Source organism: Amblyomma maculatum, chromosome 6 (assembly GCF_055883805.1).
Source record: "Amblyomma maculatum isolate TAMU_Amacu chromosome 6, ASM5588380v1, whole genome shotgun sequence".
In the NCBI taxonomy this organism is placed as follows: domain Eukaryota; kingdom Metazoa; phylum Arthropoda; class Arachnida; order Ixodida; family Ixodidae; genus Amblyomma; species Amblyomma maculatum.
In genome coordinates, this window is record NC_139349.1 from 52,945,462 (window position 1) to 53,233,819 (window position 288,358).

Below are 288,358 nucleotides of genomic sequence, written 5' to 3' on the forward strand. Positions count from 1 at the left end.
TTTTTTCCAAATTCTAGTTAAACATCCATCTGAATGCTCCAGTCCTTGAACATATATTTTTACAATCTACAATGCACCCTGGCCAATCCCCAGCCGTGGGTATGTGTCATTTTGTCTGAGGTCATCATAATCATCATCATCGCTCCCCGTCTTATTCCGCATGTAGAAGTGCTGAATCCCACTGTAACTAGAAACCTTCGCTCTTTCCACCCACGGTACTCTACTGGCGCTGCGATCACTGCAGATAGCAGTGCACTACTTCGTGGTCACTGCCGTACGTTGTACCTTTGCTACAGATTACTTTTAGAGACACTATAGCAAGCATCTGATGGTAATAACCCTTGTCCGAAATTAGAGTCGACTCGTTAGAGTGAACTGAAAGCCCAAACTTTAAGGTAGCGGTTACAATTTCGACTTAATCTCCTCTCCGAACAAATGAAGAAATATGGAGAGAGCCACGAATAACGGTTCTCTTTCTAAACTAAGAAGAGCATTACACGCGAAGCACTTATCCCGAGCCCAGTCATGCAAGTCTGTTACAATAAGGCAGAGAGAAGTTTTGTTATATTTGCCTTAACTGCTCACAGACTTCAGTGCGCCTTGACTATGCAGTATTCGCTGCATCAAACACATTTGCACACCAAATGCATCCCTAGAACAATCTCACTAACTCCCCACCGACAAACCAAAGAAAACATCGGGCTTAGTGCGTGTTCCTTGGGTACACTGTCCTGCATTTGGTCCAATGGCTGCAACATTCGCGCCAGGCAATAAAGGCGCTAGGCTTGCGTTATCTGACGCAGCCAATGGTAGGAATATCCGGAACAACACCTGAGGTGCGTGTACGACCAAGTCACAAACGGGACCAGGTGTACGGGTTCTCGCGCTCTCTGTATGCATCGTCGTGTATACATGCGCCATCCGCAGTCGTACTGCGTAAACAAGAACCCTAATAGCAAGAGAATGTGGCTTGGAAGCATAGGTACACACCACCGGAGCGTACCAGAACAGCCGTGAGGTCGGGACAGGGGAAAGATAACTCTGCCGCGAAAGATGCGAGAGAGGAAGACCACAGGATTGCGGCCAGTGCATACGGCAATTGCCGCGGAGCAAATGACGTTCTCCCCGGCATATCTCCGCCACGATTTGAGCGCGAAAAGAAAAAACAATACTATGAGTGGGCAGGCCACAGGAGGACAAATAATGTAGTTACACCGGTGAACATAGAGAAATAAAATGCGCATAATAATAATAAGGTTATGAGCAATACCGAAAGGAAAGAACGAGAGTTTCTTTTTTTTTTTTCTTTTCTGGGGAAAGGAAGAGAAGAGGGAGAAGCGCCGCTATAAAGCGAAAGAAATAAAAAAAAAAAGGCAGGCAGTCTCGCGTTTCCGCGCCCGGCAGGACCTTGTCTGCGCGTGCTTATCTCTTCCCGAAGCCCGCGGCGTCTGAATTGCATTTGACCAGAGGATGGCTCATTTCCTCTTGATTACTTCTCCCGTGGCAGCCCCAAGAAATGGGACACGGGGAAGGACTCCTCGCGTCTCCCTATATCGCTTCCATTTTTTCTCTCTCTCTCTCTTTGCATCATCTGATGCTTCACCAGACTCATTGCTTTCTTTTTATTATTATTAATTTCTTGTTACGCTTCGCAGAGAAGGGATCGCAATGAACGTGGCGTGTGAACGCGTTCCTGCGACCCTCCGCAATGGGAGCAGTTCTACAGCAGCAGCAGCAGTCATCATTACTGTAGCTCGGGGAGAAAGATAAAGTGGACTGCCATTCCGAGCAATTGATAATTTTGGTTGCCTCCCTGTCTCCCCCTTTTTCTCCCTGTCTGCGTGCCCGTTCGCCAACCTGTACAAACTCCATCGACCCGGCAGCGGCTATACGGTCAAAGTGGTGCACGACGCGTGACATGAGAGAGAGAGAGAGAGAGAGAGAGAGAGAGGGGGGGGGGGGATTAGGGAGATGGTTCTTTAAAAAAGAAAACGAAAGGAAAGAAGAGAAGAAAATACATAGAAAAGAGCGGCGTAATGAACTGCTAGATGTGGATAGGCCTTGGAGAAGGTGGTGGTGCGCTGGTGTTTGTCGCCGTAAATGATATACACGCGTGTGTACACGCACCCATACAGCACGTAGAGTCGAAGACGTGAGCACTCGCGAAGTCATATAAAAACTGGTTACCTTTCATTCTCTGTCAAATCTACCGTCTCAGAGACAGTAGCGACGGTGTATTGCTCATTAATTGTCTTTGCACCGCAGCTAGAGTAGAAGCTATTGTGAGCGTAAAAGCTTTCTGTTTCTACGTCGAGGTTATGCATACTGAACATGCAAAGAGTGGAGAGGGTGGACGCCGGGAAAATTACTGTTCTGAGGACTCCATGGAAGCTAAACGAAAGCCTTTTGACACGGCACACTACAAGAAGGAAAATGACAAAAAAAAAGAAACAGACAGATTCTGACAAGGACAAAGCTGCTTAGGCTGCATGGTAGCACCGTCAGTTTCCGACATGAGGCTAGGCTGAGCGATAATATAATGCCTGGGCTTGCCGTCACGTCCTTAAAGAGAAAGCGAAAATGGATGCGAGCATTAGGACTAAATATTGGCCTGTCTTCTGGCTGGAACAGTTACTTCTATTTCCCATAAGAGTATCGCCAAAACAGCTCCAAAGCAGAGCTCTGAGAGATATATGGCTCACACTGAAATGAGCGGCAGCTAAGTGGCGTTGTCTACGAAAGCAGTTGGCATCGTTTAGAGGCGAAAAACAACGACAAACGCAGGTGGGGCCACTCAAATGTATGCATGGCTGCGAAGGAGAATAAGGTCGACAATACGAGTGTTGAGGCCTCGAACGTTCAGGTCGCTTTTTAAGTTTTGACACAGCTATAAGTTGTACCGAAGGCATAAAGCCGTAGTCTGTCCTTCCGCATTTCACTGGTATGTCATTACGCCAAAAGACAAATACGCATGGTGGATTGCTGCAGGAAGAGGTAACGTACCATAATTTTTGGACTCCAATCCGTTAAGGCTTCCTAATTATTAAATGTGGCGTGGGCGACTCAGTTCTCACTACGCGAGTTTTACGTTTTTATCACGCGAAGCATATTACTAGAGCTAAGCCTCAGCTCCTCGAGCGCGGCTGTGTCGCCACCATTGACCTTTCATGACCTACCACGTGATGCGTGACGTCACGACAGAGGAGAGACCGGGCTGCATCTCGCGCCGTCGAGCGCGGCGTCGCCACCAAGGAGAACCACGTGATACGTGACGTCAGAGCAGAGGAGAGATGGGCCGCCGGTCCGCGCGGTCGAGCGCGGCGTCGTTACCAAGGGGTACCACGTGATGCGTGACGTCACATCAGAGCAGAGGAGAGATGGGCAGCCGCCTCGCGCGGTCGAGCGCGGCGTCGCTACCAATGCGCTTCCCACTTCTACCGTTAGGTGCGCAGTAGTGAACACGTGATGCCGGAGCGGCGATATATAAGGGGGTGCGTCTGCTTCTGCTAGGCAGGAAGGGTGGCAGTTCCTAGCCCTACGGGGCTGGGACGGTAGGTCAACGCCGCTTGCGGCGGGGGCCAGCCAGCCACTGATTTTTATCTGTTGTAGGTCGTCATTGCACCTGCCACTGCTTCGGCGGTGGTGGACGACGACTGTTGTTGCGGCGCGCGTCTTTCTCTCCCTCTTCTTTTTCTTTCGTGTCTATTTTTCTCTTCTGTCCGCACGAGGCAGCGGGGGTGGCTCAGCTACAGAGCCAGTAGCAGGCCCGTGCATTTTCTTTTCTTTCTTCCTACAGCCACAACAAATAACAAACAAATTCTGCTAGGCAGGAGAAGGGTGGCAGTTCCTGGCCCTACGGGGCTGGGACGGTAGGTCAACGCCGGTTGCGGCGGGGGCTAGCCAGCCACCGATTTTTATCTGTTATAGGCCGTCATTGCACCCGCCACCGCTTCGGTGGTGGTGGACGACGGCTGTTGTTGCGGCGCGCGTCTTTCGCTCCCTCTTCTTTTCTTTCTTGCTTTTCTTGCCTATTTTCTCTTCTGTCCACCTCGTCGGGGTGGTGCAGTGGTAAGACGCCCGACTACTGTGCCGGAGTACCCGGGTTCGAACCCGACCTCTGCGGCTGCGTTTCGATGGAGGCGAAACGAAGAGGCGTTGTGTGCTGTGCGATGTCAGCGCATGTTAAAGATCCCCAGGTGGTCGAAATTCCTCCGTAGCCCTCCACTACGGCTCCTCTTTCTCTCTTTCCACTTTCACTCCCATCTTCCTCCCTTCCTTTACGGCGCGGTTGCGGTGTCCACAGAAATCAAGTGAGACAGTTACCGCGCCTTTCCTTTCCTATAAATAAATCAATCAAATCTCTTCTGTCCGCACGAAACAGCGGAGGTGGCTCAGCTACAGAGCCAGTAGCAGGGCCGTGCCTTTTCTTTTCTTTCTTCCTACAGCCACAACAACAACAACTTCTGCTAGGCAGTAAAACTCTCTTCCCTGATGGAGCTGGTACAGGTAGGTCACCGCCGCTTGCGGCGGGGGCTATAGCCTGGCACCGAATTTTTATCTGTTGTAGGCCGTCATTGCACACGCCACCGCTGGTGGTGGACGACGGCTGTTGTTGCGGCGCGCGTCTCTTTCCCTTTTCCTCTTCTTTCTTCTCTATATTCTCTTCTATCTGCACGAGGCAGCGGAGGTGGCTCAGCTACAGAGCCAGTAGCAGGCCCGTGCATTTTCTTTTCGTTCTTCCTACAGCCACAACCACCCCCCCTCCTACTAGGCACACACACGGGGTTGAGATGCCTCCTGAAGACAGGGCTGCCCGTTGGAATGGGAAGCGAAAGCTGCGGCGTGCTACAGAGACCGATGAAGAGCATGAAGAGCGTCTAGCCAAGTCTAGCCGTTGCTGCATGTCAAGCCAGCTGGACATGGGTAGTTTACTGGGAGGCTTTCCCATATGACCGTGTTGTTGCCGAAAAATTCATAATCGTCGATCCCTTCAGCACGTCGATGTTCTAAGAGCTTTTGGTACGCGTACATATTCGCGTAGTGGTAATCGATCAACGTTGGCCCGGGGTTCGTCATGTTCGCTGTGTGTCGGTAACACAGTTATACTACCGTATTTTCGAGATGAGTCATGCTATTGCCGAGTTTAACCAAGGAAAACCGTGTATTTCCGAGTTTAACCAAGGAAAAACCGTGCATTTCCAAGCCTAGCCACCAATATGCTTCGCATCTGACTAGGCTTAACCTTAGCTAAGCCTCAGCATTTTTATTGTAGTGCATAACGCAAGATAAAAGCCTGCCTAATATATTGCCGAAGGTTGTGAAAGGTGTACTGGACAAATCATACGACTAAAAGGTCGCATTCGTTGCTTTTTCAAAGTGATTCCGGCGGGCGTTAGGCAGGGGGAGCTTGCTTCCATGAGGGCAACTCAGCTAAACAACGTAATCTAACTAATGCAACGCAATCGCCAGAAGTCTGCCGTACAGAACATGTATCATTAGCACGTCAAATTTAAAAGGAACGTCAAGAGCTACTGCACGTATATATATATATATATATATATATATATATATATATATATATATATATATATATATATATATATATATATATATATATATATATATATATATATATATATATATATATATATATATATATATATATTAATGTAATCCCCACCCTCGCCTTGGAGTATCGACACAATCTGTAAGCCGGGGCCATCGACCGAGAGCCCTGGGACATCGCCGAGCAGCTTCGCCCCAGCCCTTCCTGCCCCGGCCCGACCAACTATCCGCCGCCCAGCCCCCAGCCCGGATCTGAAAACAAGGAGAACAAACAGACCAACCAGAACCGAAACGAAGGACCCGAACGACCCGAAGGACCCAAAGGAACCGGACATGTACACGCAACCCCCGCCCAGCTGCCCGACGCGACCTCGAGCCATCGGTTTTATGGACTCTGGTGACGGATGGTTGAACAGCTCCATGGGAGGTGGATCACCCAAGCATAATATCGTGTTCATCGTCATCGTGGTGGCAAGCGCATCATACTCTTCTATCTTTTCTTAAACGTCTACACCATCACGTCATCATCGACTTAAACGAACTGATCTAGACGATCGCTCGGTGGCCCCGGGAAGTGTTGCGAAGAAGAAGATCGACAGTAGCGCGAGAGGAATCCTGTCGCCATGTTGTGCCGTCTTCTTTGCTTGTCACCACGTAACTATATACATACCGAAAAGTTGCGGCAGGTCATACATATATATATATATATATATATATATATAAATTTGCGGCAAGTCGGTGAACCAAGACAATCAAGCAGATAGCTAATACACGTACAACAAAATAGAGTCGAAGGAGAAAAACTCAATTATAATCTGAAAAATAACATCGAGCCAGGACCGAACTACATATACATCTAATTAACATATTTCCAACGCAGATAACCAGATAATAGTGGGAAATTAAGACAACCAAGCAAGTGTTTGTAAATGCAATAAATGGGATTGAAAATATAAAATGCTTCTCATTCCCATTCTTCACGTTTCTTCCCATTCTTAGGAATAGGCAAGAAGGAAAAATAAAGTGACGTTTAAGCTTCGCTCAAGAATAGCGCGTTTAACACCACCTTCTTGCGAGAGTTGGACTGTGAAAAAAGCTGACCGCCGAAGAATTGACGCATTTGAATTGTGGTGCTGGAGAAGACTCGAGAGTTCCTTGGACTGCCAGAAGATCAAATCAGTCGATATTGTCGACCATAAACCCTGACTGCTCATTGGAGGGTCAAATTCTAAAGTTAAAGCTCAGCTACTTTGGTCATCTGATGAGAAGAGAGGAGTCGCTGGAGAAAGATTTGATGTTGGGAAAGGTTGAGGATCGCCGGAGAAGGGGTAGGCAGCGAACACGATGGTTAGATGGCATCCTCGAGGCGCTGCAGATGAAGTTATGTGATGTTAGGAAGATAGTGAGAGACCGGAAAGCGTGGCGTGACATGGTCCATAGGGTCACGAAGAGTCGGACACGACTGAACTGAACTGAACTGAACACTTATTTATTTATTTATTTATTTATTTATTTATTTATTTGTTTATTTGTTTACTTACTGTTTCCCTAATTAGCTCCATGCTCATGGTCTTTGGAATTCCGTGTATGACTACCTTGCCCGCGCCATCCGGCATCGGAGCATGGTAGTCCACTTCCAGTCTTCCCTCTGATTGTCAGTTTCTTGGCGTCTTGGTACTGACAGCCCTGTCCTCGCTCGCTGATGCAACGAAGATGGTTTGTTGCGTCATGTTTATCGAGACGATGCCTTCCTTCATGAGCACCTTCGGATCCACCCCTGCTTCTTGCGCTGGTGCGTCTGCAACTTCCGCTTCTTCCACGTTCCTCCACCTCGCCGTTATGGTTATGCCGCCTCTCGGTCTGAGAAGCAGCCTTATAGCGCCTTTCGGTAGGTCGATCATTTTCTTTTCCACCGCTTTCTCCGCTAACTTCTTCCCTAGTTTGGGTCTGAATTTCATTAGGCTGGGGGGTTGCTGCTGCGCACTTCCATCGCCGCCATCTTGTTCCGGCACGTACCTTCTTCCTCCTCGTCTATACCAACCGGTTTGAAAACCCGACTTTTCTGCTTCAGCTTCTGATGCCGTCATATCGACGCAATTCTGCTCTCGTCCCTTGTCGTCAATAGTCATCTCGGCCAGTTCCGGCGTCTTGCGTGCGTCGGGGAGTCCCCGACCACGCTGCAATGTAATGCCTAACGTTAGGCAGAACGCTCGGCTCCCACGAGGCGGCGATAAAAACCAGAAAATTGGCCTGCTGTCAAAAAACCGGTATCCCTCCGAAGCTCCGTTGCTCTGGCGATCGTCTCTTGAAATCTGAGAGTCGTCCGCCTTCAATATATTCCGTCGTTGATCAAGTTCGCAGGAGCCCATGCGGAGCACGTCCGCAGCGCAGATGGCCTTGGCTGTGACGTCACTCGATCGTGGCATACGGCATACGCGAAGCTCGGCTCTGACCCCCCAAGGACAGATCCTGGCCGTGATGGAGCTGGGCCAGGTATATAGGTCCCCGCCGCTTGCGGCGAGGGCTAGCCTGCCAATTTTTTTTCTGTTGTAGGTCGTCATTGCACCCGCCACCGCTTTGGTGGTGGACGACGGTTGTTGGCACGCGCTTTCTCTCCCTCTTCTTTCTCTTTCTTCTCCAATTTCTCTTCGGGCTCGAACCCGGGTCCTCCACAGAAAACAAGTGAGACAGTTACCCGCCTTTCCCTTCCTATAAATCAATCAATCTCTTCTGTCCGAAGGACCCGGGTTCGAGCCCGACCTAGGCGGCTGCGTTTCGATGGAGGCGAAACGAAGAGGCGTCCGTGTGCTGTGCGATGTCAGCGCATGTTAAAGATCCCCAGGTGGTCGAAATTACTCCGTAGCCCTCCACTACGGCTCCTCTGTCTCTTTTTCCAATTTCACTCCCACCTTCCTCCCGTCCCTTACGGCCAGATTGAGGCGTCCACAGAAAACAAGTGAGACAGTTACCGCGCCTTTCCCTTCCTATAAATCAATCATAGAAACGAAGGCCCCGCAGGGGTGGTGCAGTGGTAAGATGCCCGTGGTGGTGGTAAAAATATTTTAATGAAAATGATTAGGAGGTTGTAGCGGCGGTTGGAGTCCTCAGTCCGGAACCCCATTGGCGTAGGCTGCTGTCCGCGCTCTTCCGATGAGTTCTTTTTGAACCATTGCGTCCGAGCTGGTCAGAGCTGCCTCCCACCCCTCCTGCGTTGGCTGGTTATTAATAGTGACAGTCTGATTTCGCTGGCATGCCCACACCATATGGTATAGGTCCGCCTTCTCCCCGCAGAATTTGCATTGTGAGTCAAATGACTCTGGATCTATTGCGTGTAGTCTGCGTGGATTGTTAAAAGTGTTGGTCTGTAGCTTGCGGAGGTGTATCTCCTCCCCTTTGTCTAGTGTCTTTGCCGGTGGAGGGTAGACCCGGCGAGATAATCTTAAGTGCTGAAGTATTTCGGTGTAAGTTAGCAATGGGATAGGAGGTTCCACGAGATCCGTATTGGGTGCCCGGGGGAGAAATGCTCGGGCTGAGGCGTGTGCGCTCTCGTTCCCTGGGATGCCCTGGTGACCTGGTACCCATACTAAGTGTTTATCCATGGGTTGGTAGCCACGGGTGTAACTATCTTGCAGGATTTTAGCTGCTAGCGGTGCAATCCTGCCCCTGAGGTAATTGCGATATGCTGTCTGTGAATCTGTAAGAATGTATTCTGAGGTAGTGTGTGTCGCAGCTAGGGCAATTGCCACTTCCTCCGCAGCCAGTGTGTCATGGCTGTGTAATATTAGTCCATCCACTGTTTTATCTTGGTGTACTACCGCAACGGCCGCCATTCCCTGTTCAGGACCCGCAGCATCGACATAGAACACGCCCTCGCGCCCGCCGTAGTGCCTTTTTATAGCTTCCGCTCGTGCTTGTCTTCTTGGCTGGTGAAAGTCGGGGTGCATATTCCTCGGTAATGGAGTTCCCTTGAATTGTCCTCTCCATGAGGCTGGGATGTCGCTTTTAGGGTCTAGCTGTTCGGGGCAATTGATGTTCAAATCGTTCAAGACTTGTCGGCCAGTCAGAGTCGTGGAGAGTCGTACCACCTGCGCCGTGAGGTGTGCCTCAATCAGCTCGTCTACCGTGTTGTGGACGCCCAGTCGTAAAAGCCGGTCCGTCGATGTCGTAAGAGGGAGGCCCAGGGCCTTCTTGTAGGCTGTTCTGATTATGACGTCGAGGTTCTTGATGTCAAACTTCTTGAGACGAAGGTAGGGTGCCGCATAGACGATGCGGCTCACGACGAAGGCCTGCACCAGTCGGAGAGTATCTTCTTCGCGCATCCCTGATTTCCGCGTCGTTATTCTGGCGATCATCCTGCCGACTTGCTCGCTCACGAGGCGGAGTTTCTGGATGGCGAGGTGGTTGTTGCCCTTGTTATTGATGCATAGACCCAGTATCTTAACGGTCTGAACTTCCTTTATGGGTGAGTTGTCAACGTGGATGTCGATCGTGGCCTGACTACTGTGCCGGAGTACCCGGGTTCGAAGCCGACCTCGGCGGCTGCGTTTCGATGGAGGCGAAACGAAGAGGCGTCCGTGTGCTGTGCGATGTCAGCGCACGTTAAAGATCCCCAGGTGGTCGAAATTACTCCGTAGCCCTCCACTACGGCTCCTCTTTCTCCCTTTCCACCCTCACTCCCACCTTCCTCCCTTCCCTTACGGCGTGGTTGAGGTGTCCACAGAGAACAAGCGAGACAGTTACCGCGCCTTTCCCTTCCTATAAATCAATCCGGCGAAACGAAGAGGCGTGTGCTGTGCGATGTCAGCGCACGTTAAAGATCCCCAGGTGGTCGAAATTACTCCGCGGCCCTCCACTACGGCTTCTATTTCCACTTTCACTCCTACCTTCCTCCCACTGTGCGGTTGAGGTGTCCACAGGAAACAAGTGAGACAGTTACCATGCCTTTCCCTTCCTATAAATCAATCAATCTCTCCTGTCCGCGCGAGGCAGCGGAGGTGGCTCAGCTACAGAGCCAGTAGCAGGCCCGTGCATTTTCTTTTCCTTCTTGCCAAGTACGGCTCCCTTCGAGGCCTGGTCAGAGCAATATGATTTTAGCGACGACCTGCACAAACTACGAAAATTCTGTCTACTCCCTTTTACCCCCATTCATGGCCATGAGCCTTCCCATTCAATAAAAGAAACTCAATCAATCCTACAGACAGAACAGCTCCGACCCTCGTAGTGAAGCTTTTCGCTTCAAAAAAAAAACTTGGAGGACGCTTAAGCTTCGCCTTCAAGAGTGGAACGCGATAGCGTTATTACATCGCAGGGGAAGCTTTCCCAGCAGAAGCGCTACGGCGCAGCGATCACGTCAGAGGCGTCCGGCATCAGACGCTGCACCTAGCAATCGCGCTGTGAGCGGAAAGAGGAGCCGCGTCGCCTAAACACCACTGGTCGAGTGACGCACGCTGGATGTTGGAAGGGGAGAGAGCGAGAAAACTTATTAAACGCAAGGGTATTGGGGCATCCTCGCACCGGTACCCGCGCGGCCCGAAGGGGAGAAACGGGTGAGCGAAGATAGTGATCTAAAGAAAAGAAAGACGCTTGATTTTACAACCCGTGAGGGTGCACGGCGAAATGTCAGGGGCGAGTGGCGCGCCACGTGTCGGGGCAGCGCCGCACATGGAAGTTGCTTTTTATTTATGAAGTGCATGCCGGGATTTATCGCTCACTGCCAACGACGCCGACGACACCGGCTTTTCTGCGACACGAGCTCCTTAACGCTACCGCGTTAAAACGCAACTAAGACGGGCACTGGACAGACAGCGCAGTACCGGGGAGATGAGCACTCTGTGCAGATCGGCGCCTCCTTCATGCTGGCACCCACCCCAAAGGCCGGCACTGGGTGCACGATATCACGGGCCAAGCAAACTCGCCCCACTCCCGAACTCGCACGTTCACACGAGCGATGGAGGGCCGCCGAGAGCGACGTACGGGTCTCTGACTGCATTGCCGGGTTCCCACGGGCTTTGTATGTAGTCGGCCTTCCCCAAGCTTTCGCTTTTATCGCCAGAAACGCCAGCAAGCGATCTAGCTCCAGTTCAGTCGCTGCGGTATCGTGGACCTCAGCTGCCGCACCAGTTGCTAGTGGACGGTGGTACTGGATGACGGGAGCACGCAGGAGTGTTCTTAGGAGGATATCGCAAAGCATTGCAGAAAATGTCCTATCCTGCTCACGCCCAAGAAATCAAGGGGGGGGGGGGGGGGGTTGAAGGTGGCTATTTCTGGTCCTACGGGGCTGGGACTGGTAGGTCAACGCTACTTGCGGCGGGTGCTAGCCTGCCGCCGAATAGGTCGTCATTGCACCCGCCACCGCTTAGGTGGTGGACAACGGCTGTTGCGGCGCGCGTCTTTCTCTCCCTTTTCTTTTAGAGCGCAGCTCTTTGGCGCCCGTTCCTGGAACGGTTTCGCGACGTCGGCGTTGTCCCTCGTAACCAGCTACACTTTCAATCCCTCCTTCCTTCCCTTACGGCGCGATTCAGGTGTCCACAAAAGCAAGCGTGACGGATACTGCGCCTTTCAATTGTAACCAGCTCCACTTTCACTCCCACCTTCCTTCCCTTACTGTATGATTCAGGTGTCCACACAAGCAAGTGGGACAGATACAGCGCCTTTCCATTCCTGTGAACCAGTTTTGAAAGGCACGCTTCAGAGCTCAAGTGGAAGACGTGACCACCCATGGTACACACTGCTAAGATAATAATTCATGAATAATGCCAGCTTCCACACGGAACTGCAGATGTGCAGTAAGAGAATTCACTCACTCAGAGAAAAGCATCATATTTTGATGTAGTTTGCATATACGCAGCTAGTTTGATAGTCCGGATATCTAGCCGATCGTCCCTTGGCTTTCGAGGCCCGCCTTCCTTTTAACATATATTGCTAGAAATTCGATGAGACGCTAACTTTGGCTACAGCGTTCTCAAGTCAGTTATTTGCGAAGGTTCTTTCTTCTCGTCTGCAGCTTGTGGCATTAGTCTCTTCTCCGCGCAGCGTTTCTATATAGGCCCACGCGCTGCCTCCCGCAACCTCCCGATAATTGCTCTCTTCATTTCTCCGACTACAAAGCTTCATGACAGTCAAGAACTGTTAGTAGTGTGTTTCTTGAAGGAATATGTGTGAAAAATAAAATAGTTGTCTTTAATAGTACATACATATCTTCCTCGAAATCTTTGCCTCAATCTATCGAAAAGGGTGAAACAGCTGACGAGCTGCGCTCAAATTTCGCATTAGAAAGTAACGTAATCGTCGCAAATTTTTTTCCTCTACTTTCTTCTGTCCGCAAGAGGCAGCGGAGATGGCTAAGCTACAGAGCCAGTAGCAGGCCCGTGCATTTTCTTTTCCTTCTTCCTACAGCCACAACAACGCCCAAGAACTCCAACCCTCTGATGTAAGTACTTGCTGTGATTTCTAAGAACCGTTGTGTCGCTTGGCGAAAGTATGGGTGGAAAAGTCCAGTCTGGAGAAGTACTCTTGCTCCAAGCGTACTTTAATATTAATAATAATCGGTTCTGATTCCGGTTCCGCCTTGCGTGGAGTGCGGACGCGCTTCACGTCGGCTCCGTGCGAAGACGGCGAAATTCGCCAGTAGCCCGAACCAGTGGCCTATTTTTCACCAACAAGAGCCCTGTGAAGGTGAGCGCCACGCCCATACCAATTTTCGGCCCGATCTGGCCAGTTTTCGGGCCCCCACGGCCCATTTCGCCTTGAGCCACCGCGTCGCCCGAGCTAGGCCTCGCTCCGCTGGGAGCTAGGCCTACTCCGAACGCGACCTCCAAGTACAACGCCATCATGAAGGTGCAAGTGCCAGGCGAAGCTATTGACCCTCGGGACTTCAATCCGCGGGACTGGACTCACATCCTCAGCGTTCCCGCCCGCACCCAGGAGCAACAGCAGATTCACCAGATCTCCGCTATGCAGACCGATCAGGCAGACAAGCCTACCACAGACGCTAGAGCGGCATCATCTTCCACCCCAAATACTAACAAGGCCCAGGCATCCGAGCAGCTGCGCGCCGCCCGCGCTGCCGCACAAAGGTCACGACAGCAGCCGCCACTACCGATTGAAGATTACAAGGTGATTTTCCGATCCCGTGGAGGGCTTCACCTCACCTCAGTACCGCCACGACAGCTGCGCGTCTCAATCTTGAACGCCACCGCTTCACTCGAGGAGCCCACCCGCACCCAGCTGCGTGTTCATCCCACCAATAACACGTGTACAATGAGCACGCCACACCAGAACGACGCACTTATGCTGGTACAAATCACCAAAATTAATTACCAAGACACCGAATACGCCGTAGCAGCCTACATCGCTCCCCCGGACGGCGCGGTGAGAGGAGTAATCTCGAACGCTTACTGGAATGAAACCCCCAGGGAGCTACTGGAGGATCTCGTGAACAGCAATCCCCGTGCCCCAATAGTGGACGCTCGACGCATGGGTGCCACTCGATCAATATTAATTACTTTTAGAGAAGGACCGGTTCCTCGCACAGTTCTTTACGGCGGGGGACTCCACAGGTGCACCCCTTACAGAGGCCACATGGACGCTTGTATCAACTGCAGACAGCCAGGCCACAGGACAGATGTGTGCACGCTGCCACGTACGAATAACTGCCCGAGGTGTGGGAAACCACATCCCAAGGAGACTATCCCTTCCTGCACTCCGGAATGTATTTTATGCGGAGAAGCGCACATGACGGGTACGGGGAGATGCAGGGCTAAAGGGCGAAGACCTGCAACCAACCCTGCAGCTCAACACCTCTCTCGTAAGGACAAGCCGCCCGGAGACGCTACTCGAAGATAGCACTCAACGCCACTCGATCCACGTCGCTTCGCAAAGGAGAACGCGCAAAGGACCCACAAAAGATGTCATGGGCCGACCGAGCAGCTGAAGGCATCTCTAAACAAACCCCGCCAACCCAGCCACATCAGGAAGAATCACGCGACAAGGAGCTCAGGGCCCTGCGGGAAGAGGTAAGCCGCCTTTCCTCCCTTATACAGACCCCACACCAACCCTCCTCATCCACCCTCCCTTCCCAAGCTGTACCTCCCGCCTTTTCTCCAACATCCCCAGCCACGCAACCACCGCCCAAAAAGAAACGTACGTCAGAACCCCCACCTGTCACACATGATGCTCTTGAGCAAGTTGAGGCAAAATTTGAATCAAAGCTAAAGGCTTTAGAAGCCCGGATAGATTCCAAAATCGACTCCCTCTTCACCCAACTCGAGAACAAAATTGACTCGATGTTCTCACGCTTGGTTCATACACTCGACATGAGAATGACCAGCATAGACACCCGAATTCAAACCTTAGAGCACACACAAACCGTTATCCTGAAGCACATCAATCTCCAACTACCTCCTCTTCATCCCTCGCAACCACCACCCTCTTCAACGCCTAGTGCACTTGGCTCCCAATCTCTCCACTATGGCGGGGCAGCAACTTAATTTACCCATTCTCCAGTGGAATTGCCGCGGCTTCCGGGGCAAGCGTGCGCCTTTCCAATTACTCATTCCCATCCTCACCCCGCCGCCCCAAATCATTCTTCTCCAGGATACGGCCACTAGAGCATCACTGTCTAGTTTTATGCCCCACCACTCAGATACCACGGACAAACCCAGGGTGTCCACTCTTATTCACCGTTCAATCACCCACCAAACACACACTATTACGTCAGAGACACCCTGCGTTATCACGGAAATAATGCATCACCCACACACAGTGCCCTCCATCTTCATTGCCAATATATACCACCCCCCATCTCATCCAATGTCTTCCCTGGTGACGCTCTTGCGGGACCTCCACCGACTCGCTGGCAAGCACCCTCTCCTCATCGGAGGGGACTTCAACTGCCAACACACCGACTGGGGGTACAGTTACACTACGGGCCGTGGTCGATGTCTCTGGTCCTTAGTCCAGGAGCTGCGCCTAACTACACACAACAATTTCCACACACCCACGCGGATCGGCACCAGCGTCAGCATGGACACCAGTCCGGACCTGACGCTAAGTCGCTTCCTCGGTGGCGTCACCTGGGCAAGAACACAACACACACTGGGAAGCGATCACTACATCATTAACATCTCGCTCCCCTTTAAACAATCCCGCCACACACATATCACCCACAAACTGGTGAACTGGGACGCCATCCGCGCATTGCGGAAGGACGACACAAACACAACTATCACGGACATCGACGAGTGGGTAGAATCACTTATGACCGATGTCCAACTCAATACCCGGCTAATTACAACCACACAAGACACCCCCACTCTAGATTCCCGCCTCGCCCACCTCTGGGAGGCGTACCACAGCTTACTCGAGCGTTGGAAACGCAACAAGTTAAATAGAACGCTTAAAAAGCGACTGGCCGGACTGCAGACGCAGATACAACAACACGCAGAGGAGGTCTGCCGGTGTAATTGGAGGCAAGTTTGCGACGGACTCGCCGGAAAACTGTCCACCAAGCGAGCTTGGCAACTTCTGAGACATCTCATAGATCCAACACAGTCCAAATCCGCTACACAACACCATGTTACACGCCTCTTACACACACACAATAGCGACCCAGACGCTCTCATTGACACACTTCAGCGAACATACACCTCACCCGGCACATCCGACTCCATTCCCCCCTACTCAGGAAAACCTAACCCGGAATTAGACGCTGATATTTCGGAAACGGAGGTAAGAGCGGCCCTTCTGACGCTCCGCACAAATTCAGCATCGGGACTGGACAAAATCTCCAATTCTATACTCCGCAATCTTGATGACAAATCAATCACACAGATTACAGATTACTTCAACAAATGCTGGTCGGAGGGCACCCTCCCCCAGTCCTGGCGACACGCCAAGGTAATATTTATACCAAAACCGAACAAGCCTCTTAAACTAGAAAACCTGCGACCAATCTCGCTCACCTCGTGTCTCGGGAAACTTTTCGAGCACGTGGCACTTGCGAGATTGACACTTCACATGGCGGACAACGACCTTTACCCACACAGCATGGTGGGATTCCGCCCCCATCTCTCCGCTCAGGACGCCATGCTGCAGCTCACCCACGACATCTTCGACCCGGCTGTCCCGGGCCACACAAAGGCAGTCCTGGCTTTGGATCTGTCCAAAGCTTTTGATCGCGTCGAACATCAGGCGATCATGACTGCTCTTTCTCCTCTGAACATAGGTGTACGGATGTACACTTATGTCCGGGCTTTTTTAACGGACCGCATGGCTGAGGTTCATTTCGGCCCCCTTACCTCCCAACCCTACACCCTCAGGAGCGTCGGTACTCCACAGGGATCTGTCCTCTCTCCTTTCCTATTCAACGCCACGCTCATTCCACTCGCCCGGAAACTGTCCACGATACCTCATCTTAGACATACCCTTTATGCGGACGACATCACACTGTGGACCACACACGGTAGTGATGGCGACATAGAGGGTACCTTGCAAAGCGCCGCATCCCTCACACAAGAACACGCCCAGAGCATCGGACTCTCATGCTCCCCAGAGAAGTCTGAGCTACTTATACTTCGACCCACGACCCGCGGATGCCCCACCACACCGATTGTTATCGAAGTCGATGGCCGTCCCGTCCCAGAGGTGAATACGCTCCGGGTTCTGGGACTTCACATCCAGAACAACGGCAAAAACACATTAACTCTCAAGAAACTAAAGCGGGTGACAGGCGCGATATCGCACCTCATCCGACGAGTTTCGGGCCATCACAGAGGCATGAAGGAGAACGACCTATGTCGTCTAATTCACGCCTTCGTCCTCAGCCGTTTTTTATACACAGTCCCCTATCTCCGACTCAACAGGCAGGAAACGGACGCCTTGGACGTCATGTTGCGCACGGCGTTCAAGACGGCCCTGCATCTCCCAATTAATACTTCCACAGAACGCCTTCTACAGCTTGGCCTCCACAACACAGTTGGGGAGCTTGTGGAGGCCCATCGCCAAGCCCAATACTTGCGTCTCACCAAGACCTCCACCGGTCGCCATATCCTGGAGACTTTAGACATTCGTGTCCCAGCGAATGACCCTACCCTCCTTCCCATACCTCGCCCCCTCCACCAAGACCTTCTCATCAAGCCTCTCCCTCGCAACATGCACCCCCAGTATAACGAGCAACGCCGCCGAGCCCGAGCAGCGGCGCTCCACAAATACTACGGCTCCGAAACGGACGCCGTATGGGTGGACGCCGCATGCACGAATGAGGGAGCGGTATTGGCCGTCACAAATTCCTCCCTGCAGCCTGTTGCTACTGTCCCCCTCCCCTCGGTCACCTCCTCGGAGGCAGCCGAGGAAGCAGCCATCGCCTACGCGCTTGCACACACGGAAGCACGCTACATAATTTCCGACTCGAAAACTGCTCTACTAAATTTTGCGCGTGGTAGAGTTCACATTTCTGCATTCAGCATACTGAACTCGCCCGCCACTAACCCACCCCGCTATGTGGAGCTGATATGGGTGCCTGCGCACTCCGGGAATCCCGGTAACGAGGCCGCCAATGCGTTAGCCCGAGGTTATTTAAACCGGGCGCCGGCGGCCTCCGATCCGGGATTCACGCGTGATCGCATGCACTCCTTCAGTGAGCTAACGCAGGCCTATCGGGCCGAGCGACTACTCTATCCCCCACCTCACCCATCTTTAGACAACTACCACCAGACGCTCTGGCGACGACTACAAACGCGCACCCTCCCGTCTCCTTATAGTGCGTCTCGCCACCACCACACCCTCACCAATCCCTCCTGTACCCTTTGTAATAACCCCAACGCCACCCTCGCCCACATCCTGTTCCAATGCCCGGCGGATCCTCCCCCGCGGGGTCTAGAGCACCTTACCACCTGGGAGGACTGGGAGACCCTGCTGCACTCTGAGGACCCGGTTCGGCAGAAGATCGCCACAGACTGGGCTGCCGACGTCATGGACCATAGAAACATGAACGTTTGAGTGTAGTGGGGCCGTGCGGGGGCCCAGGGGCATGCATGCCCCAAACTCCTCTGTTTTAATAAAGTTATTACCACCACCTAATCGGTTCACAAGAAGGGAAAGGCGCAGTATCTGTCACACTTGCTCTGTGAACACCTGAACCGCGCCGTAAGAGAAGGGAGGAAGGTGGGAGTGAAAAAAGAGAGAAAGGGGAGCCATAGTGGAGGGCTACAGAGTAACTTCGACCACCTGGGGATCTTTAACGTGTGCTGACATCGCACAGCACACAGACGCCACTTCGTTTCGCCTCCATCGAAACGCAGCCGCCATGGGGATCGAACCCGGGAACCCCTGCTTTATCGCCGAACCGTTTCTTCAGCATAGAAATGGCGTCCTGCGTCAAGGAAAGTCGCAAATAGTGAAAATTTTCTGTCGCAGGCACCGCATTTGGTCAAACTGCTCCCAAAACTCAGTCGAGCGGCTCAGCGGCTCAAGTCCCCAGAGAAAGGTACATGTTATGGTGAGCTTCGGCAACGATTGGCTCCGGGATTTCGAGAGGTAGCTATGGCACGATCAGCAGTGTCGGAAGTCGAGGTTACCATGGGCGTCAAAATACCACGACTTAGAAGGTCGGTCAGCGTGTGCGTCGCGTTCTCTTCCCATGATGACCATCGCGTATTCGCAGTAAAAAAATTGGCTGCGGTTTGACTAATGGCCATCCCGAGTAGAATTGCAGAAGCAATATCTAAGGCGAACGCGGCAGCTCCGAGTCACCGCGCCGCGGAGGACTCGGCGGTGGCCCCTGCGCGCCAGCTGTGCAGCGTGTGACGTCATTCTCTCCTGCTGCATGAGTAGCTGGCGCGGCGGCACCTCTGAGTCACCAGCGCCGCGGAGGAGTCGGCGGCGGCTCTCCAGCTGTGCTCCGTGTGACGCAACTCGCTCCTCGCGCAGCTTGGCTCATCAGGGGCTCCAAAAAATGGCTCAGCGACTAGCGTAGTTGCTTTCGCAACAAAATAAATGGATCCAATTGGAAATTTTTTATTTGAAATGAACTGGTCAATCGTTTTCACCACCCATTGGGCCCGATCCTTTGATATCAATTGGTGCTCCCAGTTGGAAATAATTGGTCACCCGTCAAGATAAAATGGTTCACCAATTGAACTCAAATAGTATTCTAATTATGCCCAAATGGTTTGAACTCAGATTAAAAAAGAACGGAAATTTAATTTCAACCTTTTTGGAATTGTTTTTGAGGAGATGCAGGAGTGCTAGCTTTTATAAAAGTTTTTACAGAAATCATGAGACATGCATGCACCATAGTCCAATGTATACCCACAGGATACTTTGCACATATATACTCCATTCATTAGACAGTCTTGCTAGGACCAGTGGCATTTCTTAATTCAGCCAAGTTATGCCCGAAGTGGCGGTGGGCACGATGTCAATTAGGAATTTAACTGACATATATTTATTATAAGAATTTGAAAATTTTCAGTTATCTTTTTATAGATATGTTAATATATGTGCATAGCTCAGTCAAGGGTATCATGCTTGACCTTTCCCAATTGGATGTTCCCTTTGGACCAATTAGTACCAATGGGAAGTAGTTTGAAGCCCAATTGGTTTAGAGACTTCCAGTTGAAAATGAAGAAACTGGGTGTCAAAATTAGGAGTGAAGAAACCAGTTGGGGTTGGACAGGGCCCACTGGACTATTTGGGATTGGCAGAACCAATTAAATCTGGCTGGTCATCCCAATTGGACCCATTATATTTTTTGACTGGGCAGACATGCAGAGAGAGCAGCTTTTGGCACTAATGAAGCCAGCTGTCATCTCCATACAAGCGGCTCACATGAAACGTCTACCAAACTAGATCCTGCTACTAGGCCATGCATCTGCACCTCTAGTCGCTTTGCAGAGAGAACACTAATACCGCGGGTCAAGTGCGTAAAAGTATGTAGATAGATATGCAGCTACATTGCAGCCACATGTAAGCAGTCGCAAGTGCCTCCAGTGAATTTTTGGGGCACTTTTGTTGTTGTGTGCAGTTACAGACAAAATGGTGCATCGTCCCTCGAGTTATATTCATATGCGCTTTTGATAAACGCACCTTTGTATAACACTCGCGAGCTCTTCTGTTTCGTCACCTAAAAGCCGATTCTTCTTTTACAATCAGATAAATGCAATACTTCTTTTTTGGTCCAACTAAGCCATAGATGAATGATTTGTTTGAATTCCAGAGAACATAGATTTTTAAAAGCCTCCACCTCAGTTCAGTGTGAATGATGCTTCACTCCAAAGTAAACTATCTTCCAGTCCCGTAAGCAGTGGAAATAAATAACAGGAAGCAGCAAGCACTAAAAACAACAAAAAAGGCACAGGTAATGGTACACAATTTCTGAAAAAAATTCCCCGTTTCCATCTGTACACTCATTTACATGAGCTTTGGCTAGATGCCAATCGGCAAATAGTCTACAAATTGGCAGAGTACACTTACCACATCCAAAATGTGTTCAACACGGAAACAAGTGCTATACTGCTTGGCGACAGGATCAACATGGGGAGCACGCAGACGCTTTTCTCAAAGCACACACTGTAGTCCACCATATTTTATTTATTGAAATTCATTTTCTGAAAACAAACATGTTGCACTGGCACGGGAATAAACAAAACAAGGCTCAGATGCATTACTGCTACAACGCAGAGTGAACATAGCACAAAAACCTCAGACCTGCAGATGCCAGGAAAAAAAAAGTGAACAATGGAACAGTCACGACCAAGCTGACATCAGGTGAGGTTTCTTTTAATGCACAGGTAAACCTGTGAAACAGACAACAAAAAGGAAAGGAACTGATGAAGGACCGCAAGGTACACTCAGGCATGTAAGAAAGCAATCCTCATCCTTCCCATTCCTTCATAGCTTCAACATACAAAAAGCAAGTGCTTCCTAAACGATTCACTGTGCTGCTAAAGAATCCTGAATGCCGAAACCCTCGAAAGAAAAAAAGCTAGAGGCATGCCTGTCAAATGCTGAGACAGACTAAGAGAACCGCTCTGACCACTTGGCAGCATGACGAGTGCTACAGCCTTTGACACACATACTAAGCTTGCATTCGCCTCTACACATGCCGCAAAAACACTATAAAAATGCACTCCTGCCATGGGCCACCACAAAAGTATGAAAACCACAAACCACCCAACTGTATTCAGACCACTTATTCACAAAACACTGTCACATCATAAGCCTCGCATGGAAAATGGTGCCACACCACAATTTCGCCCCCAAAATGTCCGCTTAGGCAAGCAATGCTCGACAGAACCGAACTCGAAGCATGATGTATCAGCATCAATCACCATATACAGTTTATTTAGCTCCCACCTATTTTATTTGGACAGCCAGCTAGTATGAACATACTTTGAATATGCTACCCAGGCACAAGCCATCCATTTATTAAAAACAAACAGGAGTGAAGAGTATAGAAATGTAGAGAGAGACAACATTAAACAGGCCACTACAGCATCTTCACAGTCTACATCGTTAGCCGCCACCTCTCTATTATCAATGAAACAAACTCATGCCAGCACAAATTGGAGCAATGACTAGATGCCAGCCCTCCTTTTGAAGGAAATACAAAAGGCACCCCCGATACAAATGAAAATTGTAAAATATGATGCAACGGGCGGGAACTTAGATGCAATGTGCAACAGCACTAAGCAGGTACTATGCCTTTTCCTCTGTAGCTGTGTTACATGTCCAAGAAAGGTTAATGAAGCCACAGCCCTCTACATAAACGTGATTCTCAGTGTCACAGCAAGAGCTCATAATAACTCGCAAGTGCTTAGGCCTCCAGAACAATAATGCACTTGAGACATCATTTATTGGCACAAGAAAAAAAAAAAAAAATCACAAGACGGTCATGTACTGTGCTCTTCAATGAAGTGGAAACTTGCCCAGCACAAATATGAGCCAAAAAAAAAAAAAAAACAATTATGCCCTCTGTGTGCAGGGCCAACAAGCAGTGGGGGGTTCTCAATCAGCAGAACTTGATTTACGTCTCCTTCAATCCAAACAAGGTGCCTTGACACGCAGAAAAAAATGTGCCTGCAGCACATCAAACACACACACACACACACACACAAAAAACTGACACGCATACTAGAGCTTCTTTTTTGACGAGCGTTGAGAGGGTGGTATGCATGTCAGGAGGCACGTAAAACCAGCAGAAGCCACGTTCGTACACTTCCTTCTTTACATCCTGATCAGTCTGTGCATGCGCAGAGAAGAAAACCAACCCTTGTTGCCACTTACAGCAGCGAAAAGGTACCAAGTCACATGTGACTCAAAGCACTTTGTCCATGTCCCACGGTCTTGTTAAGCCTATCTGTCGCATATATCCGGCTGGTTCCTACTACGACGGTGTAACATGAATCACTTGGTGCCTCACTTTTTCTTCACAGAAAGGCTGAAAAAAAATAAAAAGAGCATGTTTAATATGCAAGAATACAAATGGCACTAGAAAGCATGGAAAAAAAGTCAAATTTTAATCTTTACAGTAGCAAGCACTCAACAGATTGTTAGATATTAAGGATGCAAAATGATAACTGCACAAAATGTTTGACAGAAAAGGAATGAAGGTAGCACTATGACGTTCTGCTCCGAGCAGTGCATATCCCAGTGTTGCATATGCGACTTGACACGCAAAACTAGATAAACCAACAAATCCTCTTTAAGCATTTTATTAACCCTTTACAGTCTCTTGTCGGACTTCTCCTAACAACGCAACATAGCCATTCATTCAGTTCGCTGTTGGGCACTGCCCGGCGAGATTTTCTGTGATTGAATTCCAAAACTTTTTTTTTTTAACTATGAAGAACCACAGTCTCTTAAAGGGACACTGAAGCGGGTTGGAAATGTGCCAGTACTATAGATTTTTGAAGTAGAATATTTGTTGATCATGCCCGTGAAGTTATTTTTTCATTTGTGCATAAAGCACCTGCGCAATCGCAGACTTAAAGCATGCAATTCAAATATCCTGAGCCCCGCGCGACTGCTACAGAGAAGGAAAACAGAGAGAGAAACCTCTCTTCTCCGTCCATCATGACGTCACTTTGAGGAGGCGGCCGCATTCAGAGCCAACAGAGGGAGCTTTCAGTGTGAGCTGTTCGTCTTGCATGCGCTGCGGGCGTACAAAACACGTCAACTTAGTGTTGCGCACCTGATACAACACAGTCCTGCATGTGATAGGATGCACGAACAACTGTCGACGCGACGACCGTCTTCCATCCTGCCGAAAGCTCGCGATTTAATGCGGACCTGCTGAGACGAGAAATAAAATCAAGCTAACCAAAGGAAACATTCTACTCGAAGCATTTTCGTGACTATGACTACATTCTGTTTGTTCCTAATGCGATTTCTATAGGAATTTGTCTAAAAGGCATGGCTGAACCATGACGCGGTTTCTTCTCGCAAAAGAGTTGTGCCAGTCATCATTTCCTAGAACGACATTTATAGGTGGATTGCAGAAACCTACAAGTCAGCTTCTCTGCAGAGCAAAAACCCCTTCCCCATGGCGGCCAAACCTGTTTTGGGGGCAGAAATTGTGTGCAGTGCAGGAAACCTCTATTGTGACAATAATGGCCACGTCAATTTCCTGCACCCCTCTGCTTGCTGCCACAATTAAGGGATTATAAGAACCCCTGGTGCTCCTGAGTACCATTCATAGCGCCCCTACCTCCTCCAGGCTTTCAATAGCGAAAAAATTATGCGAAGGAATTATGCTCCCCAGTTTTGTGCATGACATCAGGCTGGACATAGAAGTATTCTGCGCTGCAACCAACTTCTGCCCCCAAAACAAGCTTGGCCGCCATGGTGAAGGGGTTTTCGCTCTGCAGAGAAGCTGACTTCTAGGTTTCTTCAACCCATCTATTAAAGGAAGAAAAGGGAGGCAAGGCTTATACTTCGTAGTTCGATTACTTTCTGACTATTCAGGTCTCATTTGTATGCCAACCGTTGCGTTCAGCATTGATTTCGATCTGTTCACGGAGAGGAATCTCGCGATGGGACGGGCAGAAAGCATCGACGCATGGTTGCATTCACGTGTTGTTGTTTTTTTTCTGCAGAGCTCCATCCAACTGTTTCTATGCTAAACATCGGACAACTCATCAGAAGCATGCGCAGATGATCTTGAAATCCTTTTCAGCATGGCACGTGCCTGATATGTTCGTGGAAGCCCTGCGGGAGCGTTTTTAGAAGATAATGCATGCACCGCTCAGCTGAGTATGGGCGCATTCAAGTATGGAGCGCACAGAGCGAGGTTTCCTTCGATGCGTCCAAGCAATCAATCATCAAAGTTGCTCATATATGGCCTTGTGATTTTGCACCCGCTGCTGCCTCGTCATTTTACATAGTCCTGTCTTGTTTGGGGATGCAAATTAAGCTAGAAATTAAAATGACGAGGGCTCTTTTAAGAAAGCACATTGCAGAACATGGTTTGCTCACGAAGGTATGGGTGCGGCGGAGCTGCAGCTTGGCTTTCAACATGTCAGCCACCAATTCACTAAACTTCTTTATGAGCATACGATAAAAAGAAAAGGTCCTCTATGTCTGCTAAATGTCCTATGACTCAAGCAGCACTCTGTGCGTTTGACTTGGTCTCCAGCACAATGGCTCTGTCAATGCCTCGAATGCATCACAGAGCTTGGCAATAAGCGAAGAGCGCTTCGCTTATTGTTCATTTGTCTGGTGGCAGCTGTATACTGTTTCACCCTTTTTATGAAATTCTTCGTTTTCCCAAGGTATGATGCCTGGCACTCAAAGCGGGATTTGGTACACCACGCCATGGGCCCTTTTTTCAGAACTGTGTCTTTCGAAGGAGGTTGGGGGCTGAGAAAGAGGTAGTCGGACAGTGCTTTGTTCACGCCAAGGTTTCACTGAGGGCCATGTAGTTACTGCTAATAATGACACACACTACTTTTCAAAATGCCTTACTCTAGCCAAAGCAAGTTTTCATGCACAACCTACCCTCCCCACAAAGGAATTGCCGCATCGTTTGTGGGCGCATCTGGTATGGATACATGCGATGAAAATCCCGATGGTCATTCAAGTGGAAATGGCGTGCCATAATGACACTCACAAAAGCGCAGAGAGCTGTAATCAGCACATAGCACAGCGAAGGAGCCGCATCGGCAGCTTCCCCAGTCCTCAAAAATGTCGTCACGCGGTGTTTTGGCCAATCACAGGCGGTGACGCGACCCGCAGCGAGCCCCATTGCGCGGGCTGCGCATTTCTACTGAAAAAAGGCTATTGCTGCTTTTTTCTGCCTGATTTCAATCTGATATTTGAGTTTGCAGCATGAAAAACAGTAGGTTTCTGCTGAAAGCCCGATTTTTGCAAAAAGTGCTGCAGTGTCCCGTTAAGGATTAAATAAATTATGTTTTTACTCGTGCTTAGTGAGCATCCCTGTTAATTGAAAAGAGCTTTCTGAACATACAGTTCAAGAGCTTTGGGAGGAAACCTCGAAATCCAACGTTTGCCCCCCGCAACAATTATGAATGAAGCGATCGGAGTAGGAGAAAGTCGCTGTGAGAGCAGCTACTAGGTCATGTAATTTGGCAGAATTAATTGACACAATCACTACTTGTTGGTTAGGTGATTTTGAGTTGAAATGAGCATGCATATTTTATAACATGTGGGCAGTTTTTATTTGCATACCCAAGTTCGTAAATAAGTAATAGAGATGCACCCCGCTGTGGTGGTGCAGTGGTTAAGATGCCTGACTACTGCGCCAGAGTACTCGAATTTGATACCGACCACCGGTGGCTGTGCTCCGATGCGGGCCAAAGGAAGAGGCGTCCGTGATCGTTACAGATCCTTAGGTGGTCGAATTACTCCGGAGCCCTCCACTATGGCACCCCTTTCTCTCTTCCCAATTTCACTCCCGCCTTCCTCCCTGCCCTTAGCCTCGCTGGTGTGGTGCAGTGGTAAGACGCCCGACTATTGTGCCGGAGTACTCAGGTTCGAACCAGACCTCTGCGGCTGCGTTTCGATGGAGGCGAAACGAAGAGGCATCCCTGTGCTGTGCGATGTCAGCGCAGGTTAAAGATCCCCGGGTGGTCGAAATTACTCCGTAGCCCTCCACTAGGGCTCCTCTTTCCACTTTCACTCCCACCTTCCTCCCTTCCCTTATGGTGCGGCTGAGGTGTCCACAGAAAACAAGTGAGACAGTTGCCGTGCCTTTCCCTTCCTATAAATCAATCTAAAAATCAATCTCCCTGCCCTTATGGTGCAGTTCAGGTGTCCACAGAAAAAGTGTGACAGATACTGTGCCTTTCCTTTCCAGTGAACTAATTATTCAATAGAGATGCTTCAATATATCAACATCTTGAAGAATATATATGAAGCAGGACTCGGTGATAACACAAATGGCAGCGCAATTACACCATGATATACAGCTTGATACAAGCACATGCATGAACACAAGCTGGCAGGACTGCTGCTCTTGGCTCTCCACACAACAGCAGCAGCGCAGACGACTTGATGCTTGGACAGTCTACGCACTCTGCTGCATGACTTGATGTGACACTGGCACCTCATGCGCATATCAAGACTTCAGCCCTTTCTGCGCAACCGGCCCCCGCTTAAACAGACGTGCCCGATCATCATCAGCAACATTTCAGAACAATCACGGCAGCTACAAGCAACGACTGTGAGCTAAACCTTTGCTTTCTGCCGGTACGTTATGTGGTCGCCTTCATTACTTTATATTCCTCTTAGGCTCCTGGATTGCTCTGCTTGTGTTTTTGTTGTTTAAAATGAGTGAAAATCCTTTAAAAAGCCTTGGCCAGGCGCTAGTAGACAAACCACCGACTACCTTAAAAGAACTGACTAAGGCTCTGGTCGATGTTACTTTGAGCCTCGGAGAGATCATTACGATCATCAGAGCATCAAAGGTACAGATGATGAAAACAAGAAGTTTTCCACCAATATGGAAGAGATTAGAGAATCTCTGACGCATATGAACACCATATTTGAGCAACTTAGGACTGACGTGCAAGGCCTGCACAGCAAACTGAGGTAAACGAGCAATAGACCGACAACAGTCGAGATATAAAGGAGTTAGAAGGTCAAGTAAAAAACAGAGGTCGGACATGATACAGCTAAGGCAGTACAGCCGTCAGAATAACTTGGAAATCAAGTTGCGTCCTTGCGTCTTCAGAAGAATCTTTACCCGATATGATGCTGAAAATAGCTATAGGCGATGCGCAAAACGCCGACAACGCTGCCTGTCGCCAAAGCCGCAAAGCGTAGGCGGGCTCGGTCGGGCGCTGTTCATGTCAGCCTCTATGTGCGCGCGTCGCGTTTTCGTCTTTGGTCGTGGTTTAACTGATATAACGCCGCTGTCAATCTTTAGTAATGTCCGGGAAGAATTGCTGCGTAGTTGATTTTTCAAACAGACATAAAACCTTGCCAGGAACACGTTTGTATACGTTTCCAGTGATGCTTCACGAAAACGACGGCGGCCTTGAATCGTGGTTTTTCGACGCAGAAAGCAAGCAATCGCACCGAATGACATTTGTTTAAGTTAATGCCATTTTTTTTTTCGACGCGCTGCTACACGACCAAAGCTAATGCCATTTCCAAAGTATGGTAACTGCGATTGACATGCAAATGTTGGTGCGCCTTCAATATGTTGCGAATATCACTGCGCTGTAAACGAAAGCAGCCTTTAAATTAGCATTCCTGTCTTGCATGCCTTGTAATCAACCTGTTGATTAGGACTATCAATTACGAAGTCAGCGGCAATGTCGGCGGCGTTTGTTTACGAAAGGGCACGGAAGGTGCGTACGTCTGCGCTCGACTGCGAAACGCGTACGAGTTTCAACAACGCATACACTTTGCGCACTAAAGCAAGTGCCAAGATCAACACGTAAAATAGGCAGTATCTAGTGTACTCTCCGAAGGCGTTTTTATAGAACCTTCGAGTATCGCCCTATGGCGCAGCATACTACAGCCCCGTTGACTCCCGTACGTTTTCGCCAGATCGTTCGCTCGGCGTATTAAGGCCCGTCGAAAAATGCCCTAGCTTGGCCTCATCAAGAAAGCATATGGTAAATTCGTAACGCTTGCCACATCGGATACTGCGAGCTTACCGCAACGACGCTTCCCGCGAAAGCAGCCGACGACGGCGCTCTGGCCGCGTGCTAGGCCCTAGTCGTCGCTATGCCTAAACGCCTAAACGGTTTCACATCAAAGCCGTAGCTGGAAGCGCTTTGGAAATAGTAATTTTTTTTATTCCTTCATCAAATTAGGCGCTTGTTATCCATAATCAACAGAGCATGCGTTTCTGAAGGTGGCGAAAGAAATTCGCCGTGTCGGCAACTCGGCGCCGACAGACCGCGGCAGCAGGAGCGACCTGTTCCGCCCACGCTGGGTGCGGTGGCTACGGATTGGCTGGCAGCAATGGGTGTCAGTTTTTTCTTTTTTTTTTTTACGATGGCATTTGGCATATTTCACAAACATGACAAGCTGCACAATTATAGGAGCACAGTAGAATTTATTGCAGGTGGCATGTTTGTAGTTTATTTTGGGTGTATCTTCTCATCGAGTCTCTGGCGTCGAGAAAACACATTTCCTCGTTGATCGCATTCGGATGAGTACCTCAAACTCATTCGATACCTAAGGTTGTTTTCATCGAATATCACTATATTTTCTCGAGTAGCAGCAAACAAATATCATTTTGAATGAACGTCATTCGATGGAAAAGGTATAAATTTACCGTGTGGCAGGGCTGAGTGATAACTATTGATAACTATGTTTTTAGTGTTTTCTGCTTGTCATTGCACCTTCCATGAACACTTCTTGTTTAAATTTGGTTGACTCCGCTACCGCGAATATACAATACGCATTAGATTTGTTAAATGCTTAGCCAGACCATCTTTAGCGTGCATTGACATCTCACAGCACATGGTTGCATATTGCGTTTCGCCTCCACTTAAACGCGGGCGGCGATGGTCAACTTCGGTCCAGATAACTCGACCTTCCTCAGTAGCCTGACCCGCTGCGGCAGGTTATTGAACAGACAATTTCCAATATGCGTTTTGAAACTTGCCATGCAATTACTTTGAAGACCAGAGCCAGTGTTCTTGTTGGCTGGCAAGATTACGAAAACATAACATGTCGCTGTACTTGATATTCAATCTAAATGTTCTAGAGCTTGTAATAAAGCGCGCTGTAATTCTGCAGTTGGGCGCGAGGGTGATACAAATGAAATGAACATGATATTACAATAATAAAATAGGATATAAAGTTTAAATCTAATATGCTCTTGGCTAACCTGTGATGCAGCTTTTCAGATATGCTGATGTCTCATTCCCCCATGAAATTATCTACCCGATCTGCCTTTTTGACGACGGAATACGTGAAATCCATGCCGTACAGACAGTGGTAAAGCGCAAGCATGAAAAATCTGAACTCTTGCTACAGGAGCCCAATATGCGCTATTTATCTGATGCTCAGAATTTGCAAGCGGTCGCACCGCTACGAAACCGCTCGCAGTTTCGAAGACGCTACCTAGTTTTCTGTAGCAATTTATTGCATGTAAACGAAGCAAGCGTGTACCATGAAGCAAAGAAAGAGCATTGGTTCATAGGTCAAGGAATGAACGAATTAGGGTGGCGTTGTAATGAAAGCGGGGCACCCAAAATGAGCTGCACTTCGTATATATACACAACCTTGTTTACGCCAGTCTGCAGGAGACACTTGATGCATATGGAGGCGATGCAGTTTCAGATGGCCGTGATATCAAACACATGTCCGCTATTATAAAGGACGATCCCCTTGCGCACACTGTCACCGCGGAAGTGCCCGCGAGACGCGCACAAACGGCAGATCGCACGCGCGCACCACGGCCAGGCTTGCCGCATCAGGCCCGCCTCGGGTTCCGACGGCCGCCGCTAGGCGGCTTTCAGTGGCGCCCCTATAGGCGCTGCTGCGCATGGCGTATATGCCTGAAAGAAGAGTTTCGTCTGGAAGACATTGATGTGGTCCATCGAGTGCAGACAAAAGACTGCCAAACATTGTCGTTAAGTTTGTTCCCAGAACTGTTTGTGACCGTCTACTGCAGAGTGCTGAACAAAACAGGCTGACTACATCAACACTTGACTTTGAAAAGAATGTCCCTGTTTACATCAATGAGCATCTCTGTCCAGAGTACAATATCTTACTAGGCAAAGCAATCCAAACGAAGCGGAATCAAAGTGGAAGTTCGCCTGGTTTTCACAGTCTAAGATTCTGGTGAGAAGGTTGAAAATCCGACAGTTCTGCACACCAGAACTGAAGAAGACCTAGCCAATGTCGTCTAGTTATGCTAGCTTTAACTTTGCTACTGCTGTTTCACCTCTACGGCATACTCTGTTATGGAAGTTACCATATTTACTCGAATGTAACGCAAATTTTTTTTCAGATTTTTGGCTCTCAATGTCTACCCTCGCGTATAATCGAATACTGCGGTTCGGTTGGCCTAAATCCATGTCATGTCATTAGTGTTGTTCAACCCGATTTAGTCATCGCTGGTAATTAGGCAAGCTTACTCGCACGGAAAAATATGTGGATGTGTGCTTTTTTTCGTTTTTCCTTTTTCTTTTCGCCGGTCCAGATATAGCGATAATCGGACACTCTCGTCGAGCGCTGGTAGCAGCAGGCCTCCTGTCCACCTTAGCCCTAATGTCGGCCTTATTTTTTAGTATCGTACTCAGCGTGCTTCTAGGGATGCTGTACGCTGCGGCAACATCCCACTTCTTTTCTCAGAGTTTAACTCTTCTGATAATCTCTACCTTTGAGGATATCCATTTCTGATGGGGTGGATGAGCACTGCGTTTCCACAACGAAATAAAGCGCACAATCTTCAAAGTGAAGCAGTTGGTGAGGCGATCGCACGCAGGTGCACATGGCTGTGAGTGAACATGAGAAAGAGAGGTCGAACGACTTTTGCTAGGGGATGGCCGTGCGGCCGTCTATGGGAGCAAGAGCAGCGCCATACGAGTGCAGTTGGACTAAACCACTTTGTGTGTGTGGCTTTCCCGCCCCAGGAGTTGGCGCGAGAAAGCCAACTTCTGCGGCAGTTTTGCATTGTTTGAAGTTTGATATACCGCGTGCGCTGCTCTTAGTTTTGTTCGATTTATCTGCACTTTTTGCTATATATTGTCATTGTAACATTACGGTGTTAATAAATTGTTTGATATAAGGGGTAATTCGATGTGAACGAGTTTGATATAGTCGGGTGTGACTGTACAGAACTATATCGCGTTTTCTCTTGGTTTGAAGCAAATAAGCTTACACTAAACAAGGCAAAACCTTAATACAGTAGACTCGCGATAATTCACACCCTGATAAATTATACTTTTGTTTAATTCAAACAAAATTCAAATTTTTGGTCGGCCCGCTAATCTTGTATTCAGAAGCCGCTTAATTCAAACTTTGCCATTCATTTAATTCGTACTTTTTGCATGTCCATACCGGAAAATATGAGCTCCTTTACCGCCACTAGCTGAAAATTTGCGTTCTTATATCTCGATAATAGTGAAAAATTTAAAATAAGCGCATTAGTGGCTCAAGAAAAAATATGCTTTGTTTACAGTAAAGAAACATTCGAAATGATGCAAAAGCTTACCACAGATTGTTGTTAGCCTTACTTACCGCTTCAACAAAGCGAATTAGAAACCAAAATAGCCCTCAAAATTTGTCTAAACCTGACTGCCTGCTTGCACCTGTAAAAGCGGTCACAACCATAAGGGCCACTGCTGCAAAACAATGCATACCACACCGAATGATTGTGTGTCGACCGTTGCCATGCCGCGCCGCAGGAAAAATAAAAATGAAGAAAAACAAGCAGGCCAGCTCCGAAGCACGTGGCCTGTCGTCTCTCGTGCCTGCTACTAGTGCTGCTACTACTAGGTGGATTTCACACTTTAAAGATAGACGCGGCCTCGCTTCAAAACAGTAAATGGGAAAGCGGCAGTGGTCGATGAAGATGTTTCTACAGACTGGCAGCAGACACAGCTTAACCCTTTCACTGTCGGCCGTTTCTGACCGGGATGCACCCCCAGTGTCGGCTTGGTTTCAGAGAACGAGCATATCAGTGGCCAGCACAAGGGAGAGAAACGGCACGTAGTGAAGTCGAAAGAGAAAAAGATGGAAAGAGGCTAAAACACTCATGTGCTGCTGCTGCTAACGGCAAGCTGTCCTCAAGCGAGGGCGCGTGGAGAGATCGAATGCAGCAATCGAGTCATATGTCAGTCGGAGAGAGGCAACCGCGTGCGGCCCTGAACTTGCCACGCCGTAGCGGAAGCGCAACAAAGAATAAAAATAAAAACCTCCAAACCTTCCGCAGATGGCAGAACAAACTTTGAACCCATAACCGCACGCGCGCGCCAAAGGATCGCTCGCTCCAGAGAGTAGTGTCACGAAGCGACCATGCCCCCTCCCATGAGCAAAGAACGGGCGGGCGCGGTCGCACCATACTCTTCCATATATGTGTCATATCGGCGCGGAGCGAGCATATCAGCTTGTAGAAAGATTCAACAGATGGCGGAGCAAGTCCAAGCGCGGTAGCTTTACGGTGAGGCGCGAAGATTTGAACGCAAGATAGAATACGTACGGGTACGTTAATGACAATGCGGGGAGGAAACGCGAATATGTACCGGTACGTTCCTGACAGTGAAAGGGTTAAAGGGATACTGTCCAGGGAAGGCCCTTTTAAGCAAAGGAGCCCAGTGTTTCGATCAGGTACCGGAGATAGTCTGTGCAAAATGCTACAGTGACACGCGCGCCGCAAAGCATCGAAAATACAATTCAAAGCTCTCTCATGCTCTCCTTTGGGAAGTCAGCTTCCCCGTTTCCTGCACTGGCCCGACGGGTCACAGTAATGAAGTACGTACCGCGAACGACGTCCATTGGTCCGTCTCGCTGACTGACGGGAGAAGGATGGGTGTCTACCGCTCGCTGCGCACTTTTCCCTCGCCACGGCCAGACTGAATCCAGCGGCGCGCGCTCCCTCGGCCGTTGTTTTTTTTTTTCTTTTGCGCTCGCGGAGTGCCACGCCCCACTTCCCGTCAAACGTGGAGGAGGAAGGGGAATTTGTCTTGCGGAGGCTAGACGACCTCGGGCAGGAGAGTGAAGAACCTTTACGAGGGAACGGAAGGAGAGAAGCATGACAGAATCGGGTGATTGCGGTGGCTGTAACTGCGTTATTACAGTTGAATCCCGCTATAACGAAATTCACGGTGCACGAAAAAAAATTCGTTCTCGCGGAACTTCGTTATCGCAAAAATTTGACGTGAAACGCAGAAAGAATTGCCCAAGCAGCAGCAAAGGCGTTTAATGCCAAAAATCTGTAAGCTTGGTTTGCTTACGCTTCACGGCGAGCAACGCCGTCACGCGATTTTCGCACTCGGTCAGCAAACCCATTGCAACATCGTCGTCTCGGACAGCAACGAAATTCCTGATGACATCAAAAGCGTCCATCACCTGTACGGCGGTTGCCGCAGCCGGCGCTTCCTGTACGTCGTCGTCTTCTTCATCGGAAGAGTCCTTATCATTCCGGGCAGCTTTTATGATCTGCTCATCACTCACATCTTCGTGAACAACAACACAAGCGTCAGCGCCGATGTATTCGTCGAGCTCGAGATTAGGCGGCACGGTTCCTATTTCTCCCAGCGTTTTCCAGGCGGCCGCGATCCCCGGAGCCGGTGACGCCTCTTCGTCGTCGTCTGTAACGCCTGGTGTTAGGCCAGCAGAGTGTACGGGTCGACCTTCGGCAAATCCGGCGTGCCTGAAACAGTTCACAATTACTGAGCGCCCCAGTGTGCTCCAGGCAGCAGACATAATCTGCAGTGCCACGTACAAGTCCACCTTCGTGTCTCGGCCGGTTTCAGTGTTAAAAAGCAGCCGCTGAATTAACCTCCCGCGGTAAGCGCGCTTCAGGCTAAGAATCACGCCCTGATCGAGAGGCTGTAAGACAGACGTGCAATTGGGAGGGAAAAACCTCAGCTCCGTGTTAGTGAGCTTGACTTCGTCGGAGTGATGCGCTGAACAATTGTCCAAAAGCAAGCAAACTTTACGGCCCTGCCGCTTCATGTCGCGGTCGAATGCCATCATCCACTCGGTGAAAATAGCGCGGGTCATCCATGACTTGTTGTTCGCCTTGTACTGCACAGGTAGGCTACGAGTTCCCTTAAAACAGCGCGGCTTGGCACTTTTGCCTATGACTAACGGCGGACGCTTGTCCGAGCCATCCATGTTTGTGCAAAGCAGCACTGTGATGCGTTTTTTGCTGTGTTTGCCGCCGTGACAGCGCTGCCCCTTGAAGTCGAGCGTCCTAGCCAGCAACATCTCGTAGAATAGCCCGGTCTCGTCGGCGTTGTAAATGTCTGCAGGCGCGAAGTTGCTTAAAATTCCGGCCATGTTACTCGCCTTCCAAGCAGCTGCTCCGTCCACGTCTGCTGACATTGACTCGCCGCACAACACTTTTCCAACGATGTTATGGCGGGCCTTGAAACGGTTTAGCCAGCCAATGCTGGCTTTAAAATCATCAATGCCAAGTAGGCATGCATAGTTCAAGGCTTTCTGCTGGACGATGCTTCCGGACAGGGGGACGTTGCTGGCTCGTGCTTCCACAAACCACGCATGCACTGCTTTGTCCAACTCTTCATGGAGGGGCCGCGTCACCTTTTTGTGCTTCGAGGATGTGCCTGAAGCAAGTGCCATTCTCACGCTGTCCTTATTGCCTAGAATCGTTGACAGCAAACTTGCAGGAATTCCGAAGTCTTCAGCAATTGCCGCTTTCTTCCTTCCGCTTTCTGCTTGGGCGATTATTTGAGCTTTTTGCTCAAGGGAAAGAGTTTTGCGTTTTTTCACTTGCGTTGCCATCGTGTCCTGCGGATGAAAACTCGTCGTTGTCGAAGAGAAAGGCAGCGAGTGAACAACGCGACCACGACACAAAGCCAAAATGGCGGAACTGCAATCACGTGATTTCATGCTTAATGTGGCTTTGGATTTGACTTGGACTTCTCGCCAATAAAACTAGTTTCGGTTTCGATTTTGAACGCGAAAATTTCGTTGAAGCGGAAATGCTCTGCAAAAATGGTTCGTTGTGCAGAGAAATTTAGGCCATTAATTCTTATAGGATACTCGCGGGGAATAAAAAATTATTCGTTGTCGCGGAAATTTCGTTGTGGCGGTATTCGTTGTGGCGGGATTCAACTGTAGTTACTCTTTTCAAAACCATTTGCGGCCTTGAGTTCTAGGGGCGAAGTCTCACTGTCACTGGGGAAGAAAATATTTTCGACCGGAGGGTGGACAGTGGACCTTTAAGAACCTGTTGCATGAATATGGTCCGGCTGACATTTACAATGCGGACAAAATTGGGGCTGTTTTTCAAGTGCGTGCTGATTAAACCTTGTGTCACAAGAAGGACCGTTATGTTGGCGGAAAGCTAAGCAAAGCAAGACTAACAGTCACGGTGTGCGCGCCAACATGGATAGAAGCCAAAAGCCTCAAATTCTTGCCTCCCAACACAACAGCTGTCCTTTAGCCCCTGGACCAAGGGACAATGAAGTGCCTCAAGTATAGGAGGTTACAGCTCCATGCCACGCAGTGTAACACTTCTGTCATCATTGGGAATGCTCACCGATGTTTGGAATGCTCCGACCCCAAAAACAATCGGGAATTGTTTCCAGCATGCTTTCCGCATCCCTGGCTGCAGCATTGGCACCTCGCCCAACTCTCAGCAATGTGAAGATGAAGATGCAAGCAAGAATGACGACGCGAGCCCAGTGCTTTCTGCTCTGCAAGCGCACAACGTAGCTGCAGACCTCAGCGATTATGCAGCTACCACATTGCAACAGCTCAAGTGAAGAGGAAGAGATACAAGAGCAATCGACTGTGACAACTACTAAGGCCTGCCTGCCACTACATTGCCCAGGTCTGCAAATTTCTGACAACAGAAAACTTGCAGAATGAACTGGCTGCACTTGCTGGCACAGAAAACTGTTGAAAGCACACGTGGCCAAAAAGCAACCAACCACTTATGATTTCTTTAAAGGGTAAGGAAACCAAATTTTTGTGCTGTACTTCTGCGTTGCAAATAGTGCGTAGCGATTCTGTAAGCATAGAGCACAGTGTTAGAAGCCCAAAATCGCATTGAAAAATTTATTATCGTATTATTAGTATGCAGCAGTTTCGGTTCGTAATTGCCAGACGTCAAGAAACACTAGACATAACATTGAAATGCCATGTGGGCCAAAAACTCGCGACGTCAAGGAGCAGGCGCGTCGTCTGCTTGTTTGCAGTGTGACTTTGCCATATGCTCTCGTGGCGCAGTCACACTGCAGACAGAGTTGGTCAACTGTATCTAGTTCACTATAGTCAATCAACAGCATCCGTAAACATGTTTGCTTTATTCTGGTGATCCTTTCACGCCACACCAACACGAAATATCTGGAAACATGCCGTTGTCACCTGCAAACAACTGTCACCAACTCGCTCTCCAATAACTTGTTGCTCGTAGCAGTGCCAATGTCGGCCACTCGCTTCGCTACAACATTGCCCAAATTCCTATACTATGCAAGTGGCTGGGAAAAATTAAAAAGCGGGAGAGGTAAATGCTCGCAAGTATTTAGTTTGAATCGTGCTGATCGAGGCACCGCTTTCGTGCGCCATTTTGAGCGCCATTTCATCTGGTGATCGTTTAGAGAAAATTCACAAATTGTAGCGACAAAAACGATCGTCGAGTATAGTTTTGGCAACAGTGAACAGAAATCAACAATTGCTTACGTCGCAGGACGCGCATACAATCACCACGAAGCGCTGCCCGGTGGGCCGTGCAATGCTGCAAGCAGCCCGGAACAGTCATCGGCGCTCCTTGTGGAGAGAAAATTAGGCCGATTGAGGATTGCTGCCATACACACGTTTTATCGAGCTTATTTTATTACGATATAGGCTTCCTATAGTAAAGTGGTGACGGAAGACGAACCTTTATTACAGCTTTGAGTCGCTGACCCGTTCGGAGTGGCATCCGGTGAAACCGACTAGGCCTAGCGACGAGTAGGGCAGGTAGAGAGCAGCACAGTTCATCGCTCGGCACGCCCGCGGGAGGCGCTGTAGCCGAAGGCTCTGCACTTATGCAGGCATGCTACTGTTGCACGAGTATAGCAGGCAGTCCTGGTAACATTTGTCTTTTCTCGTACAAAGCCAAGAAGTGCTACACTGCCTCACTACTGCGCCGCCAGCCACCCCGGTCTCGGCTACGGCAGCTGACAACAATGCCTTCCGCCGACTATTGCGCACCGTTGACTGTAGCCTTCGAAAATTTTACTGAATGAATATTGTCATTAAGCATAATTTGGCTACAGTGAGCTGTCGTGCTGTCCGTGCGTTAGAACTGTTAGAACGTTACGGGTGCAAAAGAACAGCCGAAACGAGCTGACCAGCAGCATCGTCTCTCACGTCAAAAAACTATGCAATGACGCCACAAATACTTGATTATGGTTTTTCAGTGAACCTACGTCACAGTCAATGCGCTAGCCATAGGCCCGGAATGTAAGAGCGAGCGTTTCCACAAGCTTTAAAAAGGAATTAAAATATTTTCTACACTTCCCTTGAGTCTAACACTTGACTGTGATGGTCTTCAAACACAAAGGAAGCACGTGACAAGCGTTGCAGAACCTTGTACTAATATGTTGTCTCTACCCTTTTAAGAGGACCGGTCAGCCATAAATGGCAGTGCATTTGTCATGGACCTTCTTTGATCTGCACTCAGTTTAGTGATTTTTGAAAGTCATTTTTGGCATGTTCCGATTGATTGAAAGTGACTGAACTCTCAATACTGACACAGCTTTCTGTTTTTCAAGGGTCTTGTCAGCAGCTAGTGTTAAATAAATTTGTTGTGGACCTTTCATCTTCTCGCTCTGTTTATTTTGTGTAGTTAAGGTACAGATATGATTTAAAATGAAATTCAAATGGATGCCTAATCGCAATGTGTGCTGTTATCTTGCTTAAATTTATATATATGAGCTTGTTATATATATGAGAGCTTCTGATAATTCAAACAAAATCCTGGGGTCCCTTTGAGTTTGGATTAATGAGTCTACTGTATACTGGGAGACCGTATCGACAACCAAAATATGCTGCCTAGATGGACAGCTCGACCCCTTGCCAACTGCACAATTTGTTTCTCCGGCCTAAATGATGGCCGCCATCTTGAATGGTGAAGAGGATGAGCGCCAAATGCTTTTTGGATGTGGAGAGCTCGTGACAAACCATGTGGCTGGCCGTCAAGTCAAACGCATTAACTACAGGCAGTACTAAAGAATGAAACCTAAAAACGAATGATCAGTGTCGTCTCTTCCATCAACCATCAACACTCCTCAGAAGTGCAGCCGTGTCACGTGACCCGACGCATCCGCCGTGCCAAAGGCGAGTGTATCCACGATCTAGTGGCAGTTCCGTCGACTGTCAACCCCTCCATAGATGCGGTGTGTGCAGTAAAAGTAAGAAATTAAAAATATTTCCAGAGAGGCACTCGCAATAACCGAATTCTGCTTAGGAATGTAGAGCAAACAAGTTTGCTGTAGCACCCCTGATACTTTGTTTTTCTTGCTTTTTTTATTGGCAATGCCATGCTTCGGTTTCGACTGTAAGTCGACAGATTTTCAAATCAAAAAGAAAAAAAAAAAGAAAGGCCTGCTTACAATTGTGTAAATTATTTCTAGAGTTGGTAGCTTGTACGGCAAGTCAGCGCTTCAACTAGCTTCAAATCTCGCGCACGCGCTGCCGAAACACCTGCAGGCACCTGTATACTGCCTGCAATGCACTGCACTCTTAATCTGGTTTCACATACGTTTTGGTTATAAGTGGAACTTTAAAAAAAGTTCCACTTACAACTGGAACCTACCGTATTTACTCGAATCTAACGCGCACCTTTCTTCCGATATATCGTGTCCAAAAATTGGGTGCGCGTTAGAATCGAGTACGACCCTAAATCTCCGACATCATATCGCCATCGGCATTTCAAAATGGCCGCCTGGTATGCACTTCGAGCCTACTAGCTGGTCTAGCTGTATGTTGTATTGCTGTATGAAAGCGTTAGGTGCGCGGTACTCTTTTTCGCGGAGAACGGGTGCGCGTTACAATCGGAGCTTTTTTTTTTTTCGGGGGTGGGGGTCACGAAAAACGGGTGCAGCGTTACAATCGAGGGCGCGTTAGATTCGAGTAAATACGGTATGTGGAACTAGATTAAGAGTGTAAAATGCTGATGCCTGGTAAAGACTGCAATGCCACTTGCTGCCAAGGCAGTGGCGACACAATGCAGCACTCTTGAGTCAGCAAACTGAAACAGATTCCAGTAACTTGTATATTACAAGCCCGGCCCACCAAACCTATTCCCTTTTTATGATGCACCCCTAGTCCAAAGAGTGAGGAGAGCGCACCTTCACTGAAGCAGTGGGCGTTTCCTGTTAGGAGGCCTCCGTGACCTCGGTGACAGTGATGCCGTTCTGCTGCAAGTGTGCCTTGAGCAGCTGGTTGGTGGCCCTCAGCTGGTCGCACTGTTGCCTCAGCAGCTCAAGGTCCAGTGCCAGCCGCTCGTTCTCCTTGAGCAGCTCGGGGAGACGCGCACTGCTCGCCCGAAGCTCCTGGATGTAGTCACATGCCTTGGCCAGGATGCCCCCCTTGCTGTGCAGGTGTACCGACTGCAGCAAACAAAAGGGCGGTCTCCACATCGGTTCAGAGAATGCCGCAATCACGGGAAGGTGGCGAGGCGCTCGACAAACACAATCAAGAGAAAATGGGGGGAGGGGGGGAAATACAAGCTGGCATTCAATAATGCTGCGGCTTAGGCTAGTTCGCTGGTCATTCCAAGAGCTCTACATAATGGGAACAGAGGGACATGGAGGACAGGTAGACGAAGGCACTATCTGGTTCCCGTTTACTACTTGCCTTTCACGCCTTAAAGGTGTGCTGTGCTCTTTGCTAACAGAACCAAAGGTCGAAAGAGAGTTTGTGAGCACAGGACATCCACCAAACGTCGGCACGAAAAAAGGAGCGCAACGCAAGCATTGCTGCGGTCTTGTGTGCCTTTCGAGCTGACATTTCAAGTGGCATAAAGACAACACTGACAGTCATTTTCACTCTGGACAGATTCTAGAGACAAATTCTATGCAAGCGTTCTTCAATCTTTTTTTTTTTTTTGCGAGATTGGGGGGAGGGGGGAGTAAAGATTCATGAAAATATGGCATATACAAAGAGCCAAAAGAAATTAGTTCAGTGGGTGCAATGTTGCTTGAAAATATGGCATATACAAAGAGCCAAAAGAAATTAGTTCAGTGGGTGCAATGTTGGTGACCTCACAGTGAATGTACCAAAACCATGCTTCACCAAAGCTTACCACAGGTCACCAATGAGTGGATAAAAACCACCACCAAAACCTGCAGTGTGCCATTTAGAAGAGCTTACTAGATGCACAAAAGTCAAGACTGATACCTAGTGGCATGTTCCCATACAGTAAAGCCTCGCTGGTTTGGTAAATATTGGAATTATTGGAGCAAAGAAAAAAAAAAAGGGGGTGGGGCAGGCAAGTTTTGTTGTGGCACCATGCTTCCTTTATCGGACGAATTTGGTGATCAGTGCATGCCGCCGTAAAACCTTGTTGACGCGCTTCTAAAACTGTGGAGAATGAACGCCTCACCCAGCAAAATGACCTATCTAAACTGCCCAATTTCAAGGAATACCACCGCTCAATGAGGTCGAAAACATTAACACTCTCACGTCAAATATTTTCATTATCAATCCTCCTTTTACAGCATTCAGAAAATTCGGTGTGTATTTGCACTGCAACACGTGGAGCAGAAAGTTCACAACTATTCCTATCTGTCGATGGCAATGGGGAAATTAGCAGGGTTTCATCCTTGTTCGAGGATGCTTAGAAACACTGGGAGAAACCGTTGCGACGGCTGACTGTTCCAGCCTTCTTGTTGAGCAATCACCAGGCAAAAGCCATTCAAATTCCGGGGGCGCATCGTTGGACGCTTCACACCTAGGTTCCCCCTAGAAAGGCCTGTGACGGATGGTTGCTAAGCATATAATAGGACCAGGATTTGTCAAAAATTTGAGTGGAACAGGTTGGAAAGTGCCGTCCACAAGTGTATTGGAAAAAAAGAAGAAAGAAAGATTAGGCTGTATGGGAAATATACTGTCCGGGATGTTGAGCGCATGAGCTGGGAGCACCTGGACTGTCGCATAAAAGTGCACAACTCAACTAGTACCCCTCGCTAGCCAAAACAAAAAATATGACTGAAATGTACGTCAGCTCGCACTGTTGTCTTACCTCCTGCGGGATAGTTTGGTCCTGTTCCAGGTGCAGCACATTCTGTACGGGAGTGCGCACATGCGGATAAGTACATAAACGTCCTCTATACGCAATGGCCTCTGCTGTGGCTACAAAAATGCTCACATTCTTTTAATTTTGCCCAAAAATCGCACTGTGCGATGACATGACCCTTAACAAACTCAGTTCATGCAGCTTACAATGCATAACAAATTCACTGCACTCATGATAGCTTACACTCTTGATTAATTGAAACTACTAAAATTTCAGAATTCTGCTCAGTTCATTACGCAGTCAATGCATTTTAAAGCTGTCAAATTCCCCCAGTGGTTCCAGTTAATTCAAGCTTTCCGTCTCATTCTTACACCCTTGGCTCACAAAGGAGTTGCGGCTAATGTCAGATACATCAGAATAAAGCTGTGAACTCTGGCATGGCAAGTGACTGTTCCAACGTCCCCTCCTCACTACTGAATTGTCTAGTTTGGTTCATGGGGTTTAACGTCCCAAAGCGACTCAGGCTAAGATGCCGTAGTGGAGGGTTCTGGAAATTTCGACCACTTGGTGTTCTTTAACGTGCACAACACTGCACAGCACACGGGCGCCTTGCTTTCTGCCTCACTCGAAAAGCAGCCGCTACGGCTGGAATTCGATACCGCATCCTTGGGCACAGAGGTCGAGTGCTTTGACCACTGCACCACCACGACGGGGCTCAAGGTTGAATAGTGTGACACACTGCTGCTTGCTTAAGTTTGCCTGTGCATGCAAAGGCGAGTGCCACGATGATCGTAGGAATCCCTATCCCAGCACAGTTTCCTTTTCAGGGCACTTTGTTACAAGCTGCAGCAGCGGCTATCAGCTGCATAATTAGCCAAGTCCTACTGTGCATCATTACAGACATGGAATGCTACTTGAATAGCTTTTTCAGTTTTCAATTCTTTAAGGGCATCCTCCCCATTCCGTCGCCAACATACCTTCAGGTAATTTCAGCCTGCATGATTTTTCCCAAGCACCGAAACTGAATGCTCTTCACGAGCTGTTTGTGAGATGAAGCCTGCTTAAATGCAAGCTCCAAGCTCCATTGTAAAAGACCCTGCAGAAGACCTTATGATTTTGGAGCAGTTATGCATCGACAATACCAACATGCGCATGCAATGAAGCAATGATGAAACAGTGAAAACGTGTAGTAGCCGTATAGGGTAGTTCTCCCTTGGAAGCAGATGACCACTGCATATCTTTTACCAAGTAAGTTTCTTATCATAAGAGACAATATTTGGCAGCTGCGTTTAGGAGCCAGTTGGTGATCTGAATAATTAGGACGATGTTCTAGATTGACTTAACTTTACTCCATTCTGAAAAATGTGCATTGTTGACTACCTTTTTTCCCCACATAGTCAGTCAAAGCCAAAAAATGCGCTGAGGAAAAGCCAGCTTTTGAGTAGCCCGGTGTTGCCTGAAGCTCAATCTGTTGGATCATGGCGACAAATCTTTGTTTGACGCAGTCGCGCATCTTCCTACACAATCGTGTATTTCAATGCAACAAAGTTCGATACAATCGGGTTCAGCCGTATTTTTGGTCAGTCTCCGCTCATTGCAAATAACAAAAACATAGTGCTGCGATGTAGTTTAGCCCAAATGACCTGCGCCCCTTTGCACATGCGCTTATACAGACCTCCCACACATGCTGTTCCGAAAGGCTCCCCCCAAGATAAAGAAAAGGACCACATTCTTAACTTACGAGAGTAACAGAGGAAGGTACTCTACCTGTCCAGATTTGTTCAGGTCACTTGAGCAGTCAGGAATGATTTTAGAAAGCTTCACTATCCAGTTATTGATCTTGTCTCTCCTCCTCCTCTCCACTGCAATGAACAACATGAAAGCAGAAACACCATTAGGAGAACACGAGATGCATTTAAAAGCCGGTTTGTTCTCAATGAATTGGCCCAACAAAAACAGCTGGAGGAGCTAGAGGAAACTTCCCAGCAAATCATGTGCACGTGAGGCAGACATCACAGCAGCCCTATTAGACTCTGCACCCAACACTGCCCCACAGTTTTGCGACACGGTTGGGTCAAACTGTGGCCAAGTGTACAAGCGGGCGGGGTACAGAGAGAAAAGAAGAAAATAGAAGGGGATGTCTGGAAAACAGAAATTAAGATAAGAAAAAGAAAAAAAAAGGCATCTTTAGTTCCAAAATTTCATGATGACCCTGAGTCAGACTGTTGACAACACATACAATGTGCGCTGCTAGTTGTTAGTCAGTGTACATGACGAGCACATCAGCCAATCGGCTGCAGTGCTTCCCGTTAGCTGCTAATTACAGTATTGCACAGTTGAGGTCAGGCTGCATGTGGGAGCTGTTTCACCAGCTCATCGTACAGTGATACCGACATAGAAGTTGCTTACCACATAGAAGATTCATGACGATAAAAAACAAAATAATTCATTAACGATGTGAACGGTGGCGTAGAAACTTCAGACAGTGGTTGCCATGGCACCCCGCAATTGAAATATTAGGAAGGGAAAAGCAAAACAAGTTTAACAAATGGCATCAACTGCAGCAACGGAGCACAAGGCAATATTTTTGGTTGAAACGAAAATACCGCAGCCAAGACACTTAATGACGTGACGAACGTAAGCTTTACTGTTCACAATAAGTTTGGTTTATGAGGTTTAGCATCCCAAAGTGACTTGGGCTTCGAGAGATGTCATATTGGAGGGCTCTGGAAATTTCAACCACCTAGGGTTCTTCACATGCACTGCACAGCAGATGGGTGCCTCACATTTCACCTCCATCGAAAAGTGGCTGCCGCAGCTGGGATCCGATCCCACGTCTTTGGGTTCAGCAGTCGTCCGCCCTAACCACTGTGCCACCGCGGTAGGGCTTGTTTGCAATCGGTGAACGCATTGCTAGTTAGGTGTACAGCAGCAATATGAGCTTTTCTATGCAGGTAGTGAGTACGGCACTGCAGTAAAAGTAACGCTACCGTGCACGATGTGGCAACATTTCTTTCTGCCGAGTGTGGCCGGTGAAAGAAAAAAGGCCACCGGCCCCTCATCCCTGTCGGCATGGGTAAAAAAAAAATATCCCAATTAGTATGCATTATGAAACAATTATCCCATGTTACCCTAGGCAGAAGTGCGTGGCACTTTGGACCATTAAAGCGCGATGAGGCAACAGCTTTTGTTCAAAACGTTGTTGATTCCAACTTTGCTGCGTCTGCTTCTGCATGCTGTGTAGTGCAGCGTTCGAGGAAGCACCGAATGAAAGGCAAAACACGGGCGCCTTGATTGGACGCCCGGCAGAGTCAGCTTTTTTTATGCGCGAATCACCTGGATGTGACATCATGACGTCACGTCAAGTCATGGCCGATGGCATCACCAGGTGACGACGTCACAATCTCACGGTATCCCTCGAAATCTTGCGAAGATGTGTGACACTTCTCACGGATGGACACTCGTGTGCCTATAAAGGCTTTCTTTCGCCTTAAAATGTCCCCACAGTTCATGCATAGCAGCGTCATTTTGACCGCAGGGATGTACTCACTGCCGCATTAGAGGAAGTTCATATTGCTGTTGCACACTTAGCTAGCAATGCATACCGTGATGCAAGCAGTTTGTCAGTTTTTTCAGGGCCATCCAATATCTCAAAATTAGGATAATTAGAATATAACTTTTTTTAATCCTTTAGAGTCCAAATTAGCAAGCTTTTATTGTAGATAAAACGCATTGTAGACGTAGCCTGGAACAGGGCGCTGAACGCGGGAACCATGGGTCTGCAGGAAGAGTGTAAAAAGTTGACACTAACCTTCGTTGTGCGTGGCCCTCCTCCTCTCGTCCCTGGCAGTCCTGTTTCCCTCGGACTTAGTACTGAAAGCGTGTGCACGAGGTGCCAATGTCCTCGGTGCTGTTTGAAGAACGTCTTGAGGTGTCATCATCACATAGAACTGGCCTGTAGAAAAACAAGGCAAATGAAGAACCAGCGAAGCACAGAGTGAAGTATCTGCAGATCAACAAATTGCCATTCAATAAGGATACCAAATGTGCAGATCTCAGGGAAGAAAAAAAAAAAGACAAGAAGAAAACTAACTGGAATAGCGAAAGTCAAATATGCGTGGATACTTGCCAAACATTTTCCTGTGCTGTAAGTCATGAAAGGTTCATTAGGATTAGCTTCACTGGCCATGCATCAAAGACAGCTTTAATGAGATTGCAATTGGAGCATGACAAAATAAGATACTTTTTGTGTGTGTATGCGTGCGTGACCTGGAGTAAGAATAAATTATGGGTGAAACACAAGGCTCACAAAGGTGAAAAAAAAAAGAAAATGGCTGCTATGCAACTGTCATATGCAGAAACCCCCAATTAAGGCACAGTTTTTGTGATGGTGCTATTCGCACTACCAATTTGATTAACCAAACATTACATATATGAATTTTTTTGCAGCATAAGCTTCATCTCCTAAGACTTAGAGAGGTATTTTGGGGGGTTATGGCGCCTTGAAAACACTCAGAGCGAGAGTGAGAGCGTGCCAGCAGTCAAGATACATGCAGATGCATCTCTTTCCAACACTTGGTATGGAAGAACACAAACCACTAGCTCACCAAAACAGCAGTGCAGATGGCCAGTTAATTTATCCCAGTCTGGCAGTAACAGGTCCCCTAGGGCATTCACCCTGCCACGCGTTTCCCACCTGACAACTTGATGACCACACGACTGCTGTCACTCTACACTTAAGGCGAAAGCCTTTCTTGGCTAATGATGACAATCTCGCGTACGCAAGATCTGTCCACGAGATGTGTTCTCCTTGTCTAGCGTTCCTGCTGTCTCCATAGCAACGTAGGGGGCACGACAACGAGTAGCGCCATACCGCCAATCCCACACTTGCAGAAGCACTGAAACGAACGCCTGCCAAGGAAAGGGCATTTCCACTGTGCGGTACGAGCCCTGGACTTGCTAGCAAAAGCTATGCACGGGGCGCGCAACCTACCATGTGCAGCAGTAACGCTCGCTCCACGGAGTTCTTTACATTGTGGCTAGCATTCGAATGGAGTGGTGGGAGGCCCCCATTACAATTGGCCCTCTTCCTTTGAAAGCCAAGAACACTTCCCGAAGCTGGTACACTGTCCTGTGGCCGCAGAGTCGCAGTCCCCCCCCCCCCCCCCCCCCCCCCCCCCCCAGCAGGGCCTGTACTATCAGGCACAGAGCCGTGGCTCTATATTTTCAAGGCTGCAGTTTCTTGGAAAGTTGGAAATAAAAAGGGAGTTCTTTCTAAACGGCTACCCAAATGCATGGCTTCATCAAAGCTATGTCCACTGCTCATTTATGACATCACTCAAGAGATTTGCCGTGTGGTACATGAAGAGAAGATGAGTTGCATTTACAGCGCTGCCGCGATGGGAAAAAGAAAACGCTCCAGACCATTCAGTGGGAAATGCCATGAGCTATAAGCCACAAAACGTAGCTCCACCAATTTTTGTGGGCCTTAACAGCACAAACAAAAAATGGTGTTCCATATCAAACAAATCAAGAAATAACTATGAGATTCATAAGACTGTTCCCTTAAAGGAGCACAGACATAATTTTTGGTTGCATGTTTTCTTTTTTGTAATGTCTAACACATTACAATATGTGGATCGCCATGTGGCATTCGCTAATATTTGCAAAATAATTTATAATCAAATTAATTCTTACACCTATGTTGGTTTTAACAGCCGAGCGATGGCTATGCTGCCAAAATTCCATATAGGTCACGTGACGGATGAAAAAATAACTGTGATACATAATAGCTGTTTCTTCATTCACTGTGATTTCAGCCTTGAGGTAGGCCTGAGGTAGTGTTGAAGTAAATCAAAACAACGAACAAACGATCACACTGCAGTTTTCTCGTCCCTCATGAGACCTATATACGGCCATAAACTCTCATGTCACAACCTTCACTGGGCTGCTGAAACTGAAACATATGAGAGAGAAGAAAAACAACAACCTCAATTAACTCCATGTGGTGATCCATATACAGTAAAAGTCTCACAGATCATACAATGAATAAAACATGCAACCAAAATTTTGGGCCCATACTCCTTTATTGTGAACACGAAACAAAATTATTACATAAGCTGAAAGTTGTAAGTTACAGCGTAATTAACTGCACAGCATGTTCCAGACCTTTTTATTTGTTCACAGAGTGCAGAAATTATGAGAATTCTGATGCCACCCCCAGCTCTCATACAATACAATATAAGTTACAAGTTCAGTCAGTTAACGTTGATAAAGGAAGCATTACATGCAGCAAATGTGCGCCAACAAGTATCTTTGAATATATACTTATCCGTTATGGTTAACAGAGGCACAGAGAGCACAAAACACAAACGCCCATACAGAAGTTGCATTTCTTTCAATAAATTTTATCCACAAAAGCAGTAAGAGCCAAGAATGTGGTAATAAATTATGTGGAATCTGTTTAAATCCTGGCAGCCTCCTAGTATGAGATATTGTCAAACTTCAAACTGAGTTTTCAAAATGGCAGTGCGAACTGCAAACAACTAGTGAGTCAATGTGGCAGACGATGTATTACCAGTCACGTTCTCCCCGAATGGAGCAGACCGTGCGAGCAGGTGGTGTGATCCAGTCTGTCACACACCATGTGACATGACATACATATCAACACTCCTCTGCCTCGGTCCAATCGAACAACCACAGTGTGACATGACTTATTCCTTGCCCCCTACCAACTGAGGCTTCAGACAGACGGACAGAAAGACTTTTCCAAGGGGAAGTTCTAATGCTAGCACCTCAATAAATAAATCTGACCGTCTGCTCACTCATGCCAACAGAGCTTCTGCTGTGGCGCCCTCATGCAGCACACTCTTTCCAAAGTGGGACACTGACCTCCCTCTGCAGTGGGGCTGGACCCGCCGTTGGCTGTGGTGGCAGCGAAGGGACTCGAGATGATGGCCTGGGCCACCTGCTGGCCGACCAGTGCTGCGGTGGTGACCACCTGTCCGCCAGCCGCCTCAGCTGCCTCCGACGGTGCTGCCGCCACCTGGACCACTCGGTATGTGACACCACCCTGGCCATTCTCGGTCCGAAACTGGTACTGGATGCCAGGGTCCAGGAGGGCCTGGGGCGCCACGCTGGCTATGGCAGCGGCGGCGGCCTGGCTGTCCACTTCCACGTCTTCTGTCACCGCAGACACAACTACAGAGTGCGCAAGTGGTGCATGGGCATCGATCCATACTTTGAACATATTAGTGCCCCAAAGTCCAACACACTGATCTTCCATACAGCTGATAATGATGATGATGAGATCATGGTGACGATATGATAGTGATCACATTTCCTGTGTCATGGTGCACTGCTTTTCTCTTTTTCAGATGCAGACCAAAGTTTTGTCATGATAGTGCCAGCATGATAGTGATAGTGATACACGCCAGCAAAGCACCCCTTAAAAAAAAAAAAAAAAGCCCCATAAGGTCAGTGCTTGGTGGTCGGCATACCAATTGGATCCCTGATGTGTTCGTCTTGTTTGGTTTGGTCTGTAGGGTTTAACGTCTCAAAGAAACTCAGGCTAGGAGAGATTCCGTAGTGGAGGATTCCAGAAATTTTGACTTGCTGCTGTTCTTTAACATGTGCTGACATTGCGATGTACACTGGCCCTTGCTTCTGGCCTCCATCGAAACGTGGCCATCACGGATGGGATTCGATCCTGTGTCCGTGCGTTCAGTAGTCGAGCGCTCTAACCACTGAGCCACCAAGGCAGAGTTGATATGTTCGTGATGAGTTATGTACATGACTTTACTATCCTTGCTGAAGCTGCACAGGCTACTTACTACATGGGCCACCTGAATGGCTATGCCGTTTTGTTATGCTGCGCTGCCATTTTTTTTCCCCCTGAAGTCTCAGTCAGCACGGATGCAGCAGGAGTACAGACCCAGTAGCCTTCATACACTTTAAGAAGACTGCAAAAGCCATAATCTAGTTTGAACAATATGCTCAACACAAAGTGTGGAACCTTTTATCTTCTCTATAAATTTTTAAACTCCACATCACCATTGTATGAATTGCACACTGAAAACTATCGATTCAAGCTCTCAAATCATCCTAGATTTTAAAATTATGGCTTGGTTAAAACACAAATGATTGTATTGTAATGAAAAACCTTTATTTTATATATGTTATGTTCCCAACAACATATTATGGATCACTTGTTCTGAATTAAAGGAACCTTATCTTTCCCACTCATCTTTCCAACTTCAAGTATGGTCGGTCTAGACGTAATTTTAGTGGCAATACATTGATCACGATAACAAGCCAGCAACTTTGAGGAAAATATCTTTAAAATGATTGCTTTGTACACTCATCGGCGATCTCCGGCAAGAGGTCTGCATTCCCACTATGATGCGGTGCCTACTTTCATTTACTGAAAAGTGAAGTGTAATGTCCTTCACATTCGTTAGTTATGTCATAAAATATTATCGTCAGTAATGAGCGTGCTGCATAGCAAACAAAATGTGAGGTAAACAAAAGATGGCACTGAATAATAGTGTAAATGCAGATCTCTTCACAGAGATAACCCATAAATGCACAAAGCAACGACAAATAAGGATTTCTAGCTTATGCAAAAGTCTGCTTCATTTATGTGCTAAACAGAAACAGAAAGCCAGTAACTATGTCATCTGTCTACACGCAATGCATTTGTGGTGTCGTTGCAAATCAGAGTTGCTCACACTGTTAACTAGAGGGAAAGCTGAGGGCGCTGCACTTCAGCCACCATGGGCGCGCTAAGAATCATGGGCCGTTGTCCTACTTGGTGTGGGGCAGGTGGTTTTCCTCGGGTGTACGGAGTGGCGTTACTGTGATGTCTCTCTTTCATTATCATCATCATCTCTAGGTGAGTACATAGACTGCAAAAGCAATAGTAGCGAAGGCGCAAAAGCAGACGTCGCCAATAAAAGGTTTCTGTTTCCCAAAATGCCACTAAAACTTTGTTAATAATTGCGCAACATAAATATTTTCAAAACGTTCTTTCTCTTTCAAAGTGTGCCTATTAAGAGCAAAATATTGGTATCTGTGCTGCTGAAAGCTAACCCAATAGGAGAAAGAGCCATTGCTTATATTGGATAAATTTCGCACTGACAAGCTGTTTCTCTCTCTTATTGAAAGTTATTCACAAAAGTCAATGTTAGGACATTGTTTACGGTAGAACAATGTTTATCGTTGCATTAGTTTTGGCCAAAAGTTGTAGTTCTGCATTCGGTAAGTATCCGGCCCATGATGCTTTGGGCGCCCATGCAGGCTGCACTGGTCATCAGGAAACTCCATGTAAACTCCCATAGATAGCGACACAGCTTTCCCTCAAGGTAAGATTAAGAAACTCTATGTTGCAAATAGACATCTGCTGCTACCCTAGCGAAAAAGTCCTAATTCAAGGCTTTTTTTTTTTGTGGTCGCCAGCAAACGAGTTGAGCCAATTAGATTACAGAGCTATGAATGCACAAGTGAAAGTAGCCGGTTGCTGCATCAAACATAGTAAAACAAGGTTCTTGTGCCACCAGTGTCTTCTTCGCACTCACTGCATACACACCATGGCGGGCTGCATGCACCCAAAGTAATTTTTATGCCAATATAGCTCAACACGAACATACCTGTGAACTATACCTAAAATCACAAGCATTCCGTTAAAAAAAATAATAATAATAATGATAATATAATGAAAGGTGCATTTCTTCAACCAGTAATTAGGCAGCATTTGCCGCTATGCAAACAAAGCAAGACCTGCAAGTAGAGTATATCAAAGTACACAATGTAAAATTATACAGTATTTTACAATGTACAATTACAGTGTACACTGGGTAAAATTAACAAAAAAGAGAGAGAGAGAACATTGTACAGCAGCAGCAACTTAAGGACTACTCCTTAAGGTGACCACACTTGAGTACTTGAAAATTTAGCAGGCATTATTTGTCTTGCTTCGCACAAAACTAACAAAGCATGAAATTTTCATCAAGTGCATGGCTGACAATACTGGTGCATCCACAGTTTGAATGTGACAAGTTATTAGAAATAAGGGGGCAAGAAAGAAATAACATGCTGATATGCACAGCAGCATTTATATATATATATATATATATATATATATATATATATATATATATATATATATATATATACACACACTTAGCTTAAAAAATACTAATGGGATTAAAGACAGCGGGCAGCTTACCATCAGAAGGTATTTGTGATGCATCGTCTGATGCCGAATCATTATTCTTGTCTTGGGAACTACAAGAAACAAAACAAATTGACATAAAAATAGTTGCGCTGGTGCAAAAAACAACGAGGTTTACATGTTCCCGTAAACTTTAACCAGTTAGACATCAGTGCGGTCAAAAAGGTACCTGCAGGACATGACCTTTCGACCGACCGACTAAAAAAAAAAAAAAACTGTGCTTGCAAAACTGTCAAAGCATGCACACACAAATGCATGCGCAGCCAGTAACACAACCTAAACTGGCTATAAGGCGACAAGTTTCGCCTGTTCCTTTTCGATCGCGCGATTCTGTGCTGCTGATCAGTCGCACAAAGGAAAGCACGGCTCTTCACAGAAGCGCTTTCCTGAAACTACTCACCTCCCCATCACTGAGCAGTGGCCAGGCGTAGGTAGCCTACACCCACTTTCATCAAAGGACACTTCGATCTCACACAAAATAAATAAAGTGCGAGAAACTCCGAAATTTCTAGCTCAGGGCATTCGCCCCGGTTGATTGCAGTCGGCCTGTCTGCCTTGAAAGGACATCGATGGCCAAGATACGCCGGCGACATTCCATGCTGATATCAGATGGCGTAAGCACTACACGCGTACGAGGTCTTCGCATCACCGCAATTGTAAATCATACATCAGAAGGCAATTCAATGCGTCTGCAGCACGGAGATCGTAATGGTTTCCTTGATAGTGGTGGAGTATGCTTTCAGTCAGTGGCACTGCACCGCTGCCTCAAATGAAACATCGAGGGCGTTGCGTAAGAGCACAAGCGTTTGAAACAGGCCATCCAACCGTCAGGTTGTGTACATCTCATAACGACAGCCGGTTCACAACTGAATTTTTCCCATGAAGTATCGGTCATGTGCAGATTAATAGTACAAGGATCACAACAGACGCGCCGCAAGTAGAAAGTATCGCCGTTGCTTCTCAAGCCTCAGTGCATCTCAATTTTTTCGCTACATAATTTCCACGCCATTTACTGCGCGCGGCAATTAAGATCGACACATTATATTTGCAGCACTGTTCTCCCTGCGAAAGCAACAGACGAAGTATTCACTCATTCCACAACCAGGCGGCCTTCCGCTATCATGGGGCACTTCCCAGATTGCTACTGCGCTGTTGTCGCCGAAGACGGGCTGCCCTATCCGTCCTATAAGAGCGCTTTGATCAATAAAATTCCGCTTACTTGCTGTCCAGTGCTTGATCCAGCATATCCATGTGGTTAGGAATGAATGTTTTGAATTTGCCAGGAAGCGAGTGATCACGGGGCCAAACAACAGGTCATGTGAGCCCAAAACCTAGACATGTGACAATATGGCGACCTTTCGGCGTCTTCCTCGCAAATTGAGAAACTAGTGTTCCTCCGCGTTAGTTTTCTTAGCTTTAAAAGGTTATTGCCCTAATTTTTCTAGATTTAACTTAGCTTCTTCACTTTCCGCTAAGGTATAATAAGCAACAAACACTTTTTTATTCCGAATAAACCACGTCTCGCTAAGAACTACATTTTGTTGCACTCAAGTTACTCAACGCTAATTCGCAAAGTAAAAATAGAAAAACTACACTTTCGCATGGTTCCTCTTACTGGTTCAAAAATGTTTCAGGAATTATAAAAATTTATATACTTACATGCAATAAGTATACATTTTATTTTCAATATGTTTTCACCTTTAACTCTTAAGGTTTAATTTTTTTTTTTATTGGAGGTGGGGCGGTACCCGTGGCATGGCACGTTGGTCGCGCTGGCGAGCGCCAAGTTTGTCTTGCTAGTCTTGCGCCGCGTCTTGGTCTGACAAAGACTACAATATTTTGTAGTTCACTGTAGCTGCATATTACAGCCAAGCGCTTCCAATCAGCGCGGAATACAGAGCTGCACCATTCAGGCACCAGATGTGTCCCACGGCATAGCTTCCTCTTTGCACAGGGCCAGCAGGTTGCAGATCATAAAGGTTTTGGACGCGTTTGGCTGCACCCAGTACAAAAAAAAAAAAAAAAAAAAAAAAAAAAAAAAATCAATGGGTCCAATTGGGAAAACCAGTCAGATTGAATTGGTTCTGGCAATCCCAAATGGTTTGTCCAATGGGTACTGTCCAATTCAACTGGTTTCTTCAGTCCCAATTGGGACGCCCAATTGGGACGCCCAGTTAGTTTCGGGACTCCCAATTAGGAATGAAGAAACCAATTGAGCGTCCCGATTGGGACTGAAGAAACCAATGGGGCATCCCAATTTGGATTGAATAAATCCATTGGACTAATGGGAAGCCCAATTGATTACTCGCTACATATGTAGGGAACCACCTCAAAAATGGTGTATATTCACGGACTCAAAAACTGCATTACAAATTTTGGAAAACTTTTTACGCCCCACTGCCTATCAGTCCCTGGTAAACATTATGGAGCTCCTCACATCTGCCCAGCTGCAAGGCCACAGGATAATGTTTCAATGGATCCCTGCCCACTGCGGGCTCCATGGGAATGAACAGGCCGATGTTGAAGCGAAAAGCGCACTCATCAATGGCCTCCAAACAGCTGTGCCTTTTTCAAGAGGTGACACGACGTGCCTTCTTACGAGTTGTATGAATAATGCTACAGTAGCATGGGCCCAGCCAGACGCCCGACACATTCGAAGGCTCGATCAAACATTAAAGTTTTATGTTCCGCGTGATATTCCGCGTCATCAGGCATGCTTACTACATAGACTTCGTTTAAACGTGGCTTTCACGCACAAGTACTTACATTTAATTGGACAGATGGACTCGCCGGAATGTTCAACTTGTGGCATCCCAGAGGCTGTGGACCATATATTATTGGTGTGCCCAGCGTATGCGCGCGAAAGAAGTGTGCTAGCGGCTTCCTTGAAGCGTTTAGACAAGAGGCCTCTGTCGGAGGAACTGCTGCTGGGCGCTTGGCAGGACAAGGGGAAGGGTGTCCAGGCAGTGCGCGTGCTCTTTGCCGTTTTTTGTGCGCCAGCGGACTTGATTCGCGCTTGTAAAACAAGCTACTGTGTCTGTATATGTATTTCATATGCCTTCTCCCACATCGTCACCCATCATGACCTTCTTTCTTCTCTCCTTCCCCTTCCCCAGTGGAGAGTAGCAGGCCAGATTTGAATTATTCCGGCCAACCTCTCTGCCTTTTCCTTTCAATAAAATACACCTCGGCCAATGGATTACTTCAATCCCAATAGGGATTCCTTCGCTCCTAATTGGGACGCCCATTTGAAACAAATTGGGCTTCCAACTGGGCTTTCCATTGGTTCTAATGGGTCCTAAGCAAACATTCCCAATTGGGAAAGTCAATTCAGTGACATCCTTGACAGAGATGTGGATCAGATATGCATACCTCTATAAAGACACAACAGTGAAAAATTTAAGTTCTTATAAAAAGTATATGCCGCTTAATCTTATTAATTGATTATATCGTGTTCACTGTAAGTGCAGGCATAACTAAATAAGTTAACTCTGAATAAGAAAGATGTGTCACTGGTCCCAGCAGCACTGTTCAAAGAAGAGTATATAAGTTTGCAACCTGTTGCTATATACATTGAATCTGTGTTAGCTCCGTGTGTGTAATGCTTGCTTGTCTCTCATATATGATTTCTGTAAAAAAAAATTGTAATTTCATTCCACTCGTATAAAAGTCGGCGCCCCTATAACTCCTGGACATGAAACACTGAAATTGCATCCCTATTTTTTTTTTTTTTTTTCAGCTATGTGAGTTCAAACCATGTGGTCTTCATGGGTGACCAATTATTTCCAATTGGGAGCACCAATTCATACCAATGGTCAGGCCTAATGGGTGGCGAAAACACAATTGGTTTTTGACCAATTCATTCCAATTGGAAATTGGACCCATTGGATTTTTTTAACTGGGCAACGTACAGCTATGAAACGCTGCAGTTATATGCTACGGGCAAAATGCAATTTTTGGATAACTAAGTTTTCCGAATTGGAGCAGAGGAAGGCCAATTTAGGAGCAGTCTGGAGTACTTAAATTTCCCATCCGGACCCCTTTGTGAACTAGAAAATATTCGAGTTTGCTGTAGTACAGAGCTGCAAAGGAAGTTTTCTCGTGTAGTGCGATTTCTAGCTTTGCACTCCCCGTGAGCTGCTTATATGGCTATTTTTACGGCAGGTACTGCGCCCTCAAATACGAAAGACCTGAAGCGTTCTGTTCCACACCTCTATGTCTTCATACCAGAAGACACACTGCTGGCTACACCTCTATGTCTTCATACCAGAAGACACACTGCTGGCTAGGCGGCGTTAAGGCAAGCGGCTCAGCTCACCGCTATAGTTACAGATCTTGTCAAGGGAACTACATTTACGGGGATCCTTACTCTAGTGCGATAATTGCTGCAAAGCGGAAAGTGATTCGGCCGCATAGGCGAGCATTCACTCAACAGGTTTCGTAACGCGCATGTTTTTAGCGTATGTATATATATATATATATATATATATATATATATATATATATATATATATATATATATATATATATATATATACACACACACACACACACACACACACACACACACACACACACACACACACACACACACACACACACACACACACACACACACACACACACACACACACACACACACACACACACACACAACTCCGTAGCCGTGAGAGCTTGATATTCTAGTTCATAGCGTACTATAAAGGCTATAGAACGAAGTAAGTTTGTGAAACTATGTGCCATTGTGCAGCACATAGACAAGCATTGTGGGACACTGCAGAACTGTTTTTCCCGTTCGTTTTTTTTTTCTTTTTCTTTTTTCTTTTTTAATGGTGCCAAGGTCGTTGCGCAAGCGGGATTGCACAGCGCTAGCGAGGGGCGTCTGCTACATTTGAACATGTTTAGCTACGTTTTTTGTTTTCGCCGCCAGGTGTCACATGAATTGCAAGAAATTCTATAATAATAGAAATCAAACTTTATTAATCGAAATAATCAAAACAATTTTCGTAAAAGAATAGTAACATTCAAGATATAAGAAAAAGATGCCGAGTACGGCAGAAACTGTCACCGCTGCCACCGCCCTGTTTCAAAGAGGACAAATCCATTCATTCATACAGATAATAGAAGGCGAGCCAAATCCAGTCGAAGTCTTGCGGGGCATTTCGAAAAGCGGGTCTCATTTGAATAGTGTCCTTTCTGCGGACTGCAGAGGTAATGTTTTCCTGCGAGATGTTGAACTTTGTTCGGACGCTTGCAGCTTGCTTGCCAATAGCCTAGAGTAAAAAGTTTCATTTTGCTTTAGGTAAATGTGTAATGTTTGTAGCGAAGAAAAGACAATGTGTGAGCGCATGAGCGCTACACCATCGTAATGACTGAAAATTTGCGGCTATCTTTTTTTTTTTTTTGCTTTGTAATTTACTTTAATGCATATTTTTGCTGGCTTGTGATACGAGGGTCGTTATTGGCTGTGTATCGTGAACTTGCTCCATGCACTGTTGGCAGGGGCAGATGTTATGACTAAAGCCCGCCAATATGCTTCTAGGCCATTCTGGGATGCCGGAGACCTCCATCCATTACTCCGACAAATACTACGATGACAAGTACGAGTACAGGTGAGGTGCTGTCGTGTACTAACGCTCTCAAGAATGCCACGTTGACAAAATGCGAACGGGAAGGCTCATGGCCATGGATGGGGGTAAAGGGGGAGTAGACAGAATCTTCATTGTTTAGGTCGTCACTCAAATCATATTGCTCTAACCAGGCCACTAAGCAAGCGTACTTGGCAAATATCTCTGTGTTAGCATCAGTTTCTAGAAGGGAACGATAGTTCAGGCGGTAGGGTTTGATCTCGGAACGTCCAGTAGAAAAAGCAGGACAATCCCAGATTAGATGAGATATGCCGCCGCGCGTTAGAGTGGCATAAGCGAACAACTTGCAGCCCTTCGTTTATAGTTTCGATGGTGTGTCCCTCGTATTCTCCTGTTTGCACTTCTTTCCATATGTTTCTCTTGCGCCATTTTCCGTCATGGAGTAGACCCGCGAAAATGTTACCATTCGAGTTTCCCAATAGCTTTCACTAGGAATTTAAAGTAGGAGCTCGCATTAACGTCATACGCAAATAAAATACTTTTCAAGCGATTTCACATTTTCCACCAGTTCAAATTTACCTTAATTAGAAATAAATGGGCCATTCGGGTAACATTTTCAACGTGGCTCTTTCATCCGACATCAGTGAAAGGTCAGATCCTGTAATGCCTTAATGGTGTAATGGTGTAATGGTGTACAGTTCTTTACATCAGGAAAGCAGTGGCGACAGCCATGCTTTAGTATGCAGGTTGCTGCACGGAAGTTGTAAAGGATTATGACTGGATTCAGGAGCACCCATATATCGCCACAAGAAGTTCAAAGTATTGGCCAAGGATGCTGAGGTGAAAGGGAAATCCCAGCCTGCATTGTTTGATCTGTCATGCTGACAGCATGAAAAAGAAATGCAAGTGTAAGATGTTCTTAATGACTTTGCTCGTGCTTTGCTGCATAGCAGAATCTGCGTGAAGCAAGTAAAAAGTCCTCTTAGTAACTTTTGGCAGTACTGCAATGCGTATATGCCAGTGCTGGCAAGTCAGATTTTTAGATGAAGTACTTGAAAGAAGCATATGAGAAGTAAATTTATGGTGAAGATGTGAAAGTGAACACCATCATTGACGAGCGTGAACAATGAACGTATTCTGATACTATTTCAGTAAAAGAAAAAAGCAGGTCTGTTAAGCGGCCATAAGCAGACTGAATGCATCATGCTGTCATTCCAGTAAAAGAAAAAAGCAGGTCTGTTAAGCGGACATAGGCAGACTTAATGCATCATGCTGTTCCAGTAAAAGAAAAAAAGCAGGTCTGTTAATCAGACATGGGCAAACTGAATGTATCATGCTGTTGCACATTGGCTACTGCTGTCAGCAGCACTCTTGTGTTCATGGGCCAGACATGGAAATATATAGTGATGTTATCACTGCGGAGACAGGCTCTGCAGGATATGTGCAAAAAATTAAGTGTGTCTAGCTGAGCCTTTTGAGGAATTGCAAGTGAAAGATTTGGCCTATTTGGTGCACATTAATATTAAACATGCTCCAATGTTTAGTCAGCAGCTCAGGTATGTAAATAAGTTGCATCAGGAAGAGTTCATATTTGTGCATCTAACAGCATGTCTGAGTGATGTAGAGAAGCCTCCTCCTGTTGTAGCAAACTGTTGATGGAGTGTGCGCAAAAATCTTTTTGTAGTCGTGGTAATTTGCAGCTTACTCACAGAGCTTGTTGACAGTGCTGATGAAGGCTGCAAAACGCAAGTTCTTAGAGTGCTGCATCATAAAAGACTCAAAATGCCAACTGAGCCACGTCACTGGGGACTAAAATCATGTTTTAACTCTGGTTAAACCCATGGCGGAGCAATAGCTGTATGGTAATATATATTTTCAGATTTTACTTGTCAATGTTTTAAAATATACGACTTGACAGTTCAAATTTTAATCACAGTTAAGTAGTTAATGGCAATTAATTCATACCTGCAATTAGAGCAGTGCCATTATATTCTACATATACCATAGTTCAATTGTTATTCATAATGAACTGTCTGTAATTACAACACACAATTGGAAAAGCAGGCAGTTATGTGATCATGCACCAGTTCACCATAGTAAAACCTTGTTGATATGGGTTTTAAACGAATGTGAGAAAAAACATATCTGGGAAAACATATAATCCGAACTGCCAGATTTTGAATAAATTAACTCTTGAATGAGGTACAGAAACATTTCAAGTTGCAACTTTTGCTGCATAAAAGTGTAAATTAGCATTTATAGACATCAAGTATGAACAATGCTTCTTTTAGCTCTCACAGAATTCAGTCTGTATTTGCATTGTCCTAAGCATGGGAGAGATTTAATAAATTCGTTTCATAGAAGGCAATAACGAGCGAGAATCGCTTCTTTGGTTGCTTCCGGATGCTTCTCCCACTTACACCAATGGGACGAGGACAAGCCAACACATTAGCTTACAGTCGCCGTTTTTTTGCTCATGCTGCATCCACCAGACCTGGGCCACCGCTCATATGCAAGCGAATGGCTGTTGTTCTCAAATGGTTCACCTCTATGCCCCCAAGGCACTGCAAGGAAGCATCATGTTTCTCCTCATGAAGTCATGTTTTCGTGGGAACGGGCGCCTCGTATGTTGACTCATTGGCTTTCTTTGATGCTTCACCCTTTGCACTTAAGCACTGCAGGAAAGCAACCGTGGCGAGTGTTAGCAAATGTCCGATTGATCGCAAAACATATTATATGACCACAGTTTGTCGAAATTTTGGTAAAGCAACAGGAAAATCGTGCTATTCAGGAATGTATTGAGCGGGAGAAAAATAGTGTAACTCTATGGGAGGCCTTTTCCTACCCGCGATTTTGAGCATATGAAACGGGAAATTCAGCGAGGTTCTACTGTACTGTAGACGGACTAAGTCCCAGTTTGACATTGCCTGAGCTTGAAGCTCATTCTGAGATACAGAAGTGGTCCCCAGGTTTGTACCTGTTGCTCTGAAAAGCTCTCTTAAGCATTGTTCAAAAAGACATGAAGAAAAGCCCTTCATGACACCATCATTGACATTATATCATGCCAGCATGGTTATACCACGTGCTATTCCTTGCTGGCAAGTGCTGCATTGACAGTTTTAAGTTTGCTGTAAGCTAGCTTCAGACATCATTTCTATAAAATGGCTTCTACCACAAAGTCAGTGTAGGCAATTTTGTTTCACACCGAAAAACCACAAAACGAGGCAAGGATTAGAGGTGCTTGGCACCATTTTAGTTTTGATAGAACAGCAATATCAACAATAGAAACAGGCTGGCGTAGGTGCCACGCTGAGCGTAACTTGCTCTGTGGTATCATTCTGTGCAGAAATGCAAGAATGGATAGACTGAGTGCTTTTCAAGTACACAGGCAATGAATAAAAACAAAAAGAAAAGAAAGTTTTGTCCAGCCCTCCACTGATAATATACTTCCGGCGTTGCTGGAAATGCGAACAATTTTAAGGACGCAGCTGTTTCTATGCCCGCAAGTGGTAGGAGCCAAGTTTTGATGCAACAGAGAATGCCTGATCATACATTGAGCCGATGTGTAACTGCTGCCTTCCAGACCCAAGAAAAGCTGCACTAAGGTTTGATAATTTAAATGCAGTCGCATGTTTCTGAGAAAAATCATTGTTAAGAACATTATGGAATGCTTCTTATTTCCAGTGGCACCTTGTTGTTAATATTGTGCCTCCATTACTAAACTGTTTAGTGCTGCTGCACACTGAGCCAAACTTTAAGAAATGGGGCAGGGATTTCATTGCAACATAGATAAATGAAATATCTGCCTGGTGGTGCAGCGGTTACGCCGCTCGGCGGCTGTGCCCGAAGATGCGGGATCGAATCCTAGCTACGGCGGCCGCTTTTCGATGGAGGCGAAAAGCAAGGCGCCTGTGTGCTGTGCGATGTCAGTGCTCAATAAAGAACCCCAGGTGGGCCCTTTACTATGGCGTCTCTCATAGCCTGAGTTGCATTGGGACATTAAACCGCATATAAACCAAACCAATCCAGATAAATATTTTTATTGTGAAACAGCCAAAGCGAGACATCGGGTGGCCGCGGCTATGCCATGGAGAGGCGTAGCTACGGTCTCCTCATAAAAAAATCAGCCTGCCATGACATTTGAATTCACGTTGCCCCTATGCTATGGGCAGGAGCTGCCTGTAGCATACCGTTTGCATTCTCGTTACTTCTACGACACGCAGGCATGTCCATACGGCTTTGTTGAAGCGTGACTTTATGTGTAGGCTGGGCTGGTAGCTTATGCTCTCGCATCATACCCTTAAAGGATGAGCTTAAGAGTCCCCAATAATGTAGCACATTACATTGATACGGCGTAAAAGGGGAATAATGTAGCAGGCAAAAGAAGCTTCTACCGTTGCTTTCGCAATTCAACTAGAGTTAACCAGAGCTTAAACCACAACTAATTTTTTATGAAATAGTCATTTGTTTCATCCACCTCTATGGTGAACCAGGCACGTGATCCTGCCGCCCGAGATGGCCCAGTCAGTGCCCAAGACTCATCTGATGACTGAAACTGAGTGGCGCAACTTAGGGGTTCAGCAGTCTCTTGGCTGGGAGCACTACATGGTTCACTCGCCCGGTAAGGAGTTCTTACTAGCTGCTTCCAGCTGAAGTAGGCAGACCGGAAGCATGTTCATATTTCTGAATTGCTGCTTGTGCAGTGTGGGAAATAGATTGCTGTACGCAATCATGGATAAGAAGGAATACTGTTTTAACTGCATTTCATTTGAAAGAAACTGTGTACCATATTTACTCTCATATGATTGCAATTTTTATCCCATAAAAAATTATTTATGACATTTGGGTGGTGCACATGTAGTGCTAGGTGTATGTTCAGGTATAGTTTACACTTCGATAAAATAAATGTTTTCCATATTTGAGCGACGAATTTTGGGTACCATTCTGTAGGTGAATATGTTATTTAAGAAATGCAGTGCGCCTTCTCTGGATGTGTTATTACATTTCAGCTAGGAAATGAGCACATGTACTGTCCTCTCGTGAAAAAGACAAAACTGTCTGACACAGCAGAAGTTTATTGTTTCTATGGATATTGCATGATCGGTTAGAGGAAAAGTAAAGTAAACATTCTTTGGAAGCGATTCATCTTGCTTCATGGAGCTTAGTCCTCGATTTGCACTGTTTACAAATGCGGTTCACCTCTTTTGTTTTTCTCATGTTGTGATATAGTTCTTTATTTAAATTTTAGAAGCAAAAATTAGTATGCACATTGACCATTCTAACATTGCTTGTGAAGGGTAAAAAGTCCTGGTGGCAGCTTGTGAGAACTTGGTTTCATATGTGTGTAATCGTGCTGTAGACAATTTCAATTGGCCTTCAGTGAATCAGCACACTCGTTAGGACACATTGCAGTGCTAGCAACTGCATACTGTGCTCTTCGGTACTATTATACTGCGTGAATTGGAGGACATCCGCAGATATGTCTCTTTACTAAACATGGCATAGAGGAATGCGTCAATGCCTTGTAATTCTGACCAGTAAAAGAATAATTTTGCATGCATGTCAATAGAACTTAAGTAGGGGCCCTCTAGTTGAAACCAATGCCAGCAACAAAACTTCACAAGGTTGCCGGTTGCCCGCAAATCAAACCAGCCATTTCATCACTTGCAGCAACAGAACGACAATGCGCATTTGTAAATCTGCTGCGCAACTCTAGCCTTCAGTGGTGAATGAAGAAAGGATTCTTAGAGCTAACATAGTGCTAGGAACCCTGATATAGCAATGAACAGAGGCGGGCAACTTCATGAGATTTTCCACCTCTGCTCTTGAGGCCTGACCTTGCAGTCAATGAAACTGGAAGACATAAGCGTGGCTTGAGTTCATACTCACCTGCCTTGTCTCCAAAAACTGGCAGCTACCACGCCGCTGAGGTTTATTCTTTGTTCTGGTGAATGTTCATTTCTCTGGTTATACAGTTGCATGGAAGAGGTGTGGTTAAAGACTTTGAGGTGCATTCATTGTTCAATTTAAAGCCAACATCCATAGGGCATGTGGGCGTAGGGCACCTCATTTATTGTGATATTGCAAAAGCACCCTGTACCCCATACGAATTTAATATATTTGTACATATTCTTTAAAAATAGCTTGATTGCTTGCATTGTTGTCTTCAGCGTAGAGATATTTTTTTCTTTTTAAAAGCAGCAGCCTGGTCTTCCTTTCACAGATGAACATGTGTACAACAGCAGTTTGATTATTTCTAGGCCATAAAATATAATAAGATGATGTGCTACCTGGCATGAAAAATATTTATTAGAGATGCTCTCTATGGTTCTAACATCTGCCAAAAGTGCTGAGAATTACTAATGCCATGATGCAGTTAAAAAATTTGTCATAACAACTCGCTCATTTTCTTACATGTCCTACATGTTTATCAACTCTTTGAAGGTTGAACTTTTCGGATCAAATTATTTTATTACGGAGTCGGAAAACATATCAGTGAAATTGGGGAACAGCCGAGGGGGGGGAGCTGATTTATGATTTTGGACAGCAGTGTTACGTTGATAGCGTTGTTGAAATGCAGAACTCTGTAAACCAGGTGAACGATCATATCCCTGAGTGGCAATAATAAACAAAAAAAATTGCGGGGACACTCCTCCTTTAAGGTGGCGACACAGCAGTGGTAATGGCTCCTATTTGCCGGCTCCCCATACAGATCCTACTTTGCTGCTCTTTTGATTACTTTTAATTTGCGCCTCTATCAACCTAAACACACTCATTAACATACAGTCGTAAGATGCCCGATTATATGAAAGACTATCAACATAGATGTAAATCCTTGTTTTAGCCAAACTGTACGAATTTACCTGCCTGGCCAAGAAGCTGTGTGTCTAACTCAGTATTGAAGGGTATTGGAAAGCTGGATTCCAATCTCACCATCCTACCTTAAAGGCAATGCCTCAGTTGGCAGTGCCCTGCCAAATCAGTCGTGTCATGTTGTCTCGTGATGTCACACAGTGTGACGACTAGTCACCGGCCAACTACCACCTGTCAGGAACCCCCCCGGGAATTTTCACTCACTGCGCCAATGTTGGATTTTCTGGAGAATGGGGCCTTCAGTGTTAATTGCCTTAGAATAAGTGCAGTCTCAATAAAGACAAAAATCACTCCTTAGGTCGCTGCTTTTATGGGTGTCTGCATGGGAGTTACAATAAAGAAGAAAAAAAAATCAATTTTAGCATGCTTCTATTGTTATCTTGCAGCGAAACCAAAAGCATGAAAGTATGTCACTGTAAACCATTCTAAATGCTGACTGAAATTTTCCTTTCTAGAGCAGTAGCTCTACTCAGTACAAAAATTGCTCACCAGGATGTGTCTGGCATGCATCATGGTAATGTCACGGGCAGGTGGTAGTTGGCAGGTGACATGACTGAGCATCCATTTGTTGAAGGGCTGCGTGATGTAATGGCACTGCGTGCTGTCACAAAGTTGGGAGGAGCTGCCAACTCAGGTTGCTGGTTTGGGGTAAGGGAATGGGATGGGTATTAACCTTCCAGGCCTCTTGGATGCCAAATAAGGCACACTGTTCCTAGACCTAAATCTTATGGCTTGGTTAAAGCGGGGCTTTATATTTGTTGATAGATCAGTTACGACTTGCATCTTAATAGTGCGGTAGCTTAGGACTGCATGCTAATATGAATGCCTGGGGTATTGAAGGCAGAAAGGGACCGATAACCAAAACGAACTGAAACGTGTAGACGAACAAGGAACAGCAAGGGGAAGTGCAGACATGAGTCAATAGCACTAATTTCATCATACCCTTGAAGGCAGAGCTTAAGTGGCCCTCATAGTTGTAGAGCGGTAGTATCGCCAAAGCCACTGTGAGGCTACTGCACTGCATCACAGATAAAATGCACCATAAAGTCACTCTAGCAGTCAACAAAAGCGCTTTTCATGCCAGTGCAAAGGGTGGAAGGAGTTTTTCCAGCTCTCACGATCCCTCCCTGCTAAAAATAACTTAGTAACAGGAAAACAATAGAAAGCCGCAATAAATCTGCAGCTATCCGTTGGACAAGCTGGCATGAAGAGGAGATTTAGAGTGGAATGAGAAGCATGGTGAGCAAAAGACAGGGGTGGCATTGAAAACGGAATTACTGCACACTGGGATATAAACGAGTAATAGCATTCCGAGGTCTGAATACTAGTCGTGAAGCATGGCTTACCTGTCTAATAGATCACGTTGACTGTATCGCCTGCCAAATTGGATCTCTGCCTGCTGCACTGCTGTCATGCGCAGGAATATCTTCAATATCAAATATCTTTGTGGCGCTGCATATTAGGAAAACTGGATGGAGATTTTAACTCTGTGATAGGTCCCACTCGTGTAGCTGTCTCCTGAATATGCTTGGGAATACTGTCTGACAAATATAGATAGAAATGGACTGCAGTGCATCAGGAAATGAAGCGATATTTTTACAATGGAACATTGCTAGTCATCTTCTTGGTTCTTGGGACAAATGTCTTCGCTGACATCAGGCAATGAATGGACAATAATGTGGAGTAGTTGTCCCTGAACTTTTTACGAGTGGCCAGTGTAATGCCGAACATATGTATGGTGTCTCAAAAATTATATGCCTAAGTGAAAGATGAAAAGCCATGCTTTTCTAGCCACAGGCTGAACATTTTATTAACCTCTTCATTCTGGCACTTACTTACACAGCACTGACTTCGCCGTGAGCCCGTCGTTGTAAGCGCAGCTAATGTTTCCGACAGAGTATGCAGTGCATGCAAAAGAGAGTATACATGACATTCTCCTCTTTCCTTTCTTTTTACTTTTCTCACAGTGACACAAAAGCAGTTTTTCACCTGTTGCTGACTTGCATGCTGCTAAATGTGGCCACACTTTCCTTTCCTTCTGCCAGCGCAGTGGTGCAGCATGCTTTGAGGTTTGAGTCATACAATGTCATAGCTACGCTCCTGCCTCTGCTGAATAGTCTATGTAGAAAGCTCACTACACACGTGCTCCTATACGTTTAGCTTCTTAAATCGGAGGCACTGCGGCTAATAGTTCCTACTAGGCTGCTAGCAAGGCATGACATGTTAGCATAGCTTATCTGCTATGCATCACTAGCGTGCGAAAAATTTATTTGGGGGAGGAGGCAGTAAGTGTAACCAAAAAATGCCCTTCCCACAGTGCCTGTACGGCCAGACACAGTAATAGCTGGCAGGAGGCACTGCAGCCAAAGGAGTAAAGTTTACTATTAAAGTTCAGATTATTTAATTGTGAAACTGGAAAGAGTTGGACGTGAAGTATTTGATGTGCCTGGAGGGTTATTTTAACAAGGTGTTTACACAATCCCAAATGCAGAATAGCACCCATTTTTGGTGGCCTTGGACAGTGTTATTGCTAAATGTTGGGGTAAATGTAACAATCTTCCTAAACAGATCAACTTTCAGAGTTTTGCATTGCAGGCTGTACAGCCAGTAATTTACTTATTTATGAAAAGTCCTTACAATGGGCACTAGCAGGAGGGAAAGAATACAAAATGGCACTACAATCGTGCCTCATCAATATGGACATTTTGGTTCTTGAGCAGAACTGTCAATAAAGTGAGAATAACGAATCACAAGCAAAAATGTTGTTACAGTGAATGTCTTCGCGAAAAACGGGATGTCAGAGGCATCATGTCAGCAGTCAGTGTTGCCTTCAGAGTATAAACCATCCGTAAAAGTGAAGTAGCATAAGACAGTCTCAGCCGGTTCTTTCTGAAGAATGAGTGACGCAACCGGTGAAAATGCTTCGTTTTCTGCTGCTGCAGCTGCTAAACAAGCTGTATGAGCAGCAGCTATGCAGAGTCTCCGAGAGGGCCTGCTGTTTGCACCCACGAGAAGGCTTTGCCGTTTGCGACGTCAAAGCTAAAGAGTTGTATTCAAACTTTGCATGGGTAATATCGTAGGCGTCCTCAGAATGTCTTTAGTCCGGTGGAGAACCACTGTCCTCTTCCATGCAAGATGCTCTTCCTCTATGCCACCCTGCACTGAACAATGCACCTAATTATATCATGTGTGGAATAGGTTTTTTTACATGTGGATAAGTAGGCATACAGACAAGAGGAAATTCCTGGTTTGTGCACGCCAGATGCCTTTGTAAGCCGACTAACTGAGCAATGGGAATGGTGACTGCTGAAATGCCACTATGCTACTCTGTAGAGAACTCGTGATGAGCTATGTAGCAACGTCCTTCAAATGCAGATGAGTTTCATGAAAAGTTATCGTAGCAAGCTTTCAAAGATTGTTCTAGCCTCCAGTGACATGTTCTCTATGGAAGTAAAAAGATTCTTGCCTGGAAGCTGAACTGTTGGCTGCGTGTCTTGTATAAAAAAACAAACCACCTCTCTTCCTCACTCTCAGCCTTATATAAGGGTTATCACAAGAACTATCTTCATGCCGTGATAAAGGAACTGAATTATTCTCGCTGAAATTATGTTCACTATCGCTATCGTTCCTTTCATAGAATAAAATTACGTTAATAGCATCATCCTGACTGCTCATGGCGCTTTTTCTTGGGCTGGTAGGGAACGAACCTAATATTTCTGTGTTGAGGGAGCTCTAAAGTTGTGGCACTGCATAAACGAGGAAAAGCCAGGAATCTTGAGCTAAAAAAAAATACACTATGTTGTGCTCATTAACTGGTAAAAGATAAGCTGTGCTGGTAAATAACTGGCGAGAACTGTTTTAGTACTGCAAATGGCACTGTGCTGATTTAAGTGCTCATATCACACCGGTGCTCAGTTTGTTCAGACTCTGATAAGCCGTTTGCTCGACGGCACACCTGGCAAGTTGTTCAATGCTGCGACAATTACTTTCACGTAGTTGAGCACGTTGGTGGGTTTGGAATTCTTTATAGCATGGCTGGGGTGTCATGCTGTGCTGGGCACAACCACCTGCTACTTTTAGCTCAAACTTGGACCACACAATGGCTCTAGCATCACGACAACTCTGGCTCTCATCTCATTCTACTTCGTGTCAGTTGGGCTGTCATCCTACATTAAAGCTTGGCTCAAGAGCGTCTCCATAAGTAAGGCACTACTGTTGTAATACAAAAGATATCAGTGGACAACAGTTTTTTGGTTGTAGAGCAAGAGAACATGTACTTTTGTTGTACACATTTGAACATGGTCACCAATTCAAGTTAGTTCACTCTTAAAACACAGAATACTGGTACTTGTGGCCATATTTCAGAAATATACTGGTAGAACAGCACTGGTAGGCATATTTAAGAAAAAAATGAGCTCTATTTTCAAGATTAGGGAGATATGGCATAGATTTTAAGGCAACAAATTTTTCCGAGGACTCCAGAGTTGATTTACATGAATCTCCCATAGATGGCACCAGCATCCATTGATAAGGTGAAGCAGCCACATGATCGTTATGCAGGCAACCATCTTTTGGTGGAAATCTTGGCAGAGCGACAGTTGCAGGTGCTTTATCCCTGCACTTTTCTCCTCATAGCCAAAAAGTGCCATCTACTTACATGCTATTGTTATATCAATGAGAGGCCTGTCATGTTGCGACTGGGGCAAAGTGATGCGATATACAAGACCGCTGTGAAGAGTTGAAGGCTGGCAACGAAACTGCTGATGAATGTTCATTAGCAATGGCATTTATATGACGGACATAACTGAGCTGCAGTGTGGACTCTCGTGAACCTGTCCTGAAACTAAGGCCCACTGCCATCTTGGAAACGTTGCAAAAGCTTTCGCATTTGTGTGATGAAACATCCACTTGGGTGCCTTTTTGCAGCGAAAGGTATATTTGCCGGCACCGGTACTTTGATGATGATGCATTCCATTGTGCTTAATGTGTCAGATAAATGTGTCAAATGTCCTTCAATGATCAGTTTCAAATCTAAGTCATAACAGGGTCACATGGCTGTTTTGAAAACAACCGAAAGGAAGCTGATTCTTCAAACCCTCCTGGCACATGTGACCGCCTGTTGTAAAATCGGCGCGAAGCAAGTTCGTGTGAATTTTTTTATTTTTTTTTTTCGTTGCTAAAGCAACACTACGCCAGCCAGCTCGGAGCGTGTACTCGGATGCCGTAGGCGCAAATGGCAGGAGCTGCCAACTTGGGTCTCTCGTTTCACATGGGACGGTTATGTTAGAATCAACCTGCCAGGACCCTGGTATTCGCGTTACTCTTATAGGCCACTAAGGCACATTCATACGGCTTGGTTAAAGTGGGGCTTTATATATGGGCTGGTGGCCTACGCTATCACGTCATACCTTTAAAGGTGGAGCTTAAATGTTCCCCATATTTAGATGCAATAAACACCTTTACCACCACCACCTAAAACGGTGGTGAAATTTGATGCGTTCAATGGAACGCTGGTTATGTTCGATGCAACGCTCGATCGCCCGCAGCCAAAGCTTTCGCTCCACACTCGGTTCAGCAGCGTTGAACCCGTGTAACTTATTTTGCTGCGGCCCGTCTGCTTGAGCCAATAATTGGCAGTTATCACAGTAGCTCCTTACTCCACCCTGGGAGACATTTGTTATTTCTGGCAAAGATACTTTTGAAAAACAAACAAACTTTAGATATTTGAATTAGACAAGTTTCTTGAAATTCTGCTTACTTAAATTAATGCTGTCCTATATATGTGAAGCGTTGTTTTTTGTAAAACTCTAGTTTTTCTGATGCATTGCTCGCACATGAAGGCCTTTGGCCTTTGAAAAGACTGCCACAGTGGTAGAGGGTTATGATGCTTTATTTGGAGACAAGGTTTTAGTTAATGAATGCTGCTTAGCACATTTGGATGCCATGAAATGTGTCCCAGCAGTTTTTTTTTTTTCATCACTGGTGTGTTGCAGTCTTTCATGGGGGTGATCATAACAGATGGTCAGCATGTTTTTACTGCACATTTGCTAACAACCTCACTGTTAAGTAGTGTATGGCATCTGTCCACTGTTAGCATTTCTTGGCATGAATTTCCTGTGGTATGGTACTGAATACTAAAAGAAATTTGTTTTTCTTTCAGAGCCCCATGTGCTTCTATTCAGGAGGCCCACCAAGGCGATCTAATATGCCACTACTACAATGCCACTGCAAGGAGTACCAGGCAGCTGATTCAATGTCCATAAATATGCCACAAGTTTGTTATTAGTGTCCATGTTCTTTCTTTATACATCAGGATGTACAGCAAGTTCTCTTCTGTCAGAGCTGCACAGAAGACACAGTCCTGTGATATAACTATATTGGCAATTTGCTAGGAAATTTATCATTTATTTGCACATCGATGCAGTTAGAACAACAACAGTGTACCCGCTACTTCTGTACATGCATAGATAGTAAGGTTAACTAATAATCTGAATGAGGAGGAAATTGACTAATGTGTGTGTAAATATTTCTACTTGGCTATGTTGATTGTACTATGCTTACCTCATCTGCACTCAAGTTTTCTTTTGGCTGCAAAAGTTTTTGCTTGTGCCATTTAGTCTTCATGAAGGATACCACTGCAAAGAAAGCGTTGGTGTGTTCCAAGAATTTTTCATCGCTCTGTAGTTTGATTACCTAGGTAGGGCTATGCCAGGCTTTAGCGCTCTAGGTACCACTCCATGTTTGCTTGCCACTATGCATTGACCAGAAAACAAGGATATGAGGAAAAGGACTTTAAATGTCAGTAGAGTAATGACAGTTTAGTCATAGTTGAAAGTAGACTATACACAGGAATGTGAAATCTGCTGTAGAGCACAGTAATTTTGTGCTGGTTTGTTCCCTTTCCTCACTGGACCTCACACCTCTCCAAATGTGGCGATTTGGCAATAATGAAACAATTTACAGAAACATACGACAAACTAAGATGAAGCCTTGGAGCAAACTTGGAGCAACTGGAGTAACTTGGAGCAAAAGTATCTCGTATATAGGAACAGCTTTGAAGACCTTACTTATTCAACCGAAGGCTTTGGTTAAATAGAACTCCTAGAATTTTGTGCCAAGCATAGAGCCTCCACCTACGCTGAAGTCTTATGCTTTTATGTTTATAAATCTCCAAAATAAAGACATTGGGTGATCATCCTTTGTTAAGTGCCCCAGGCTTCAATAAAGCAATAAAATAAAAAAAAATTAGCTGTGGTTTAGCTTGTGGTTAAACCTGGTTACGTGAAAGCAATCTGCATGGCTACGCTTAGGTTCGGCTTCAAAGTAAAGACGTGGCTTTCGCGCATAGTAGTTTACACTATGCTTTCAGCTTTACTTATGCCATAGGGAAATCACTTCACATATGAGCACCCCTTGTTGCTCGTCGTTGACCATTCTCATTCAGGTGTAGAAGACTTCTAGTGGTATGACATTGTCTCTACGTCGAACTCCAGGGCACACCGCCATCGCAACATTCGAACGAACCTTCTGTCCTAGCAACTCACTGTTGTCATTCGCCACTACCAACTACCGAGTTATCTGTCTTCTTCTTTTACTTCTTCGTCGTTTCCTTTTTTGTTCTTTTCCTTAATTTTTTTCTTCTTCGTCTTCCACGGCGCCATGCCGACAGCTTGAAAACTTACCGCAATGTAGCTTTCGCTACAAAGTAAACCAATTATATCAAATGACAGACGGCCCAACATGTGGGAGTTCAATGCAACCTTGAACCCATGGCACTGCTTACAAAGGAAACGAATTAAGAAAACATTCAGCTCAATCTCTCCACACGATGGCCTCTCCCTTACCACACTCATGAATGTGTCTTGCACTTGATCTACCAATGGGTTGCTTTAGACAGATACCTCATTTTCCCTAATTGCTGTCATTTGATAGAGATTGCAGTCAATTGCCATGTTCGTGGTAGCTGGGCACTAGGGTTACTTAGTGTTGGCATTGAAAAATGGAACCAACCTGCATATCGGTCCATGCTGCACCAAATATATGACCTCCTTTTGTAGGCCTCGTGCACATTTCAGGCGTCTGAAAGTTGCCATTTAAGTGTGATCGTCTGACGGCTTACGCGGGCAGGGAGATCACTTCGTGGAATTTCCTCAGTGTTCAGAATGGGTACAGTGGCCCAAAGCCAATGTAACTAAAATGACAGCTAAGTGGGGAGCGCGTGGCCTAACAGGACTGCATCTGTCGACGGCACCATCTGTTATGCATCATATGCATTTCATTCTTGATCTAGGAAGACTAATAGTCTTAGTACTGCTCATAACCAATATGCATCGCTCTTTTGTGTAGACTGTTTGCGGGCAGGGAGTATGCTTCGTGGAATACTAAGGAAATCGAAGGGTCAGCGGCCTCAAGTAAATACAATTACAAAGCTAACGAGGCTGTAAAACGGCTACGGCCTTACAAGCAACAGGCCTTTGAATTTCTACTGGTGGTGAGGAAGAACATCTCACCTACTATGGCCTAGTTCAGTTCAGTTCAGTTGTGTCAGACTCTTCGTGACCCTGTGGACCATATCACGCCATGCTTTCCGGTCTCTCACTATCTTCCTAACATCACATAACTTCGTCTGCAGCGCCTCGAGGATGCCATCCAACCATCGCATTCGCCTTCTCCTGTGACCCTCAACCTTTCCCAACATCAAATCTTTCTCCAGCGACTTTCTCTTCTCATCAGATGACCAAAGTAGCTGAGCTTTAATTTTAGAATTTGACCCTCCAATGAGCAGTCAGGGTTTATGGTTGACAATATCGACCGATTTGATCTTCTGGCAGTCCAAGGAATCAAGAGTCTGTGGTCTAGTTCAAGGGTTTGCAAACTAGGTTCTGCTGGATGCCCTTGGATTCTGCGAGCTCCCACTAGACTTTGCCCCCCCCTCCCTCCCTCTTATCTTTTGTGTATGCACCTTCACTGTTCAGAAACCTTTGAGCTCAACATGTTTGCATAGTGATCATCTCTGAGCTACATAGCAGGAAAACCTTTCGCAAGCTGGTGGTGATGTGTAAGGTTTAGTTGATGCGTGTTCAAGCAGTAACTTTTTGCACCATCATTTGACATTTTGCTGCCTAGATTTAAGTACCTCTCACTTATTGTGTTTGTAGCTGGACAAGGACAAAGCACGAAGGAGCAAGTAGGACATACAGGCGCTGAACTGCAACTTTTTTTTGTTCCCCTCATAGGCGTTTCTTCCGTGGTATACATGATGTGGTTGGCGGATTACCAAAATAATGTTGCAGTTCAGTGCCTGTGCGTCCTACTTAATCCTCCGTGCTTTGTCTTCGCCCGGCTATGCGCTGCAAAAACGATGAAAAACCAACTAGCCCGACAGCTTGTCCTCTCATTTATGTTCTGAAATGTGAGCAAAACAGTTCTTCTTGCGCAGATTTTGAGCTTAAGGAATGTCAAGTGGTCCTCCATATGACTGCGAAGCAAATTGTGCTGCCTAGTTAGTTTTGGGAAACAGTCTATGGCTATGCCAACATTTTGCATTTTCAGAAACATATGCAAGTGTATGCTGGTAAAGACTTCTAAGCTGCGATGTCACTGACATCTGCACTGCATTTTGCATGTTTTATATATGTTCAATTTTTACCTGTATGTCTCTGCAGTTCATTACCCAGAAAGCCATCTTTTTTTTTTTAACATAGCCGGGAGGTCCTGAAAGCCTGTGGACAACAGTCCAAGAACATCTGGTTTTGCAGTGGTAGCAAACACCTTCAGCGTGTATGTAGTGTTACATGCATTTATGAAGCTGGTTGACAGTGCATACCAGGAGCTGCCGGTAGCGATTACAAGATGAGGGAACTCAAGTGGAGAAAAGTATTATTGTTGCGAATACCTAAACTAATGCCAATGCCCAGAAACACTGCCGAAGCCACTTGCAGCTGTATGGGCACATCTTCTGTACTCCCAAGTCTGCTTATAAACACAAGAAGGCATGTGGCCCTGCTCTTCACAAGTAACTATCTCCAAGCTGAAGTGAAGGGGGAAAAAACGCTATAGTGCACACCAAAAGAGCAGTGCTTTGCTGCATAAGCTAATATTTTAAAATGCTTGCGTTCAGCCAATGGCTATGGGCAGCCATTAATGCTGCCAAAAATTATTTTGAAAAGAAATGTGGCCACGTGATCTGTGTAACTGGCTTCCTGGCTATATGTGGACTGTGGAGTGGGCTAAAAGGTTGAAGGCACTTTGAAAAATGTGACATGTGGTAATGTGATTGTAATACCTATCGGAGTAGGTGTTCTTGTCGAAGATGTGCATTCAGCGCAGCTGTTGTCATTTTTCCCAGTGGGGGTATTGGAAGTTAAGGGGAGATTTGTCAGCTGACTGTTTGTGTGCACCTGTCTTGTAAATGCAATTTAAGATGCGTACCTACGTAATTTATGGCCATATATGTTTGGGCTAGCTGTAGAACTTTTTTTCTGCTTAAGCTTTAATTCAGTCAAACATCTACCTCCACCTGTTCAAAAACTGATTAAATGGCCATTAATAAAGGTCTAGCAGCACTAGCATGCTTTTTTTTCAGCATTTCCAATCTTTTTTTGCCAGCATTAGTTACGCTATTTCGGACTGCCTTTCATCAAAGAATAGAAGCATTTTTTTTTTTTTAATTTGGGCTGCTTTCGCTGAAAGAAAATATTTGTGTGCTGTTAACATTGTGTTGAAGCCAGTGATAGTGTCGCGTGCTGTAATCCCAGCATACTGCTGCAGGAAGTACCTTGTTTATAGCCGAACTTTACCCTGCACATTTTTTTTTTTTGTAGCCTATGTGAGCCAAAGAAAGCTGATTACTTGGTTTTCAGATGTGAAACACATAATGAAAGGTGGAAGCCTTTTATGTCCAATTAGCACAAAAGCTGGCATTATCTACTAGTGATGATCCACGGCATGAAACTTGAAGACTGATAAGGGAGGACTGTGACATCACCGTCTAGGCCAATCAGCAACTGGCGCTAAGTTCAAAGGGGTCTTTTCGCCCAAACGATGTTGCAGGTGAAAAATATTCGGATTAATGTCAGATTTCTCGGGAACTTTCGTGCGACCAAAAGAAAGCAATTGAGCTGCAAAGATCTGGTAAATTTGGATAGGATGGAAACTGAAACTGGGCCTTGAAATTGTGAGATGGGCACGTTTCCCTGCCCTGCCACACTGGCGCACTGGTTAAGATGCCGGCTACTCTGCCGGAGTGCCTGGGTTCGATCCCGACCGCCGCCAACTGCGTTTCGATAGAGGCGAAATGAAGAGGCGTCCGTGTATTGTGCTATGTCACTGCATGTTAGGCACCCAGGTGGTAAAAATTGCTCCATAGCTCTTCACTGCGACTCCTCCTTCCACTTTCACTCCCAAATTCATGATTCAGGTGTCCACAGACCAAGTGTGACAGATACTGTGCTTTTCCTTTCCTGCGAACCAATTATTATTATTGTGCTGCCCTCAGGTCATGAAGGCTCGGTGCAAGTGACAGGAAAAATGGGCCTCGTGAATCTGTGATGCAGTCAATAGAAAGTACTTGCAGTCGGCCAAGCTCCAACATTAGCAGGTAGCATTGGCTACGACACCGGTGTATCAAGGGCTACGGGGCAACAAGAACGCACATAGTCTGGCCCTAGATCTTACTTTCTGGGATCCCAGTGGCGTCTTGTGCAATGAACTCCTGCAGTTCGGTGAGGAGCTTAACACATATCAAGAGATCTTAATCATTATGGGTTGGAACATCAGTTGTACCCAAGTGCACACAAAAAGCTCTCAAAGAGAGAAGAGGTAGTGTGTTGAAGACTGCAAACAAGAGTCTTTCCACATCCGCATCTTTTAAGCAAATGGCACCCCAAGAAGTTTAGCCCTCGGTGCAAAAAAATGCAATGGAATCACGGACTTGGTCCACATGGTGTGGACTTGCCCTAGCTTTGAAAGCCGAAAAGAAGCAGAGATTTCTGAGAGACACCGCTGCCCAACCGGAAAGGACAAGTCCAGCATAAAGTCATCGGTCTGGCCATGATTGCAGCCATGATCCCGGCTGACAGCTAGGGGGGGAATGATCGGGAGTTCGCCTTACGTGACTCCTCGTCGAATTCTCTGCCTGGTGCTAATAGTTATTTCACTCTCTGCGATAGTCAGCAATGAAAAAAAAAAAATTGCAATGATACATTCATGCTTTTGCCTTCACATCACGTTTTTCCTTATAAAGCACGAGAGAAGTGAACAGGAGTTGAAGGGGAGCCTCAATTTGCAAACGGAGCCAATGTTTCAACAAGGAGACTTGTCTTCATCCTTATAGGCATGTTTACAGCCTTGTACAAAGCATTACAGTAATTATTTTCGTAATGCATTCCTAGGATAAAAGCATATGAAGTACCCTGTGTATCACCTATTCTGGTAGATGATGCACAAAACTAGAATAAAATATAGTAAAATTTGTGTGATTATGTGAAAGCATGCACTGCCAAGCTGACTGTTAAGAGATGCTATCTATTGCTTTGATAAGATTTGGTAAATTCATCTGAAACAAAAATCAGATAGGTATAATACGAGCTCTTTAAAAAAAAAAGCAGTGCTCACTATATACACAACTGTGTACTAGCAAAAGCTGATTGGATTGTTTGCTACCCGAAATCATTATCATCCATTGTACTCCCACTTTTTGTAGACTGTGATGTCAGTCCAGTAATCTACTTTTGCTTTCTTGCATGGTTTTAGCTAATCTGGATTTCGTGTACACAACTGTGCACGTAACACCCCACAAATACCATAATGTCTGCCTACATGAAAGTACACATTGCCTCCTTGCTCATCATTGCACACCTTTGAACAGACATGTAATTCATATGTGCTAAACGAGAATTGCTCTATTTCCACTTCGTATACAAAAGACTTCAGCTTGGTAATGTCAACGTGCAGAGAGCACTTCTTACGAAAACCTGAAAATAAATTTCGATCGTTCAAAATAGATTATACCTATCCAACACTCTTAATTCTTTCTAATCACTAAACAGTACATGCATGTTTGCTGGAGAAAGGAGTCTCCCATATCCCTCTAACTGTGCTCTGTGCCACCAGTGATTGCTTTCTAATCTCACTAAACCATGCGACTGAGGCAACCCCTGCTACACTTGCCTTTTCTTGGATTCTACTATAGTGTACTAGAATATAATTCTACTCTCTTACTCTAAGGGGTCACATGCTAACCACCCTCCACATTACACACGAAGACCATGTGCATTTCAACTTGCTCTGAACAAAGAATGGACATTCATGAGCTTATTAGCAACTTGAGCATATGTAAGCTTTATAAGGCTTTACTTAGCCTGCTACTTGCTTTGAAGGCACTCAAAGTGCTTGTGCATCAGACTGAGAGTGCAAAAGTGTAGAGATTTCTTGCTATGCCGTAAAAGCTGTTTGTCTGCCATGTGAAATCATTATGAAGATCATTCGTAGTACTCTGGCTATTTGCATAACAAAATGCCAGTGCAGTCTTTTCCTTTTTTATTACAATAAAACCAGTGTTGTGCCATAATGACTTACCAGAAGGGAACAATTGTATAAACAAGGGGGTCAACTACATGACTGAATAAACTGTGATGATGTAAGTGAACAGGTATACATACAAGATAACCCTATATAGACAGGCACATACTTGTAAGTGATAAGCTAAATAAGTTAACAATTATACTAGTAATTTTCTTTCTTCCAAATTACTTGCATTCTCATGTTGCACTTTTATGTTACAAAGTGTTGGTTGAGAAACGTAAAAACTGTTGGCAAACAACTGTACAGGCTGGAGAAACAGCCTTTTTTTCACCATTCTCAAAGGAAATTCGGTCCAAGCAACTGGTAGCGAAGTAATTTCTTGTGTACTGCTATCCTAAATTTCGTTCATGTGCGAATCACCACCGGACTGACAAAGCGCGCTGCTGCACGGGAGTGCATGTATTCCAATCTGTTTGGAGTTAAGGCAATCTTCACGCAGATTGTCGACTTGCCATTCACATTGTACGAGTTTGGTGCGACCTGTACTCATTATTGCAATCTCTGCCCTCCAGGTGGTTCACATACTTGAAATTGCGCGCGGAAAGCTTGAGCGAAAAATTAATTGGCACTGGGAAAGATGTACAGTACGCTGAACGAGAAGCCGTCAAAAATTGATTTCGAAGGGAAGTCAACTTCTCGGCACCGGGAACACAGTTTGGAGCAGATGCCTCTAGTTCGAGGTAGCAATCGCAGACGCTGCATCTTGACTCTGAAAAAGAAAAGAAAAAGAAAGGTAGAGCTGAAAATACAAACTTGGACTACGCCTGCATTCCCTTCGCGAGGGAATTTCATCCGTCGTGGCTCGCTCTGCAAGCGCGCACCGATCCTGTTCCGGTACATTTCTCCTCGAGTTTCCGCCACTTCTCAAGAAACAGACTCAGGCGAAATGAAATCCTATGCTCGAGTGAAACAATGCCCTACTGAAGCGATCGTCTTCTTCGGCCGGTGTGTTTCGCTGCCAAACAACCTAACAACATACACCTACCCAGATTGCTGCTGTGCGAGCAGCGAAGTTTAAATTTAGCCTTCGCATATGGACGCACGGACACATCGCTGGCTGCCGGCGTCTGCAACGCACGGATCCATGCGTGCAGAGAGCGTCGCCTACGTCACCACGATCGTAGCGTCGTAGTAAACGAAACACCAAAGAGAAAAGGGCAATTGCTTTTACCCTTGGAAGGAAGTTCATGATATCATCAACGCAGACCACTCCGCAGCCAAATATCGCCCATATGGCATTGCTCTTCGCTCATTGGCCGTAGTATATGACGTCAGTGTTTCCTGTGTGCACTTGCTGTAAACGCACAGGCCCTGGGCTAGAGAGGTCTGCGAGCAGCCAAGGTGAGTCCAATGCATGCGTTATTCGCTTGCCCGTGAGTCCAATGCACTTGCAACACAATATGAGTTGCGGCCACAATTTGTTGCACTCCTGTAAACGTTCATAGCATTCGCGAGCACTGCACCTATTAAGGTTATTTCTCGGCCTCCGAGAATAAACAATGTGAAAGACCCGTGGGTGCACAGCTCACCAATCGGATGACAGAAATTCTTTCTATGGGTGCCACGTGACCCTAATGGACCAATGGCGAGTCAGCACAGTACTAGGTAACTACTCATTCACCATTTTTACAGGGCTTGGTTATGTTGGGCACAATCGAAGAAATTTTGTTCTTCCTTGTTTAACATGCACTCCGTGCCCTTGCATTCTAGCCTTTAGTAGTGTTCACGAAGGTAAGCCCCAGCAAGTTTTGCAAGCGCGAGGGATTGTCATCCGGTGGCGGCCTGTGTGTCATTGTGCGTGGTTGCTGCTCGTGATGACATTTGTGCCGTGTTTACGGTATTATATCTTTTGCGTTTTGCACTCGAAATGATCGTGTTACTGCACGTGAAACGATCACTGATCAAGTCATCTTTATTTTGCATTGGCAACATTTGCAGCTGCATTGCGGAAAGCGTGCAATTACGGCTTGTTCGAGCGTGCCCCCCCCCCCCCCCGTCAGCCTCTGAAGTGTAGCTCGGGAGAAACCCATATCGTATCGCGACAAGTTTTGTGGCGCTGTAGCCGTTTCCCCCGCTTGCATTCGAATGACATCACCTTACGGTGTACTAAGTGCGCATTTACAATCTTCAAATGTCATAGTACGACACGCAAGGCTGTTTTGTCAGCTCAGCTGGCAGTTCCTATCGCTGCTGGAGACCCTTGTTTTATTTGTTTGTTGCCTGCGTGCGGATATGGGCCCGTTGTATAACACCTTGTAGCGTAGACACAATGCCGCTTCTAGGAATGTCGCATCTGCCCCTTTTTTTTTTCTTTCTGTTTTTTTGTTTTAAAGTGAAACTGCAGTCGATGGTCGGGGCGGCGATTTTAGCGCCCTTATGCACGCGCAACGCGGCAGCCGCGGTAAAAAAAGTGCAGAAATAGTTTTTGAATAACTCGCGCACGCGCAGCGATATCGTAACCTGTAGAGCTGGTTCTCCGCTGCATGAAACTGGGCTGAACATTTTGCACGATAAATATTTGCCCGAGAAAGAAGGTTATTACTGCACTAATTAGCTTGCAGAAGCACATAAGCTCAGTGCAATGCCTCGAATCGTACGTCGAGCGTTGGCCTTCTGCAGTTGCAAGCGCTGTACTAGCTGTACACTTTCTTGTATTCTGGTTTTGTGATGTGCGTGTTTGGGGGACAGCAGTCGCAATTGTTCTGCTTCTGTATGGTTAGTGTTCATTGCATTTGTCTGCTAATCTTGTACGCGGACTGTCGACAAAGCTTGATTGCTCGCCGTAGTGAAACGTGTTGCAGTTCATGCAAATTGTTGATGCGGCGTACACTGCGCTCTTGGCGTAGTACGCACACACTTTAGTGTTCTAATTGCTGTACGTGCTGAAGTACAGATGGCTGGTGCGTGCCTGCATTGATTGTGCAGACGTTGATAATGATTTATGCCGTCGTGCAAAGCTTTCATTTTCAGCAGGCTGCAGGTTGCAAAACTCCTGTCGTGCAGTTGTTAAACAGCAGCATTTTGAGGTCTTGCACATATGGGCTTGTGCTTGTTAACTTGGAAACATGGCTTTTTAGAAGCCTTATTTGTTGATATGAAAGGCTCAGGTGGTTTTTGCAGCCATGCCATGATTAATGTGCTAAGTAATAACTTCTGTGCAGCATGTGTGCAAATGTTGATGCTTCGGTTTCTTGCTGAAATCTTATGTTGGTAGAAGCCATGCATAGAAACGTGTTCAGCTCTAAGCACGTGTAAAGATTGCCCATCTGAAGCATATCTCTGCGCATTTACTTAATATATACAACTTCTGCGTGTGTGCACGCGTGGCATTTATTAGCAGTAGCATTGCTGTAGATTTCTTCTTTGTCCTGGTTTATAATTCCCACAATGCCGAGATTTCAGACATTCCTTAGAATCCTTCGAAACCATAGTACTGGTCCTCTCTGTGGTGTGTCACATAGTGGGATATACCGCAAATATTACTGACGTTTAAATATTGTGTGCCACTTTTTTTTTTTCCCTGATAATTTAATGCTGCACTCATCACTGCCGCTGCTTTTACAAGCAGTTGTGGCATTCCTATTAGGAAATTTAATTTGACTTTGCATAGCTTTAAGATTAATTGCATCCCTTTGTCACAAAAAAGTTCCTTTAGCCATCTTTATGTTGTGCAGTGTGCTTCTTTTCATACAGTACAAAGTACAGCTAAAATTATCGTCCCATGTATTTTCATTTTTTTTTTTGCATTTAATACAAACATGTGATGTCTTTAGCTTGAAAAACACAGTGGTGCAGTTAGTTCATTAAAGATGTGAGTGCCTGCTGTACCTTTGTGCAGGTGAAAGCTGCTATGCCTCTAGCACTTCATGGCAGCATCAGGAACTGAACATCCACCATGAAGGGCCACCAGTTTGAGTGCAAGGTTTGCAGTCCAAAGTCCCTAAAGGCTACTCAACTGTGTTCCTTCAAATCTTTCAGAAGAAAGGTCATACCACATGCAGGGAAGCTTCAGGAGATAAGCAGCTGTAGCACTAGCCTGTAACACAACCGCTGAAGTGTTTAGGCATGGAGAGAGAACTGAGCACGTACCAGGGCTCCCTCGACCTTAAGCGAAAGGCTGAAGAGAAGTTGCTTTTAGAGGGGCCCACAGTGGTACAAAATATTGACCCTTCATACTATCGTAAAAAGTCAGCTGAGTCTGGCTTTGATGAGGAAGAGTCAAGACTAGATGATGAGCTCAAAAAGGCAGCCAGCAAATTGCCCAAGAAAAGAAAGTTTGACTTTGACTTCAGCGAAGTGGATCCTTCCTTCAGCAGTAGAAACAGCAGCACAACAGCCGAGCCTGTGCCTGGTGTGGATCTGCGCGACTGGAAAAGCCACCGGGTTCTTGTGCGGCTCAGTGATTTGTACGTGCCAGCTGTGATAAAGGACGTCGCTAGTGATCGCGATGTGATTGTCCAGCTAGACAGCAGTCAGCACCAACTGTTTCGTGTTCGGGATGTGTTTGACGCGGCACGCCTTGATGTGATTGGTGACCATAGCCCTTCTCCGGGTCAGGTGACAAAGGGGATGCAGTTGTGTGTGCGTGTGGAGGACAATGTATATGCTGAAGGAATCGTTGCCGAGATCCGGTCGCGTCCACCTATTCAGTACTATGTGCGTTTCTTGAAGAGGCCCAACAGTGTCTCATGTGATGGCATGTGGGTGACCCGTGCGGGCTTGAGACTTAGGCAGCCTCCCTGGTGGGAGGACATGGAATTCGCTTCTTCTGTATCATCGTCCCCCATGTTTCAGCGGGAACCGGTGCCCCTCCTCACACCACATCTTGTTGAGCCCAACCTTCCATCTCTTCCACCACAGCAGTCTGTAATGCAGCCACATAGTGTATCTGTAATTACAGATGGCATGCACAGGGTTATGCCGGTGAATTTAGTGGGAAACATTGAAGTTGACCGAGCAGCAGTTGATGCAGTGGGCACACCGAGGGCTCGAAAGCTCACGGTGGGAAGCTCTCCCACTGCAGGTGGTGATGAGGACTCCTCAGATGACGACCTCAAAACGGGCCGCATTGAGTTTGACCCCAACCCAAGCCCATCGAGTCTTACATTTTGTCGTGACAACCTTACGCCACGATCACGTTTGGCCACTTCGTCCTCTGCTGAGATGCGGGTGGTGACGCCACGCTCACCCGCTGCTCAGCAGAAGTACAAGAAGGGTGACATTGTGTCCACTCCCAATGGCATAAGAAAAAAATTTAATGGCAAGCAGTGGCGGCGCCTGTGCTCCAAGGAAGGATGCACCAAGGAGTCGCAGCGTCGTGGCTACTGCTCCCGCCACCTGTCCCTCAAAGGCAAGTCGGGCACAGCCATGCGTAAGGGCAGCGCACCAGCGGCAACAACGTCCACAACGCAGCAACCACCGTTTCCTGCTGGTGCCATGCGCACAGGTACCGGCCGGGAATGGGAAGAGTCATCACGTGAAAGCATAAGTGGTAGTCCTGGGGACAGGGCGAGCAGAGTGCAGGGCCGTTTTGACTTGGACGAGACCGAGGCTGCCAACATGCTGGTTTCGCTCGGCAATTCGAGGTCAGCCACACCATCCTCCGCGAGCCCACCAGGCCGTCCCGAGCTTTTTGCACCCATTCGGCATGCCCCATGGGCCCCAGATGCACACTCTCCCGAAGGCCCCTTTCGACCAACCACAGTGGTCGTGCACAGGCCCAGGGTGGTAAAGACCTCGGAGCCAGTCTCTGTGATCCAGCATTCACTGCCTCCGGACAAGCTCATCGCTGGAGAGCAACAGACGACTGCGGCCCAGATGGTATTGCTTCAACAGGCACTGCAGCAGGGTCGGAGCTCCCTCAGTGAGGGAATGTCCACGTACAGTGCGATTCAAGTGGCACCACCTAAGGACATTCATGCTGGCCTCAATGGGCAGGTGGCTGTCGTCTTGCAGACCCCGCAGCAACAGCAGCATCCCAGCCCAGCCCACCTTCTGCCCGTCATGCCGGTGGTGACCTCCAACGGGGAAACACAAAAGGATGAGCCTGCTTTGGATGCGCCAGAAAGTGGTGAGTTGTCCTCCTCCTGGTTCTTCCTTATTGTTTTCAATGATGGAAGAAAAGCTCTTGTACTGAGATTTGGAGTGCACATTGAAGAACTCAATTGTTAGGAATTGATCCAGTGACCCGTTGCTGCATGCCTGGTCTTTTAATGCCATACAAGCACATGAGTCACCTGCACGCTTGCTTTATGCTTAAACCCAAGAAGTCTTGGTGTTCTGTTTGTGGCACATTTTTATTGGTTGGGGGCGAGCAGAAGATTCTGTATGTTGTGTCTTGGCACGGGCAGAGGCAAAATATTTTTTTTTTTTTGGGAAGCCTCACCATATTATATGTATGTTGTGTCTGCAGTCTGTCCTTTTCTGTGCTATGGTTGCATGTGATGTGAACTGCTGCAGCTGCATGCTCAAGCTGGTATGCTGTGCTAGGACTTAGTGGCAGAGGCCTCTGTGTCTTGCCTATACAACCGACCAATTGAAATTTCATGTTTCTTCAAGGTCTCCATGACTGTGCATTAATGTAGGGCACGACGTAGCAGCTCTAGAATAATGCTATAGCAAGAATGCTCCCAATAAAGGGAACATGGCCCTCTTAATATAAGAGGTGATATCAGGAAGTTTTCAAAAACATGCCAGCCAAGGGCATCATAGCGCTACACATACAGTCACAGGAAGCTCCGCCCTTCATAAGTCATTGTATCCAAAGACTTCGTCCCGTGTACATCAAGAGCTATGATTTTTTTTTTTTTTTTCTTTATCACCACATGCTCTACCATGTCTGCAATTTTGTCTAAGAGCGAAATACTCGCACTTGGACTCTTTGCTCGTAACATCTCACTTTACCCACCCTACTCACCAGACTTAGCTGCAGCAAACCTCTCTCTCTTTCCAGCGATGAAGATAGTGCGTAACATTTAGCGCTGCATAAAAGAATGAAGCTGCTTAAAAGAGCGCTTTAGTACACAATCTTTGACAGGACCGCTGGGAGTGCTGTATTTATTGCTGTGCAAGGGAATAGCTGTACAAGGTACCATATTTTCTAGTGTATGAGACTCTGTTTTTTGACAAAATTTTCGGTACTGTATCCTATACAACAGTGTCTTATGTGCATATTTTATTTTTTCGTTTTGCACAATGTTCTTAGCCGAACTTTATCATGAAACAGCTACAGAAGCAATGCCTGCGATTACAATATTTAAAGTCGCTATAGTGTTCTAGAATTGTACAGTCACCTCATTGGCGGAATGCCAAAAGGTGGTGGTGGCCATGCTCCTCGCTCTTTCTATGCTGCCAAAACAAGCCAGATCGAGCCGACTCTCTTTTCCAGTTACGATTTACAACATTGCCTGGTATTGCATGTGCTTTGCCATGTGCGTCAGAACGCCCGCGCGCAGCGACGATCAGCACTGTGATTATGAGTGCAAAAAGGATGCCTGAGCGCTGTTGCTAGAAATCGGCGACCGCATACCAAGATGAAGACTTTCAAGGCTTTCAGTTGTAATGAAGTGTTTCTGCTCTCATTGAGTGAGAGTTTTTTTCGCACATAAGCGTTGCATCTTTTTTTTCTATCATTCGCACATGCATGTAACAAATTTTCTTTCAGGCACATAGCACGCGATGTTTGAGTAAGCATGTATAGTAGAGTCCTATTGCCCTAACCTGAATAAATTAGGGTGTGTCTTAGGGTGCGTCTTATATGGCATTTTATTTTTTTGAAAGCCTCTAAATATGAGGGGTGCGTCTTATAAACTGGAAGATACGGTGAATAAAGTGCTTCGTTGTAAACAGAGGTAGTCTCAAAGCATTTTACTACCACCCCATATTGCTGAAAGGCAATGCTTATTGTGGCAAACAATAACTGGTAATAGATCTGTGTTGAAATAAGGTGCCTATGCTCGGCAGGCTTTCTTACATTGACAGACACTTATATTCTGGAAGTGTGTCATGTCTACTTGGGTCAATACTGATTTGTTTGTTGGGAGCTTTGGATCCAAATGCGGAGGTGACGCCTGCACGACAACAGCTGATCTGCCTTTGCACCATGTCGGATGAAAATGCGCTTATTGCATCAGTATTTGTAGTGCAAAAGTGAATGTTACAAAACTTGTTTTATGAATGTGTATGATTTGTGCTAAAGTATGCAAAAGTAGAAATGGTCAAGGGGCTATGATTTAAAAGCTTTGGGTGTGTTTCCACAACTGACATGGTGTAAAGTGACAGTTGCAGCAGCCTTTTCCATTTTTAGAGCAAGGGAGTATGCTTGCTTTAGGCGCATCTGTGGAATAGAGGCATCTGGAGTACAGGCACAGGCTTATGATAAACCAGACTGCTCAGAAAAGCACTATAGACCTTAGGCAAAATCGGGCGCCCCTTTGCGCTAACTGCGTGTTTCCGCCATGTTGGGAGATTCTGTATACCGCAGCAGTATATGGCAGTTCAGAATTAGCGATGTGCGAGTTAACATTTATCGTCTAAGATAACCAAATATTGCTGTGCAGCTTGGTGTACACAAAAAGGGGCTAAGTGCAACCAGGGAAATGAAGTCTAGCTTCATAATTTTTCAGTAACACTCAGCATTACATGGTTCATCTGTGCCATGCACAGAATGTGTGTACAGATTGTGTATACAGTGTCTGTGTAGCTTATGTTGAGCACAGTAGTCACACGTGTTATATCGTTGCATAACTTATGTTGTGTATAATTACCTCTGACTAATTGTGGCCCTAATTAAACACTGTTATTTAGTTATTTGGAATTAAGTTGAACTTTATGCTAAATCATTGAGTCATATACAGTTGGATAGCTCATATCGAGTACAATTTTATTGAACTAATTGTACATCTTACTTACCATTAATTAGTAAATTATATTAGATTGAACTTTACGCTACATCAGGTCATATATCGCTGGATAGGTTACATCAAATATGACTTTACTACAATATTTGTAGTTCCTAGTTAATAACTAACTGTTAATTGACTAAATGAGAATAACAATGTTTGTGATTAGGCTACATCATGGAGTTAACATAGTTGAAAAGGCCTCGACGAGTAGAACCCAAAATCGAACGGTACATCACGCAGAAACCACGTCACACTGATAAAACTACTCGTTAACCAAGCTGACATCTATCTAACTCGGTTAAAAAAAACATGGATCGGAAGTGAAACCGTAGAATTTAATGATATGCATTAGCAGCATGTAAGAAGACAAGGGCCCTGGTAATTTCTGCTGGGATCACGACACGAGGTCAGCGTGCAGCTGCTACCGGACGAGTTCTTCTTGAAAGGAACTAAATCGCAAAGTTAGATCGTAGAAAAAGGCCCAAAAAATCTTGCAATTTGTCGAGGAGTGCTTTGGGGTTTGCTAGCAGTTATAGTGCACTGCGTCAGTCACCTAGTAGTTTCTCACGCAAGTCTGATTTTGTACCTGGGACTTCCGCTTTGTGCTCGTTTTTTTATCCTTATCGCTCAGTTTCTTTTTACACAAGTCTTACACATATTTCTGTTTGCGAAGTGTCACAGGCGAACGAATCCGGAGATCTTTAGCTAGTCCAGACTAAGCAGAGGCCGCATAAATCCGTCGTTCACCGCTCATAGTCGACTGTATGGTCTTCACTCTCAGTGATGGTTTGCGCCCTCAGAGCAGCATTGACAGTTAGGGTTAGGCCACCATTCTGGCGAGCACCTGCTATCGTGGCACCAAAATCTGAGCAGGAGGGCAAACTATCAGGCCATTTCTTTTAATGTGTTCGAGCAACACCAGGGCTGTGAAGCTGCAGTAGTAGAGGGCTCCTGATTAATTTTGAGCACTTGGTGATGTTTAACGTGCACCGAAATCTCGACACATTGGCATCTTAGTTTTGGCATCTTAGTTTTTCATAAGAGGATCACCAAACCGAGAAAGTCGCTCAGACGTTCCGCGCCAAGCAGTCCCGCGACTGCTATCCCCCAACGTGGCGCTGCTTACTCATTTTTTGGTTTTCCCTGGTAGATAGCAGCACTTTTGCATAAGGTCTATTGCAAGCCTCGTTTTCTTCATACTTTCCTAATAAACAAAGTTTTTTCTTATTTCTGCCCAATGATTTGCAACTGTTATATATTTGGGCTCTTTATAGTCTTTGTTAGTGCTCGCCTTCTTTCTTTTTTTTTTCTCTGGCCTTTTCTGCAGCCATGAATAATTGAGTATTGTATTACAAATCTATGTGTACATATTGCAATAATGCAATTCTTTTGTAGGGTCATTTGAGGCGCTATGAAATTTTTTTCTTGTAGTCCTTTAGTATCACTGATCTTTTTAGCGGCCTTTGTCAGTGTATTGTTAATGGACCTGAAAAGTTATGGTGACAGTTTTAGCAAATTTGGTCGTATAGTTTCAGGGATTTATGCAAAATTCCTGCCTAATGGCACTTTTTGATGTATTTCGTGGTCCATATGCTTTAAAGATGTTCTCCAAACTGCTGCAACTTCGTATGGCCAAAGGTCAGGTTGTCATGAATGTTATCTTGATGGCTTGTGCTTAATCGACGCAATGGACACCTGACACCTGACAATGGGTAATGTTCAGTTAGGTTTTACATGCAAAAAATAAAGTTGCTAAGTCTGGACTAATCTCACCCTCCTGCTATTCTTGCTGAACATGCACTGGAGTTGTGGTAAACAGCTGTTTGCAGTCTTACCATTACTGAGTTATTACTGCTCTAGCACAGTAAATATTGAGACCAACCAACTTATGTATAAGGTACCACCATTTAAGCTGGGAGTATATTGATTGCTAATCACCTCAGTACATCTGGAGGTCATTAAGGCTTAACAAGGTAGGCCATTTTCTTTGGACACTTATCTTTTGAGAAGATCACAGGTGGCGGTAACAGCCTTACTTGAGGATGAAATAAATGATGTTTTTGCACTTGTCTCACCACATTTAGTGTCGTCTCTCGAATAAGTTGCAGTTGAGGCAGTAATGTTTCATATATTTTTTTCTTCACTTTGAACTTTGTGTAGTACAAAAGAAAGAACATATTTGCAACAGCTTTTGCAACACTTGCTTAGTTTGAAAGCTTACATTTTGTGCTACACAAGAGTAGGTTTTTGTTTTTCCCTTCTTTGAGGCAAGATTTTGAGCTCTGCCTTTGAGTTGGCACTTTTAGCCATTCTTGCTGCTGCTGCAGGGCTACATAATGACCCTTTGTCACCTTGCCTTCAAAGAAAGAGAGGCTTGTGACGCATGGAAGCTTCTGGGGCAATTCATTAAGTATAATTCAAACAAACAATGAAAGCTCTATATTTTCTGCTGCTACTTGTTGTTAGAACACATAATCACATTTCTGACTAAATGACTGCTGCCTCCTTTTTCTTGATTTTATTTGAGTTTAGTCAAAAAATTTTTCGGCATATTTTGCTTGCCTGCCATGTGCCTGCTCCGGTTGAGATTTGCAGTTGTAAGTTGGCGAAGTAGGACTGCTGTGTCCATGTATGTCATGCTGACACAATTTTATCTTTGTTATTTTTACGTCCTTTCTTCTGCCTTTTTTTTTTTTCCCCGGTCTGCCAGGAATAGAGCACAGATTGACAGCTTGAGTAGCTGGTATAAGGCATAGAAGGCATTTCTTTCATATTGCATTTTAGTTTGGGGAGTTACAACCATCCATAATTATAATAAACTCGAGCGGCTACAAAAAAAGGTGCTACGAATTCTTGAAAACTTTTATGGAAACCCTAGCCAGCTGTCTACTGATCACTTGTTTACTAAACATAGTATACTTAAAGCAACTAAATTATATGATTACAAACTGTCTCTCTATATGCATAAACGTAACCTTCCCAATGATACGCACCGTCCCTTGCATGCTTACAGCTTACGCAGGGAACTAACGCCAGTGCCACATACACGAACAAATTATGGCCGGGCCACCCTTGACTACCGCATACCATCACTTTATAATAAACTTAAAGACCACATTGACTTTACTGCCCCGCTTAACACATTTAGACACGAATTAACAAATTTTATGATGAGGCAATGAATAAATACTGCGATGTTCATATTCATTTCTGATATCTGATGTGTGTATAATTCTTTTGATTTTGATCTCATGTACATATCCATTTTTGACTGTGTTGTGAAATCCTCTGCGAGATGCTGCCTGTAGGCCCCCAGGGCCCAGTCAAGCTGTCTGTGACAGCTTTTTCCCTGGGGGCCCCCAACTTGTAGGTTGGAAATAAAGTGGATTTGGATTTGGATTTGGATTAAATTAATCTCTTGTTCCAATTCCATGCTTTCATGCAGTTGTAGGTGTTGCAGCATAATCTTGAGGGGGTTCGAAGTAGCTTGCCTTTCTCGAGCAGCACTGTGCACTTGATCCTGTGATGGCCAGATTTTGTGGTAGAATAATAAAAATTCATTTCTGAAATATTCATCACAGAACACCAGGGTATTGAAGGTAGTTCAATCCGCTGTGTCGCTAGACAGATGGAAAATCCATTAACCCAATCAGCCTTCTTCCGGGTATTTCTCTCTGAATTCTTATATACTTACTAGTGTTTCGTTGTGTCTGAAGCCTATTTGTATTGTTGTTAGGAGGCATTTTTATTATCCATATCTGAAGAAGTCAGTAACATGAAATTTAATTTTGGGTTCTTGTGTATTGGCATGCGCTATAAATAGGATTCTTAACTCGTTACCTTGCACCAACCAAAAACACATGGTTTCTGCCGCTGTGGCACAGTGTTTACGGTGCTCGACTGCTGTACCCAAGGATGCGGGATCGAATCTCTGCCGCGGCGGCTGCTTTTCGATGGAGACAAAAAGCAAGGCGTCCGGGTGCTGTGCGATGTCAGTGTAGTGGTCGGAATTTCCGAAGCCTTCCACTAAGGCATCTCTCATAGCCTGAGTCACTTTGGGACATTAAACCCCATAAACCAAATTGCTCAGATAGGGACAGTAATCTAGGTCCCATGAACATTTTTTTCTCTTTTGTTTATATATTTGATAAGCAAGTGTATTGTAACAAGGCAGTAAGCCTTAGTTTTGCGATAGGCTGTAATTTTCCCAGAAAGAAAAAAATTATGTATCACAAAAGGTGAAAAACAGTTTTTTCTGTTTTATAATGCTGCAGGTTTGGAGTCGTGCTGCATGTGCACTAAAACTCTGTCGCACGTCACAGTTTACTCATTAAATCTAGGCTATGCGTACATTTTTCAATGCTAAAAAAAAAAAAAAAAGTTTTTATTTCTGCACCTTTTAGGGGAGACATTGTAAACTTTGCTCAAGCTTTGGACGTACACTACGATAAAGTCAATTTTTCAGCTCTGCCATCTGGCAATATGCATCAAGGTTTTGCCACTTAATCTTTTTTCCCAGTATTTTGCAGTATATTTTCTTATTTCAGGAAACTGGAATAAGCAGGAATATAACGAACCTTTTCATGACACAGGCTGCATGCTGTTGAGATTGTGGTTGTTTTGGCCACATGTCAAATGTAAGGTCGCTAAACAATACCTTGAAAAATTAAGGGTAAATTTTTTTTTTTTTTTACTTTTGTCCTTAATAAAGGGAAAAAACACAATTTTTCTAACGCAGCTTATTATTTATATTTTTCAGCACAGTGGCATCTGACTGTGCACCGTAATATTTGGGGTAAATTTTCTGTATCAGAGCCTGGTTAATACCTGGAGCTGTCTACGCGTGGTGGCAGACCTTTGTAGCAATGATCCACCGACATCAGTCGCAAATTGGTTACTCCAAATTTCTGCATCGTCGTCATGTGAAATGAGCTCGTTGCAATTCGGTAATGTGCATACAAAACTATCTAATCAGTCTGCGGGAACTGATTAGATAGATCAGAACGCAGCACTGTCGAGTTAGAACTATGCAACGCATTGCTCCAGCTGTACTACATACGCAGCGCATCACCATCTTTTCCTGGAAAGTCTTTGCAACATCTTAGGTCTGGTGCAATAATATAATTCTCTACTTGGTCTCAGAGGCACGAAGTAAATGTTCTGATTGAAATTGCGCATCATCATTATGGTAAAAATTTTATCTCTTAATAGAACTTCATAAAAGACATTTTCTTGCTGGAGGTTTTGCAATTTCTTCAAATTTTACATCTCTACGCCGGTGGCACACATGAGTGGAGATGCTAAATAGTCCTGTCGAGAGGTCATAAGCGCAGAAATGATGCTAGGCGATAAAGTGAACCTGCGCCTACCAGAATTCACTTGTGAAATGTAAGATCTGACACATGGTCGCTACATATGGGCTGACTGGATCAAAGGTCAGACAACTTCCAGGCATCCAGAAAAAAAGTATCTTGCTTTGGGAAGGACGTGGACATGGGGAGTAAAGTCTCTGTATGTCAGCAGCACATGCAATGCTGCTAAATTCTGGATCACACAAGGTCCACAAGGTTCGTGCAGATCGAGGAGCCTAATTCCTAGTGTACTAATGGGGCAGCCTCAAAAGAACGCTTTCACCTACTAAATACTATTTTCTTTGCATAAAAGTGCTTACGTTTTGGAGAATTTTACTAATAAATTTAAAATGGCGCACTAAATTTTCCTCGGACTCTATCTAACACTAATCATTTGAACACTGGAAGCGAATGCACGTCTCTAAATACGTTTTCACGGCGGCATTGATGTAGCCAGTGATTCTGCGGCAGTTTCTGAGGCAGTTCAGAAAGCAAACTTTTAGTAAACATTTCAATGGATGCGTATATTTTTTTCATTGTTGCACTACAATGTGCAACAATGGTGCTATTCTGGGAGTGACAACACATCACCCTTGCAGTTCCAATGAAATGGGACTCTGCTCTGTGAACAGTAAAGTTCTAAATTTTAGTAAATTGTGAAGTTCAACATCCTAAGGCAATACATATTCTATGCCACACATTCCGTAGTTGCAGGCTTCAGATTAGTTTTGGTCACCTGGGTATCTTTAATGTGCACCGACATTGGAATAGCACAGGGTTCTTTTTTTTTTTGTATTTTGTTATGGGGGGGGGGGATAAAATACAGCTCAAAAGCCAGAACCACTGAACCACCACGGCGGTTACCTTTATAAATTTCCAAATGTAAGTGCAACATTCGGGCACTTTTCATGCATTCTTTTAATGAAATATGACATATTGTTTATAAAAGGCTGTCATTTAGTCATTGAGAAGACGTGGCTGCATACTGCAGGTTGTGATGAAATGCAGGTGCCATGTTTGCGGCACGCTGGGTGTGTTTACGGATGCACTTCACTATATGCTCTGGCACATGACAAGTTGATTGTATGAAGAGTTAATATAGTAACTGTAGTTTGTTTGCCTACTGGCACAGAAGCATGCAGTAGTGAAGAAACTGCAGCTTGAGGAGACAAAAAAAAAAAAAAAAATTGGAGCAGCTTTTCTCGAGTGTATCTCATCAAGGCTTCTATGTTGAAAAAAGCAGAAGCTACTATAATCATCTCCGGGCGCGAGGCGTACATCTAAGGAAAAACAGAAAACATTGTCAGCATTGTGTTGAGCCTGAAAGAAATGAAGCTGAGCTTTTGTGAATGCTCAGACTGAAAATATATTTAGAATAATATTACATTTAGCAACATTATTTAGCACTTAGGGTGGCAAGTCCAAGCATACTCATAATGCATTTTACTCATTCCTTACAACTATGGACTGTAGTTGTGTTCTGAAAAGTAATCTGGTCATGTCATCTATTGAGCATTTGTTAAAATATTGATTGTTTTGTACTTTTATAAATGAACGGAGGGTGTCATGGGTTTGTTTGCTGTGGTGGTTACTGGCAGTCAATTTTTGAAAACTTGGCATGCGTGAGAAAGGTGTGAGAAGGAGTGCTAGGAATGGGACATACGAAAGAAAGCACGTCATATCCAGCAGACATTCATCTTTGTGTTGCTGCTTTTGTTGGTTTTTCACAACTTGGCTAAACACTATGAAAATAAATTGATTGTTTGTTGCGATAGCTCATGATTTTCCAATAATTCTTCAGTTGTGCAGTTCTGCTGGATGTTATTTCCATGCCATACACATAACGGATGTGACTGGTTTTTAAACAGCCCAGGAATCAGACCATGTTGCATGCATTGCACTCTGGAACCATGGTTAGCACAGAGCCAGGCAGGGGCAGGCCAAGTTCAGTTGGTTCTTTGCGGTGGCACTTCACAGCGGCCATAGGCTGCATATCGCCCATGGCAGCATGATGCACTGAGAAATATGTGAGGCGATTCAGTTTACAGAGACAGGGTAAAGAGATGACACATCACCAACGAAGCCCTGCTTAAAGGCCTCTTCATCAGCTGATAGTTTTTTTTTTTTTTTTGTTCTCCTTTTACATAGAGGAGGCATTTAATGGGGGTCTTTGCATAATGCAACATTTGCTTACAATAGTTGTCTCATCGCATGCTCTGAATAAATAAAAAGACATTGCCATGAATGGAGCACAGAAGGTCACAGGCCTTTATGTAGTGTGCTATCTTGCTAAGATAATAAGTGTCTCACTTTTTGTTCTTTTGTTGAGCATTTTACTTTCTTGATCATGGATAGCACCAGGTTTCCTTCTTGTATGAACTCATTCTTAGGTGTCGAACCCTCCATGTGCAGTTTGAATTTTATTGCAGATTTGTTTGCCCTGAAACTTATTCATACAAGTTTCAGGGTGAACAGATATGTGCAGTTTTGGCGAGGAGAAGCAGTCTTGTCTGTAGTTCATGGTTGTGTGAAACTTAACTGATTGTTTCGCTTAATCTTGCCCAGCTGAAATTCCACACGCACAAAAAAAAAATCAATAAATAGAAGCACTGCGCAAGGAGATGCAAGTTGAACACACCATCAAGCTTTTTTAAGTTTGGTTTTGCGACAGAGACAGTGGCTGATCTTTTCTCGGTAACAAATCCGCCTTTTAATGCAAGCAGCACTTGCGTACTTGAGGAGAGTCTCATCTCACAGGTGACATTTCTGGCACCCAATGTGTCAGCTGCCAAGACAAAGATGCAGCTGCGACTTTTTCTAATGCCAAAGGTGCAAGGAGGCAGCGCCTGTTTTGCCACATGCTGCCAAGGCTGGATTGGAGTGGAGCTGGGTCAGACAGTGCGCAATGCTTTGCATTTTTCCTTTCACCCCACTTTCTGAAGTGATGGCACCTGCGTACCTTGATCATGGTCAGTACGGGTCACACCTGTGCAATTATTTGTTTTAAGACTGTGAACCTAAGATTGACAGTCATGCAGTCTAGCAAAGTCTATGTTATTGAATTGTAGTAGAAATTGCCAGCCTTCGTTCTTTCGCCCTTCTAGTTGTGAAATCTATTTATTGCTTGGCCTCCAGGGCTGCGGGTTGTATTCTAGCATAGGCGCTCTGTATCTAGTAGTGGGCACATTTGTCATGCTGTGCTAGACAAGTAGAATTAGGGAAAAGCCGCATTTGCAAATATGTCTAGTCAGCTATTGAAAGTGGTACTGATCTGTGACTCCTTCATTTGGAAGTTTCAGTTTGCTTTGCCAGCCTTGGTGGACCAGCAGTGGCAGTTATTGTTGGTGCTTAATTGTCAGATTTTTTTTTTTTCTCATGCCCAGACTGCTCTTTGTGGGAATGCTTTAGATTACTTTTCTGTTACCTATGTGTCAAAATCTTGCCTTTTTTTTTTTATTTTACCTTCATCGAGATGCAGCTGAGATTGAGCTTGCTAACTTGTAAAGCCACATGATATAGCTATCAAACCAACACAGCAAGTACTATATTGTGCATAGTTAAAGGGGAAGGGAGGGGTCAGATGTCGTATAACTGCAATCACTCCAGGCAAAATGAATAAGTTACTGATGCCATGAGTATGCCTGCTGTGACATTTTTCAGCATATTACTAGTCCTTTTGATTTAGCGTTCCATTCTTCTTTCAATCCATTGTTCTTCTTTTTCTTCTTCACAGTATTGCAGTTGTGATAAGGTTAAAAGATGTTGAATCAATGGAGGGGAAAATTTTTTCTTTGGTTTTCTCCTTTCATACAGTTTGTGATGCACGCTGTATTGCATTGCAGATAGATCAAAGAGGTGTGCAATTGATGAAGGAAATTTGTTTTCCGGTTTTGTTCTAATTGTCTCAGAATATGTGATGCACCTGATTTACGCGCACATGCCAGGTCATTATAAATGAGCTGTGTGTCTGATTGTTGACGGCACCTATGCAGGAGTCACCATCTCATATTATAGGAATATCACGGGCGAAAGGCTTTTTTTTTTTTTTTCTAAGGACTTATTGCAATGCTTATGAACACTTCAAGGTATACCTAAGAAACCAACCTATTCAGTTGGCATTATTCTTCCCCATTCCTGCTCTGTTCTAGTAATGTAAAAATGTCTTTGGCTTTGTCTGCCTTCCTGTTCTACAGCAAAGAGATGTTAGCACTTTTTTAAAAAGGTTTTATTCACGTGATGGCAAGGAAGAGTGCAATTTCTTAGAAGTCCGACTTCATCATACTGCTAAATATTTAACAAAATGGAGAAACTCGAGCTTGCGCACAGCAGAGGACCTATTCGACTGAATTCGTTTCTCTCTGAAAAACAAAAACAAAATGACATTTGGCTTTTTCTCTTCTCTCATTGCTTAATAAAACAGTGGGTTTTATTCACATTTTGTGTACTATCTGCTGCATACTGGAGTAGTGAAGATAGTGTTCTTTTCTTGTAGCAGTTTAAGTTCTTGTAGAGTGTGCCTAGCAGAGAGTACATCTAGCAAGCATCTATAGCTGGGTTATGAAATAAAGTTTAGGGTAAATGTACAAACTCAAACTAAGCCGTAAGCATCATACAAATTTTAACATCCTCTGATGCAGTGTAATAGGGTTGCACACAACTTGACTCGCAGGTTGGTGTCATCACATGGCCACAAACTGTTGTCTCTTTTTGTGAAACTTTTTGCTGCATTGCATTTAGGCAACATTGCTATGCGGTACAAGGTCTGCGTGCATACTGCAGGATGCCAGTCTAGGTTGCTAACTGTGCTGTGATTTTACCTGCGTGCATTTTGAGCACTGTAGTGCAGAGTTTAGCATGAATGCCTAGAGCACGATGGAGCTCGCCAATATCCTGTTTCCGTCCGCTTTACCGAATGCTGCTATGGCAACAACCAAGCCTTGCTTTGCTATTCAAGGTTATATCATGACTTGCTATGATTGACCATGGCTGTTATGACCAAGATCAAGGACAAAGCTTAGCAGAGCTAATTAACTTAGGCCTATCCTAGCAAAACGTGGAAAAGCAAGCCTGAATGTGTCTGAACACACATTGGCAATAATTACACCTTCTTAAGGTAGGTCACCACCTTTGAAAAGGCATTTTTTTGTAAAAATTACATTTTTTCTTTTTTAGATTTAGAGAGTCCCCAAACGTTCAAGAAGGTTTTGCAGCAAGGATCATGTTCGTATCTTATTTAGTTCAAAAGTTATAGCTAACTTTCCAACAGATGATGAACATTTCCAAAACCGAAACTGATGTGGTTTGGTAACAGAAACTGGTAACTCAACGATAATATACGGCACATATTGAAACTTTTCTGTTATGTTTTAGTCTCATATGTAAAAGATTTTTAAAGTCAATTTGTAAGGCTTTGTATTTTTTTTAATATTTCTTTAAATTTTCGCAAGGGGGGTACTAACGTCTCTGTTTTTAATCGTGTCTTTCACAAAACTTGATTTCTTGCACTTTCTTGTTGTGCAAACAGTTGTAACTTTGAACTGAATGAACATTTTTCAATGAAACTTTGCACGCTCGTTTCTCTATTACTAACCTGTGCAATGAACTAGGATGAATGACATCGAATGGTAAGTTTTGATGTAATCATGTTTTATGCCAAGGAATGCAAACAAAAATGATGCATTTGTTTGTTTTCTTTGGCATTTTTTGTATAACATGATTCCCAATTATCGGATGGCAAAGATCCTAGTTAGTTGCACAGCCTGGTTATTTGGCTAACTCTGTGCCAAAAAGTTTAGAATTTCTGCACTCCATTGGCTAGTTATGAATGTTTGCGTAACAGCCATGTTTGGACCATTTTTTGTCAATAACAAATTCTAGCATCATTTTTTAAACTCTTTTTTCCTTTTGAATATCATATAAAACGATGCTTTATAAGGTTAGTATGAAATGAAAATTTAAAGGTCAAAATTTAAAAAAAATTTCAAAAAGGTGGTGACATACCTTAAGCCTAATTGAGCATAGTGGGCTTAGGTTAGCCTTTAGTATTGTTTCATTCTTAATAATTTCACTTTGGCCGAGCTAAACCTTCCTTCCTTTTTTTTTTTGCAGTTTCTGTATTCTCTTGCAAAATATAGTTATACCCACAACATTATAGAGCACGCCCTGCTGATCAAATTCCTCTCAAGTCATACCTAGCAAAAATTGGGAGGCACTTTATGCATGTACTGGTAGTTGCGACTTGTGTGCTCACTTATAGCTCATTCAGGCTCATTATGGTCGGCTGTCGAGATAAAATTAGTTTGTTTTTATTCAGGGCTTCTTATTTCACAACCGAACGACATGAATCACTGGAAAGCATTAAGGGGGAATTGATGTGTGCTACACTTTTCCATGCTCTCATATATTTGAAGCCTCAGTCTTCTCTCAAGCATATTTGTGCCTAAATAATCATTTTCCATATCATCAGAAGGTGTCGTTGCAGTGGAACTCTGGTACAGTTTCGTTTATAAAAACATATTTTACCGCATCAGAGCAAAATAAAGTAACAGCACCAAACAACAATGCCAAGACATGCCAGGGAATTTCACATACCTCTATTCACTGGTTTAGAACTGTGATATATATACATATATATATACATATATTGTTTTTTTTTTCTTTTTGCCTTAAAATGGCCCTACCATCCTGTGCAGCGGAAATCTTAAATGTAGTCAGCATAACTGACTTCATGAAAACAATGCTAGACACTTCGAGATAATATTTGACAAGTTGCCTGTACGAACGTTGGTGCTATGCCGGAAAGGGACAATCCCAAGAAATCATCTTCACTATAGTCTGCGGGAGAACAGTTTGAATGCCGAAACAGGCTTTGTAGTAGTTTGGTAGCAGCACCTCATGGGAATGCCACAGTGTAGGGACAGAATGAGATCAATTTTCGAATTGGATACATCTTGTGCAGTGCGATGGATTGGGACAGGCAAGGCGGGAATGAAGCACAGTCGGTTAGGCAGTGTGAATGTTGCGGTCTGGGGTGGTGAGGCAGTTACAATGAAAGGAAAGGCACATTGTCTCGCCCAAGGAGGTTATAATAGGACTACAGTTAGCACCACTTAAGTTGAGAGAAGAGGGGAAGGAGGAGGAGGAGAGGGTAACTTCTTGTATTTCAAAGCTCAATATTTCAACAGGATTCTTTAATTTGGACTAACAGAGCAGAACAGCATATAGGCATTTCAGCATTGCGTCATATTCAGTCCACGACTTCAGCTTGGTTTTCACTTGGTGTCATGCATGCAACAAAGAAAAATATTTTGGTTTATTGGCAATGCTGTTTCTTTTTCTTTTTTCACATTTAGTCCCCAACCTGTGGCGTTAAGGCTATTTTTTAAATGTCAATATTGGTTCACATTGCACTTCTTTATATATATATTATGTGAATCTAGATAGCACTACTTGCTTTTGGCAGTATAGCCATGCTTTAGCAGAAGTCACAAATTAATTTTTGCAGTGCTGTTCTGTTTAGCAATCAAGGTAGATGAAAAACTATCCATAACTATGGGCTGTGTCTCGGGGTGTCCAGTAGGAAAAAGTCTGTGCTCACTCAGCAGAAACTAGCATGTGAGCCTCGTGAGCTTACATTTGCCGCAGCAATCGGCTATTTTCGTTTTGCAGGTTTAACATGTTATATGTGCATTATGTTTTGTCCTGGCTCGTAGACATCAATACTTCTCTACATTTGTTCTCCATCAAGTATAATGCTTATGCAGTTAAGCCTGATTTCTATATTAACACTAACATATCTTCTTTGCACGTTAGAATTTCTTAAAGGTATACAGTTAAAGGATCACGGTAGGCCAGCTCTACCAAAGCGTACACACACATATATATATATATTTTTTTTTCCTGCCCACATTGCTCCTGCAGTGCTGGCTTACACTGGATTGGAACGCCTACAAAGAAGCAGCTGTTTTACCGAGGAAGAAAGGAGATCAACAGGCTGTTATTTGGCTCTGACAACAAGTTAGTGTTTTACCTCACAAGCTACTGCAGTATTTATTTTTTGTCCTGTTGGGGCACCTTGCTAACATAGCTTGTATGATGTGTTTCACATAGGTGTATCTAAATCTTGCAGTAAAAGGGAGCAATGTCAAAACGGGATGTTCGAATTGGGATAAGTCCACAAAACTACTGGATGCAAAACGAAAATAGAATTGGTGCAAAATATAGGTAATGAGTCAATTGAATAAAAAAATAAAACTGAGAGATTCAAATGTCTTTGTTAACTCTAGAACGGGTTTTTGTTTTTTTACTTGCTTTTGATACCCTGTTGGTATTAAAAACATCTTTCACACTCTTGTACTATCCCATGCTTATTGTGTGTTTTCATTTGCTTTTTAATTTGAAATGGTCCAATCTCTAGACTGGTCAGTAAAACCAATTTTACCCGTATTCCGATTTCACCTCTGCACTCATCCTGAAGAGTTGAACTGCAAATAGATAACAGTATGCACATACAGGCATTAACTCTTCCCCTACAGTGGGGAAAATGACTTTTATTTTTTTTTTAGGCTCTGGTAGACTTTCTTTTTTCTTTTGTACGAAAGCTTTCAATTTTGATATTTTATATAACACATGAAATGGAAGCTATATAAATGCGCTTTTTAGGTGTATGCGTTTGATGATCAAAATTTGCATAGTTACACAAAGTTTAATTAGACAAGAACAAGAGGGTAAAAAAAAGATAGAACAAAGCCTGCAAAAATACTCTTGTATATGATAAGAAAGAATGTGTAAAACTTTTTCTGGAGTGAACAAAATGTTTGCCTCTTATAGCTACTACCTGTGGAAAAAAAAAAAAATGTTCCATGTTGAACAGTTTTCTTGGTGTAAAATAAAGGCTGGACGCACAAATATGAGGCGGACAACTAAACCAAAACTAACAGGAGCGCTAATATCAATGCCCCACCCTGGTTTCTGTTGTTATAGCTGTGATAACTAAATTCTAATGGTAAAGGCAGCCTGTTCAGACTCACTGCTGCTCAGGGTTTCAATAAAGTAAACCGCAGACTAGGCGAAAAGATTGAGATTAGCAACCTTTTCAAGCTGGCCATTCTTGTTTTCAACTTCCTATCTTCGGAATGCGTGAAAAAGATGACGCCTTAAGTGAAATGAGAAAACAAACCTGTAAAACAAAACTTCAGTCATCTGATTACATGCGAGATAGCACAGCGTGTCCATGAGCAATGTGGAAGGCCCCAAAATTGTCGAGGAAATCACTGTTAGTGGACTAATAGATGTGCCACGAGAGAAAAGAAGACTACATAAAAAGCTTAACTTAAGTTGCCTGATGACATGCCAGGTAGCACAGCATGTCCGTAAGCAACAAGGTGGCTCCGGAATCGCTGCACGTAGCTATAGTTAGCAGGCTAACGATGCTCAAATGAGCGCAGTAGGGAAAGAGTTCGAGTGAAGTCTAATTTAATCTACACATGTAAGTTGTCATGCGGAGAAAGAAAGGAGTACAACAAGGCACAAAGACACAAACCCTGTGTTATATCTCATCTCACTTGTGCATTTTCCTTCTGGCACAATTATGACCTAGCCTGTGAAAGGACCTTGCTGCAACACTTGTAGTTGCTACCTGTTGTACCATTAAGCACAGAAAACAATTCACCCCCCCCCCCCCCCCCCCGCCCTCCCCCCTTTACCTTTCTTTATTTAAATTTAATGCACTTAGTAAAAGTACACCTAAGACAATCCTGTGATACACTTTTAAAGGTCATGTGTTGGCCTTCTATCTATTGTCTCATGCATTTGCTACTGCAGCTACCCACATTTTTTTATAGTATCATTTCGGTCTATAGATGGTTCTTGCACAATTTTTGATTTTGTTATAGCCTCGCACATGTCCACTTTTTACATGTTGTGTTCCTAGGCAAGTGTCTTATCGTTCCTTTGGAAGGTCGCATGGTGATCTCATAGTTCTTGCTACACTTCGAGGGAAAAAAAAAAATTCAAATTTAATGTTTTCATTGTAGGCCTCTGCATTTGGGCATTCAGTTTAGGACTATGAATCTTAGTGGTTCATTAAACCAGTTATTGTGCATTGTGAGTTCCAAGGGAAGCTCTTTTTGCAGAAAAATGATGGTATCGGTATGACATGTCTTGGGAATTGTGTTTTTACCTCTCAGCAGAGCTTCAGAGTTGCATATTTCTCATCTCTATTTCATATTGCTTTTAATGCTTTGCTTTTTCACATATAGCGAGCAGAGCTTATTTGTTCTGGAAGTCTTATCGTACCCTGCACATTTAATGCTTGTGGGAATTAAGGGGTAACTTTAATCTAACTTATGCTATTTTCTAAGACTGGAAGTTGTCATTGCTGTGCTTTTCGCATCTTTTTTATGGCTTAATAAAAATGTGCATGAAAGGTGGCTGTTACTGCTTGCAGGCTTTCACTCTGACGGGAGGAAATTATTTTGGGGCACCACAGGCCGAAGAGTTGAATGCACAAAACATTTTTTATCGTTTTCCATATGATTCAGTCCTGTAATTGAATGTATCAAGGCTGGTTTAGAAGAATAATTTAGCTCTGATTTCATTCTAGTTTGTTTTTTCTGCTTTCTGTCATTGGTTGAAGCAACACCATGCTTCTGCTTTTGCTGGTTTTGAGCCAGTTACAGAGAATGAATGCTGGCCATGGCATTGGTGGAACCAGTGACAAATAAGGGGGAAAAAAACAAACAAACAGGTTTATTGATTCATTAAGTTCATTTATGTGTCCCTCAAATACCCAGGGGTATTATGCAATGGAAAGCAAAGGAAAAAAACAGAAAAAATAATAAACGGCTAGTGTGTCCAATATAAGAGCAAAACTGAAGAACGGTGTGACAAGCTGGCTTTCGTACAATTGATACTTCATCATCCCGTTATAGTTATGGGCTTGAGGTGTAAACTTTGCGTCGGACAAAAGGAGAGGCTGAAGCACCTCTCTTGACTGGAGCATACCAGTCCTACATACACTTCGATTGTGCTTAGTTCAGTGAGGATTATGGCAGCGTCCAGGGGGTCTTTTTTTTTAAGGGTCTGCAGAGTAATGTGTGGGGATGAACAATAAGTTGCCAGGGTTACTATTGACTAACCAGATTCCCGTGTAATATCTGACATAGAATGTATTAAATATTTGTATTATACTAACAACCAAAGTAGGCAAGAGCACTTAATTTGGATTATTTTTATTTCTATTGTTTTAAATTGCATTTGAGGAAATATGGTTAGAATTTGATTAACGAGCTTCACTTATTGCGATTTATTTGGCACTGTATATATCCATACCATCAATCAGGTGATAGAAAAATGCTCGGAATATAACTAGCCCTTATACATAGCATTCATTGATTACGAAAAAGCATTTGACTCAGTTGAAACCTCGGTGGTGATGCAGGCATTGCGAAATCGGGGTAGACGAGCCGTACGTGAAAGGGCTGGAAGATATATATAGTGGCTGCACAGCAACCATAGTTCTGCATAAAAAAAAGTAACAAAATTCCCATAAAGAAAGGTGTTAGGCAAGGAGACACAATCTCCCCAGTACTATTCACAGCTTGCTTAGGGGAAGTATTCAGAGACTTGGAATGGGAGCAGTTAGGGATAAGGGTAGATGGAGAATACCTCGGTAATCTGCGATTTGCTGATGACATTGCCTTGCTAAGCAACTCGGGGGATTAACTGCAAATAATGATTGATGACCTAGACAGGAAAAGTAGAAAGGTAGGCTTGAAAATCAATATGCAGAAGACTAAGGTAATGTTCAACAGCCTCGGGAAGGAACAGCAGTTTACATTAGGTAGCGAAGTACTGGAAGTAGTAGGCGAATATGTCTACTTAGGACAGGTAGTAACCGCAGATCCGGACCATGAAAAGGAAATAACAAGAAGAATAAGATTGGGATGGAGCGCATTTGTCAAGCACTCGCAGATTATGACTAGCAGTTTACCGGCATCGCTCAAGAGGAAAGTATACAACAGTTGCATCTTGCCTGTACTCACCTATGGGGCTGAAACGTGGAGGCTAACCAAGAGAGTTCTACTTAAGTTGAGGACAACTCAGAGGGCTACGGAACGAAAAATGGTAGGGGTACCATTAAGAGATAGGAAGCATGCACAGTGGGTCAGAGAAATAACTCAAGTTATTGACATTCTAGTGGAAATTAAGAAGAAGAAATGGACATGGGCAGGACATGTAGTGTGAAGAGAAGATAACCGATGGTCGCTTAGGGTAACAAACTGGATTCCAAGGGAAGGAAAGCGTAGCAGGGGGCGGCAGAAAGTTAGGTGGGCGGATGAGATAAAGAAGTTCGCAGGGGTCAAGTGGATGCAACTAGCACAAAACCGGGTTAAGTGGAGAAATATGGGAGAGGCCTTCGCCTTGCAGTGGGTATAGTCAGGCTGATGATGATGATGATGATGTATTTATGTTTACTAAAAATTTACTGCGCAAATAAGACAACCACAGGGAGAAGGCACTCATACGCACGCGCTATTTATGTCTCTTACGAAATTTATATCGTATAAACAGCGTATGTTCCCATTTAGCAAATGGTTTCATTTCTGCATTGGGTGCATGGCCTGATGGCTTGAAGTCAGGGTGTCGAGACTCACCATTTTTTATGGAAGTCCTTGCCTCACTTCTACAGGCGACCAGCAAATGCGTGGTATGAGAGGGGCAGAATATTCTTTAAATACAACAAAAAGATTTTCACAATTGTTGGGTTTCTCACCATTGCACTTTGCTCAAATAATTACACCTTTCGCTAGAAGTCACACTTAGATAAAAGGCTGATTATGCATGTTTTAGTGCCTCGGTGACCCCACTTTACATATGTTACTTGGGAGGAAGCAGACTACACTCACACTTGCTGCTTGGAAATCGGCTTAAGGATTAGGGAAATCTCAGATGTAGTGGAATATTGATGGCATAAATCTCCCAGTGTCTCCAAAAATATTTGTTCTAAAAGCAACAAATTCGCTTCCGTAAACATGGGAAATGCATTAATGTAGACCTTATTATGGTTGATAGAGTATGGTTTTGCACCATTGCTCACTGCTTGTGGTGTGTACTGCTTGACTCTCGATAACAGCATCGGCAGTGTGCAGAATGCGTGCCGCCCATTAGTGCTCTTGGCGTTCACTGCGTGACTGGTGACCACAGCGTCAGCGAAAGTATGCGCCACGCTCCACCAGTCGCTGCTCACGGTGCATGCCGTGCTCCTGACAGTCATGTCATTAGTGGTGGGAGGGCGGCAGCGGCACCCACGGGTGCACTCACGGCACTTCATTTGTGGCGTGTAAGGGCACGGGGGTGCGTACCGAAATTTTGGCCTGTTGCACACAGTGCACTTTGGCACGGGGAATTTTGCCAGTTTGTACCAGGCGTGCTCATAATCATCAAGATTTTGCTCGATAAGCATTAAATAAGCAAAAGGGACTGACTGGAAGCTGAGTGCATGCATGCGGATGGCATCCTGCTTGCAGCAGGCTTGTATCACTTGAGAGGTATAGTATATATTTAGGCTTTTCATTATAAAACAGTTAGTGCAAACGTTTAGGACTGCAAAGAAACAAAGGAAAAGGAAGCATGCATAGTGCTGCGTACTATTATTTATTTATTTATTTTTTGCTCGCCGTTCTTTGTGCGAAGGAGTCCTAAGTTTGGTTTTTCTAGCGTCAAATGAAACACACACTACAAGGTAGCTAAAATGTGACCTAGACGAGGAGGGCGTACTTAAGGGAAATATTAGGACGCACTTCATTTGTTGCTAATAATACATCTAGGGTGTTTCAACTAACCTAAGCTAAGCTCTGAAAAATGGAGAGCTCTGCAAAGATTTCACTATTGCTGAATTATAGGCAGACATCTTGACTAAGTTAGCTTATATTTTAAATGTTGTGGATATGCAAATTGTTCAAGATAAATTTGCTAGCTTTTCTATTGTTACTTTTTACACAAAATTTTCAGTGCGGAGTTATAGAGTAAATTGAGAAAAGGCTATTTGAGCTGTTCCCTTCAGAGTGATATTAGCATGGTTTCTTTTCTTTTTTTAGCTTTATATAGAGCCTATGATATTTAAATATTGTCGTGTGATTGTGCTATCTTACATTGTGATGTTCGCACCCTCAAACAAGCCTGGCTTGAAAAAAATACTGCTACTTGCGGAAACTTAAGCCAGAGTAATAGTATTAGGTTGTCTAAGATGACTTGTGAACTGCACGTTTTTGCTTTTCTGCTGCTGTGTACAGCATTATGGTAAAAAAAGTGTGGCCTATAACTTTCATGTTTCTGCTGCTTGAAACAAAAAAACTTAGCTTTTTATAACAACTATATATTTTTAAAGTAAAAATGGTTACTGTATCGTACACAATCAGTTTTGCACATTACTTCTCAGCTCTTCCATTGTAGTGTTCAATTGTTTCTTTACCTTTTGTGGCTGCATAAGTATTACGCTACGTGGCATTTTATAGTGGATTGTACTTTGCTGAGAAGGTTTTTATTTTTACTTTTTTGGCTCTAAATTTATCGATTTGGCACGTTTAGATGGGCCTCACAGACAAAAAGCTCATTCGCTTTCCTCAGCGTACAAGTTATTTTAGGGTGAGTGAACAGCAGTTAGTTTGATGTGCAATATAGGTTCTGAGGCCTTGTCAGGCATTTGTTTACGCCTTTTGCCTTGGCTGTCTGCACAGGACAAAAAAGTTTAATGTATACATGCACATTCTCTGTGCCTGTTTCTGTTTAAAATGAATGAATGAGCGGCAGAGGCTGGAAGATGGCGCTTGTTGCAACAGTCAGTAAAAGAAAAAAGCCATGGCTCACATTGAAATGCCTCTCGGGATCCCATTTGATTTCTGATGTGATGTGCCATCGTACCTTTCAGGCTGGAGCGATGGCAAGCAGATTCCTGTCTTTCCATGGCACTCGCTGGTCCCTTTTCTGGGCACCCACCCGTCGCCACCCAGCAGTGCGCCGCCCACCGTGACCACAGCCCCTGTACCTCCAGATGGCAACGCTCAACAGTCCACCAGTGGTGAGGAAACACATGCTGGCAATTTCAATTTTTCAAATCCCTGTCGCATAGGGAAATTTAGGGACACCTTTAGTGAATGGCGCATTAGCCTCTGTCTGGACCTACCGCGGTGGCACAGCGGTTAGGGCGCTCAACTTTGTGCCTAAGGATGCGGGATCAAATCCTGACTGCGGCAGCCACTTTTCGATGGAGACGAAAAGCAAGGAGACCATGTGCTGTGCAATGTCAGTGCGCATTAAAGAACCCCAGGTGGTCGAACTTTTCGGAGCTCTTCCACTGCAGCATCCCTCGTAGCCTGAGTCGCTTTGGGTTACACCCCATAAACTGAACCAAACCAAATTTTTGTCTGGCTAAAGCATGCCTCTCATTGTTCACAGGTTTGAACTGAATAGTACCTGCAGACGAATAAGCATATATATGCTTTAAAACATCATATTTTGCTGCTAAAAGCTGTTTCTAGGCTTATAGTAAGCATGTTAAATGCAAATAACACATGATAGGTTTGTGTGGTTGATGTACTTTGTGCCTGCGTCGACTTGTTAGATTTTGTTTCCATGCATTAACCAAATTTATTTGATATCAGCCTCGGGTGACTGTCTCCTTCTCCATGTAGCAAGCACATCACCACCAGAGAGACACATAATGAAATGAAGTCCACTGTCTGAAACTGACACTAAGTTTACCTGTCTGATGGCTGGATTGGTATACTTTTCACTGAGGGTCAATTGAAGAGTCCAGGTTTTTCGCTGAGAGTAAAGCAAAGTTTATTATTGACAATGGAAGCTCATAGAGCATTGTGAGCTACCCACTTACTAGGCTAACTAGGTTTGTTCAACACCTTTTTGCTAGTTAAAGAGCTTTGAGATTGGAAAAAGGAAAAGGTACGTACCTTGAGTGCGGGCTCTCGAGAGTAGGGGTCAGATAAAAAGTTGTTTTGCTGTTGCAGCCAGTAATAACTGCTATTGTTTTCTTCAAAAGGTAATTTAAAGGGGGTTTTCACTCAGAAAGGCACAATTTTTAATTGGAGTAAAGCATGAGCTAGGTAAAAGACCAGAACTAAAAATTGAGTCATTACCTCGTGAATTTATGTGCAGATGTGGGACCTAGTGACCCTCACGTAACATTACTATCCATATTCAACTGAAACATGAAACCTTTAAAAGAAGAGGCCTGCTTTATTGTTTCTTGGACGTTTTCACACGCCTGATTGTGGCTCTGAAAAATCGTTTTGGTGGTCATGAAATTCGTTTGAGACGTTTGGCACCTTGCTAGCAAAAATGTGCCGGAATAAATTTTTGTAAATGCATTACAAACTTTTAAACATGTTATGGCCAGCTTTGCAATATTTCTCAATTTCAGTTGCCTTCTCAGGTGCATGCAAGAAACATTCACGTGTGTAGGAGAGTGGTGTGCATAGTCGTGCCTCGTTAACATGACTCTTGTTACGGACGACTGACTTTATGGGCAGTATGCTTGGGAACCAAAGTGTCCATATTAACGAGACATTGCTGTATTTTGAGGATTACTGAACTCTACATCTGAACAATCACTGTCTGGCTGACATCTCAGTTTTGTAGTATTGTGCACCTAATATTCAAAGAACTCACCGTATTGGCTGAGTAAGCTTGGTTAGTGAGCCGGAGTACCTGGTTTCGAACTTGGCCCTGGCGGCTACTTTCTGATGGATGTGAAATTCAAAAGGTGCCCGTGTGCTCTGGGATGTCAATGAATAGAGGTTAAATATCCCCAGGTGGTTGAAATTAATGCAGAGTCCTACACTTCAGTATTTCTCATAGGCTGAGTCAGTTGGTAATGTTAAACCTTACATATCATCTAATGTTTAAATATAGATTTTTTTCTTTTTTTTTTTTCAAAGCTGTAGAACGTGGTCAGTGTTAGAACTGGTGTCTTTTATTGAATAGAAAGATGAAAAGCACTGAGTGAGTGCTTTTTCCTTCTCCCTCTAGTTAGTTTTTTATGTGAAAGTACTACGAATGCAATTATGGCAGAAACTATTTGGCATCTCCGGTGTCGGCATCTGCGTGGAGAAGCCTCCACGTTCCAATTTAACAAGTGCTGCTCAAGGGGGTTTTCATATTGCCACTTAATGCTCCACTTGGAGCAGAGGGAAAGGCCAGCCTAAGAATGACTCAGAAAAATTTACGGAGAAATTACAAATAGAAATGGAATAACACTATCACTAGAATTAGTATTAGTTTGACGAGTGCAAGAAAAAAAATTACTTGGCATCAGTCCATTTGATTGCCCTGAAATAGTTGAAAGGGAGAGCATGGTGAATGGTTTGTGGCCATGTGCTTAGCACAGGGAAAGGCTCCACTGGTGCGGGTTTGAATAAGAACTTCGGCACTTTAATTATTTGCCAGTGCTAGGGCTGTTTTATAAACTAATACCTGTCGTCTGGCTAAATTGTGTCGCAGGGAACGATCAGGAAGAAGGGGACGACGATGTGTTCGACACCACTGATTCACCCACGGCCATCGTTGTCCCTTCAGCGAAACGGAGAACACAGTCGCTTGGCGCACTTCCAAAGGAGGACCCAAAGAGTCCCCGCAAGGTGCACCATTTCTGTGTGAATTGCCTGCAGGGGGGGTAATGTGCATGCATGTACTTGTGGCGCCATCTGCCAGCACTTGTGCTTTTCATGCTGAACACTATGCAGTGCCAAATCTGCTCGACCGCACCTTTCCGTCATGGTCTAGTAGAATGTGAGAATTAGCCTGGTTTTGTTGCAGCTCATCATTACGAGCAGTCTTGAAGCATGGTTACTTCTAGCACAGCCAAACAGTCATCATTTTGCATGACTCACTTTCAGTAGCCTCAGAATTTTAAAGGTTGACTTAAAGGCTTACTGAGCAGGGCCTGGAAATTTTAAATAAAAAAACAAGCCTAATGTTTTTATTGGGTATTGCAGATAGTCTCGACGAAATACCAGTGATGTGCACGCGGGAAAGTAGGAAATGGAAATCAGTTTTCTGCTTTTGCTTTCGGAAAGCCAACCTCCCCATTCTCTACTCTGCCCCGTCGGACCGTGGATATGACGTGCCAACTGAGACGGCATCCATTGACCCATCTGGGTGAAGCACATTGCGGGCTCATGCAATGCTTCCACCAAAATAGGAGGAGGAAGGGAATTTCGCTTGCGGAGGCTAGTCGACCAGGCAGGAAAGGGAACCTTTTCAGAGACGGAAGGGAAAAAGAAGAGCATGGTACTGCAGATCGATTTTGAGGACTCTGACTCCGCTATTTATGAGCCGCTGAAAAAAATCTTTGCGTTCGCTCGTGTAGAAGGTGACACCTCTCAACAACCAGGTTAGAACGCATATTCGACCAGAGGGTGGTCGGGGCCCTTCCAGTTTGGAGCTATATTGTGTGAAGCAGTTGTCTTGCATGTCAAGGGTATCATCGACCACATGCCGCTGCAAAGGAGACAGCAACCCACACTATTACAAGCGTGTGAAATAAACAGAATTTAGCCTAATATTTTCAAATTTTTCTATATCTTGGTGCCGTGTAAACCTTGTGTAGGTTGAGTGAAAATATAGGTTGACCCCCTCTTACCTTGAAATGAGAAATAGAAAAATGAAAACCATCATAAATTTCTAAAACGCATTATATACAATATCAACGTCATCCCCCAATCACCGGAACTGCGATCCAGTTCCAAACTTTCAGCAGCGTCGTCTGTGTTGCTAGCCACCACTCACGGTGTGTCTTCTCTGTCATATACCGTATTTACTCGCATAATGATCGCACTCGCGTAATGATCGCACCCCTGATTTTATAGGTCAAAATTCCATTTTTTAAATTCCCCGCTTAATCATCGCACCCCGAACATGGAGCCGCCTGGTGGTTGATCTGCAGTCATCCTGCAGCGAATGCATTTCGACGAGTTCCCAACCTAGTCTAGTAACGTTGGAGTTCCCATGATTCCATGCTTTGCGGCGTTCGCCATTTTGCAATTCGGCAGCGTCGTAGCGTGCTTTGTGTTTTTGTGCGAGTTTACGCCATTTCACCATGGGGCGGTATGCCAGTTACACCGCCGCGTTCAAGCTCAAGGCTGTCGACTATGCACTGGAGCATGGCAACCGCGCTGCTGGTAGGCATTTCGGCGTGGACGAAATGAGGATACGCTATTGGAAGAAGCAGCGCGAGAAGCTGATGGCTACGAACAAGACACGGCGGGCTTTCCGTGGACCCAAAACGGTCAAGTTCCCTCGTGTTGAGGAGGCGGTCCTAGAATACGTGAGGGACCTGCTCAAGGATGGTTGTGCAGTGTCATTAGAAATGATACAGGCGCAGGTGCGCACAACTGCCAGGAAGCTGGGAATCGCCGCAAAGGATTTCCGCGCTAGCTCCGGTTGGACGACTCGCTTTATGCGACGGAATGGACTTTCCCTGAGGTGGCGGACGTCGTTGTGCCAGCGGCTCCCAGCCGCGTATGAAAGCAAAGTGATAGACTTCCATCACTTCGTCACTAGGCTTCGCGAAAAATGCAGTTACCTCATGTCGCAAATTGGAAACGCCGATCAAACTCCACTGACGTTCGACATGCCCCGGAATACAACTGTGAACGAGAAGGGTGCTCGGAGTGTCCTCGTGAAGACGTCTGGCGCAGAAAAACAGCGATGCACAGTCATGCTTGCTGTGACGGCCGACGGGCGGAAGCTGCCACCATACGTGATCTTCAAATGAAAGACTATTCCGAAGGGAAACTTTCCCCGTGGCATCCATATACGTGCACAGATGAAAGGGTGGATGACTGCAGACCTGATGGTCTACTGGATCAAGACTGTTTAGGGAAGAAGACCAGGAGCATTTCTGCTTTCCTCGCTTCTGGTTTTGGACAGTTTTAGGGGTCACCTTGTGGACAGCGTGCGTGCCAAGCTGAAAGAGCTGCGCACGGACATTGCAGTCATTCCTGGCGGCCTGACTTCGCTGCTGCAGCCTCTCGACGTGTCTTTGAACAAACCGTTCAAGGACAACGTTCGACGACTTTATGCTGAGTGGATGGCGATGGGCCAGCATGATTTGACACCGAGCGGAAAGATTAGAAGGCCATCCGTGGAGATGCTGTGCTCGTGGATCACAGAAGCGTGGAGCAGTATCCCCGACGAGGTAGTGGCTAAGAGTTTTAAGAAGACAGGCATATCTAACGCTTTGGATGGAACGGAAGATGACTTCCTGTGGGATTGTGAAGATGCTCCCAGCGACGACACAGCCGTTTCCGATGAGTCGTGCAGCAGTGAAAGCGAGGATGGCGAGGATTCAGACTTTGATTAGAGTACTGACGAAAAAAAATAAATGGGCATTGTGCACTCCATGTGATGCTTAATGTGTGTGTTTATTGCGAAGGTAAGCCTTACTCAGCTTTTATTTTTGGTTGTAATCCAGATATATGTTCTAAGACGTCTGACCTGCAACTTGTTTGCATTTTCGGTGCTCAAAAATTTTTTGTAGAAAATTTACCCCGCGTAATGATCGCACCCCGAAATTTGCGTCAGTATTTAAAAAAAAAAAAGTGCGATCATTATGCGAGTAAATACGGTACTGCAGGCCTGCAGCAGCACTGACGCAGCTGAGCACACCGAGTACAGTCGAGTCCACTTATATCACTAAGTGCCACGAAAATTCTATTGTTATAACCGATAACTGTTATACAGTCGAGCCCGCTTATAACGAACCTGAGCGTCACGCGGCGTCCGTTCGTTATATCCCGAAGTTCGTAGTAACTGGACCACAAACTAAAAAAGAGAAGAAAAAAAAAGTTGGCGGTCAAAATACGAATTTTATTTCTTAGCAAAAAAGTCTGTGATACTCGTCTGTTTCTGCAGTGCAGATGCGATGAGCGCGGTCTCCAGTTTATTTAAAGCACTAGCGTGCTCTTCGCCGAGTCCCTTGGCATAGACAAGTTGTCTGAGGCCCTCTATATAGCCCATTGCTACAGATGTGCTTACGGGTGCTGGCTCAGACGTTTCATCTTCATCTGATTCTTCCGCGTCGCTCTCGGCCCGCACTTCAGAAACGATGCCTTCGTCCGTGCACGGTTCCGCAATATCCGCGTCTTCATCCACAGAAATAAAATCCTGCCAACCAATGCCAGGGCCTCCCATGTCGGAGTCGACGACGCGCTGCCACAAATCGCCGCCGGAATCATCATCGGAGGCATCAGGCCCGACGTCCGGTACTGCGTCGATGAAGCCGGCCTTGCGGAAACAGTTTCGCACGCAAGCGGTCGTCACCTCCGCCCAGGCCGCCTTCACCATCTCAAGGGCTGAATACAATGAAACTCGGAGCGGCAAGTTAGCGGCCGGACGGTCAACGGCGATAAGCAAGCGCTGCACAATGCGGCGCCTATACTATGCCTTAAAGGAGCGTATTATGCCCAAATCAAGAGGCTGCACTTTAGAAGTGGTATTGGGCGGCAGGAAAAGTACAGTCACTGCCGTCAGAGACGTTTGCACGTGGTGCGCTGAGCAATTGTCGAGCAACAGTAGCACGCGCCTGCTTTGCCTCTGCATGTCGCGGTCAAACTCACCCAGCCACTCTGCGAATAAATCCCTTGTCATCCAGGACTTAGTATTGTGCCTGTAGCGCACGGGTACATGGTTCCGAAAGCAACGTGGCTTCTTGGATTTTCCAATTACAAACGGCATGCGCCGGTCGCTGCCATTCATATTAGTGCACAGAAGAACTGTAACGCGCACTTTACTGCGATGTAGTGACGCATACCCTCGGTCCTTACATAGATCCTCCTCCTACAGCGACTCTCGAGACCCTACCAATAGTTACCAGCATTCAAGACCTCGCACAAGCACCCCCTAACCCTTCAGGATATACCATATACACTGATTCAATACAAGCTATACGCGCCATTCACACGGGTCACATTCCTGAAGAACTACACGGTGATCTACACAGAGCTCTTACCAAACTACGTCCTCACACTGTAACACTGAGGTGGATTCCTGGTCACGCTGGAATCCCAGGCAATGAGGTAGTGCATCGCCTCGCCCGCGAACTTCAACACCGGGCGCCTGGGATTCCCTGGCCTTATCCACCAACGTGGGACGCTACTCTTCACTACAAAAAAGAAATCAACGTTCACTACGACAACATTAGAGAAACTCTCCGTACACTTCCTCTTCCTGATAAATCTCTCACTACCACGCAAATCCGCATTCTTAGACGCATACAACTAAATACACTGCTTACTCCTGCCCGATCTTTTCTATACAGAATCATACATTCCCCTGCATGCCCAAATTGCCCAGAACACTATGCAAACTTGGAGCATTGCATCTTTTCATGCCCTGTCGTCCTCCAATCTCCTCACTTTCCACACCCTCCTCCCCCAACGTGGCGGGCTTGGTTAGCCTCTGACCTGCTGCAAGATCAGTTGGCCTTGGTGACCCTGGCCCAGGACATTCTTAACGCTTAGTGTAATGCGTTAAATAAAGTTGCTTACTCCTCCTCCTTACTGTGTTTACCGCCAGCGCATGACTCCTCTTTCATGGAGTGCGTCTTGTCTGGAAGCATCTGATAAAATAATGCAGTTTCATCTGCGTTATACACATCCTGCTCCGCGTAGCTTGCAATAATGGCTTGGTTTGTCACCGACAATCGATTTAAAAACAATCCCATGCCGCACTTTGAACCGATGTAGCCAGCCATTGCCTGGGCAGAAGTCGGGAAAATCTAGTAGGAATGCGAAGTCTTTGGCTTTGCCCAGCATCATTGGTCCACTTATCGGAATGTTGCGAGCCCGTGCGTCGACGAACCACTTCAGCAGCGCATCCTCTACGTCCGCATAGGTGGCCTTCCGCAGGTGCTTTCTCTCCGCTGTGTTGGCGTCGGAGCTGGCGATCTTTTCCTTATTCTTCAGAATTGTCGAGATGGTTGATTTCGACACGTACTTCTTCACCAGCTCGCAATTTTTAGCACCTTGAGACAGTTCTGTCACAATTGCTCGCTTCGTTGCCATGTCCAGCGCTTTTCGTTTTGTGACTGCTGGAGGCAGGCAATTCCCGTCCGCCATCCCGAATTATACGACTCAGGTCCGACAGACGAAGCGCTCACACCACACACACGAAAATGACAACAAAGCACCGCAACTGACGGAGCACGTGCGCACGTGCGACAATCACGCGAGGCAAGCGAGGAAGTGCCTAAGGAATGGAACGGAACGGAACGGACACATAGCGGGGCATGATATGCAGCGGGGAGAGCAATGAGAGGCATCCCTGAGCGTCAGTGCTGCCACCTGTTGGCTCCTACCGTAGTTGCTTTCAACCGCCCATGGCCTCCGAGATTACCTCCGCAAATCTCGGAGGCCACGAACCGTCACCGCCATACTGAATGCAGCGGCGCGCGCCGCTGCGCATTCAGTCCGCCCGTGCAAACAGTACAACCGCTAGCGTATGGAGAGGCCTGCCTCCTGGCGCCCCGCGCCCCTGGCACGGCCGCTCAATGGAACAGCCAGGAAACGAAACGACGAAACTTCGAAGACTATGCCGGCGGCCGGCGCCGTGGAGACAGGCAAAGACGAGGAGCACTGTAACGAGTGAATGGCGAGAGGAGAGGGGAGCGGAGTTGCGAGGAGGGGCGGCAGCGTGGCAGCGCGCGTCGGCGAGCAAAGGGCAGCTCGCTTGCGAGGAGGATTGCGAAAACAGACCAAAAGGGATGGGAGCCATCGTTATCTCGTATCGGGGCGCAGGGTTTACGCCGTCCGTTCGCTGTAACCGATCGGCAGCGCTCGTGGACGTTCGTTATACGTGCGATCTTGTGCCATTGAAGTAATGTATATTTTGGCGGTTGCTCCGGTCTCGTTCCTTATAAGCGAAAGTTCGTCTTAAGTGGGGCCGTTATAAGTGGGCTCGACTGTAAATGGTTTGCATGAAAAAAACATCACGGACGGCAAGTGACATGCGAGATCCGTCGATTCATTGTTTTGGTGGCCCCGAAAGGGGCTTTGTAAAAAATACGAAAAGGTTGCAGTGGCCGCCTCTCACCTTGAGAAATCCCGAAGTAACGCTGGGGTGAAGAGAGAGAGAGGCAAAACTTTTATTTAAAAGCAGAGGAGGTTGGGGCACGCAGGCCCCTGGGGTGAAATCACCACAAGCATCTCGCCACGTACAGTACATCTCACTGGCTTGCACGAGAAAACCCCATGTTCGTTAGCCTTGCTTGCCTCACGTGAAGCTTGCCGACATCCTTACTCCATGGCATCCAAGTACCCCACGTAGTGCAGCGGGAGGTCCCTCTCGAAAAGGAAACCCCGGAGGGACTGAATCAACTGCAGGGCAGCCTGCCCTACCGCATCATCGCTGCCGTACTGTCAGTGTCGTCGTCACTATCCGATCGAAGCACGTTTGCGACGATAGCCTCATCGGTGAGAAGTTCTGAAGTTACTTATGCGTCGTCCGCATGCAGAAACTCTTCGAGTCGTGAAGCATCCTCACTGACTGCGGACCAACGTTCTGGCATCACTTCGTCGGTGGGAACTTCGCAGGCTTCGTTCGAGTCGCTCCTGCCTCAGAAAAAGCATGTCTCCTAAAGCAGTTCCGCACCATAGAAGCGCCAACTTCGGACCACGCACCAAATATAAACTGCACGGCCATCAGCAGATTGATCTTCAAGTCTGGTTGCTCCCTGCTTCTTTCAAATGAGACTATTCAAACGAGACAGAGAAACCACGTGGCCAGGAACGACTCCAACGCAATCAACTTGTACAAACAACCAAATCTGTTGGCAGAACTGCGCAGAATGAGGGGTGAGTGAACAGATCAGCGCTGTCAGCGAGTTGATGAAGTCCATTCGCGTTTTGGAAGGTGGCGTGGCATAGAGCTATGGGTGCTGCCCATTTGTGTTTGGAGGGGTGGAAGGGCACGGGTGGGAGAAAGATGCTCCAGGTGGCTGGCAATGCGGAGAAGACCAGAAAACTGGTTCTATTGTATGAGCGCAGAGGGGAGGGTTGAGTGGCTGGAATTTTTCTTTTCTTTTTTTTTTTTTTTTTTTGCTCTTTTCTTTTCAAGGATTTCCCATTCCACTACTTTTTGTCACGAACACTCAAGAGCCAGACTTCATTGTTATAACCGATAATGCCGCATGGGGCATTGAAGTAAGCAGGTTTTTTTTACCATAGAAAACATATAAAGGTGGACAGTGCAGCAGCTTTTCATTGTTGTAACCGATGTATTATTAAAACCTATGCTATTTGAGAGGCAGCACCCTCTACAAGTTACATCAAGCAAATTGCTTATGCCACACTTTTTTCTCTTCTTTTTTCTTTCGAAATGAAAATTTTTTGTAGCACACATAAAAGGGACAAGACAGGCGCTACCTTGTTCCCCTTATGTGTTGTGCTAAATGAGAGACACTTTTAGTTAGGGGTATGTAGCAAAGTGTGTACATATCACTCACTGCATTGCGTGCACTGCAACCGTTGCGAACACAACACCTTTATTTGGCTGTGCCACAGCGTGCCACAAGCGGTGTGCACAGTGGCGCCATCTGCTGACAATAATTCAAAGCCCACTTGCGCTGGTTTGAAAACAACAAAAAAAACTTTCAACTGTAATTACTGATGAGAAGAATAGTCACACTGTCCACCTTTTTTTATTATAAGGAGGAAAATTACACAAAGTGAGGAAAATGAAACCCTCAAGCCAAAGCGACAAGAACACATACAGGCAGATAAATTAAGGAAAAATGAGGGTGCTCGTTATAATACATGAAATAAGGAAGCCAACAGTTGGCGAGGCCAAGGAAAGCATTGCGAATTGTACTTTGTCTTTTCTTTTTTTAATTTTTACTTCGGTAATCACATAAATTAGTAATGTAATCTGTTTAGGGGAAAGATAATTAACACAAAGTAGAAGGAAAAACAACATGCCGATGGTGGGAACCGAACCCACGACCTCCGAATATCGCGTCTGGTGCTCTTCCAACTGAGCTACATCAGCCGCTGTCGCGCCTGCTACTTTCTTGGTTATTAATGTTGTCTTTATACGAACCTTGAGAGTGTTTACCAGCGCCACCCTCAGCCATGGCGGTGGATGTAAGCTTACAGATAGGCCTAGGAGCTTGAAATTCGTGAAGGTATCTAGAAAACCAGGAATATTTGTAGCTTATACCATGTTATGCGGGCGAGAGTGAGTGTAATAGAAGAGAACGCCGCTATTTAGAGTGGGCTATCGCATCAGAGAAAGCAATGGCGAGATGTATTTGTTCCGAAGCAGGTGGCCAGCACGCTGCAATGTTTTCAACATATTCCGCAACGCCCGAAGAAACGGGTGTAGGCCGGGATTTGATGCGTGCGTGCATGCGCCCGCAAGACAAGACACGTTACATACGGATCTGCGCATGCACATTCGTTACCTGCATTGTCACTGCGTACGCCCAACTAAATGTGTTAAAGGATTCCCCTTCGTAAACATGAACCAAGTAGCTCTGAAACAAACATTGCCACACTTGAATGCCTTTTTGTATCATGGTGTCTGGCAAACAAGGCAAAGCCATCAACATTAGGGTTCATTGTAGCCCAATTTAAGAGACTAACACAAGCAAGTTCTTTCAGAACATCAATGCCCAGCTGCAGACGATTGCGAGTGGAGGCCTTTGCAGGCAGTCCGTCACAGTCTTCAAGTTGTCGCCAGATTACTCCTCACTCATCTTACTCCTGCCGCATTCTGTCCTTGAAGGGCATGTTGAGAACAGTGTCAAGTGTCTTTGAAAGGTGGAAGCCAATGAGGTCCTCCTTAGCTTTGCTAAGTGCACGTTTTACTGCTTTGGTTGGGTGACCATGAAATGCGTCCAGAACCAGATGCATGCTCAGATGACGCAGCAGTGTGCCTGGCTGGCAAATCCCTACTACACGGATCCATTCAGTCGTTCATCTGTATGCACAACACCTGACAGGAAGGCTTCCTTTGGCATTGTCTTCCTTTCGAAACATCAAAGGGGGTGCTGGCGTTTCGCCATCAGCTGTGAAAGCAAGCATGACAGTGAAGTGTGAGTGCTCACTTCCTTTCGACAGAAATTTCAATTCTTTGGTGCCGCGTTCATTAACTGTGAACGACAAAGGCATGTCTAGCTGTGGTGGGGTCTCTTTAGCATTTGCAACTTGTTCCGGCACATAGTCGGGTTCCTCTCGAAGCCGAATTGCAAACCACTGGAAGCTGGTGAGCTTAGCATCGAACTACTCTGGCAGCCAGCTTCTGAAATATCGCCATGGGTCGGCAAAGGGAAATTTGGCGCGTCATCAAGTAGTGCTCCCATGACTCTGGCGTGCTGCTCTCGGTGTTGTAGTTCTGCTTAACTCCAAACTGTCGCACTTTTTTTTTCTTTTTTTTTCTTTCTTGAAAGCCGGTGTAAACTGTCTCCATGTGCCACTATTCATGGCTAATGAGGAATCATTCACTAAGTTGAATGGAACAGCACGTAAGTAAGGATATGCAGTGACTGAAAAAAAACAAAAGAAGAAGAAGAAGATATTCTAGCAAGTGCAGGATGTCGATATGGCTTCGGCCATCTGTTTGCAAGCAGGCGTGCCACATGTTGCCAGGCTGTGACTCACACTTTGCTAGAGACCGCTGTATAAGATGAGCGACTTTCAAAGAAAAAAAAACAACCTGGCTTGTGTGGTTCCTTGTGTGGTTCCAATCTGATGCGTTGTGCAGCACCTTTTACTGCATCCTGGAGATGGGCATGGTGTTTGCTGATGAGTTCCTATTTATGGCTAAACAGTCATTGTCCCAAAGTAAATCATTAGCATGCAGCTCATTGTGGTGTCGTTCTCACCCAGGCCAAGGAGAAGGAGCACATCCGGCGACCCATGAATGCTTTCATGATCTTCAGCAAGCGGCACAGAGCACTGGTGCACAAGCGGCACCCCAACCAAGACAACCGAACGGTCAGCAAAATCCTCGGCGAATGGTGGTACGCGCTGAACCCCTCCGAGAAGCAGCAGTACCACGACCTAGCGTTCAAGGTGTGGCTATGAGGCTGCTTTTCACCACCCACCTGATTGCATGCTCTTTTGACAGCTTGTACACGCTGATGTTTGCTATTGTGAGCTTTTCTTCCTTGGTTTGCAGATTAGGTGAGAAACATGTTAAATGAGCAATTGTGAATAGTGAATTATCAATTCAAAGTGAATACAAAGCGAAGTTATTTTGTTCAAATATAGTTTTGAAGCGAAGCGAATATTTAGGTAATGTTACACAGTACGTAATCAAAGTGAGCTAAGTGTCTCAAGCCCTTACCTTGAGATTCTGTATATGCTGCTGATTTTAAATGTAAAAGGTGCAGACTTATTGCTCGAACATATTAATCGAAACTTGCGCACTTAGTCATGCGTCCCACAGCTTTGAGTGTATAGGTGTGACAAATTTCGGCCACGTTGCATTTCACGGCTGCCATGTTTTCAGAGTGCATCCTCAGCACCAGTATAAGTGTATTAGGAGTAGAGGTTGACACTGTGCTTATTGATCCCAGTCACCAGGTGCCAAAATGTGAGCACGCCTGCAGGTTATTTGAACCATCTTTGCCACTGTTGTGTCACCAGACAGGAGTTTCTGCTCCTGTATATATACAGCGACTGTTTGAATACAACTCTGTTCAATTTTTATTCTTACAAAAATTTGTTGTTTGGCTCTTTATGGCTGTCCTGAGGGTTAATTGTCACGAAATTTGGATTAAAAATGAAGAAATTAACTTGATAGCATAACTGTTCAGGTGTGAAAACGGCCTGGGATGGGAATACCCTTAGTTAATTTTTTTGTGTTTTCTTGGCCATAAATCTCCACATTTAAAAAAACAAAAATTAGCCTGTACATAATCAGAATGTGGTTTGATGCACTGTGCGATATCATTGCATGCTAAGGAACCCCAGACACTCAGAATTACTTAGAGCCCTCACTACGGTATCTGAGACTCGAAGCCCATGATCAGTAAATCAGACCATCCCTCACCCTTTTTGTGGTGCTCTGCCGGAGGTATTTATACGACCCTAGAAAATGTTTGCCTTTTTCAGCCTATTTTCGATTGTCCATCATCCTTCAGATCTCCTATTGCTATGAGATGCCACCATTTACTAATTTTCTTGCACAAAGGGTGCCCCGCCGCGGTGGTATTAGACGCCCAACTGCTGTGCCAGAGTTCCCGGGTTCGACCCCGGCCGGCGACAGCTGCGTTTAGATGGAGCCGAAACGGAGAGGCGTCCTTGTCCTGTGCGATGTCATCATCATCATCATCGTCATCAGACTGACAATACCCACTGCAGGGCGAAGGCCTCTGCCATATTTCTCCAATTAACCCGGTTCTATGCTAGCTGCATCCACTTGACCCCTGCGAACTTCTTAACCTCATCCGCCCACCTAACTTTCTGCTGCCCCCGCTACGCTTTCCTTCCTTTGGAATCCAGTTTGTTACCCTAAAGCCGCGTTCAGACTACGTGCGCATCCGTCGTAAGTATCGTATTTATCGCAGTGCGCATAGTGGCTGGAACTCCCGTTTACGTAGCTTGCGACCACGCATGTTCACACTGGGCCGTTCGGTAAGATGCGTTCTTTACGACCGGCCAATCAGCGCTCTCAACATGGCGCCGGTTAGCAAGCGGCTGATAGCGGAGGTCTGGGCTCTTCAAGCTCAAAATGAGATGTGAAAGAAAAGACTGGACACACAAATAAAATACGAAAAAGAACAATGGGTATATTAACAATTAACAACTCGATTATAAATACACTTCGTTTCACACATGCACGTTCGCACACAGTTTTCAAACGTCCGCTCACCGTGCTGACGCACCGCTCACTCTTTCGCACATTTCTTCACTCGCCCGTTCTCATTGTCGACGTATCGCGCACTCCTGCTCGGTGTCCCGTGATCGCACTCTCTCGCACCAAACCAGGCGTACGGTCCGCCTGCATCCCTGCTTGCGATTTTACCAGTGCCCCGGAGCGATCTTGGAGACGGGCCGGGGCGGCGACTCAAAAGCCGTACTACTCACTCCAAACAATGAGCCGGGGCGCGCGGCAGACACGGAAACGTCCGCGGAACCTCGTCCCCCCTCAGGAAATGCTGTTTTCTTTTTCTCTTTTACGGTGAGCTTCTTTCCAACTTCGACGAGTCCGCACCAGCTCCGTTCTGCGGCCCGACCGCAACGTCGCCCCGCATCGGCCTTTCGCTGCAGGCCAACTGTTTCCTCGCTTGTCAACGGAGCCGATGGGCTGCGAGAATGCACGGGGATGAAGCGGGCATCCCCCGCCTCCATAACCTCACTTTTCTAAACTAGAGGAAACATTTGCTTGTTGAGAACTTGTTCGCGCACGAAAAAACGGATTGATAAACCACTTACTACTTTGACTCAGCGCACTGGCAATTTGCAGCCAGGCATCGTTTTGCACTTCTCTCTGTGCGATTTCAGCTACTCGTAGTAGAGAGCCGGCCTCTGCCGAACTTTTTTTATGAGAGGCTGATAATTCCACAGCGAAGATTCCGCACTGCACATGATCAAGATGCGGACAGACACAATCACCGACACAGACACAATCACCGACACAACACCAATAACAACGGCGAGCCGAGACACTGCAGCAGAGTAGGAGTGTTGGGTGATGTCGCCTACTAGTGGTTTGCGCGCGAAATCTGGAAGGACCGGAAGCCTCGTGACCGGAAAGGGAAAACCGAAACGGCTGTGCGCATTGGTCGCGCGTAACAGACGTATCTGTACTAGTCGTAAAAGTCGCGGGTCCTCCGACATTTACGCCCACGCTGGCTGCGTACGTTGCGCATTTTACGCTCAATACGACAGCAGTCTGAACAGACACGTTACGTTTTTTGCGCTTACGCTTACGATCCCTACGAACGATACGTGCGTTGCGCACGTAGTCTGAACGCGGCTTAAGTGACCATCGGTTATCCTCTCTTCGCACTACATGTCCTGCCCATGCCCATTTCTTCTGCTTGATTTCCACTAGAATTTCAGTAACTTGAGTTATTTCTCTGACCCACTCTGCACGCTTCCTATCTTTTAATGTTACCCCTACCATTCTTTGTTCCATAGCCCACTGCATTTTCCTCAACGTAAGTCAGCGCACATTAAGCGATGTCAGCACACATTAAAGATCCCCAGGTGGTCGAAATTACTTCGTAGCCCTCCACTAGGCTCCTCTTTCTCTCTTTCCACTTTCACTCCCATCTTTCTCCCTCCCTCTACAGCAGGGCTGAGGTGACCACAAAAACAAGTGTCACAGACCTGTCCCTTCCTGTGCACCATTTACACGAAGGGATAAGGGGACCATAGTTAAAAAGATGGAAAAGGCTTGGCGTTGTCACATATAAGTAGATTTGAAGCAGACAGTGGCTGGCTTCAATGTGGAGCTGACAGCTGCTTATTGCATTCATCTACAGGTTAAAGAGGCGCACTTCAAGGCACACCCTGACTGGAAGTGGTGCAGTCGCGACCGCAAGAAATCCAGCTCTGGCTCCCAGTGCAAGGACATGGGGCGCAAATGTCTCAGCACCTCTGATGACTTGGCGGCGCACCTGGCCTCCGGAGACAGCAATGACCGCCAGGAGACTGGTAGGATGGGAAGTTGGGGGCTTATCGATACTAAGCGAGGATAGTCAGTAATGTGTTTTTCACCCAGTGTTTGATTGCAAAATGAATGGGAGTACAGACATAGCTTTCTTGGATGTCTCTCTTAATTGTGAGGCAACAGTGAAATACTGCAAGATGATGTGTACATGTCGATGCGAATGTGATGCATAGCAAGGTCTTGCTTTTAAATTTGTCCTGTGCTCATGTGGGTAGAGAAGAGTGCGACCAATGATAGGCATTTTTGACAAACTGCGAGGTGACCGTGAAGTGACTGTGACCGTGAACAAGCTGGAAATTTTTCACTCTGTCACTGCCACTTGTCGCTTAGTTCGCTTAGTCGCTTGCATGTAAACTGGCCTTAACGCTCTCTTTTTTTCTTTTTCAAATTCTTGGGGACAAAAGTGGAGGGTAGGTTCATTATACAAGTGGGTTGATTACACGACATGTACAGTGTCATTTTTCACAATCGCAAGCGGCGTCTCAAGCTGATTTCTGTATATCGAATTATCGATAAATCGAACTATTTCGCATTCGCAAACCTGATGGCGCAGCGGGTGCCCATTGTTATATCCAATATATTGTTAAAACTGGCATTGATATAAGTGGGTTTGAAGAACTGCCTATGCACTACCTCTGTTAGCTTGTGATTGGGGCTAACCTAATGATGTGAACACCTCACTGCGTTTTTATTTAGTTTCATTGCTTTTTTTAGAGTCCCAGTCCACTTTCTTTCTGTGTTCATAGCCAGGTTTGTTTTTTTTTATGCGCGCCTTGCCGCATGCTTAGCTTCATGGCCCCGGCACTTTTTCACACTGACCAAACCTGAACGAAAACACAATCACAAGGACATTTCCGCCGTTCCTGCTCACTTGTTTACAAATATAGCGATGTGTGAGTAAAGGCGTGGTGAGAAAGTATAGTACGATCCAGGTTCATGGAAAGGAGAAAAAGAAAAGATTGACAGAGTTAAAATAAAAGCTATCGCACAATCTTGTGTAAGATGGGTGCAAAGTGTAGATACTGAAGGAAAGGAAACAAGCGACGCGCGCACTCTGAGTGAGTGACGTGATGTCCTGTGCCACACAAAAAAGTTCGAAACCATGTAGGGAAGTGCACTTGCGGTTCTGCTCTGTCGCTGAGCGGATTTCAGAACCGCATTTTTACCAGTATTTTACTTCATGCAACCGGGAAATAAGCGGTATGACTTTGCATTGAGTCCTATGGGAAGCAGACCGGTGGCTAGCAAAGACGGCATTATAACTGGTCCCACACTATAAGCGGTTACGTTGTGAGTGGTCTCCACTGTATTAATGTGTCGAGAAATGTAACGTGTTACAAACAGCCTAGGATTCTAAACTTCCTACCAAACGTCACCCTGCACTGTATCTACATTAGCAGTAAAGGATGTAACATCCTAATTGTTTGTCAGCAGCATCACACGATATAAGAAAGCTCAGAATTTTATATGCAAGCTCTGGGTAATTCAGCATGGTGGTTTGTGAATGGATTAGTATATTTTTCCTTGAATATTTTCCCTTGTATTTCTGAATTCTCTGTGTTCGTTGCCATTGCATAAGATAAAACTGCACATTAAATGTGAATTTTTTTTTTTTTTTTTCACTTTGTTTTGCAGATAATGCAAAGGAGGACAGTTCCAGTGGCGCAAGGAATGGAGAAAGCAGCGATGTGAGTTTGAGAACCATTACCTTCAGCAGTGCTTGTTAATATTCATTCCAGTCATACCGGAATGAATACCAGATACCGGTTAGAACAATATGTCGGCCAGGGAGCGCGACACTATTGCAGAAGGGGAAGTGAACAGCATTGGAAGTGAAGCATAGACACAACTCTCACAAATTTCACACTTTCACAAATCAAGACTTGTGAGCAACTGCATTAACTCTTTTGTTAACGCTGGAAAAATGGCTGTTTTTCATACGCTTCTCACAAACTTTTGCTGCAAATTATACAAGGGCTAAAAGATGATCAAAATGCTTAACAACGATGTAAATAGGATGCACATTCGTAAAACGTTTCTTTTAACACAAATTTTAAGTGAGAATGCTGAAAAACAAATCCGGGAAAACTGAAACAAGTTCGATGGGAATAAGAAAATTTAGATTTACTGGGTAATAACTCTTGAAGAAAATGGTAAAAGAAGTCCTTGTACACACAAAATGTTTTAAATCTTTATTAAAACTTGTCAGCAAAATCTTGTAAGTAAAATGTGCTTTTAGGTAGTATTCTTTTTTTCCTAATACTACCTGAAAAAGGCTAATTTCAGCCTGTGATTTGATATAAATTTTACTCTGAGAAAGAAAAATCAAAAACACGTTTTGATAAGCTTGGCAACCAAACTTTAAACCATTTTCAATTTCAGCTAAGATCACTTTACAGAACGGTGGAAAAAAATTACACAATAAAAAACGAAGTTGTCCTAACATTTGTGATGAACTCGGCCCAATAAAATCATTAAAAATACGCAAACATTTTTGTTTATGAAAAGCCTCTTCACAAAACATGCAATGATTGTACTGCTCTCGACATGTTGCGGGCGAATGGGCGAGCTTCTACGTTGTACAGGCGTAAGAACAAGCCTGCCACTGTAGGTTCACTGAACCAGCGCATTGTGGGGATGCTTCACCACATCCTCATAATCTCTGCAGTGAAGCATCCTCAAGTGGCAGCGGGCGAACAGAGTCCGATCAGCATGGCTCAAAGACATTTTTATAAGCGCGACTTTGCGCCATTGAAATAATGTATAATTTGATGGTCTCGCTGGTCTTGCTCGTTTTAAGTGAACTTTTATCTTAATGTTCGTAGATGGGCTCGACTGTAGTCGGTGTTATGACCTGTCATTCATATGTCTGCAAGTTTCAATTAGCAGGCGTTAGTGTGTACATGTTTGTCATGGATGTAGGAGCCTTTGGAATTGTCAATAACTGTTGTTTGTCAATAAGACGGTTGTTAAAGTCTTCAAGCCAAACACTTTTTTTTTTTCTGCCTGCTTTTCATTTGCTGGCAGTGCCTCGCAGCATATATGTAGAAAGCAGTGAAATACATGTGAACGTGGGGCAAAACTTTCGCTGAAAATGCACCGGAATAGGGGCAAGCACGGCATTATGGTTCTCAGGTCTAGCCTGGAAGCCACTGTTTGGTGCAAGACGCCTTTACTGCATAAGAAAAATCTCGTAAATAGGTGCAGTAAAACCTCGTTAATTCGGCCTGCTCACTTCCCTTCAAAAATGTACAAAGTCTGTGGCTGCAAACTCTCGCTAATTCGGCGTTAATTTAATTGCATGCAAACCAGTTAATTCGAACGGGAGAAAGGCCGAGGCTACCGCGGAAATTAGTAGAAAGAAAAAATATTAAAGGTGGGTTTTAGGAGCGCGCATCGCTACAGCCATCATCTATCCTCCCGTAACTGCATTTTTCTAATGTACAAAAGGTGGCGCTTGCCACTGCAGTTTCTCTATTTTCTCGGGTGACGAGAGCTTGGAAGGTTGGATAGTGCGGTCGGAGTGAAGTGCTTTGTGTCAGGTCTGTGTGTGAAATGTGTAGTACCGGGGACTCTGGTAGTGCTACTGGTGCTACTGCTTTCTGTTGCGATGGCGGTGCCTACAAAATGTGCAAAGTACTCGGCTAAGGATCTAGTGACGAAAGTGAAGATCCCTAAACCGTTGAAGGTTCCAGAGAACAGGTGATGCGTCATTGCGGAACAGTGGGAGAGCCGGCTGTCCAGCGGCGATCTGGGTTACCAACTAGGTCTGATCCAGCACGCCCAGCGAGCAGCGAAGCTCAGCGGAGGCCTGGAATAGGAGCACCGACCCTGTGAGAAGAAGGAAAATGGACCTCTTCTTCTACTTGCACAAGACATTCCAAGAGAAATTAACGTATTTCCTATCCTATTTCAACTTCAAAAGAAGCATCTATCAACTTCATCAAGAATGAAGCACAGATAACTTAAGCTTTTGAAGGTGAGATTCAAGTTCCACTCACGTCGGAAGCACTTGCGAACCGCAACCCACCCACCCCTGGAGGACGCATTGTTACGGTGGATCTTTGCAGCTTGTGATGCAAAGCTTTCGTTAAGCGAACCATTGATCTGTGCATGAGCTGAGACATATGCTCTCCGAATGAATATTGATTCATTCAAGGCCTCAGAGGGCTAGTTTGCATGTTTTAAAGACAGGCGTGGCCCTGCTTTTAAAGCCATGTGCGGTGAAAGGGGAGAAGTTCACAAAAACTTGGTTAAAGGCTGGCGGAACATCCAGCTTAAAGAACACGTGGCAACTTACGATCCGAACAACGTTTTTAATGCAGATGAAACTGCACTCTTTTGCAAACTGCTCTGCGACAAGACAGTCAAAGAAGATGCGTGCAGCAGCGCAAAAAGAAAAGGAGCGAGTTACCGTGTTGCTGGCAGCCAATATGATGGGCACTGAGCTCCTACCACTTCTGGTTATCGGCAAGTCGCAGAAACCTAGATGTTTTTACAACATTACATTAAACGCCTGCCCGTGGAGTACTGAGCAAATTGTAAAGCTTGGATGATGTCTGAGATATTCCATGCATGGCTCCAAGACCTTGACCGACGTTTCAGCGCGAGGAAACGTAAGGTGCTGTTGTTGTTGATAACTGCACTGCGCACTGCGTCTCCAACCTGCAGGCGATCAGGCTCGTGTTTCTGCTTCCTAACACTACTGCCGCGCTTCAACCTATGGATCAAGGCGTTATCCATTATGTAAAAAAAAGTATCTTAAGCAAGTGCTGGAGCGCGTGCTTCTTTTCATTGATCGGAAGCAGGCCTGCGTCATCACGCTTCTGAGTGTGTGAGTGCCATACATATTCTGGCTCGCGTGTGGGCACGCACGTCAGCAGATGTGGTTGTCAATTGTTTTAGGCACTGTGGATTTGCACAGCCTGACACAAGCTTGGAGCCTGCAGCGCCAGTAGCAGATTAAGACGACGGCGATGAGTCATTCTTCAGCCTGCTCCCCACTGAAGTGAATCTCGCCAACTACATTTCCATCGATGATGGTTTTGTTGTTGCTGGCCAGTTAAGCGATGATGAGATAACCAGCAATGCCCTCAGTGTAGCGGATGAGGCATCTGATGAAGAGGGCTCACTCAATGAGCACAGCCCATGTGATGAGCCCCCAGTGTGTCGTACCGCTAGAAAAGTCACGGATGCTCTCGCAGTTTTAGAGGACATCTGTTATGATGCTCATGGCAACACGCTCGCCCTGGAAGGGTTGTCCCATGTCCGCAAACTGGTCTTCACTGCCCAGCTTTCCGCGAGAAAGCAAACGGGCATTACTAACTTCTTCACGAACTGAAGGTATGCGATAACAAAAAATTCACATGCAATTTTTGTTGCTCATTCCATAATTTGACATTGGATAATTCGGACATGTTTTTCACTCCCATGAGATCCAAATTAACGAGGTTTTGCTGTATTAGTCCTAAGGAAAAGCTGATAATTTCTTAAAGAAGTCTGAAGTACTGAGCGAGTCTGAACTACTCCAGAAATAAAATTTGCGGACTGTAACCGATGTGCAGCACTATTTTTTCTTTTGTATAAGGCTCTTTGTGGATATTATTGCGTGCACTTTATTTTCCTTACATCTTGTTTTCATTTTGTCAAATGTTCTTAGAATTCTGCTGTTCCACTTCCTTGGGTGGAGGCGGCTTCTGAGTCGTCTATCGTCAATATTAGCCTTGCAAGCAACAACGACAAGGATGGAGATGCATCCAGTGATGATGAGAGAATGATAATCTGTGAAGATGAAGGTAAAACATCTCCCGTTAATGCTTCTTAACATTGCTATTGTGAGGCATGCACAAGTTTATTGTTGGTTTCAAAGGAGTGCATGTCTTGCTGTGTGCTTCATTGAAGTAACAATTTTAGTCTGCTTTAGGTTTGCTGCGCCTTGGGTTCTTGAAGTTCTATGCACCAACTAGAATGTGCCAGTTTGAGCGTTTGCAGCCTAAATTCTAGCTGCAAGGAGCGGAACAAAAGTAATTTTTAAATGGGTTCTTTCTACAATGTCTACCATCAGGCTTAGGTAGAACTCGTGTTGCATGTACACATAATCAATTTAGCATTCATTTCGCATGGTGTTTGGAATGCCCTCCAGTGGATTTTGTGTAGACTAGCACATTGCTTATTTTGACACCTTAGGCATTGTTTTAGGAAGGCATTGTGTGTAGAGGCTAATACCTTGCAAGGGTGGTGGTTTGAAGGTGGGTTTCAGTTCATGTTGACATTCGTTTACATTTTTCATTGTAATTGTTCGCCCCTCTTTTTTCTTCCACCTCCAACTTGCAGGTGATGGTGAGCCTGTAATTGACCTGCAGTGCAAGGAGCGAGTAGCAGAAAGTGATTCCGAAGGTGGAGGGGCCTCAGATGCCTCGCCTCGCCTTTCACCTCTGGGAGCTGGTGTGCCTTTAGCTGAGGGCACCCACAGACCGACGCCCATCATGAGAGAGCCCCTGTCATTGCTTGAGGCAACACCAGCTGCTCCACGACCCTTGGGTGCTGCTACAGCGTTCCACCCTACGGGTGCTGTTTTCAAGGGCGTCCAGTCACCGAGCAAGCGCAACTTAGCTCCGGAAGAGAGGCCACGTGAATCTGTGAGCACTCCTTTCTGATTCTTCTAGCAGGACAAAGCATGGTGGTGAAATTTAATGTAACCACAGTGAGCCTTCCTTTGAAATTAAGGTATCTCTGTCTGTGATGCTAACATGCTGCAGTATATTAAACTCTCCTGGGTGGTGTTTAACTAGCAGACGCTGGAGCAGGAGCTAGAAATATTTGCCCACTGAGCCTTTAAAGGACATGGCATCGGCAGCTTTGGTGGAGAGAGAAAATGTTTAATTTTTTTTTTTTTTTTTTTTCGCACAAGAAAGCGCATCTCTGTGAAAGGACTTTGTGCATCATAGTGAACTGTGGGGAAGTTCTCTTGAAGGAGCATGCTATTTTACGGGGAGGCTTTCATGTCGGTGCAGGTAAACCAGAGCACTACACTATAAACAGTATGTAGGTCGACCCCCTTATCGTGAAGTGAAAAAAGAGAAAAATAAAACAACAAAGGTTTGCCCAAGCTTATTTATTTACAACATCGGCTGCGTCCCTGCATCACTGGAGCAGCGTCGTTGGAAGATGACTCTTTCGCGCTTGCCACCTCCCACAGTGAATTACCTAATTGCATCAAGCATGTTGTGCTCACGCTGCATTTCTTGAAACGGTGCTCGTGGACAGCTGATCTTGTCCACACCAATACCGCTCTCTCTTTTCTGAAACGACAAACTGCTGCTGAGCGAGCGGCTATGTTGTCGTTTGAACTCACTTTTTTCAGTCAAACCACTGTAAGGTGCCTCTGCATGCCGCTGTTCATTGCTAACAAAGTATTATAGGCTATTATCGGTTGAACGAAAGAGCGCGCACGAATACAAATGCACCTGAGACTGAAAAAAATGCAAGTAACTGCTGGATGTCGATACGGCTTTGGCTGTCCGTTTGCGAGCAGGCACACCAAACGTTTGCAGACTGTGTCTCACATTCTGCTAAAGACGGCTATGTAATACGAAGGATGACTTCAGTTTGCTTTTTCTTTTTCAAAGAAAAGGGGGGCGCGTGCGCACAAAGTGCCCCCCTCCCCATATCAAGGCTTGAGAACTCTGAGGCCACATTTTCGATTGCTGTGATGCCGTAAGACATGCTATTGCGGCACAGAGGTGGCCAGGTATTTTTACTTGTTCTTGTGTGGAGTTTGTAACAGGTGGAGCTGGTAAGAGACACTTGGCTACGCTGCTAGATGGAACTGGATGGAGAGTGAAAAATCAGAACAAAAAATGCAGAAATGGCAGTTCGTGTTGGATACAGTGAGAATAATGAGGCAGTGAAAAAGAAAACTAGACCAGTGCCGGTCTTTCTTCATAGCACTTATGCATAGTGCAACAAATGCTCTATTTGGAATTATTTTCTCCCAAGAAGGCTGCTTTATTGATTGTTCTCATGTGACATATAAATTTGGACACACTAGTAGGCCCGCTTGATTTTTTTGTATTTGCACTTCTATTGAGACGATGTTCTGACCAGACAGAACAGATTTTATGGTCCTTTTAAGCTCATCTTAAAGGCAGCCAACTGTGTTAAAAAGCACCTTAATATAGAGAGTTGGATTACCTTACTTTAGAATGGCTGGTTTTAGTATTAGTCATCGCTGGAGGTGGAAGGTGACTGCAGTCAATGCCTGCAAAGAATGGATGAGAATGGTTCCATACGTGTGAATGCCAACTTCTTGTAAGTTATCAGCTCTAGAGAAATGTGGAGCAGTAGCTGTAGAAAAAGGGGCTAAAAGTGATCATGGTAAAATATTATCACTTTAAGCAGCGCAGTTGGAAGAGCTTGCTACTGTAGAATCTGGTCATTTTGAGTGTCTTGCTTTGGTTCATTCACTGAGTATTTAGAAGGCGTCCCTTGATTCAAACTCCGCATAATTCAAGCATATTTCTGCTTGCTTTTCAGCTTTAACTATGGACAGTGCACTGTATCTCCTGTGCTTCCAGCGCGCAGCAAAGCACTCTTTGCATGTACTGCTGCTTTCCGCAGGTGTCTCCCTTGCGTCCCATAGCATCCAAGCCTCCTGTTGGCTTGGAAGGGGGCATGCGCCATGCGCTCCTAGTCCCGCCCTCTTCGGCAGCTGCCACCCAGTATGCCATCCTAAGCCCACCTTTGGGCCGGGCTGAGGGCAGTGCTGACCTAGCGGGGCTCGTGCTCAGGGGTCCACCCTTCAGCACCAGCCCACCCAAAGGCACGGGGGGCATCCTGAGACACATGCAGCTCCCAGCGGCCAGCACACAGGTCCAGTACCTGCTGCCTTCCATCACGGTTCAACCTGCATCCGTAGGGGTCAAAGGTCAGTGCCACATATTGTCTTTCGTCTTGTGCATTGTGTGCACCTTGGCTCCCATGCACTTGGCAATTCCTGTTCTGTCTGATGGACGCCTGTAGAATTTAAAAGAATTCGTAACTGTTTTTCATATATGACTTTATCATACTCTACGAAAGACCTTTGCATCAGGCAAGAGAGTTGCCAAAATTCCTCTTCTCTGGACTGTCAGGAACCGGTTACGTTGCTGCTCCCAGTGCGCTCGTGCAAGGTGCGCACGACAGTCGAACAGATACTTTTGAAGCGAAAGCTTCACCATACTAGGTAGAGCCGGTCTCTACGCGAGCTTCAATTTGACCTTTATTTGACCTTCAAGGAGCAGGAGGACAAACTTGCTGTGGGATCAGGTGTCCACAGAACAATGTGACAGATATTGTACCTTTCCTTTCCTATAAATCAGCACACGGTGTCAGTGTCAGCTAGCTGTTGACCTTCAGGGAGCCACAGGGCAAAGTGTGGCTATAAATATAGTATGCCTTCCTTTCTCCAAAGTGTCCGTTGGCTTCAAGTATAACCTTGTGGACCACCTTGGTGTCGCACCACAAGGTCATGACCTTGACCCTTTCAAACTTGGAGCTGGGAAGAGGGTGGAGCACATGTTTAATCATGTGGGTGATATGTCACACCATCGAGCGAAGGGAACTGTCGTGAAGTCATTTGATAGATATAAGAACGAGGAGCAACCGCGCCTCGACTCGGAGCCAGCCATGGACGCTAGTGGCAATGATGCTGCGCTTAGTGCGCCCTACCGATGCCAGTTGAAGGGGGCTAGGAAAGAGTTCTACCAAGCGTAACTATGCTGTGAAGCTTTCGCCGAGTACCATGTTTTTAGCTTAGCACTACAATTTGCTGCTACCACATTCCGTTAGTAAGCATGCGCAGATCACTGATGGCGCCAGATGGTGCCACATACCCATCATATTCGACACTCGGGCCAATCAGCGCGTGCGCCGCTGTTGGCGCATGGGAGTGGTTAGCAGCAGCTCTATGCTAAAGGTCTCTAATATGGCATCATCTAGGGAGCTTTCTTTGTAGAGGTCTATAAGAGGACACGATCGAGAACATCATTGGTGGATATCTGTCTGGTTGAGTCTAAATATATAAGTCAAGAAACAGTAGCACTAGCCAAAAGTTTATTAGAGCTCTGCGTTGAGGGATCGACTCGATCTCGTTTTCATGAGCAACTGACAAATTGGTCACCAGCAACGGGAAGTGGCTTTCTCTAGTACTAATTAAATGCCGCATGATTTAGGCCATAAGTGGAGGGGAGAGCTCCTTGAAGCCTCTTTGTGGTATGTTTAAACATTGTTGCACTTATGAAAAACATGCGCAGAAAACGATACAAGACACAGGAGCGCAAACTATCAACTGAAATTTTATTGCGGAGAACACACATATGAAGCTTTACACATAAAAACATCACAAAAACCAACCAGTCGGCAAAGTAGCTATCGTATCATGGGTGAACGTGATACATCTGTCACAAAAAAACCATTTATATCTCTTTTTTTATTTTCCCGAGAATTCCTTTTCTTCTTTTGATAGCGTAACCAAAGGGTCACTTACACATGTCCCTTTCCCGGATTCGATACAGTAAGCCTCCCACAGTTCCCTGGTTAGCTTGTCTCTGGATTTCAGAAGAACTGCCGTCTCTTGGAAAAGTGGTGGACAATCTTTGCATCTAGCACAGTGCAGCACCAAGTTTCCAGACACACTAATCTGGCTACTTGTGCCTGTGCTCTCTGAGCCTTTCGTTTCTTTGTGGTAGCGTGTTTGTGGTCACAAAATTTGTTCTCATGTCATGTTCAAGTCGTTGAATTGCTTTTTGCTTGAATCATGTTGCAGGAGTGCTGCAGATGGCTCTTCCTTCTGGCAGCATTCAGCTTGGGACACCCAACTCACCAGCAGTCAGCAAGGTGCTGGCATCCCCTCCGATTGTGTAAGTGGCTGCAAAAACTCCACTAACAAATGTGACCATCTTGGAGTGCCATATTTCTTATTTCGACGGAGACAGAGTTCAATTGAGTCATCTCCGGCCGCATTACTACTATGGGTGGTGCATCGAAGTTTCACAGAGGTGCAGAGGTATTGGACAAGCACTTTCTGTAATTGCTGTGCCTATTAATAAAAGTTGTGAATTCCGTGGAGCCTCACATTAGTAAAGTAACTAAGATGCCGGTTGCCGTTAAATCAGCTGGAAACCTTTCCATAGCTACAACTTGGACACCATTCATCGTTAAATGCTGCTGCATTGTGCATAAGTTCATTTGCTTGATCCTTGTTGGAAATTCCTTGTCGCATCCAGACATGCAGTGTGCAGCCTCATTTTTCGACACCCCGGCATCTCGGATGAGCCAATGTGGGTTCTTTTTGGGTTTTGATTGTCTTGTCGTCCATCCAATTTTCTTTAGTCCTTAGTAAAAGCTCGTTAATTCGAATTTTGCGGTACCCGGAAAAAAAATCAAATTATCGAATGGCCTCAAAAAAACTGACAAGAACCATTTGCATTATGGTAAATTTACCGTATTTACTCACGTAACCAACTCGCTCGCATAATGAACCCACCCACCTCCGATGTTTGCCAAAGAATTTGAAAACAAAAAAAAAAAGGAGGCGTCGGTTGTTCGAAAGGTCCACAACGTGTTTCTTGGCAGTGCGCCAAGATGCTGTGCAGCAATAACATCATGGTGTGTTTACCTTTTAACCTTAGCTCTAGCAAGGGGGAAGTGACTTGGCAGAGTGCCAGCGCTTGTCCGGCTCTGCAGGCTTCATTTTCAGTATGTTGGCCTTATCATGTCATGGGCGATTGGGGCGGCCGCCGCTTACTTATTCATTGGAACGCGCAGTAGCAGCAAACGCCTTTTGAACTGAACGATTCTAAAAGTCAGTGTCATAATCATGGCTGACCGCATACTTTCGTTGACGACTGATGGCTAAAAAGATAGACAACTCGTAAAAAAAAAAAAAAAGTTTTTTCCGCGTAACCCGTAGCGCGTGCCAGCGTCATAGCTTTTCATGGGTGTGGCTTGGAGCGCGCCGACAGTGCTTATCTGTATTTCCGAATTAACAGGGTTCGAATTAACGAGCATTTAGTTGCGAGTTTCAGAGGTTGCGTGGAAGAGAGAGGAGGCAGCCACCGCCACGGCCGCCAACCCCTACCCTCCAGCTCCGCCAGCCGCCGTGCCGGTCATAGCGCCAGTTAGGCTTTACCCATTTTGCTGTGGTTTCACATGGTTTCATCTTCTGTTCTGGTTTTGGGCGTGCGCAGCTTCTAATTATGCAGGTCTTTCGCTAAGTTGCTTTTTTTTTTCGGCCACGTGCTGTGCGGCAATTAAGCCGCTCAGACGTGGCGGCACATAGTTCGAATTATTCATAGGGGAACCGACTCGCGTTTGAATTAACGGGCTTTCTTGTTCATAGATCTCTATGGAGCTTGGCCGGACCAAGTAGTGTAGTTCGAATTATCTGAAAATTTGAATTATCGAGGTTCGAATTAACAAACTTTCACGGTACAAAACAATGATTCCATTGCATTTCAGACTTTTTTTTTTTTTTTTTTCTGAAATTCTGAGTGCCTCTGCTCTGTCCTTGCATATCATGTTCTGTGTGTTGACTTAGGGAACCATGTTCTGCCGAAACTTCAAAGCTCTGTACATTGACGTCACCATCAAGTAGCTGACCTAATCCGCTTTTGACACAAGTTGACACTGCATAACATCAGCTTTAAAAGCACGTGGTTACACATACAGCCTTTGTCAAAAATATACAGCCCACTACGAAGAGCTTCGGGGCGGCTACGGGGCCGGGAGGTGGCGCTCCTGTTTCTCGAATGCGTTCATTGTGAGAGTAAAGAGGGTGAGGGGGTTGGGTCTCTCACTCTCGAGGATGCAAGGGAGGGAAAGTCGTGCTGGCTTCGCGACAGTGAATGCGGCGTTCTGGCTATCACTTCTTTCGGGCAGATTTTGTGCGAAGACGCTTCCATAAATTCAAAGCACAGCGTCACACTGGTCAGGCTCGCCGCATAAATGCCACGCCCGCCGTGCACTGTGCAAACATCCACGCTGAAGCGGCTGTGCTCAAAGATAAGGCATACATATTTTTACCTTCACCGCTGTCTTTGAGTAACTGAAGCCGTCTAGAAGAGTTCTCACGCGTTACAGCCAAGAAAAAAATAAGGCCGTGAGCTAGCTTTGCGCTCTCAGATAAAACGTGCAGTACAGCGTCCAAGCGATTCCTTTCACGATGCCTTTCTGTGCCTTGCGTTTCCCCCCAGTCACATGTTTCGCGAACTTATTTCATACTTCTTAGGTTCCCTTCAGGGTTCTCTACATTTTGGCGAGTGCAGATCCTCTGCTGTGGTAGGCCACTTTCCACGCAACGACGAAGGCTCGTCTCGTACCCTTTGCTGCCTAGCCTCTGCTGTAGAGCTCCAGAAAGGCGTCCATGCAGACTCTGAGATTACTTTCACAGCCTTATTTTAAAACACGAACAGATAGCAAGAGACAAACACTGTTCAATGTTTGTTTGTCTCTTTCTATCTGTCCATGTTCTAGCGCTGTTTAAAAATAATGTTCAACCAACTAGCCCAACAAGCCACGCTTTTCACGGCCTGTTTTGCTTTGGCACAAATTTGCCATCTTCCATAATTCTGGGAATTCCCTCTCCGACTTTCAGAATGGCTCTCTAGTCGTCACAAACTTTGGTCATTGCATTGGCTTTCTGAAGAAGCTTTGAGAGGCTTTGAATTAGCACACTGGCCCTTAATGGCAGCACGGCGTGTATAGCGTACACGGAAATTACAGTGCACACTGCAAGGTAATGCAGGGGCATAAGATGTAGCTGGAGGCCAAAGCGGGGTTGCAGGGGCAGCGCTATCTCGACGCGGTCATGTGACCCCCGCTAGGAAATAGTACTGGCTTTTTGTTTTCGTTTCGGGCTTCAGTTTTTAATTATGCTGGCTAGCTGCTAGTGGTAGAGGCTTAAAACGCATGATTGTCTCTCTGTTTTTTTTTCCTTTACATTGTGCTTCCTTTCTATCGGAGATTGCAGATCAGCACTGCTAGTCAAGCACAAGTAGGTGCATGCTAATTCCAGAACAGCAAACCAGCTTTTGGTTGGCGGCGACACTCGGTGCCCGTAGAAGGCAGCCGCATGAGAGTGTATGAACTGGTGTCTCTAGGAGGTGTGTAGGGATTGTGGAAGTAGGAGTATCAATGTCGGAGGATTATCTCATGCCGATAGCTAATATGCCAATACAGCCCGCAACATGAACCTTATATGAGGGCATAAGGCACAGCTGGAGCAGGGCACAGCTGGAGCAGGGAAACGAAGTAGCCTTTACAAAGTGCCTCTGCTTAAGTGGCGACGCCAGTGCTGCATTTTTGTGTGTTGCCTGTGCCGAAAAGCTGTGCTGCAAAGGGGAAAACAGAAGATTAGAATTTCTTTGGAGCTGCTTGCAAGTGGCCATATGTACTGCTCTGTGAAGAACTTTGAAGTGAAAGAAAATGTAACCCAATACTGTTTTAGATCAAAATACGATAAACACATTCGCCTCAGAAGGTCGCACAGTAGTTTTTTTTTTGTGGTGCGTATATACTAGCCCGTGTACTTGGTTTACAAAGATATTGCCGCCTTGCCTGTAAATTTGTTTATAAACAGGAGTATAGAATCTGCACCATTTCCTGCAGATGCGCTTTTATTCCCTAAAAATTGGCAAAAATTTTAGGGGATGCAGTGTGTACGTTAATGTATTTCTTGCTTTTGGCTTACTGAAAGAGGGGTGCATTCAGTATGCGAGTACGTATGGTATGCTGAGAACGCCTCTGTCTTGTCTTCTGACAGCTACCTGGAGATATTAGGCTGGCATCTCTATACAATTTTGTTTTTCTCTGTTCCCTTTTCCTTCTTCTTCTGTGGTAAACGACGTCCAGGGTTTCATCACCACACAGCCCATCGCTGCAGAGCGTCATAGTCGATGCATCCAGCACACTTCAGGCTCCTCAGATTCAGCTCACTCCGGCCGAGTCGCCTATCTCTTCATCGTCACCTCGGATGCTGCCTTCTCCAGGCAGCGCCCAGTGCCTCATCTTTCCTGAAAGGTGGGGGACATTGCCTCGCATTTTCGCCAACTGCTGGGGCCTTTCCATCTTGGTTCGGCTGTGATATCTAATGTCTGGGAACGGTGGTACGACCCACAAGTGGCCTGCCAACTTTAGTGCGTTTTGAATTTTGAAATTCTGCAAACGCGTAATAACGAATCCACAAAGATTCCACAGAAATCGTAACGCATATGAAATAGCTGCGCAAATTTAGCTTTACCTCATGTGTTGTGCTTTCATAAAAGTACATAGTTGTTGCGATCTAGCATCACATAGTGCTTGGTTTTCTTGCAATTTGAGATTAATTTGACGTGGTGCCCCCGTAGTGACCTGGCGACCTCACTGACGAACACCCGAATGTACTGTTCTGTCCCTGCTTTGGTTGCTGACTGGCAAGAGGGAGGCAGCCTTACAACTGTTTTGTTTCTTAGGGCAGGAAAAACTCTTCAACACAGGTGCTGGGTGTTACTCTGATTTAGTGGGGTTAAAACCTGGAGGTTAAGGACTTGTTCGGACTTCAACAAGGTGGCAAAAGTTCAGGCTTTAACTTGGTCAGGAAACCTATGACTGCGCTGAAAAATTGGAAAATGGGAAAAGGTGAGCCGAGCATAAAATATATAGAATACTTGGTTACCTGGATATTATACACCCCTTGCACCGCTTATAGACAAGCATCATGTTTAAACAAAGGTGGCGCTGCGATCGGCAGCGACATAGGGTGTAGGCAGAAACGCAGCGTGCCTACACTGCCAAGAAAAGCCGCCTTCGAAACCAGTCCGTGCGTATATTATGAAGCGTAAGCTTCGTTTGTGCGTAGAAATGGTTTGGTTTATGCCTGGAGAGTAGTTAGCACTTTTGGAGCCGATTACTGTTGGAAATACCCGGCGAAGAGCTGCATTGGCTTCCTTCGTCGTGGCCTAAACAGCGTGCAGCTACGGTGGGCAGCTGTAGGGACTGGTTAAGTTAAATGAAAACGAGAAAGCGCAATGTATAAGAAAAACAAATAGTCAATACTGTTCAGCTCCCGGGCCTATTGCTAGCGCATGAAAGGAGGACAATGATATGAATGAAGTGTTTTTCATATGACGACACTTTAAAGGACTTTCCGCTGCTCCAAGCATCTTTACTCTAAAACAATTATTACCGGCAACTATAGGGAACCAGAAATCATATTTCTAGCTCACTGCGCCTGCAACTTGACACAATTTCATCGTACAGTTCTTTGTAACATTCGCCTATAGTGCACTGCCAACTTGTTTTATCCTGGTCGATAAAAAAAAAGTTTCATGTATGTTTCAATGTATAGGCGCGCCAAGGACATTCGCAGGTTAATATATACATGAAGGCTTTTAAGAATGCTCTCATTTTGTTCTCTTCACTCTATAGGAGAGGTGCATGAGAGCCAATGCAACATTCTCCATGATCGCTTGCAGCAAAATTTAAGCGATCTGCTGATTTTTTTTTAATATACTTGGAACATTTTTATTCAAATTTGCGTCAACTTATACCGCTTATTTTGCACCTCATAGCCGAATCCACTTTGGGACATTAAACTCCATGTACCATATATACCATACTTAAATATCCTGCTTGATCAAAGTTAGGTTGTACGCGGATACTTAAATCATTCTTCAGGTTCCTAATGACCTTCAATTGAAAATTTAACAATCGTAGAAATAACACTGCGTGAGTTTGCCGGGACCATAACGATGTTTACTCGCTTTCAAGGATCGATGATGAAGAGTCATTGAAACTCGTGAAAGTGAAAACAGAGAAAAGCTACTTCACAACACCGGGCCTGTTTCAGCAATATATATCGCCTTGGAGTGACTGCTCAAAGTACATAACTGCAGTTACGCTCCGCAGCAGCTTTTATGTCCTCTTCTGTAAGAACATACCGGCAGTACTGCAGGTGAATGGGATGTCACAGCACGGCGGCCTTAAGATTAAAACTTAGGTGCCTCTTGGCGTAGTAGCGAAAACACTGATGATGCAGCAGCCATCTGGGAGAAACTAATGCATACATTTGCCAGGTGCCTTATACAAACCAGCGCTAAGGGGTCAGCCGGAATATTGGTTGAAATCTCCAAAGTTCTTCGCTATGGTGTCCAATATAACCATAGTTGGTTTTGGATGTCAAACCCTATTAGTAACTAGACCATCACCTTATTTGACAGTAACAGGAAATCAAAGTCACAAGGAGGCGAGCCACCAAATGTAACTAACATTTCTTTTTCTTTTTTTTTTCCCTTCAGGTGCACCATTTCACCATCTGCGTCTCCAAATCCTCCAAAAATCCGGTGTGTGATCCCCAGCAAAGGTAAACCCTTACATTTAGCTCTCTGTTGCAGAAACCTTCTTGGCACTAATATATTCACTGTGTTGTTTTGAATAACAGTGCGGCGGCACATTTAATGGCTCATTACTGAACTCTTGGGAAAGCAGCCGGATCTGTTGACCTACAGAATACCAATGTGCAGCATTAAGGGTGTCTCATCTAAACAAGATCTGAACGTTAAAAGGAGCTGGTGCACATTGCCGGGAAGAAGCTGAAACACTTGTTCTTAGTTGTATTCAGCAGTTTGAGCAGTTTTATAGTACATTCTTATTTACGTGTAATGGCAAGTTGACAGTTATAATTTACATTGTCAAACACGTGCGGTATCTTTGATTAGCGGAGGGACAAGAAAAATTTTCTTGTGAAAGCATATTTCAAAATTTTCGTGGAAAGGGAACACTAAATGGGCTAGAATGCTTTCACTAAAGCATCCACGCAGCCGTTTAGCCGTCCTGTGACAGCCGAAGCCTCCAGGCTCATGCAGCAGCAGCATTTGTGTGACATGCTTGTGTCTGTGTTAGGGGTTTGTGCGACGTCACGTGACCACATGTCACGGCTGAATTGCCAGGAGCTGCCAATTAGTTTTTCTATGTTTTGCTGTGCACCTGACCTAATTGGGCCTCCTTGCATGGGTCTGTAATAAGCAGTACTGCTTTTAGTTGTAAATATGTCTCGCAGTCTAGAAAAAGAAATGTTCATTAATATTAATCAGTTCTTTTCGCAACTAAACGCGCATAGTTTGCTTCAGCTAACTTCTAACTTCGGCTCTTTTGATGTTCTCGTGACATGTGCAGGTAGTTCCAAAACAGAGAACAGTCAGTTTGCAAGAAAGAACTGTTTTTTTGCTCTTTCTGCACTAAAGTAGAAAACGTGTTTGTGACATTTGATGTCCAAAAAAGCTTCTTAGACAGTGGGAGAAAGGCGCTTGTCAATTATATACGGGTAATAATTGTTGAGTACATTCGAGCCCAGATATCGCAATAATTGGCTTTGTTGAACGCACATATTATCCCCTTGGAAATCCTGGGAAAGGCATGCGGTATATTAAGCCAGGATTTCGCCAGCCTTTTGATATATCGAGCTCCATGCTGGCCCTGCATGTGGTGCTTCTTCTAACCTTCTAACGACATTCTCCGGTTACTATTCACGTGCGAATACTGGTCAGCTGTATAGCGTTTGTCAATTGCAGGCAGCTCTAGCTGTCTCAAATCGCTTGACGAGGTGACCACTATTAACTATTGAAAATTGGCAGCACTGCACAATGGTGAGACTCCTTACCATTGCGTGCACGCTCTCACTGGGCTCCCGCTTGCAGATGGTCGAGGCTCCCCGTTGGCCATGCTAACTCCTCCCTCTATGAACACACCACTTGGCTTCAAATCTCTGGCATCTTCTGGCGGCACCCCCCCAACCAGCTCGCCCCTTGCCTCTTCGCCGGCTCGGTCGCGCATCTCACCCTTTTTCACGGGTGAGTGGCGGCACCCTCTTCTGGCAGCATAAGAGGGGCGATTCTGCACCATAATGTCGTGCTCTCATTGTGCTGGTCAGGAGTCGAAAAGTAAGGTACGGATACTAGCCTTTAATCGAGGCAGAAAAATGGGAAAGATTTATTGCATCTTAAGTAATCTCTTTTGAGCTTTCTATGTCGGCTCTTGAATATCTACTGTTTGAATTAACAAATTATTCACATTAGAATACACTAGGATCTCAATGATGCAAAAACAGTGGATATGAATTTCAGTATGATATGATTGCTTGAAATTCCTCGCCCGGAGTGCATTGCATAGAATGTGCAGAATTTCGGATGCTCCGAAGACTCTTCCACTCCAGTGCAGGTGATATGAACATGCGAGCCGCAACCTCAAGCACTATGTTCTGCCCATACATTGTTCAATTCGGGATCGCTAGTTGCTTTGTATCTGCAGGGAGCATTTTGTGGTGGTGCACGGCCCGCACATTGCCAATGCTACAATCTTCAGCCACAATGAAAGCAGTTTGCTGCTCACTTCTTTCCATGTGTTTCCTCTCTCAATCTTCATCACCGTCTTATCTTATCACTTGCAAACAGAATGCCAGAAATTAAGTTTTGTATTTCTAATCACTTTCACCCAGCAGGGCTTTTTCTTTTTTAGTTATTTTTTTTCTTTACTATTCATTTACTCAGAGCATTTTTAATGTTCCCCTATGTCCAAAAAATTGGTCGATGATTGAATTTGGCACAAATTTGCTTTCAATTAAACCCCTATTTGCACAAGCCCGCTGCAGTTGTACCCATTTGTAGTCATCCTGGCTAGAACGATGCACAATATGTGACAGTGGACTTCTGTGACACCATCATCTTTATCGTGTTTTCTGTGGTAAAATACACCATTTATAACAGTGCTCTCCTAGTTCATTATTAAGTTTGGACGGGGAAAGCCAACCTTTAAATTAACGGAAGTGCTACAGCTACACCAGCCTAAACTATGCTTACAATGTGAAAGCGCACGTGTGGAGCTGGCACAACAAAATTGAAAACGCCACCAGGGAAGGAGAAAAGATGGAGGCTTCCAGACTCTGCTGTGTAAAGGCAGAGGAGAAGGAGGTAGGAGGAATATGCTTGAGTGCCAAACATCAGTGCATCGCTGCATAGGCTACGTGTGCCATATGTACTGTCTGTTGGTCAGTGAGATGCACGTGCACGTTGCAAGCACGATTGTTTAATTTACTTCCTGCCCTCACCTTTCCCTTCGTCCTGCAAACTCGTTGGATTTCTTGGCAAGCATATCTTCTGAAGAGCAGGCTGCGTACAGGATGACAATTGTTGCCAGGGATTCCTCACCCAGGTATGCTCAGCAGTTGGACGCCCTGGAGTGACAAGTGAACGAAATATACTGTGATCCAGTCAAAGCTGACTGATGCGGATTTTCCTGCAAAAAGAATTCAGCAGGGAAAGCTGCTTTTCTGTCATCAAATGCTCTAAAGTTTGTCTTTTTTTTTTGCATGACATGGTTGTAACAACTATTACAATTATTTTTTCTTTGCACTTCAGTATTGTTTCAAGTGGGTTTGACTGTATTGGGACCTCTATATATGTTTCTCAGATGTTTACCTCACAAATGTGAGACATTGAAAGCCTCATCATAGTGCTACGCTCGTCCATCCACTCATTGCACCGTTTTCATTAACGATGCTGCAGGGGTCTTGTCTGTGAAATCTGGCAACCTGACGCCCACTGAATCCAAGCTAGACTCGAGTCCACGGTCGACACATCGTGTGTCTAAAGCCCTTGTGGCATCTCCTGCTACGCCTGGTGCAGAAGCCAGGGTTCCCTCGACCGAAAACTTGTCCGAGTCTGGTAAGTAAATGCATTGCTCATGTGCCTTCATTGTAAGGCTGTTATTGTCTCGCTCAGTAGAACATGTTATTATTTCATGATCGTGTGATCAGTCATGTGGTGTTCTACTGTGTTAAAGTCACACCCGGTGTTTCGATTTAGCAAAGAGCGGCCCACATTTCATTTCGACGGCTTATTTGAATTCATTGCGAGGATGTGTTCCATGTCAAAAGTTAAAAATTTGTTACATCTCTCTCTCTTTTTTATTTACCGTGCTGAAATTTAATGGTTAACAAAAAAATATTTGTTTGAGAGTTTCATATGCAATTATACAGCTTACAGGTACAGTTTTACATTGTTTTCTAGCGCTACAAATGGGCTTGCCCTTCCCATTGTCACTATGGTTGACAGAAGATTCCACATCAGGGCACTGCGTTATTAAAAAAACTTTTTGTCGGCCTTTATTTTTATTTTTTTGCTTTCACCACCTGTTCGTGGTATTTTCTGTGATGGATTTGATGCATACCTATCAATGCAAAGCAGTATTTGTTCGCAACAAATCAGTCTTGGCATGCTATGCAGCCTAAAGGAAAGACTTGGGATATGTGGTCAAATTGGGATATATTGAACTTCCAAGGAATCATGAAATAGTTTGGTATATTGATGACTTTATGCATAAAAATGGCTATAGATATAAGCTTGTCTGGAATCTAGAACCAACGATAGATGCTTTGTAGCCATGCTAGTGATGCAGTTCTTGCAGCTACACGCCGCGTTCTGCAGCAGGCTGATTGTTCATTGCTCTATTCTATCACTATGTCTAATCTCCTTCGCACTTAAGCCGCAGCATACAATGTTTTTGGAGCTGTTGTGCCCATCGTGAGATGTCTAATCCCCTTACCAGTAGGTGAGGCCACAGGCATTTTTCAAGCCACTTTGCAGCTGGCTCGCTTTCACAATGAGGAGTGATCACAGGACGCTGTTAAAAAAGAGGCCATTTGCAAGGAGTTTAATATTGGTCAGGAATTTCATTGGCATATACTTTTTATTTTCATTTTCACTTTTTTATCATGCTTGTTTTGCTATGATGGTTTTTCTTTCTTTTTTCTCACAGAGCCCAAGTCCCTTAACAGGGGACTGTCCCCCGAAAGGGCACTGAAGGCTGGCAAGGCCAAAAGGCTTCTGGAGATTAGCGAGAGAATGGTGAGAATGGTTTGCAGTCTTCCTCTATGCAGCTTGCCAGAGAGAAGAGGGAGGGAGAGTGCTGAGGTGTACAGCTGACTACTTCCGTTTACTTTGTCTTAGGGCAAGCATCTGAAATGTACATTATTTAACCCCCCCCACCCATCTTTGTATCCAATACTCAAATGTGGGGTCAATATTGCGCATGGTGTTTGCGACCAAAATCGAGCAAAACTAGACTGCCTCGGCGACATTGCATGCACAGAAATGTTTACCACTTTAATAAATAGCGTACCAGCTTACAGCTGTGAATTTGGACATGCAAAATGACTGATCAAACAAAATTTATAAATTGACAAGACTATTAAGTTAAAATAATATAAGCTAAGCCTTATTCTTTTCGGCTTCAAGGAACTGGAAGAAATGACCGAATTTCCTATAGGAAGAGTTGTAACTGCCCTTGTGGCCTCGTAACACAAAATGCCAGAAGTAAGGTGAAGGCTTGGTAGGAGGCTTTATCACACAAACTGCAAACAGGCTGTGATGTGCTCGCAGTTTCGGCATGCTGGGAGAACACTGCGTACGAAAGTGAGGGGAACGCACGTTGGCGTTGAAATGGAGATAGTACCTCTCAAAAAAAATAAATGACCGGCAGTAAAAGCAGTGTGCAGCGGACACATCAGGCAAACGTTCAGTCGACAGCTGCCTTTACCGTAGTCTGGTGGCAAAGCTCAGAAATGGCAACTTTGCAGCCCGTCTACGTTTCAGCCTTGCGACAAGATCCTCGTACCCATGCGCTGTGCTATCTCAGCACACATTAGGGAGCTCCAGATGGTTTAAATTAATCCAGAGCTCTTTGCTACAACATTGTCATAGCACATGTGTCGTTTCTGAGCATTGAAGTTACAGTTTAGAAATGTGCTTTAATTAGAGTTATGTAAGACTTCTAAACTTGTTGCTATTAGTGCACCGTGCGCTGAACATAAAATCCCAACTTGACTTATGCGCAGCCTGTTGCCAGCCCGCGTGACGGTGGTCTGGCCAGTGCCAGCCTCCTTCGACCAACCTTGGAGGAGCCACAACAGCAGTGGCGGCTACCCCTGGGCATGCCGCTAGAACAGACATATTCCTCGTCCGTCTCCGTAGTGGAAGGACCTTCACGGGAGGCAAGCCCCCAGCAGCAGCAGCAGCAGCAGCAGAGGTTTGTCCTTGCCCCAACACCAGCCCAGCTGGGGCGTGCCCCGGGCCAGCTGCACCAACGCAAGAGTGGTGGCAGCGCGTCCCTGTCGTCTTCGCCGTCCGAGCCATCCTGCCTTACAGATCTCAGTGACAACGCTAGTCAGCCACTACCACACCCTCAGCCATCGCGGCCGCCCCCAATGACCCCAGTCGAAGAGGGCAGCCATGTCGGCAAGGAAGAGGACGCTTCTGCAACCAAGGAGGAGAGCTCAGTTTCACCGAGCGGTGAGAGTCAGTCACAGCAGCAGCAACAACAGCAGCAGCAGGCAGCCAAGGAGCCTCCGCTGCCGCCACCTGCAGCTAATCCAGCAACACCAGCTAAGGAGACCAAAAAATCTGTGCTCAAACGGACAGTCAACGACGGAATGGACAAGTATGTGGCCCCTCGGGGCATTTGTTGTGCTGGAAAGAATGATATTTGTGCAGCATTGCATTGTGCTAGATCTGTTACTGTAAACTCTGGTCAGTTTTGCCTTCGAGGCAGCAGATGTTTGAATTAACCAAAAATTCAAATTATTGAATGGGCCTGAAAAAACTATTGAGGACCATTTGCGTCACAGGGATTTTATCCAGTGAACACTGGTAAAGGGTTTGCCTGCATTTGAGACGAAGCCCAAGATAAAACGACAGTTTTCCCCCATCTCGTCAAGGGTTTTGGTTTGCGCACGCTGTCGGGCATGTTAAAGAAGCGCTCTGAAATAGTAAAGGCTTTCATTACCCTTTTCACAGTGCCACTACTTCCTTCTCTATGCAGCTTTGTCGCATTTTGAGGATGCTTCACAGCACAATGTGGCGAAGCGTAGCGTGCAGTGTGGAGAAACTGCACGTGACAAGCGCGCAGTTTCAGCATACTGGAAGCAGCATGTGGTGTACGCAGTGGAAATATATGCATAGCGTTAGAACATTGGATGCCATCCCAAGATGAAAATAGAACAGTGACATGCCAAGCAGCATTTGGAATGGCACGACTGACCAATGTGTACCAGATCACCGCCACAGGAGGGCATGAAATTAAGGAAAGCGAAGCTGAAACTATGTGAGTAAGGTATATTTGGGAAATGGAGAACTTCCGAACTTCCGATCGTCATATTGAAATAGCGCTAGAAACACAGACAGATAGAAAGACACACACATTGCGGTGACATGAGGCATGCCTTTATATACAGTGAGAGTTATAGAAAGTGGACAATCAGTTCCGTCGCATAACATAAAACGTCACCCTCTACCTTCCAAAAAACTCTTTCCTTCGCATGAAGTATTAGAGAAGTGCTGCTTACGCATGTTTTTTTACCACCTGCTATGTTTACTGCCTCAATAATTTCTCTTGCTATTTGTTTTCGGTTTCGGCCTATTACTTCAGTCTTTTGTCAGCACGGTTCACACTTGCAATCCTGGCAATGGTCAACAAGATTCCAGTCTCTTTTCCGCTCTAAATTGTTCTTGTACTCACAGATCCTATCATTTAAACAGCGCCTTGTTTGATCAACGTACGTCCTTTCGCATGTCAGCAGAATCCTATACACAACTGCTTTTTTGCATGCAACCGCAGGGGCTTTGTGTTTCTTTTTACACCCACTGACGTTCTTTCCTGGAAAGGTTATTATTTTGCACAACTTTTCCAACTTGTCTGGTGTGAAAAAAGCCACCTTTGTTTGCACCCGAGCGGGCAATTCTCTTCAGGTAATGCGACAGCTTGTGGATGTATGGAATCACGACTGTATTTTACTTTTTTCCATCTGCTGCCTGGCTGGCTGTTTTTTTTGCACAAAGATATTTGAGCATGCTTTCTGCCACTGAAATCAATATCTGATATGGATATCCTGCGTCTGTGAGCCTATCCACTTGCTGCTTAAAGCTTTCATAGATCAATTTCGGGGAACATTTTTCTTGAGTGTTTTGAAAACATAGCTTGACAATTGCTCTCTTCACTAGTTTAGAATGTGCGGAGCTGATGGCAACAAGCCTTTGTTACCTCTGGGCTGGTACATTCAGCAGGTTTCTATCTGTCCGTGTTTCTAGTGCTGTTTGTTTCAACACAATGTCCAACAAACTCGCCCAACAAGCCACTTTCCGATCACCGTACAATCTCCCGTAGCATGCGCAAAATGCGTGGGCACCGCTGTTCTATGCAATTCAGATTTGGGGAGGTCTGTTTCGGTAATCACTGGCCGCGGGTCGTACCTCAACGCAATCTCCCGTTATAGCTAACTAGCATTCGGTGTCATAGACTTACATGGGGCCGGGACTGCACTCCTGGCCTGAATTGTCCGAATTAATGGGGGTCAAATTAACAAGATATTACTGTACCAAATGTGCACAAGTGGGTGTTAGTGGGAAGTGATCAAAGAATGTCACAAGCACAGCATTGATAGGGACGCATGTTGTAAATACATTTTACGGTGCGGGATACCAGCTGCTACTCTAGCTGCTGTTTATTTTTTTCTGTAAAGAGGATAGTAAAATGTACCTCTAACTGTGCTTCAAAGCGTGCACATGCTTTGAAGCGCACTTAGAGGCACGTGCTTAAAATGTGCTGGCATGAAATTGCAAAGGCCGGTGTAGCATATAGGTGTTTCCTTAGTGTTCTGGAATGCCATTTGACAGTTGCCAGGTATAGCCATCGAGTAGAATGTTATTGAGCAGAATCTTTGGTATCGGCCTGTGAGCAGCAGCTTTGACATTTTACCTGCGTGGGAATTGGCATAGAGTGACGTGTACGTGACCTGAGCCGAAACAAAGCTTGTGACAGCTCTGTGTCTTTGTTTGTCTGTCTCTGGAAAAGTGATCACGCAGAATCCGACAAGCTGTTTGCTGCTGCACGGTGGAGGCAGATGAACTTCTTGCATCAGAGATTTCCGAGCTCACATGATCACCGACATTGCAGCAGGTTAGATGCAAAGTAACGTGTGAGCCACGAGTTGGCACTGACTGGAACTGAGTCTGATGCAGTAGAACCCCACTGTGTATATTTTTAACGAAAAAAAAAAATCGTTAACTAGAAGCATAATAGCTAAGCACAGCACATGAAAAAATGATCATTGTTGTCTTCCTTCTATTTTTACTTTTTCAACTTTACTTTTTGCTATTTTGTTCGGATACTCGTATGGAATATGTAAAAAAGTTTTACTGCTCTTGTAATGCAGTGCCTGCTAGGGGCGGCTGTCTGCATAAGGGAAATCGAAGTGAAGAGGGAGCACGTGCAGAGCTGGCTAAGTTGCGGCTTGTGTATGCCTTTGCACTGTTTTCATGGCAGTTGCTTTAAACCTGCGCAATCCTCATTTATTGAAGACTGTGAAATGTAAATTGTATCTGCTGACAAGCAAGATGTGGATCGCAAAAATGCCTTTGAGCCGACCCATGCAACCCTTGTGCCATCTGCTGGACTATATCTTCATTTTTGCATCTTCAATCATTTGCCCTCGCGTCACCGCAGCATAGAATGGCTGCAACGATCATAACAAGGTTCATGCCACCCTTAAACGTGTCATTTGCGTAACTCTCAACATGATGGTAGCCAAGCATCACGAATCCCGCCGTGGCTGACATGCAGTTGTCATGACGCACAAGTTAAAGCACTCTAGCACTAGGCAACATTCACACCATGCTAGGCAGCTACACTAGTGCAATCGGAATATCACAGCTATGTTTGTATTGTGTGGGTTTCTATGGGAGCTAGGCTGGGACGTGCTCAGAAAGGTGTAGGGGCCAGAAAAATGCAGCACTTGGGAAAGCAGCAGCAGGTTTCTACTGTAGTAAAAAAGCAACTAACATAGCCATGCTATTTTCCAGCTTCTCAAGTTTAATGCTATAATACGCTTCTTGGGATTTTTTAAGGCGAAGGCAAATTTTGCTGCCATCTCAAAACTGTTTAGTACCATTACCGGGTCCCAGCAGAAATTGGCACTGTGACAGACAGAACACGCACGGGGGTGATTGTCTTACTGTCCTTCAGATGCTGCCAGCATCGATGCCTCAACTCATTTCAAGTGCTGGCTGTGCCGCTTCAGTCGCCTTTCTCGTAGATACCTGTTCACCTCCAAACTGCAAATCCACATCTTTCCACAAATCAAGACTTGCTGGCTTTCAGCTCCGTCTGCGTTAGGTCTTTCTGCTTCCCCAGTTGCGTAGTGTTGATGTCCTATATTTCCGTAGTCACAGGCTCGTGGTCAGCGCACTGTTGTGCAAAGTTGGTAAGCTCTCCTAATGTTCCTGGAAACCAGCCCTTTTCTGGACCATTGAAACCTTTCTGAGACGGCTTGTTGGTGAAAATTCTCTCCCTCTGCTTCCACCAGTCACCCATATAAGTTTCAGAACAAACTAAAGATAAGTCATTCCACCCCAATGGCACTTGCCTCCATACATAAATGAGATCATTATTCTTCTTTTTCAAATCTGACTCTTGTTGGCTGAAGTTCGGGTTAGCGTCGTCAATAATAATAATGATAATAATAATAATAATTGGTTCGCAGGAAAGGAAAGGCGCAGTATCTGTCACACTTGTTTTGTGGACACTTGAACCGTGTTGTAAGGGAAGGAAGGTGGGAGTGAAAGCGGAGAGAAAGGGGCTCATGGGTCCTTTCAGTATTCATGACTGCAATAGGCTAGGCAGGCAGTATTGATGCACAAGAAATACAGAGCTGCCAGTCTGTAGTGCCAATGACAATGGGGTGTTGCCAGTGTAGTTTCATTTTCGATTTTAATAGCAAAGTCATTCTTAAATGATTTTTTCTAAAAAATAAGAAGGCTGCATGTTACGCTATTAGCAAGCAAATACGGTACTATCTTTAAAACAGCATTGTGCCTGTACTTTGCACAACTGCCACCCTGTTTTGTGCTTTGCAGCATCACTTTCTACGGGCTTGTTCCGAGGCGTATGCGGAAGAGTCATGGGAAAATCAGAAGAAGACTGTTCAGTGCACTGTCCCACCTGTGCCATTCTGTCTTTTCCTCACCTGGGAGGATGACTCCTCCATGATGTGCTTATAGTGCTTAGTGTGGTTAAATGAAGCCTAGCTAGCCAATTTTTCCAGAATTAGTCATTGCAGTGGCCGACGCCTCTCTTGTATCCAAAATGCACTTTATACTTGAGCAAGGTATGTTGCTGGGCAAGTTGGTTAATCATTGTCAGAGAAAGAATGCTAGCAGACCACAGATATAAGGAGTGCATGAGTGTGTCCTCCTCATCCTTAACCATCGTCTGCTAGCGTTCTTTCTTTGACACTTTATACTTGATGCTTATATCTTCTGACGGGAGAGGTGAGTGATGTGTGCCAATGTCTCTGTTTCGTGCCCGATATTTGCCAGGGTGTTAGAGGAGGTGAACTTTAAGGCCCAGTTTGCCAAGCTGCCCGAGTACAAGCCCGAAGAGTCTCCGTCCGGAGCTGCTTCTCTGCCCTCGTCTCCATTTGTGCAGACGTACCGTAAACGACCAAAACCCACAGGTAGGGAACGGTTGATACATGCTGTCTGCTTGATGTGCTGTTCATTGATGTGCTATGCATAATGCACAGTGTTGTATGTGTGTCACGCACATAGTAGCAAAAGCTGGGCAGGGTTTCCCTTAGTGTGTTTGAGTTTTATCATTCACCTGTCACTTCTGTAGTAAAGCAAAGTCTGCTGACTTCCATGCGAGCAGGTGCTATTACTTGGCGCTGGAGTGGGTCAAACCGCATTTGAACCCAGGTATATCGAACTAGAAGGGAATCGTAAGGTAATTCTATATGTCAGTAATTCTATGTATTGAAAGTAGCAATAGGCAATATTATCTGTAACCAAAGCGAGGGTACATTACACTCGACACACTTCATGCAGCAACATCCCGTGAGCTACTCATATGCCGGCAGCGCTCTGCTTCTAGGTGTTGCTTGTGTAATGGTGCTGTGTGTGAAGTAACAGCGGAAAGTACTTATGGAATCGGTCATTGCCTGCCATGGAGCGTCTAATCCTGCTACCAGTACACAATGAATGTTACCAGTGCACTGTAGACAAAATAATCACTCATCAAGCTTTAAATGAAGTACACAGTTTCACAATGCAAGCCAAACTACGCCCACAAGGCCATGTTTCCCTGCGAAAAACGATCGAAAAGTGCAGTTAGGACGAATGGAACATGAGTCAATCATCAGAATTGAAGTTCGATATTTTCAGTACTTTTGCACAAGATTTTCAAGGTCATAATTTGTGCGCTCAGTTTATAGCCTATAATTCAAAATATCCGAGTTTAATGTGTCCTATCTCAATTTTATCCGTTTCATAACCAGCCGCTTTCTGTTAAAATTTTTAGAAAGTGTTCGATGTAGGCAATAATTGATAATACTATTCATATACATTGTATTGAGGTTTAGTTTGAAATGGCATTCACATTGTGTAACCTTTATTTGTGGCCGCCACCTTGCAGGTTCACCTGCTCCTACTGTGTTTCTCTCTCTCTCTCTCCTTCATTAATAAAGTGACAGCCAGGCATATGAATAGCTCAGTGCTGAGCATACATGTATGATAAAAATCACTGTGACCTGGTGCAGATGTGGCCGAGGACTGCGGTGACACGACGGCACCCAAGTGTGCCACTGGGTCATCACCAGTGGGCACGCCCCGCACGCCACAGACCGGCGGTCCCAAGCTGGAAGGCACGAAGTTCTTTGGGCCCAGCTTCAGCCTTGACGCCCTGGCAGACACTCGAAATGGTTAGCAGACGACCATTGTCTTGTCGATCTTTTTGCCTGGCTTGCAGTTGACCTTCACGTTGGCATTGTACGCACATACTCGTACTTTATTATCGGTGGTTCTCTCAACTGTGAACATATTTCAGCGGCACCAGTTGAGACAATTGCAGTGAAGGGCGGCAATGTAATGGCGATAGGAGAACAGGTCATGCAACTAGAGGACTTTTCAGTTATGCTCCTTTCGTGGTTGTACATAGTGGAGGCCAGTATGTAAATTTTACATTGCCTGTTCCCCTATGCGCTTGAAGCACTGGGTTTTTAAGCTGTGGCTCTCCCCGACTAGACCAGACTTAAATCGTTTACCATATTATACTCGGAACGGGGGCTGCGTGCCCAATTTGACAGCTGAAAATTCGAAAACAAGCAAACAAAAAAACTTTTTCATATGTGCATAATGTCAGCCACGTAAAAGCCGTCATGGTGGAAAATGCTTCCATCCCGCGTGCCGCTCTCGGCCTAGAACTGTGTACACACATGCCTTGACAATGCTCACTTGCCCTGCGCGCTTGGTGTTCACACCAGGAAGGACAGAGCGTTACGCTACGCGAGAGTCAGAATTGAGTACAGTCGCACAGGGTTCACGCAGCATAGAAGGTAATGTGAGCAGCACATTTTCTAATGGTGAAGTGCGGTCCGCGAGGCTCAAGTTTTGGTTAGACGTGTGTTGTACTAGCCCATTGTTCACGCAGTGGCGCTAGACCTAATGTGCGTCACATTGAAACTGCGGAGAAGGTGCTTTGCATCTAGTCGCCAGTTACCTAGCCTTCAAATGTGTTAACCTTGCTATCAGTTTATGATCAGACAATAACTTAGCAATGAAATGTGCATATGATTTCCACAAGGCTGGGAAAGTGATGCACACAGAAATGCAGCTCAGGAGAAAACGCTCCAGACTGGCAGTTGTTAGTCTCGCACATGGACTACCGCTGCGAATCAGTGCCCAAGCCATTGCAAGCACTTTTAGGATCATGTGACATTTGCCAGTAAAGTTAATACTGTGAATAAACAACTGCTAGCAACCGGTTTTAGTCAGGGTGGTTAACTTGCACAGATTGTGCAGGCACACGCCGCATCATCCATACTTTCTGTGTATTATGTATTCGAAGGATTTGCCATGGCTGTGCTAATTTGTCATAAAAAAATGCATGTTGTCGCATAAAAAATGATGCTTAACCAAGCCTGCGCTACAGTCAGAAAATTATAACGGAAAAAATGCTGGTCTCCTTTCTCGTTGGCTGAAGTTCAGGCTAATGCCTTGCTGACGGGACAGTCGATTCACTATATAGCATTCTTGTGATTCAGCAGCACTTTATGTTGGCTTGGAGAAATGTATGCTGGCATGATGCAAATGGTTCTCAGCAGTTTTATTTCAGAGACATTTCGAACATGTTTTCTGGTTTTCTTGAAAGCTGAATTAAAGAGATTTTACTGCATATAGAAAAGTTAGCTTTCGCTTTTGTAACGAAAGAAAATAAACTGGAGCCATGCCTCAGGCATCAAGGCAGAGTTTGTTAAACCATGGCCGGTCTCGAGGGAGAGAGCGCGCGCTCTTTCTTACGGCCTTCTCAATCGCCACGGGAACAATGGGAACTTTTCTCCTTGAGTTACGCTCTCCGCCACCGCAAGGGGCGCGACCTGCTCACTGTTCGCTCCGCATCTGCTTCAGCGGCGGCGGGTGGCTTTTGCCTGGTTTCGCGCTGTCGCTCGCGAGTTTCGTGGTGAGTGCAGCCCCGAAATTAAAGAGCACAGAAGGTAGATGCTGCAGCGGCATGTCGTCAACGTACCACACGTGAACGGATATAGAAAACACTGTCGTTCAGCAAATGTTCGAGGCATACATTGCGGCACGGTAGCTACTTTTGTCCATTTTAATCCGAAATTTCCCCAAGCCTGTACAAGAATAGGAACAAAAAGAAAACTGAATGAGCAGTGATCACATCGAAGCTTCTTCAAGGCTAACATGACAGCCACTCGTCTGCAACAGCAAAACCGTCTTTCAGCGCTAGATGCGAAACCATTCATGTAGCACCGAAGATGAAAATAATTTCATAAAAATGTAATGTAAATTGCAAAATGCTTGCATGATATAAAGTATTAGTATAACTGTCAAAGTAAACGTTGTAGGGTTGAGTTTTAAATGTTATTACAATTTATATACTAAGCAATGTGTGGTATTATAAACATTATTTTAATTTTGCAAATAAGCATAGCTTTAATGAAATTTTTACTTGATATTATGCTTATTATGAAAACAAAAAATGGTTTGATATTCATGACACCACGTGTGCTGGAAGTGGTAAAAAAGGACAATAAATGATGAAGGTGATACTCGATGCAGTGGCTAACAATTGAGCTCACCTGCAATATCGAAAGTATGCAAGAAACTTCTAAAGCGTTAAAGAAGGACACTCTCACTGAAGACGCTTTTCAAGCCTTATATAGCGACCCATTGAGGCTCTCTTCGGGAAAGTAAGGTTCATGTGCAGAAGGGAATGACATATGCTAGATGCGAGGGCCGTAACAGCTAGCGGCACATGACTACATTGTCGAGACGGACATTTCATCTGAGAGCAAAATCAAAGCACTGAAGGAAGTGACGGCATCTCCTACCATCCCATTTCCCACTGTCACATATTCCGGTTCCCCTTACGTCGCTGGATATATCGTTTAGTTAATCAACTTCGGGTGTGACGCTTGCGCTATTCTTCTTGAAACTAGCGAAAGAAGCAGCCCCATGTAGTACGCTCTTCTACGAGGACAATGTTCTAGTGGACTGCATTATCCGAAACCAGAGCTTGTTGCCCTATTGGACAAACTTTTTTTTTTTTCGAAAAAGCTGCCGTGCACCTACTACACACAAATGTTCTCGAAGTACTTAAGATCCTGAGTCAGTCAGCATTTCAGAACTCAACACTGAGTTGCCCGAAAGGAATTGACAACAGCTACGTTATTAGGTCCGCTTCTTTGATATTTGAAAAATTTCTCAGAATTCTTCTCAATTAATTATACCAGGAAAGTGACAGAGAAGACCGAGAGGCCAACTCCTTACGTGCACAAGCCGTGCAGGAAGATTTTGAGCCTGAATTTTCTAGACGCAGGTCGCATTTTGATGAATTGATGAATATATAGTGCAATGTGTAACTTTGAAGGACAATTTTTTTATTGTTTGCAGCTCTTTTCGATTCTGCTTAACTGTTTACAGTAAAAGCTCGTTAATTCAAATTCCACGAGGCCGCCAGGCCAGTTCGAATTAACCAAAATTCGAACTAATGAAAGTGAGCAAAAATGAAGGCGTTTGATGCCCGGAGGGCACGAAAAACATTTATTTAGCAAAAAAGTCTGTTATCATCTTCTGCTTCTTCTCTCTGAGGGCTACCGTACTCACTCGGTCTTCTAGCATGCGAATGCGACGCAGGGAGTCTTCTTTCCCCTCTGATTATGTCTGTCTCTAAAGCGGTGAAACCATCCTTCGGAGGCGACAAAATCTTCCACATTCAAGCGCAGGGCGAAATCGGCCGCCTTCGCCATGATAATTGGGCCGCTCAGTGGAATGTCAGCGCTTCTCATTTCTTTCACCCACGTGATCACAGCGGTCTCAATTTCCGGATACTTGGCTAACCGAAGCCTTTTTCTGTTGCTGGCGAAATCTTCGGCTTCATAGGCATCCTCGATGGCCTTCTTATTTTGGACGTACGTCGACAACGTGCTTGGTGGAATCCCGTGCTTTTTCGCGATTTCCACTTTGCTGGCCTTCCGTTCATTCACCTCGCGTAAAATAGCCACTTTCTCCTTCACCGTCTTGGCACAGTATTTCCCACGCGAACACATCTCGCGGACACAAGCTCACAACAAGCGGCGTGCAAAACGAGGGCTCACGAAATGCAACACGAAACCGTGGTCGATAACACTAAAACGTCGTTCCTCGAAGGAGTCGCGGCAGGAAAGACTGTTTAGTACTTGTTCCAGCACCCTAGCGGCGCCCCGATGGTTGTGCCATCTATCGTTCTGCCGTGAAAGCTTCCAACGATGGTTTTTAACAGCGCCGCTTGGCGGCGCGCAGTTCGAATTATGGGTGGCGGCGCCAATTTTTGAGTAAATTAACGAGCTGTTACGCGCATAGACTTCTATGCACTGCGGACCGGACCACGATGACTATTTCGAATTATCCAAAATTTCGAATTAACGAGTTGTGAATTAACGAGCTTTCACTGTATTTCCATTTCCTTGATTAAAAGTATAGTCGCGAGACTACATATACATCTTCGGTCTTTCAACCGACTGATATGTTTTGAAGAAGCTAGAACAGCCCACTCCACTAGACAAGTGAAGTTTTTACTATATGAGTAAATTTTTGGTATTTACTCTGAATCTGAGACGCGCCATGAATTTTTGCCGGTGCCTCTTCTGATCTAAACGAAAACAGTAGCGGTTGACTAGAATCTTCACCCAACAGTTCACCATGCACTCACGTCACGTCGCGCTACACCTGCTTAAAGCATTCAAAAGCAGATTGCATAACCTGGTAAATTTATTTTTGTACAAAACTTAGGGGTAAAAAATGTTGAAGTGTACCCGAAGCTTCATTCGACCGTGCACGGCCGCACTGACGAAGGAGCACGCGCGTGAGCGGATTATTGACTGTATATCATTCCTCGTACACGATAAATGTTCGATGTTAATGACGGACTTTGTATAAACCATAAGAGGCGAAATGTCAGTACCTGCCGGTTGCAACTGACGCGTTTTCCTTGCGCGTGAACGGCTCTAGCGGAGGAGCAGCAGTGGGGCGGTGGCGACCCCACCGAGGCGCGGCGGGCAGTGGAAACAGACCCCATTGGAGAGGCCGTAAGAGGAGAGAAGCGCTCTCTCCCTCGAGACCGGCCGTGGTTAAACCTGCCTGAACCCCCTTTTGTGTTGTCCCATCTTAAAGTTAATTTACATACGACTGTTATGAACACCACCATAGATGAGGCAACCTGGGCCAGGGGGTGCTGCATTGAAACCTATGTCGTCGTCTGCTCAGTGTGTTTACGTACGCGTGCGTGGTTGTGGCTTTCCTCCTCCTGCCGCATTCTGGCGGCCGTCGCTTTCCAAGAAAGGGGGCAAAAATAAAAAAAGTACAATGATAAAATTACGGCGCACTTTTTCATACAACCTGTGTGGTAAATGGGAACGGGGTGGTTGTCGGCCCTTTTTTTTGTTAGAGTATCTCGTACCGATAGTATTTCACACCACTTTTGTCCCTTGCGGGGCTGCAGCGGCCATCGCGGAACCGAGTCGGCCTCAAGTAACAGATATGTCAATCGTTCTATCCTCATACACGATCCTGCTTCGGGAGCTCAAAACTGCATATTCGCTCGGAGAAATAACTGAACTAGGGATTGCACAAAGTAGCTGTAGAGCTAAGAAGACAGAGGTTTCCATGGAGAGATGCCCCCGTCTGCATGGAGAGTTGTCAGGCATTTCCTTGCTGTTCGCATCATGAAGAGAGAGAAAACTGCTGCAAGAATGGCATGTCTCGGCTTCTGGTGAATAACCCAGGTCGTTGGGAACAAGTGATCGTAGCACTTGTTCCCAACGCAGCAGTAAAGAGCCTGCCAACAAACGCTCTTTGAAAACTATGTTTGCGGCGATCATTTTTTGGGACCTGAAGTGGCGTGCAGTGACGACAATCTTTCAGTTAATCATAATTCCTCGCTTCCGAAAGCACTGATAAAAAGACCAGCCTCTTTGTCAGCAGAGGAGCCTGAAAAAGCAAAAATGAGAAACCCCACTGGCGAAGAGTGCCGGCTTTGTGCGCGTCTGTACGCGATTGTTTCCTCTCTTCCTCATTCTCCTTCTGCTGCTCCGTGTGCATGCGCGGCAACGCGCGGGCGGGCTGTGCAGACTCCACAGACAATCGTGCGCTGCGCGTAGGCTTTGTAGTTCCTCTCCGCTCTTTCAGAAACTGAGCGCTGGCATCGTGGAGCAAACTCATCGCGGAGCAAACTCGAGCTTGGGTTCCCTATACAAATGGACCGTGTCACAGCCCTGAACACTTCATTTTGCACATGCTTATGATGGCGGGATGGTTTGTGGCACCATTGTTCACCCTACTTTTGGAATTCACTAAAACCTTGCGACAAATATTCGAAAAGTTAAGAACATATGCAGTTTGTTTTGAATAATTAGTGTACGCTGTTTCATTTATTTGATTTGATAAAGGGATATTCGATGTACTATTATACATTTTCGAATATTATCAAACCCCTTGTTAACAGCCCTCTTTGTTTTATGCTATTAAAACAGCTTTTTATACATACGTGATGGCATTGTCTGTATAGAGCAGCTTTCACAAAGGGTGCACTTGATTAACTGCTTTTCGTTGATGCAGATGCGTCAGATGGTGATGTGAGCTCCCCAAGAACACCCAAGACACCGGCTGAGGGTGAGAAGAGCCACTCCTCGCTTCGGCGCACTCTGGAGCAGCGCCGCCAGCTTGTTATGCAGCTTTTCACCGAGGAAGGCTGGTTCCCTTCAGGTGAATGCAACTTGCCAGTAATGCTCCATTAACGCAGCCCTCTTTCATACCTGTGATCTTGATAAAAAAAATTCAGGGGGCACTTTGGTTCACTAAAGTGCTTCAAGGTGGAAGCCTTCCCCGCCGCGCTGCTTAGGCATGGACTGCGAGACCGTTTGTGATAAATACTGCGCCTCTTCTTTGCTGTCAACCAATTTTAAATGCTGATGATGCCTGCTGTACTGGATCTATTTCTATATGCTCTGTGGTGCCGCGTTCGAGGAAGCGCCAAATGAGAGGTGCTGCACGGACGCCTGGATCGAATGCCCGGCGGATTCAGCTTCGTATATGCATAAATCTTCTGGTGACGTCATTATCACTTCCGGTTATTGGACATGGCTGGATGTGACATCATGATGACGCCACATCCGGTCATGACTTCACGGCTGATGACGTCACCATGTGATGGTGCCATAGTGAGTAATCTGTCATTACGCATGACTATCTAGTCATGACTAATGACTGGTTAATCAATTATTAGTACTGGTTAGTGACTAGTTAGCCATTAGTACTGTTTATAGTACTAATGGTTAAGTACCACACCAACCCTCTAATTAGTTAAGCAATTACTCGCCTAAGTACAATTGATTTCATTTGAAATTCGCGGCCTGTGACATCACACCTCGATCGACCAACTGAAAAGCGGGACATTTTTGTCGACACATTCCTGCTGACAACGACGAGCCATTAAAGGCTTCTGCCTTAAAATGAGCTTGCTGGATTGAGTCCAACGGTGTATGTAATGGAGCAGCATTAGCAGTGATTGTGGCCTCACCTGTTTCTTGCAGTTAACTTTTAAAAAGAGAGGCCAAGAACCATCTGCATAACGGTAAATTTACTGTAGTTACCGTATTTACTCGCATAATGATCTCACTTTTTTTTTTTTAAATACTGGCGCAAATTTCGGGGTGCGATCATTACGCGGGGTAAATTTTCTACAAAAAATTTTTGAGCAACGAAAACGCAAACAAGTTGCAGGTCAGACGTCTTAGAATATATATCTCGATTACAACCAAAAATAAAAGCTGAGTAAGGCTTACCTTCGCAATAAACACGCACATTAAGCATCACATGGAGTGCACAATGCCCATTTGTTTTTTTTCGTCAGTACTCTAATCAAAGTCTGAATCCTCGCCATCCTCGCTTTCACTGCTGCACGACTCATCGGAAACGGCAGTGTCGTCGCTGGGAGCATCTTCACAATCCCACAGGAAGTCATCTTCCGTTCCATCCAAAGCGTTAGATATGCCTGTCTTCTTAAAACTCTTAGCCACTACCTCGTCGGGGATACTGCTCCACGCTTCTGTGATCCACGAGCACAGCATCTCCACGGATGGCCTTCTAATCTTTCCGCTCGGCGTCAAATCATGCTGGCCCATCGCCATCCACTCAGCATAAAGTCGTCGAACGTTGTCCTTGAACGGTTTGTTCAAAGACACGTCGAGAGGCTGCAGCAGCGAAGTCAGGCCGCCAGGAATGACTGCAATGTCCGTGCGCAGCTCTTTCAGCTTGGCACGCACGCTGTCCACAAGCCTAGTGACGAAGCCTAGTGACGAAGTGATGGAAGTCTATCACTTTGCTTTCATACGCGGCTGGGAGCCGCTGGCACAACGACGTCCGCCGCCTCAGGGAAAGTCCATTCCGTCGCATAAAGCGAGTTGTCCAACCGGAGCTAGCGCGGAAATCCTTTGCGGCGATTCCCAGCTTCCTGGAAGTTGTGCGCGCCTGCGTCTGTATCATTTCTAATGACACTGCACAACCATCCTTGCGCAGGTCCCTCGCGTATTCTAGGACCGCCTCCTCAACACGAAGGAACTTGCCCGTTTTGGGTCCACGGAAAGCCCGCCGTGTCTTGTTCGTAGCCATCAGCTTCTCGCGCTGCTTCTTCCAATAGCGTATCCTCATTTCGTCCACGCCGAAATGCTTACCAGCAGCGCGGTTGCCATGCTCCAGTGCATAGTCGACAGCCTTGAGCTTGAACGCGGCGGTGTAACTGGCATACCGCCCCATGGTGAAATGGCGTAAACTCGCACAAAAACACAAAGCACGCTACGACGCTGCCGAATTGCAAAATGGCGAACGCCGCAAAGCATGGAATCATGGGAACTCCAACGTTACTAGACTAGGTTGGGAACTCGTCGGAATGCATTCGCTGCGGGATGACTGCGAGATGACTGCAGATCAACCACCAGGCGGCTCCATGTTCGGGGTGCAATCATTACGCGGGGAATTTAAAAAATGGAATTTTGACCTCAAAATTCAGGGGTGCGATCATTACGCGAGTGCGATCATTATGCGAGTAAATACGGTACTCGCGTAAAAAACCCACTTGTATAATGAACCCACCCACCTGCGATTTTCACTTCAGAATTAAAATTAAAAAAACGTCGGCCATTAACGCGTCCCTCTGTTTCGCGCGTCATGGCCCACAACACATTCCTTGCCAGTGCCGCACAGATAGTATAGCAATGTGTTTTTCTTTTGACGTTGGCTCTAGCAAGGGGGGAAGCGAACTTGGCAGAGTGCCAGCGCTTGTCTCGTTGTGCAAGTCTCGTTTTCAGTATGCTTGCTTTATCATGCCATAGGTGATTGGGGCGGGCGCTGTCTACTGCCACGCATGATAGCAGCAAATGCCTTTTGAAGCGGACGGTGCTAAAAGCAGGCGTCATGATCGCGGCCGACCGCCTGCTCTCGTTGATGGCCGATGGATGAAAGGGTGGACGACTGTCGAGCAAAAAAAAACAATAATAATAATAAAAAAACGCTTAACCCGTAGCGCCTATCCGAAGTCATAGCTTTTCATGGGCATTTGCTAGGACCGTGCCGACAGTTATGTGCATTGCCAAATTAACAGGCCTCGAATTAATAAGTATTTATTTGTGAGTTTCGGAGGTTGCGCGGAAGAGAGAGCAGGCAGCCGTAGCCGCCAAGCCCTACCTTCCGGCGCTGTCGCTCCGGTCATGGCGCCATTTAGGCTTTACATACTCTTCCATGTTCTGTCTGGATTCATTTTTTGTCCCTGTTTTGGACACGCGCAGCCTCTAACTATTCCGCTCTTTCTTTTAGGGATTTTTTGTTTGTTTGTTTGTTTTTGTTTGCCACGTGCTGTGTGCCAAGCTGCCCCACACGTGGCTGCGCCTAGTTCGAATTATCCGTTGCGGAACCGACTCGCATTCAAATTAGCGGGCTTTTTTTATACACAGATCTCTGTGGAGCTTGGCCAGACCAAGTAGTGTAGTTCGAATTATCCGAAAATTCTAATGATTGAGGTTTGAATTAATGAGGTTTCACTGTATAGGAGTCCATGTTGGCATGAAAGCAGCGATATGTGGTGTGACAGCCTGAACCGCCTGGCCGTCGAGTTTGTCGGTAAGCATTCGTCAAATTCTAAAGTTAAAGCTCAGCTACTTTGGTCATCTGATGAGAAGAGAGGAGTCGCTGGAGAAAGATTTGATGTTGGGAAAGGTTGAGGGTCGCCGGAGAAGGGGTAGGCAGCGAACGCGATGGTTAGACGGCATCCTCGAGGCACTGCAGATGAAGTTATGTGATGTTAGGAAGATAGTGAGAGACCGGAAAGCGTGGCGTGACATGGTCCATAGGGTCACGAAGAGTCGGACACGACTGAATGACTGAACTGAACTGATTCGTGTTATGTGTTTTGCTGCATCACGAAGTGGTGTATATTAATCACATGTTAAAGGTTTTCTTAGGTGCATGTGCAGTGGGATTATACGTGCAAGCGACAGTGCGAGCATGCATGGGTCGACGAAAACAGCTAGCGCACTTGGAGTATTTGTTCTCAAACGTATATGAGCACTCATCCCTAGTGTACTTTGCTGCCACTGACTGCAGGGCAAAAATTTTTATACGCCACAGCTATCATGCAAGATGCGCGTGCTGTCGTTTTACGTGAAGACAAGAGCGTGCGGTCACGAGCTTGCCCACCTTGAGGACAGGCTGGACAGCAGATACGAATGAGCCCGTGCACGACGGTCGTCTTGCACCCCAGTCACACGGCAGTCCTCCAAGGCCTTGACTGCAAAGGTGGTTTATTGCACTAAAGGAGCAAAACCGAGGAGCAGCAGTGCCACTACACGTAAGCGCAAAGGAGATAGAATGTGACCTCTACATGAATGCTATCGGTCAGTCGGAAATCACGACGGGTGTAAACCGCTGCCTGTGAAGTGGCGCTAGTAACAGCTAGAAAATTGAAGCGGACAATATCTCTTCAGCTTAATAAGATTGCTCTTGTTTATGTTGACCCATCGCAAAGTGCTGATCGGCGACACTGGCTAGGTTTAGCGATGACTACGGCATGCGGGAAGCAGCGCATTTTGTTTCCTGGCATGCTCGCGGGAGGCGCCGTTGCCGAAAGCTGCATATTGGTGCAGGCATGCTGCTGTTGCACGAGTATAGCAGGCACTACTGTTTTTGTTTGCTGGTACGAACGTGAAGTACAAGCCAAACAGCACGCAGACGCTGCTGCTGCGCCGCCCAACCATTCCGGTCTCTGCTACGGCAACCGGCAACGCCGTCCGCCGATCGTCGGCGGCAGCCTTAACAAGTTTTAGAGAATGAATATGGCCTTCGAGTGTAGTTTTGGCTGCAGTGGACTGAAATCGACAATTGCTTTCATCACTGGATACGTGTACAATCCCCATGAAGCGCCGGTGTGACCTGGTCCGCCGAACACGCATGCAGGCGACCGGTTGACTCTGTCGTTTGGGCTGCTCCTTGACAGAAACAAAATGATAAATAAAGAGAGGTCGAATTTCATCAAATGTGCTTTGTTTTGTGTGCAAATAAACCTACAAACTCTGTTTAAAAGACCTATATTTATATGGCGCGTCTCTGATCAAGGAGGAGAATTTTATTTTAGAACTACTTTCCGCAGTGTAAGGACACCGCTTCAGCACTCACCGTAGCCTTGGTAGTGCTGAAGGGAACTACTGGGATGGAGTATAGTGCAGACTCGGAGGGAGGGTAATCTGGGTATCCTTTCCCGCTTCGGTGCAAACCTACAATTTTCCAGTACTTTTCATAATGCAGAACTTGCGAGTTGTTTCAGTCTTTGAAAGATGGCCAACATGAACGTCGATGAATGTGCCTGGCCGCTCATGAAACTTTAGCTTCTTTTTAGCTTACATTACTGGTGTGTTGGTTGTCTGTACTGTTATACGCAAATGTGTAAAGTACTTGGTGAGCATAAATTCAGGTTGCTTTGCATCTCGCCTTGAGCACATACCGTCTCACTGTCATTTCAGCACAAGCCACGGCTGCCTTCCAGCATCGGCATCGTGATGTGTTCACAAACAAAAACACGCTGCAGCTGAAAATACGTGAGGTGCGCCAGAAACTGATGGCACAAAACAACCAGGCCAACATTGCGACCACGCCGAGCGCTCACGAGACGACCACCACTACTGAACCGCCACCGCCGGCCAAGTCTGAGCCTGCAAAGGTCCCTGAACCACAGACACCCCGAACCGGGACTTGAACTGCGCAAAGGTTTGAGTGCCATGGTTGGTCAAACCACTGGATGTGGTCCGATGACGGAGACGACACAGTCGGCACGGCGCAGTTGGCATATTATTGTGCCTGGCACTGCTGCTACCAGCGGGGCTCAATTTTTTTAGCTGTTTTTATCGAACCATGCACCACATACATTGTGAACCAGAAACAGCAGTAGCGTCCATGCTGACCAAAAGCAGGGTTTTCGCTTGCACCATTATTTCCTTCTGTCTTCTTTTTTTTTTTTTTCTTTTTTCTTTTTTCCTGAATCAAGTCCTACAACACCTTGCGAATGTGAGTGACCCAGTTTCAGCTTGGTGTCCAGAGCTGTTGCCGAAAGCCCGTGTTTATTGTTTGTCTGTGGCATTGTTGTTGTTTGATGGCCCGTTTTCGCACCCTACTTTAGTCTGTTGGGATGAAGTCCAGAGAAAAAGTAGCTTGCCTGACTGGCTGCGTATCTTGTAGCCAGCATAGGATTAGCCTTGCACGACAGGCTCTTTGCTTGTGGGTCCCAATGCTCCGCATTGATAAACTCTGCTGCTCTGCTAGCGTGCGTGGGTAGCTGTATATTAGCATCGATGTCCTGCTGCTCATGCCGGCTTTGGCTGTCTGTTTTTTGTTTGGCTGCGTGCACAAAGGGGAGTTGTGTTGCATGTGTGATGTGGATATAGCAAAGCTGTGTTCTTTCACTCTCAAGGTTTGTGTCACACACCGATTTCAAGGATCTGACTAGGTTTTGTCGCATAGTGTGTGCTTAATGCATTGTATATTTGCTGCACAAAGTGCATGTAGTGATGACCCTTTTTTGTTCTTCTCTTTCATTTTTCTTTCTCCCCTTCCTCATGCATCCACCTCAACCCATTTTCTTTTTTTTTTTTTTTTTGCCAACTCACTGCAATTCTTTAATCCATGCTGCTTATTGTTGCCTTTTGACATAGCAGCCATCTTTTTTTTCCATTTCATCACTTGTTGTGCTATCCACAACTCCATTTTCATGGTTTATTGACAATGGTTCTGACCCCTGAGTGCTGACAGTGTTTCCTGATGGCTTGTTTTTTCTTTCTTGTGATCCGGTCCTTTTGGGACTACATGGCCCAGGTTGATAGGTTGTGCTCATTTACCTGGAAAAGCCTTATTTGTCTTGCAGTGGGTGATGCTCGTGTCGTACAGGCATCTCGATGGTCCTTGAACTAGTGCAAGGACGGCTGCCATGGCCGTTGAGTAAGTAGCCTTCTGAAGAAAACGCAGCTCAGCGTGTTATGGCACTGATGAGAAGAAAGACATAACAAAGTGAAATGTGAGCGTGCAGAGGAGCAGAGTCTCCTACCTAGGTGCTGCTGTCTTGTGGAAGTTAATATATACAGGAGAAGTTGGAAGGTACTTTAACTTCCAGCTTCAAGCTGTTCTTGTCGCAGGCGTTTTGTACACCATAACTGAGTACAGCAGAGGTGAGCGTACTCAGTAATGATGCTGGTCGCTATTTTCAACGCCAAGGAGAGGCAGCACAAAATAAATTCCATGGATGCAAGTGGAGAATGCACAAGCATGCCAAATATTAATGGTGGCCCACCCTAATTTCACAAGCTGTCAACAGTCAAATCGAATCTGGATTCTTAGGCTAGCTATTGTAAATATAATCAAAACATTACTTTCAAGCAGAACTTACCGTTGTTATAAAAGTACAGGGTCGCCAAAAGCACAAATTGATAAAGCACTTTATTTATCGCATGCAGCCTCATCTCGTTTCATAGTATAATGCTCACAGCAGACCTACAGTTCTACTCTTGATCAGAGACTTGATCCGAGTCCGTATTGATACTGCAATCGCTGTCTCCAGTAGCGCACTACGCAGAACTCGTTGACGCCAAAGTGCCTGCTGGCAGCACGGTTGCTATGCTGTAGCCCGCACTTGGAAGTTATTAGCTTAAAAGCAGCTGTATAACTTGCGTACCGCCCCACTGTGATGTGGCACCAAGAACACGGTAGACGGTGAAATAAAGCAAGGAACACGGACGGAACGAAGGAACAATGACAACGAGGCATGGGCACCTCGCTAAATGGCGACGACTACAAGCATCATGGAGATAAACAAAAAAAAAATGACGAGCATAACCGATGATGATCATCTACCCGAGCAAGCTATCGCCGCCGGTAGCGCATGCACACAACGAGGCCAGCTAGGTTCAGTAGCGCTCCAGAGATGGCACTTGTTACTACTAGCAGACGACTTTCGCTGTGGTAATATTGGTGGTGCGATGATTATGTTTGCGAGGAAAAACAATTCCGATTTTTGACGCCCAATGTTGGGGGTACGAGCATTATGCGAGTAAATACGGTAGATCTAGTGCTACAATATTCAAGAAACAAACATTTATCATTTTAATTTGGCACTGAAACTCGCGTGAAAATGACTGGTGTCGCCTCTTGCAGCAAAACACTGTAATTTTCACTGTAGTAGCCTACGTGACCACATCTTGGAAAAATGTCACTTTTTTTCGTAAATGCACAGTATTCTCTATATACTTTGACGAGTACTCGCATTGTTCTATATATTTTGCACTCTCTCTGCAGTGCCCGTCAGCAAAAACTAGCTTCCTTTCGCATTGCCTATGATGTGCTTTTAGCGTTTGTCACTAGATGGGCACTACAGTGTTTGAATATGTTGGATGAAGCGGTGACCATGGCTTACTAAAACTTCCGTCGATGATGCATACGCTACTGTGCCGTAACACCCTTGGGTGTATGAACTAAACGTGATGCTAATGTGTACTAAACAGTGTCTAATTACTGCCTGAAGGGTGAAATTACATTAGTTTTCGGTGCATCACTTTTGTCGACGTGCAGTCGTCATCCCGGTTGCTGCTCATGATTTCCAGCCTCAGGCTACATAAAAACTGGCGCATGCACTGATCTAAAAATTCTCAGTAAAATTTTTCTACTCCGTTTCTGGCAAAACCGTTACGGAATCGACCACTCGAAACAGGAAGTTGTAAATTGTGCCGAAAAAAAATTGGATGATTAGAGTACAGTGTTCTGTCCCTTTAACGGCACATTGCGTCTTGCTCATAACATGGCTTCCACTGACTAATTCAGAAGTGATTCCTTGTTCAATAACATTCGCTTGAGTTGACCAAGCTGCACAAAGAGAAGACGTCAAACAGTCAGAAATGCATGGCTCCAACTGCAATGTGTGTAAAATGTTTATCGACATAATGAATGTTTTGAGGACACGGCACTGCAATGCGTCTTTCACATGAATGTTCATGTGCTCAGTCCATGTGTCCCATTTATTTTCTTTCTTTTGTCTTGTTTCTTCGCTTTTAAAAGCTGTATGAATTTTATTTGCATAGAGGGGTCTAATACAGGGGCAGAACCATTCATGGCTGCTGCCGGTACGGTTGTAGCTTGTTCTTAATGTTCAAAAGTTTGTTGCAAGGTTTTAAATGCCTATTAAAAAGAATGGCATTAGCAATTAGATTAGTTTAATATTTTTTTTCTCTCTATCGCGGTGGCTCAGTGCTCGGGGCACTCACTGGCTGAACCCAAGGGCGCGGGATTGAATCCAGGTTGCGGCGGCCGCTTTTTGATGAAATAGAAAGGCAAGGCGCCCATGTGCTGTGCGATGTCGGGGCATGTTAAGAACTCCAGGTAGTCGAAAATTTCCCGAGCCTTCCACTGCAACGTCCCTCATAATAATAATTGGTTCACAGGAAGGGATAGGCGCAATATCTGTCACACTTGTTCTGTGGACACCTGAACTGCGCCGTAAGGGAAGGGAGGAATGTGGAAGTGAAAATGGAAAGAGAGAAAGATGAGCCATAGTGGGGGCTACGGAGCAATTTCGACCACCTGGGGACCTTTAATGTGCACTGACATCACACCACACACGGACGCCTCTTCGTTTCACCTTCATCGAAATGCTCTTTGGGACATTTTTGTTGCTTTGTAAATTTTTTCCAGGAAAAAATATTCACGTTTTTGTTGTTTTAGAGTAAAGCTACGAGCTATTGTCATAAGTGTTAAACCCTTGGTAATGTCGGTTGTGGCTGGAGTGTTGGCTGTGAGGTGATCAAACTTTTTGCCAGCTATCTACCTTGCTAAATAAAAGCTGCACTAAACGGTTAGGTTTACAGAAGTTTAAAGCATTGAAGGTGGTAGCAAACCGAGTGGCTGCTTGACACAAGTATTATTTAAAAGACTGCAGTTGACAATAGACTTTTCCTGAGCACATCACTATAGCCCATCTTTTTCCCAGTTAAATCTCTTTATACGAAATTGCATAGAGTGGGTGTTCTGCCTTCCCTGCATGTCCTTGAAATATGGTTCTTTCTTGCAGTAGCTGCAAATATTGAGAGGGCAGGATTGGCCAACATTTGGCTGCAATTTCTCTGTGCTAGAATGTCGCATTCTCATCACGGTCACCTGCAGGCTGTACAACGCCTGTATCTCTGTCAATCACAAAGTGTTAGGAGAATGTAGCCACTAGTAGCCGCTGTATTCGTGAAAAATGTATCAGTTGACTCTTACGGCTCTGAAAACCTGCTCGAAAGCTTTTTTTCCGGTGTTGCAGTTGTGTCGTTTTGTGGTAAAAAGTGCTTTCAACAAAACTGTTTTTAGTACGAACTCACCACAGTTAGTGCAGTTATATGCACTTCTAGGGGGTTTCCCTTTGTGCATCTCATCAAACCAATTTTCGGTGTTCACTTCCAAAACCAAGGGGCTCCATTTATTTCGCGGTGCATTGAAATTGTCGGCATTAACTGCGCAGAGTTCAGACTGTGTAGGAAGCTTGCCTTTTCAAGATCTTGTGTAATCTTTGTTAGCTTGTGACTTTTTTTTTTTTTAATTTCTACCTTGCACCTTCTTTCTACTTCTCCTCCTTCTGTTTTTCTTTTTTCTTTTTCTCATTCAGAAATGTGACATTTACTGACTGCATGTGTTCAGCATGTTTCCAGGAGCACCAATGTTTGTAGTCCAGTCATCTGAAAATGTGCAAATGTAGCTTGTTCTCGCTGTGTTTGTATTTTTTAATGGACGCATGTCTTAATTTTTGTCTCCTATGTATGCTTGCCATATATTTGCATCATTTTGCTATCCTATGTGCATAGCACTATCATCTATTTTTGTAATATATGTAATTCATACTTCTTTTATCGTTGCATGTACTATGTACTGTGTGTACTGGCCAGTTTTTGTTTTTCTTTGTTGAAATTCTTTTGCCAGTTTGGTTTTCCTCTCATTGCTGTTTTTATTATTTTTTCCATTGCTTTGTCACATTGCCTCCTTTGTGTATTCTAACCCCAGATTCTTGCTCAATGTAGGCACTCTAATTGTGGTTACTGGTGGGGCTTTTTCAGTGGCAAATTTTCTCGTATCTAGGACGAATGGGTTCGCGTTTGCAGTGATACACATGTCACGAAAGCAGCCAGGCAGCCGTGAAGTCCGCCAATGACGGCAGAGCTGAAGGGAATGACACTGTCTAACTCGCTATGCCAGGAAAAAAAACAACATAGGGCCACTGTACAAAGTCATTGCCAGATCGTGCGAGTTCTCCATCAAAGCTACATGGATAGGTATTACAAGGACTCTGGTATTACCCAGGGAGGTATCTTGATTTTTTTTTTTTAATTTTTTTTTGTGTGTACAGATTTGTTGGAATTGAAAAAAAAAAGTACTACATTTCAGAAGTGCGATTTCATGAGTGGCAGCGGTATTGTGCCATTACGTATTGCTGAAATTGGCATTGGCACCTTCTTTAGGGGTGGTGAGGGGGGGGGGGGGGGGGGGGGGCTGCACACATCCCCTTATTCTCTGAAAATGTCCTGAACTTCTGCTGTGATGTTTCCTGCGTTCCCTCCAAGCACCTGTTGCATCATGACCACTTCAATTTCACCGTCGAAGTTAAAAATTTCATCATTTTTGCTCTTTGTTTGGGGAGTGGGGGGGGGGGGGGGGGGGGAATGTATTGGTAGAAAAAGGAAACAAAGAAATGTCACAATCGCAGCGGAGCGCTAAAAACATTGGACATGATGTGCTTCAGGAATATCTTAGACTTGTGTGCTTGCTTGTGAGGTACTCTGGGTATATTAGGGGAGAAGGATAGCCATGCAGGTGAAGGAACAGCGGCAGCATAAATGTAGAAACGGACTCTTTGTGTTCAGCTTCCCTTCCTCCGAAGAGGCAGGCGTTTGAAAAGCGAGTCGTTTTGAGAGCTTTTGTCACTGCTCTCATGCCTCTGTCACATTGGCCCTGCAAGAGTCAGTTTCCAAAAAATATTGTGCTCAGTCCCACAGTGCCACCAGTGTCTTTTAAAAGGTATGTGAAATACCTTTTAAAAAATGAGTAGCCTACTTTAACTTTCTAGAATGTTGCTGGGAGAGGGGTTTCGGATGTATGAAATTGTGAGAAGGTTTGGTCAGGTGTATATTTGGTATAAGGTCATTGGACTTTTCAAAAGTCATTGACTTTGCCACGTACAAGTGGAATAGCTCTCCTTAATTCAAGAAAGTTTTGAACTCTTACGGACTTTCTGCTGAAATGCCAGTTGAAAGTGCCAATATGATGCGAATATAGAATGTAACTTTTGCTGTGAGAATTTCCTTGTTGTGGTGTCTTGGGGTAAAGCTTGGGGCAGTATATTAGGTAGATCAGGCTGAAAAAAAAAAAAACCCCTGAATCTTCAATATCAGCAAGTTTTCTTGCTGTGGATAACTATTGCTCCTGGCATGCAGAACCATAGTCTACTACTTAGTTCTTCTAGGACTGTTAGCTGAGAAAGCAGAAAGCAGGGAAGGGATGAATCCCTTCTGGTCCAAAATGGTGACACATCTTGACGCAGGCCCGACTGCCACAGACCACAGGCCATTTTTACTAAATCTGCCCGCATCACTGCAGCTACGCACACCCCCTTTGGTTAGTTTCAGTAGCGTTAGTTGAATGTGTCAACGTGCCTGCCGCTTTTTCTTCCATCCTGGGTGCCTTTTGAGCGCCTGCCTTTATGTGAATTTGCGATGCAAGAAATCTATCCTTGGCAAGAACTGAAAAAATATATTGTCATGTGTGTTGTTACCTGTCCTGAGCTCGCTGCTTGATTGCTTGCACCGAAAATCTGTCTGCATGCCTAATCAATCTGCGGCAGATAGCGAAGGCAGATACAGCACACGACTAATTTTTGCATTTCATATTTCCCCAGAGTTTAACTGATAACTGAATAACAATCAGTTGCAGTTGCTTTGCATAGTATTTTCCATACTGTTATAGTTGATGTCTCCGACTTCTAAACATATAGGGCCCTTATTCTGCGTAATTGTGTTTTTCAGCAAGCACTCTTAGATAATCCTGTGCACAAAGCTCCGGTAGTCGGATTGTTTCATCTGGTTTGTTTCTGCAGGCTTTTCTGTCACTGTTTGCCTTGTCTTTGTGTATCATTTCATCCTCTTGCTGCTGCTGCTGCTGCTGCGCATGACACGATGCAGCATTACCACACAGTTCAGAAGCTTAGAGTAAATACACACAGTGTGAGCGTCGTGTACGTGTACCACACCGTTGTACCTAGCACAAGACATCCGTGGACATTGCTTTACACCTATATCTACATTGGAGAGATGCACCAACTCATATTTTTAACGAGACAAAGTGGTGTTTTTAAGACATTTTAAGCATCGTGACACTGTGTATATAGACAATGCATAATTTTCTTTTTTTTTTTTTTTTTCCCAGTCTGTAACTTACATTTAACTTTGTTGTTAGGAGCTCCTGAAGAGCGTTGCAGACTATGGTTAAAGGTGTGAGAAGGAAAATGAAGCGCATGGGAGGCAAGCTCTATTCTCTTACTATTTTTGTGACATTTTCCATTGTAGAGGTTATATGAGGCTGCGGATGTCGCTTTTGTATAGTTTTGGGAAGAGTGCATGTACAGACAGACGAGGCAGATTATTGCTGCCACTGCTGCTGTGCATTGTGTTTTATTGTTTTGTCAGCAAGCGTGTGTTATTTGCTGATGTTTGTTGCTCTCTGTTGCTTTTGTAGCCAGGTTGTTCTTGAAAGCCAGGTCTGCTTGCAAAAGGACTTCATTGATATTGCCCGAACCGTTTAGCTCATCTGCCAGAACGGCTGATTGTAACAAACGTGTTCACCGCCGGTACAGATGGTAGTTACAGAAAATGAGCTGATTCTGTAGTTTGTTCATATTTATGGAACAGAGCATCAGATAGCAGCAGAGGACAAAAGCACGCACTTTTTCGAAATGCTAAGCTGGAGTTACTACTATTAGATTCTTTGGTGTTGCATTACCGCACAAGCAGACGCAAAGGGAATATACAGAGCACTATTAGAAGTTATGGGTCAATAGAAAGCATGGCACTGTTCATCTACTTCTACCAAATTAAAAAAAGAATGAAAAGTGCCTGCTTGTGTTCTGCCTTGTATTCCATTGTTAGAGCACATCTGTGGCATAGTTTTTTTCCAAGCAGAGCTTTGCTGTTTATGGTCAAATGAAGGAAAGTTACAATTGGATGTACACTCTTGTAACCGGTAGGCTTGGAAAAGAAAATGAAGTGGAGGTCACGTGTTGCAAGTGCCAATTCAGTTTTAATACTTGTTCTGTTTCCCCATGGCATCAAACTTGAAGTAACAATCAAGTGAAGTGTAAATATACATGTAACTGGTTGAATACTATATGTTTAAAAATACCCTCTCCATCTGAAGGGGCCAATGAGTAAATTGTTTTACAGTCCTTTACAAGAGCATCTTTGCTAGCATTGGCATTTTTGTTTTTCGGATATGTCATCTACATTTCATTTGTTATGTTTTGTGTGGTCCATGCTTATATTGATTTGCAGAGAGAATGCATGTTGATAGGAAGATCTGCTTTACTTGTTTTTCTTGCTTCTTAATCAGCATTTTTTAACTGTTTCTCGCTCTCTTTCTTTTCTGTGATACTTTTTTTTTTACTACAGATCTTAAATGCAAATGAAGGATGTTGTGTCCAGGTCATGTCTTCATTTTTTTTTTTTTTCACTGTTTGTCTTGCATTGTTTCTTTTTTGTATCATGCGTTTAATTCATTCACCTTAAGGAAAACTCATAATTGATATGTACAGTGCATGTATGTATGAATAAATTACCCCTCAGTGCATTGTTATTTCTTCGAATTTGTCATTTTTGCAAACAACAGCCGTATAAGTGCAATTTGTGTTTTGAATACACAAAATATATGTGCCTGTATTGTCCATCTACATTATTGGACTTGTTTGATGGCATTCAAGGAAATTTGGCAAGCAAGTATGATGATGTGGTGCCTATTTCACCAGCTAATTGGCATAATTCAGGTTTTTGTAATTGTTGAAGCAGCCTTTAATTGAATACAAATAAAAGCATCAGCAGAGACAAAATAGTTTTTTTGACTTGGCAGTAGAAAACCTCCAGTCAAAAACTCAAGCTCAAGTCCAGTATGTAGACAGAAAATTTACTAGGACACCTATTTAAACTGTGAACAATAGCATAAGAAACTGTTATACCTTTACGTTAAGTATTGTCATTCTTTCACGGTTGCTAAAAGTGCAAGAACTGGGCCTGGTTGGTTATACATGCTGGTTTTGACGAGCTAAATTCATTACAAAAAGAATCAAACTGCACATATAGTTGACCTTGTGGACCTCTACTGTCTGCACACTAGCAGAAATTTGTTTAGTTGTTCGCCACTTTCCCTGAAAGTGTCTAGATGTAGCAACATGGACACTTGTCGCATCCTGTCTAGTAACAGAATTTCCCTCCTATCAATGACGCACCTCTGACAATGCAGTTTTAAAAGCAGGGAAGATCATGGATGTCTTTTAATCCTTCAGAACACATAAAAAATTAGTGAAACATAAACCTCAGTGCCTAAAATTTAGCCTTTTCTGTTTGAGGGAGAGCGCAAGTTGCACTCAATAATTGTATGTATTCTACTGTGTGCAGGGTTATGACACACAAACTTCCTGTATGACAGCCCACCTAGAAGGCATGTTAATAAAAGGTCACCTACACAAATAATAAAATGCTAGTGCAACTTAGGACTAAACAGGGAATTCTGTCAAACTGCAGAAGTGCAGTAAATACTACGAAGCATGGAAGAGGTTTAAAGAAAAGTACACCCTCAATGAATTTCACTTCAGTGTCCTGGTGGAAGGCTCCCAACTTAAATTCATGAGAGTTTAATCCACAAAAATTCATATCACCATGCTCAGTACAAAGGCAAATGGAGGCTACTTGAGAAAATTCTGCTGTAATTTTGAAGTTGACAATGGTGAGCCTTCTCATTCAAGCAGAAAAGTACAAAATTTAGCACAATGGCATCAAAGACCCGATTTCCCAGAAAATCCGGCCTTGTCAGCGTCGAGTAAATAATCATGAAATTGTGTCTGGCAAAGAATGCCCGGTTGCGGTAAGACATGGCACAGTAGCCAGAGCCACCAACTTGGGCAACTTCCTTGAGATGAGAGGTAGAGATCGAAAATTCTCCTTTAGCCTTGGATCCCGCTTCAGACATGCTACTCCTAGCCATCTGGGCACATTAGTTTGGCTTGGTTAAAAGCGAAACTTTGCCTACATTATTTAGTTTTTCACGTAATGGATTAGCGTATGACTGCATGCTAATGAGTATGTGGGAGACAATAAAGTGCAAATTGAGTGATTAGTGATCAAGCTAGTAGCCAACTGCATGTACCATGTACGAGAATGAGGATTTGCAGTAATGGAATCATGTTATGCCCTTAAAGGTGACACTTGAGCATCAACTTACTGTAGCCTTACTACTTCCGATTTACTGCTGTCAAATTAGTATTCCGGACAAAGCTTCAAATTGGTAAGTATTCAGAAAAAAGCTTGGTCAATGTACGTCATGAATGCCGTTTGAAAAGTAATTTCGTACACTCCATTGCCAAAATAGGCAGCAAACACCAAATGCTCACATGGGCACTTTGCTTTTCGCGTCTCTACCGAAAAGTGGCCGCCGCAGCCGGGATTCAATCCCCTAGTGTAGAGTAGTCGAGCACTGTGCTACCTCGACGAGGCAAGCACCAAATGCCTAACGCCAGTGAGCAGTAACTAACTTCGTTTGCACTACATGGACAGCATTGTAGCTAGCGATGAAAACAATGCCCGCCATGAAATGCCACCACACTGCACTTTGCAATAGGCTCACAGTGCACAAATGTGTGAGCTATGAACGACTTGTCTCATAAGCAAGCTAATAAATCCAGTACAAAATCCATGATTCAGACAAGAACACAAATATGTGGAAGGAAGCTTTACTCAACGTTCGTCGAATATTCGTCATGATAACCTTAAAACAAAGCAGCGTTTCAGAAAATGAGTGTCACTGACACAAGAATGAATGCTACAACAGCAAGCTCTCTATGCTCCAGAAGTCCTCGGCTGTCAATGTGATGATGGCACAATTCATGCTAAGCTCCACTGTTGAAGCAGTCTCCAAGGGAGGGTCGCATTGCCTAAGGTTGGGACATTAATTAGACTAGTATAGTTCCCATGGTGTCAGCCGCGTTCAATCCATTTTTGGTTGTGGCCCATCTGTCGGATGCCGAAGGCAGAGAGCAGGATACCCAGGGTCGACAGCGCAAAGGCTGAAGACGACACAACTCGATCCTTCCCCGTCTTCAGTTGGCCATCAAAATAGACATTCTGAAGAGGGAGAAGAAATGCAATAGAATGCATTATGTTAAAACAGCTATCAAAAAACAAATCTGTTATGTCATACATTCATTACTTCTGGTTTCACTTCCTTCAATTCACAATCTTGCAACAAACCAAAGAAAGCAGATAAGCAAAAACGCTTAGTTAGATTATCTTAAAAGTCAAGTGGAGTCTGTTTTAACAGCAGCACTCAAACTTTCTCACCAATGGCCACAGTTATAATGCTCCTCTACAGGCACTTTTTGAACACCCAAATGCGTGCCACATGAAAAGTGTGTGCAACTCAATTAGGCAATCAAAGAAGACATGACTGAGCCACTCTGTCACAACAACAAAGCTGGACGTGAAGCTACAATGCTGATGCAAAACATATGTACAACAGAACCAAATCAGTCTCTGCTCTTCCATCTGGGTAAGCCTTCATGCCTGTCATATTAGGAGTACAGTTCTTCACTGCGTTTAAACAGCAGATGGTTGTCTGTTCAAACAAATACTGAGAAGTACCAGAACACCCCATAAGGACTAGAGTGCAGAGCAAGGTAAACGTCCGACCGAAATTGCTGAGTTTCTAGGCACGCTTTTAAGCACATTCGCATTTCTCCTTTCGAACATATTTGCGGAATCTTTATCATAATTTAGCTTAGCTAAGTTAAACGAAGTTCTGATATTCTATGGTGCTGCTGTCTCATCGAATCTGACGTTCGGCTTTATCGACACAAAATACCTTCCTGCTTCTAAACCAGACTATGAGACTCGAGGAGGTAGGCCACAACGACATGCACCGACAAAAGGTGCCAACAGAGATTTGACACACTACGGAAGGCAGAGGCCCCTTATCTTGGACACTTCGAAAACCAATTTTTTTTTTTTTTTCGCGTTTTACACAGTGCATGCTCCCACTGATAACACAGCCACTGCAAACTGACATCAAACCATTCAGTTAGCGTGACCTACTGATATTCTCATGCAGGTAATGATCAGGACAGCACTTACGTGAGAAATTCTGAAGGCGTAACGGCTAGCTTTCGATAAAAACATCCTCCAATAGTGCCTGAAACATAAACGGAAACACAACAGTGAATATTACGAATACTTCATTCAATGCTATCTTATGTGCAAGAACCTTCTGGCAAGTACAGGCCATCGCTGCGCGAGCAGCAGAATTCAAATATCCAGAGCGGACCGGCTTTTTACACAACCGATGTGACAAAACATGCACGCTCGGTTCCAAACCGCCTAAAGCTCCATTCATTCTGGATTTTTGGCCAACGGGTCACCTACAATCTGAATGAAAGGTCAGCAAGGGCGATAGTTGAGTGATGACTGCAGGTTTCAGTGCCACAGAAAACACATGAACGGCTTCCAACTACGCAAGTTAAACATTATAATCGCGATGACATACTTTTGAGCACGAGTGGCAATTTAATATTAAATGAAATCCTATTTGAACAGGGACCGGTCACAAGCCTTACCAGCAACGTTGGAGGGCTCCCTCGCAAAGAGACGAGCGAACGCTGCTTTCCGCGGCGCTGTTGCCAGACTGGCTCTTCCGTGCACGCTTCGTATCACGTCACGAGGCCGGAATGCGCTGGTAGTCTGGTTGGAACTGGATTTGTGTGGTGGCGCTGTGGCGTGCGTCCGAACGCAAAGCGGCGCACATGGAGTTCTGGTCATGTGAGCTTTCTCTTCTCTCGCCTTTCTAGTCTGCTGCGCGGTCTCTTGTCCTGTTCAAACATGTATCACGGCCATGCGCGCATCGCGTCACGAGGCAGACATTAATTCGGACCTGCGCCGTTTGCAGCTTCTCTTTTGTTCCACATATTATATATTTCTCGCACGTATCCGCAATCAAGGGTGCATCGGAATGAAAAAAGCTATGTTTCGTAAATAAAATCACGAGGAAATCATACATGCATGTGTGTGTGTGTGTGTGTGTGTGTGTGTGTGTGTGTGTGTGTGTGTGTGTGTGTGTGTGTGTGTGTGTGTGTGTGTGTGTGTGTGTGTGCGTGTGTGCGTGCGTGCGTGCGTGCGTGCGTGCGTTAGACTGTCAGAGGTCTACTATTTTCCACTCCGCATTTCTTTGAACTGTTGTTTCGCAGCGGACGGTATAAAAATGCCATCAGCGACATCCGTAGCGATCTTCTGTATTATCGTGCGGAACACCTACAGAAATGCCAGGTGAGCATCTTTTTATTAACTCCAGACGGGCTCTTTTATTTTTGTCGCTTTCCTTTTTTTTTTTTCGTTAATGCGTTTTCATTGCTTTTTGGTCCATGAGGCACGCTAGCTAAGAAGTCGCGTGTGCCACTGCATTGTGCCTGTCCCTCTTGCCAGTTTAAAGCCCAAATTAAACTGACCCACATGACATATGATGTATATGACACAAGACGTGCGGCTGAATAGCAAGAGGTGTATTTTTTTTCCCCCCTCGCATGTATACTCTCTACAGCTCAAATTCGTTAAAGCTACCAGATTATGTGAAACACCACCCCACATGCAAAGTCCTTCAGTATTGAAAGGTTTTGGCCATACGAACCTATCTTCATGGCCTATGGGGTTTCAATTAGGATTCAAGAGTCTCGGTGAACTCGATTCCAGACACTTTCCCATTTCAAAAGCTACCCGAGTTGGCAGCTCCTACAGAGTCATATATATCATCTCTCATTACGTCGCACAACCCGCTAGCCAATTTGGGCCCGGCATTGCACCTTCAATATATATATATATATATATATTTTTTTTTTTTGGGGGGGGGGGGGGGGTGGGGGGGGGCAGTTTAGCCTCCTTACGTGCGGCAATGCGGAAGCATTTCTCCTGCTGCTGGTCTGGTTGTTTCCAATGGCCTACGCCTGGCGTGTTCAGGCCTGCGGTGGCGTCATATACATTGAGCTTAACGTCAGGCACTATCCATTATTATGGTTAGCTGTGACTGATTACGACTGACTCACTATTTATTGCTATGGCTAAGCAATTCATAACTATCATGACTAATTAAGTACTAAGCATAGTCGTGATTAGTCAAGTTACAGTGTCTGACGATTCCTGGTCACACGAGCCTGAGGCAAGAAAGGCTTTCTGTCTGTCGCGCTCAGCTTTTCGTTGCTCTGCAGCCGAAAATATATATGCTGGAAAAAGAGAAATACACGTTTTTGTCACCATGCCACGGTGTGTATTGTTCGAAGTAGGGGTGCAGAGGTGCTTAGGCACTAAGGCCGGATGGAGTTGAATGAGGTAGCCCATTATCTGGGGGACGAAAAAAAAAAAAATGCCAGACATATCTTCCCTTTGACTAGCAGGACTGTTTCGCGAGAGATATAAAAATCTTCAAAAATGTCCGCGCATTTAATTGTTTACTATTGTTGTTCGGCAGCGCCTTGAGTTCGGCTGCGAGCACTCCAAGCTTTCTAAAAAGTCAACTGGCCGCGCTGTTTACGGCGGAATGCAACGGCGTCAGCTGCGTGCGCCATCGGTGACATAGGGCACTTATTGGAGGGCGGGGTGGTAACTTCAGAAGGCCACATTTCATGACCAGATTCGCAGGAACTGCAAACTTGGGCAGCTCTTTTGAGATAAGAATCGAACCCATCGGAATCGTCGGAACCCCGAGTCGGACACACTTCTGGACCAGGTAGTACGTGCGGAAGGCAACGCTTCGCGTATTTGTTGCGGCCGCCAATCTAGGCTGCATATAGGCTATAGCACATGTTATTTGGATTGCTCTTCCTATTTAGTTTGTTTTCAAGGTTTCATGAAGTACATGTTTGCTTAAGTGAGAATGGACTTTTTTTTTCTTTTTTTTTTCTTTTTTTTTTTTTCAACGTGCAGCCTCTGGTAGACATGGGCGGTCGAGAAGGGGCGACGAAGATGCAGAGAAACCGCTATCACCTTCCAAGTGAGTTCCGTGAGAGGGCCGCATCGTCTCCCTTTGCTACTGCGTAGAGAAAACGGAGATCGCGCTGTACTAAATGTTTCTATGAGCGAGTCAAGCTGCTAGTTTTATTTGGTGGGAAGGGTTCATTCGCACTTGCTTTTCTACGCAGCTGCATGCGAGCGGCCACGCCCAGTGACTGGCTTTGTCGGTCGACATATAGTTGCATGCACAAGTAATGCGCTCCGTCGTTATCTTCGAGTACGCAACGCCCACAGACTGGAACGAATGTCGTGACTTGTACACTGAGCGCACACGGTCCATTAGCGAAAGAAACCAAAGAAAACAAAATGATCCGCGTATTGGGTACCGGAAGCAACGCGGTTCTGTGCTCACTGTTCACCAACACCATAACAACCAGATCACTGCGATTCGACGTTCAAGCACTTTCACGGAGCTCTATACCTTTACATTTTTAGGTAGAGAATTAAAATGAGCTCTTCGGTCTGCTGCGAAACACGTACAGCACGATTTCGCTATGCGCTTGATCTGTCCCTGCAGCAGACATAACGTAACACCCCTCTGACGAGTGAGTCCTGTCGTGAGGCGTCAGTGCACAATAAGAAAACAGACGTGGTAATGGTGAATGGCATCGTCTTGCTGCGCTAGCTGCGCTTTGTGGCACTTTTGGCCGGTGCTGAAAAAAAAAAAAAAAAAAAAAAAAAAAACGACCACAGCGCAAATTTCGAACTCCCGCTCCAACGTGCATCGCACAGCTGTACGTATGCAACTACAGAACTGCTAATCGCGCGATAAAATTATCGCGGGTAAACATTCTCTCGAATTCGCGTGCTTTATCGCCACACGCGCCACCAACTTATCGGCAAGGAGGGTTTATCCCGGACGGTGCCATCGTACCCCATTGCTTTCCAGTAAACTGTGTTGCAGCCATATTACAAGCAAGAGCAGTGTATACTTTCCTGGCAAGAGTCTATCGTGAGGTGTTGGCGTGGTTGAGTGTCCCGTCTACGAGTGCCTGATATCTATGAATTACAGATAAGATTGTGTTACGATTTGGAGTAGGTACTTCTGTAGGTGCTACCCCGGTGATCGTTTCATGAAGGTTTTAAAATAGGTAATTACTTGTACAAACACTGGATGCTTGAATTCCTGTTGTTTAGGAATGACACTTTCTGGGATAGTTCGGTCACGATGGGTAACACATCCACCAGCTCTTATCTCTAATTACCCGCGAACGCATTTCCCGAAAAGGTGATCGTGTTTCATTTTGCAATGAAAAAGGGTCAATAATAAAAAGTGCAACTGCGCCGTTACATGACGCTGGGGAGAAAGAAGCATTATTAAATGGTCATAGCGGGAGAAGCAGATTAACTTAGGGCTGAGACTCTGATTCAATGCGCCTTAGCAGTGTTGCAGTGGGTAGGAACATGAACCGCATACTGCGAAGCAGATATGTAAAAACGTCATTTTTTGTCTGTTTACGCTAGATACAGCTAAATTTCGTGATTCGCGTGGCAAGCATAAATGCGATCTTTTTTTTCTTTTTTTTCTTTCTTTTCTTTTTTTTTTTTTTTTTTCCGTACAAATGAAAGATTAGTAGCCCTGCCATGGCGATGTAGTGGTAAGGGCGCTCGTCTGCTGTATTTAAGAAAGCGCGTTCGAATCCACGCTGTGGCGGCAGCTTTTCGATGGAGGCGAACAGCTAGGCGCCCGTATGCTGTGCGATGTCAGTGCACGTTAAAGAACCCCCACCTGGTCGAAATTTCCAGAGCCCTCCACTACGTCGTCTCTCATAGCCTGGGTCGCTTTGAGATGTTAAACTCCGCATTTGGCGGCGTTTCTCACCACGGCATATAATGTATATATAGCTACTCCACAAATGATAAAGGCGAAGTCAATGAGTTGCTAAAATGAAAACAGTGCAAAACAGTGACTGAGACTATGAAACTTCCGATTTGTTACCTGATTACCATTCTTGTTTTTTTTTTAAGATCCCCATACTGTATTTTTTTTTACCTCAGAAGAGTATAGTTTCTTTTCGATCCTCCCGGAAGTCTGCTCCAGGTCGCAAATAGTCTGTAAGCATCATTTAAGGTTCGAGAGTTTCATTTAGGCGTGAAGGCTTCTGTTTTCGATTCCATTTTAAAATTAGCTTTGTCGACGGAGTCATTTCGCCTTCCTTCATTTAATAAAACATTTGCTCTATATGTCATTTTATTTGTGAAGATTTGAAATCCGAGCGTATGTATGTATTTTGTTTTTATTCTTTCTTTACGTATACCTTTGTTCCATCAGTAGTCATGATCGATGTACAACCAGTCACCTTGTTTTCCTTGCTTCTTTTCTGCATGGGATCACATGCACTTCTTATTTTCCGCAGAACTCGAAAACATTTCGTTGCACTCACCCTTCGACGTCTGCGTAGAAGATGCACGAGCTAAGCGTACTATCGGAACGAAATTCCGTGGAACATACGAACTGCAACCCAAGCGCGTAGTTTCCTTATCGGCCAGTAGTTTCAGACAACACTTGTTGGTGTGAGAGTTTGATTTGAGTTCCCCATGTGTTCTACATAAGTAAAACAATTATTTATATCGCGATTCCCCATTGTTCTACGCATCGCACAATTTACAAGGAATGCTGGTGAAGCGTCTCACCCGGTGACGCTTATCTTGCGCAGTCGGGAATGGAGCTGTCGTGAAAAAAAAAAAAAAGAAAAAAAAAGAAAAACACGGTGTGCTCGATGCCTCGCGATAGCGTCGACCCTGGCAAAGGGAGAATGCTTTTTTTTTTGTTTGTTTGTTTGCCTGTTTTCGGTCAAGAGCGACCACGAGGCCAGTCTCGCGTCCTTGGCTCGGCGGCGCCAACCGCTGTCAAGGCTGACAGCTACCGCATTCGACGATCCGCGTCCGTGCATTGAGGCATCCTGGGGTGGTGCGCTTTTTTGTTTGGGGTAGTGGTATATCATGTTCTCGTTGCACAGTGTGCATAAGATAGCATCTGCCTGCTTTTGATTTCGTTGGAAATGATATGAAGATATATGCTTTACTCGGAACGGAATTAACAGTGAGAGAAAACCTAAAAATTAAAAAAAAAGACAGCTCTGTTTAGAAAATGCACATTATAGCTTCGAAAAGAGCGTTTTTCGCTGCGAGCCGTCTGATACGGCAGCATTCAGTCTACAGCCGTGTTTACATGAATGTGACAGCTAGCGCATCGCATCGCATCGCAACCGGTTCCTAGCGCGTCGCATTCATGTAAACAGGGGTAGTGAGCTAGGAAAGCGGATCGCCTTAGTGCGCCAAGCAGGGATGGATTTAGAGGGGTAAGTCGACTTACCCCTCTCAATCTCAATAGGCGACACCGCATGTTGCCACCACCGCGCTAGAGGTGATGCGCTACATGTAAACGCTGCCGCATCGCATTACCGTGAGGCGCTACGAAATGCGATGCGATGCGCTACTGTCGCCTTCATGTACACAGCTTAGGGATAAGTTTCAGCACCAGTGTACTATTACCAGTGTGATCTCTGCGTGGACGCCATGCTCCCTATATCCTTTCTTTCTCTCAGCCATTTTCACACCCTTTATCCCTTTTCCCCATTAGCGGTTCAAGTTTCTGCTCAGAGTGAGGGCGTTACCATGGCCTTCTTTTCTGACTTCTCCCTTCTTCTCCTCCTCCTGTGAAACATTATTGGGCTATCTTTTCGAATGTGTCTGTAGACCAACACCGATCTGTGACGTAAGCACGATGCGGTGGCGCTTCTATCGCCAGCGTGGTCCGACTGGGGGTGAAAAATAGGCTTAGCGCCCATAGGAATGCATGGAAGCGAAATATTTCAAAGCAGTTTTCTAATTTCACGGGTCATCTGTGATGTCGTTATTCGGTACAGAGCAACCATAAACATCCTAGAACAGATCACGAAAGTATCAAATCTCATTAACGAGGCGGAGTATTTTTAAAACACCGCGAAACGTATGCGGATGCGAGTTGGGAGGGCGACCCATAGAAACACATGTAAACGCAACTTACCGCAACAATTTACTCGGTTCAGCAGCGTTGAACCCTTCTCATTTTTTGGTGAACGTCTTGTATCACGCCCTGACATCATGTTGCATGGCACACTACATTCCCTTGCAAGTACTGCAAGTCTGACGACTTGTGGGACAGTTCACAGAACGATAAACTGACCGCGCACAGTTGCAGACGGCAATGCGCCACCGGCGCTGTCGCTAGCAGACGCTCCGGAGCTGGAGGCGGCCGCGGTGGGTATCGCCAGATACGCTGTCGTCTGCTGCAATGCGCGAATCTCGTTCGGTTCATATTGTCGTATGGCGTTTGACAACTGCTTTTAAATGTAATTCTGTCTAGCACGTATCACTGGAGCGACAATATTATCAAGCTTATTTACCCTAAGTGGCAGCATATCAGACTGTAAGCAAAACTGCGCGATTCGCTGCATCCATGCTTGCCTCAGGTTATTCGGGTAGTTTTAAAAGTAGACCACCTCCGTAATGACGCACCCTACTTTATCACACACTTCTTCAAAGCGCTGGTCAACGTTTAACGACCGGCCACCACTTCTGATGCTCTGCGAAATGAGACAAATGCTCCGATAAGTTGTGTTTACATGTATTTCTACGGGTCGCCCTCCCAACTTGCACCCCCATACGTTTCGCGGTATTTTAAAAATACTTCGCCTCGTTAATGAGATTTCATACTTTCGTGATCTGTTCTAGGATGTTCATAGTTGCTTTGTACTCAATAACGACATCACAGGTGCCCTGTGAAATGAGAAAACTGCTTAGAAATATTTCGGTCCCATGTATTCCTATGGGCGCTAACCCTATTTTTCACCCCCAGTCGGCTGCGACGCCGCGAGCGCCCCCTTTGTTTGTAAACACGGTGTTGGTCTATAATCAGCCTTTTAAGGGTGAGGCGGGATGTGAAGCACGAGACAAATTTGTATGGAGAGCACTGCGTATTTATGGCATGCAGGACGTCTATTTTGCATGTTTGATATGCTTGCTACGAGTAGCGACGCTCATTTTCTGTCCTGCAGTTGGTGAGGCGCTCTTGATTTTTTTTTTTTGGTTAAGACATAGCTTCGAATTCATTCTCGCTTTTCAAGGTTTACGAAGGTATCAATTACGTCGCTGCTTTAGCTCCCCCTTTCCCGATTACAAACATTGGACTCCTTCTGTGTGAGAGGGAAACCACTTGAGCAGCACCAAAGATAAGAGCAGACTGCGTAGCGTGAATTTCGGTAGCGATTGAGTATTTGGGTCGAGGGCGCTGTGGTGCTGTTTGGTTTGATTATGAGGAACGCCGTAGTGGAAAGGCTCAGTAATTTAGACCACATAGGGAGAATTCTTTAACGTGAATTGACATCGCAGAGTACACGGGAGCCTTGCTTTTCGCCTCCATCGAAAATCGGCCGCCGTGGTCGGGATTCGATCCGGCGTCCTGGAGTTCAGCAGTCAGGCGCCCTAACTAATGAGGCACCCCCATGGGATAACTCTGCAGTTTAGTTGAAGTATTTCTGTTCAACGCTCGGCTTACTAATTAATTACACGCAATTTGGAGCATTTCAAACCCCCACAAATCACGTGCATGAAAAGTTCCGCCTCTTCATGTGATCTCTGTTTAACGTGTACTGATAGTAGGGGCAAAGTTTTTCTCATAGACACCTTTTCAAATTAGCCTTTCTCCACTTGTTTATGTGATCTATTTTTAGCGTTTACTGATAATAGGGGCAAGGTTTTGCTTGCGTACACCTTTTCAAATTAGCCTTTCTGGATGCAGTTATACTTTCACTGTGCTGCACCAGCAGCGTTCCGACGGGTCGATTCCTACACCCTGCTTAATGAGCAGTACAGTAGTTGAAAACGCACGTGTGCTCAAGTTCCAAGTAATGGAATCGTGTATAGTAGCCATGTTTTCTTCTAATGCCACAAAAAACACCGACAGACGCTCTTCCGATACTCTGTACGAAAAACATTCTTTATTTCAGAAGTATCGTACACGGGCAGCGCGCGTCACAGTGCGCGCATGCTTATCACATAGAGAACTAATGATGTGAGGAAGCGCATATTTACACATCATGATAATGCTGAGCGTGACATGACTATTTCTAGGTGGTCCATGCATGAGAGACATCTGTGGCGCGGAGAAGTAAACAATAATAAAAGCCTAACGAAAACTAACACTGGGTCCTCAAAAGCATGGAGGACCATATTTATAGCAGCAATATTAATAAACTTTACTGAGTGTTGCGATATGTAGCTGGGACCTTAAGAGTTTAGAGTAGGATTTTGTCGTTGACTAAGGGCAGCCACGCCAGCTTTATAACTTTTTGTAAGAAGCACATATAGTTAGGTCAACATCTGGTGCCAGTCAGCTTGTGTGTGCACTGATTCCATGCAGTTTCGTTATCTGGTTACAGAAATGGAGAGTAATCGACTGTCCCTTTTTTATGTCCACTTACATAGTATCAAACACGTGGCCTTTATTGGCACGTGAAACTTCTTTTATGACCATCTAAATCACCTAGGAGACCTATGAGATGATTACGCTCGTCACCCTGCAAGTCCTTGGAGAGTAAGAGTTTTGTTCTTTTCAAAAAGCTACAATAGTCGTCAGTTACCGGCATTGCGGAAGCTTTCCCCTAGTGTTTCAATAGTTGTTTGTTTCGTTTGCACTATGAACCGACAGTGAGTTCATACATGGCACACCTAGAGCCAGTCATCAATGCATGATGCACAAGATCCTGTCGACACTGCAGTCCTAGCGATACTAGGAAACTTCAACTAATCGGAATGATACCAGCGATTTTCAACAAGTAGCATGCCTTAACGTGGGTTAAGGGGGCATCATAAGCAGTGCTATACGTGTGCAAAGTGGCGCGAGTAATTTCGACGAGTTTGTTTTTGTTACTCATGTGAGCTGTCGTATCCTCAGCAAGAACCTTCCAGAAAATGGACGTCCTAGGAAATAACAGCTTCACTCATAGCCGCGGATTTCGAACTCAAAACTAATTCGTTATAGCAATCTCATCGTGACATGAAAGTCGTTCTGGCTAGCTTTTCAATTTCAATGCACTAATCGTAGCTTAGGTTAGAACTCAAAAACTGGAAGCCAGTTATAGGACTAGCAGAAGCCAGTAGAATGATCCGTGACAGTTGTTTCTGTCAAGTCCAACAATTGAGCTCTAGAAATGTTTCCCTCACTGGATTCTCAGAATAAAATGTTCAAACTAGACCTGATCACCGCTTGTAAGAAGTTCGAATAAACTTTGCAATGTTCATAACACAGCAGGTTCCGGTTTCTTGCGGCAGTGACTGTTGGTACAACAAGTACATCTTGCTTGATACGACTGCAGCGTAGGCGGATCATGGTGGCGGTGGCGTTACACAACGGATGGAATGGGCTCTGGGGCAGTGCTCAACCGGAGTGGTGAGTGGTGTTTTTCTGCGGCGAAGTCCTGCGGTTGCGACCCAGCAGGAAGTAGCTGGTAGAGGCCGGGATTGTGCTGGACACTTGGTGCACGGTGGGGGTGTTCAGCAGGAACGTCTGGTACGAGGTCTGGAACGGGGTACTGGCCACCACGTGAGTAGCGCTGCTGCCGAACGTGTCCTCGAGGTCCTCGTTCTCATCATCGACGCCGGCGTAGTACGGGTCCTTGTCTGCGCAGTCGAGAATGCGATCGGAGCGTTTATAGCGTTCGTGACCTTGCATGTCCATGCTTCGTTACCGAAACACATACAAGAGCTATCGCTGGACTGGTCATTTCCTGAATCTTGAACTTCGGACGATTATCATTATTTCGTTATAAATGTGTGGGAAGACACAGGAAAATAGTAGAGGAAAAGAACAGATTGCCACTTGAAGAGCAACTTGAGTAGCCTGTCGGCTGTAGGTAAAAGAATAAGCATAGCATACGACAGTTAAGATAGAAGTGGGGAGAAAGTAAATGAAGTAAAGACGTATTGTACGCTTTAAGGCGTTCTCAACACAAAACTTAAGGTGCAATCTGCCGCACTCGTAACCTTTCAACTTCGCCCCCCTTATGTAACACCTTTTTTAGGTGCCTTTAAGGTAATAAAAAAAATAAAAACTGGAAGGCTTACGCTAAAAGTTGGGTAAAACCGAATAAAGCAATGATGCGTACGAACGAAAGTGGCAGCATCAACCGGACGTCTGATAGGGCATGCACTAAGATCAAAGCTACATGATGCGCTTGGTCTGTTATCTTTACTAGGTGCAGTAGAAGGCGTAATTTGAAAGCAAGATAACGATCGGAAGACAATTGTGTTACGTTTGGTGCCTGAGAGGAGAAGGCGGCATAGTTAATAACAGGATTGGGGACAGTACCGGGAGTTCCTAAGGAGGGAACTTATCTGTATTGCTCTTTTCAAGCGCTCACTAATTTCATTACTCCACTCCTTGTGTAGTGCGTACAAATATGACTGTAACGAGAAAAAAAGACTGGAAAACTGGACCGAGAACCACAATAATAGATTATTAAATCAACTCTTTGTCTATCTTGGGTTCCGAAGAGAAGATAAATAGATAATATCTGAAATTCTGCATCGTTTTTAGGAACAGATACCCACACTGTGTGGCGATTTTCTTCACATCAGTATAAGTGGTGCACTCGCACCATTTACGGCCTTGTGATACACTTACCGCAGAGACCACTGTAGGTGTTGGCGGCTGGGACGAGACCAGGTCTGCACGTAGCTACTGGAGACTGCTCGTACATGGATCCACCGATGATGTTGCCACTGCGATCAGTAACGGACAAGCTCAGTGTCAAACATATGCAGCACATATCGCCTTCACGTGTATATCTATAGGTAATTTGTAGCAGGGATCGAGGGTTGGAGTTCTTCAATAGGCATATGCTATTAAATACTGCTGTGCAACGTTGTATACACTATAGTACTTTCTGAAAAAAGTGCCTGTTCTACTTTACAGTTGTTATCTCATTGCGTATCGTGAATCAAAAGAAGCTCATTTGTTTTCAAGCAGTTCAAAGCAACTATGCTGTCTACCATCAGTGAAATATTTTAAATATTGCAAATAGGCGATGTCCATGGTTGTCTTATCAGGAGTGCCTAACATATGCTGTTAAGTGCTTACATATATTGACCTTCGTATAACTACTCCCAAATTTATTTTATTTCCGGCATTTAATTCTGTTCAGAACATATATACCAACCTTATTTTCCACTGCAACACACAGCACAGGTGTAATTAGTGTTTTGCTCATTTTCCATAGGGCACCGTTTATCTGCTCATTTATCTCCTCAAAAGGTTGCTACGTTCAAGCGTGCAGGCTTCGAAAACTGTAAGCATTGCAACGCATAGGCTAGAAATATAGGAAAATAAGAGATTAAACAGCGCGAACGCAGTAACGCGGAGTTATAGAATTTGTGGACTCGATCGTCATTGCTACTTACTTTTAGTTGTTTTTTTTTTTTGTTTAAGGGCGTAATATATAAAAATATAAAAACAAATGATGAAGTTTAAATTTCTTCTTGCTTAAAAAGGGTGCAGAGCAAGGGATTAATGAAAATACCTAGCGCATGAGTTGCAGTGCTTTATTTGTTTTGTACTTTGTTAACCTGTGGTTGCGCTTTAAAGTTGGCAAGCCTCACTGGACAAACCATACCTTGTCGAGTTTGTCAACTTTAAGGGCTACGAAATTTCATTTGCAGTGACTTACCAAACTAGCGCACTAAATACTTCCAACATACTAAAAACACTTTCGATTCGAATCAAATTAAATAAGAATACATAGCATCTGGGCATCCACGACAGAAGCAGTACTTGAAACTGCCCTCCAAAGCGGAAGTGAAGGAGGTTGTCAGTTTGGCTCGTACACCTGTCAGCGGCTTTCACTAAGCTCTAATCACCTGTACTAGCGATGGGCGCACAGCTGGAGTCATCCAGCCTCTCGACCCTTGCGTATACACACTTCAGGAGAATGACCAGGTGCAATTATCACTTCAAGGAACGCAAATGCGCAAATAAGTTGTCTGGGCTTCCCCTCGAGAAGAAGCGGGCATTGTGTTGACCAACCACGCACTGTGTCACGTGTTCGCAGCCAACTGGGGGCTAGACGAGGCGCGATATCGGCCATGCGCCCGACTCGGGGCAAGGGCGGCCGAGATAATATGCGACCACTCACCCGGGTCCGTAGTTGCAGACGTAGATCTTGGTCAGGCCCCTGACGCTCTGGCGATAGTAGGCATAGCCGCAGCCTACCTTGTGTGTGTTGGCCCAGACGAGCTACGAGGAGAAAATGAAAGGGAAATTGAGATAACAGGCGTTGCTGCCCTGACCGAAGTTATTGCCCAATATAGGTATGTATCACTGTCTGGTGATATAAACTAGATAAGAAGGTTACAACTGTTTCCTAGCAACGCACGTATATAGATTCGTTTCTCCACCCCGAAGAGGGCAACAGTGGAGCTACAAAAAAGAAATTCGGCGCACGTGGGAAAAGCCGAGTTGCAACTTCCACTTCCATTTCTTTCTTTTTTTTTCGCATGAATTTGATCAGAGGCAATAAATATGTTCTTAACGAAGTAGATTAACATTCTTGCGACTTTTTGTCATCTATTCCTGAAAACATACAATCATGTAGACTCTCTGAACAGTTTTTGTTCTTCCTGTTGCAAAGCGTTTTCTTGTCTTCTATTTATCTCTTTAACATGCTCTGGTCCTCTAAAAAGATAACGAAAGCTTACACCTGTTCGAGCATATCCGATTTATTGCATGTGGTTAGAACGCCTTTAAGATGCGTTTAGATGTAGCGCCAATTTAGACGTGTGATTAATTTGCACGGATCTATATATTTTATGAAGACCTTGCTTATATTGGCACTTTGGGATCACTGCTATCAGTCATACGCAGCTCATCTTACGACCATTCTGCAGATACGTGCATTGCCCTGTAATGCTGTCATATATAGGTGCGCCTTACTGTTTTCAGGCAGGGGGCTAAAGTGCATGGCCCAGTTAATTTTTTTGTAGTATGACAACAATAACGTACAATAATATCAGGAGCAGTTGATTGGATGGTGTATAGGTAGCATAAAAGGAGAACTTAAATTTATTATCTTTTAGCAAGGACTCCTCTTGTTGACTCTTCAAATTTATTTCATGAGACGAATTACGCTCGCACATAGTTTAACTGTCTGAGAGGAGCATAAGCAAATATTAAAGAATTTTAGTTTCTTGTTCATTCGAGGAGTGATTACACTTGCAAACATCGCCTGACTGGACGGCGCCACTTCTCAAGTTTTTCACACGGCTTCGATAAATACATTTAAAAACCCTTCCCAAATTTCATCCCGATATGGGGTCGAACGCAGGCCATAAATCTGGATTGGGATTCGTGCTAAGCCTAACTGCACGTGAGTAGAAGAATGCGTTCTATACCTGCGTGAAGTGTCCGAGCTTCTTGCTGAACCGGAAGGGGCTGATAGAGGCCGACTTGAAGTGAAACTCGGTGGCTTCGTTATACCAGGCGTATACCTGCGAGTCCCAGTCTGGCTCGTCGTGAAGGTCATCCTCGAAGTCGTACGTCCACACAAGCGCCACGTTCTGACCCACGTGGAAGCGACCTGTGCGGTGGTTTCGAGGGGATCGAGAGAGTGAGAGAGAGGGGGGAATAATAAACTTTATTAATATAAAGTAATTATACAGGTGGTTCACCCTGGTCTGGGGAACCATTTTCGAATACGGCCCTCCAGGCCTAAGCGATCAGCTGGCGCTGAAAGCGGCGTTCTGTATGAGCCAGCTTCGCCTCCCACTGCTTATATAATGCCACCAAATTTTGTCCCAACTTGCCAATAGAGCTTCCTACGAGAGATCAAATGATCATGGTTTTCCTTGACAGCCTTGTGTTCCCTTTCAAGCGTCAGGAGAAGGCTCACAAAATACGAACGTGCACGAAAGCACTATAGACTCAAACGCATATGAAAAAGGACACTTACTGACGCTCCTCTCCTTGTCGTGACCGTCTGTACACTGATCGGCCCACCGTTGAGCGATAGTCGCCAGCTCATCGTCCCAGGTCTGAAAGTAAACATACTTGTTGTTTGGTGCAGGCAATCATCATGGGTGTCGTACATGAATAGGCACTAGAGGTATTGTCGATATATGCAGCATATGTTCTTCAATCTATACCACAGAAAAATTGGTTGTGCAAAAAAAAAAAAAAAATTAACGTGTCAAAGTGAACACCTTATAACCCTTTCGCTAAATGATACTATGTAGTAATTTGCTATCCGCCCAAACATATTTGCAGCCGCCTGCAGTATGTAGCAGAGGGTATTCGTGTATATGTGTTGTTTTAATGCATATCCCCCCCTCCCTCTTTTTTTCAGGGTAAGGGGGGGGGGGGGGGAGTGGTTTGGTTTCATTTATGCAGCTTAACGTCACATCCCAAAGCGGTTCAGGCTATGAGAGCTATAGAGTTGTAGTAGAAAGTCTATGAGAGTTGTAGTGGAGGGCTCAGAAAATTTCGACCACCTGGGGTTATTTACAGAGCACTGACATCCCGCAGTACACGGGCACCTGGCTTTTTTGCGACCTCCGCAGCCGAGATTCGATCCTGCATTCTGGGGCACAGCAGTTGAGCGCCCTGACCATTTCACCACCGCGGCAGGGCTTTTTTCTTTTTTTTTTTTGAAGGAGTATAAGCAACAGCGTTTATGGAGTATATTTTTGATGCCAAAATGGCTAAATATGGTGGACGAATATACGGGCAGCTTGTGTACACAATTGATACTGCCCCAGAAGAAGCGTCTGGATAGTGGATGCATCATTTTGTCATATAGCTTCGAAGGCACATGTTCGCAAAGAGAGGTTCAAGAGTACGTTTCAAGAGACTTGAGTCTGTTTCAAGAGACTTGAGTCCGTTTCAAGAGACTTGAGTCCGTTTTAAGTATTCTAAATGTCGTGACTAACAAATCTTTTCTATCGTTATATACTTTCCTGTTTTACGTGGAGGCCCCAATTAACGGTACTGTCTCGCCAGCACGCGATTTACTAGGTATCGGAAACGGATGTCAGATAAAATCCGCGCGATTCGACTTTACAGCCCTCTCTGTTGCGAAATAATTTGCATGGCCAGTGCGGCAACTTCACTTCCGAACAGTGTATAAACATGATTCGGTGTTTATTGTGTTGCTTCAGCATGAGACTCTGCGCGGCCTCCTCTCGGTGTGGCGCGATTTTTTTTTTTCTACTGCGCTATAACTACGTAGCTATTCTAGAGGATGCTGTCCTCTAATGATTTACCATCCTTATTATCAACTCCCAATGAAACTTTCCGAACGTTTATCCGAACTATAGTTATAAGAAAAGCGAAGTTTGCGAAAAAAAAAAAAAAAAGAAATGTATAGAGGGACCGGTTGGCAGCCCCGTGAAGTCGACGGTATCAGAGACGACGCAGCGACACTGTATACACAGTGTAAACTTGGCTGGTGATTACACGTTGCCACTTCAGAGCTTAGATACCAGCAACAACAACATGAACAGGCTCCCTGAGAGCATTGCCTGCTCTTAACGTGGTTACTGGCAAGAACCGCTGCTTTCGAGCTGGGAACGAGTTGGCCGATAATCGTGCACTGGAGGTTCGCGGACGCCCGTGTGGCAGCTGATGTAGGTTACCGATTGCGAGGGTGAAAGTCCACACGAAACCGGTTTCCTCGAGACATGAACCGCTTGCCCCGAAGTACTCGGTGCACCCAAGGCACCGGTCGGTGTGGGGCGCCCTAGGCGAGGACGGAAAAACGGTATACACCTCTCCGCCTGATAGAGTGGACGTGGTATGCCCGTCAGGCACTTGTCCCTATGCTCGAAATAAAAATTGTCCTCGACAGAAGGTTGCGTGTTACTGCGCCCAGACTACCTTTGTGTATGCATAGTTTCGGGTTGCATAACTCTACGCATGCGCGCGTTTTCTCACTGCTCTGAGTTGCACTTGGCCGATGGGGTTAGTTTCAAGGAAGAAAGAAGGTTGTTTCGCGTTTTTGAAAATCGTTGTCCCGTTTCCTTGTCTCCTCTAAAATCGCAGTGACGAAGTAGCAGCATCAGATTTCGCAGCTGGCCTAGTCTGCCGTTTCAGTGGCGTCACATATTCTCTGTCTTGTATTTCCGTCTTAGTTAAGTTGAATTCTTGTGCCAACAGTTTCTGTCACTGCTTCTGACAACAGGCTACTGTCACACTACTGTGGCTTATCATATTGAGATGACAAGGGAAAGGGAGTGACGGGCTCTTTAGACGTACATATGAAGGACGGTTAACATGCACGGCTATCACAAATACGTTATAAAGCATACGTGAAACCATGGTCTCATGCAATTTAAATTATCATGCTGCATTATGATTTTCCTCCTTCTGTCGCATGGGCAGGATAGTTCCGATTGACGTTTATAGGAAAATATACGCGTTTTCGGTCGCCAAGCACCGAGAGAAGACAGAAAATTAACTAAAGACAATAAAGCAGAGGTTCATTAATTTATTGCCGCGAACTATTGAAAACTTAAATTTTTGCTGCATTTTACAAATACTGCGTTTGCGTTAGGTGAAACTTTTTTTATGGATTCACCGATGCAGCAAGCCTTTCGTAATGAGACACGGTCAAGGTCGGCGTTACGGCCGAACAACCCCTTTAGAACCCCGCGCGGACGTATCCGAACCCAGGGTGTATGTCAGTCGTCCTTCTTGACACCAGTCCAAGAAAACAAGACTGACGGCTCGCGCAACTCCAGGGCCGATGCCAAGAGCGTGAATAAACCTCGTGCGCTGCGTATATTTAGCGTGCATTCCCCGCGCCTGTTTAGCGTTTTTATTTTATATTTAGCGGCCACGACAGGTTCCTGCCTACTTTCCCTGCTCTTAGAGAGTGCATGTCGCAGCCCGCCCGGCGAATGAAGGCATATTTGCTTTTTTTCTTGTGCGGATATTACGGCCCTGAAAGAGCCTTCCGGGCTGCAGCGAGCCGCAGCGCGTCGACAGGGCTGCCTGCTGCGCCTTTCTTTCTTGCTATACACACCTGTCATCCACACCTGCTGAGCCATAGACAACTGCGCTCGGCGCCAAGAAAGACGGCGAGCTAACTGCGTCTCGCGGTGCCACTTTGACGTTGCGTACGCATACGCCGATATGTCGGAGCGGGTTAAAGACCTGCAGCTGCATACTGGGTTAGTGTACAGGACATGAGCCACCGTCGTACAGCTTTATGACGTACTACTTGCGTAGCGTGCGTTGCGCTCGGGCAGCTGAGTGTACTTGACATCTTCGTCATAGTGCACTTGTGTAAACTTGACATCAATGCGTATTCTTTCGTATTTTACGTGGATGCACCAACTAACGGTACTGTCGAGCAAGCACGCGGTTTACTAGGTAAAGTGGTTTTCTACGCGTGATGCGTCAGGGCGCACTTGACGTCAGCGTGCATTTACTCTTAGGATGATTAGGATGATAGACAGACAATGTTATTGGTGAGAACACGTACGCAATGGGCTCAGCTTGATTTTTGTTTGGTGGCTCACAATTCAGATCGACCGGACACGCGCGATAACGTTCTTTAATAAACGTGTATTCGCTATTTTCAGGCTTCATGTTAAGCAATGTGGTTTGCGTTTAATGTTTGCCAGTCTCTCTCAGTCAGAGAGTAGACTGAGACACGGTCATTCTATTTTATCAAATGAAGTAACCCAGAATGTGCACTGGTTCTGTTATGGCGTGGGAAACTCATTCGCCTCTCCGCCCGAAGCTGGAGATATTCGTAAACAACTTGCCACGCGAACTGGTAATCACGGAAGTTGTGTCAGGCGCGGTTGCCACCGCAGAGGAGGCTAGCGGCGCGCTGCGCATTCCGTATCTCAATGACCGGTCAGTCAGGAAGAACACGCGTCAATGTACGCCATAGAATCTAGGCGGCCTTGTAACGCTTGCAAATCGAGCAGAAGGCGACTGGCGCCACCTGGTTTAGGATGGCACGAACTCTTTCCTAGCTACGAAGAGCGGCAGTTTCAAGACGTTGAACGTCGTATATTCTGGCGCCCGACAGAAACTGTGCGAGCTAGAGTGCAACAAAGGAAAAGATAGGGCTGAAACCAAATGAACGAGTGTACCATGACGAATCTGTGGAAAACCGACCACATGATGCCGAGAGAATTAAGCAAGTGTTTTGGAAACACTTTTGACCAAAATAATCCACGAATTTCATGAATGTCGACTTCATATACAGATAGGCAGACAGATATGAAAAGGGTAACGTGTAATGCGTACCAGTCATGGTAAAATTATGTGTCGTTGGAGAGTCGGAGTGCTGGCGTTCATGGGCAGCTAAGGAGAATTTTCGTACGTCGCATCTCTTTAACCAGGCGAAGAATTGACATCAATGAAAACCAGTTAATAAATGTAATTGCTCAAGCTTACAGTTGAAATGTTGTATAGCACTAGAGAAAATGATAAATGGTATTATTTTGCAAAAGGCTCTGGTGCGGACCATTTTCTATTTACAAAACACACTTTTCATTTTCTACATGGCCATCGAATTCTAGTCTAAGATCAACGTGTTCGCAGCGCTTGTGCTTCTTTCATAACAATATATATTTCCATTTTTTCTTTTTTTTTTTTTTTTTTTTTTACCTGGCCATGTGGTGCAGTGGTTAGGGCGCTCGACTTCTGTACCCAAGGACATGGAATCGAATCCAGGTCGCGGCCACCACTTTTCAGTGGAACCGAAAAGCAAGGAGTCCGTGTGCTGTACGATGTGTGTGCACGTTAAAACACCCCAGGTGATCGAAATTTTCGGAGCCCTCCACTGCGGCGTCTCTCGTAGCCTGAGTCGCTTTGAGACGTTAAACCCATAAACGAAACGATATTTTTTTTGTTTACCTGCGTTTTGAAATAAAAGAGAGCTTTAAAAAGAATATTGCCTCTTTTAGTTAGCTCCACTCAGAATCTCAGTTCATGCAGTTCGAATTTAGCTGTAGGTTTGCGCGCATATTTTGTGATTGGCATGTTTATGTGCCAATTGAGATTCCTTTAGCGGCATTCAAGAACGGACAATTTGTAGTTGCCTCACACAATGGCTGTCTTTTTTCTTTTTTTTTTTATATATATATCAATACCGACGCTCACGGGACACTTCGTATGTGCTGAATACGTTATATACTGAAATATACGTCAAGAAACAAAATAAGAAATGGAAAGCTTGAACTAAAGTTGGTTTCTTCGTAAAGGCCTATAGGTCACGGTCGGGCAGGAAATCTGAGCTATGAGCTTCTTTTCCTTAATCCCCATGGACTTTGATTCTTTTCTAAAGATGCGTGAACTGCATGAACGAAAAACAGGAAAATGTATACATAGGTAGTTTCCTCTCACTCTCTTCGCAGCTGGTCAGTTCTGTTCGTTCGTTCTTTTTTTTTTTTTTTGCTTTTTCGAAACATTTCGCTGGCTAGGCTAAGGGTGTCGTGGAAGATTCATCCACTGTGTGTGGAAGAAATGAATATTCCCCTCGAGTACACCTGCTGCATGCTTGAACGATATTCCCGTCAGCAGTGGTGGTATTTGTCCGTAAGAATCAAGTTGCTATGACATAGTTCCAAGCTAACAGGCTGAGGGGCAAGAATACGCGGAAAAAAGGACGAACCCGAAGAGTGATGCTACGTTGTAGCATTCTGCGTTATCTCTCGCACATGTGAGCTCACAACATAATTCGATATAATCAGTCCTTTTTAATTATTGGATAAATAAGGAAGTATTGTGATAAAATCGTTCCATATCACAAGAGGCATAATTTTATACTGCATTGTCGAGGAAAGGACTGGTGCATATATGTAATTGGGGTGTGTCCAGATAAGAACGGTAATAGAGGTCCATGACCATTTTTTGTTTTAAATAAAAAGTTTATACGTGGTGGGCAAATGTCTCGATATAAAGGAATAAACTTTAGTTTTGCAACATACGGCATAGTTTTCATGAAAAAAAAAAAAAAAAACGTATATCACTAGATGTGGAAAACGTCGTTTTTGCCATTTTTGCCATTTCAAAAAATTGCAGGTATGGAGATCTGCTGTTTGCGCTCTAAAATTTTGTCAACCGTTATTTTTTACTCACTAAATCTATGCCGCTTTTACTTTTCTAAGAACTGTCAGAAACTTTTGTTGTTGTCGCAATTGACATAGCAAAAAATCGCAAAATTTGCATCTAGGGCGACGCGCTGCAAAAATGTTAATTTTAACCTTACTTAGGCGTAATGCCTTTTGTTGTTTGTACTAAAACTATATTTTACTTCATTATGCAGCTTATGTTCCTAAATTCAGAGAAACGTTGGAGCTCTAGACCGCTTGGAGTGTTCTATACAACGCATCAAAATCTCCCGAAACTCTAAAACAGCAAACAACGGGCAACTTTAATTGATTTGAGAAAACAAGAAAGCATCTCAAATTTATATTAAAATCCCACTAAAGTATCTTTAGTACACAAAAATATTACGGACTAAAAAAGTGTTGCATATGTCCAAAACCTTCTCAACGCTTACAACTTGGTTTTCCGCTTGTCGACAGAGTTGAAGATAGCTTAAAACGGAATAAATTCGCTATTTCTGGCAATTTCATGGGTGAACGCAAGTGGCGTTTGATCTGAACCAATTTGAAAAAAAAAAAAAAAAAAAACTTTTTCTCTATCCTGTAATTTCATTCTACTGTGAGGTGCATTGATATTCAAATCAGTTCTTTGTTATATTATTTCATTTCTCGGTTATGACAGAAATTAACAATAGTCGTCTTTGAAGACATTTATCTAATATGCACTTAGGTACAACCATAAGCAAAACGCTCTGCAGCATGATAGATTTTATGGAATTTTATATTTATTTATGGCAGAAGCATGAGCCGGGATGGCAAGTATTCTTGTCGACAGAGCTATCTAGCCCCGAGAAAAAGCGAGCCAACACGGAGTGAACCTGCCGTCCACCTAAACTCCCGGTTACGCTTTGCAGGTTTTTAACACGTTTTTTTTTTTTTTTTTTTTTTTTTTTTATCACGCGTTTTATGCCTTTAGCACGTCTTTTGTTCGTGTTCTACAGCGACCATTGTTCAAGAGACCCCTTCCGCTGGCCCTTTCCACTTACGAAGCCATTTTGGCTCATCCCCTGCAGTCAGTTACAAACTCTGTGTGCGCAGTCCCCTGGCTCGCGCATCTTTACGTTCGCGTTTCGAAGCGTACTTTGTTCGCGTCTGTGTAGCGGGTATAAATAGTCGTAAGGAAGGGCATTGTGGGAGAGTTAAAGTGCTCTCAGAACTTGGACCGTAAAGCAAAGGAAGAGATTAAGGAAGGGCAAGAAGACGGAGATGATGAAACAAAAACAATCAACGTTTTCGCTTGTTTTCACTGAGTTTCATGACCTGTGTAGAATAGCGCGAATTATTAAATACTTGACCTCTATGAACGAAATGCCGATTATGAAATTACAGCTCGAAACCAGCATTTTGGGCAGTGTTTCCGTGCTCGACAGTATACAGATTGCAGAATTTCTCTGAACTGTGAAAGCTTTACATGATAGAAGGGTTGCAGTCTGTTTTGTTAATCGTGGTATATTATTAAGTTCTATTTCTTTAGAATAGTTCTTCGTTTCTCTTTTGATCTTCTTACTTATGGGTCTTCATTCGCTTACATTATCAATTCGACACAGGAAATGGGCGACCGCAGCCGCTAAACGACGTCCTTTATTCTTTTTTCATAACACGCCGTTTTCCTAACATATCGCGCTTGCGTGATAGAAGCGCTGAAGAGTAACGTGGATTTACAAATTTTCTCCTGCTTTTAGCTCATTTCCTTTGGCGGTATTTATTGTACAGACAGTCTCCGCGCCGTGCAAATGACTTGCGAAAGTCGTGCTTCATTGCGCTTTGCAGAAGGCGACTTCATCACGAGCGCCCTGTTTTATGAGCATTTGAACGTGGAAATATGTTAGCGATCACTCTGACATGATGCTTAAAATTCATGCTGCTTCTCGCAATGCGCTATTTTGCGGTCTGTGATTAGCACGCAATGCTGCAATTATTGAGCCTCGCTCTATAACTACTCGTTTCTCCAGAACCGAGATGACACGCCCTGAATGCTGCACGTAAAGAAGACGGTTTGAGCTGTGTCTTCTTCTTGATGTATTTCTTTTTGGTATAGGCTTATCGCGCTTATTTCGCATGCTAGCAAGGTGATGTTGAAAATCCTCCAAGGTAGGCTGCAGCAGTATGTGGATCGGGAGCTTCCGGACGTGCAAGCTGGGTTTCGCAAGGGCAGAGGAACTAGAGACCAAATTGCCAACCTTCGCTGGATCATGGAAAAAGCAAGAGAGTTCCAGAAACCCATCTACTTCTGCTTTATTGATTATGCGAAAGCGTTTGACTGCGTAGATCACAGCAGATTGTGGCATGCTCTCCAAGAGATGGGAGTTCCAATTCACCTCATCTGTCTCCTCGGGAACCTGTATGAAGGGCAAGAGGCCACAGTCAGAACTGGGCATGCATCTTACTGATTGGTTTCCGATTGAGAAAGGAGTGAGGCAAGGCTGAATACTGTCGCCCTGCCTATTTAACCTATATGCAGAGTGCATCATGAGAAAGGCCGGTCTGGACGAGTCTTCAGCTGGAGTGAAGATTGCTGGAAAACGTATCAACAACCTTAGCTATGCGGATGATACCACTTTAATGGCAGAAAGTGAAGTGGAACTCAAGAGGCTTCTGATGCGCGTACAAGAAGAGAGTGAGAAGTTTGGGCTTAAACTGAACATTAAAAAGACAAAGATCATGGCGTCTTGCCCTATCAAGTCTTGGAGCATCAAGGGACAAGAAGTGGAAGCGGTGACATATTTTCTCTTCTTGGGCTCCAATATTACCTCGGAAGGAGACTGCAGCCATGAAATTAGGAGAGGCCTGCTTCTGGGAGAGACAGCAATGGTTAGCCTTGACCGCCTAGTAAAGAGCAGAGACATTAGTCTGCCAACCAAGATCCGTATAACTCGTGCTATGGTCTTTCCAGTTGTGATGTATGGATGCGAGAGTTGGACTGTGAAAAAGGCTGACCGCCGAAGAATTGACGCGTTTGAATTGTGGTACTGGCGAAGACTTGAGAGTTCCTTGGACTGCCAGAAGATCAAAAAGTCGATATTGTCGACCATAAACTCTGACTGCTCATTGGAGGGTCAAATTCTAAAGTTAAAGCTCAGCTACTTTGGTCATCTGATGAGAAGAGAAGAGTCGCTGGAGAAAGATTTGATGTTGGGAAAGGTTGAGGGTCGCCGGAGAAGGGGTAGGCAGCGAACGCGATGGTTAGATGGCATCCTCGAGGCACTGCAGATGAAGTTATGTGATGTTAGGAAGATAGTGAGAGACCGGAAAGCGTAGCGTGACATGGTCCATAGGGTCACGAAGAGTCGGACACGACTGAACGACTGAACTGGTGGTAAAGATAGCGACGTTGTGATATGCCATCTTTTCGTCTTTGATGAATGTCCCTCCATCAACTTTCTCCAGCGTTGGCGTTAGTTTTCAAATAAAAGTTACAATCGTCGCTAAGCTCAAACTATGTACACGACCTCTTTTTTTTTGTGATCTCTAAAGCTATTTCTGCTTGAATGTAACTCGAGTTGAGTGTACAGCTATCTATCTTCAAACATGCCAACAGGCGGGAGCGTATTTATCAAATCAAATCAAATCAAATCAAATCAAATCAAATCAAATTTTATTTTCCTTTGCACAAAGTACAAGGATGGAGCAGCCGCAAAAAGCTACTGCTACCAGCAGCTTGACGAGGCGACTGCCCCCTCTCATGACAGCAGCAGAGGCATAATATGGAACAATCCACTATCAAAATAACAAAATCAGAGTTACAAATGTACTGTATTATGAATAACTCTTGAAGGGATATTATTAATATTAGCATCATCATCATCATCATCACTATCATCATCATCATCATCATCATGATCATGATGATGATCACCGCCATTATTTTGCAGAACGAATTTCTAGAGCTTTCTTTACTGGAAACAAAAAGGGTGGAGGGGGGCAAATTGTTCTTCCCAGAGAAAATTTGTCCGTCCTTGCCCGCATGCAGCCAATGGGCTCAAGTTTAGGTAGTGAATTCACATCTTTGCTGTGTTTAACCGGGTGTAAATTATGTGCACCAGTGTGGAGAATGATAACAATGCTCGAGTGAAAATGCCGGCCACCTTGGAAGCTGCAGTAAGTTCGCGAAACAGGCTCTGCATACTGAAGACGTAAATCATTGGGAGAAGAGCCAACTGCTGACTTACATGCACATCTTCTCAATATGATATATTCGTCGCGGTTTATAAAGCACCCAGATCGCGTCCCTGGCTCCTTGACGGATGCACAGCTCATATGTCGCTGACCCCGTGATCGTCAACCGGTTCGCAAGCTCTTCGCCTGCCGCCTTTTTGCAACTATGACGGTGGCGAAAATGCTCTAGTGGCGCCGACACCTCACTGACGTCTTTTACCCCATCCTGCATAGACTTCCTCTAATTTAACGCGTTTTCCTCTCTCAGTTGATGAGACCTGCGTTTTCTATGCGTTACAAATGCCGATGGCTCCTGCATATAGCCTTCAATGCGATCGGCATCAGTATTCTCGAAACACTGCCTATGTTGCACTGTGCGTCGTGTGCCACAGTAGTTGAAATGCACGATGCAAGGGACATATCTTAGTTGCTTTCATTTGTTTCCTTGCTGCCCACTTTTATGGGTTTCTGACTCAGGTATTCGCGTAGACTTGCCGTGTGGTTTCGTGTGACATGCGATGCACGTGTGTGTACTCAGTATCCTCAAAACCGTGCAGTACAGTTGAAACTATAGAACCCTCTTCTGCCGATCAGTGACAGTATTCCCAAAGCAGTTCGAAGGTTATCATTTTTTTTTTCTGAATAGCAGATCAAACGCCTTAACCAATCACGACTGTCAGGTAGCCAACACATCGAGGTTTTCATGGCAAACTTGTGCTGAGTGATTGGCTGTTATCTATTTAGACTTCCGCAGCACTGCATGGCTATAAAGAAACAGACGAAACGCAGTTCGCAAACGCATACTGTCCGTTTCTTATAGGGTTCGGCGCAACACGTGGCCAGAATAGAGTTCGATGTTGGAATGAATGATAGAAATAATAAAAATAATAAAAAAAATCGCGCGTGACGTGATTTACAAGGCTCAGATACTCGCCAAACATATTTTCTTTCCATTTGTTTCGAGACTTAGCCAGCGTTTTTCCTCGTAGCGCAACTCATGACTGATGTCGCCTGCCGGTTCATTGATCGAACGCTTTTAATTTTCCACCAGGCGCGTGGAAACTCCGACGTTGGAGTCGGTCGATCTTCGCTCTGTGCCCGAGTGCGCGTGGCTAAGAGCGGAGAGAGGGAGAAAGTATAATGGGCGATGTAAACATGTGGTGTTCGCTGACAAATTAGTCTTGCACCACACACGAGGAACTCGAGAAGCGTTGGCGTGTATGCATATATGGCAACGAAACAAGTCGAACGAGGAGCGTTTCACGAAAAGGATGGGATCTTCCAAAGAATGACCTCTGTTCTTTCAGCCACGCTCGCTGTTGCCGGAAGGCTGTGTGAAATCGAAAAGACGGCCTCCGGCAAGAGGAGCACACGTGTGTTTTAGGTTGCCGTACTTACGCATATATAGACAGCACTTTTTATAAGAAAATAAAAGAATGGGAGCTTTTATTTGAAGTATGTGCCTAATACGCGTGGAGGACTTCATAATGTGGTGAATTAATTTTTACCAAATTTTAACTACTAGACTGTAAGCGATGTATTTTATGCGAGTAAATTTAGCATCACACGTGTACGTGTCGTTAAAATAAGGACGTGTTATTCGATCACTCATCTTGTTTCGAGAGTTCGGAAGCGTTTGAAAGCGATGACGCGGCAGTACGGATCCAAAAATTGACTTCTTGTTGGCTGGGGCTGAGTAGCTTTCTTTCAAAGGATTCCTTATATCTAAGAACGTGCGCGCTTTACTTCGTGTGACGCAGTCACTGCTATTAGAGACATTACTCGTGTCATAACTCACCAGCGCCCTCATGTTAGCGGCGGGAGGAAGACCGCTCTGGTAGCCTCCTGCGACCCACGCCCTAAGCTGGTTGTGTAGGTCCACGATGTGGACCTGTTGCGCCCTGGTGACTCCGCCCGAACCTGCAACAAAGAAGGATTATGCATAAACTTCTCTTAGCGCGACGCGCATACTGCAGGACGATACGTTCAGGCATGGTCTCACGCTCCTCGGGGGGCAGCGTTGCTATCGGCAACCTGCCTTTCTCCTTGAAGGCGTGAAAGCGAAAGACAGCTTCCACCCGTGGCATTCAAAGCGGAATCGTGATCGTTCGAGGTCCGCGGGAGCGCGTATGCAGCTTGTACATTTCCCCCCTTTACGGTGCACCGAAGGGCGCACACCCTCTTCTCTTTCCATATATGCGACCACCGCTGCGGGAAAGTCGTGCCTCTATGCGAACTATACCGTTGCTGCTCTTCGACGTTGGCCGTGTAATAAGTTCGCACGGCAGAGAATCTCCGTATAGTATGCGGGGCTGCAATAAATCGACTGACCATTCCACCCTTCCCTGCACAAACCTGCCAGTACTATAAGCGCCCCCTATACCCTTCGTAACTGTTCACTACTTATCGGTCGACCCCACAGGTCTACGTCTAAATCGATCAGTCATCCTTCAACATATACCAGCCCTTGTCATCAAGAACCATCTTCCCATGTTTGCTTTTCAGGTCGTGCTTCTCCATTTTATCTGTGATCCTGAAGTTCAACTGACTGGTATCATTAAAACTAATGGCTTTAGATAATGTCGTTTCAAGCGTAATATTTATGTGAAAGGGGCCATAAAAAGGAACTAGAGAAAACATTGATGTGAATATACGTAACCTAATATAACTTAATATACCTTATATACACTTTATATACACATTATATACTTTGTATCAGTCAGTTAGTCAGTTAAGTCGTTCAGTCGTGTCCGACTCTTCGTGACCCTATGGACCATGTCACGCCACGCTTTCCGGTCTCTCACTATCTTCCTAACATCACATAACTTCATCTGCAGCGCCTCGAGAATATCATACGTAACCTTATATTACAAACACATGGTACTGTTGATGCCTACAGCAAGCAATGTGAAATCTTATTTATCACAGTGTTATAATTGCATGATTGGCTCCCCCCACCCCTCATTTTTTATGGGAAGTGTACAGATGTGTCGGGCCCTTAGCATTAATTTCCTGAAATCATCGCGAATGCAGAGAGGGCAACTTTACTGGTGAAACATGCAGACGGAACGAAAGCTGTCAATTTGTCAGCGGTATTTTACACTGTAATGGAATGGCAAGTATGCAACTGAATATCATAGATAGATCACCTAGCTCAGAATGATAAAGTGTGGTACACTTCGTTCTCCATTGCTGGTAATTAAGTTGATCTACTGACGTCGCTAAATTGAACTAGACTTGTAGCTTCAGTACAACCGCAGTGCTGGATCCTCACCATGTTGCTTCACTATTAGCTTAATACGCACATTTGTATTGATGTATTTGAAATTTCGTCTCTCAGCAAATGTACAATATTTGTAGCACCCTATCTGCTGGGGCGTCTAGGCAGTTTTACCATATTTCGAGGTGATCGAAATCTTTTCTACCTCACAGCTTTCGTATTAGCAGCTGCAAGAGATTTGCAGATTCTCGCCATTGTAAACGTGCGCTGGCAGAGGCCGGTACGCTCAGGGCGCGTCCCTCAAAGAGCAGAGAGCAGATCGGCTGTGACGTCGACTGGAGCGGCAACCCATGCAGGCTGGGCAGGACCCACACGCGTGCTCCCTTCAAGGAAGATCGTGACGAACCTTCCGGAAAGAACAGTTTCTATTTTCTTTACTCGATTTTTTCTTCCTTCTCCCATGCGATGTGGCTTCGTGAAGGTACGATGTTAACTGCCCGTCTGTGCGCTGACTTCCGTCGTGACTGGAGCTGTACGTAGAGCCTATTCAGGGCTTCCCCCAAACGTAGACGCGTCTGTGGCGAGATCCAGTCACGAAGACCGCAGCGCAATGGTATACGCACGGTCAGAAGGTGTGCTGTGGTCTTGATATTTTGGATCACCTCGAGGTGTCGCTTAACTGCATGTCATTATTGGGAACGTAAACATGTGTCACGCGAAAAGACTTTGCCGCGCTGTTTAGAGCCCATAACAACTACGTATTTAAAAGAACAAAATGCCGTTAAATTTTCGCCATCCGCTGGTGCGAAAATGTAAAATAGGCATGTGTATCTCGTGCTTGCTTATTCTACCTTAGTTTTCTGATTTCCTTTACTGCCTTCTCTGGCTTCACTTGTGAAAAACGTTTCGCTGATTACGATTTGATATGTCCCCCGTTGGCTGCAAACTTCACCGTGCCTCTTTCCTCTTTTGTGTTTAATGCTTTTTTATTGGCGGTGCGGTTGGCTGTTGATTTTTCCCACCTCGCCCTCCCCTTCCACTCTTATCTCTTTTTATAATTTCTTTTGAGTCGCTAGATCATTACAGCCTGTGATCGAAGCTGTAACATTATATTCGTTTAATGTTCGGACAATGAAACCAACAAGTTAAGAGCCAGGGAAGGAATATAATTAAGCTTAAGTGTAATAAGCGGGCCGTATACCGACAGAATAACCCAGAACTCTAAACGTGTGCAAAAAATTTTGGGGACATTTAAGCTCCGTTTTTAGGGGAATACGCAACAGTGTAATGGATTAGGCCCCCGCCTCTCCTTCCGGACCCTAGTTTGCATGCATGCCAATTCACTAACCTATTAATTTGTGCCTCAACTATCTCCAACGTACTCATTACCATGTAGTCGTCTGCTACCACATTATGTTCAAGGCCACCCTAAATAGATACAGCGCCCTGCTCTAGCCAAGCAGTACGAACGTTCCTGCGTAGCCTAGGGTTCAGTTCAATTCTGTATCAGTTACCTAATTCATTGCGATTGATTAAGATCCTCAATTAGGGAAGTCGTACTTGATATAAGCTATTCAACGATATACGAGTTATTGACGTAACCAAAAGTTCAATTAGTAATCAGAAATAATTAATTAATGGTAATTAATTACGACACGAGACTCACCACTAAGAAGCCTAAGTCTCAATTTGGCCTTGATCGAGCTCTAAAGTCATCCTGCCGTCTCCAAGCGGTCCCTAGGTTTGCACCTGGAGTAGTAGAGCTATAGCTCTATGAGGTAAAGACGGGAATTGCGTCGCGGAATTGCTATTTTGGCTTCCACTTATTAATAAAAATAGCCCATATTTTTATGCTTTATTTTCGCCTTCAGTTATATGTCAATGCAAAAAGAACGGTCCTAGCACAAAGCCCACACTTATGTCTAAACAGTGACTCAAAGTGCATACGTCGGTCCTCAAACCGAATACACTCAAAACAAACTGCACGTATCTCCACTTTCCAGCGACGTACACGGCAGCACTTTACTCTTTCATGCCGCGGCCAATATCGACGTCGTCGATGCGCGCTGAGCATTACCGCTATTTTCCTAGACGATAGGCGAATGTTTGCACAACAAATAGGCCCTCACGCATCGTTCAGTTGCTTTTGGCAACCGCGTCAAACACGAGAGACCGCGCTGGGAGCCCAAGTGGGCGGTCTCGGGCCGGTTTGCGCTGCCCCGTGGTCGTTTGGCACGTCGGTGTTCGGAGTGGACAAATGCCGTACCGGCAGACATTCGGGCAGAAGCGCAGCGCCTAGACCGGGCATCACTTCGTTGAACCTAACGGCCCCGGGTAACCTTCGATTGAGTCTCGCGGTGATGCAATCGCCCGAGGGCCGGACACGTCACTGACTCTTTGTGAGCCTTTCTCTGAGAGCTTATTCCAGAAGGGGGCGGTCCCTCGATGCCGCTTTCTTTCGTATTAACGTTTACTGCTGCCAGCGGCGCTGACAAGGTTGAAAAACGCGTTGGAAGGAAGGAGAGGGCTGAGACTCCGCAGCGCCGATAGTTGCATGTGTTGTGGCTCTTGTTTTGGTTTCGGAGTTGAAGGACGTGCAGTGCTGTCACGAAACTAACCGCGCATTTGGCGTTGCTTCTTGCATCTTGAATAATTCCTCGCGCTATTTTTGGCCTGGGTAAGCGGTTATGGGCCGTGAGAGCGGCGTTCATGTTGTTTTTAGTTCAGTGCCCACATGATTGGGTATCGCGTGCACTGCAAATTCAACAATGACTCTGTATAAAGCTATGTACGATACTTACATTGCCCGCAATGTATACTCCGGAAGCTCACGCCGTGTTACTGGTTAGTGGTTAGAAACGGTTTGAATAAAGTGTGGGGAGGAGATTGACGTATAGCATTGCAAATAGGGCATTTTGACGCAGCGAGCTGTCTGCGCCCCAAACGCGTGCTAAGATAACTGCCTGTGCAAAGCGGGGAACGCTAAAAAACTGCGAATAACATCCTTCAGAACTGCATATATAATGTCCTTTGCATCATTTAACATTTCTTGCACCAGCGCTAGCAACACGAGCGGTCACCACAATGAACAGCCTCATTCTCGTCGTTCTCGTGATCGCGGAGATGTTACCTAAACGTTTCAGAAATGAAGTCAATTAGGCGGTTACTATTTTCCTCCTAACAGCGGGCGCTCTGAACTCATCCTTGTATGCTGCGCTTACGGTGAATATTTAGAAGGCGTCTTCGGCTATGCCCCAGACAGTGTTAAGCGTAGGTCACGGGCTAAACCTAACTGTCCTACAATGAAAGAGAAAAGGAACCCTTTTCTAACAAATTCGCACCATAACACTGTTTTGTGATCTATGCCGGCTCAGTGCGGTTTTATGGCGATCACTGCCGCCTACAATGGCATCTGACACGCCTGCCTTTCACACTACAGCCGTATGCAGCTCATAAACGAATTGGTAAATGCTCCTCGAATGATATCTGGACCTCCAGGCAATGGAGTTAGCCTATACTGTATCCTTCAGTTCAGTTCAGTTCAGTCATTCAGTCGTGTCCTACTCTTCGTGACCCTATGGACCATGTCACGCCACGCTTTCCGGTCTCTCGCTATCTTCCTAACATCACATAACTTCATCTGCAGTGCCTCGAGGATGCCATCTAACCATCGCGTTCGCTGCCTACCCCTTCTCCGGCGACCCTCAACCTTTCCCAACATCAAATCTTTCTTCAGCGACTCGTCTCTTCTCATCAGATGACCAAAGTAGCTGAGCTTTAACTTTAGAATTTGACCCTCCAATGAGCAGTCAGGGTTTATGGTCGACAATATCGACTGATTTGATCTTCTGGCAGTCCAAGGAACTCTCAAGAATCTTCGCCTTACGTCGTGGTAAAAACTTCGCATTTGCCCGCTCCTTGCGAAGTCAATGTATAGCAGTTGCTAGGCCGCTTACTGTGACGTCATGGCACTAGGTTGGCGCCGTTGTTTGGAGGGCGCCCTAGCCTATAGCGCAATAACACTTACGGAGCAGCTGCTTTCCGGGGCAGGCCAGTGGCCTGTAACGGCACACGCTGTGTCGGGGGTCATTGTAAGGGCAAGTCTGCGGTAGCACCGCGGTCAGCAGCTGCGGCAGCACTCCATTCACCACCAGCGATAGCACCAGCATCCAGCTGGGTACATGGCGCAATCGACGCAGGTCCATGGGGTCGCTTGGCGGGAGAAGCTCTGTGAGTTCTGCGTGGAAAGAAAAAAGCACAACGTTCTTTTTACTATCATAGTTCTGAAAATTGGCACGAAGAACGGTTTTTTTATTTTGTATACATGCAGACTTGTGCTATTTCGCTGAGCATAGGCTGAGCCCCCAGACTGCACATCCATCTGAAGCCATCAGAGCTGGTGTCAGCATATCACGACCTTGTTTACACAACTGCTAACGTGCACAAGAGGATCTTGATTGAAATGCGCCTGACTTGACCGCGTTGATCTCTATTCTTAGTCAGCCGAATGATGCGTGTACTGCCTAAATAACGAACTTGTGCTCACTGCATGCTTTTGTTGTCGTGACAACAGCCTGCACAGATGTCAAGTCTCCGCAGTGTTTCTAGTAAGAAATATAAAGGCATGAGTGAACCGTCTGTTTCACACATGAAATTTATACCAACTCGGCTCCTCCTTTACCGATTCTAGTTGTATTACAGTGTTACAGATAGTTTTAGTGACACCGATGCTCTATGAAATCTTCAGCACTAGACGTTGTTAACAGGGCCACAAAATGAAAATCTTTGTGCAAACGCACAAAGAAACGCTACAGTTTAGAACATAGAACTATTCCATGCAGTCAGAATGATCGTGCACCGAAGGACATGAAAACGCTGATTACTTCGTCTCCAGCGCTATCGCTCCTGGTGGTATAAGAAAGTGTATGTCAAAATAACGCAGACCTTGAAGAAGGATGGACAGTTAGGTGAGCCGATTCGCGTTCAATTTCTTAATACAGCGCTCGAGACGAAAGAGTAGTGAAAGAAACCCTTCTCGCATTCCTTCTTCCACTTGCCTTTAGCGTCGAGAGCTGTTTTAACTTTACGCAAGACAGCAACTGTTGGCGACTTGCCGCTTCACCAGCGGTATTCGTTCCTGATATCGGCGTACTGGGAGGCTGGTACTACACCTATAACCAGAAAGCAGCTGGAGGCTAGCTGACAAGCTTTAGCCTGTACTCCGGGATTGAGCCCGTTCTGTATTAAGCGACGCCGAGAACCACGTGACCGACCATGGGCTTCTGTTTTAAAGGACCGCTGCACCCTTTCGCGCACGGTCGGAGCCATGAATTACTTCCAATTTAAATGCTCCGTCCAAACTTTCGGCAAAAAAAAAAGAAAAAAAAAAAAGAAGAAAGAAAGCAAGTTGCCTGGGCGGTTTCCTCTTTATTATGAGATAAAACGCTTCTTAAAGGTGTTTAGACGCGTGGTCTGTATTTTCATTCTAGAATCAGTACTCAACAAGGCAACACGAAAAAAAAAAAAATCACGTGCAGGTTTCACTGCGCGTCCAGCGTTGCTCTATTAACTATAATGTATTCAAAGTTCCGCGTATTTGATTTGACGCCAAGAGAGAGAAGGAATTTCTTCATATGCATATCAGATTGGATAGGTTTATCTATGCGGAATCCTTCGGATATCAAAGTGCCTTGAGGTTTACACCCCTGGTATATAGCCTATCTGGTCCGTAAACGATATATTTTAGGCCATGTTACCGGTCACCTGGCTTATGGAAGCTCTCATTGCAATCATGCGAAGTGCAACAGTGTGTGACCAGTTTTAGCTCACACGTATAAAACGCACGAGAAATGAACCAATTTTGACCCGGGCTGCCAAGGTTGCCACAAAAAGCATCGGGTGGGTAAAGACCAGACTCGTTGAAGGAGATAGCCATACTCTAAAATGATATACATTACCCCGAAAACGTTATTCACGATCACGCAGTGACAGGAGATGTCACGGCATATTTTCTTCCGTAGAACGTATATAGCACCACGCAGGCTTATCGTAAGAGGAAAGTGCATTATGAGGATTTGCGTAATGTTCTTAATTGTGAGACATGGCACTACATTTATGGCGCAAGCTCTTTTGAGAACGAGAGAAAAGGCGCAGCTCTTCTGAGAGCACGCAAGCCGCACGTTCGAGCTTCCGGTATAGCACTTGGCAATACTCTCAAGCCGCGTGCTTGCCCACACAGCAACCGTACGGTAACGCAAGATTTGGTCGTCGGCTAAGCAATATTCATTAGGTGATCTTCATCGACATACATGCACAAAGCTTCGCAACGTTTAGGCCATACGGTTGTTCAATGAGCTCCTTTTTTTTTTTTATGTCCGTTCCGACTGCTATACTAAATTACACAGCTACATGAGAGCCCGTTTGCAATGCGCTATTTTATTTGCAGCTTGTACACGAATGTGCCCGTGAACAGAATTCTGACCGCTAATTACCGTGGTGGCAGTACAGATGTTTCTATTTTCAAGCTCCGTGCTTTAGTGGGTGCGTCACTTGCGCAAGTGCACGACAGACATCGTCATTTGTAACGCAAAGGTCGCACGACGTTTCTGTTGCATGGTGTACAGGTGTAAGTGCTCGGGCTCCGCCTGACGACAGGATGACGTCAATATGCTGGTTGGCTGCTGGCTAATCCTCAAACTCTCGCAAAGCGGGCGCGACCCGTGTAGAGTTGCACGTGTGGGCCGCGGAAGCAGATCGAACACGTATCTCACACATAGGGCTGTTTGCACTTCTACCGCGTGACCTCTAGGGTGCCTGCCTCGCCTCTCTAATGAGTTAGTCGGTGATCGCTCAATGTCGTAGAATGTGAGCGTCCTGGTGATCTATAGGCGCCCGGGTGAATCTTGAAAGTTAAAAAACAAGCACGTACCGCACGGCCGTTGCGAAAACGCGGGGCTCAAGGAAATAAACAATGAGAAATCAGAGACGAAAACATCAAAAAGCAGGAGGAAAGCAGAAGGCGAATCGTGGAGCATCTTTAGCTTATGAAATTCCCCCCTCAAGTAATCGGGATGATTCCTTAGGTAAGATTATGTAGCCCATGGTTGCGTATAGTCAAGCTTCTAAAGCTCTTATAGAAACTCCTCGCGCGGTTGCAGATCTTCGTTTATGGTTGCTGCTCTTCCTATTCCACTTGAATGCTTTTAAAATGCAAGCGATATATATGCAAGCGATAATTATGCGAGCGATAAATCCTTCCTCGAGAATCACAAGGCAGAAAAATGTCTAGGCTACTGCTGCCGCTACTCTGATCATTCTTACAGTTTCGTGGCACAGAAGCCCGTCAGCTGCTTTGGAATGAAAAAGGAACCAGAAGAAATATGCTTGCGAACATATTTGTTTGCGTGTCATGAGTGAAGTGTGAATTCGAGTTTGCTGCAAACCTGTGTTAATTTACATTACATCATCAGCCTAACCGTTCGTATACCAACAACGGGGGGTAGCATAAATGAACGGAAAAGTCTGACTTCGTAGTTTAAAAAACACGTTTGTTTTATGAGATTTGCTATGTATCAAATTTTTAGGCAAAGTAAACTACATGAATTTCTTACTGCTGATTCGTCTTAACAGGTAATCAGATGGCAGACAGGTACACGTGTCCTTACGCTGTGTAACAGTAAGAAGGTCATTTTGAAATGTGTTCCACTGAGTGTGCGAATTCACACAATAAATTAAATAGCCACGAATGACTCCCTTAACGAAGTGCCCTATGCTTAGGTTTCTTGTTGGTGGGGTTCGAAATTAAAGAAAAGTTTAAGTTCACTGCTGCATGGTGTATGGCACTGTTGCTGCCTTACGCAAAGGATATCCTGATAGAAACGTGTGCTATTTATTTTGTATGGAAATATAAGCGCCTAACACTCAAGGTAAAAGTTTGACCTCCTGCATTGAAAAAAATAATAAGAAACCTACTACAGCTACGTATGGCGCATAGCCCATCTGTCACACTCATAAGTAACGCTCTCAGACGGCCGTCACGTGCGCGCGAGTAAGCGCAATGTGAAGTCTACAAATGCGCAATAAGATTTGGGAAAATTTTATTACTTTTATTTAAGATATGTGTTAGCAGTGACAATTCGATGGCTTTCATGTGCTAAGGAATTTTTATTTCAAGTATTGTGAGAAGATGGCGTTCAAGTCGATATGTTTATCACGTATGTTTGTCTCTTACTATCAAATTCACTATACGTTTAAGGCATGTCTAAATGTTCGAGAATATGGCGGACTCTACAACACCTCAGTTTCTTTCTAATTTTTTAGCAGAAATTGTTTTCCATTGAATTTTTTCTCTATTCTTGTCCTGGGTCATTGTGTGTTGTTAGATTTGTCCTAAACTGAATTTTCTCCAGTAAAGAGAAGTGATGAAGTGCATTAGGCGGAATGCTCTTTTAGGGGTGCTTGTCAGGGTGTAGTGCCCATGAAGCAAACGACCAACAGCAGGCGCTTGTTAAATGCTTGATTGGAAGATCTATGCCCTTGGAAAAAGAAACAAAAAGCGTCCGTGATCAATGACACGATAATGTACCTCCAAACCCCCACAACCCACAACCTCGCGTACTGTCTACTGTCCGCCCGCTAGCCGGAGAGGTGGAAACGGGCACGGACACAAGAAAGACCTGTTCGCGTTGACTGTTTGACCTCGTTAACCTGTGTTAGGTATGTTGGGTTTTGAGGCCCACTGACGCACCTGAGGCCATTACGCGTCAAACTGCTTCAGCCCTTAGTGTGCACCTGGGCACAGCGGCCTTCCCTTTGTAATCGAGTGGCACCAGCAATTGACTTTTGCTACGAGAGGTCAGTGCTGAGTCTCACGTTCTAGTAATTGGCCCGTTTATCACTCTCCGCTTCTGTAATTGTTTCTTAAACGCGTTGCTCAGCAAACGATGAATAAGTTGGCGCATAATAGTGCGCAATTAGTAGTATACCTGGATAAGGAAGGGTGATTGTCATCAGCTGTTTACTGAGATTTTGCTAACTTTTTTCGCACTCCCGAAATAAGTTTTTATCTTTTATTTATGACTTCCTTAATTAGTTGCTGTGTTTTGGAGTGAAGCACAATTGCGTTTTAAAATATTAAAAAAAAAGAACTTTACAAATTTGAAAAGCAAACTTTCACAATAATTGTCAGCGGCCATCGTAACGCACCTGCACAGGCAGCTTTCTGATGTTTGCGTTCCGTTATCGTGTAAACACACAGTATTGGTAGAGCGGCTGCCAATCCAAGCCCATGTTCGGAATGTAGTGTGACACCCACATCTATGACATATAAATTCATTACCACTTGTACACTCAGAAAACACTTACAAAGTGAGGAGGTTTAATGATCATTTTGAGGGAGGATTCATGGCGCACAAAGTATACCTTCTTGAAGCTTCTTTATACTTGTGATTATGCCCGAGTTGTGCACTGGTGTATTGTATGTTTCTTTGTAGCATTGCACACGTGTTTCGTTTTTGCCCACCACTGCGTGTTTTCGTTTTTTAAGCCGTGAAATGTAAATGAAAATGTCGACCCCCCCCCCCTTTTTTTTTTGTTGCTGCCAAAATTATTTCATTTTTACATTATATGGATAATGACCAGTTTTGCAAAGTGGCACACAACCTTATTCAAGTCATACTAACCATTTATTAGTTGCGATGCGGACAACTCTCGGGCAAATACGCGTGGTTTGATAATACAATAACAAAATGGGGACAAATTAACTTTTGATCTGGTGTATCGCTTGGCTGGTGCTTTCTTTAGCACTAAGATGGAAGACTGGTTGAAAAAAGAGGGGAAAGCTCAGTCTTTTGTTGAGTTATTTTGCTAGAGGCTTAAGTCCGCAAGTGGAGCGCCCGCGAATGAAAAAAATTCCTGCCTATAGAAATAAAGCCGCTTTCTGCATACTTCTTATTGAGGCTTAGGGGCGTGGGTTCAGTATCCCACCATAGCGACCGCATTGCATTACCGCAAATCAAGACAACGCCAGCGGGTATACCAAGATTTCGGTTCTGACTGATGAAGTGCAGCCGGCCAGCCCGTCTAAGTTCAAGATCCGTGGTGCAGTGTTGCGACTTTATTTTATATCTTGTTTGTTCGTGGGAATCACGCACGGTGTTATTCATGTCAATTGTCACTATCCAATTGATTCATCATCCGCACGTTTCCGTTTTCGCTAACACTCGCAATCAGTGGCGAGGGGCCCAATTAATTGTTGCACAACACCTAAGCTGACAGTTTGACGACAGTGAAGGTCACGAATCGGATTCGCTACGTTCATATTTCTGCTATTCTTTTTGTGTTTTGTTTGTTTTGGCCAGTGTTCTCGTGGGCAGTTCGAATCCGTATTTAGAGGGCGGATTTCGGAGCTAGTGCCGTGCACGAGTGTGCCAACGTAAGAGCGAATCGCGCTAATCTCTTGGACTCGTACCAGCGTGCTCTTTAAGGCCAAGGATTCCGCGATGAGGTCTGCGGAAAAGGCGCCTTGTCAAAACGAGTGTGTCAGTGTAAATGACTGCCTGTACTCGCGCAGAACCTCACATTGCAGCGGCCCGGAAAGGTGGCAATAAAGGCGAAGGTGCACGTCTTCGCCGACGATGAATCGCTGTTGAGTATTTCTGCCAAGAAAGATTGATTTTTTCAAAGGTACCCGTGAGCTTTTTTTTTCTTTTCTTTTCTTTTTTTCTTTTTTTTTACGTGTTTTGAAATTTAGCACAGGGGCGTTTTGTTCTTTCCATTCTGCTCTATCTCGAAACGCGACCTCCGCTGCCAGAATCGAACTCGCGACCAGCTGCTCGATAGTTAAATGCCATAGCCACATATATTCACTGTGGAGACTAAAAAAATATTAAACTGGAGCAATAGAAGCTCTTAGTGAAGAAAGCATCGGCTGCCTCACATTTGCACTGATCTAACTAACACTAACGTCAGGGAGTCGCTTGGGAGTGTGAGTCAAACCTTTGGACATTGCGCTCGCTTTCCACTTAGTTTTGATCTTGAAAAAAAAAAATTCTCGATGGTTAAGGTAATGGACGAGGAACGAATGAGAAAAAGTCACTAAAGGTTATCAAAGACCGAATGCATAATAACACTATTGGCGAGAATATTTTGCATTATAGGCAGCGTGATTGGTCACTCAGGGGATCCTTTCGTGTACGACCCGCGAGGATACCATGCATACTAATCACACAGTTCCCCTGGCAGCTTTCGGCCGTTGCCGCATCGTGCATTACGATTAGGCCGTCTCAGTGGTCTGCGCGTCCCCGTCCAGCGCAAGCTGTGTGTATGCAAGTGCATATAACCACACCTATGCAGTCCTGGATAGAAGTCGCTTAATAGTGTCACGCTTGCAAACTACTCTTCCTTAGCATTCGTGCGTAGACCACATTATTTATGAACCCACTTCCGTTTCGGCAGTGACAAAACTTTTTTTCTTTTTTTGGTGCGGGGGATGGCAGTGAAAAAAAGAAAGGGGGGGGGGGGGATCGGGCTGTACTCTGAGATCGTGGCACACTTCCTCGTCTTCTTGGTATTCAGGCCCAGTAAAGACAATCGCCATCGGCGACAGGTTTTTCGAATGCGAGCCGTGCTCATGCGCGCTGTCTCCACCAGCGGTCAGTATTCTGATCGCGGCGCCTATCACTGCTACATATATGTAACGCATTGTGCGTCACACTCTCGGCTTCGCTGTAACGCCGACTTAAGAAGCTCCTGCAGGATGGCAAGAAGCGATAAGAGGACAGAGTGTCGCTGAGGGCAAAGCATAACCTTTCACTGCAGCCGCGACAAGGACCGACGACATCACGCCATATACGCCGAAGTCACCGCGACTAATCAGGATTCTGCGGTAGACGCGAAGAACACGGTTTTGTGATGGTTGCTTAGCGCGCGGAAGCGCAGAGAGCTCAATGCAGTCGCTTTTTTTTTTTTTTTTTTTTTTTGGTGCTTCGCTATACCTCTTATAACGCCAGTCGCTCCCAGCCAGTTTATTGTCTTTCTTTTTGTTCGGTGCCATGCTGCTCACTGTCAACATCGCGCTGCGGCTGCTACCATGGTTGGCGGTACGTACAGTACGCATACGGGGTGAACAAAGTTAAGTCTGATAAATTATAGCTGCGAGAACGCGGCATATTTAAGGCGTGGGCATGTTGCAAGAACGTCAACACAAATTTTGCTAGCAGGCTTTTGTATTTCTGTATTTGATATGTCTATACATTTCCACATGTTACCTCCTCGCAGATGCAGGTATACTATATGCAAAATGTTTCGTCAGTAGCGTTACATAGGCTTTCAATGCCGACACGTAAAAGTTGAAACAGACTTGCTATAAACATTGCTTACTGACATGTTAAGACATGGTAGCTCGAGAAAACGTATCGTGTAGAGAAGGGCCTCAGTTTCGTGGTTCGAAAGCGGTTTTTGCCGGCATGAGAAACGGCTCTCGTTATCGACAAGGACTCTCTCACGCGTGCGATACGACTACATAATATTCCCTTCAGCGAACGCTGTGAATGAAGTCGGCGATATTTATTTCACTGGCATGAAGGCAAACCTTTCCTTCTTCGCGATAAGTGAATGCGCAAAGACTTCAGAAACAGTGATGAAGCAATACTGAACAAGAAGCAAATTGGAGCAGAGAGAAGAAACTGCACCTCATGACAGCTGTGCAACAGGAAAAGAATGCACCATGTAGAATAACTGCGAGATATGTTGTTAACGATTCAGTGTAACCACGCAAGTGCTGAAGGTCTCAACGTGTCCGCATCACTGCATTTTTTCATGAACTAGTTCGCAACGCATGAGAAGTGAGAGGAAAAATTTGAGTCTTCCCTTTTTATGTGACGCAAGTGCACTTCTCTTTCCTGCTCGACAGGTGAGCACCAATAAAAAAAGGAAGGTGTATAAAACGATACTTGAAAAAGCAGGCCCCCATGTCGTCTGCATGGTGAAGTCGGCAGTTAAACTTTGTAGCATAATATTAAGCTGCTTTATAAACGTCCAATTGACACTTCTATTTCACACAGTGTTCGCCGTCTTACCGGTGTATCTGGTTTCATAGCCGGTGTTAAAGATTGCTGCCGTGCTTAATGGTATCGAAGGAGACTCTTTTGCATGCAAGAAACCGCGCGGATTTTCATCCCGTTTACAATTCGCTTCGCCGTGGCTATTCAATAGTTTTGCAAAAAATAAGCTCGTCTATCTCGCAGTGATCTGCCGGTAAGTATAGAGAACGGAGTATTTTTATGTAAAACTTTTGACTTCCTCACGTTGTTACAGCATGGCCTTCTCACTTGGCTCTCATTGTCGCATTTTTACACCAGTTTTGGCCCTACTTAAACCATAGGAACCCCTCGCTAGGTCAATTGCATTGTTTCTATTTTTTTAGACTGATAATAAAGATACTCATGTGCAATTTTCTTCCGTCGGAATAACTACGAGCAACAGATGTTGCCTTTCTAAAATTTAATGGACCATTGTGCTCTCTTCTGGAAACTCCGCCGGCTCCTCTTATTCTCCCTATAAAAAAGTGCATGCTATTCAAAGATTAAGTCGATGTGCCAATCACACTGTTATTTTCCGTTTAAGCCTTGCTATCTTTTGAGCACATTTTGAGCACATACTCACTGCGCCCACGAAAAAAAAAAAAAAACAGAAGAAACATTTCGTGTTCCTCGCTCATATTTTCCACCCTCATCGGAAGAAAAAAAAAAACGCTTTTTTAAACGAATGCTCCAAATGGTACTTTGCAACGTAATGCCTCGTGGTATGAAGCAATCACAACACAATATTGACCGTATTGTATGGTGGCCTAGAAATGGCACAGCTGGTGCATAGCATATAGGGTTTAGCTTCCGGAGGCCGCTCGAGCTGTGAGCGACGTCGTGTAATTGGAGCCCCCGTTTCATTTCGACTTCCTGCGGCTCTTTAACGCGTTTGGCATTGTACAATACACAAGCGCTTTGAGCTCAGCAGTCGAATGTCTTAGCCAGGGAGCCATCATGGCGGGCGTCACATAGAAGTGTGCGTACGTGAAGAGCGCTGGTGGCATCGAGATCCGAAACAGCGACATATTGGATAATATGTCGCTAATATGTGTATATATATTTTCTGCTAATAAGTAAATAAATGTAACAGACAGCTCCTCGGTTTCTTTAAGAATTTTCTTTTCGTGTTATATTTTGTCTGCGCTAAGCCATGGCGTGAAAAATATCATGACCTTTGCGTAATCATCTGTGACTTCTCCGTTGATATTGAAGCTCAAATATGTGTAAGACAGGAAGCGATTGGGGGAGGAGGATATACGAGTAAGCATCGTATAGGGCCTGGCCGCGTAAAATGAAATTCTGGTAGCCTGAAAAAAAAAAAAAAGCGCAAAATAATGACGCACATGACACACCTTCGGCGTGTCTAGAATAAGAAAGTAAAGACGGTGAATACGGGGCACGTTGTCCGAGCAAACCGCATGCAATGAATTCTCATTACTACATGGTGACGAATAAATATATATAAGAAAACGGAGCGTAAATGTCAAGTTGAAGCGAGAACCTGCAAGCCCTGGGTGCAGTCATTGAGTGTCCGTTGAATTAGAATGATTCCACCGCTACGCCTCGGGAAACGCTGTGCTGCGCATAGCCCCAGCTGAGCAAAGAGTAATGTGTTGCGAACTGCCCAAGCTTTTGCGTCAGCTTGACTTTGGGAGAAGAGATGAGAGAGGGAAAGACGAAGTTCCTTCGTGGCTGGCTGGCATATACCGCCAGAATGGACGGTGCGATTGCAAAAGGTCGGCGCGCATCCGATGAGTGGCCCGCGGCCCGTTTTATGTCGGCCTGTATGTGCTCACGCAACTCGAAGGTCAATTTGAAGGGACAGTCTGAGATCGAAGTTGCGACAGTTGATCGTTATACTCGAGAGCAGGAAGTGCAGTAAAACGAGCGCGTTTGAACAAAAAAAAAAAAAGAAACTCGAAAGAAAGCAGAATCCGCAGAATTCTCCCATACTCCGCGGGAAGCTTGTCGGTGTCGTCGCCAGGCTACAGCATCTGACGTAGTTGGCATTTGGGCTTTGCACAGAAAAACCGTGTAATAAAACTTGGTGCTTTTTCTTTCTATGTTTTTTGAAACTGCATTATCTCATTATGCTTTTTTCTTAAGCCTAGCGCATTCGCAGCTGATAATTTCGGCTATTTAACGTTATGGCACGTCCCAGATACGTCTAGCCTTAATATAATAAATAAAAAAAAATAAAAAGAAATGAAGACGTGCACGAACCGTACTCTGTAGGTTCAAACTTGAGTGTGGCCAAACAATGGCCTGTTACGCATCGTGAAACTGGTAAACCTTCTCCTGTATTGTTGCTGTTGCATACAGAGAACAACAACAGCAACAACAACAACAACAACGGATGAACGAAAGAAGAGACGGAAAGATTCTCGAATCGGCAAAACCCTTTCGTAGACTTGCGCAGCTGTAGTCGCAGCATGACACCATACTCTCAAAGGCGGCCAAGTTCTCGTGGCTTTCACCACTCGATCCTCTGATGAATGAGGCGCCATCCGCACGAGCTAATCTCATCCCAACGCCGCACCTTGTAATGAGCCAAGTTTTCTCTCGTCGTTAGTATAGGGCGCGGAATTGACCATCTCAATGCCAACAGAAACACAGCGTAGCTCCGCCTCGCTAGTTCGTTGTGCTCGTGCTGGGAAACAAATGAATCTCGACTCGACCAGCTGTGTAGCTGTGGTTGATTTATGAAGTGTCCGGCGTGGCATTTGCGTATTGTTGGAGAACACGTGTAAACATGCATTTTCCAATGGCGGCCAACGGAGAACCCGTGTGTGCAGCAGAAGTGGTTGAGCGGCTATACACGAACGGCGAGCTCACTCGGCAACTGCAAGATCCACTCTTCCAGGTCGCTGCTGCTACGGAGCTGAGATACAGAAGGCTTTGAGGGGAAGCTTGCCCCTGGACGAGGGTCAAGTTCGCCGCTGGTCGACCGACCGATGCGTGAGCGGCACGAAGGTCTTTCCGCTCAAGCGGCGTTCATTAGCGCATGGCCGGCACACTGAATGGCGGAGGGCTCATTGAATTCCGCGCAGTCTTATGCTCGCCTCTCTTCTTCTTTCTGTCTCTTTCTTTCCTATCCTCTGTTATTTTTCTACCTCCCTTCCGTTTCTGCAAGTACGTCTTTATCTGTCGCTTCTTTCTATGAAGACTAAAACATACACGAACAGCTGCATGTGACCTCGATCGTTGCGTGATTCAAGCTGCTGATTGCTCCGTGTAAACGATGCTATTTAACCAGTTGAGGGGTTAGCTGAGTCTCGTAATCACATAATTCGACTGATTCTCCGATCCTGAAAGTAGATTGCAAGCTCTTTCTCTCTCTCTCTTTCGAGCTGCGGTCGCTCGCAGCGGAGAACATGGAAGAAGAGCAGGCAATCAGACATTCAAACAGCTGCAGCGTCAGGTGCAACTGCGAGATTCGGTTAATGAAATTGAGGAAGGGAAGAAGAAGTGTAACAGAGTTTAGATAGACGGATAGGGATGAGGATGGAAGGCAGGGTTGTTAACCAGAAAGGCCTCCGGTTGGCTACCTTACACTGGGGAAAAGCTAAAGGAGTTTGTTGCCATCTAAACAGCCTTGTTGGCTTGAAGTGCTGCTGGCGAGGAAGGCTTGGCGCTTGAGATCAAATCAAACACTTAATTGTAAATCTAAAAACTTAGGAAGGACTCGTTGTCGCAAGCGTTTTTGTGCTGCTCGGGATTATGTCACGGCTTTCTGTGCCGTCAGGAATAGTCGTCGTGGTGTCGTTTGCGGTGATCGCGTTGCATACGCCAGAGTCTGTGAGTGGGCTTGATGTATGGCGTCGCGTGGAAGCCTAGTCTAGCTGTTACTGCTGCATGCGTGTACGGAGCAACAAGTTTCACGGTGCGTCTTTGCTAGGCTGCCGTTGCGCAGTAGTAATACGTCTGATGGCGAAATAAAGCCAGTTCAGCAGCCGACGGTGCATTTTGCTTGTGTCTCCCCACGTAAAGCAGGTGTTTGCGTAAGCAATAGCAGAATCTTCTCACAGGAATTCAGCGTACGCACGTTTCTCCACTCCTGCGCGTTGCAGTGGTGTATTCTTGAGTGTTTATCAGCGACGTATACTGAGAGGTAAGCGACCGCGTTCTTGTTTTTCTTCTTTTTGAGGAAAGCTGGGGATCACTGACACAGTAAACCGAGCACGTGCATCGCAACATTTGACATCAAATTTGGTTTAGAGGCGCTTGGTGACAGGTTAAATACTTTTTGCATACAAAGCTCACTCGTTGGTGGTGAGACGTAATGGTTTGTACAAGAGGTAGCATCGAAAAAAAAAAAATCTGGTTGTCATACTTGTCAGCATTTTGCACGACTGACACTATATTCGGCGGAGAACAGGATCCGCGATCGCTTACTGGAGGGGACTCAGGTTAGTAGATCGAAACCCGACCATGAGCTTTGAAACGACCAAATTTTAAACGATTGATGTACTAACTTCAAGGCCTTTGGCAAAAAACACCGTGTGTTCGAAATTATTCCTGAGCCTTTTACCATACCGTGGCTCATAGCTCCAAGGGCTGCCGTAGCATAGAAACGTGTCGAGCAATGATTAAATAAACGCCACACTTATTTTTACGATGCTAGGACATCGATTCTGAAAGCTCGAACGCTTTTCGGTATTTGCTGTATCAGGGTCAGTGTTGCCACAAGAGAGTTTGGGGTAAGAGATACGAGCTTTGCGTGTGTGATGTCGTAAGCAACTATTTCAGGCTTTTTTATTTGTCACTGCTAGCTTTCATTCCGTAGAAATTTCGTCAGCGTACGGAGCAGCACTGCTGTCAGTTGATGAGGGATGTTGATGTATTCTGACATTAAGAAGTATAAAATTTTGAAGGGGGCCGGAAAATAGTTACTATAACTCGTCGTACAATACAAAACAGTTCCACAGTGCAGAAGAATATGCGCCATGTAGAGGAGTACGTCACGGCTTGCTATGTCTCCTCAGTCTACCGGGGATTAAGGGCACCTGTTAAAGCTCGAGAAAATGGCTTGTGAACGTTTTGAGGACATTTTCGTTCTATTTGCGGTCTTTAATCGTAGCCGTACTGGCAACAGAAAATATGATAATTCTTTTAAAGAACATATAGTTTTTACCTTAGCGCGCAAAGATAGCTTCAAGGCCCAAGCACAGTAAACTGGAACATTTACTTTCACGACATTGGTGATTACCTCCCAAATATGAGTGAGAGGTATACCTTCCCGTTCTTATTTTTAAGAGGGTTGCGTTTAGACGAACATTTTTAATGATTAGATACTTCTTTAATATTGTAGAGAGATAAATTCAGTTTTAGTTTTTTACTGCTAATTCATCGTTCCCTTTACCCTGCTGTATTTGATGAACTCGACCACAGAATAGCTTTCTCTCTCATCCTTTTTTTACATTTTTGAGGACACATTCTTAGCTGCATTATATTTTCTGTAGTGCTATATTGTTGTCCACCGCAATGATGTCATGAAAGCTTCTGTATACAGGGATAACCGCCGCACAAACATTATTTTAACGATCATCCTACCCTATAAGAGCAGGCACATGCAAGTGCGCCGATACCCACGATGAAAAAACAAACAAAAACAAAACGAAAATGCAGGCAAGCCGAAGATATCCCACCTTTAACGAGCTACGGATGGTGGTCCAACGGTGGTGGCCGCTTCGGCTGTTAGCTGTTCCAAACAGGCAGCAGCGGTGAGTGGCAATGAATGGGCGAGACAAAACGCTCGAGCTGTCCCGATGTCTAGCGTCGGTGGATCCGCGCGTTGCCTTCGCCGAGCACCGTGCTCGTTGGATGAGGATGGCGGCAGGAGCAGCGGCCTCTTTATGCTGTGCGTCCGTCCACAGCGCTCGCGTATCGCCCTTTCCCGCACCCACCGAGCACCAACAAAAGGGAAAGGTAGGTACCCAATACGGAAATCTCGTAAGACGGAGGGGAAAAAAGAAAAAAAAAATGTCGCCCTCACCTCACCACTCTCGTCTTAGACGCCGGGTGAGGTGAGGCGAGGTGAGGTGAGGGCTCCCGGCTGCTCGGAGCGAGTGATGCTGTGGCGCAGCATATCAAGCAAGGCCAGCCACCGCAGGCGCCTCACGGTCTCCCAGCGTCGACGGTGATCGGAGCCTCCTTTGCTCTCTTTCTCTATTCCCTTTCTTTCACTTTCCTGCAAGCCGCCCAGAACGGACTCTTGGCTCACTGTCTCGATTCTTTGGTTTCTTAAGTTTTTTCCTTACCCTGTCTCTTTTTTCTTTTTTTTCTTGGGTTACAGAAGGAAATGTGTCGGACACAAAACTGGTGTAGTGAAAAACTGGAGGTGGAGACGAACTTCGAATGGTGATGGAGAGAGGGATATAGAAAGAGGGGGACGCTCTGCCGTTCATTTGTTCCACAGCTTGCCTCTAGAGTAGCGTTGCAGTCAGGAAAGCCTCGTTGCTAACCATACGTTTACCGCGCTCTCCACGGGCGCAAAGAGGAAGAGAAGACTCAGTTTTGTGAAATCGGATTGTTACATTGCTTGCTTGCAAGCGCTAGCCGCTCTTTAGTAGCGCAACTGACGGTGGACGCCTACGACTGTGAAAAGTGACTGTATATTCTGTGTCAGGACAGTTCCTAGGAACGCGAACAAAACAGGGCGAACGGAAGTGTGCGCATAGAGCACTGAAGACCGATTTTATTTTTTTTTTCGTTTCGGGCAACTATGTACAGTATCATTGCTAACAAGATGAAAGAAAAGCTATAATTCTTGTTGTATTTATATTTTTTTTTGCAATAATGCGGATCCCATGCGGGTCATACTCAAACAGTATAAGAGTAATTGTGCAAAGGAGCAATATTAACAGAGTACAGTTTGGATGAAATAGTTTTTCGATCTGTATCGCCTTGTTTTCTATAATGACCGCATTAGGTGATCAGAAAGGAAAACGACAAATTAAGCGCATGACAGAGACATGGCTGAGAAAGGAGCGGTATACCCTATTATCAAAGGCGTTTTAGGCGTTACCTCTTCAGGTAACGAGTTGGACTACGCGGTAGTTCGCTGGTAACAGGAGTTTTCCTACTGGATCGCGCGGCCAGAGAAAGGTGGCCGAGATGCGTTGGTGCCCGTGGCGGGTTCTTCGAGTTCATTACTACACGACGTAGAACTTTGTTACGATACCGAACTTCCTACGAATCAGTGAACAGAAATCGAGAACCCACCGAGAAATGTCAGTGCCCGTTAAAGAACTCCAATATCGTCAAAAATTCTGGAGCCCTCTGCTGCGGTGTCTCTCATAGCCTGAGTCACTTTGGGACGTTAAATCGCGTAAACTAAACTAGTCAGTGAGTGATTAGCTCTGGTGGATAAGAAAGTGGAGCAGACGGGTAGAGGGGGCGGACATTAGATGATTCCCTATACCACCTTTCACCTGCTTAACATATCCGCCATCTATCTGAGGTCTGCTCGTTTATGCACTGTTTTTTTTTCTACTCTCGGTAATACTGTCATGTGGCACAGTTATCCAGCTTTTCTTGCGAAATAATGTTCGGAAATTTTAGTTTACAAAGGGCCATATATTTTCACGCGTTCGCTGCACTCGACTAACGGTCACTTTCTTTTTTTGCGAGTTTAACGAATAACCGGTCCTTACACGAAAGCGGAATTGTTTCAGTTCATATTTGCTGCTTTATTTCGGGCAGAATACTTTTCTGCAATGTACGGTCTGTCGTTTATTTTTTTTTTTCTTTCCAGGAGCATATATCTGCGGCTGTGTTCAAGGTCCTCCCGGCTTCTCTCCGTATTCGCAAATGAAGCCAGCCTTGGTTTCATTTATTGCATTACAAATATGTGTAATCTGAACAGTTTTAATATCAGTTCCAGGAAACACCGCATGCCATGATATTCAAACCGACGAGGAGACGAGCTCACGTGATGCTCCTCTTAACCATTTTGTCGATGTCACTTCGCAGTCCGTCCTTGTCGTTCAGGCAGTAAATATATGCATAAATGCTTGATGGTTATAAGTGGCGCAGCAGGCAGATGTCATATCGGAAGTCCTCGGCGAGTGTTTCATGCGAAAAAATGAAAAGGAATTGTACGAAAGTAAAGCGCGGTTGCCCTTTGAGATTACTCTCATTTTTAAATTTTCGGCTCCCAAGTTGTAGAAAGACCAATGGGGATGGAGGGGGAGGGGGAGGGGAAGGGGTTGAAGAGCGTTGCCAATAGTTGATTTAGTCTATATGGTATTCATGGATTGCTTAAAGAAAAAAACAAAAGACTAAAAATAACTACCAAGGAGAGCAACTGCCAACAGAACTAAGAATGAACTTGGACGTATGGCATTATGCTGTGCACCGCCCCTCCGTTTTCCTTTCCTCTCTCATTTGGTATTTGCGTTAAGACCCACCCACTCCATGCCCCGTCCTATATTCGCATGCTTTAATAAGTTTGTCGAGCGTAGATGTGTGCGAGATTTCTTTCTAACTCGTGAAATAAAGTTCACGCATGAATCGCTACTTTTTTTCATTGCGTATGGCTTACAAAATTGGGCTCCGACGCTCATCTCCAGCCCGATAAGAACTATTTCGTGAGGAATAGTAGTTAGTTTAGCATAATGTATATCTACAAGATTTGCAGAAGAGCTCCGACGTGATCTGGCATGGTTCGGCACCCAGTTGAGGGGGAAACAGCGCAAGGGCGACACGGAACAGTCGAGCGATACGTTTACTTGCAACCAAGTTATGTTCTTCGCATCGAAAGTACATATAAAAAAAGTTGAGATTAAAGAAAACACTAAATGTGCGCGATGAAATCATATCTCCGAATGTAAGCGCCTAGCACACTTCACAGAGAGATGGGACGCTTCGATATCAACGGTACGCTATAAAGCATCTGCCACTGTTGTGGTGAATGCAATACGTCTCGAAAACGTCATGTGACGGCTGCGCCAGAATGTTGTGAATATAACTGCATCTCATCGTATGATGAGGAGGGCTTTATACAAACGGCCAATGTCAGAAATGTCCTGTCACGGGCAATCAGCCTTTTATTTATTTATTGTTCGTTGCCCGAATATATATTGCGTCTCGCGAGCAATAAAACTTGGTTATAAATCAGCGCTTTCGTTGTATGCGTAGTTTTGTATATGCGTCGCCTTGTACTGACCGTGACCCAGACCAGCTGCTGCTGAAAAAGGAAGGCCCAGAAGGTATATAGCGAGCTTGGAGTAGTTGTTTTTATTTTAACATTATAACAAAGTTTGAGTGTGCGCCTGTATACTCGCATTCCGTGTCGCAGATCGGTCGACGTAGGGCTCCTGCGTTGTCCTTGGAACTCCTATATAGAGACAAGCCGAAGCGAGGTTTAGTTCGGCTGCTTGGACGAAAAAAAACAACAACATATGAATCCAGCCTCTCCACTTAACAGTGATCAATGAACTAGCACCGGCTCAGAAGTGTTAATGTCATCATCTCCCATCTCTCATCATTTGCTAAAGCAAATGACTGAAATTCTTCATTTGCAAACAGTCACACCTCACACAGTCGGCTTAAAGAGATACTGAAGGGGAACACTGCTTTAAGCCAGGCCTTATATAGACTAGTGATAAAAAAACTGCTTGGGAGCGAAGTTCCCGTGCCTCCATTACTTGCGGATCAGCGCAGCGGCTGTCGCTGACGTACTTGCGAGGCTTTTCGAGGCACACTGTTTCGCCATCTAAGTGGGCCATCGAAATACGAGAAAATCAGCGCGGCGACCGTGGCCAAGAATGGTCTCATAAATAAAGCAGCACGAAAAAGACGTCGCAAGGAGAACCTAGACGCAAACCCGAGTGTTGAATCCTTATACGTGTGGCCGACGCCGTCGAGTGTTCAGAACCACTAGCTCTCAACGACAATCGCGTTTGCTCGTGCTAGCTAGGCGGCTCATTGAGCCGTTCGAAACGGCTACTTTGTGCAGGTTGCGGGCGGGATGAAATTGCGAAGCTCCCATTTATTATATTGTTTTTCGTTTGGTGCTCGCTCATGCCTTCACGTCGTCAGCGTGTGAGGTGCGATAGGAGCGCTTGGTCTTCCAAGTTTTTTCGCAGTGGAAAGGCCTCGAAATATGCTGAAAAATATCCGAGAGCACCATATGCATGCAGCATTACCTCGTATTTGGATCATTAAAGAAAAATATTCTTAGCGCAGGTCATCAAGAATTCACTATGTGAGCTGCTGGCACGCAGTGCAGGAGATTCCGTGATAAAATGTTCAGCCAGCCTATGCGTGTTCATCGAGAGTATGCGTGTATTCTCTGCCTGCAGCATTTGCCCTCAGGCGTCAGGCTACAGCTGGGTGAAAAGTACCCCGACTTTTTTTTGCTCAGTAGAAAGGGTCCTAGGTCACTGACCAGTAGTCAAAAAAGCTCTAGTTGACGTTTAAGAACCCCTACAGGTTCCTTGTTCACAGTGAAGTACCGGCCGAGAATGAAGAAGCTTAAGTATAGCTTTGACAACGTAATAATTTTGCGTAAGTTCGATGAAGATCCCCCTCGTTGATGGTATTCGGCGTTGATTGTATTATCAGGTATTCCATGTGCAGCCGCGCTGATAGATTTCGGCTACAAATTACAAGAAGCATTCAACAACATATAAATTCGCAACCAGCATACCACCATCATCCACAAGGCTCGGCTATACGGACACGCTAACTGCACAGTTTGTGCGCAAACACACGGAAACGACTGTGCAGTGCGCAGTTTGATCATCATCATCATCATCATCATCATCATCATCATCATCATCATCATCATCATCATCATCATCATCATCATAAGCCGGATGAAGACCTCTCCCATATCCTCCAATTAACCCGGTCCTGCGCTAGTGCATCTACTTGACCCCTGCGAACTTCTTAACCTCATCTTCCCACCTAACTTTTGCCGCCCCCTACTGCGCCTTCCTTCCCTTAGAATCCAGTTTGTTACCGTATAAGCGACCATCGGTTATCCTCTCTTCGCACTACATGTCCTGCCCATGCCCATTTCTTCTTCTTAATTTCCACTAGAATGTCAGTAACCTGAGTTATTTCTCTGACCCGCTCTGCACGCTTCCTATCTCTTAATGTTACCCCTACCATTTTTCGTTCCATAGCCCTCTGGGTTGTCCCCAACTTAAGTAGAACTCTCTTAGTTAGCCTCCACGTTTCAGCCCCATAGGTGAGTACAGGTAAGATGCAACTGTTTTACACTTTCCTCTTGAGCGATACCGGTAAGCTGCTAGTGATAATCTGTGAATAGTTGCGAAATGCGCTCCATCCCAATCTTTTTCTCCTATTTATTTCTCTTTCATGGTCTGGATCTGCAGTTACTATCTGTCCTAAGTAGATATATTCGCCTACTACTTCCAGTGCTTCGCTACCTAACGCAAACTGCTGTTCCTTCTCGAGGCTGTTGAACATTACCTTAGTCTACTGCATGTTAATTTTCAAGCCTACCTTTTTACTTTTCCTGTCTAGGTCATCAATCATTCTTTGCAGTTCATCCCCTGAATTACTTAGCAAGGCAATGTCATCAGCGAATCACATATTACTGGGGTATTCTTCATTGACCCATATCCCTAACTGCTCCCATATCAAGTCTCTGAATATACTTCCACTAGGCAAGCTGTGAATAGTACTATGGCCCGATCGTGTCTCCTTGCCTAACATTCTTTATGAGAATTTTGTTACTTTCTTTATGCAGAACTATGGTTGCTGTGCAGCCACTATAGATATCTTCCAGTACTTTCACATACGGCTCGTCTACACCCTGATTTTGAAATGCCTGCATCACCGCCGAGGTTTCTACTGAGTCAAATGTTTTTTCATAATCAATGAACGCTATGTACAAGGGCTGGTTATATACCGAGAACTTTTCTATCCTCTGGTTGATGGCATGGATATGATCGATAGTAGAGTACCCTTTTTGAAAACCTGCTTGATCTCTTGCTTGATCGAAGACTAAGATTGTCCTGATTCTGATAGCGATTACCTTAGTGAATACCTTATATGTAACTGATAGTAAGCTGATTGGCCTGCAATATTTCAAGTCCTTAACGCCCCCTTTCTTATGCATAAGATAATGTTAGCGTTCTTGCATTGCGCGTCAAATTTTCTTTACTTAGATGTATTGTGTAATGAAATACGCTGAGTACAATTGCTCCTAGCGTGCTTTTGAAGGTCCCTCAATGTTTACGTGTACACTTATGACAGCGCACAATGCACCTAAGGCAGCAATTAAGTTCACACCGTCATGGTCGATATATACTGGTTTAAGCGTGATAAGCAGTTAGTTCTGAGATCTGCGATTGCCCTCCCACATAACTTCACGTAGTTTCTTTTGTACACACTAGGCCCATTTATACCGCACGCGTGTTTTGCAAAGAGGCGAGCCGCGCGATGCAGCGGAGAGCACCTTGCCTTTCATTGCGAGGTGCAATCCGAAGCGGCTTACACGACCAGCAGTTACACCTTGCTGCCGTGGCTACTGACCTGCTATCTTTCCGTTTTCAGTTTCCGGCCATGTTTGCAGTCTTTGGAAATGGCGCCTATGATTGGTTGGAGAGCTGCGCGGAAAATGTGTCATAGAAATAACGTAACTGTTCATATTTCGCAGGCCGTTGAGATGTGGAAATGTGTCGCTACTTTTATTTGCAACTTACTGAGCAACGCAGCCACATTTACGCGCGCGCGCGCGCAAAAAAAAAAAAAAAAAAAAAAAAAAATGTCGGCAACTCGACGAATGTGTTATTCATCTTTCTGAGTTTGTTATTTCCCTTCAGTCTTCCTTCGAGAGACGTTTTAGGCGCCAGCCTCTGAATGACTGCATGTGGATGCAACATTAAGCAAATATTGCGCAAAGTCTTTTTGCTGGTTTTTCTTCAGAAACTTTAGCTTGTATTGGCATCAAAGCAGGTAAAGTGTTAAGTTCATGCAGGGCAGTGATAAATTTTAATGCATCTGCGCCTTTGTTAAGCCAAAAACACCTTCCGTTTAACTGCAATATATATTTGTGCTTATTTGTTTATAGTGGGCCTCGTGCAAAATAATATGATATTTTTTTGTATCCTAATTTGCGAGACAATCTAGACTTTCGAAGATACTTTCACCAATTAGTTGAAAAAGTATGTGCTATGAGCTTGTCGAGTCAGGGAAACTTTGCTAGTGTCGACAAACAGCTGCAGTTGGGACCACTACCGAGGTGTTTGTAAATAGAGGCGGCAAAAAGATGTTCACGACTTCGGTTGAAGACAACGCATCGAGGTGTATGAAAAGGGAAATGAGGGTAAAACGTTAAGACACAGGAAGAGAGGGGAGTTGGTCAGGTTTGAGATCAAAAGAAAGAGACGGACACAGCTAGAGAGGGTATGTAATATGAAGAAAAAATAACCACTGCTTCCTTCTGATAATCGAGTGGACTCTAGGTAAGCACATATTTAGCAGCGGGGGGTAGAATGTCAGGATGGCTTATGAGGTTAGTAAGTTTGCAGGGATTAGGTGACTGCAGCTTGTACAGGATCGGATTGATGGGAGAGATATGGGAAATGTATTTGTCCTATCTTTGCCGTAGCCATATTAGCTGTGAAGATAGTGAGTGTAAAGAAAAGAGAAGCCAGAAGAGCGACCATGCTACGAACCATCACTCTCGAGGTTTTGTGTGGCGAGCGGGATTAAGCGTACATATCTTTGAGTCACAAAAAGTGTGTTGCAAAGAGAGAGAGAGAGAGAGAGAGAGAGAGAGAGAGAGAGAGAGAGTGAGAGAGTGAGAGAGAGAGAGAGAGAGAGAGAGAGAGAGAGAGAGAGAGAGAGAGAGAGAGAGAGAGAGAGAGAGAGAGAGAGAAAATGACTTGTGGACTAGTAAAAAAAAAAAAAAAACTGACAATTTTACATGCTAGAGTTACTCTGCGAACCATGAAGCAAGTCATAAGGGAAAAAAGCCTTAACCTTCTTTCCCGTCCCTCCGCTTTTCTTTCTCCGCGCAGTCGCATCTTGTAAATCAACACTGAAATCTGCCGAATGCTCTGTGCCAGCTATATACTTTCTGAGCGAAGATCTTCCTAGCTGACCTTTCACCTAGTTCCACGAAACAGACTTAAGAGATGGACACATCGTCGTAGGTTTGGGATGCCCCCCTCCACATTTTTATGTTCGTGGCAACTTGCCTGTCAACGTTATCTCCCACTGGGTGTGAAAAGAGGTTGGAACATCTTTACAGAACAGTCCATGCAGTGCGACACATATGGAACGCATGCTATAATGCCACGGGTTTTTCCACAGGATGCAACCAGTTCCCCAAAGCAAGAAACGGCCACTGTGTTGTGAACACACTAAGCCGGTGGTACGTCTTCGTTTGTCAATATTCCTTGTGTGCAACTGCTACCGTGCTTCAGGATATGTGATGCTTAAAGACGTTATTTTTGTGTCTTGTCTCCAGGATTTACTTTACATGTGCCAATGAAAACCGTGAGCTGGCACTTTCTCGCTGAGCGCAAACTCACTGCCTAGTCTTTATTAAGATGGCCTGTCGCCATCTCCGATATCTCCAAAGGAAGGTAACGAGTAAAATTACATATAATGTATTACATATAATATATAAGAGGTAATATGTAGCATTCAAATACTAAACAAATGTCGCACATTTACGATGAGACATATTCGACAATGTTTTCTCAGAGAGCAAACCTAACAAATAATATAGGCCTGTTCTCAGCGAACGCATGCGCGTCAAATCATTAGTAATAAATGGTAAAGAGGGACCACGTGGCTCAGTCCCGACCTGACTCCCAAGCTAGGATCATCGAAACCCAAATGGTCACGACTGAGGATCCCTATACTAAGGTCATGCCACATAGCCGCTATCGTTTTGGGATTTTAAACCCCTTATACCATATCACACTTTTAGATAGCATCGCCTAATAATAATTTTTTGTTGTTGTTCAGCGGTCTTTTAACGCGATGGCATAAGAAGCCCTGCCGTGGAGAAAAGCCGGTGGGCGGCGTAGTGTAGTGTACATAGGAAAGAGTCGTCTGCCACATACCGCTGTTGGCATGTGTAAAAAAGCAGAGAAAAAAAATTTCCCCATTTTTAGGGAACGGGCTACAAAGTGGCTGTCATTTTTTTTTTCTAAAGAAAATTGACATTGTCCGACAAGTAATGAGTAATGAAAACAAAGATCAACGCTTCGAAGGTGAAAAGTAAGACGAAGCAGTTTACATTAGGTAGCGAAGTACTGGAAGTAGTAGGCAAATATGTCTACTTAGGAAAGGCAGTAACCGCAGATCCGGACCACGAAAAGGAAATAACAAGAAGAATAAGATTGGGATGGAGCGCATTTGGCAAGCACTCGCAGAGTATGACCACGAAAAGGAAATAACAAGAAGAATAAGATTGGGATGGAACGCATTTGGAAAGCACTCGCAGAGTATGACCACGAAAAGGAAATAACAAGAAGAATAAGATTGGGATGGAACGCATTTGGAAAGCACTCGCAGAGTATGACCACGAAAAGGAAATAACAAGAAGAATAAGATTGGTATGGAGCGCATTTGGAAAGCACTCGCAGAGTATGACTAGCAGCTTACCGGTATCGGTCAAGAGGAAAGTATACAACAGTTGCATCTTACCTGTACTCACCTACGGGGCTGAAACGTGGAGGCTAACCAAGAGAGTTCTACTTAGGTTGAGGACAACGCAGAGGGCTATGGAACGAAAATGGTAGGGGTAACATTAAGAGATAGAAAGCGTGCAGAGTGGGTCAGAGAAATAACTCAAGTTACCGACATTCTAGTGGAAATTAAGAAGAAATGGGCATGGGCAGGACATGTAGTGCGAAGAGAGGATAACCGATGGTCGCTTAGGGTAACAAACTGGATTCCAAGGGAAGGAAAGCGTAGCAGGGGGCGGCAGAAAGCTAGGTGGGCGGATGAGGTTAAGAAGTTCGCAGGGGCAAGTGGATGCAGCTAGCACAGAAGCGGGTTAATTGGAGAAATATGGGAGAGGCCTTCGCCCTGCAGTGGGTATAGTCAGACTGATGATGATGATGATGAAGAGCCAATACCCAACAAAAATAACAATGACCTTGAATGAGCGATAAAAAAATGAAAATGATTAAAAATCACTTAGCAAAGAACAAAAAAAAAAAAGCTGCTAATCGGGTTTTTCAGCATAACTGAGCGTATACCGCCTGTATTCCTTGTATGCTGCTTTTGTTTTTGTGCTTAGCCCTTTTTTCGAAAAGTTCAGTAACGGAAGTTTAATGAGCGATGAAATACATTACAAAGTGCAAAAAGAAAAAAATGTAGAGAGATATAACAGGTAGAATAGAAGCAATTCAAATCACCCTAATGCATGCTAACGCACTTTCATGCATAATGATGATTGATCGTCGCCGTTTTCTTTCTTTAGTTTTGCTTCTCTTCACAAATACATACTTCCGCCTAGCGCGGCAGTCAAAGGTCTGTGTTCGTTGTAAACGCATCCTGTGTGCCTTTCTTGCGCTTCTGCTGCACTGCACCTCACACGGAACCATACAAATACGCCCAACTTTCCGCGTTACTATGCTGAAGATCTTTCCTCCAAACGAAAGCGGCGGAGAAGAAGCCACAAAGTGCGAAAAGACTGTGGTGTATTCAGATTTCGACACCAAGCCCACACACAGGTCTGATATGCGTCATATCACGTCCATAGCTTCCATTTCAAGAGTTGTGAGAACGACTGCATACGTTAGAAATGGAAAGAAAATCTTCTTGTAACATGCCAGCGTTGAAGGTCCTGCATCGCAAAAAATAGCGTTGTCGTCGGGGTCGGCATCCATGGCCGAAAAATCCTGGTGAAATAACAAAACTAGGGAACACGTTAAAAATGTTCAGATTGACAACAACTTTCCCGGGAGGTTTCTGTTCCATCTAACAAAGCGTAAATGCATTGGAAACTCTTGCCCCCTTTCTAAAAAAAAAAGAAGGAAAAGAAATTCAGCACTACTTTTGTTTATTCGACAACACACGAAAATAACAGAAATTGGCTTTCATCTTCGTTATGACGTAATAAACGTCACCAGCTTGCTTCCACACATTGTCGGACAAATACATTTTTTCCTATACAATTAGCTCCGTACTGCGCCGTGTGTCTCCTCAAACTTCATAATCTCATCTTCACACCTTCATTCCTATCCGTACCGATCATACGCTTATCTTCTCTTGGAATTCCCTCTCATTTCTGAACCTACTGTTGGGTATGTCTCCCGCGTGCTACAAGTTCCGTCAGTCATTTTTTCCTCTTTGACAATCGTTATTTAGACAATCGCTACCTTACCAATATCTCTTGAGAGATATTGGTAAGGTAGCGTTCATAGCTTGCTTTACAAATTCATAAGTGTGATAAGTATTCCATAAATTGACAGCAATAAATGATTTATTTGAGGCACAGTATACTTTCGAGAATATTCAAAAGCTTAGGTTAGATCTTCTTAACAGTGCGTTCACAGGTAAAAAAAAAAAAAGAAAGGTGCAGAAAGCGCAATCTGCGCAAAAAGGTGTTCCAGCTTAGCTAAGAAGGATATTGCGTTTAAGACATTGTATTTAGATGCCAGTGCTTGTCATGCTCAATGATCATTATGCTGTCATGGGGAGTCTAACTTGGAAGGAAAGAAATACGCGAACCTCAATGCGAATTGAGTAATATCTGCAAAATTATATGTAGTTTCTAAGGCGTGGCTTGCACATGAAAAGGATGGAGTGATTGGTGAAAACTGTAGCACTGAAAATCTATACAGTTCCTCGAAATCAAGAACCAGAATCGAAGGAGTTATTTTTCAGCTTATGTTTCGTTTTGTAAGCTTTTTTTTTTTCTCTCTGCTGCTGAGAAAGAGCCAACTCACACCTGCATTAATGTATCTTCCGACCTTTGCCTGCCCTTCTGCAGTTGCCTATTGTACCCCTGTGTCTCTCTTTCTTATTCTTTCGACACAATTTCGGTGGCATGAAGAGACTTGCACGGTCGTGGGGACTGCGCGGATAGCTGCGATGGGCTCAGTGGCTTATTTTATTATGCTCCTTCTCAGGGGCAGGCCACCCAGAGGTGGCTCGACCAGAAAGGCGGAGCATGCTTTCATCCCTGGGGCCATAACGCCACCATGATCTCTGGTAACGTGACGTGTTTTCCATACGACCTCCTGTTCTTATCTAAGCCGCTTTCATAAATGGACAGACCGTTTAACGTGTCGGTCCTGAGCAGTTGAACTCCATCTAAAGTAACACTCATTTTTACGGAATAGAAAATACGGAGAACAATCGCACGTTTTCGCCCGGGCTAGCGCGAGAGATTTTTTTTTTTTCCTTGAGTCACAAATAAGACCGCTGGCTATCATTTCTGCTAAGTTAGTCATGCGGCCACGAATTAATTCGAAGACATTTTTAATTCAGACCGAAGTATTCGCAGGCCTGAGAATGAACGAGTCAAATTTGTCGATAGGGGGCGATCTTGTGCGTAGAACACAAAAATTCTGCGAACTGTGGCATGTGGCTCTCTTTACCTGCGCTGAATGGGAAGGGTATCATCGGATCAGTTTTCCCTTCACTGTTTCTGAGAAATGTTGCGTGGGAAATGTTTTCTGGGCAAAAGGTACTTTGTCAAGAAGGAAATGGCTCTGTGTGATCTCTCAGACTCGCGAAATGTAGAGCAGCGCTGCAACGGAAAAGGCAAACAAAAAATTACGAAGACACACAAAACTCTGAATAACCACTCCATGGCTGTGCATTTCATGTTCTTAAGGAAGAAATCCACAAGAAAGCGAGAAACAAAATGAGTATGTGTCCATGTTGCTGGCTAATGCGGCGAGCACGTGACTGTAGTGATATTTATGTTGAGGGCATTCAAGTGTGAACATGAGTGGAAGCGTGGGCGAGTTGGTGATGGTTCGATTGGTGCATAGCGCTAAAAAGACAAGGACACAGCGCCCATCCTGTGTGTCTCGCTGTGTCCTTGTCTTTTTAGCGCTATGCACCAAGTGAACATGAGCTCACACGAGTTCATGACACAAAGTGTGACCGCGCTCCTATGATGTTTGTAGCGTGCCTCTACATGAACTAGAAAGCGTCTGAATAGCTAGAATATAATTTAGAGGCATATTTAGAAATGAATATTCGGAGTAAATCGATCGAAAGAGAGAAAAAAGATATGGTAACACTTCTTCGTCGGGAACCCTTGGGACGTTTTAAGAAGCGTTAGCTAGCTTCAGTTACTCAAAAGGAAAAAACATCATTCTTTAAGGCTTGTCCTAATGTTCGAGGACAAAAATGGTGTCAGTAAAACCTTGCTAATATTCACGACCCGTGTTGCCACTGTTTGCAAGCCAGCAGAAGCGTAAAGCATGCAGTAATCCAGGTGGCGTATAATCAGGCACGCATGTAGTTAAGTAGCTCTGGCTACGATAGGATGGGTCTATATAGGAGAAAAAAACAGCGGCGAAGTAAGTACAAGCAAGTTAGATAAATTTTTTTATTAATGCAGGAGAACTTAATACTGGGGTAAAGAAATAATCTTACCAACGACTAATGCCAATTACTGGCAAGGTAACGGAAGCTGTCAATATGGTAAAAAAAGAAGAAACGCTTTTGGACACACGTGTGCTTTTAACATAAATGATTAAAAAAGAAAGCGGGGACACGCATCTGAATGAGACCAACGGCTCATTATTTACTTTCATGCAGCGCTACTGGGAGTATTTCTTCTATACTGCCTAATTCGCCTAATAACTATGATAGATTATGCAAACATATATATATATATATATATATATATATATATATATATATATATTCAAACGTACCTCTTGCATGCTCCTTTTTATTTATTTTTTCTCGGCAGGGGTGGGGTTAATTACAAAAGAAACTCGCTAAATATTGATAATATGTGATTTCGTTCATACGCTACCATACCGCAGCGCACCAATCGCGTTCTGAACGAAACGTGGGTTGATTGTGCCCAAGTAAGCGGCCGTCGCACAAGCGGCGGGATGCACAATGCCAAAAACAAGGAAACAAGATTCGATGTTCAGCTGCGCGTCGTCAATGCTTCCCTTTTGTTGTTTTGTCCGTGCAATGTCCTAATAAAAGCTCTACCTGAATTGGCTATCGATGATCCGCCTATCACTTATCGCAGACCAGGGCGAGCGCTTTTCAAGTTCTGGAAAAATGTCCTGACGCAGCTTCGAGGTTATGCTGACGGTGGAGTCGACGGCTCACCTCGAGACGGTGAAGTGAGCGGCCGACGCCGCTGTCAGCGTACCCTTAAAATGCATCAGCACATTCTTTCGGAACACGGGAGTCGTGCTCCATGATCTGCGATAAGTGATAGGCGAATCACTGACAGCCAATTCAGACGCAGCTTTTATTAAGCCATTGAACAGGCAAAAAATATGGAAAGTGTTCAATACTTGTAGTTGGACGCCGAATGTCTTTTCCTTACTTGTTGCATTGTGCATCCCGTCGACCTGAGCGGCGGTCGCTTACTTGGTTTTCACCGACTCGCAGGCAGCATGCTGAGCAAACGCATCGGGCATCCTATCCGCACAGGCAATACCCATTCCACAGCACTGCCACGCCAGAAACTTTTCCAAACTCTTAGCCCCAGCTCTTCGCACTTCAGTTCTCCAAGCACGTCGTGTAATTCATGCCTGACAACCATATTTATTGGAATTTTGTTGCTTTCTTCGTGAAAGACTTTGGCGTCTGTGCAGCCAATGCAGATATCTTCCTTTTTTTTTTTTTTCATTTCTTTTTTACATGCGGCTCTTTTACACCCTGTTTCCGTAATGCCTGCATGACTGCGGACTGAGGTTCTGGTTGAGTAAATTCTCTCGCCTAATCAGTAAAGGGTATACGCATAGAAGTTGGTTTTGTTGTGCACATTTCTCTATCACCCGAATGGAACTTTGAATATGGTCTGATTTGAGTAGCCTTTACGAAACCCTACCCTACTCTTTGTCGATTAAAGTCTAAGGTTATCCAGACATTTTTAGCAATTACCTTATACAACACCTTGTAGGCAAATGAGAATACGCGTATCGGTATGCAATTTTTTAGTTAATTGACGTCAATCGTATTGTGAATTAAGCTATTGTTAGCCTTTCTTCAAGCTTAAGGAGGCACTGTGCATACTCTGTGATCAACTTTTCTTGTAGAATCTCCGCACCATCTTTCAACAAATCTGCTGTTACCTAATCTTCATCAGTTGTTTTTCCCCTTCTCATTATTGCTAATGCTTTATACTTTATTTATCGTTTGCCGCGGAATGTCTTCACTGCCAATTCTGCCAATTCTGTCATAATCGTCCTTATACATCGGCTAGTGCTTATACCCATGTAGAACTTCTCGGCTATTTAGCTATTATCCACGTTTGTAACACGACATTGCCCTCCTTCATGATCTCTTAACGTGTACACCTGATTTTTGGCAGTTCCTAGTTTTCATCGGAGCCCTTTTACTCTCCCTCAGTTGTTTGGAGGGTGCTCAATTCGCTCCGTATTATACTGCTTTATGTAGGTTACCTTTCGCTTAGTGATAAGCTTAGACAGCTCTGCCAGTTTTATTGCTTCTGAGGTTAGTAGGCTTTCATGCTTTGTCGTTTATTAATAAAGGTCTTTGAACGGCTGACGAATTTATCGTATCCTCCCTGACTATCTTACCACCTACTCTTACTGCACACGTCTTAGTGAAGGCTGTGAGGTTACTGCTTGAACGTTAAGTGGTTATCCTCGGTTGAAGCCGCGCAATTATTCGGCAGCGACGTCTTGAGTTTCTCTTTTTTCCCTCCTCTCGCTATCTCGCTGATGGGTTAAAAAACTGTTACTTACCGGACTGGTTTCTTCCGCTCCCTCTTCAGATATTGGCAACTTCGAGACTGTGAAAGCCTATGGTGGTTACAACGCACCTATCCGAGGACCTCTACATAATGTAAGATGGAGTCCAAAGACAGACTCCGCCCGCACCAGCATACACAATGCCAGGGAGGGCACAGAGTTCGATATTTATTTTAAATCGTGCCATTGGTGCACTTACAAGTCCACTTCCTCTTCGCCGTGTAGGAAGTAGGTACTTATGATACGTAAATATTTTTCTTCCTGCGTAATCTACTAATAAGCTATTACGGATAACAGTACTTACTTTATTGCGAGCTTATGATAACCGAAAGGAAAGAGCAACATACCGTTTTAGGAGGTCGAACTCCGGACCTATGAACGTCGTGCCCGTCATTTAGGTCAGCGGCCGTCCTCGGTGTTGCTTTTTGTTTCTATTTTTATATTTGTATTGTTCACAATGCTTATGTTTTATTTGACTTCCTCATTTACTTCATGCGATGACACTGCTATGTTTGGCAAATGGGAAAAAGAACTTTCAGAGCTGAGGGTTTTTTAATTTTTGTTTTCATAAGACGAATATGAATTCACTTTGTATGAGCCCTGAGAAGGCGAAAGTTATTTCTACTGGTATAAAACACGAAATTTCCAGATAACTAAATACATAACTTGGTAAACAGGATAGACATCAGTGACAAAATGAAAGTACCGAAGTTGGAGTTTTAAGACAGCTGCTTGAGATGCTCTTGTTTGAAAAAGCTTTCTGGACATTTTTACTGATTTGAGCCAAGTTCGAAGAAAAAAAGAAACCTGGAGAAGCCGAACGAAGATTCTATTAAAGTAGGTGATTAGTCGTCACGTTGTCCTTGTATGAATGTTCATTAAAACAGTCTATTTTACTAACTAACAAAGTTTATTAGCACCACTTTGTAGTTAACTTTATTTCCTAATGTTCACTCTAAAGGCTTGTAGAGAATGAAACATTTCATTGATGAGCAAATTATTTTACAGCCGTTCTTTTTATCTCTCTAAATGTAGTGTTCTCGAGATCAAACAATTTTCTCGTGACCATGAATTTCTGTGTAGTTACGTGAGTTCCCGCAAACGATCGATGAAAATGAATGCGAGAAATCGGGATGACTGGACAGGCCACTTGCTGGACGCGGACGTTTTGTTCGAATCATGATAGGAATTTCGGTTTTCTAGAATCGTACCTTGTTGCAGTATACTACCGCGACCTCTGTTTTATTACATGTAGCAGAGGTAATTTTATGCCGTCCAGCATGACTACTTCTATACTGCGGCATCAGGACTACAATCAAATGAAGCTCAAAACCATACTTTGGAAAATCCTTAAGATACCGGAGCAAAATAGCTAAGTCATTTCAAATATACCATTTGCACCACACATATAAAAAGTCATTGATCAAGACCAAAGAAGTAAAAAATATTGCATGCAAATATCGATTACTGCACTGTAGTTAAGAATAATACATCATTTTTTGTTCAGACTATCGCCCCACACATACAAAAAGTAATTGATTAAGGCCAAAGAAATAAATACTATTTCACGAATATATCGATTACTGCACTGTAGTTAAGAATAATACATCATTTTTTGTTCAGACTATCACGCGATAGTGGGGGCTACCATCCGACATATAAAGCCTTGTTTTAAACAAGCCATATATGAACGGGTCTGCGTGGCCTAAGTGTAATGTGTATAGGACTCAGAATGCAAAGATACTGGCAGGATGATTCTGATTTCACCCTCCCATATGAAATGAGAGTCAGGCCTAAGTTGGCAGCTTCTGGCAAATGCAGTGTCAGGCAGCCCTAAGTCCGGTCAGTGCGTGGCCATGTCAGCTGCCAGCTACCACCTGTCAGCGCCATGCCCGTGATTATTCATTCACAACACCGACAATGACGCCGGCACCAGATTTTCTGGTGAACGGGGAAAAATTACCCTTATCAAGGACTACGCTTGAATCAGCAATAATTATCACATTTCTGGCCTGAAATTAAATTGCCTTCCAATCTCTAGCTGCAATCTTCAAATGTTGTCAAACAAAAAGCCAGGGGATGTCTTCTTCGCTTTTATAAAAATAGGACAAGACTTGATTACCCTCATTCCGCGATCAATTCATCTTGCTATCATTGGTTTAAAAGGAAGACTTTTAATATTGCACAAAGCACACAGAAAACATACCCGAGTTTAAAAATTTATTCTCCTATTTCATTATTGTCCTATTGCTGCTTGTTTGTTGTTTGAATTTCTGCCGATGAGGCGTCTGTGTAAATATCACTATCTTGAAATCTGTGCTCTTGCTTCCAATAACTGACCGCGCGATTTCGACAAAGCCTACCAATTGGTTTTTGGTGGGACGCCAGCTCTCGTCGCATGAAATGGCTACCATCGAGCCATGCTGCCACTTTGAAGAGCGTTCTGAGGTGTTTTCCATTTTTGTTTCACCAACAAAAATTAAGTGCCCTTTCTGAAAAAAAGATCAGACAGGATTTCGGAAAAGGCACACGACCTTCGGTCATATCCAAACAACCAACCAGGCAGGTAATATAAAAATACTCCGAGTATATAACCAGCCCCTATATATAGGATTCATTGATAACGAGAAAGCATTTGACTCAATAGAAATCACAGTCCACATGAAAACATTACGAATTCAGGGTGTAAATTAACCACATATGAAACTGCTGGAAGGTATCTGCAGTGGCTGCACAGCAACCATAGTCCTTAATAATGAAAGTAACGGGATTTAACTAGGGCAGGTTGTCAGGCAACAGGACACAATTTCTCCAGTACCAGCCACCGCTTGCTTAAAGGAAGTGTTCAGAAATCTGGGGTGGAAATAATTATGTTTAAGGGTTAGTGGATAACACCTAAGTAATTTGAGATTTGCTAATGACATGCCTCGCTGAGTAGCTCAGATGGGGAATCGCAAAGGATGATAATGACTTAGGTAAATAATAACAGCAGGCCTAAAACTCAATAAGCAGAAGACTAATGTTCAACATCATCGGAAAGGAACAGCAGTTTGGTATAGGTAGTATAAGGCGCTAGAAGTAGTAAGGGAATACATCTTCTTAGGACAGGCAGTGGCCGCGCATCCGTATCATGAAAGAGAATTAACTATAAGAATCAGGTTTGGTTGGAGCGCATAAGGCAAGTACTACCAGATCATGAACGGTAGGTTACCAGTATCCTTCAGAGGAAAGTATATAAAAGCCGTATCTTTCCGATACTCATCTATTGAGCAGAAACGTGACGGCTAACGAAAAGATTTCGACTTGAACTGAAGACTAATCAGAGAGCTATGGAAAGAGAAAGGCTAGGCGTAACATTAAGAGGCAAAAAGCGTGCCGAATGGGCCAAGGAACAAGTCCAGGTTAATGACATGAAATCAAGAAGAAGAAATCAAGAAGAAATAAACATTTACGCGCTCGTCGCGGCGCTTAAAACAGAGCCCTATCTATACCGCAACAGAGTTCAAAGGTCACCAGTCGAATAATAGTAAAATCTTTCAAGCTACTACGTATAGGATCCAGTGTATCCAGTATAGAATCAAGCCGACATTTTTGCTTCACTGCAACGAACACGGTGCACAATATTTTGAACAAGGCCTCAGCGCCGGTGCTCGCATGAAATGCCTCTTTGATTTTCGTAATCCTTTATTGAGGTCGTTCGTTTATTGTTCTAGGCTCAGTGCAGTTTTCCTGGATATTTTTTTCTTCTTTTGGCTATCTTTGGCTCTGCAGTTGCTTAAAATCGGCTAGCGGCAACAACACATCGCAAATCATTCAAGATTCCCTTCAGAGAGAGATTGAGGGGGCATAATCAATTCTTTCGTTGAGAGTATACCCTTCGAAAGTTATTAAATAATAAACAGTCTTTGTTTTCTGCAGGATTCTATGCCCTCCATCAATCATCGACAATGTTGGTATTTTTCGGTGAAAAGCTATGACCTAGAGCAGCTCCATACCCAGAGCAAGCAACCGTTGAGCGGTCTCTTTTACTCCACTGGTCGCGCTGAAAGCAACCGCTGTGGAAGAGAAAAAAAAGAAAAGGTGTACGCATCAATTGTATCGAGCGATGGCGACTTCACCTGCTCGTACGTGCTTCGATTTCAGACGTACACGAGACGTTATCCTATGTTAAATTGGCGGGAAATTTATCCTAAACGAAGCGATCAGTATTGCCCCAGCAGAGGCGGTACTACCCCGGCGCATCGCGCCGCGCGTGGAAGCCCCGGATACTCCCATTGCGAATTCAACCGACAGCACCCCAAGGGAAAGAGGATGAGGGAGAAGAGAGAGAGAGAGAGAGATGCGACGGCGGCTCTTTCCGCCTGGGCGGCCGATCGCGTCCGCTGATTGTCACGAGCTGCGTGCTTGGACATGCCCGTCTGTCTTGAAACGGTGGTGGAAGTCGTTTATTGAAGACACCGCTACTTATAATCGACGGACATCAAGACAAGGGGTAAGAGATCAGCTCAGAGATGGGAGGGAGGTGTCGCGAGAGCGTGTTTGAAGGTTGCCGGTTTGTGATGACCCTATAGCGCCTTCAATTTCAGCAGCTGCCGTTAATGCACCTCCCACCTGTGACCAGCTAACGTTCGTGAAATATTTCAATCTGAGGCACATTTACTAGCGAGTTGTAATAGGCACGAGTTTATTATCTAGCAACGAGTTTATTTTTTGGCTTGCACTTTTCTGGAATGGTGAGCTGCTGAAAATTAGCTCCTTTGTGAACTTTTCGGCTTTCTGACAGAGTAATCCTAATGTAGGCCCGTTTTTACCCGCTGCCCGTGAATTAAACGTTCAGTACGAAACAGGAAACGTTTCCAAAAGATCAGGACAGGCGAGTATTCTTATTGCTTTCTGGATATTTGGAACCAACTGGCTCCAGGAAAAATAAGAAGAGCGAGAGGCAGCAACTTTATTTAGTGTCTGTTTTCGTTGCATGCAGAATAGTTTAGTAGAGGGGACGTTGTTACTTCTGACTTCGTAACATTTTTCTTTTTTTTTTTTTTGCATGAATGCAGAAAACAAAGATTTCCCTTCTTAAACGTCTGCCTCATCGGTGCCTTTACGTGGCTCGTGCTCCATCGGCACCTATTATGGCCAAGCGAAAGAGTACCTGCTACGAGAGCGGTCGCTCAGTCCGAAGAACCGAGAAAACCGCCCGAGCGGTCCAGTTCCCGTCGAAGCGCGCACGCAGACACGCACACATAACGCGCCACCGAAGGACACCTGGCCAAGTTCACGCGCTGAATTCGATACCACTCTCGGGGGTTCGCTCGCCGCTCTCTTCCTTCTTTTTTTTTTGCGGTTTCGCAAAAGCTTTGATTAATGGCCGTTGTGCTTCGAAGCGCGCACCCTGCGTCCAGGAGAAGGGGACTCCCGCGATTTTGCCTCGGCGCGGCCACACCGCGAGAGCAGCAGTAGTACTGCACACCTGAGCATTAAACACGCACAACTGGCCGACAGAAAAACAATAAAAAGGTAGTGGCGGGGCTTTTGTAGCACTGTGTATTGCCCTCTGACTTTGAAGCGCCTGATAGATGGGCTCTTATTTCGCCGTTCGGCACCCTGTTGTTGTCTCCCAGTCTGAAAGTGACGACGGCGTCCTGTAATGCGCGCCGGATGGATGTTCAATGGCTCGTGTAATGATCGGGGGTTACGGAGGGAGGGGGGGGGAGGGGGGAGGGGTGGGGTTGGTGTTTCTAAGAGACCGAAGTAGCTGACAGGTTGCGACGCGGTCAGTGTTCGACGATCACCGGCAGCTGCAAGTGTGTTTACTCGTAAATGATCTGGCGTGCGCACTGATTTCTTTGGAACCATACAAGGGACCGTTTTAGCTATTAGGCAGTTATGAGAGTCGACTGTGCCACGGATCTCGGTTGGTAGTGTCCGTTAAATTGCACCCCCTGTTTATGGGTAGCTTATTTTAATAGGTTACTGAACGCCGACGGACTAATCGGAGCGCAGTTATGTGGCTAAATAGGTGTGAGAAAGTCATGGAGATACTAACTTAGTGATCTTTGAACTCTGACCGCGTCGAAAATGGGGTGCAATGACTTGATTTATTACGCAGATAAAATTGGAACAAAACAGAAGAGGGCCGTGGTAACGTATTCTCCAACCGAGGCGCTGTATCCCGGTACGCGAGGTACTGGGTGGCAACACACGGGGCGATGCACTGAACATTACAACGTACATGGTGCTATCATGATAAGTATTTTGCAAGAGATTGGCGCATCAGTCCTTACTCTATGGTGCTAAGAACCGGTCGCTCGCTCGGAAAATTTCGGAGCAGCTCCCAGCGCTGTCAGAGGTTCTATATAGAACTGGCAAGATCGTGAGACAAAGGTCGCATCATGCCCATAATACTAAAGTAAAAACATTGCTGATGCACATGGGCGAGCAATGTCCATAAAATTTTACGTCATTACGAGGGTACGATACTGCCCCAGTCATATTCTTTGGTGGGGCCAGCTTGCGCGTTTCAAGAATGGGACGTCCCGTCTTGGTTTAGCAACAAACGAACATTTATTTGTCTCCGCCATGTATAATAGCACAGCAACAAAGGCAGTCTACACAGGAGGCGACCCGCCCCCCAAATGTACGACTTTGCCCAAAAATAAATGTTTACGCAATAAGAAAAGTAATAGCCCCGTAGGGCTATTACCCCATCTTGTTAGCTGGGCTTATCTGTACCTTAGAATTTGCGTTGCAAAATATGATGTCAGACTAGCAGCGGTCACGTGCCTGCGTTTCACCCGGAAAAGTGCAAATGACGCAGATTTCGCCAGCGACCGTTCTTGACATATGTTTTTCGTTTTTGTATATGCAAGGAACATTCGTCGCCTCGTCTCTGGCTGATGCGAAATATCGTGCAAGTTATATTGGTTAAACGTGAGGCGAACACAAGTCTATGGAGTTCAGTGAGACAGAATCCTTATCGCGATTTGTTACGTAATTTGAGCCGACTGGTTCGATCTACCGCTTTCCCTGCCTGCACTTGATACTCCATCATTATAGATTTACGATGGTATATTTGGTTTAACAAAAAAATTATGCTTAACCATTGCGAATAATAACGCCGACACAGTTGCTTTCTAACGGAAATGAATTGCAATGGGTTGGCTTTCCCGCTCACTCGCGCATCACGTGTAGCGGTATGACATATAGAGACGAACGGGGTACGTTATAATTCGCCCTATATATTAGATCGACAATTTTAGGCAGAAAGGAACGCTGAACGTGGTGTTTGTAGTTTTCATTTCGGTGTCAGTTTCAGTATAATAAATAGATTAGTTTTCTTCATAAAGCAGTTCAGGTCGCTACACAAAATGAATTAAAGAAGGAGGTTCCATAGTCTCAGGAACAGTGGTGTAACGACGGCAGCACAGAGAGAGACAACACAAGCGCTAACTACCAACTGTTAATAGTATATGAGGACAAGCAGCCAAACCTCTTCCTTCACACCCAAGCACATGACCTACTGCCATGCAAGTGTGAGCCATTGCTAAGTTGTATTAGGATCCTGTAAGCAGGAGTCGGAATCATGTGGCACGTGGAATTTTAGAGAATTTTTTGATAAAAAAGAAAGGCAGAAAATGTGTCAGTGCTATTTGCAGACATGAAAATTCTTTTCTTGAAGCATTCTTGTGAATTTTCCAGAGAGTTGTGTGGCAGCTTTGTTTGCTTTGCTTTTTTCTTAGAGATAGGGGGGGGGGGGGGTTATGACTGTTTTTGGTCTCGGTGCGTGACTAACTTTGCTCTTAGGGTTTGACTGCTTTTTTGCGTGTGTTTGACTCTCATTTGGATTCGTTGGTTGAACATTTCTTTGGCTAAGACGTTTGCTATTTTTTATTCTTCAAAGAGAAAACTTGCCTCATTGATTACTCCAATGCACTGGTGACAGGAGGGATTTGCGAGATCGCGGTGGCTCATATGCTTGCGTGCGAAGGAGAGAGTTAGTTTGACTCTGTTTTCATATTAACAGTTCGCAGTATGCGCTTGTGTTGTCTATCTCTCTCTCTATGTGTGTGCTGCCATCGCGCTGCGCCGCTGTTCCTGGGTACCAACTAGCCCCACACTCTATTATTATGAGGCACGATAGTCATCTACCCTATGGGCGAGAAAATAAATGACCACTCATTTTAGATAACAATTTTTTTTTACAGAAGGAAGATGAAGAGACAACCGCATACCTCTAATAGGGGCCGAACGCACGACATGTTCTTCTTCCGTGCAGTGCTCTACCAACTCAACTGCTGTGCGGCGGTTGTTGTACCGCGCACCTCTTATGCCGCAAGTGTTGCGTGGGACGTGTTCCAAGGTAAAAAGCGGCAGATTTGCGAGCGCCCTCTTCTCCTGCGTACAGCACCGAAACTCCCTAGGCAGCAAGTTTTATGTGGAGACTAGCACCAAGCATAATATGCAGTTTTAGACCGCACCTATAGCCACACCTTTCACCCTTTCAGCGCAGCATTCTGAGCATTCGCACTCGCGCCCCACTGTTCTATTATAATCCTAACTGATTGGGCCACCTTAATATAAAACTTGCTAATTTCTTACGTATATACTGAGGACATCGACATCGTTGTTCTCATGCAGCATTGAGAACAAGCTCATTATTTTTTGATGTCAGCGCGGATTTTGCGCTGTCTGTGCTGTGAATATTATTAAGGGAAGGGGGGCAGTGGTTGGGGCAGCCCTCGTAGTGTACTAAGGAACGTCGGCCATCAAAGCTACATATGTAGGGGAGAGCGTACTAAGCCAATGCTAACACAAGCACTGATTGTTTGATGAGTCGTTATTGCTTAAAAAAAAAAAAGTTCTTCCTAACCTAACCTACTTTTTCGTGTTTCTCCTTGCCCTTGTATAAGCTAACCTCTACCATTGTTACTGCGCGTATGAATAGTAATGATAATAGTAATAATCGTTAATTGCCAGAAACCTACTCAGTAAAGTTTGCCAACGGTGCTGCTCGGAGGCAGGGTGCCTGAGCCATGTGAGAGGGTTAATGGCGGCAAGTGCTCTATCTCTGACCTCAGTCACAGCATGCTAACAATCACCCCATAGTGAACCTCGGCACGCACTTCTTGTCTGGCCTTGAAACACAGACGGTGTGAGTTTTTGTCCGTACTTTATTGCCTCCACTGTTCGCGGGGCATACATTTTAAAAAATGCTCTCTGACACGAAGTCAACGGGTTAATCGTTCTGGCGTGCTACGTGCGACATTGGATATTAATGGTTCGGCACCGAACACTTTCTTATTAAGATGAAGCCCTGTCGACGGAGTCACCTTGCCGAAGCAAGGTTTCGTTGCTCACTTATCTCGGGTTTAAATCGCCTTTGTTGTGTTAGGTTGGAACTCCATTTAGCTTTTCGATCGCGTATGTAGCGCGACTGTGATAATGTAAAACTATTCTACCGGATTTTGCCGTTCTCTAAGGGTACACTCCTACTATGCGCACGCTTTAGGTGATGTCATAAACTGATATTTCCTGTGCAAGACAGCACCTGGACTTCTCGAACTGAGAAACGAAATGTGCAAGTGGAATATTTATCGCAATTTTTTTCTAAGGGCTTGCCCTGAAGGCGTAGCTTTGAAGGATTGCAGAATTATTGAAGCCACTTCCTAGGGTACGCTTCAACGGCGCTTTTCTCTTTACAGTGAGATCCAAAATATGGACTTGAAGCGCACGAGAAGTATCAAACAATACCAAAGGACCTTTATTTGCCTAAACTTCCTGACACAAATACCTCTAGAGATATGTACGTGGAAACTTTTTTTTTATCTACTTCACCAACAGAACCAATGCTCCAGAAAACACTGTGGTGCAGTCACATGAACAACGATGGAGGGCAAGATAAGTGGATTATATTGAAGAATCACTAGAGCATACAGACGGCCCCATATTGGACTGTTTATCGATTATTGTCAAACGAATTGCACTCGGGGGATTCTAGAGGCAAAGCTAGTGGCAATAATAGATAAAGGCTGGTGACTTTAGCTATACAAAAATAAGAAATAAACGTATGCTGCGCTTATTTATTTATGGATTTCGTTTCCTCTTATGTTGCATTATTCTCACATTGTGTGAAGTACAAAGAATGCTCAGGTTTATTTTGGTTCCCTCCTCATAACGCTTAAAATGATCAGTCTCGGCACTTATGACTCGTCAGAGAGAGAGAGAGAGAGAGAGAGAGAGAGAGAGAGAGAGAGAGAGAGAGAGAGAGAGAGAGAGAGTGAGAGACTTTTAATGAGACCAGGCGCGAAATATTCGGCCCAGGTGGGCAGCCTCCTCAGTTCAGAAAGCCATGGACCCGAGCCATCTCTCTAGTTCGGTAGACGAGGCTACGCTGGTTATCCAGGATAGTATTTTTTTATGACGGAATGAGACAATATTTTGCTTACATAGACATATAGAAGAACGTTGATGCCTGCTATCTGCGCCGACTACTAGTATACATAAATTTAAAGAAGCTACTTGCACTGACGCTGACAGCTCGACAAAACCGACAGAACATCAAAGTACACAATACAGAAAACACAGTACACGCGCCAGGAGAAATAATGTTAGCGAATGAGTAATCAGCTAACACAGTATTAGACCATCAGAATATACAATCAAATACCAATATTACTGTCTTAGGCGTTGGAATAAGCAACAACAGAAGAATATAAAAGTAGTCTAACATAAGGACACAATAATGGCTTGAGCGTTCCAATATGCAAGAGCAGATCAATACAGCAGTAGTCAGAAACACACGAGCACAAGAACGATTTATACACAGACAAATCAATACGAATCTAAATCGTGTAGGATAAGGTACGAATATGGTAAGGGCTGAGGCTTTGTTCCAAGGCTAGTCCTGGGCCTCAAAATGAGGACAATACAGTGATGTTATGTGCGTTAGCTCAAGTAAAAGTCTCAAAGTTACACCCCTAGTGAGCGCCAGTTTTTGGCGCTATTTGAAGTTACCTACTGCGAATCTCTCAAAATGGATTGAAATATTGTTCCAAACGTCGGTAACAAACTTATCGTCGCGTCACCTGTTGGATTTAGGTGAACATCATGACGCTCGCTGCTCAAGACAGGAACTCGCTTAAAGAAAAATGTCGCCACTAAATAGTTTTTTGTCTGTTAACCCACAGAAAGTGGCCAGAAATCATGGCCGAGTTTTGGTTCATGGGGTCGATACTGATATGATCATACAATTTTGTGCAGCTCAACTTATCGTCATATCAGTGTGTTGAGTTGCAGAGGTTTTGCGTCAGCCACGAGACTGTATGCACATGCCCGATATAGACTAATGAAAATGTGTACCGCTACATTTTTACACTGGTGCATTGTTGCTGACGCAGAGCATGAGTGTTTCACTCAATATTTTCTCTCAAATATCTTTCAGCTGGAGCGAGTGGACGGGTCTCTATTCTTCGGTACGTTGCAACATTAGCATTGCAACAACATCAAAAGAAAATTCAACAATCTCAAAAGCACCGGGTGCAGCATCCGGTACCAGCCATCCGTATAACCACGGGTGGATTCGCGACTGTTTATTGTTACCGTTATTTCCTTTTTGCATTAGTCTTGAAACCGGAGCTGCATGCGACGTTTTCTCCTACATAAACTACTGCAGCATCGGCATGTGTGTCATATAGTGTTGTAGCCGAAAACTGCGCGCATACATTGATATTCCCTGCGTTCGAGTACTGTCCGTTGAGGATATTATAACAGGCCGCGGAGTGGGCTACTCTGGAGGAATTCGCACGCGTGGTCGTCTGATGCACGCGGGATTCGGACATGTGAACCTCGACATTGGTACTCCTCTTACGTAGCAGCGAATAATGCCGATTCCATTCATTGCAGTCACAACAATAGTTCGGTCGAGTGATGACATTCTGTCTGACAAGGATTGCGTAGAGCTCCGGCGGGAACCTGTAGGTTCTTATTTCTGCTTGAAGATAAATTTGTATTCATTGCAGCTGTATTGAAAAACCTCAAGGTAGCCAGAAAAGCAACCTTTCGGATAAACTTGCCTGAGCCACAAAGCTGACTGGGAAAAAAGACTGCGAGGTTGCCATCGCCCCGCGTGGCTATCTTCCCGCCTTAATTTCTTTTTTTTTTTCTTTCAAATATGCACTTAAATACAGTATACTAAAGGAAACAGCTAGAGGGCGCTCAAGAGTAAAATATATTCTTACTGCTTTGTCAGATTTAACAAATTGAACGCAAGGAGTTATTCATCCTCGTAAAATCTTTCTAAAAATCACCGAAAGGCCGGTTTCTACTTGCAGTGACCGTTGACTGCATGCGAGCGTTTCCTTCCCTTTAGTGTCGGAGTGGGCTGCATCTGTAATGTGTGCAAGTGATTTCCGGTGATCGCAGCTACCGCATTTCGATGAGAACTGTTTCGCATTTATTGGGGTCGTGCCGAACTTGCAGAGCATTTCTTCTGCGGAATTTCGCGTACGCTGCAGCATTGACTCCGCTTGTAAAACCCCCCCTAATTGGATTCATTCGTGTGCAAGGGGACGGCGTTTCCCTGTTTTCTCATACAGGTCATACAGTTACGAAACAGTTTGCATTGTGCAACGAATGCGAAAGTGTCTGCGGTGACTTCAGCCCCGTCTCGTAGAATAAACGCGCCAATGTTGGGAGGACAGGTGCAGTGCATAGGTCTGGTGCATATACGAAACGGACCTGATATGGGCTAACCTTGATTGAGGCAAGGGGACAGCGCGTATCGGTTCCCGCTGACGTCTGCACTAATGCTCGAGTTGGACGACAGCTACCTTGGCTGTTTTTTTTTTTTTTTTGCTGCTTTTGCTTTTGTCTTGTCAGAACAGATCCGCAATGTGTCGAGCACGTCCTGATACGCCAGCCCAATCACGACGCCATACATCGGCATTAACATGGTTGAAGCATCGCCGCGGGCTACGTGCTTGCTTTAATACCCCGTCCTCGAATTTTACGCGCGGCGACCGCGGCGTACGCGTAAGTCGCTCTTCTTCCTCATTCGTTGTTAATCTGTGCAGCAATTAGTGAGGGCAGGTGTAGAGTAAATGAAGTGTGAAGCGATTATGTTTTGTCAGGGGAGTACTGATATGCCACACCCTGATACTTGCCGACTTCGTTCGCCTACGCACGCAGTTGCGCTTGTCGATGTAACGACGTGGATAATAATAATAATAATAATAATAATAATAATAATAATAATAATAATAATAATAATAATAATAATAATAATAATAATAATAATAATAATAATAATAATAATAATAATAATAATAATAATAATAATAATAATAATAATAATAATAATAATAAGAAGAAGAAGAAGAAACTTTGTTTATTCATAAAAAGCAGGTATTACGTAAATCATACAGAAGGAGATCCCGGAGCTCAAGACTGTATTGGCATCTCGTATAGATGAATGTATAAACCTATGAACAATATTACTGGTACAGCAGACGCAGTCAAAGGAGGCTAAACCGGCGAACACAATATGGTAAAAAGAAAAAAGTAAGAATGCAATGCCAGTTCAAAAAAATTCATGTGTGGCCGTTATTGTTAAAATGAACTGGATGAAAATTTTATACAATTTGACACAGCTTCCCGACGCACATAAGAAACCACTCAGGGATGAAATATGAATAAACTGTTACACATAGTGCAAAACATGTTTGAACGTTGTTATACTATTGCGATAATACGGATAACAGTTGTTGTTTAATACCGGACAGAGATGTAGATTGTTTGAAATGAGAAGGGAGGTTATTCCAAATATGTAAAGAAGCAAAAAGAGTGCTTGTCATAATTGTTCGAACGGTTGGTTATAAAAAAATGTTGTCCTTAGCAAATCTTGTTTGATTATTATTGGTGAGGATCTCCCTTTGATTACATTTGAGGGTATGGCGTTGTACACAGCTTTATAAAGTAGGAGTGCGAGACTGGAGGTAATCAGTGAAGCGATCGTTAAAATGTTGTGATCGTGAAGTGATAGCGCATCGCTGCGGTATGAGCTGCAGGTTATTGTACGAATAGCCTCATTTTGAAGATGTTGAAGTTGATATAAATGGGATGGGTAAGTGTTTCCCCATGAAGTGATGCAGTGAATAAAATGACATTGAATTAATGCGTAGTAAAGAGCTATTAAAGTGTCACGGTTGAAAAAGGGACGCGCTTTTAGTAGTGTTATGATGTCAAAATCCTATTTTTGTTTCAAGTTAGAAATGGGCTTATATTATTCGAGGTTAGCTTCCAGAGTAACGCCAAGAAAGGTGCAATTTTCTGAAAGCCCAATGCAATGGGAATTAAAAGAAAGTGATGGGATGTGTACGGGAGCCTTGCGATTGGAGCTGAATACCATGAATGTTGTTTTAGAAGGGTTGATCTGCAATAATAAGCGCACCTGCCGTCGTGCATTGACTGTAAGCATTTTTCAGCTCTTTTATATGAAAAAGTTTCGTTCTCTCATGACCAGATTGCTATAAGCTGCTCGCGCGAATTAATCGGCACTCTATTTGCGATTAGCATGTTAGAAAGTTACTGCACATGTCTTTTTTGGAGCAGTCCAGTCGGAAAAAACGGCTCAACCATGCCAAAAATACGACAAAATGAATGACTTTTTGTCGTAACAGACTCTTTTTGCACATGTGCGGCATTATAATCTAGTTCTGTGGTTTATTATTCCACTGATATTTAGTAACTTCAAATAATTTTGTTATTGCAGGTACGGGGTCAAAACATTGTAGGAACTTTGTTGACATGACAGAAAATTTGCTGTTACGTTTTTCACCGTCCGATTCAGTGTGATTTCATAACAGAAAAAGCATGCATACAACCGAATAATCTGAACAGCCATTTCCAGTTCAAAGTTATTCAGTTGTGACTAGGTCATGGGTTACGAAAGGCTGCTGGAGTGGACTGAGTCCGCAATACAATGCGAACGTACAGGGGTGAATGTAAAGCAGCCTTACTGTTACAACTATATAGACATTTCTATAATGGGTGGCCGTATTGTTAGTTGTCCTGACTTGACCCCCAAGAGCTGCCAATTTCGACCGCACTTGTTTGTCTTATAGAGTCCACTGCAGCCCAGTGGGAAGTATAGGGGCGCCCAAGTTGGAGAAGATCTTGGAGGAGTTTCTACAGCATAAAATGCGTCGCTGGTGCCATAGTACTATAATAATAAATTCCTGCGTGAAAGCGCTCAAAGACTAAAGCTGTGTTTGTCTCAGCTGGGCTGGGAGAGCCTTCGATAACTCTGCCTGTGGTGTCGTGTGATCAAGATTAGTCTCGCTCATAGAGACAGGGGTTGGATGAGTGGGTGCGTTCACTAGTAGCGTGATAAATAGGCATTTCTACTATCGCTCCCGGGTCGTCACGCTGGGGGAGAAGATAATGTTTAGGCTTTGCACGCCTCATATTCGCCCAGTTTTGAGTGCGCGATGAGCAGAGGTGGCTTCGTTTAAGACAACCGGGGTAACTGTAAAGACGACCTTTGTTTTGTATCAGCATACACTGCATACATCTTCACTTACGAAGGAAAGCAGGTTGTTTGTGTTACCCCGGTTGGGCTCAGAAGAACAGGTGAAGTAGAAGAAGCACTAGTAAACAAAATCAGAGATTGGTCAGAAAAGAAGTTTCTTATGAGCATGCACTGCATACGTAGACCTCCACTTAGGAAAGAAGGCAGGTTACCTGCGTTACCCCGGTTGGGCTCAGAAGAACAGGTGAAGAAGAAGAAGCACTAGTAAACAAAATCAGAGATTGGTCAGAAAAGAAGTTTTTTATGAGCATGCACTGCATACGTAGACCTCCACTTAGGAAAGAAGGCAGGTTACCTGTGTTACCCCGGTTGGGCTCAGAAGAACAGGTGAAGAAGAAGCACTAGTAAACAAAATCAGAGATTGGTCAGAAAAGAAGTTTTTTATGAGCATGCACTGCATACGTAGACCTCCACTTAGGAAAGAAGGCAGGTTACCTGTGTTACCCCGGTTGGGCTCAGAAGAACAGGTGAAGAAGAAGAAGCACTAGTAAACAAAATCAGAGATTGGTCAGAAAAGAAGTTTTTTTATGAGCATGCACTGCATACGTAGACCTCCACTTAGGAAAGAAGGCAGGTTACCTGCGTTACCCCGGTTGGGCTCAGAAGAACAGGTGAAGTAGAAGAAGCACTAGTAAACAAAATCAGAGATTGGTCAGAAAAGAAGTTTTTTATGAGCATGCACTGCATACGTAGACCTCCACTTAGGAAAGAAGGCAGGTTACCTGTGTTACCCCGGTTGGGCTCAGAAGAACAGGTGAAGAAGAAGCACTAGTAAACAAAATCAGAGATTGGTCAGAAAAGAAGTTTTTTATGAGCATGCACTGCATACGTAGACCTCCACTTAGGAAAGAAGGCAGGTTACCTGTGTTATCCCGGTTGGGCGCAAAAGAATAGGTGAAGAAGAAGCACTAGTAGACAAAACGAGATATTACCTTATCGAAAAAAAAAAAGACATTTATTGGCAGCTGGCGATTATATATTTTCTGAGTAACCCCGTATGTAACAGCAATTTTGTTTTTCTGTTGGTGTACTTGAGCAAAGTTTAAAATAACTGAATCCGAGTGACTATGACGATAGCTCGCAACAAATGACAAGAAAATATAAGACGAAATATGTGATACGACTGATAACTAGCGTGTTCAAAGTAATCTCGGACGATTGGTCGAGAAACCAACAGCGTGCGATATGTGCCGACGTATATATAGGGAGTGTTGTGAGGGAAGTCCAAGCATGGATTACAGGTTCGGGTAATAAGACATATAGATGCACAAAGCGTCCACATCAGGTTCGGAAGGTACTCGGCTCGTTTCCCAGTGCCGCCGGTTACCCACCAGTTTTCTAATAGGTCCAAGGTCTTCACCTATCTGGTCCTCGGCACTTTTGGGGCGAAATGCTTGCGAAAGGGCCTCTGGTGAACTCCTCTTTCCCCGATAAAAAAAAAAAAATCTTTCCGCAGGGGGCCGAAATCCGCCTTGAGCGGTGAGTCCCATTGTGCCCTCTTTCTTTTTTATATGTGTAAGTTTGCGAGTGCTTTGTTTGGCTACATAACCGGCGCTAGTAAATAGCAGATCGTGCTTGTGAATAAAATGAGGATTTATCAATGATCGTCGACTTGTGCGTCACACCTCCGTTCCCCGGTGCTCCGGCCCGGGAGCCTAGTGCTACACTGGCGACTAGTAGCAGTTTACAAATGCTTATCAAACGATTCAGGTCATAACTGATACATCCCATAAGAATGAGCTCGCTTGTCAGGCTGAAATTTGCTCCGTACAAGAAAAACTTTAAATCACATTGGGACAGCGGAACGAGAGATAGAAATGAAACCAAAATGGGGGGATGCGGGAGGGGGGGGGGGATAAAAGGAATTTAGATAAAAAAGAGGATAGGCAGCTTGTGCGAGAGAATGAATGCAAGTAGATGATACAGAGGTGAAATTTAAATGAGGAGATTGGTTTCGGCAGGATATATATGTGCATCTAATCACTAGTGGTCGACTGGGGTAAGATGATTCATATTTTGACGGTGCTGGAGGCAAATCTAGTCTTATGGCTACGAACTGTACTGTATCAGTAACACATGTTGCCAAAATAATTGGCTTTGCATTCTCTAATTAAAAAAAGAATAAAAAATACCTGGTGTTACGTGTACATGTACAAAAAAAAAACGAGAGCACGATGGAAAGGTGCAATCGTTCCGTACACCTCCTATTTTTTTGTGTGTACATGTAGCACCAGGTCGTCCTTCTTTCTTTTTTTTTTCCTATTTAAAGTTGAACTGCGGTTAATGGATCCTAGTGTTTTCTTTTCGCTGCGGGGCTCGCTGAAACACGGAAACACGCCAGTTAGTCTCGCGCCATCACCTCTTCATGGAATTGTGTAAATGATCTCGCAACTATTAAAGTGGTCTTGTAAGCTTGAAAACAAAGACAAATGTTTAGTAAATTTGTCTTATCTTAATAGTTCAGAGGCACAATCATGACAATACATTTGTTCCAGCTAAAATCTTGGAATAGTTAGGCATAAATTTCAGGCTTATGAACTGCAGTGTAGTTTAAGTTGAGAGGATGAGACAGATTACTATCTCGATTACCTATTGCTGTCATGCTATTTTGTAATACAAAATTCAGGGACGACGCCATCGAGGGAAGGGGGAGAGCAGGGGGGCGGAGTCCCCCCCCCCCCCCCCCCCCCCTTCTCCCCAATTATTCTCCTGTGGATGATCATCCCCTTCCCTTCCATCTCACTTCCTGTCCTATTTACATTTTCTTTCTGTAACCTAACTTCGGACCACCTCGTTTCCATAAAAATGGATTCCACCACGACGCCGTAGTAGGATGTTTTACGTTGATGACATCCACTAAATATGAAAATAGGCAAGGATGTCATCAACGTATGTTCGGAACAATTTTGGTTTGCATAGAACAACAATGTCAACAATGGAAACAGGCGTGCGTGGGAGCCACGCTGAGCGCAAATTGCACGTTAGTATCATTCTGCGCAAGGAAGCCAGAAAGGAAATTGGCCGAGCGAGAACTTTTCTAGTACATATACAATATATAAAAAAAAAAAAAAGAAAAACGTTTCCTGGCGGGGCTGAGCGCCGTTAGTGTTGCCGTATGAGCAACTGGCGAGCCATAAGAGGTATAGGGGTGGGATCCTGCCACAGTGGTATCTGTGGCGCATGCCCTCGTCCCACTCGCCATATCGGTGGCTAGTTGCTCTGGTAACCAGCGAGGCACAACCAAGATTGTTGCTCGTGTGTTAAGATCATATGACTTCTTTCGCCCTGAAAAAGAAGATACTGGAAAGGGATTGACTCTCCAGTAACCGTTAATTACTTTCTCCCTCGAAAAGTCCAGCAAACCATCTTGAGTTCTCATTTTAACGACGCAGTTGCAAAATATCAGCACGTCATACTGCAGTGATCAAGCCTTATGCTCTTGAAAATAAATATTTTGACAACGTGAACACTTTGTAAGAAAGCTCAGGTTTGGGGCGTATTATGGAGTTGCTTTTCAGGAAAAAAAAAAAAAAACAATATAGATATAGACAAGCAATTCCGAACTCGCTAATTCGGCAAGATCTTCAAGATTTGGCTAATTTTGTCTCAGGCGAGACGGCAACTTTGACGGATGCGCTCATGTATTTGTTTATTTAAAAACACCCCACACGGCCAGACATATAAGAGAAGTAGATAAAATTAAAAAAAAAAAATAATAATAAACGCAATGTGCATAAGGGTGCAATAAAACTGCTGATCACGCAGCGTTTAAATCATCATAATGAATAAACGACGACTACGAAAATCAATAGGAATCAGTGGTGCACGAAAGCGATTCCACTCCTCAGATGTATGGGCTGAGACAGAGCAGAAATGATTTCATTTTACAAAATATTGCAACCTTGAGAGTGTGATGCATCCAAGGTTACACGCGCAGGTGGATTGGTGGATGATGGAGGGGGGGGGGGGGGTTAAGGAGGGGAGAGGAGAGGGCAAGATACAGAATACTGAAATATTGTTTGAAACACTCAACGACAAAAAATTTCCGCGAAGATCTGCCTGGGATGTTAGAGGGAAACTGGAAACTTGCTTTCATCGTTATGCATCGCGTAAGAGCGCTCTTGAAAGAAGCCAGACGAAACTGAACTTGACTTGTGCATTTATTGAAAAAAGTTTTCACCGAGAACTTCGCGCACGCATATCAAAAAGGCAGTATGCCTGAGGCCTCATTTTTTATTTTATTCGTTTTTCAGTAGGCGTATAACCTTCGGCGCTCTTGCGCAAACCACCATGCGCACACCTAAATCAGCTGCCTCCTCTCGCAAAACGGAGAGATTGCTTAAATGCTGGAAAGATGGCGCACCCATACACTACTGGTTTTACGCCCGCCGAATGTTTCAAAAAAAAAAAAAACTTCGCAATCGCCCAGACTTCTACGCACAGGGCATTTGATTTGTTTTTCCATTCTCTGCCTGACGTTTATTTCGAAATAGTAGTGTGTTCTTGTGAAGGGGGGGGGGGGGGGGGTACTGAAATCTGAGCCTAATTGCTGTGACGACGTGCTGTGGGATATGTTCTTTTTCGCAGCGTTTACCTCATAGACATTTCTTCCTCTTAAACCTACAGATGTTTCTCCTATTCACCCCTAATAGAACCCTGATCTGAAGCAACTTCAAGCTTGAAAGAAGATTTCAGCCGCTTTTGGGTGTTCTGTGCGTAAATCACGCACAATTTACGCTATCCGATGCCAGCTTGCAGCGAGGATACAGGAACCGATGAGAGAACTCACTCTTGCTTTCTTCTTCTCTGCCGAGATCTCTTTTCTTTTTTGTTCTTGATATTAGTATTTGTCGTAGATCTCGCCACTCTGCGGGGAGCCTATAGTTGCATCGTCGGGTCAGCGTGTGGCCACCCTGGCGACCACACGCAAGCAACTGTGACACCGCCATTAATTTGAACGTACGCTAGAAAGCCCTTCCTGTGTTCTGGCAGCTTTCTCTCTCTCTCTCTCCTTTTCTCTTTGCCTCCGTAACTGTAGATCACGCCGCCTTGTGTGCGAACCGTGCACGTATTTTCATTTTGCAGGCGCACGTGTTTTAAGTTGAACTTACGTGAGAGGGCGCACGCGCTCACTTTAAGCGAAAATTATGGATAATAGAGAGTGTGCGCGTGCAGGAACAAGCACGTGCTTATGCTTGGTTGAGCGATATCATACGTTGAGCAGGGTACGGCATTTCTTCAGTTGTTCTTGCTTGTACTATACCTGTCCGTGGACGTATCTGTGCGAATTAGGCAACAAAAAGGCAAAAAAAAAAAAAAAAACATCTGCTCCAAAAGTTATACGCGCCACGCAAGGAGCACACATCGCCTATGCTTAAAAGAATTCGATGACTGCACGTGCGATTACAAGGGCAGACCAGAATCAATACTCTTCAGTTGTGAACTCACGGAATATGCGGTCGTTGCAGATTTGATCGTAGCTCGTGGTTGGCTGCTGTGTCTTTGCAAGTGTGCTTACAGCGAAAAAAAAAAATCCTTTTTTTTTCTTTCTTTCTTTTTTTTTTTTTTTTTTTTTTTTTTTACGGCGGCCCAGTTTTTTAAAACTTTTCTCAGTTTCAGTGGCCATTACCTTAACTTTTTTGTCAGCTTTTTCCCAGCTCAGAATTTTCATATTATAAATGCACTAAAAGGAGAATTTACGCCTTCCTTTGGTGGTGTAAAGACAGGCATCAAATTCTGTGAGCTACAGAGCAGTCATCTCTCTTCAGCACCGCGTATACTTATCAATTTCAGCGAGACGCTGATCGTTCCCTGACTGTAAGCATTCGCGTGATGAGTTCGTGCCCTGTGTCTTTCTCGGCCTTGCCAGTGTCTTATTGCGCTATTGTTCCTCCCAAGCGCTATGCACTATCTTACGGAATTGCAAGCTGTGTTAAGCGCTGCACTTTTCACGTTTATAGAACTCGCTTTCGGTGGAACATTCTATAGAGGACGACGATATTATTATTATTATTATTATTATTATTATTATTATTATTATTATTATTATTGTTAATAATAATAATAATAATAACAATAATAATAATAATAATAATAATAATAATAATAATAATAATAATAATAATAATAATAATAATAATAATAATAATAATAATAATAATAATAATAATAATAATAATAATAATAATAATAATAATAATAATAAGACGAAGATCATGGCGTCTTGCCCTATCAAGTCCTGGAGCATCAATGGACAAGAAGTGGAAGCTGTGACAGATTTTCTGTTCTTGGGCGCCAAGATTACCTCGGAAGGAGACTGCAGCCATGAAATTAGGAGACGCCTGCTTCTGGGAAAGAGAGCAATGGTTAGCCTTGACCGCCTAGTAAAGAGCAGAGACAGTAGTCTGCCAACCAAGATCCGTATAACCCGTGCTATGGTCTTTCCAGTTGTGATGTATAGATGAGAGAGTTGGACTGTGAAAAAGGCTGACCGCCGAAGAATTGACGCGTTTGAATTGTGGTGCTGGCGAAGACTCTTAAGAGTTCCTTGGACTGCCAGAAGATCAAATCAGTCGATATTGTCGACCATAAACCCTGACTGCTCATTGGAGGGTCAAATTCTAAAGTTAAAGCTCCGCTACTTTGGTCATCTGATGAGAAGAGAGGAGTCGCTGGAGAAAGATTTGATGTTGGGAAAGGTTGAGGGTCGACGGAGAAGGGGTAGGCAGCGAACGCGATGGTTAGATGGCATTCTCGAGGCATTGCAGATGAAGCTATGTGATGTTAAGAAGATAGTGAGAGACCGGAAAGCGTGGCGTGACATGGTCCATAGGGTCACGAAGAGTCGGACACGACTGAACGCCTGAACTGATTATTATTATTATTATTATTATTATTATTATTATTATTATTATTATTATTATTATTATTATTATTATTATTATTATTATTATTATTATTATTATTATTATTATTATTATTATTATTATTATTATTATTTGAAACTTAATTGCCTCCGATACAGGAGGTTCCCCTACTCCCCCACCCAGGTACGCAGACGACGATATATATAATGCCCCGCCGTGGTGCTGCAGTGGTTCGGGCGACCTATTTCTGAGCCCAAGAATCCTTTTCGATGGAGGCGGAAAGCTAGGTGTCCGTATGCTGTGTGATGTCAATGCACTTTAGAGAACCCCAGGTGGTTGAGATTTCCGGAGACCTCCACTACGGTGTCTCTAATAGTCTGAGTCGCCTTGAGACGTTAAACCATATAGCCATAGTTTGCTTTTGACTAATGGCTCAGGGAAATTTACTAAGGATACCACACAACTTTCCCGATTATCTTATTTTATTTTACCGATAGTTTCTGACGGTATACCGTCCTTCATCAAGGTACAAATGAGAAATGCGCATTTTCACCCTTAATAAAGGACGGTTCAACGTCCGGAACTGTCAGCAAAATAAAGTAAGATAATTAGGTTATATATATATATATATATATATATATATATATATATATATATATTTGACAAAGGTCGGTTCCCAATCAAAACGTTGAAATAAATTACTGCAATATTTTTAAATTTATGGTGATTTATTTTTACATTTTATAATCAGGACAACAGCTGGCAGCTCTAGTTCTGTAAAATCTCTCGGTGAGGTGAGGTGTACGTACGGTTGCATACGGTTTGGTATACTAATTTCCCAGTCAACCTCGCTGCATTGCGGTGAAGCTCAACCAATCTGAAGCGTAGCTGTGGTTCTCGTTTGGCGTCCATCACTCGCTATGCTACCGAAGACGTAAAGAAAACCAACTGTGCCCTAATTTTAATAATAATATTTTGTTTACAATCTGCTGGTAACAAGATTAGAGATCTTGTGCATGCCCTTGGGGGCTGCATGCCATTACAAGAAGCAAGTCACTAGCATGGGCGCAGTTTATTATTCTAGGTTAGAGCTAAGTTTATCTACTGCAGTTTCTATATGATTGAGTTATCGACGTATCGAACTATTTTGCGCCGTTTTAAAGGTCTGTCATCTTCGTGATCGCAAAGCGCACTGCATTATTCCGTGTTTTATTCCAATATTTCTTACTCCGCCTTAGTCCGGGGCACTGTTTTCAGCCAAAACTACAAAAAAAAAAAAAGAGAGAGAAACCTTTCACAAGAAGTTACTACGAATTTTTTAGCACTTTCACGGTTCACTAGAATGACTGCGAACAAAGCCACTCTTATCGAAACATGACATGCTAAAAGCCAATAATATTTATTATTTCAAATTGCACAGCATATAAAAGAAGGCTAAATTTACAACGCCAAAGGTCGAATGCAAATACTTAGAACTCACTTCGCAAAGAAAAACTCCGAACACAAAAAATAATTTTTTTGTTGTTTTTGATTTTTGTGGGGTTTAACGTCGTTGGTTGGTTGGTTCAAAGGAAGGGAAAGGCGCAGTATCTGTCACACCTGTTTCTGTGGACACCTGAACCGCGCCGTAAGGGAAGGGAGGAGGGTGGGAGTGAAAGTGGAAGGAGAGAAAGGGGAGCCGTAGTGGAGGGCTACGGAGTAATTTCGACCACCAGGGGTATTATTATTATTATTATCTTTAACGTGCGCTGACATCGCACAGCACACGGACGCCTCTTCGTTTCGCCAAAGTGACTCAGGCTATGAGAGACGCCGTAGTGGGGACTCTGGAAATTTCGACCACATGGCGTTCTTTAACATGCACTGACATCGCACAGCATACGGGCACCTTGCCACAGAAAATAAGAATGGGCGACAACACACTGAATATCAAGAACATAGGGATATAAATCAAAAACGATAATTAATCGATCTCAGTGTTAATATTGCCAAGAGAACGTTTATATAATTCACATAGTTTTTTTTGCTTAAATCTCTGATCTGCATTTTGGCGTCTTCACTATCGCGTTTGTATTTTATTATTGTAATGCCGTTGGTAAGCTTCTTACTAACAAAGTGATAATTGTAACCTGACTGTACTTATGTAGTGCCGACGTTATGTTTTTCGAGTCGGTATCTATTTCTGAGTGCTGTGCAGCATCCTCTTGTAATGCCGTTTCTGGAAATACATTTTTCTGGAAGCTGCTAATGTGAAAAAGAAGAGTGTTCTTTGTGTATATATGTGCAATCTCTCTCGTGCCAAACTGTGTAAAAGAGAAGAGCGATCGTCAGGCGTTCACCCTTTTTGTTATTGTTCTTTTTTTTTTTTCACAGGAAGAAACAAGTAAAGGAAATTAAATAAATAAACCTTCTACGGGTTCTGTACATCTCAGTTCGTGCTGTGTTGTGAAGCTTCAGATGGGACACTTAATTTAAATATACCTTTAATCTGCACAGATGATATCAATCTCCCTCTGTGCATCTTTTTCTTTATCTCTTTCTTTATCGCTCTTTCCTTCGCGAAGTCGTCGATCTGTTCATTTAGTGAGGCACCAACTACGTCTGATATGCAAGAGCAGAAGCATGATGCGTGTTGAATGCTGGCATATAACTGCTCACACATGTCCACACTGCTGAGACCCAAAAGTAAAGCAATCACTGCGGATAAAAAAAGAACTGCACATAGGCTTGCGCGCATTCACACATAATTACTGACACCCAAATGCACATTCTTTACCCCTCCTAGTTTTTTAATGGTGCACATCTCACAGGTGAACATAGTTTCTGTGCTCCCACTCTCGAGAGTCACCGAGACCACGTGGTCACTCATGGTACAGTACACTGACCAGGGCTTTGCAACTGCTTCAATATACCCATCCCTCATTGAAGTTCCTTCGGTGGACAGAAATATTTCGAGGAGTTTTTCTAACAAATACATGCGGGCAAAAGTTTTTGTCAATAGATTGCTGTTAGTGCTGTTAGTAGCATTGCTCTACTAACAGCACTTTTTTTTTGGACATGAACGTGCACACTAGATACAGTGGGCAGAACCGGCGTTCAAAATTTTATAGGCAGGCATCCAAACGAAATTTTTGCCATCAGCACATGCGCAAAAACATTCTCAATAAAAGTATTTGCACAAAATTGGGCAAAATACTGCGTACAGAGACACGAAAAAAAAAAAAGGAATATGCACCCATTATATTTTTTCTTTACGGAAAAAGATGTAGCCAACTCTTGAAACCATTAATGAGGGATTTTCTTGAAAACATGATACTATCGAAGGTACTACGTTAAACAGGTTGCACACGAAGAGAAAGAAAAGAGCGCAGAAGAAAACTTTTGTTCATTTCTAAATGCAGTGCATAAAAGAGGAGCAGGGACATTTATATTTACTGTTCATATCTCTGAGTTGGAATGGTGCAGCATTAAAGTGACCACTATTTTCCGCGCTACTGCGACGAAAAGCTCATTCTTAAGCAAAAAAAAAAAAAAAGAAAGAATACTTTATAAGCTTTTGTGTGCTTTTCTTTGCACCCTGCTTAGCCTATTAGTCAATTACTTCATATTTGAGTTCGCTTAGCTACATTTAAAAAAAAAAAAAATTGGTGCATGCTAGTTGCTTTTTATTGAGAATATTTTATGGACTTATCCGTGCGCATGCTTCAGAGAACCGATGGGTACACAAAATAAAGATTTCGTACAACTTGCTGGCTGAGCGCGTGTTATTGGGCAGAAAGCGTAATAATTAAAGAAGAGGGAATTCACCACTTTGCATTTTTGTTAATTTTTTTCACAGCTTATATTACTTTGGCGCAAAGAAAGTCAATATTAAGCAGGCAGTTTAATATAGAACCATGTCACATATTAGGGCAATGATGACCTCAACAATAAAGACGTTGCTTTGCTTTAACCAGAGCTGATTATCTGTTCTTCATTCGATTTAGACTAGACTGGTTATAGTATCTCCGATTATTCTTCGCAGCGAAGCCATAGTCCATGTGTCACGCTTCGCAAAGCTTCATTGCGCAGCTGATTTTCAACCGCTTTCTCGGTACGGGTGGAGGGCACCGAACCGTCGTGCGAAAATCACAGTGAAAGAAAACATTTTCGCCGTCAAAACAAGCTCGTGCTGTCGCATCGTTTGCCCAGGGGAGCGCGGCGGGTGACCTTCTCTGTGTTCCCACTCATTGTGTTATAATGGATGACCGCGAAGCTTGACCAAGCGGCCCACACACACGCTATACCAACACACGCACACGCGCGCTCGCTCGGGCCGCGACCTTGCACACGGATATACGACATAAGCTCACCGCTGTAGAATAGAGGTTGTTGCACGACTTGGTGTGGCAGCTGAAAACAACTATGAAATCGCCTGCAGAAGCAGGCTGCTGGGGCGCCTAATGTATCGCTGACACGAAAACTTTAAAGAATGCTTTGCACGGCCCTCCTTGCAGCTGGTAGAAGTGGTTAATTGGGATATCGGTTAGAGCGGCGCTGTTAATGTTTGCACAAAAGAGGTAGGATGCTCGCAATGCGTAATAAAAAATATTCAAGCACTTCCTCAACCGCTTTTGCGAGAGTACGGAATGGCCGGTTGGTATGAAACTTTATTTAAATTACGATCTTCCTCGCATTTTGAGGCTAGAGACAGCCGAGCTTTCTCTCGCCTCAACTTTATTTGCGGTACCCATCTGGTAGTTGGCGCGGTGGATGGCAACAACGAAATAGATTCGAAAAAAACAACAACTCATGTTTATAATAACACTGTCGCTACACATATGTTCTACAATTAACATAAGGTACCTCAGTTAGCTAATGCGAACGTCACGTCACAATTGGAACCATGTTGATTTCGCTTCCGATTAACAAAAGACAGAAGGTTGGCTGCTCCACTTCTGTAGTTGTGCTCAAATATGTTTAGATTTTTTAAGCAATGAGTGTGAAACTGTTTTATGCAGCGCTTTATTGATGTCTTCTCTAATGTCTTGATGCCTTGTAGTTTTGCGTCGTTTGTGTAAATGCAAGTTTTTTTTTTTTTTGACACTAGTACAGTTCAGTTCAGTCGTTCAGTCGTGTCCGACTCTTCGTGACCCTATGGACCATGTCACGCCACGCTTTCCGGTCTCTCACTATCTTCCTAACATCACATAACTTCATCTGCAGTGCCTCGAGGATGCCATCTAACCATCGCGTTCGCTGCCTACCCCTTCTCCGGCGACCCTCAACCTTTCCCAACATTAAATCTTTCTCCAGCGACTCCTCTCTTCTCATCAGATGACCAAAGCAGTTGAGCTTTAACTTTAGAATTTGACCCTCCAATGAGCAGTCAGGGTTTATGGTCGGCAATATCGACTGATTTGATCTTCTGGCAATTCGGTCAAATCAGGATTCATTAGTGTACACGTGGAGTGCGTTCGGCTGCGTTTTGTGAATTATTTTCAACAGGCTGGGTAATCATTGACATCTTCCATGTTATATTGTAACTTCAAATTGCAGGGACGAAACGAGTTGCGATTGTTGAGCCTTACAAAACGAATGTGCACGAACTGGACTTTGCGCATATTCTCGGGTATGTATATATATCGCTCTTTTTAGAGGTCGAGTAATACGCCAAACACAAATAACAAATTGTTACTTTGTTTTTATTTAACGCCAGCCTAATTACGCACACATCTCGAACAGCATTGAACACAGGATGTTAGGAACTTACACGATCATAAGAGAAGAGCGCACTCAGCGCACATAAATAAAAATTAGACAGTAAATGCTGTCATGGCTTGATTTGGATCAGACACCGCATATTGCCTCTTGCCACGTCAAACCAGGACTGAAAAATCGAGACAAACAAGAAACGAGCAAGAAACGTACAAGAAAAACAAGCAACGTTAATAAATTTACAGCTTAGACCAGCTTTGAGATTGTAGGCACTGTTACTGAAGTCTCTTCACCATCCTCTCTCGGCACCGATTGCTTTAAACAAACGCGTCTCAGAAATGAATTAAATGATCGGCAATAAATAAATAAATAAATAAATAAATAAATAAATAAATAAATAAATAAATAAATAAATAAATAAATAAATAAATCAATCAATCAATCAATCAATCAATCAATCAATCAATCAATCAATCAATCAATCAATCAATCAATCCACGAAATCTTATTCTTTCGCGCTGTTCGGATACAATGTGTCTTAAGCTCACTATATTGCTAGCTCGGGCTGCTGTTTTCGGTTTGAACTGAATAACAGAGCGTTAAGTCAGCTTTAACTGCTAAAGGTCAGCAAGTATCCTTGAAGTGTATGACACAGTTTGCTGGGTAATGATCGGTAATTACAGTCTCGTCAAATAATTAACAAGGCGTGGAGGCCAGGAAGTGCGATGGGACAAGGGGATCTACTGAATTTGAACTCAAATTTCATGCATTTCTCCACATAGACAGTGAACTCACGCTGGCCTCAACAGCATAGTCGAAGTTCCATAGCGTCTTCTGCCTATACCTTAATCACTTTACGGGAACCGTTACTTGGCTCGGGTGGCTTTTCAGGTCATGTAAGGACACTGCCAACGTTTGACACTGTCAGCGAAAAACCATACACATGCATTCTGAAAAAAGAAAAAGAAACTTCGTGTTGCGGCTTCCGCGGTAGTTCAGCAACATTTTCGTCGCAGCCATTATCACGTGGCCTGCTTGATCCGAGGCCTTTTAGCTCCAATCAGTATTCTACTGCAGCCATTCACTATTTTTTCTTTCTTTTCGATTCGAACTGTAGTTTTTGCGAAGCATTTGCCGCTTTCAAAGCTTTTTTTCTTTATTAGTGTAGGCATGAGCAATGCATCCCAAGAAGACACACAACACAACCAGATAAGAGTTCCCGACAACATGAAGGCGATTAGAGGGAAAGGACTCGTTTCTCTTGCCAACCAAGCCGTGTTGTCACAGTTGTTGCTCCCGCTTGTTTTCCTTTTCTTGCTTTTATGAGTTTTACACATTCTAATTTCTAGGAACAGATTTCTACTTACACTTTTGTCCTTTGACTCGGTAACTTATCTCTTTCACTGTCGCTTTTTATTACGGCGATATCAATACAGCAATAGTTTTATGCACGGCCATCGCTGCTTTAGTGGCTGGAACATCAATAAGTCTACATAAATTATTTGTGACTATTAACTGCGCAGGAATGCCCCATGTACCATCAAAAGAAAAGACGATTTTTCCATCGTCGATACTGTTCGTATAAAAAGTGCGAAAAGATTCACCAAACGTGCAGCAAATAAGAAACAAATAACCGAACCCATACGTCTATAGAAGTACTGGCCTATATTCCAGATTTTTGCGGGAAAATTTAGCCTTGGTGCTGTGCCGCACGGCTAAAGGAAATATAAAGTACACATAGATGTGGGTTCATGGAATACACACGTATCTTTTATTATTACTGTTTTGATGGCCGTAGGCTCGTTGCCCTTCGACAACTGAAAGCAATTACGTGGACCCTATACCGGTCATCTTTAATCGCATCGCGCACAACATCCCGCGAGAGAGCGTCACGAATCCGTGAAGCGCCCCGTGCCTCCCCGCACTATGTGCTCACGGGCGGGAGGCGCGGTAGCAGCCGGCAGCCGTGTCTGGTTCCCACACGATGCGCCACCACATGATGCCCTCCGGAAGGGCCGGTGCCCAACACCGCCGGGTCTCCTGTCTTGGGAAACGCGTGCGAGCCGAGATTTATGGAGACGCGCTTGAAACCCGACTGACCCACGACCCGCGTCTCCCAGCGCCGAGGCCAGTTGACGGGAGGCAGCGATGGCTGCGCGGGGGCCGTGGCCACTGCCGATCGCTTGCCGCCTCGACGCCGACGCTCCTGTTGCTGCTGGTGCTGCTGAGTCTGCGGCGGCTTCCTGCTCAGTCGCGGCCAGTCCATGGAGTTCGCTGCTTTCCGAGTGCTGCTATCGACGGGACAGTGTGCTTCCTGGAGGTTTCCGTGCCTTGTGGTAGCCTTTGCGGTGTCTTTTGTAAGAAGAGAGATGAGTAAGGAGAGCGAGGTGAGGGACAAGGAATCAAACCAAGAGTCATGATTTGGCGCCATCATGTCTAGCTGTTGCGGCCACATTTTTTTTTTTTTTTTTGATGTCGTAACCCGTATACAGCTGTAAATTATCTCCACCGTGGTGCGAAAACGAAGACTTCGTAGCAAAGCCTATGCAATCATGGGCCGTCCAAGTTTGGGTGTGTACAGCTTTCCAGGTAATGTGTTGCAAGGGGCGAGCAGAGCGAAAAGTCTAGATTTCTTTTTGTTGTATTTCGTGTCAGTGAGGTAAAAAAATGTCCAAGATAGCCATTAACTAACGCCTTTTGTAGCATCCGCGGCGTTTGTAAGGGCCAAGTCTGCTTAATGTTCTGAATGACAACTGAGAGAAGCAACAAGTCGATTATTCGTTCAGATGTCTTGTGCTAGCTACATAAACAAGACTGTTTGAGAAAGATCGTAGGAACGGTTTCAGTAAGCGTTTTAAAGGTACACCTTCCTGTTAGTCACGGGGCTGTCTCCATACGTCGTGACACCTACGTAAGTTACAGTCGCTTTCATCTGGCTTCCGCTACGGGCAGTAAATCAACGGCGTCACAGTGGATATGCCTGTCTCGACGCCTGAATGGAGAATCAGCGTCTGTTGTGCACACCTCGGAAGCGCGAAGCCAGCTATTTTAAGAGGGTGTTGTGATGGGGCATTTGCTGTGATGACGTTACGCAACTGTGCTGAAAGATGACGCTGTGACGTCACGAGAGAGTGTTTCGGGGCGTATCTAACGCAAAACATTCCTTGCTGTTATCGTCACGGTTTCCTTTCCTGTTCCCTCTCTGTCGCTTTTCCGTCACATCATAGCCAAGAGGAGGATTTAAGAGCATGCAGAAAAGGGGAGGAACATAACGTGAATTGTTATGCGGGAAAACAGTTCCTGCCTGCTTTTGTATTCACTGAACGAACGTTCAAGAAATGCTTGTATACACCGGAATTCGAAATCTCAATACATAGGTATTTCGCCCAGAAAAGCTACGGAGAAGGGTGCCTTAGCCCTTGGTCTGGTACGAGATTTTACTTTTGTGATCTGTCACACAGTTCATGACATTAGTAGTTGGCACAGTGTGCAAAAGTTACAAGTCCGAAATTAAACCTCTTCTCCTCGTTAACAACAGTATGTACCGGAGGAAAATTCGAAAGTACAGGACCACGGAAGGATCATGCTCTGCAGTATGCCTCCAAAGTGTTACTCACATCGAGAACGTACGTATTCGCCAGCCAGTGCAAGGAGTGCCAGGCAGTAACCTGCTATAAGAATTGTGCCGTGGCTGTACACGTCCGACAGTTCAAGGTCCTTGAATTGGCTCTGCTTCCGCTTGGGTCGCGCGGGCTGGTCTTCGCGCTCCCACTTGAGGAAGTGGCCAGACTCGACAAGCCGCCTGGACCTAGAGATCGTGACAGATGAGGCGACAGGTTAGCTCGATACGCCAGCCAGAAATTATATTAGAACGATTGCAATGTAGAGGGTATCGGTTATTTGTTCTGAAAGTCGTGACATAGAATGCTATGTTTCAGTATTGTTTGGGGTTGGAACTACAATCCACTTCGTAGCCCAGGAGCACTATATCCGCTACCCAGATAACGCGCACGTGAAAAAAAAAAAAAAAACTTTTTTACTTGTTTTAATCATTATAAAGGTTATGCTTTCTGTGTTGCAGATGCGAAATGTGTTAACGTATTATTAGTCAAACCTATTACCATCAGAGATCACATTACTCTAGCAGATGCAGCCCGCGGCGACTTTATATCTAATGTTTACTTTCAACTTGCTGTAGTTAATGTACTACGACACAATCATATGAAAAAGCGGCAGTTCATTTGCACAGAAGACAATAAAAAAATACAAATACATGCTATGCAGAAAAAGAAGGAAAAACCATTGAAGGGGCAACCAGAACTATTTAGAAGGCTCGTTCGTCACTTGCGGAAAAATCTATAAAGAATGTATTAAACCAGGCAGTAGAACACGGGAAAAATGAGTCTTGAAGATATTATTGCGGTTGAAGTAAATAGTGAGTAGTTGTGTAAATGAGCGTAGAGTTTGCCGGTCTACGCAGGTATGAATAAGTACTTGTGCACTCATCATGAATCTAGTATTTGAAATGAGAGCAGGAACCTAAGCTTGTTAAGAGCGATTTTTTAACGCCGATATGTCAGCAGTAATGAGCAACGATTATCCATCTAGTTAACGTTCAAGACAGAAGATGAAACAAAGTTTTTTGTTTCACAATTTCCAGTCAATTAACATTTGTTTTTGCAAGACAAATGATTCCAGGTTGCGGACCGATATTCGAACATAGTCCTCATCATGTAGCTAAATAATTTAAAGCGAGTTGGACTGGTTGGTATTAATGATGGCAGACAAATCACAGTGATACGAATAGCAACGCATCAGTTTTATTAATGCGGCGTGTTTTATCAAGTAAGTACTAACGAAGAGGTATTTAAATTCAGAAAAAATGCAAAATAACGTCATTAATCTCGCGAAAAGTTTAAAATGGGACTTTCATATTTGTTACCTGACGAAACGCAAATTTTTAATTCCTTTTATGTACATGCCAATCCTTACACCACAGGAGAATCTTTAAAGTTTCTATTCAATCGTACAGCATTTTGTATTGAATAATACATACGCGAATATGCTACTGGTGACGGTAAATAGTAATGGCTAATGAGTGATAGTCGAAAGACATTCCCAAATTTCTTGCTAAACGGAGAGAATTTCTTTTTCTTTAGTGAAGGTGACTATGTATACAGTTTCAAATGATATGTTTCTTAAGTTAGCATAGAGTGGAAGATAATCTGGGATGGGGTAGTACTTGACTGAAGCTGGCGCATTTTCAGAACGCCGTGCTCAGTGGTAGCAACGTTTATATTTTCTTTATATATAAGCCTTGGTATAATTAACTCGAAACAGAAGGCACTATGACCATGCGGCGTTTCGTGTTCGGGTTTTACTTGTTTCAGGATTCAGAGATTAAATATCGGACGGCCAATTCGGATATAAGTCGGGGTATTGAACTAAAGGTTGCCTAATTCAGATTATTTTGCAGCAAGAAATAATTAACTATTAGCGCTTACTTTTGTGCGGCAGATGAAGTGCTCAATTTCTTGCTGATAATTTTCCTAACCAATTAGGAAATATTTGCCAGATCAAATGCTTCATATTTTTTAAATAGATGCGATATTGTTGGACGCAGCTATTTAGAAAGCATCAACACACCGAACTTTAAAGTTCAGTGATGTCTGCATTTGTTTTTTTGTCCGTGCACTGTAAGGACAGCAATGGACGTCATCTGCGTTATGCGTTTAAACGCATAACAGCCTTAGGGAGCATTCCTGTCCTCCTCCTCCTCCCCTCTCCTCCTCTGTTTCTCTCTCAGCCTTTGAGCAAAATGTCGTTACTAACGCTTAGGTAGTTCTTATATCACGTTGCTAATTAGGCGCCCGTACATATCTGTGTTCTGACCTCTCAATTCTCAAGCGTGCCTTTTGAAATTATCTTCAGGTTAGGGCGAGGTGCAAAAACATTGTTATACATTTTTAAAAGTAATTTGTAGTTGCTTGAGAACATTCATCTAGTATGAGGTACCCTCTAGTTCTGTGTGGTGCTGTCAGCTTTGTGTTGTGACAAATACGTTTTTTTGAAGGCAAAATTTCAGGTAAACAGGGTCCGCTAGGGTGGTTGCATGGATCACGTGAATCGAGGTTTTGCGCGAAAACGGAGAGCATCGTAAGAAAATTGGTCACATTAAGGTAATGTGCGCGCGTCCCAGCTGTTTGTAGAAATTGTTCAATCTGCAACCGCTGCTGGGTTCCACATCTACTACATCGTATCCGTGTCGTATTGCTGGACGCCTCATGTGCCAGCTAGCGCTGTCTTCTGCCCATGAGAGGGAGAGGGGAGAAGGTTGCAATATTCGAGTCACTGCGTGGCGCTGCTTTTGAAACTTTAATAACCTTACCACAGAGTATGCGGTCGACTATTACCGCTTACTGTGGCCTTCAGACGGATAGACGGCGTCGGAACTGCTTCTGTCGCATAGCGGTCATCTACGTATGCTCTTTGGCGCTTGGCGGCCCGGCAGCGTTACGGGTGACACATGACGGTATGCGCAATGCTAAAATTCTTCGATAATTGCAGATCGACGCTCTCTGCGGGCCTTACATGGTGTTGAAGGCGCCCCTGTAGAAGCAGGTCTTGTGCGTAGCAAGCGACATGAGGGTGGTGCCCACGTGACCAGAAGACACCTCGAGGCTCTTGGCGTGCAGGTCGTGCAAGGCGGATCTCAGTCCTCTCCGGGTGTCGATGTAGGCGTAGTTCTCGCGTAGGGCCATGGCCAGCCCCCTCTGTTTGTTCGGAACCAGCAGGTCCGGACGGCCAAGCATAGAAGTCCGAACTGTTGCCGTCGGCCCCTCACGAGCTTCCTGTGACCAGTCAGTGCCATACATTGCACTTTGCAAGTCTTATCGCGTCTTTTTGCCGGTATGATGACTTCATGCAGTCATGTAATACTGCGTAAAGAGAAAATTACTGTGATGACGAAGAGGCTTGCTTCATGTGCCCGTAGCGTCATTGATTACTTAGCTCCATGAAACAGCGGGTGTTAGATACAACTGTGGTTAAAGTGTCTGTTTGGAAAATAAATCAGTGAATCTAAATAAAATGCACCAGAACTTCAGCTTCATTCTATTGGCATTTCGGTAGTTTTAACATTTACAGCGCCGAACTATGTTCAAGACCCTAAGTGCTTGATGTTGAATTACATCGGCCTCCTGGGGCTCCTCGCAAAGAAAAACGTCTCGGTACGCCGTCTATCCGACAGTACGCGGCAGTTGTAATTACTGACCCAGTTTCGTGCTTGTAAACACAACACTGTGTCACAGCGGCTAGCATTCTAGGGCTTCAAACTTTTCCTTGCGATCGGCGCTCACTAAATGTCACTCACAATGGCCACCACTTATATTATCCGCGTATAACCATTCCGTACTTCCTAGCTTACCACGAAGCTGCTTCAGGCAACTATATATATATAAACGAACAGGGCTCCTTAATTTGTGCGGAATTCTGCAGTGTATAAAACACTTCACGACCCTTGGAGAAACCGGTTTGACTGGGCTATTAGGGAGGGGGAGTAGTGAGCACTTTCTTGTGCTACGAGAGCAGCCCAGCTCCCCAATATGGCAGCACCCTTCCCCTTTGTAAAATCGTGTTAACTTAATTTCCACTATGTGACACTATTTGCTTGAATTCTCTGCGCAATTCCTCCACGTTGTCCATTATTCCTTGTTACCTGTTTTCGAAGGCGACATGCTATTTTAAGTTGTACAGCTTTTAGCCTGTGGGCTGCTGTGAACATATACCTTTCAACCAGCTTTTAACGCATCAATCTCGAAAGGTTTAAAGGAAGCAAAAAACGCGAATAGCGAGCGAATTGGGCAAAAAATGGCTCCACGTTCGTCGCCCTTACCATGATGAGTATGTATTGGGCGGTGCCGTTGGACGTGCCGGCCGTGTAGCGCCCTTCCAGGATCGCCTCCTGTAGTTTTTCCGGGGTGTCCACACGCGGAGAGAAAGCAGGCACGCTCATGAAGGAGAGCAGCAGGCAGCTGTAGGAGTTGGAAGCCACCAACGCGAGAAGCAGCCACGCCGTCAGCAGGCAACGGAAGCTCAGCGTTCGATATCCACTGCTCCAGTCACCTGGGTCGTCACAGTGAATGTCATTTCCGTGCGTTTAGAATTTAAAAGCTCGTCAGCCCTGATCATATCAGGAAGAAATGTAGAATATATATGCGAGCTGGTAATGTCTTCAGAAATGGTCCTTATGGAACATGGAAGACAAATTGAAGTTCACATGTATACATTTACGGCGCTCTAATAAAGAATTTATTGCCGCAACAGATATTGAGCTTTTATAAAAGTAAAACAGAACAAGCGCAAGTAGCGCCACCACCTTACCAATTACCGATAACATTTCGATGCGTCAAGACAGCCTTTGCGCGCGGATTGTCGGGCCACAAGCTCCGTGCGCATCTCTATAAGCGACTTGCGCGCCCTTGACGGCGGCGCTCATCTCTAGAGTGGGTAAGCGGCGGAATTTTGGCGTGCGTCATAGAGTTACTAACTCTAGCGCGCTGTAGCATGCAATGCCACGGCAGCGTGGCGTGGTAGTGCCGACTCATGCGGTTCGTCACGGAGCTTCTTTAGGGCACGTATGGGCACATAAAGTAACGTTAACTCTCGTGCTATTCACTGCAGCAGCATTTATCGCAATTTACCGGAAACCAAGAAAATAGAACAAGGACGGTGGAAAGAATGAATTCAACTCGCTCGATAGTCGTATATAGGCTGCTGTTATATTCTTTTCGCACAACTTATTTTTTTATCAGGGGTGTGCTTTTCGTTGTCCCAAAACAACAGTAAAAAGCTACCGTCTTGTTACGTGTGTTTTTTAGAGAGAAACAAGACGATACGCTACCTGGACTGTCTTTTTCTTTTTTTTTTTTTCCGCGTGTCGTTTGTTATCTGTCTATGAAGATGGTCCCATTACTCCGCTCCCATCTTCAGTCGCAATTTCCCCCACCTCGTTGACATGCCTGGATTTAAAAATGCTTAAAGCTTTTAGTCGATTTTAAATCTCGAAATAAACTTGCAAGATAAGATGAAACAATGATGTATTTACAAACATAGCGAGGTGGCGCGCATGCCGGAAGTCGTCGGAATTGTCGGCGTTGTCGTTTGCAACGGTGTACAGATTTTTTTTTTGTTCGCTTGTTATGACGTTTGAAAACCGCTCTAGGCTATCAAATTAAAAAAAAAAAAGAATTAGCGATTCCTGAAGCTAACGTTGCGAAAATAACAGCACGTATGTCAGACTCCAGGAGAAGCTTGTCGATTCGGAGAAACACGAGTAGGTAATAACAGACTTCTTCAAAGCACACGTCCACTACGAACGAACCGCAGCTAACTTGAGTGCATGGTGAAAAGAGAAAATTCGGCACAGACACTCAAGACTGCTTACGTGTGTCACCTAGAAAGCTTTGTAGTCCAGTGGGTAAAATGTTTTGCAGAGAAATTCTCTCGATATATATTTCTTTCGGCTGATGTTGTATTCTGATTGTGTGTTTGCTTATTTGCGTATTCCACACAGACTGCCAGGCACATATGTCGTTGGTTCGAATCCGTTTCAATAAGCTAGCCTCCAGCCTGACTAGCACATGCATGTTATTGGCAACAAAAAATCGTATTGCCATGTACGTTAAGAATGTTGTGTCAAAATTTTGATACAAAAATCAGCGAAATTGGTGCGCAAAGTATTCGGTTTTTAGTTAACGGCAGAAATAATGTTTTCACATTGAAAACTGTTTGCAAACATTCGTTTCTATGTGTTTCTATAGGTCGCACTCCCGCCCACTGCTGGCAGCTGAGGATGACTCCCATGTGCACATATGGCGGTGTTTTAAAAATGCTAAAGATACACGGTGTATTAGATAATGTTTTATATTTTCACAACCTTTTCCAGGATGTGCTCGGCTTAACTTCGTGGAAGAACGACATCGTAGGTGTGCTGTGAATAATAAAAAGTCTTATAGAGATTTGCCTACGTATACTCCGGCTTCCGGGGAGCTCGGGACGGAAAAGTGGCCACCGCAGTGCAGCGCCGACGGTGGAGGCTCCTGGCGGACGAAAGGAGCTTACAGTCTACACACCTCTATTCACGTGCAAACAGCGATCAAGGAGTCTTTCAGGCTTGATGTCGCGAGACTGAGTCAGGTGACGGAATATTTTGAAGCCCAATTTTTCCTGCGTTACAAACGTGTCTTTTGCGCGGGATCTATTTTTACTGTAAACAAAAGGTGGCTGAAATTGTCTTCAGCGTCACTTTAACAATGCTAAACGAGTTGGCGCGGTTCAGTTCAGTCGTTCAGTCGTGTCCGACTCTTCGTGACCCTATGGACCATGTCACGCCACGCTTTCCGGTCTCTCACTATCTTCCTAACATCACATAACTTCATCTGCAGTGCCTCGAGGATGCCATCTAACCATCGCGTTCGCTGCCTGCCCCTTCTCCGGCGACCCTCAACCTTTCCCAACATCAAATCTTTCTCCAGCGACTCCTCTCTTCTCATCAGATGACCAAAGTAGCTGAGCTTTAACTTTAGAATTTGACCCTCCAATGAGCAGTCAGGGTTTATTGTGGACAATATCGACTGATTTGATCTTCTGGCAGTCCAAGGAACTCTCAAGAGTCTTCGCCAGCACCACAATTCAAACGCGTCAATTCTTCGGCGGTCAGCCTTTTTCACAGTCCAACTCTCGCATCTATACATCACAACTGGAAAGACCATAGCACGAGTTATACGGATCTTGGTTGGCAGACTAATGTCTCTGCTCTTTACTAGGCGGTCAAGGCTAACCATTGCTCTCTTTCCCAGAAGCAGGCGTCTCCTAATTTCATGGCTGCAGTCTCCTTCCGAGGTAATCTTGGAGCCCAAGAACAGAAAATCTGTCACAGCTTCCACTTCTTGTCCATTGATGCTCCAGGACTTGATAGGGCAAGACGCCATGATCTTTGTCTTTTTAATGTTCAGTTTAAGCCTAAACTTCTCACTCTCTTCTTGTACGCGCATCAGAAGTCTCTTGAGTTCCACTTCACTTTCTGCCATTAATGTGGTATCATCCGCATATCTAAGATTGTTGAAACGTTTTCTAGCAATCTTCACTCCAGCTGAAGACTCGTCCAGACCGGCCTTCCTCATGATGCACTCTGCATATAGGTTAAATAGGCAGGGCGACAGTATGCAGCCTTGCCTCACTCCTTTCTCAATCGGAAACCAATCAGTAAGACCATGCCCAGTTCTGACTGTGGCCTCTTGCCCTTCATACAGGTTCCTGAGGAGACAGATGAGGTGAATTGGAACTCCCATCTCTTGGAGAGCTTGCCACAATCTGCTGTGATCTACGCAGTCAAACGCCTTCGCATAATCAATAAAGCAGAAGAAGATGGGTTTCTGGAACTATCTTGCTTTTTCCATGATCCAGCGAAGGTTGGCAATTTGGTCTCTAGTTCCTCTGCCCTTGCGAAACCCAGCTTGTACATCCGGAAGATCCCGATCCACATACTGCTGCAGCCTACCTTGGAGGATTTTCAACATCACCTTGCTAGCATGCGAAATAAGCGCCATCGTGCGGTAGTTGGAACAATCTTTGGCACTGCCTTTCTTTGGAATGGGGATGTAAACTGACCTCCTACAATCCTGTGGCCACTGCAGGGTTGTCCAAATCTTCTGACATAATGTATGCAGAATGTTAACAGCGTCATGGTTGAGGTTTTGAAGCAACTCAGATGGAGTGCCATCAATTCCGCTAGCTTTGTTCTTAGCAAGGCTGGCTAAGGCCCATTCAACTTCACTCTTCAGGATGCCCGGCTCGAGATCAGTAATCACAACCGTCTTATGTTGGGTTTGCACATTCGGGTCCTTCTTGTACAGTTTTTCTGTGTATTCCTGCCACCTCTTCTTTATCTCTGAGGCTTCAGTGAGGTCCTTGCCTCGTTTGTCCTTTACCACGCCCAGCTTAGCACAGAAGCTTCGTTTGATATCTTTGATTGCCTTATACAGAGCTCTTGTGTTTCTTAATTGGCTGTTGTCCTCAATTGCTTGGCACTGTATGTTCAGGAAGGCATTCTTATCTCTCCTTGCTATTTTCTGAAAATCCGAATTGAGAACCTTGTATCTTTCTCTTTCCCCCATAACATTTGCCATCCTCCTTTCCTTAGCTATTTGCAAAGCCTCTTCAGATAACCAGTTTGCTTTCTTGCATTTCTTTTGCTTTGGAACTACCTTAGTAGCAACTTCTTGTAATATATATCACGAACATCAGTCCACATCTCTTCGGGCTCTCTGTCTTCTAGATCTAATTCTTGAAATCGATTCCTCACTTCCACGGCATATTCTAATGGAATTTGATCCAGATCATACCTGAAAGGCCTTCTAGTTTTCTGCGCTTTCCTCAATCGAAGCTTAATTTGGCGCGGTATGGCGTGGTAACTAGGGTTCAAGGTCCCAGAGTTACAGATGTGAGATGTTAAATGAAGTATGTCTTTCAATTAAACCCCTCACTGAATTTACTCCAGGCACCTGTGAAAGCATCTGGCTCGCATTAATTTAAAGAAGAAAATAGCTGTGGCTCCTTGCATGCTATGCACATCGAACATCGCATTGCCGTTTCTGCATTTCGCCTCCGGCTAGATGTAACTGCCGTGGCTGGAATTGGAGTCCGCGAACTTAAACGGTTGTAGCGAGCGCTTTAACCACAATCAATTATGATGGGCGTGCCAAGTGAATGACATTCACAATAAGTTTAAAATAAAAATGTAATGTGGATGATGAACAGCTGGTAGACACGGGCAAAATAATGAAATATCAGAAAAGGAGTGTTGCATGCATGGGCTGGCTGGATGTTGGATGAGGAGGTAAAGTTGGGAGTTTTGCTGGAATTAGGTATACACGACTAGCCCACGAAAGGGCTACCTGAATATTAGCACACTCCTTTGTTCATCACGAACAGCCTTTCTGATATTTAATATTATCACTCGAACATTGATTTCTTCCCGGAGTGAAGCTAAACGGCAATCGGAATAAAGAACGAGGATGCGCATCGGTCCTATGCCCCCTAGATAAGGAACGCCTGGACAGTATCAGTTGATTACAGGGGTTGTCGAGAAAAATAGAGCATCACCTAGGGAACAAAGATCACGGGGCATCCTGTCAGGCTGTAAGTTTGCAATAGCTTGCAATAGTTTGCGTTGTTTAGCAAAGATACGCTCCTAATCAGTGCTTTTTTTTTTTTTATGCTGAAATGCTTAGTCTGCCGAAATTGCGCTTGTAGTCGACGGATGAGGGTCCAGTGCACTTTTATGGATCGCCTTTCTGGATACTCCGGCTCGCATTTCACAAGTGATGAAGTGATTAAGTGATAGGGCTTTAGGCTTAAGTCACGCCGATGGGAAGGAGCGTTGTGTTGTGCGCAAGTGAGTGGTTACGAAAGCGAACAAACGGATATGGATGCGTACTGTGGTGCACTCGCCACCTCTCTGGTGAGAACACAAGCACGGCACTTTTCAGGTAAGTAGTATGCATGCGGTATAAATATTTCATAGTGAACTGAAACAGCCCACCCGCTCCAGTGTTAGCCCGCCAGCTTCGGATGGCGGGGACTGCGTAACGCTCCGGAGCAATCGAAATGCAAGTGCGCCGACGAATTACCGAAGGGTGAATTTGTTGAGTACACTACCATCTATCGTACATTATGTGTAGTACTAGTGGCTTCGTTACCGCCCAGGGATATTTTTCAGCCATGGGGCGAAATGCAACAGCGCCTACAGTGTTAACTCGTTCGCTGCATTCTATAGGGAACTTGCATGAAGCGATGCATGCTGGGTAATCCGCAATGATGTTTTCGCTGGCAGCAGACGGCGGGAAGCGCAACCAAGCTGAATGGAGCGAGTGTCTTGTCATTTTCGACGGTCCACCGAGCAAACAAGCGGCTTTTCGTGCGCTGGCCTTACGTGCGTGCAAGATCTTGCAAGATATCAGTGAGGAGAGTACGCGTCGACGCTTTGCCCGAAAAATCGGGCGCGCTATGAAGAAAGGCAAAGCAGTGCGGCGCGGACCTGTTCACGCTAGGCACAGGCGACTGGCTGTACTATGCGTCTGGACCTGTGGCCGTCCGTCGACATCGCGGGCATCGCCAACATTCACGATTTCATGTTCTGGCGAGTAGTTTAATACTTTCCCGGATTGGCGTCGATCTTCGTGTGTTGGCCCGTGCGAGCGACGCTAGAGGGATCCTTTGCCTTCCCGCACTCGTGCATACGTATTTCTGGAATTGTGAAGAACCCGCAGTCGGCCTGTCTGATCGCGCCAGCATCGTCTGCGTGCACTACGCGACCATGCAGACGAGGCTAGTGTGAGTGACGTGCTTCGTCGTCTGCTGCCAGCGACATCATCATGGCGGATATTACCCAGCATGCATCGCTTCATGCAAGCTTCCTATATTATTGCCGTATGTTGTGCAGGAATATGCGGAACCTGTGAGTAAATTTTCCCTTACGTTAGTTAAAACGTGAACAAGTTCGTCGCTGTGTTAATTGATACTAGCGTACATATGTATGCATTGATTCGTTTGTCATGTGAGTTATATTAGTGCTAAGCAGTCACCACGTTTGTTTGGAGTCTAATATGCGGGCACTGCTCTTCAACATTTTCTCTGCGTTCAGCACGCCCTTACCATATACATGTCTGCAAAAAATGACATGCCCAGTGCTATATATATTCTTCCTATTTAAATTAGTGCTTTGGAACAACGCTGACAGTTCCTATATTTACCCTAAATACGCTTCCACCTGCCTTCTAATGATACTTATACTGCCAAATCGCAATGCATCTATTGATATTTTAAAATGTTGTAAGCATGATATTTGAATCTGGAAAATACGACAGAGCGTGGTTACATCTATTATGTGTCATGTCATTGCCTTGTATTTGAAATAGGAGGCGTGAATGAACTGATTCCTAACTTTAGATTTTGCTATTAGGGTTCCTGATAAGTAGAATTCGTGAGCACGAATAACTGGACGGGTTGGTACCATAAAACTTTGTAACGTAAAGGAAGACAAAGACAGCGAAGTGTGTTGTCGCATATACAAAGAGGGCTATGACTTCCTGCGGCTGTTTAGTCAGAACATTAGCCCGATATATAATAATAATAATAATAATAATAATAATAATAATAATAATAATAATAATAATAATAATAATAATAATAATAATAATAATAATAATAATAATAATAATAATAATAATAATAATAATAATAATAATAATAATCAATCTTTATTTAATGTGCGCAGGAACAACCATGTGGTCTTTGTGCTGCAGCACAAATAAAAAAAAAAAGAAACAAAAATGAAAAAGCACGAACATGTTTACACACACAGAGAGAACACAAAAAAATAAATAAATAATACATGAAATGAAACAGACGAAAAGTATCACGGAAAGTAAGCAAACAATGAGTAGCATCACTTATATACACAGTGAGAGAATTTTTTAGCACACCAGGAAATAAAGAAAAAAAAAAGAACGGTAGATAGAAGAGAAAAAAAACAACAAATAACTGACATTCATTATAGTAATATAGAAATATACATAAAATAAACAACCCTTCCAGGCGCAACAAGTGCATGGTGCTTAAAACACAGGCTAGAAATACAGAATAATACAATAAAGAAGTAAAATTGAACAAGGGGCAGTAAGATTCGAATATAAAGTTTAAAGTTGAAATATAAGTAAGAAACGGATAAAAAGTAGTTCACGATACAGACAGCATTGAACAGGAGAAAAAGCAAAAAGTGAAGTAAATACAATTTAAGGCTAGAAAGTGGGAGTTTTAAGTGATAAAGTACTATTTAGATTACAACGCTACGAACATCCAATGTAAATGAACAGAGCGAGTTTTGGAAGATGTCAAGGTGAGGACAAAAAGTGTTAAACAACCACTGCATCCTGTCCAGAGGGGAGTGGGAATGAAGAGGAGAAACCTGAAATGGTCTGAATTCCCTCATGCTCTTTCGCGGAACGCGCAGTAGGATGTACTCTAAGAGCTGAGGGCACATAATGTGGCCATGAAGGAGTTTGTACAGAAATATGATATCAAGTCTGATACGACGGCAGTGAAGGGAAGGAAGATTCAGTTGGGCGCTCCTGGTGGAGCGAGAGGGGGAAGTTGCGCAAGAAAAGCGATAATGAAATATCCGTAAAAATTTTTTTTTTTGTACTCTGTCAACCTTGTCCAAATTCGATTTGCAAGTGCCATTCCAAACAACCGACGCATACTCCAAGACCGGCAGGCATATGGACAGGTACAGTTTTAGGAACGGAAGTGGAGTGTGGAACTCCCTTGAAAGTCTGCAAACGAATCCGAGTGTGCGCATAGCCCGCTGAGCAATGCGGTTAGTGTGAGAGGAGAAGCTGAGGGTGCGGTCAAAAAGTACACCAAGGTCATTAATTTCATCAACCCTATCCAACAGCACAGAATTCACAGAATAATGGTAGAGAAAGCTATGTGTTTTACGAGTAAAGGACACAACCCTAGTTTTGGAAGAATTGAGGGTAAGTCGATTCATCGCACACCAATCAGAAAAAGCAGATATATGTCCGATTGCAACAACACGCAATCTTGAAAAGAATGTATTACCTTGAATATTTTTATATCATCAGCATAAAGAAGAAACGAGGAGTTCTTTATCGCCGAGGAAACATCATTAATAAAAACGGAGAAGAGAAGCGGGCCTAGTACTGAACCTTGAGGAACTCCACTCGTTGCAGGGTAAACGAAAGAAGTCTGTCCATTGACACTGACAAAGCAGAAGCGATCAAGGAGATAGTTGCGTAGGAGGGCTACGAGTGAGACTTCAACGCCAGAGAGTAGAAGTTTTTCAAGAAGTAGTGAGTGAGTAACAACGTCGAAAGCTTTGCTCATATCGCAGTACACAGTGTCAACCTGACCCCTCTGAAGGACTGCTGCAGAGGCATACGTCATAAACGTGACTAGGTTGGTGGAAGTAGAGCGACCCGACATGAAGCCATGTTGATTCGGTACTATGATATGTTTGAGATGGAAGGAAAGTACGCTGTGCAAAGCTAATTCGAAAAGCTTAGAGGTTGCACATAGAAGAGAAATCGGACGATAATTGGAAACATCAGATTTGTTTCCAGACTTGAAGACAGGAAACACGCGTGCCATTTTCCACACGCGAGGAAAGGCAGCATTTTTTAAACAGTTATTATATATGGCAGTCAGTACTGGTACGAAGATATAACTGAAGGTTTTATTATGGCAGCTGGAATGCCATCAGGTCCAGGAGACAAAGATGGTCTCAGACGCTTAAGACTCTCAGTTATCAACTCCTCGTCAAAGAGAATGGAATTAGATAGTGCACCAGATGGGAGGCAAACGGAATCACAATGTGGATGTTTGTAAACGGAGGAAAAATGTTGTGCAAAACTGTCGGCAACATCCCGAATTTCCGAACCCTGAGAGTCAACTAAGCTGATACTTAAATCTGATTTAATGGAACGATTGCGAACGTAACGCCAGAACTGACTAGGACGATTTGAGGCATTCCTCTCTAAAGACTCAAGATAGGAGTCGTAGTCCCGCTTGTATAAGCGTTTGCAAAGAGAACGCACACGGCGAAACTCATCTGCCCAATTGTGAAACCCAGGGCGTTTCGCTTTACGATGGGCCCGTTCCTTGAGCTTTAACGCCGTTATTAGTTCCCTTGAAAACCAGGAAGGGAACTTCCTACGCGTAGGAGTATGCAAAGGTATGTACCGACGCATACCATCAAGAACTATTTCTGTAAAGCGACTGACTTGTCCATCTGAATCATTAATGTCATTTAAAAGGGACCAGTCGACGGAAGAGAAGAAATTGAAAATACCGACATAATCACCACGTGCATACGCGAAACAGGGCGAATTCCCCACCCGATCTGAATTAGTAGAAAGTGAGGCAGAGAGAGCAGTAGTAACTAGAAGCGGAGGGTGAAATTTGTCACA

At 44.8% G+C, this 288,358-nt stretch overlaps 7 protein-coding genes across 16 annotated transcripts; 4 read left to right on the forward strand and 3 right to left on the reverse strand.

Moving 5' to 3' along the window:
• Positions 1 to 13,395: 13,395 nt before the first annotated feature.
• LOC146185738 (uncharacterized) lies at positions 13,396 to 18,561 on the forward strand. The gene is made up of 3 exons (XM_084607905.1): positions 13,396 to 13,935; positions 14,529 to 14,579; positions 15,910 to 18,561. Exons 1-3 carry the CDS (start codon positions 13,396 to 13,398, stop codon positions 18,559 to 18,561), a joined length of 3,243 nt encoding a protein of 1,080 aa, XP_084464031.1.
• Positions 18,562 to 21,138: 2,577 nt separating this feature from the next.
• Positions 21,139 to 53,703, reverse strand: Usf (upstream transcription factor usf). 3 transcript variants are annotated; one of them, XM_084606662.1, is made up of 8 exons: positions 53,362 to 53,703; positions 52,137 to 52,195; positions 48,803 to 49,093; positions 45,723 to 45,866; positions 43,679 to 43,773; positions 41,918 to 41,959; positions 40,023 to 40,283; positions 21,139 to 23,002 (listed from the first exon to the last, which is right to left on the reverse strand). In XM_084606662.1, the coding sequence occupies exons 1-7, from the start codon at positions 53,391 to 53,393 to the stop codon at positions 40,050 to 40,052; spliced, it is 897 nt and encodes a 298-aa protein (XP_084462788.1). In that variant the 5' UTR covers positions 53,394 to 53,703; the 3' UTR covers positions 21,139 to 23,002; positions 40,023 to 40,049. The 3 variants fall into 3 exon arrangements, with proteins under 3 accessions (XP_084462788.1, XP_084462786.1, XP_084462789.1); XM_084606660.1 differs by having other exon boundaries at positions 48,803 to 49,111; positions 53,362 to 53,701; XM_084606663.1 differs by lacking the exon at positions 41,918 to 41,959 and having other exon boundaries at positions 48,803 to 49,111; positions 53,362 to 53,697.
• A 3,567-nt stretch (positions 53,704 to 57,270) lies between these two features.
• LOC146185740 (cyclin-dependent kinases regulatory subunit-like) lies at positions 57,271 to 71,270 on the forward strand. 3 transcript variants are annotated; one of them, XM_084606672.1, is made up of 4 exons: positions 57,271 to 57,353; positions 57,685 to 57,754; positions 62,224 to 62,351; positions 70,764 to 71,270. In XM_084606672.1, the coding sequence occupies exons 2-4, from the start codon at positions 57,696 to 57,698 to the stop codon at positions 70,805 to 70,807; spliced, it is 231 nt and encodes a 76-aa protein (XP_084462798.1). In that variant the 5' UTR covers positions 57,271 to 57,353; positions 57,685 to 57,695; the 3' UTR covers positions 70,808 to 71,270. The 3 variants fall into 3 exon arrangements, with proteins under 3 accessions (XP_084462798.1, XP_084462797.1, XP_084462796.1); XM_084606671.1 differs by having other exon boundaries at positions 57,276 to 57,352; positions 57,677 to 57,754; XM_084606670.1 differs by having other exon boundaries at positions 57,286 to 57,353; positions 57,645 to 57,754.
• Positions 71,271 to 79,382: 8,112 nt separating this feature from the next.
• Positions 79,383 to 166,946, forward strand: cic (Putative transcription factor capicua). Of its 6 annotated transcripts, none has more exons than XM_084606665.1 (22): positions 79,383 to 79,528; positions 82,026 to 84,257; positions 100,362 to 100,457; positions 107,371 to 107,520; positions 109,959 to 110,095; positions 120,344 to 120,529; positions 123,952 to 124,123; positions 125,775 to 125,827; positions 129,799 to 129,934; positions 130,473 to 130,777; positions 132,759 to 133,065; positions 134,944 to 135,037; positions 139,029 to 139,196; positions 141,452 to 141,516; positions 142,850 to 143,002; positions 144,713 to 144,871; positions 145,965 to 146,053; positions 147,043 to 147,644; positions 152,576 to 152,712; positions 153,793 to 153,954; positions 160,367 to 160,513; positions 165,817 to 166,946. In XM_084606665.1, exons 2-22 carry the CDS (start codon positions 82,253 to 82,255, stop codon positions 166,047 to 166,049), a joined length of 5,556 nt encoding a protein of 1,851 aa, XP_084462791.1. In that variant the 5' UTR covers positions 79,383 to 79,528; positions 82,026 to 82,252; the 3' UTR covers positions 166,050 to 166,946. The 6 variants fall into 6 exon arrangements, with proteins under 6 accessions (XP_084462791.1, XP_084462792.1, XP_084462790.1 ...); XM_084606666.1 differs by lacking the exon at positions 79,383 to 79,528 and adding an exon at positions 79,560 to 79,792; XM_084606664.1 differs by lacking the exon at positions 79,383 to 79,528 and adding an exon at positions 79,801 to 79,918.
• A 10,388-nt stretch (positions 166,947 to 177,334) lies between these two features.
• Positions 177,335 to 179,363, reverse strand: LOC146185742 (uncharacterized). Its single transcript, XM_084606673.1, has 3 exons — positions 179,226 to 179,363; positions 178,747 to 178,804; positions 177,335 to 177,741 (listed from the first exon to the last, which is right to left on the reverse strand). The coding sequence occupies exons 2-3, from the start codon at positions 178,789 to 178,791 to the stop codon at positions 177,595 to 177,597; spliced, it is 192 nt and encodes a 63-aa protein (XP_084462799.1). The 5' UTR covers positions 178,792 to 178,804; positions 179,226 to 179,363; the 3' UTR covers positions 177,335 to 177,594.
• LOC146185743 (uncharacterized) lies at positions 179,186 to 181,706 on the forward strand. Its single transcript, XM_084607906.1, has 3 exons — positions 179,186 to 179,427; positions 179,853 to 179,931; positions 181,579 to 181,706. The coding sequence occupies exons 1-3, from the start codon at positions 179,186 to 179,188 to the stop codon at positions 181,690 to 181,692; spliced, it is 435 nt and encodes a 144-aa protein (XP_084464032.1). The 3' UTR covers positions 181,693 to 181,706.
• Positions 181,707 to 187,624: 5,918 nt separating this feature from the next.
• On the reverse strand, positions 187,625 to 226,104 carry LOC146185744 (venom allergen 3-like). Its single transcript, XM_084606674.1, has 8 exons — positions 225,930 to 226,104; positions 211,227 to 211,436; positions 205,778 to 205,899; positions 193,650 to 193,731; positions 193,093 to 193,277; positions 191,838 to 191,938; positions 190,331 to 190,428; positions 187,625 to 189,327 (listed from the first exon to the last, which is right to left on the reverse strand). Exons 2-8 carry the CDS (start codon positions 211,402 to 211,404, stop codon positions 189,086 to 189,088), a joined length of 1,008 nt encoding a protein of 335 aa, XP_084462800.1. The 5' UTR covers positions 211,405 to 211,436; positions 225,930 to 226,104; the 3' UTR covers positions 187,625 to 189,085.
• Between the last annotated feature and the right edge of the window lie 62,254 nt (positions 226,105 to 288,358).

What these genes read in the sequence shown, in the direction of transcription:
- LOC146185744 (XM_084606674.1), bottom strand. Translation starts at nt 211,404, where the DNA reads ATGGACCTGCGTCGATTGCGCCATGTACCCAGCTGGATGCTGGTGCTA. An exon ending in CCCCGGAAAGCAGCTGCTCC is followed by an intron (nt 205,900 to 211,226) that starts GTAAGTGTTATT and finishes TCTTTGTTGCAG; the next exon opens with GTTCGGGCGGAGTCACCAGG. An exon ending in CCGCTAACATGAGGGCGCTG is followed by an intron (nt 193,732 to 205,777) that starts GTGAGTTATGAC and finishes GTTTACTTTCAG; the next exon opens with ACCTGGGACGATGAGCTGGC.
- cic (XM_084606665.1), top strand. Translation starts at nt 82,253, where the DNA reads ATGGAGAGAGAACTGAGCACGTACCAGGGCTCCCTCGACCTTAAGCGA. An exon ending in CCTGGCAGACACTCGAAATG is followed by an intron (nt 153,955 to 160,366) that starts GTTAGCAGACGA and finishes TCGTTGATGCAG; the next exon opens with ATGCGTCAGATGGTGATGTG. An exon ending in GGAAGGCTGGTTCCCTTCAG is followed by an intron (nt 160,514 to 165,816) that starts GTGAATGCAACT and finishes CTGTCATTTCAG; the next exon opens with CACAAGCCACGGCTGCCTTC.
- Usf (XM_084606660.1), bottom strand. Translation starts at nt 53,393, where the DNA reads ATGGATATGCTGGATCAAGCACTGGACAGCAA. An exon ending in CAGCCCCACTGCAGAGGGAG is followed by an intron (nt 45,867 to 48,802) that starts GTCAGTGTCCCA and finishes GTTTTTCTACAG; the next exon opens with GCCAGTTCTATGTGATGATG. An exon ending in GAGGGCCACGCACAACGAAG is followed by an intron (nt 43,774 to 45,722) that starts GTTAGTGTCAAC and finishes TGTTCATTGCAG; the next exon opens with TGGAGAGGAGGAGGAGAGAC.
- LOC146185743 (XM_084607906.1), top strand. Translation starts at nt 179,186, where the DNA reads ATGAAATCCTATTTGAACAGGGACCGGTCACAAGCCTTACCAGCAACG. An exon ending in GCACATGGAGTTCTGGTCAT is followed by an intron (nt 179,428 to 179,852) that starts GTGAGCTTTCTC and finishes GTTGTTTCGCAG; the next exon opens with CGGACGGTATAAAAATGCCA. An exon ending in AACACCTACAGAAATGCCAG is followed by an intron (nt 179,932 to 181,578) that starts GTGAGCATCTTT and finishes TTCAACGTGCAG; the next exon opens with CCTCTGGTAGACATGGGCGG.
- LOC146185738 (XM_084607905.1), top strand. Translation starts at nt 13,396, where the DNA reads ATGAAGGTGCAAGTGCCAGGCGAAGCTATTGACCCTCGGGACTTCAAT. An exon ending in TCGCTCCCCCGGACGGCGCG is followed by an intron (nt 13,936 to 14,528) that starts GTGAGAGGAGTA and finishes CCGCCAACCCAG; the next exon opens with CCACATCAGGAAGAATCACG. An exon ending in TCAGGGCCCTGCGGGAAGAG is followed by an intron (nt 14,580 to 15,909) that starts GTAAGCCGCCTT and finishes CACCTCTGGGAG; the next exon opens with GCGTACCACAGCTTACTCGA.
- LOC146185742 (XM_084606673.1), bottom strand. Translation starts at nt 178,791, where the DNA reads ATGTTTTTATCGAAAGCTAGCCGTTACGCCTTCAGAATTTCTCAC. An exon ending in ACGCCTTCAGAATTTCTCAC is followed by an intron (nt 177,742 to 178,746) that starts GTAAGTGCTGTC and finishes CTCCCTCTTCAG; the next exon opens with AATGTCTATTTTGATGGCCA.
- LOC146185740 (XM_084606670.1), top strand. Translation starts at nt 57,675, where the DNA reads ATGCTTCTAGGCCATTCTGGGATGCCGGAGACCTCCATCCATTACTCC. An exon ending in GATGACAAGTACGAGTACAG is followed by an intron (nt 57,755 to 62,223) that starts GTGAGGTGCTGT and finishes ATGGTGAACCAG; the next exon opens with GCACGTGATCCTGCCGCCCG. An exon ending in CTACATGGTTCACTCGCCCG is followed by an intron (nt 62,352 to 70,763) that starts GTAAGGAGTTCT and finishes TTTTTCTTTCAG; the next exon opens with AGCCCCATGTGCTTCTATTC.